Source organism: Phacochoerus africanus, chromosome 1 (genome assembly GCF_016906955.1).
Source record: "Phacochoerus africanus isolate WHEZ1 chromosome 1, ROS_Pafr_v1, whole genome shotgun sequence".
In the NCBI taxonomy this organism is placed as follows: Eukaryota; Metazoa; Chordata; class Mammalia; order Artiodactyla; family Suidae; genus Phacochoerus; species Phacochoerus africanus.
The window spans coordinates 16967187-17255544 of record NC_062544.1 but is presented as its reverse complement, the minus strand read 5'-3'; the positions used below and the strand labels follow the sequence as shown (position 1 = coordinate 17255544).

The window sequence follows — 288358 nt, the reverse complement described above, 5'->3', positions numbered from 1 at the left end:
GTATATTTTACAGATTTTTGCTTTATGGTTACCATAATTATATAGGTATATACATATATGTGTATATGCATATGATTCTTTGAATTTGCCGATCTCTTAATTTCAAATGCGTTTTAACAGTCCTGCATTTGTACTCTCCTCCTTTCCCCCCAAATTACTGTATTGACATCAAATTTAACATTAATTGTTTGGTATATCTCTAAACTGCTTATTGTGAATATAAATGATTTTACTGTTTCTGTCCTTTGACTTTCCTGCTAGCTTTGTGCATGATTTCTTTTTTTTTTAACTGTATGTTTGCCTTCCCTCATGAGCTTTTTCTTTTTGTAATTTTCATTTTTCTAGTCATGGACTTTACTTATTTATAATATATAATAATTAGCCATTATTTATTTTAATAGACTTTCTGTCCCTTTTCCTCTTCTCTTTCTGAGGCTCCTGTAAAATTTATATTGATCTATTTGATGGTGCCCCATAAGCCCCTTAAACTATGATTTCCCTTGTTATGCACAAGCACTTAAATTTAATTAGGTCCCATTTATATATTTATTCTTATTTTCATTACTCTAGGAGATGAATCCAAAAAGATATTGTTGTGATTTATGTCATAGAGTATTTTGCATATGTTTTCCTCTCAGAGTTTTATAGTATTCCCATCTTATGTTTAGATCTTTAACCTATTTTGGGTTTATTTTTTGTGTTGTACTGTAGAGTGTTCTAATTTTATTCTGTTACATGTAACTGTCCAGTTTTGCAAGCACCACTTATTAAGTATTTTTTCTCCATTGTATATTCTTGTCTCTTTTGTCATAGATTAATTGACCGTAGTTGTGTGGGTTTATTTCTGGGCTTTCTTTCCTGATCCATTGATCTATAAATCTGTCTGTATTCCAGTGCCATACTGTTTTGATGACTATAGCTTTGTAGTATAGTCTAAAGTCAGGGAACCTGATCCCTCCAGCTCCATTTTTCTTTCTAAAGATTGCTTTGGCTATTTGGGGTCTTTTATATGCTATACAAATTTTAAACATTTTTGTTCTAGTTCTGTGAAAAATTCCAATGGTAGTTTGATAGGGATTGTACTGAATCTGTAGATTGTCTTGGGTAGTATAGTCCTTTTGAGAATGTTGATTCTTCCAATCCAAGAGCTCGATAGTTCTTTCCATCTGTTCCTCTCCTCTTAAATTTTCTTCATCAGTGTCTTAAATTTTTTCAAGTGTGGTACTTTTGCTTCTATAAGTAGGTTTATTCTTAGGTATTTTATTCTCTCTGATGCAATGGTGAATGGGATTGTTTCCTTAATTTCTCTTTCTGATATTTCATTGTTAGTGTATAGCAATACAAGGCATTTCTCTAATTTTGTTTCCTGGGACTTCACCAAATTCATTGATGAGCTCCAATAGTGTTCTGGTAGTGAATGTAAGATTTTCTCTTATAGTATTATGTCATCAGCAAACACTGACAGTTTAACATCTTTTCCAATTTGGATTGCTCCCTTAAGCTATCTTTATTCTTTCTCATTCTTCTTTCCTTTTGATCCTCTAATTGGGTGAATACCACTGCCCTGTCTTTGAGTTTACTGAGACTTTCTTCCACTTGAAATATTTAGCTATTGAAGCTGTCTATTAAAATTCTTGGTTCAGTTGTTGTATCTTCAGCTCTGTGATTTCTGTTTAGTACTTGCTTATATATTCTAACTCTGCTGATATTCTCATTTTGTTCATGCATTGTTGCTTGATCTCAGTGAGCATCTTTATGACTGTTACCTTGAACTCCTTATCTCTTCATTTCATTGAGGTCTGTTTCTGGAGTTTTACCTTGTTCTTTTATTTGGAGCATATTTATTTCTACATTTTCCTTGACTCTGTGCTGCGTTCTGCACATTAGATAGGCACCTCTTCTAGTCTTGATGGAGTATGTTTGTTTAGGAAATGAAGCTGTCAATCAACTCAGCCCAAGCTTTTGTTTGTTTCTCAAACCTTTGTAAATGTCCAAGCCTCAGTCTTTGTTCTTAGTGTTTCTGAAACTTGGCTTCTGTGCACTGGTGCTGAATCGAAATGCAGAGAGTTTTGGGTAAAGGAGAAAAAAATAGCTTTTATTGCTTTGCCAGGTAAAGGAGGCCACAGCAGGCTAATGCCCTCATGACTGTGCCCTCCTTTGGGGAAGTATTGCAGGGAGTTTTATAGTCTAAAAGGAGAAAAGCAGGGTTTCACATAAGAATCAAGGTTGGGTCAAACACGCTTTCCTCTTTCTTTCAGAGAATCTTAGTCATCATCAAAGCTGGTTTTGGCATGATCCTGATAGTGGTCTTCTGGGTTATGGCATTTTGACTTTCCCTAGAATAACAATCCTTGAGAAAAGGCATAATCAGAGATTAGAACAAACTAGGAATCTTCCTGAAAAACATGGTATGCTTATAATCTTTAATTCATAGGCATATCTCATTCAGGGTTCCTGATCTTTAACTTGTAATGATTGTGTTTAGGGTACAATCAAATGAAGGAGAAACACAGTAAGGACTCCAAGCTATTCAATTTTAAAATCTTCATTTCTAAAATAAGCATAAGGAATATAACTTTTCTCTTAGGTGTGTAAGATGTCTACATCATTATGTGTATCCCTTGAGGGGGAATCAGGATCCTGCCCCAAGACTGTCCTATTGCTGACTGTTCCTCCCTTGTCTCTGCATTCCCTCCCTTCCCTAATCAGCAGGTGTCTGAACCTGCCCTTGGAACTTAGGAAAAACCATGGAGGCTGAATGAGGCCCATTTACTAAAAATAAGAAATGGGGACACAGAAAGGCTTTTGTACCCAGGAACCCCACAGGGCCATGCTCACTTTCATTAATGGCTCCCAGTAGTTGAGGGTTTACCTGGGCCTGTGCATGTCTAAAAGGGGAGGATTACAGTGTTGACTTAAAAAAAAAAAAAAAAAACAACCACAACTTGAAAGTTGAGAGTTAAGTTTTATATGGGCCAAAATTAGGACTTAAGCTCAGGAGATAGCATCCCAGGTAGCCCTGAAAACCTGCTCAGGCAAGGGGGGAACTGGGATATATAGGAGTTTTTGCGACAAAGGACAGGTGGCAGGAACAAAAGAGGTCTGGGCTCACTGAAATCATTTTTCTGATATGCACCTCAGCTATTAGTGCCAGTATCCTGAGTTTTCACAGCCCTCAGGGCTCAATGACTCACCCTTGGAGGTGGCTGCTTTTGCAGATGGTTGTGACACCCTTTTTCTTTTTTTTTTTTTGGTCAACTTAACTGTAGCAGGTATTAGCTCTGAAATACCTCCCCAAATAAAAAAGGGGGAATATCAGGATATATGTGATAAAGGTGAAGGGGGAGGTGCATGCAGCCTCGCACACATTTCACAGAAATTGGATGCTGGTCTCTTGAAAGTTACTGATAGTCACAGACATCAGTCATCATGAAGGATTTTAGTGTTTTTTCTGGGTACAAGGAGATGCAAGAATTGGGCTCATAAAATCTCCTTAAAATATCTAATTATCTGAAGACATGTTGTTCCAGTTTTTTCAGAGCACAGAGTACCTCACTCCTGATCCCCACCCTGAGTTCCACTCGGGGTGTTGCACATCAGCAGCTCCAGTGGCTCACTATTTAATCCATATAGAGGCTGATAGAAAGTGCCAAATTCCAATTCACAACAGTGTTGACTGGGAAAAAAAAAAAAAGCATGATCTAAAATGTGAAAAATATGTCTTATTCCAGGTATTACTGAGGTCTATATCCTGGGAGACAGCCTCTCAGTAGCTCTGAGAAACTGTTTGAAGAGGTAAAGGAGGACCCAGAATGTATGTAAATGTTTTTGCTGGAAAAAAATAGTCAAGCATAGGAAGATTTCTGCTAATCACAAAGAACAGGCATTTCCAGACAATGGTTTTAGTGCTTTTCTATGTATGAAAAGATGTAAGAATCTTGGGTCATTTAAAATTTTTCCTTAGATATACATCTTAACTACTTAGGGCCAGTATCCTGTTTTTCTCTATACAGAATTCCCCTCAGGGCAAGGAATTTAACACCACTGAATAAAATTTAGGATTATCAGCCAATAACAGGAGATGCACAGCCCAGGAGAGACTCGATCCAATTCATCTGGACTCTCTAAGAAGGCTGAAGGGCTCAAAGAGGCCTCTTCTCTTACCAAAGCTCTGATTCCTTGTAAAGTTCTGGAGAAGAAGAGGTCTTCTCTGGGTCCCGTTGTTCATCACCAAAAATGTTAACTGAAAAAAATATACACAACCCCAAATTTGAGAATTATGTTTTATTTGAGATATTGCTGAGGAATAAAGCCCTGGAGACAGCCTGTCAGATAGCTCTGAGGAACTGCTCTGAAGAGATCAAGGAGCATCCAGCATATATAACTCCAGTGTATATAGGAGTTTTTACTAAAAAAAAAAAAATGAAAAACTATGTAGTCAAACATCAAAAGAATACTGTTAATCAGCTGGAAAAAAAAAAAAAAAAGACTTCTGGAGTTCCCACCGTGGTGCAGTGGTTAACGAATCCAACTGGAAACCATGAGGTTGCAGGTTCGATCCCTGGCCTTGCTCAGTGGGTTAAGGATCTGGCGTTGCCATGAGCTGTGGTGTAGGTTGCAGTTATGGCTTGGATCCAGCGTTGCTGTGGCTCTGTTGTAGGCCGTCGGCTACAGCTCCCCTAGCCTGGGAACCTTCGTATGCTGCTAGAGCGGCCCTAGAAAAGGCAAAAAGACATCTCGAGTTAATGATTTTAGTGTTTTGTTTTGTTTTTGGTTTTTTGGTTTTTTTCCTATGTATGGGAAGATGGAAGAGCCTGAGCTCTTAAGTTATTCTTTTGATGTGCATCTTAACTATCTAAGGCCAGTATCCTGTTTTTCTCCCTCCTGAAGTCTCCTCAGGATACACCACTGGGGCAGCTGTAGTAGCTATTGGGAGCAACATGTGTGTTTACTGAAGTGGCAAGTGACATTCTTTGTCCACAATAGGCAACAGCTAGATGCAGGATTTGGAAGTCAGATCCTCAGGCAGCAGCTGAGAGTTTATAGTTAGAGCCCTGTGAGCGAGAAACCAGGAGATGTTTTTTTCTGTCTGCTTTTTTGTTTGTATGTGCCGGATCTAAGTATCTAAGTGCAAAGTTATGCAGGCTGCTCCTGAACCTGTTAATCACTGCTTGTTTGTACAGTCCTGTGGGACTTTTAAGGGCCAGCACCTTTGGCTGTCAGAGCCACATGATCCAGGGCCTTACAACTGGGTAGCACCACAAAAGCTGGGGTGCCCGTACCTCCAGAGAGATATTGCCAACTTGGAACAGGATAAAGAGAGGTCAGCCAAGGTATCCACAGGCTTCCCTGCTGCCCAGCATGGGTCACTGTCAGACCCTAGATTGTGCTGAATTAAAAGTGAGGCCCTCAGGTGCAGCTTTTAAAGTATGCAAATAGGCCTCTTTCAGGGAAAGAAATAAATGTTTCCTTTTGCTCCCTTTATATCGAGCCCTGGAAGGATGGCCAGTTAACTGTTATTTCTTCCTTTACTACAGTCTTATACACATGAATACAAGTGTCTAAGCTTCCAGGGAGATAGGCAGTTTGCAGTAGGCTCAAGTGAGGAGCTAAAGCTGGTGTTGATCTTGGGGAGACAGCAGTGAATGATGGCTTGAAGTAAGATTTTAATTCTCTGCTCAAGAATTGAACCTAGGGACCCTGGATAAAAATCAAAAATCCTAGCCGCTAGACCAGCTAGTGACTAGAAGCAGCCTTGCCCTGATTCTTGCCCCCTCATTGAAAGCAAGGATGTTTCAAGGAGGCAAAGACTGTAAAAACAGGTACAAAGTTTATTGTTAAAAACACAGTACAGCATGTGGGAGAGCACACAGGAATTAGTCTATTTTATGGAAGGCAGAAGCAAAGCAGTAATACACACCCAAAGGAGGAATGCAGGTGCAGGCATCCCCCTCAAAGAGGAATGCACCAGAGAAGTGATTTAAACCACTGATATGGGGCAGTTCTTCCAGGTCTATGTTTTCCTTTGGCCAATTAGCTAGTTATATTTTATACCTGACCAGACCCCAGGGCCCTCCTCGATGTGTATACGCATTTTTTGGCCAAGGTGGGTTCCAAAGCAAGTCATGGCTAGAAGATGATCTAGACCTATCATGGTTTGGCATCCCCTTCCTTTCTGACCCAAAGGGGTCTCTCTGTGTATACATAACTAGGGTCTCCCTGATCCTGAGGATGAGAAGTGACCCCTGGTCTTTTGTCCACGCAGGGCTCAGCCTCTCTTTTGATCCCATCATTACCATCATTTAACATGTCCACAGAAGACAAGTACCAATTATTTGCCTTGTGCCTGTTGTTATTTCTCTCCTGAAGTATATAGATAGGTGGCTGGTAATAAATGTCTATTCCGGAGCCCCAAGAAGTATAAACAAGAGGCTATTTGTAAATGCCTATGCTGGAGCCCATCTATCTCCTTCCTCAGTGTTAGCTGGCTTCCCTGGCCCAAAGAGGAAAGATTGTAGCCAGCCCCTAGATGCATGTTAAATTAAACTAACCCTCAGCAGAGCTTTAAAGTTTGCAAATAGGTCTCTATCAGTGAAAAATGGGAACTGTGAGAGATGGAAACTCTTGCCTGTGCCCTCTGAGTTGAGCCCTCGACTATAGACATCAGCCCCTTAGAAACTCCTTCTCTGCTCTTGTCTCCTGGGTCTTGTGGGAGCTAGGTATTTTGGGGTTCCTCCCTCAGGTAGGAGACTTTAAAGTTGGGGCACTAGATGTGGAGTCCAAACCCTTCACTGCTTGGGGAGAAGCTGAGAGTTGTGAGTTCTCCCCCACTTGTACAGGGCTAAGCCTAGGGTCAAGTTTATGGTAAGAGTGTGTCTCAGCCTTTACTACACATTTTGATGGAGGTCAGTTGAGTATTTCCTCTGTATGGGAGTCACTCAGCTAATTTCTGTCAGGAGGAACTGCTCCATTGTAGAGTTGTAGATTTGGAAGTTCCCACATGGCACAGTGGGTTAAGGATCCTGTGTTGCCATGGCTGTGATGCAGGCCTCAACTGTGGCGTGGTTTCGATCCCTAGCCCAGGAACTTCCTTGTGCCATGAATACAGTCAAGACAAACAAACCACAAATAAATGTGTAGATTTGGTGAGTTCAGGAGGCTTCATCTTGCCATCCTGGACCAGAACTCCAATACTATTTTTCTGTTTGTTTCCCTCATTTTATAAAAGGTGGTCATCTCGTGTTGGTATCAAGACTCTGCCAACCTCATAAAATAAATTGGGGTGTGTTTGCTCTTTTTCTATTTTTTGGAACAGTTTTTATGAAATCAGTGTTATTTCTTAGCTTTTAGAAGAAACCACTCTTTTAGAAGAGCCACGTGTTCCCTGAATTTCCTTGTAGAAATGTCTGAGTGATGGGATGATTGGCTTTAAGAGCCACAGGACTATTCAGATTTCCTTTTTATTCATATGTCCATTGATATGCTTATTTTTCTAGGAATGTGTCCATATCATGTAAATTTTTTATTTTACTGATGTAAAGGTGATCCTAATCTTTTCCTATGATATTTTTGTCAGTTAAAATTTTAATAATATTTCTTTAATTTCCTTTATGTTACTGGGTTTGTGTGTGTGTGTGTGTCTTCTCTTTTTTCTTTCTTGATGAGGCTTTCCAGGGATATACATTAGCTTTGTTAGTTTTTCCTAAATGCCACCTCTTGGATTTTTAAAATTCTAAATATTGTAAACTTTAAAAAAATTATTAATTTTCTTCAGTTTACATTTTTAGGTTTCATTTGATTTTATTTCCTTGAGAAACCTACTTGTATATTCGATTCAGTGTTCTTCTTTTCTAAACTGTGCATTCAAGGTCACAATTTCCATGTAAGCATAGCATTAACTCTATTCTACAATTTTTTTTAATAGCCACACACACAGCCTATGGAAGTTCCTGGGCCAGGAATTGAATCCGACCCACTGCACCAGGCCAGGGATTGAACCTGTGCCTCTGCAGCTACCTGAACTGCTGAAGTCAGATTCTTAACCCACTGTGCCACAGCAGGAACTCCTATGCTACAAATTTTAATATGCTATATTCTTTATTATTCAGTTAAATATTTTAAACTTCCATTATGATTTCTTCCAGGTCTGTGGGTTATTTAAGAGTGTATTTCTTAGTTTTTAAATTTAGAGAAATCTTTTCTAGTTATCTGTCTGTTATTTCTGGTTTATATTCATTGTAGTCTAAGAACATGCTCTGTGTGATTTAAATACTTTGAACCTTCTTGAGACTTCCTTTCTGGCCGGCATAGGGCCTATTTTGGTAAAATGTTCTATATGCACTTGAAATCCTGTGCAAGATTGAGTACATGATCAAAAGCTCATAAATTAATCACATTAGTTCCTTCTCCCCTTCCTGTTTAGCTTGGTAATATTTTTTACTTGAAATACAATTGGATTCATTTGTTTTCAATTTGCTTTCACTTACAAGTTTTCTTCCTTCCCATCCTCATCAATTTAATATATTAATATGTAGAATATTAACATACTTCTAAAAATCAAAGCTATGCAAAAAGGTATACTCAGGAAAGTGTCATGTCCTCTTGCATTCTTTCCATTTATCTCCATCTAGGTAACCAACATTATTGTTTTGTAACTTACTCTTCTTGTGTTTTTCTAGAAGATAAGTAAATGTACACGTGTTATCTCATTTCCTCCTCTTTCTTTCTTTCTTTCTTTTTTTTTTTTGTCTTTTCTAGGGCCACTCCCACGGCATATGAAGTTTCCCAGGCTAGGGGTCGAATTGGAGCAGTCACTGCTGGCCTACGCCAGAGCCACGGCAACACGGGATCCGACCCACATCTGCAACCTACACCACAGCTCACGGCAACGCCGGATCCTTAACCCACTGAGCAAGGTCAGGGATCGAACCTGCAACCTCATGGTTCCTAGTCAGATTCGTTAACCACTGTGCCACCGACGGGAACTCCCCTCCTCTTTCTTTTACCCAAGGTAACACGTAAGCTCTTTTGCAATTTGCCTTTTTCATCTAACAGTATTTCCCAGAGCTCACTCCACATCAGTGTATAGAGATCTTCCTCATTTGTTATTAACAGATGGATAGTACTATACCAAATATATGAGCCATATATTAATCAATTTCCTATACCTAGACATTTAAGTGGTTTCCTAAAAATAGTATTGTAATGCTTAGCTTTGTACATATGTATTTTTGTACTGTTGTGGGGTATATCTTCAGGATAAATTCCTAGAATTGGGATTGCTAGATTGAAGGATAGATGCATATGTAATTTTCTTAGCTTTTGCCAAATTCCCCTCAATCTACATTTTGCATTCCTACCAGCAATATGTGAGTGTCTTTTTCCACAGCCATGAAAACAAAATGTCTTGTTAAGCTTTTGAGCTTTTGCCAATCTGATGAATAACATAGTATTTCAGTGAGTTTTAACCTGCATTTGTCTTAATATGAGTGAAGTTAAATATATTTTCATATGTTCAAGCCTCATATTTTTATCTTCTTGTAAATTGCCTCTTCATGTCTGCTATTCATTTTTCCATAGAATTATTAGTATTTTTTCTTCAAGTATTATAGGTTTTTTTGTGTATTAGAGATACTAGCCCTTTTTCTGTGATTTACACTGCAAACACTTTCTCTTCATCTGTCATTTGTATTTTTACTTTGCTTATGGTGTTTTGTTTTATTGCCATATATGGTAAATTTATCAATCCTTTATCACATCTGGATTTTTTTTGTCGTAGTTTAAAACATTTTTCCTCAGTCCAGTGTTACGGAGGAACTCAGTCATATTTTCCGCACATACTAGTAAAGTTTTACTTCTACATTTATTTTTCTGATCAATTTAGAGTTTCTTCTTGTATATGACATGATGAGATGATTTTTTTTCATCTAAAAAATGTTGTCCCAACATTATTTTTTCAAGATCATCTTTTCCCCAATAAGCCTAGATACCACCTTTGTAAGATAATATACTAGACTTCTATTCCATTGGTCATTCCTATCTCATCATGTGCCAGTACTACACTGTTTTAGAGAGACTTAGTAGTGTTAGCACCCAGAGGACTAGATCCCTGGCTCCTACTCATAGCTGTTCTTATTCACTTTTTTCCCACTTATCCTCATGTATTCATTTTTTTGTTTATAGCTTTATTTGAAGTATGACAGACAAATAAAATTAAAGATGTTGAAAGTATACAGTGTGATGATTTGATAGGCATGTCTGTTTAGTTTACCTGTGAACTTCAGTCTCAATATATCTAGTTTGATAATGTCAATATTTTATTTAATTACTTTAAATTTACAAATTAACATAGTGAAAATGAGATCTTGATTATGCTGAGACATCCTAAACAAGAAAAAGGATTATTTTCCCATTTGTTCAAATCTATTTTTATGTCTTTCGGGAGTATTTATAGTTTTCTACATATAAATTTTTGTCATTTCTTGTTGATTCCAAAATATTTCACCTTTTTTGTTTCTATTATAAATAAGACTTTCTTACTCTTTCTGTCTTCAGTCATTATTTGTGTATATGAATGCTCCTGGGTTTTGTTGTATTTTTCATTGAGAAGTATGGTTTTCAGCATTCTAAAATGCCTTTGGCCTCATTTTGTGCTTTGGGCTTGAATTCCACTTTGTCTAATATGAGGATTTCTATTCCTGCTTTCTTATTGTTTTCATTTGCCTGGGGTAAATCTGTGCATTTCTTTATTTTTAGCCTTGAATGACTGTATTTTAGCTATGTCTCTTGTAACAACATTGAGTGTAGATTTTCATTAATGAATATATTTGAGAATCATTTTATTTTAATAGATGAATTAGATCATTTATGTTCTTCAATAAGACTTATGTATGATGCCAAGTCTGTCATTTTATATAGCAATTTCTGTGAGCATCATATTTATTTTGTTTCTTAATTCAGTGTGCATTCTTTGCTTTTATTTTTTTTTCCCCTTGGCTATTTATGAAGTTCTGTGTTTCTTTTGTAGTGTTTAGGTTGGTATTGATAGTACTCTTGATTCCTTTTTTGTCTTATTTAATTCTTTATTATCTCAAAATTTTCAGTGGGTGCCCCATCTCAGAATAAAATTCAATCTCCTTGCTATGGCTCATAAGGCCTTCTGTAACTCAGTTTTTGACTATTTCCCTGAAATATCTGAAGTTTTTTTCCTGTGACTCTCAATTCACTCATTGAATTCGAGCAACATGGTTTTCTTGGTCTTGTTCAAACACGTTCCCATCTCAAGGCCTTTGCAGTTGTGTTATCTCTATCTGAATGTCCTTCCCCCCTAATTTTATACTATTACCCTCTCACTTTTTTCAATCTAGGATCAAACTTTATCTTATCATCAAAAAAATCTCTGACCCCCATATTTAGAAGATCACTGCAGTATCAATCTCTAGCCCCTTATCCCACACAGGTTTTCTGAAAAGGATGTACCACTACTTGCCATTGTTGATCAAAGTCCCAGATAGATACTGAAGGCCAAAGAAAATATTTGAATGACCCCTTTATCTAAAGTACATTTTTTCCCATGGCATCTTGGCAGTATTAAAATGCTATCCAGCTAAAATTCTAAAACCTGAAAACTTAGATGAAGTATATTGAGGGTCTTACATAGACACCAGTAATGGAAAGGTGTTGGGCATTCAAAACACAAATGGCTTTCTGCCCGACAACTGGCTAACAGCCCTCCTTGTTGATGTTTTTCTTCTAGGCAGTTTCCACATCACAATTTGGAAGTTTCATCCACATCTTGTTTTGATGGCCTCTATGAGCCTGTTTTCTTATATCCCCTGGACCATCCTAACAGGAATCTAGGATAAGGGTTCATTCTGAACCCTAAAACTATACACTGTGAGACCCTCCAGAATGGAAGCCTAGCACCAGCTGCCCCATGCAATTTTCCAACCTCATGCTACATAAAGCAGAGAAGAGAGGCACAGTGAATTGATGAGGCAGAGTATAGTCACCCAGGGCTGCAAAGTGTGTCCAGATGAGAAGGCAATTGCAGTGGGCTTCTTGGTACCAGTATAATCTTGAAATTTGGGCACAAGTCTGTGAGTGAAAGACAGTCCAATCCTAAATGATGTCTGCAGTCTGTGGCTGCATTATAGAATCCTGGTGTGGAAGAATTTGGTTCTGATAACTTTGCTCAAACTTCTGTGAGGTAACAACTATGTTTATAAACAGTAATGGTTATTGTATACTGGTGAGCTAATTGTAAGTACAGGAATAGCTCCAGGGAAAGGATGGAATAGAGAATGGATCATGAGGAAATCATTTTTAAAGGGTTCTACAGGGTGAAGGGATAAACCAGATGGTACTCTATTTGAAAAATAGGGGAGAACAAATGACAGCTATTTACATTTCTGCTCTGAAGGCAAAGCCTGTATTTTCTAGAGGATGGCTTCTTTGCTAAGGACTATTAACTTCAGAGGAGAGAACTACTACCAAATGCTATTTTAATGGCCAACATAAAAAATGTGTTACTTTGCTGTGATTTCGTGGAAAAAAGAAAACATATCTTGGTAAAGAAACTTTGATCATATTTTAGAAGTTTGATTAGATCTTTATCATGAAATAGTAATATTTTAGGAAGAGAAACACTACCATGGATTTCCCTTTTAGAAACTATTAAGTTGAACACAAGTTTCACAAAGTCTTGCTATGTTCAAGACACTGCACTAGGTATCACAGGGATATAAATAGAAAGATATATATATATATTTATATATATATATATATATATATATCTGTTGACTTCAAAACATTTGTAATTTTGCAAAGAATATTCCAACAGCTAAATTTTCTGTATTGTATAAGAGAGAGTAACAGTATATAAGTGACCAACCTCACCCACATTTATAATAGCTGATTTTTTTTTATCCCTGCTTTTTTCTAGTTGAAAAAAGAAAACATTACAAAATGATTTCTTAGAACAGCCAAACAACTTAGCCGTGTTAGACAAATGTAATCAGCAGTGGTGTGAAAACATGATGGGCTGACTGACGAGGTGGAAAGACTTTTGATTGCCTGGGTGTGTGATAAGACAGTGAATCCCTCTGCCTCGAAGCCAAACAGTGATTTTTCTAAAAGGTTGTCATACTTTAAGACTCTTACGGAAAAGAAGATTGAGATATTAAAGAAGACATTTTCAGTTTGAGCAAGAGAATACTTGTAACTCCAGGAGGAGAATCTTTTGACAGATCTTCACAGTTCAAGGGAAAGCAACAAAAAAGAATGATGGGGATGGGGAGATGATGGCCAGAGGCGGAATATAGGAAAGGGTCCTTGGAGGAGGTGGCATTTAATTTCAGCTTGAAGAATATGCATGGGTTAAGTCCCTAGAAAATAGTGGTTGAGTCAGAGGAACCAGAGGGAACAAACACAAGAATCCCTGAATTTGATGGAAATATTAATTATAGTTGATTTACAATGTTGTGTTAGTTTCAGGTGTACAGCAAAATGATTCAGTTACATATTTTCTTTAGATTTTTTTCCCTTATAGGTTATTAAAAACATTGAGTATAATTCCCTGTGCTATACACAGTCCTTGTTGGTTATCTACTTTATGTATAATAGTATGTATGTTAATCCCAAACTCCTAATTTTATCGCTCTCTCCCTTTTCCCCTTTAGTTACCATAAGTGTGTTTTCCATGTCTGTGGGTCTATTTCTGTTTTTAATATAAGTTCATTTGTACTATTTATTTTTTAGATTCCACATGTGATATCATATAATATTTGTCTTTCTCTGTCTGATTTACTACCCTTAGCATGATAATCTCTAGGTCCACACATGTTGCTGCAAATGAATTCCCTAGAAATTTTGTAGAAGGAAATAACTTGTCTGTTGGGTTGGAAAGAGCTAAGGAAGCAAAGAGAGTTTGTACCTAGTTCACAGTGGGTATTCATTTGAATGGTATTTAATATGCAATGAAGAAAATGTAGGATATAAAGAATAATGCAATGAGATTAGGATTTTAGAAAGATAACTCTGATGGAGCAATGTGAAGGACAGGTAGAGCACATATGACAGTCTAGACCAGGAAGGAGGAGCAAAGGGATTCTATCTCAGTGTGTTCTCTGCAAGTAACTAGCATAATTTGGGGCACAGTATAGGATTTCCACAGATATTTCATTCACTCAGCACTTGATTATAGCATGTCGACTACATGTAAGCATCTCTGGAGGCTAGAGAGATAGAGAGCCATTCCACTATTTCCCAGAAACTTAAAATTTTTAGATTAGTCATGAATTTATAAGGTTTTGAGAATTATCCAAGATTCAGTTGCCCAAATGTTTTGAAAAAGTTTGCATTCCATTCTTAAGAATATCAATGTTCAGGACCAAACTTCAAGAATTAGTTATACAAAAGGTTATGAACTGCATAAAACAAAAAACTTGGCTCCCTGTTATATTTCCCTGTTATATTGCTCTTACTGTTATATTTCCATATTGTCATTTTTTTTCCCTCACTAAGATTGAAATAATGTCTCAGAAAGCAGAAATAGAAAATATCAGGTCTGGCTACAGAGGGCAATCTGGGAATCCTATGAAAGACCTGATGTGGGGGGGTGGGGGGTGGTATTAAGGGAGAGGCAGTGTATTTCCAAAGCATGAAGAAAAATCCCTACCTAGAAGCCAAATACTCTAAGCCAATGTCCAACTTGCTTTTTAGACATTCCCCAAACATGTATAGTATAAGGCAGTAGCTGCTCAACAGATAAGACTTTAGCATTAGGAAGAGGAAAAGACTTTTTGAAAAATTCAGTGGTGAGTGTTTATCTTCATAATGCTGAGTATGCACCAAGCTTGCCTTCATCCTAACCCATGAGGAGAGAAATAACTGGCTTCAAGCCTGTGGGTCAAGATCCAAATGTAGCACAGAAGCTTATTCCTGAGGCAGGTAGGACGTCCCCAAGAACAGCATGTCCTACCAAACCATGGGCAGCAGGGAGAGATGACCATATGCTCCTCTTGCCACTTGTACTTGTCATTTTCCACCCCCCTTGCCCCTGGAGATGACTGACAAGCAAAAGTTCAACATTCCTTCCAACCAAAAAACTACCACTAACAGTACATCTCAGCTTGTTTTTCAGCAAGCACAGTCTGTTTCGAAGCCAATGTTTGGAATTTAGAAGTGACAACTCCACCCAATAATTTTACTCCCCCTCTCTCAATCTCAAATAATTTTTTGCTGCATCTTAATCCAGGGTGTAAGAAACAGGACTCTCACAGCATGATGAAAAGAAAGTCTTGCTGAGGAATTTTCTTTCCCTCAGCTCTACCTCTCTTTTGGATATTCTCCCACTGAGCATGTGTTCAGAGGGACTTCTCACCTCATCAAGAATCTGCATCTCAGCTGTCACTTATTTTTTAAGGAAAACCTTGATTTTTTAGTGTCTAGAGAATACACAAAATTTTATAAGGCAGTGATAGTGAGAGGCAGCCTCCAATTCTGGTCAAGGATGTGCTGAGATAGGTACAGACTGAGCTTGTTCTTGCTGATATCTTCACTGAGAAGAACTGAGGATGCTTAGGTCTTACAGATCCTTGGTCCTCAAGGAAAGATTTATTGTAATAATTCATCCATGCTTGGACTATAAAATGTGTATAAAAAATTCTACAATATATACCACAAGGAAAATGACCAAAGAGGAGTGTTTTTGAATTTTTTTTTTGGGGGGGGGGCATACCCATGGCATATAGAAGTTCCCAAGCTAGGGGCAGAATCAGAGCTGCAGCTACACCACAGCCACAGCAACACAGGATCCAAACCACATCTGTGACCTACACCACAGCATGATAACACTGGATCCTTAACACACAGAGCAAGCCCAGGGATTGAACCTGTGTCCTCATGGATATTAGTTTCATTATTGCTGAGCTATTACAGGAACTTTGTTTGATGAGAATCTATGTGTGAGGGTCCAAACATATGTGGTAAACTGAGAAGAAGTCCCATCACTTGAGCTCCCCAATTAAGATTCCACTGCATTGAATTTTAAGCATAGTTTGCCCTATTGTCACATTTCTCTGCTTTTCTCAGTTTCATTCATGTTTATCTCCCCCAATAGTTTCTTAAAAAGAGTGTTGCCTTGAAAAGGCAACATCCTTTTGTACACATTCATCAAATACATCTTTTGGAAGTTAACATATATTGGTTTCTGCCATATCCAGGATGATTTAAATTGTCCATCCTAGACAGCATGCCTTAGGTCTTACTCCGTGACAGCCTTAGGTCCATGACAGCATGAGAATCTGCTCTTGCTCCTTGAAAAGATGAAAGTGAAAATGTCTCTCCCTGGGGAAAAAACAGTGCTTTTCCCTCTCCCCACGGGACAGCTGTTTATCCTAGAATCATACTGCTGGGATTGAAAATTCTACCTCCCACACATAGGCTTTTAGAAACACTGTTGGTGTGGTCACGATTTTCATGTCTAGATGTTCATCTGGAGACCTTGATTATATGACTGCCTCCAAGTATGGTAGAATCATTATTGCCAATAAACTTCGAGCTGTGCAGAGATACACATCAAAATTTTTCCATAGAGCTGAGGTTTTCCTCTAAAAATTTGAGTTATACTTTAGACATTTCCTACGGAAAGATTCATAATTTTGTTTTTAAAGCCACTTTTAAAAATTTTGTTTTTTAAGATTTTTATTTTTTTCCAGTAGAGTTGATTTACAGTGTTGTCATTTTCTACTGTATAGCAAAATGACCCAGTCATACATGTATGTATATTTCCCTTTTCTCACATTATTTTCCATCATGTTCCATCACAAGTAGCATAGTTCCCTGTGCTGTACAGAAGGATCTCATTGTTTATCCATTCTAAATGCAATAGTTTGCATCTGTTAATCCCAAACTCCCAGTCCATCCCACTCCCTCCTCCTCCCCATTGGCAAACACAGGTCCTGTTCTCCAGGTCTGTGAGTTTTATTTATGTGGAAAGATTCATTTGTGCCATACGTTAGATTCTAGATATAAGTGATATCATATGGTATATTTCTTCCTCTTTCTGAGTTACTTCACTTAGTATGAGAGTCTATAGTTCCATCCATGTTGCTGCAAATGGCATTATTTTTGTTCTTTTTATGGCTGAGTAGTATTCCATTGTGTATATATACCACATCTTCTTAACGCATTCATCTGTTGATGGACATTTAGGTTGTTTCCATGTTTTAGCTATTGTGAATAGTGATGCAATGAACATATGGGTGCAAGCATCTTTTTCAAGCAAAGTTTTGTCCAGATATATGCTCAAGAGTGGGTTTGCTTGGTCATATGGTAGTTCTTTATTTAGTTTTCTGAGGAACCTCCATACTGTTTTCCATAGTGGTTGTACCAATTTACATTCCTACCAACAGTGTAAGAGGATTCCCTTTTCTCCCCACCCTCTCCAGCATTTGCTATTTGTTGACTTGTTAAAGATGGCCGTTCTGACTGGTGTGAGGTGGTACCTCATTGAAGTTTTGATTGCATTTCTCTAATAATCAGTGATGTTGAGCGTTTTTTCATGTGCTTGTTGCCCATCTGTATATCTTTGGAGAAATGTCTATTCAGGTCTTCCGTCCATTTTTCAACTGGGTTGTTGGCTTTTTTGCTGCTGAATTGTGTAAGTTGTTTGCATAACTTAGAGATTAAGCCCTTGTCAGTTGCATTGTTTGAAACCACTTTCTCCCATTCCACAGGTTGTGTTTTTGTTTTCTTTTATAAGGTTTCCTTTGCTGTGCAACATTTCTAAAAATTTTAAAACACTTCTTCTCATTGCCAAAATATAAATGACACAAGATCATACAATACAAAAACAGAAATCTTTTTTATGGCTTTCACTTTTTGATTAAAATTCTCTATTTTTTTGTGAATGGTCTACTTCCCTCCACTGGATTCTATAGCATATTATTGCAGTTATTTTAAAGTCCTTGTCTTCTAATTCCAACATCTGAATTGCTTCTGTTGACTACTTTTTTATCTTCATGGTAAATCACCTTTTCCTGCTTCTTTGCCCATTTCACAATTTTTGGTTGTATACCGGACATTGTGTATAAAGAGAAGTGTAGAAAGAAACAAATATTAACTCCTGAAAAGAGCATGATCATTTCTCTTCAGACAGCCAATGTGGAAAGTTTAGTCAATCTGATCACCTAATCTATAAGTAAACTGAATCTGGGATTTGTTGCAGGTTTAGTTAACTTCAATTCACTGCTGACTTCAACAGATTTGAGGGCAGGATCAGAGCTTTGCCTTCATGAGGGCTTTAAGAACTCATTACTACTGAGAATCTTGAGATTTCTCTCTACCATCAAGCTGACAGCTCTTCAAATTGTGGGAGATCTCTTTTTTTAATGACACAGCCATCAGTCCTTTAGGTTTTTATGCCTAGTGAAATCTCCCCACCACATCTCCCTGCCCCTAGGCTGCCACCTGATAGCAGATGCCACATGCCATTTGGAAGACTGATACCTTTAAAATATATATATATACATATGGATGCCTTATACTTAATGAAGGTCCATGCTCCATAAAGAAAAATCTTAGGATCAGATCTCCTGGCTCACCACAGATTTTGGCATCCTAACCCTGTGCACTTGGTAATGGTGCTGTGGAAAAGAGCTGGCAGGTGAGCACATTCTTGCTTTGGTTTGGATTTGTTCAGGATTCCCATTTCTCCTGCCAGTTCATACCTGACCATGAAAAGCTTCTTACATTTGGGGTTTGTTTCTCCTTACCCCCATCCATGGCAGGTTTGCTTATCTTTGTGGCACACCTTCAGGATTGAAAAGGGTTATAGCATTGTTCTCTCTTCAAGGAATTCTCGTCCTTTTCTGTTTATTTCTTTGTATCCTCAGCTCTTCAGTGACATTTTTATAAGTGTGATCTTGTGGCCTGTCTAGTTTTACATTTTTGTTGGGGGGTGGGGTGGGCAGGGAGCAGTAGTCTCTTAAAGCATTCTCTATTCTAAGTAGAAGCAGAAGTCATACATTAAAAATTGAAAGTCATCTCTCTTGTTCTCCAGATACATTCATATGTGTGTGCCTGTGTGTGTGCATACACACATACTTTTATTCATTCATTCATTCATTTCTCCGTGTGCATATATATTTGACTTTTAAAGTAAATATTCAGCTTTAGCTTGTCATGCATTCTCTCTACAGCTTTCTCTTTTTTCCAATAATTTGTTTGGTGTATATTTCCCTGCCAGTACAGGTAGAATTACCAAATTTTTTTGAACACTTATATTTCATATTAGCTGAACCATCATTTATCCAAGCAATTTCTTACTGATGGGCATTTAGTAATTAAGCATTTCAATATTATAAATAATGTATTCATGGACAATCTTTAAAAAGGTATGCAAAGTTTTATGAGTATTTCTATGGTTGATTTTCTAAAACTAAAATAGCTAGTTTTATATATTTACTTCTAAAAGGTTACATTGAATACAATCTGGGTTTTTCAAATGGCTCTGTGACAGCATTAGGACTATATCACTATACTGCTGTTATTCCCTGATCTCTTGTTGACAAGTGTTGGATTACTTAACCATTAGTCCACACTTGCATCAGGCCTGAGATCAGAATAAAATAGTTTCTGTGGAGCACCCATAACATGAATATCCAATAAAGAAGGTTCTTTGGTCAAGTTAGATCAGGGAGCCCGGTGTAGTTTGCCCACACACCCTTCTTACTGATTGAGAATATATTTCAATATACTAAAGACTTTGTGAAGCCATGAACAAGAGTGATGATTTGTTTAACTTTACTTAACCCATTGTTTTCCACATCTATTGATCATATAACGCTCATTGCCTATTATATATGTTGATATCGACATCCTATAGAAAGAACACAAGGTAGGAAATGCAGCTCTAAATAATTTTTTTTTAAAAAATACATTCAAATGTTTCCATTTCTTCTCTCTCCCCTCATGATTAGACTTTCAACACTTTTCACAATGAGTTAGACTTTTCTCATAATTTCTGAAATTCCTACTGCAGAAAGACCATTCCCCCTTAGAGATAAGGAAACTTCATACTTGCTAGAGTTTTTAATAAACTAGAACTAGGCAAACTTTAAAATAAAAGGCTCTGGTGAACTCTCTCTCCTATAAGTCAGTAAGGAGCACTTTAATACTTGAACTGTATTGAATGTATTTGGCCTTCCAATAATTCTTCTTTCCATATATCCATTTATATTTTCCCACAAGTGAAGAATGATGTTCTTGGCTATGCCCTGAAGTCCTGGTTTAGAGAATGCTCTTGCTTACTGAAGGATTAAGCAGGGTGAATGCATCCAACTGAAGTGATAAGTAGGAAAACACAAAGAACGGTATCAGAAGAAAACTGTGCTGTGCAGCAAGAGAAAACATATGCTAGGTAGTCACTGTTAACTGTGAACTTAGTTCCAGCCATGATGCCAGGAAGTTTACCTGAATCACCTTATTTATTTTACGCAACAATGGACTATGAAAATACTGCTGTTATCTTCATTAAACAGATAAAGAACCTTGGACACTGAAACTAAAAATAAACAAACAAACAAAAAAACCCAATTCTCTTAAAGTCACAAAGAAGGAGTTCATGTTGTGGCTTAGTGGGTTGAGAACTCAACTAGTATCCATGAGGATGCAATTTCAAACCCTGGCCTCACTCAGTGGGTTAAAGGATCTGGTCCGCAAGTTGCAGCATAGGTCACGGCTGCAGCTCTGATCTGGTGTTGCTGTGGCTGTGGCGTAGGCCAGCAGCTATGGCTCCTATTTGACCAGTAGCCTGGGAACCTCCGTATGCCATGAGTGTGACCCTAAAAAGACAAAAATAAATAAATAAATAAAGTCCCAAAGAAAAAGAAAGTGGCAAAGCTGATATTTAAACTAAGTTTGCCTAATTTCAAGGTCTGTCTTCAATCACTACACTATTCTGTCTGCTGAGTGCATGTATGTGCATGTGAAACACAGAGAAAAAGGCACAAAGGAACAGAGAGACAGAGATACAGAATGAAACTAGTCAAGTTGCTATTCTGATAGGTCATAATAACTAGAATGAGACTCAGAGACTGAAGCCCAGGAAAATGGGGGTAAAAGTTCCACTTATCAGCCATCCCTCTGGATCCCATTCCATATGCTGTCCTCATTTTTCTTCTGGTATCCACTGACATTATTTGTAGATTATGCGGTAGAAATCTGCATTGCAGATAAAGGCATTACAGAGCATCTATGAGCTAAGGAAAACAAACATGTCAGAGAGCTTCACATATAGAAATCTGGCTCAATTTCTAATGAATTTGGATTACATGAAGTCAACACTGTTTTCTCGGTGGATAACCAATCAATGCAAGTACAAAAGAAGGCTTAGCTTAATCTGTAGTTGGAATCACACTTGAGAAAGCAAAGAACAGGTTTCCAAAGCTCAAAAAAGCTTGGGCCTATTTGATCTAGTGTCATGATTACAGTGTGTCACATACAAAAACGTATTTATTCAGCAAACATGTATCAAATACTTGACGTCCAAGCACCATGTCAGTTGTCACAGTGCCTATGCATACATGGTGAATGGAAAAAATTGAGGAATGAATTGCTGGAGTGCATCTGGAAAGATTATAGAAAATGAAAGATGAAAGGAAATATAAAAATACATGCTGCTAATTTTTGACATACAAATAAACATTAGCAGCAAATATATGGCATTAGTGAAATCAATTTTGTGTTATAAATCTCATTCATTCAACAAATATGTACTAAGCAACACTTACATGCTAGATATGTGCTAGATTTTGATAACAGAGGGGATGGACAAGACAGTTTTTGACCCTAAACATCTTACAGCTTAGTGGGGAAGAGAAACAGACAAAAAATGATAACCACACAATTTATTAAGAGGCATAATAGTGGCATAAACAAAAAAAAGTGAAGAAAACTCCTAAAGAATTAAACTTTATGAAAATGCACAAAGCTAGTTGCCACGTTATATTTAATCTCTTGAAATGTTAGAAAAAATGGGGAGCTCACAGGCAAATGCCCTATCTGACCTACCTTACACCTAATAAACAAGGTGCAGAGGGAGAAGGTGGCTTGCCCAAGGTAGCAGTCCTTGACCTCCAGGCCAGTTCCCTCTCCTGTGCCTTGAGAACACTTTGTTAGAAATATTCAAAGACACGTGGTGACCTTTTCTGGCACACTTCTCACCTGGGAAGCTGCTGTATCTGCTGGTTTTCTTAGTATGCCAAAGCCTCTTTGGAGTAGAACATTGGAGGAGCCTCATGGAGTAGTAGGTTGGAGTGAACATTTGTGAGCCTGCCTAAGTACTTGCCAAAAAGCAAAGGAAAATGCAAACAGTGGGAAATAAACAGTTTTGTTACAAAATGAATCAGGGGGTACTTTCTAGCAAACTATTTTACCTTAGAACCACCTGAAAAGTGGGAACTGCTGGTATTGACTGAAAACCAACTTCTTGACATAACTGGCATGAAAATGAACAACTGCTACATTTCTGCAATGTCACAGCCCAGAGGTGAGTTCAAGTACCTCGTTTGTGTTGGATATATCTCTAGGCCACTAAGAGCTACTATCTTTTCCCGAAATTAGTTTAACCCTCTTTATTATTCGCAAAATAATGAAAACTGGAAAACCAATATCCAGCTGCTATTCAGCCTGAATCCTCTTTCAGTTTTATTCTTTAAACTGCAGGATATAGATGTAAGAAATTTTTATAGATGCTAGATAGGAATCATATTAAACAGGTTCATGGACTTTAACCGCCAAATTCTACTTCTTAGTTAATCTAGAGAAGTTACGCAAAAGAAGAAAACGTTCATTGTATTAAACATTTTTAAGAGAACTAGTTACAATAAAATTATACAAACACCTTAAATATCGATTGGTGGTAAATTACATTAATTTTAAGAACACTTTCAAGCCCTTAAAACACTAATAGCTATAAAGTTTCATGAAAAATTATCTAACATAATGTTTGTTTTCAGATATTACAGCTGATAAGATAGAAATCTTAGGAGGCATTTTAACTATGTACTCTGAAAATCACCTAGAAGTGAAAATACAATGAACACTTCTATACCACAGCCACAGCAATGCAGGATCTGAGATGTGTCTTTGACCTACACCACAGCTCATAGCAACACACCCAGAGCCAGATCCCTAACCTCCTGAGTGAGGCCAGGGATTGAACCTACATCCTCATGGATACTAGTCAAATTCCTTTCCACTGAGCTACAATGGGAACTCCTACAATAAATATTCTTTTAAGAGCTAGGTAGCACTCAAGAAAGTAAAAGAAATCTTAAGGTGTTAAAAACAAAAGAGGAGCAGAAAAGGAGACATCATAGGTATTATTCTGGGTCCTGAAGTGAGTTTAGGAGATGGTAGATAAGAGTGATAGTCTCTATAACATAAGAACTTCATTTCTAGTGTGCAGGAGCCAAAATTTTGGGTCTAAATTGTTTGGAGGAATTTGGAATTAAGTTATATATATATATAAAACCAGAAATTTCAAAGGACTGTAACTCCAGTGAAGGACTAGAATTGAAGAGAAAAACTGTCCATCAACAAAGGGAAACTAGAAGCTTATATACAAAGCTCTGAGCTCAGGAAAAAGGTATAAAGAAACCTCCCCTGAGAATTCATAATGAGTCTGTCTTCATGTTCATTTGGAGTTTGATTTTGATACATTCTGCTTGGTCCAGGGAATGGGAAGCTGTAAAATGCACATACACAAATGGTCTTGGGATTTTCTGCTTCTGATCCTGATGGAATAACTGAAGTAGACTTGCCTTTCCCCATGAATGATTAGCAGACTGGGCAAGATACATGAACCAATTCTTTTCAAACAAAGAATGTAAGGCAGGTAGAAAAGGGAGGAAAGTGAGGTAAGATTCCGATTGCCCTAACCTCTGCTTGTAGGCACTCTGCACCACTGTGCAGGGAAGGAAACCTAAGCAGAGCACAACAGACTCACTGACTGAAGAAGACTGAACTAACAGTGCAGGAAGGGCGAAGATGAAAGAATTTGTGGGGCATTGTACCAGGGAAGAGGAAACTCCACAGAGAAAGAGTACCAGAAAACTGCCTGGGGTCCCTTCGACTCTTTTGCTGAAAATTAAAGTGCTCACAGGCAGGATGAAACTATAGGAAACCAGAGTTCCCGTCGTGGTGCAGTGGTTAACAAATCCGACTAGGAACCATGAGGTTGCGGGTTCCGTCCCTGCCCTTGCTCAGCGGGGTTAATGATCCAGCGTTGCCGTGAGCTGTGGTGTAGGTTGCAGACACTGCTCGGATCCCGCGTTGCTGTGGCTCTGGCATTGGCCAGCGGCTACAGCTCCGATTCGACCCCTGGCCTGGGAACCTCCATATGCCGCGGGAGCGGCCCAAGAAATAGCAAAAAAAAAAAAAATTAAACTCTGGATAAGAACTAGTAACACAGATGGGGTGAAGGCAAGACACAAAGATGAGAGTTAAAGAATTATAAGTTCCACAGGGAAGGCAAAGATATAATTGATTTCCATTTTTTGTGTACATAGTAAATGCTTAAGGATAATCAATAAACAGATAAAAATGCATTGGATTGCATCCAAGCCAGTAGAAGACAGGAAAGAGACATAAAAGGAGAAAATGTTTATAAAATACTGAATAAGATGGCAAAATGAAAGTGTGTCAAATCACAAAAACATAAGAAATTAAACATGCCTATAGAGATTAGCATCTTGGATTAAAATTATGCAAACTAATCCAAAGCTCTTTTAAAAATTAAGGACACAAAAATGGTTGAAAGTGGAAGGATATGAAGAGATTCTAACCAAAAGAAAGTTCGTACAGCAAGATCAGCATTACGTGAAATAGACATTGAAGCAAAATTATCATTAGAAGTAAACTATTGCATTTGGAGTAGATAAGCAATGAGATCCTGCTGTATATCACAGGGAACTATATCTAGTCACCTATGATGGAACATGATGGAGGATAATATGAGAAAAAGAATGTACGTATTTGTGTAACTGGGTCATTTTGCTGTGCAGTAGAAATTGACAAAACACTGTAAATCAACTATAATGGAAAAAATAAAAATCATTAAAATAAAAAAACAGGCTCACAACATTGATAAAGTAACAATTCACCATGAAATCTCACATTTTCCTACACCTAAGGGCATAGCCTCATAATAGGTATAAACAAATTTACAGAATTATAAAACCACTATCTTAATGAGAGATCATTACTTTCTGATTAATTCCTAGCTGAAGCACATGAAAATTTAATAAGAACATATAAAGATTTGAAGAATACATTTAGCAAGCTTGATGAAATGAATGTACAGAGAACCCAGCACCCCACTTAGATAATAGATACTCTCTTTAAGGACACAAAATTATTTAGAAAATTTTCCATGCACTAACATAAAACAGATCTCAATAAATGCTAAAGGATTGGTATCATACTAAACAACTCAATTAGAAAAAGTTACTAAGTAATTACAAAAAGGTAACTTTAAAAATTTTATATTTAAAGCAAACAAATAGGTCAAAGAAAAAAATATATAAAAATTTAAATGTTTAGAACCAAAAAATAATGAAAATGCTACATATTGAATTGCAAACCTTATAAAGAAAAAAATTGAATGCCTTAAATTTTCATATTATGCAAAAGGAGCTATAATTAATAAGCTAACAGAAAAGCTAATACAGTAGGAGGGACATAAGAAAAATTTTAAAACAACTGGCACGCCAGGAAAGAAATGGAACAAGTCAATAGTTGGGTCTCTGAAAAAACTTTGCCATATAAATTCTTTGCAAAATTGATTTAAAAAAAGGAATAGAAGATAGTGTAGAGGTTAAAAAGAGATACAGAATATTATTTACAACTTTAGATCAGTAATTGTGAAGGTTTTAGATTACATGATAAATTTCTTCAAAAATGTAATTTTAGGAAGTTCCCACTGTGGCTCAGTGGGTTAAGGACCCAACGTTGTCTCTGTGAGGATGTAGGTTCTACCCCTGACCTGGTTCAGAGGGTTAAGGATCTGAATTGCCAAAAGCTCCAGCATAGGCTGCAGCTGCAGCTCCGTTTTGACCTCTGGCCTGGAAACTTAAGTATGCTGCAAGTACAGCCATTAAAAAAAAATAAAATACAATACAATAAAATTATATATATATATACTTTTAATTACATTTAACTAAAAAGAAAAATAGAGAAGCTGAATAATCAATAAAACTTAATACATAATAAAAAATCGTAACCACTGGAGAAAATGGAATTAATAGTTTAAAATCTATCTCCCTTTTCCCCATTCCCAACCCTTTCTATACATACCAAGTTTTTCAAGCTGTTCAAGGATCAAATACTATCACTGTTAAACTGTACTAAAACAGGAAAGAACACTTCCAATTCATATTGAAACATAATGTAACCTTAAAGTCAAAGTCAGACAAGCACAGGAGGAAAGAAAAGTTATCAGCCATCTGAACATAGATGGAAAATCTGAAATGAAATAATATATTGAAACTGTCCATGGGTCTCAAAAAGACATTTCAAAGGTAATTTGAAACCTTTGAATTTCGTATAACCAACCAAGCATTATTATCTAGAATCAATTAAGAAAGCGACAGTAAAAGACAAGCTAACAGAAATGGAGGAAAATGTGTGCTATGTGCCAGGCACTGTGGTGAGTACTCAGTTTATGGCCAGGAAGGAAATAGATATAATCTCTCACCCCAGGATGCTCACAGCCCAGAGCATCAATAAATAGGTAAAGAAAGAAACAATAAATAGGTTAAAAAGTAAATCCAGTTGAATACATTTTATTATGGATAGAATTGTATCCCCAAAATTTGTGTGAAGTCTTAACCCCATCAAATGTGATCTTATTTGGAAATAGGGTCATTGCAGATTGAATTAGCAAAGATGAGGTCATTAGGGTAGGCCCTAATCCAGTGTAACTGGTGTCCTAATGAAAAGGGGAAATTTGGATACAAAGACAAGCACACAGGTGTAATGTTATAAAAAGATGAAGTCAGAAATAAGGATGAAGCTTCTGCAAGCCAAAGGACTCCAAATATTGTCAGCAAACCACCAGAAAACCAGGATAGAGAGCTGGAATAGATCTTTACCCCCCAGCCCTCAGAAGGAGCCAACCCTGCCATCACCTTGATCTTGGACTTCCAGCCTCCAGAACTAGGAAACTATGAATTGCTGCTGCTTAAACCACTCAGGTTGTGGTATTTTGTTATAGCAGCTGTGGCAAACTAATGCATATTTCTTTAAGGATAATAAATGCTCTGGAGTTCCCACTGTGGCACAATGGGATTTGTATCTTGGGAGTGCTGGGATGTGAGTTCAATCCCCAGCCAGGCACAATGGGTTAAGGATCTGGTGGTGTTGCAGCTGCAGCTTAGGTCCCAACTGCAGCTCAGATCTAATCCCTGGCCTAGAAACTCCATATGCTGTGGGGTGTCCAAAAATGGGGGGGGGAGATAATAAATGAGTTAATATATTAGAGAACAATTGAGGATCTGCCTAGAGAAATGGTCAAGGAAAATTTTACTGGGGAAAGCCTTAGTTAAGCTGATAGTGGGAAGTTAAGAAGGAAGCAGGCATGCCAAGAGCTTGGGGCAGAACGTCCCAGTGAGAAAGAACAATTTGGCCAACCTAGCTAAGATAGGGAATGTGTATTTACAGCTTATTAAAAGGGAACATTATGGGGAGGGGGTAGTGGAAGGAATGAATGATGGAATATAGGTTCTTGGGTATTCTGAAGGATAAGCAATGCCCCAAACAAAACTCATATTCAAGTTTGCCCTCATCTGTCTGGGGATCTTTTAGGCCATACTCACCTTACAGTATCCCCTGACAACATTCAACCAGAGACAACGTGTCATCCTCAAGGTATTAGCCCCATAGGGGGTATGTGAAGTCACTGTTTCCAGGGACTTGAGTATATTAAGATCACAGATTCATTAGAATGTCTCCAAGCCCTATTCTGCCCTTCAAAGTATCTTTACACCATCTCTGATTCTTCACTGTCTATTTGAGTATTCCCGGCCCACTCAATGCCTCAAAGCACAGCCCAATCTCTTTCTTAGCACTAACTTTAAAGTTTATTTTTGCTTGACAATACAAACACATGGTACAAATGTTAATAAAAATTGGTTTACAAAGAAAATGGTCTCCCTCCTTCCCTGCTCCCTTCCAGACAGTGTCCCTTAGAGAACCAGTCACTATTGCCAGCAGTGCCTATGCCTTTATAAACATACATGAATATTTTATTTCCGCAACTCAATCAGAGCAGTTATACGCACCCTCTTGCCATTGCTTTTTTCTCTTGGAGCTTTCATATCAGTATCTAGAGAACTATTTGCTCTAATAGCTGTTATCTATAGTTTTCTTCTGTGGTTCTACTTTGTTACTAGATTCTCTCTCTGGATTTAATTTGGCATCTCTAACTTTTCCTCATTTGTCTGTTCTCTGGAGCCCTTGAACATGGAGCTAATCCCCCTTGCATTTTCCTAACCTCCTGCCTGAAGGAAGGAAAGTTTCCCTGTACTACCTGGAGGCTAGCAGACTGCTCTGCTGCTCTACACAGCTGCAAAAGTCATGGTGAATTCTGGAAGGCAGTGTACATATTGATTAAGGAGCCAAGCTGTGTTCAAATCTGGACTCTGTCACTTACAGCTAAGTGGCCTTGGACCAGTTATACAAACTCTGTGTCTCCTCAGTTTCTTCAGCTGGAAGATGGGAACAATAAAAGCACCCATTCAAATAGGATTGTTGAATAGTAAATGATGTTTGTCAAAAGTCTAGCACATGGTAAGAATTTGATCTATGCCAATTATTGTTGTCATCTCCCATCTTCCTCACTTCCTCAGAGGATGATCAGCCTCCAAAGACAATGCTCAAAGAGAAAGACAAACACAATGAAGGGATACCTCTGCTCTCACCTTGCATCTCCCTCTCTTGAACTTTCCCTCCTCTGTTCTAAAGGATAGTTGCGTGTGAGTATACACACCCTCTTATGGAGGAAGGATGGTTGCCCTTCAAGATTCTTCCTAGTAGCTTGTTTGCAGACCCTGTCCTTAGTGCCATCAAAGGCAGTTGACCCTGGTCTGTGTCAGGAGCGTGTCATTTGGCTTACAGCTATCTTGCCACAGAATCCCCATCTCAAACCTAGGAGTCTGCTCACAGACACAGCTGCAAACTCCAAGGACCCAGAGAGATCCCCTGGGCACTTAGGCCTCAGCCGGGACTATACAATCACTCTTATGTGCCTTATGCTTCACTATACCAGGGCCTTTGCAGACAGCATGACAAGCTTCTTGCTCTGGAAGATGTGGGTTAGTCCCAGCTGGCCTGTCTAGGTGGGTATGACCCAATTAGTATAGTCACCCAGGAATGCCTCTGTGTGTTTGCCAATCCTCAGATCAGCAACATTGCAGGCAGTTTCGGTTTGACTTTGAAAATGAGCCGACAGGTTAAAACCTCACTGAGGATCTAAATGGTTCCTTCAAGATACACTCAGCAAGACAGTTCAATTTAACAAGATGCTGGTAAATACCAGTGATTATTTAATATGGGTATGTGGATGTACTACCCTGTAGGAGACGCATTTCCTGTTAATTACTGCTAAGTGATTTTAATCAGTAGCATTTAAATTTCCCCATTTCTTATTGAATTGGGATACTTACATGCAGAATCCTAAATATAGTATATAACCAGTGACATATGGTCTTTAAAGCCTTTCTTTCTTCACAAAAGTAGAGTAAGAACTAACACGTAGCCACATGTGACATGCCAAGCTCTATTCTAAGCACTTTACACAATCAAAATTAACCCTCAAAATAACACCATGAGCTTCTCCTGTATTTTTCTCTCTCTGTTTTACGTATAAATAAACTGAGTTACAGAATGGATGCATGACCAAAGATCAAACACCTTTAGGTGGAGGGCAAAGGAGCCAAGATTTGAACCCAAGCAGACAGACTCCAGATCTGATAGCTAACTGCTGATCATACTGTCTTCTCCCACATGACTGCAGACTTGTAAATGCCTTTTTGCTCTAACCTAATACTGAGAGGACATGGGTCTTTGGATCCAGATGAACCTGAGTCAGCATCCTGACTCCACACTTACTAGCTGTGTGAAGGTGGACTTCCAAGCCCCTTTCCTCATCTGGAAAATGTCAGCACCAGTGTATGCTCACATGATAGGATAGCACCTACAGAATACATGGCAAGGTAATGCTGCGGGAGGAGTTCAGTTGTGGCACAATGGGTTACAAACCCATCTAGTATACACAAGGATGCAGGTTTGATCCCTGGCCTCACTCAATGGGTTAAGGATCCAGCGTTGCTGTGAGCAGTGGTATAGGTTGCAGATGGGGCTTGGAGCCTGTGTTGCTGTGGCTGTGGTCTAAGCTGGCAGCTGCAGCTCTGATTCAACCCCTGGTCTGGGAACTTCCCTACAGTGCAGGTGAGTCCCTTAAAAAAAAAAAAGGATAATGCTGTGGGGCCAAGCACAGAGCAGGAATTCAAGTTTGCTCATTAGACTTGTTCTAGAACATTCTCTGTGTACACCCCAGTGGTATAGACACAGGGCCAAGAGGATGAGCAAAGGCTGTTCAATGTAGTTCATGTTCTTATCATGCACATAAATGAGCATGTAATGCAGGCTGGACAGTGCTGAGCAGGGAGGTACATGCTGCTCTGAGACTTTATAAAGGGGACTTTGATCAGAACAAAAAGAAAACGTTTCCCTGAGGAGATGATGAACACCTGTAACTTCATCTTTGTAGAAGTAGCTGTTTGGCCAAACAGATCTAATAGTCTCTATGCATGGGCGCAGGACATCTGATGGGTTGTGTTTGTTCGTGTGTTTGTTTGTTTTTGCTGTGAATCTGAGCATTTAAACTCAGGAGGCCATCAGAGAATGGTAGGCTGGATCAGGGACTGTGTCAGAAATTTGCTGGCTCCCCATGAATCCGGCAGGATCTTCCATGTGACCTTCTCTGGCACAGCCTCTAACACACAAAAGCTGCTCAGTACATATTAGTTAAAAGCATAAAGAACAAATAAACAGCACAGAGAGGAAATTCTAAGATTTATAGAGTACCTCACATTATTCAGAGCCTGTTCTCTATGTCGCTAAAGTGGAGTTCACCGTGAACTCCTAGATTTAAATTATGCCACTGCCTACAGGCCTGATCTGGGGCAAGTAATCTCTTTCTGTGCCCCAGTTTACTGCCCTTAAAAATGAGTTTTGGTGATAATTAAATAGTGTGTAAAACACTAAGTGCCGTTTCTGGCATATGGTAAACTTCACAGCAATGTTAACGGACATGGAGGTCCAGGGCAGGTAATGTATGTTTTTTTAAGTAAATGTAGCACTACTAAAACTGATAGGTCATGGAGTTCCTATGGTGGCTCAGTGGGTTAAGAGCCCAACATAGTGTCATGAGGATATGGATTCAATCCCTGGCCTTAGTCAGTGGGTTAAGGACCTGTCATTGCTCTAAGATGTGGTGTAGGTCGCAGAAGCAGCTCAGATCTGACATTGCTCTGGCTGTGGCATAGGCCAGCAGGTGAAGCTCTGATTCAGCCCCTAGCCAGGGAACTTCATATTCCACAGTTACAGCTATAAAAAGCAAAAAGAAAATTGACTTGTCATGGCATTCTCCCTTTACATAAAAGGGAAAACTGAAGGTCAGAGATCAAAACTGAAGTTCAGAGGTCTAAGATTAACAGCTAGCCAAACCCACCCAGCCAAGTGAACCAACAGAAGCCCTTAGAGCAGGACTGTGCCACTGGGCAAGCATCAAAGAAAAACACTGCATGCACAGGAGTGTAAATCAGCTGGAAATAACTACTTGGCAGAAAGCACACAGTGTTGAGACCCAATTGTTTCTCCTGCTTCTTTTTTCTGGAATGGTTGGAGGATGCAGAAATGTGAACTGGAGCGAGACAGATTCCTCTCCCAGGAGCTCAGCAGGAGAAAGATGAGAAGTCAGAAAAAGTTGACCCCTCTCCACCTGGGACTCTGGATCCTGCCACAGGAGTGGCTACAAGTCTGAACCCATGCGGCCTCCTAGAAAGTGCACGCTGCATTCGGGAGGCTGCAGCTGGGGGAGCAGAGATGCTATGGCTCGCTGTGAGTAGCCAACCCAGTGGGCAGCAGGAAGGAAGGGAAAGGACTCCAGAGCCTGCAGCAGTAGCTCTAGACTTAGTGTGGACACAGTGTGCCATTAGCCCTGTGTTTTGGTCCTTTTTTTTTCCACTGTACAGCATGGGGATCAAGTTACATACATGTATACATACTTTTTCCTCCCATTGATGTATTGTGATGTAAGTATCTAGACATAGTTCTCAATGCTACACAGAAGGATCTCACTGTAAATCCATTCCAAGAGCAATAGTTTGCATCCATTAACCCCAAGCTCCCAATCCCTCCCACTCCCTCCCTTTCCCCCCACCCGGGCAGCCACAAGTCCATCCTCCAAGTTCATGATTTTCTTTTCTGTGGAAACGTTCATTTGTGCTATATATTAGATTCCAGTTATAAGTGATATCATATGGTATTTGTCTTTCTCTTTCTTACTTATTTCACTCAGTATGAGATTCTCTAGCTCCATCCATGTTGCTGCAAATGGCATGATGTCATCCTTTTTATGGTTGAGTAGTATTCCATTGTGTATATATACCACATCTTCCGAATCCAATCATCTGTCGATGGACATTTGGGTTGTTTCCATGTCTTGGCTATTGTGAACAGTGCTGCAATGAACATAGGGGTGCAGGTGTCTTTTTTAAGGAAAGTTTTATCTGGATATATGCCCAAGAGTGGGACTGCTGGGTCATATGGTAGTTCTATGGATAGATTTCTAAGGTATCTCCATACTGTTCCCCATAGTGGCTGTACCAGCTTACATTCCCACCAACAGTGCAGGAGGGTTCCCTTTTCTCCACACCCCCTCTAGCACTTGTTATTTGTGGACTTACTAATGATAGCCATTCTTACTGGTGTGAGGTGGTATCTCGTGGTAGTTTCGATTTTCATTTCTCTAATAATCAGGGATGTAGAGCATTGTTTCATGTGCTTTTTGGCCATCTGTATATATTCCTTGGAGAATTATCTATTCAGTTCTTTTGCCCATTTTTCCATTGGGTGGTTGGCTTTTTTGCTGTTTAGTTGTATGAATTGCTTGTATATTCTAGAGATGAAGCCCTTGTCCATTGCATCATTTGAAACTATTTTCTCCCTTTCTGTAAGTTGTCTTTTTGTCTTCTTTTTGGTTTCCTTTGCTGTGCAAAAGCTTGTCAGTTTGGTTAGGTCCCATTGGTTTATTTGCCTTGGGAGAATGACCTGAGAAAATATTCATGAGGTTGATGTCAGAGAATGTTTTGCCTATGTTCTCTTCCAGGAGTTTGATGGTGTCTTGTCTTATATTTAAATCTTTCAGCCATTTTGAGTTTATTTTTGTCCATGGTATGAGGGTGTGTTCTACTTTCATTGATTTGCATGCAGCTGTCCAGGTTTCCCAGCAATGCTTGCTGAATAGACTTTTTTTTCTCATTTTATGTTCTTGCCTTCTTTGTCAAAGATTAATTGACCATAGGTGTCAGGGTTTATTTGGTCTTACCTGGGCCAGTGTTTCTCAACCTCAGCACCAGTGATTTTGTGAGCTAAATAATTCTTTCTTATGGGTGGTAGTTGGGGAAGGGGGGGTTGTTCAATGTAGTCATTGTAGGTGTTTAGCCTTATCCCTGGCCTCTTTCCATTTAGATATCAGAAAACTCTTCAGCTATGACAAACAAAAATGTCTCTTTACATGGGTACATGTCTTCTAGGACAAAATTGCCCCAGTTGAGAGCTATGACTTTGATATCTGACTTGGAAGCAGGCTATGGCTGTGGGTTAGGCCTGTTTCCAACTTCATTTAAGGGCAGAGCCAAGAAAAAGTCCTGCCTGATTAGGCTAGATATTTTCATTCTGTCTTGTGAAATTGAGGCAAGTCAGGAAGTTTGGGCTCCCCTAAGGCTTGAATAAACTGTTGGCTTTCTAAGGCCCACCTATATCTTTAGGAAATAATTTCTCGCCTAATGTGAGGTGTTGTAGGCCATGTCCAGAGAGGTGAGCTGACAGAAAAAAAAAAGTTAATACAGAATTCCTTTCATGCCTCTGCCTCCACAGCAGGGCTAGAGACAGCAGCATGTCAGTAATAAGCATTCATCTTGACTATCATGCTTAGCCCTATCCGGGGAGTTTTTTTATGGGTATACTGTCTTATTGGTACTTAAATTTCACTAAATGATGCTGGCCGTGCCTTATGTTCAGATACTCGAAATAAAGACATATGGATAGAGGGCTTTAAGGATGCAAAGCCAATTAAACCCAGCATAACATACTAACAGAAATCTAAGAGGGGAGGAAAACTACACATACCTACATATACAAGTATAGGGGCAAGCCCTGCAACTGGAAGAAAATCTCGGGACTGAAGAGAGGTCCTTGGTTGCTGACAGAATCTTCCCTTGACTTCAGACTCCAGACAAACCAAGGCGTCTGTCATGTCAGTTTACGAAAACCACTGACTTCAGGACACATGGTAGCAAGATAGATTGGCAAGATCCAGTTCAGATTGTGAAGGCCAGTCTGAAGCAAGCAAGGTTTGCTGGAGGCTGTGGCAAGTCCGGGATCTGTAGAGTAGAATAAGTCTAGAGACAGAATGGTTAGTGCATTCTTCTGAAATCACTGGTTTCCAAATAAGTTCATAAGATACTTTTCCCAAAAAGGGTCCAGGGAATGTTTTTGAGAAGATCTCCTATGCTACACATTGTGCTGGATGAGGTGGGAGGTGCTGAGATGAAGAAGGCATTGTTGCCAACTCCAAAGCTTCCAGTCTATTTGAAAGGACCACGTGGGCTACATATTTTCTAAATCCATGACCTCAAATTAGAATCCAGATTTAGATTCTGTCTGATTCACTGCTGAATTTGGGGTATATATTCTCAGGGGCCCAGGTGGGTGGTTGGGCTCTTTCTAGACATTGATTTGCATAGAACTTCTTTCCTCCTTGCCTTGATCCCTGGTTTGGAAAAGCATGGATTCAAGAGAACAGAATAGACATTTCTTCTTTGAATACATATTTATCAAACACAGTTGTGTTCAAGACTATGCTACTCTGAGTGCGAAACAGTGAGCAAAACATATTCAGTGCATTTCCCCATAGTTTACCAACTAACAGGGATGACAGACATTAGGCAGAAATGGCACAAAATGATGAGTCATTGCCATTAATAATAAGAGCCACAAAGGACAAGATCAGGCACCCCTGTCTCTCAGCCTGGCTGCCATCTGAGACTGATGGGAAAGGTGCTGCAAGCAGAGGATAAAGGGGCTGTTAACGTGAAGCACTTTATGAGATGTGCATGTGAGCAGAGTGGTTGCAGAACCAAGAGAAGTGAAATGGCTGGTTGCAAAAGGGATAGTATCTGCATTTCTGTAGCAGAAGCAGCACCATCTTAGTTGCTGGTGGGGTTTGTGGCCAGGAAGCTCCCTGGGCAGGAATCTGGTCTCAAAGAGGATCCTGGAGATTGGGGTGCTGGTTAAATACATCCCAGTAGATTTCTAGGCCACAGAAATCAAGGAGGAAGGGCCAGAATTACACAAGTTTCTGTGAAACTCCTCTAACAACTCTTGGAAGTCATTCTAGAACATTCTGAAGGTTGACCAACATTTTACACATGAAAGTGGAACCAAGAGTCTGCAAAGTCTTCCTTACAGATGTATTTAATAAGAAGCTGAAAGAAAGCCCTAGGTGGTGAGGGCCCTCTATGGCTCCAGGTGACAGGGAAGTTTCACGGCTTCCTGGAGGAAGTGGGCCTTTACTTGAACTTTAAAAGATGAATGTTTTATACTTGTCTCCTAAGCTGATGTCATCATTTCCAAATATCATCCAAGAAGTACTTGCTACTCATACTGAGCAAATACTGAGAAGCAAAGGGGAATGACTGGTCTCTGCTGAATCCAATGGTGGAAAAACAGACAACAATGGCATTGGGAGCCAAATCAGGCATAAGTGGAGATGGTGAAGCAAGATCCAAGAGTCTTCTCTGGAGGAATATACTGCCTATAATTCATCAGTCTGCAGATAGTTAACCAGCTAGTGCAAACCACTGTAGTGAGAACTCCAGATCAGCTAACATCACCGGCTCAAATCTCTGTCCTAAATCAGCTATAATGAAAAAATAATAATCAGTATTAAAAATAAGTAAAATTAAAATTTAAAAAACCCAGCTCTATCACATTTTAGCTGGGTGAAAAAGAGCAAGTTCCTTAACCTCTCTACTTTTCAATTTTATCAAATATAAAATAGGGATAGTAATATCTATGTCTAGGAGTTCCTAGTGGCACAGCAAGTTAAGGATCTGGCATTGTCACTGCTGTGGCATGGGTTCAATCACTGGCCCATGCTGCAGGCATGGCCAAATAATATTAATAATAGCTATGTGTAGGAACATGCTTCACATACAGAAAACGCTATACAATTGTTACTATTACCTTTATAATTTTTATCATCATTGTAATAGGTCAGCTATATTACAGGATTTGATTTAGTCCTTATAAAATACATGCTTTTATTATTTCCATTCATTTCCAAGATGAGGAAACTGAGGCCTAGAAAGACTAAGCCACTTAGTCACTCAGCTACTAAGTTTCAGAACCAGGACTTAAAGCCAGGGGGTTAGATCCCAAGTCCATACTCCCAACCACTCCCCTCAAGGCTAGGATTATAAGAAATGTATATGAAGTACCAACCAAGATTTTTGACACTCAGTAAGTGGCAGCTGTTGACATTTTTATCACTGTCAATGGTGCACAATTTCCTTCTTAAATAAGACAATGAATGTATAACATTTTGTTCAATAACTGGCATGAAATTTGTGCTCCAACTCAAAAGGCCTTATTCCAACTGGCAAGGAGTAAGATTCAAATTCCTAATCAGGAAACTTTGCCTCTTGAATAGGGGAGAATTATGGGCAAATCCATCTGTTGTAGAAAAAAATAAAATTATTTTCCCCCAGATGCTAAAAATTTGGGAACTCCAAATCCTATCAGGTTGCATGAAGCTGTGAACTGCGGAACTTTCTGGTTTCTGCCCCAGTTTCCTCAAATGTCAGACAGCTAGCACTCATGAATTGCTTAATTCAAACTGTAATTGGGCCCCTGAATCCAGTCATCCATTGATTTTTAGGCACATACCGAAATTTGTGTTCAGAATTAGAAGAACCCCTCATGCCTTAAATAAGCACTTTTTTTCCAGCAATGTCAGCAAAGCAAACATCAGCTTTAATTTACAGTGACTTTGGAATGTGTGATATTTTCCATTCGAACTGAAGGGGATCTAGAGGAAGGAGGCTAAAGTACAACACTTGTCATCCCCATGTGTCTGGAAGGGGGGAAGGAGCTATACTCAGAGTACAGAGTAGAAGTCTCCTGTTTGTTTAAAGAGAGAAGGGAAATGTTTAGAAACCTCAAGTGGTTAATGGTGGACTCAGTTAAACCAGATGAATAATCTCCGGGAGCGTCATGTTGTGCTCAGCCAGTGTGCAGTTACATCGTTGGTGCCGTGGGTGTCTCAGCCTTAAGGAAAGACATAGGAAAGTGTTCTGAGCATGTGGAGCTTTTTCATTCATTTGATGTACCTTCATACAACACATATCTGGAAAAAAAAATCAGTTCCTTGTTACTGCCTAACATCCTTTGATGAGTTTCCATTTCACCAATAGCAAAACACAGTCTTTCCATTGCCCCCTTGAGTATTTTCCTAGAGCTACCCTAACCCATCACCATATCTGGTGGCCTTAAACTCAGGAGTTTATTCTCTCATAATTCTGGAGGCTACTAGCCCCAGTTCAAGCCATCAGGATCTTGGGAAGGATCTTTCCTTGCTTCTTCTTCCTGGGCTTCCAGGGATGGCCTATGATTTTGGGGCATCCCTTAGCTTGTAGCTGCATGACTCCCCCACCTCTGTCTTCACATAGCCCTCTTCCGTGTGTGTCTCTCCTTTCTCTTCTTCCAGGACAGCAGTCATTGGAATAGGGCTCACCTACTCCAGTGCTACCTCATCTTAACTAATGACATCTGCCAAGATCCTGCTTCCAAATATGGCCATATTCTGAGGTTCTGGACTGACATGAGTTTTACGGAGCCACTTCAACTCCAGTTCACACCCCTTCCCACTCACCAGCTTCATCAACTGAGCTTTAGCCATAATGGCCTCCGTTCAATTCTCTGAATATTTCACATCCTCTCCTACCCTGGTTCCTTTGAACTTTGAGTCCCTTAGCCAAGAATGCTTCCCTGGCTGCCAGCTTTTCACCTGGCTGCCTCCTGCTCACCCTCATGTCTTGGTTTAAATAACACCATCTCAAAGTAACCTACTCCTGTCCACCCTGTCTAAGCTCCTTGATGACATTAGCTCTTCTCAGCTGCCATGCTTGTTTCTTATATTTAGCATCGTGCTAACGCTTTGTGTGTGCATGCATTTTCTTAGCTTTCTCACTAAAAGTAAGCTCATCCACAGCTAGTTTGTCCTCTCCTAGCTTGTTCTCTCAGCACCAATAAAGTCTATGTCACAGATCCTGTACTAAATGGATAGTTTTTGGGGTTTTTTTTAATTGAAGAAACAACTTGTATATCCATTCTATGTAAGGCCAGGTGCTGGGCACTTGGGGTCCATGAAGTATGTGAGATCTGTTTTGTGCCTTCAAAGAACTTAGGCTGAGGGTCAAATCAAAGGTAGATACAAAGAATTATAAGATGGGATGTGTGAAGTTCAAGTACAGAGGGGCTTAAAAAGTGCCCTAGGAACCATTCAGAGCAAACAACTGAGCAGAGCTGGCAGTCTCATGGGAACAGAGGGACACAGGTGAGGAGAGACATAGAAAGTTGCTATCGGAACAGAAGGGAGCTGGTATTGACTCAAAAAGTGAGAGTCATTCAGGATGCACATAAGCAGAGTAACCCCCAGGGCCTTGGGTACATCTGTGGAGCTATGTGGATTAGGTGTCTGAACCCAGCTGCTGTGGCAGGCAAGGCAGTCAAGGGGAAGATGCAGCAGATGAGGCCTTGCCATGGGTACCGGTGTCCTGAAGCCAGATGGGTTTAATGAGTTCTAACACGCATTGGATCCTCAGGGGATCCACCTTTGGTTCCCCTGGCAGCTGGGGCAGGTTCTACATGGCAGTCTTCTTTAGATTCCTGCCTGCCTCTCTCTCTCCTCAAGTTCCCAACCTAAGAAGATTGTTTAAGCTCCAGGTTAAACCAAATCCTGATGCTCCTGGAGTAAATGGCACTCAGCTTTACTACAGGAGACTGCTGGCCTAGAAAGAGCTGCCTCTCCTCTTCTGCCTTTCTCCTACTCCTTCTGGACACCCTTCTGGTCCCCCAGCTGCAGGGGCTGGTGCCTGGGTGAGGAGTTCACTCCCATGAGTCTCACTTCCCATTAGAGTCTACAATAGACAGCATGACAGAGGACAAGGCAATCCCTTACGGTGAAGTAAAGACAACATGTAGGTTCCCCTGTGATCTGCAGGTTAGAATCAAATGTCTTTCTGGATCAGATCAGTCTGAAGGGCACGTGTAAATGTGAAGCCAGACACCACTGTATAGGGACCATATGTTATAGTGGCCTTGAACCAGGACTACATATACTAGGGCATTCACTTAGAAGGTCCTGTTTTGGAGGCTAAAAGATAAAACACATAAAAAGTGCTTAGCACCAGGGTTACACGTGGTAAATGACCAGTTGCTGTTAACTACTATTACCTCTGTTACTGCTGTTACTATTAATATTTTCACATCACCTGCGGCACGTAGGGCAAGCCCAGGCCTCCTTAAACCCTTGTTGAGGTATTGTCTGAGGGGACTAGAAGAGGGAGTGAGGATGAGGAAGAGAGTAGATTCCACGTGACTGAACGTGGCTGGAGGAAAGAGGTCACAGAGAAAAGAGCAAGAGAAAAGAGGGAGAAATAGCAGCCACCGTGGGAAGTGGAATGTGAACATTAAATGTTGGGAAACTATACAGTGTGATGTGGGTGTGATGATTGCCCTTATCTCTTTTTACTGGGCCACCCATTAGTTATTAAGTGTCTAGCATGGGCCTGATGGGGTCACCAGAGGCAGTGAGATTAGACCTGGGGTCTGGGCTGGGGAGGCCCAGTGGCCCACAGCCACACCTGCCCTTCAGATTCACTTTGGCTAAAAGTCCAAAGTCCCATAGGGTTGAAGGTCCCTGGTGGCTCAGTAGGTTAAGGACCTGGCATGGTCACTGCTATAGTTTCAATCATGTGGGGAGAAAAAAAGGGGGGGGGGCACACATCCTATAGATGCTTGAGGGAAAAATCCGTTATTCACCTCTTGCCGCTTCTGGTGGCTCTGGCCTCCCTTGTCTTGTGGCCACATCATGTCATCCTCTGTCACTGTGGTCCCATTGCCTTCTTTGTCTCAAATCTCCCACCGTCTTTCTCTGATCAGGACATTTGTCATTGGATTTAGGGTTTATATTCATAACCCAGAGTGATCTCATCTCAAAATCCTTAAGTTACTCACATCTGCAAAGACTGTTTTCCCAAACAGCCCAGATTCTAGGAACCATGATGTGGACCCAGCTTTGGGGCATCACCCTTCAGCTCCCTACAGGTATCCTGGAGCTGAGAGAGGTTAGGTGATGTGCTGAAGGTCTTGGAACCAGCAAACAAAGGAGCCCAGTGCAGAAATCCCAGGAATAGAGATGGGAAACGACTTACCCAAGGTGCTATGGTAGACACCAGGGTCAAGGCTTCTTTCTACACCCATCTTCAATGGTTTTACCCAAAGACATGAGTAACTGAGTATTTCCTATAACATTTAGAAGTCCTTTTTGTCTGAAAGCTGGGAAACTTGAAAGAAATTTTTTTTGCTATTGAGATATCCAATCTGAGACTCAAGTCAAATCTTTTTTTAAAATGAGAATAGAGAAAAGTGGTTTGTAATAAGATGGAGTGGAATGGCCAGTGCACCAATGTTGAAATGCAAAGGGGGATGATTTCTGTATACCATGGGCCTCTATCACCTCAATCAGTGAGAAACATTCCTCTGTTCATGCATTCGTTTAACACATATTGAGGACCTACCTTGTTGAGGCAGTGAGCTTAGGGCTGGGGAGACAATAATAACAAAATGAATGTGCCCTTTGCATTTATGAAACATAATACAGTAGAGGAGAGACAGACAACAATAACACAAAAGAGTGCTACTTCGAAATTTGTAAATTGCAAGGAATGAAAGGAATCAAGGGCTGTGAGAGAGTATTGCTGATGATGGTACTTCAGGTAGAGGAATTATAGAAGATCTCTGAAATGTGGATGAGATTTGGAGAAGCCCACTATGCAAAGAGGCTAGAGATGGCATTCCTCTGCAAACAGAGTGCCCTTGGGGCCAGCAAGCTTGGCATGTTCTTTGAAAACATTTGTCACCAGAACTTAGAGCTGGATAGGGAAGGTGAGCGGTATGAGACTGCAGAGGTGGGCATGTGCCACTTTTCACTTTGTAATCCAGGGGAAATATGCAAATAAAATCCAGAGTACAGTGAATTCAAATGATTTAAGTTGTGTGTGTGTGTGCGCGTGCGCACGCACATGGAGGAGAGATCTAATTTGCATTTTTCAAGATCTCTCTACGGAGGACAGATTACAGGAAGGCAAGAGTGAAGCAAAACCTTTATGGAGTCTGTAGCACTCTTCTAAGCAAATGGTGAAGATGTGAACTTGAGCAGTGACTGTGCCTAAAGGAGTGAAAGGATGGATCTAAGATATTACTTGGAGGAGAACCCTACAAGACTTGGTTGATGTACCAGATATGGGGCATCAAGGAGAAAAAAATAAATCAGGAGCCAATGGGTGGATCATGGTGACATTTAGAGAGATGATGGAGAATAAATTAAGGAAGAAACAACATGAGGGAGGGCAAGTCGAACCGGATCATGAAGATGTCAAACCAAATATTGACTACATGAATGTAGAGCTCAGGGGCATGGTCTAAGCTGGAAATAGAATTTAAGAATCAACAACTTTAAGGGCGTTCCTGTCATGGCTCAGCAGAAACAAATCTGACTAGTGACCATGAGGATGCCATGGGTGCAGCCCTCAAAAGTCAAAAGAGAAGTTCCCATTGTGGCTCAGTGGTTAATGAATCCGACTAGGAACCTTGAGGTTACAGGTTCGATCTCTGGCCTCGCTCATTGGGTTAAGGATCCAGCATTGCCATGAGCTGTGGTGTAGGTTGCAGACACAGCTCAGATCCTGCATTGCTGTGGCTCTGGTGTAGGCTGGTAGCTACAGCTCCGAATCAACCCCTAGCCTGGGAACCTCCATATGCTGCAAGTGTGGCCCTAGAAAAGACAAAAAAAGAAAAAGAAAAAAGAAAAAAAAGGATTCAACAACTTTAAGATGGTCTTTTAAGTCATGGTAACAGACAAGGTCACCCAGGGAAGGAGGAACCAAGTACTCTTGCAGGAAATGGATTAACATCTCACTTTGCCCTGATTTGAGCCTGAGTTGTGGTCAATTTTGTACTCTCCCTTTTCTAGTTTATAAAGTTCCCTCCACTGCTCTGAGCCCTCTGGATCTTCAAAATGCAAATGAGTAAAACACAGCAATACCTACAAATGACTTTACATAGAGAAATAAGAAAATGTGGACAGTGTGGAAAAGCGCTTGGGCACGACTTGCAGTGCAATCCTGTACAAGAATGGAGTTTAACATGCCACTTGGGGTTCTGATGGCTGTTAGCATCACTTCCTCTCCTCCAGAACATTGCATGGGTCCTCACAGATGGGATTTGTACTTGATGAGGTGTAATTACATGAAAAACACTGATTTCTCTCCTGGGAGCAAGTTCATGTTTACTATTTAACTACCTATTGCTTGCTTCCTAAAGAAAGCCTAACAACAAAACTGTGCCCTACTTCCAACCCAGTTATATTAGTAAAGATACAGATGCCAGAAGGTGTGAGATAGTCAAAATGTGGCTATGCAAAATTCAGCTCACCTGAAATCTCTCTTAACAACATTTGGTGAGATTAGATAGATTGAGAACTCCTTGAGTGAGTTTTTGCCTTTTCATGCTTGTGTTCTGGGTCTTTAACATAATGTCTGCAACATAGCACTAAATGGCTGGGAAATTAGGGGCCTCTCTCTGACCTCTCCTTCTACCATGCTCTCCATCATTCTTTACAGATGCCCCCCAATACACAGCCTTCTTTAAATTTCCTAAACATGCCAAGCTCATTCTGAGCTCAGGTCCTTTGCACTTCTGTTCCCTCTGTCTGGAGCACTCTTTGCCCTGTGTTCATGGGACTGGATCCTTTTAGGATTCATATCTCAGCTCACACATCGTCTTCTTTTAGAGGCCTTCTCTGACCACTCAATCTAGAGGAGGTACTGTTCATTTCTATCCCTACTTTACTATCCATGACCCGTACTGATTCCTTGAATTACTTGTTCATGTATTTATCTTTTACTTTGTTACCACTTCCTCTGCTCAAACAGAATGTCCTTGAGGAGAAGGCCCTTATCGGTCTCATCCCCTGTATCTCCAGGATTAAGACAGTCCTGGCACCTATAAGACCCTCACTCAATAAAAATTGGTTTAATAAATATAAGTAGCAACAGAGCTTTTGACTATATGTCAGCCGCTCTGCTTAAAGCTTTACACTTACCTTATATCCTCCTCAAAAACTACTATGAGGGAATAGTTATTATTTTCTCAACATTACACAAGTGGTTGATGCTTAAGCCAGAAATCAGAGCTAGAGCTACCTGATACTTAAGCCCTTTTTATTTTTTAGCCCTTTGTTTTGTGGTGCTTTTTGAGAAAATGGACGAACACTATGATAAAACAAGATGGAAAGAATTTTTCAATCTTAGACTTCTTTCCATGTAGCCAAAGACATAGTCAATATAGTACCATTCAATTATTCATTCATTCATTTAAGAAATATGTCCTAAGCATGTTTTCCACTTAACACACTGTACTAGATGAACTCCCAGACAAAGGGGCTCACAAGTAACGATTAACACTCTTTTTTCATTTATTAGTTCAACAAATAGCTAATGACTAGCACCTACTAGTCATTGGTTTAATATATGTTCCAATGAGTCTGTCTTCTTCCAAATTGTTGTGATTGCCAGTCCCTCAGTGCCTGCCCCTCCACCTCCCCATTACCTATCTTTCTTGGTTCTTCTCTATTGTAAGAGCTTCCTCTGTATGGCAAAAAATACTGCCATAATTGGCTCCAAGATTGTTTCATCCCAGCCCAGTAATGATAAATCAAAGAAGAGCCTCTATCTCTTTCTGTTTCCAAAATTGTAAACCCCAGAAAAGACTTTGATTGTCTTGGGCTTGGATCATGTTACTTCTCTTGACTGTGGTCAGAGGAGCACTGTATTCAGAAAAGCCAGGTTTGGATCCTCTGCCTCTCTCTGTGGTCAAGAACCCCAGCAGAGGAGCAGCTGTCCAGAGGAAAGAAATGATGCAGCATAGATGAGACAATAGATGTTCACCATCTTGACTCACCCACTGCCCATCAGATCCTTAGGAACAGGAATATTATCTGTTCTATTCACCACCTACTGTATTTATAGGATGACTTAAGAGAATATTTTATCATCTAAAAAAAAAAAATAAAACAACATGATACTGTTGAGGACTGTTGATCTAGGGGGTAGAAACACTAGTATTTAGACCATACCAGGCTTCCCTGATGATTAAATGCTATTACATTGTGAAAGGTATTAAACAACATACAAATACGAGGCATTTAATTGTTAATAGTCAGCCAAGAAATGAATGCTCAGCAGAATTGTCTAAATAGGCTCTTAAAGGGGTATGGCAAAAAGTGGGACTTTGCAAAGAAAGTTTCAAATGGCAAGATATACTTAGGCAGCAAAAGACAATTTTCTAAAATGATGGGTTTGAGGAGAGTGAATCAGCAATGAATGTCAGTGTAAAACATTATTTAGGAAGTCTGGGCATACTTCTGATTAAAGATATTTTCCAGAGTGACTCCAGCAGAATTAATAGATCGCTAGGCTCCAATCTATTCACTTAGCTCTCCTAGCTAACCACAATGGGAGCCAGGCACATGCCTCCCATCAAAGCATGACATATGAATGTTCAGTACTTTAGGTCTCATTATTTTAGGTTAGGTGTCACTGTCCTAGAAAAAGACAAGTGGAAACGAAGCCAGGAGTTCCCATAGTAGCTCATCGGAAACGAATCTGGCTAGCATCCATGAGGACACAGGTTCGATTCCTGGCCTTGCTCAGTGGGTTAAAGGTCCAGCATAGATGTGAGCTGTGGTATAGGTCGCCGACATAGCTTGGATCCTGCATTGATGTGACTGTGGTGTAGGCCGGCAGCTGCAGCTCCAATTCAACCCATAGCCTGGGAACCTCCATGTGCCATGGGTGCAGCCCTAAAAAGAAAAAAAAAGAAAAAAAGAAAGGAAGCCAGACTTCTTTTCATAGGGAGAGAAACTACTCCCATTGATCATGTGAATAAGCTGAGGCACAGATAAACTACTTCTGTGGAGACCAAGTATAGCAGCTTAGAAAATCAAGTTGGTGTACCCCTAACAGTAAGAGAGCAGGAAGTTCCCGCTGTGACACAGTGGGTTTATGATCCAGCTTGTCTCTGTGGAGGCACTGGTTGGATCCCTGGCCCACTGCAGTGGGTTAAGGATCTAGTGTTGCTGCATCTGTGGCATAGGTCAGAGTTCCAGCTCAGATTCGATCCCTGGCCTAGGAACTTCCATATGTCACGGGTGTGGCCAAAAAAAGAGAAAAAGAAAAAAGTGAAAAAGCAGTCTAGGACATGGAGTCTAGGAGTAGGCATCTCCATGAGGTTGTTCTTAGTCCCAGACTGGCCCATTGGCTCTGCCATCCTTGATATTTGGCTTCCATCTCTGGTTCTAAGAAAACGGTTGTCCTGCTTTCCAGTTAGCAAGAAGGAGGATGAGTCCTGGCAAATAAATTTATCTTAATGGAGATGACGCAGAATTTGCAAATACTACTCCCATTCATATTCCATTGGCCCTGACTTAGTCATCCAGTCACACATAACCCTGAGAGAGACTCGCACTGAAGTATCTAGTTGGATGGCACTGTACACAGATAACACTAAGGGCAAGGGAAGGTGGCTATTTCTAATAGGAAAAGCAGACTATGGATCCTGGGGGACAAACTAGGAGTCTCTGCTGTGTCATGCATGTATTGAGTTCATGTCATGTGTGAGACTTTCAGTTGTGACTAAGACAATGACCTGCATCCTGGAAGGCAAGAAATGTTCACATACAGCAGTAACTTTTCCATTACATGGAGTATGACAAAGAGCAAATATAAATCCAATATTAAGTTTAAGGAAGTGGGAGAATTATTTTCCCCTGAGGGGAACTTAAGAAAAATTCTTGGAGGAGGTAAGATTTGAAATGGATAGGACTTAAGATTGGATAGGCAGAGCTCCCACCGTGGAGCAGTAGGTTAGGAATCCCACTGCAGTGGCTCGGATCACTGTGGAGATGGAGATTTGATCCCCAGCCCAGCACAGTGGGTGAAAGGATCTGGCATTGCCACAGCTGTGGCTCAGATTCAATCCCTGGCCCAGAAACTTCCATATGCTGTGGTTGTGGCCATAAAACAAAACAAAACAAACATGCAAAAAGATTGGATAGGACTAGTAAAAATTGGACATTAAAGTTAGGATAAAGAATTGGAAAGAGAGAGAGAGAAGGGTCTTTAGTGTGGAGGCAAGAACTTGCACCCAGCCAAACTCATTTTCGTAGCTGGGCCTTTCAAGAACCATCAAGCAATCACCAAAAATGAAAAACAAAGCAAACAAAAAAACACGAAGGCAGATGTTGTTGGTTTTCTCTCCAAATCCATTCTCTCCTATTTCCTCAGTGATGAGAGTTCTAATTTTTGGTTGAGTGTACTGTCCTCCTTACCCTTGGGTTATGTGATCAACTGACCAAGTTTTGGCCAGTGATATATATATGTGGAAGCATCGCATTCAACTACAGAAAGTGTTCTTAAAGAAACTGCTTTCCTCCACACTTCCTCCCACCCACTGCCTGGAATGTGGATGTGATGGCTAGAGCCTTGGTTGTTTTGTGGGATCAGAAGAATGAGTGCCATCTCTGCAAGTGGCAGAACAGAAAGTTGGGATCAGCCTGCTTTCCTGATGACTCTATAGAAACACCTTAGTGGGAAGTCCTGGATTGCCTACCCCCAGACTTCTTTAGAGCAGAACAAGACTTTATGTGTTTAAATCCTGTGAAATTAGATTGTTATGATCATTATACAACTACAGATGTGATAAATTCATTTGAGTAATAAAAAAAAAATACTTTATGTGTTTAAGCCATTTTTACTTGGGGTTTTATGCCACATTCAGACATACCCACTCCTAACTAGCAGAGGGAGCTTTCAAACCCCACCTGGTGCTATATTAAATTTAGCAGTGTATGATGGTTAAACCAAAAGGTTAGGCCTTTCCTATTACTACCATAATGTAGCACCACAAACTTAGAGGCTTAAAAACAGAACTTTATTCATACTGCAGTTTAATAAGTCAGAGTCCAACATAGGTCTCACTTGGCTAACATTAAAGTTTGACATAACTTTTTCCTTCCTGGAGACTCTCAGGGGAAATCCATCTCCTTTCTCATTCAGCATGTTGGCTGAATTTAGTTCTTGCAGTTGAGGGGTGGGTGTGTTTCCTTGCTAGTATTCAGTTAAGGACTAGTCCCAGCTTTTAGAAGCCACCCACATTCCTTGGCTCATGGCTCTACCATCCATCTTCAAACCAGCAACAGTGGATCAAGTCCCTCTCACACTTCAGATCTCATCCACCTCTTCTTCCATCATCACATAGCTCTGATCCACCCTCTGCCTTCCTGTCCTCAGAAGATTCAGGATAATGTCTCTATCTTAAGACCTGCAACCTTAATTCCATCTGCAAATTCCTTTTGCTGCATAATGCAACATATTCACAGGTTCCAAGGATGAGAGCTGGACATCTTTAAAAGGGTATTATTCTACTTGCGACAGTCAGAGAATACACTGTTCCCTCGGTACCCTCATTCTCCTGTCAGTTCGAGATCTTGTTTCAGCTGCCCTCTTCATTTACAAACATAATGGCCCAACTGGCAATTTGTCCTTGGTGCTTGGGGTCCCTTATATACTTGACACAGTCAGGAATCCTGGCCTCCTCTAATTCTCAGGAATAGCACAGTGTCTTTGCCTGATCTCCAAAGAAATTTGGGGTTATGCCTCAACTTCGTAAAAGCATAAAGTAGGTGTTTGAGGGGCCAGGTTACAGGCCAAAATGGTGAGTTTTCTCAGGTAGGCATGGGATGGGAACAGAGTGAGACTAGTGTTTGTCTCCAAGATTTCTCAAAGCCAGAAACTAAAAGAGCCTGAGAGACTCTGAAAAGGTACTTAAGTCTGTTGAGTGGGTTGCAAAGAACAAGTTTTTTTAAATTCAGGATAGATTTGAGGATATGGTTAGAAAATGGATGTAAGAAACCTAAGGCAGTAATTTCACAGAAAAGAGGGAACAAATGCCCCTCAAAGGAAATGTGGAGATGGGGAAAGATCACCTGATTGGCAACGTTCTCCTTTAAGAGCCATTATGGCTTGATCTTTGTCCTTCTCCCTTGTGCACTTTGGGGAATGGAGACCCTTCAGTGCAAGGTCACTGGAATGCAAGCTCCAAGAGGACAAGGACCTTGTCTCTCTTGCTTCCTTTCATCCTAGCTCTCAGAGTACTCTTATGCACAGAGTACTAACAAAAAGGTATTTCCATGAATCTGTGAATTAATGCATTATTGATAGATTAATTGGTGAGAATCCAAGTCTTCCTTTAGTCCTTTCCCCCACTGAGCAGTTCTGTCTTGTACTTGTAAGCTTATGCTTGGAAGTCATACATGGATCCGCATCTCACATCTGCATACCCCACCAGTGTGTTCCCTGGGAACTTACCTGAGTCTGTTTCCTGTCTTTAGAATGTAACTAGTAATTACTACTTAATTTGTGAGGTTTCATTGAGCTTATAGATAACAAGTGTTTAGCCCAGTTCCCAGTAGTCAATGAATGTTCATGCCCTCTGGTTGTACCAAAGTGGCCTCCCTTTGATTGTCAAACTTAATTCCCAGCCTACATGCCTTCTCTTGTATCAGTTATCTTATCCTTCCAGCATGCTATGCACATTTATGGGTATATGTACACACAGGCACACAAATATAACAGGGTACAAAACTGCTGGAGATGCTGTCTTCTCCAGGAAGCCAACTATCATAGTTCTTTTAGTCAAGAAGTCATCTCTTCACTTTGGAATTCTTGGATGCTGATTAAGTCACTTTTGCATTTATCATATACCATTACTTAGCACAATGATATATAATATAGAAACCTAAAACACTTCAGAAGGATGGATGGATGGATGGATGGATGGATGGATGGATGGATGGATACGGTGGGTGGATGTGGTGGGTGGATGGGTGGATGGTCAAATGGAAAGAAGGAAAATAAGTCGTAGTCTCTGGGAGCTCCACAGAAATTTATGTATCTTCATACCACCCTGATCAGCCCAGTGTCTTACCTACAGTTAGGATTCATTAAATGTTGTTGGAGGGGGGTAAAAGGGAAGAAAAATCGGAGAAAGTGAAAATGAACACCAGTGTCCACCTGGGTTCAGTCTGCTTTCAGGGCCTCCTGTTGAAAGACATTATTGAGAAGAGAAGCAGGGAGTTGACAGCCCCTCTCTGGACTCTCTCCCAGGGCCTTTTTAGAACAGGAAAGTTAATTATGGAACCAGATTAACAGTTTCTTTTTTGATACAGTCAAAGTAAAACCAGCAGGATGCAATTTAGCTCTTCCCCACTTTCCAAATAGCAGCAAATTTTCATACAAAACAAAGAGGCACTTGAATTGCAAATTACTTAGAGAATCTGCTAGCAACCCCAGCGGAAGAATATTTCTGCTGCTTTCAAAACCCGGCTGTTGCCTTTTCAGGATTAACCATGTAGTGGGACCTTCACAAAGACTTGGGCGTCTTGCTGTTTAAACTCTGGGCCAAGTGGGAGGAGGTGATCCACTGAGGTTTGCAGGAATGCTGCAGCATGGTCTTTCTGCTCAGAATGTTTTTCTTTTCTCCAGATCATCTCCAACTCTTAGATCATATCTTCAGTTGTAGAAGTGGGACTGATATGTCCCTAGAGGGCATCCCATTCAAGGGTGGCAAGAGCAAATGCCTGTGAGAGTAGGCAGGGATGGAAATGAATAAATCAGGTGGTGAGGGTGCGTATATGCTCACTAGGAAGTGGGTGAGGACTGGGATGAACTTGTAATCCCCATCTAACCATCCTGGTCACGCAGGAATGTTGGCCCATTGTTGATCATTGCTAGGTAGTTCTAAGAAGTCTGCCATATGGATAATCTGGATTCAAATATCCTTCTTTTTAGCCAGTGGCATACAATTAATAAAAAAGAAAATGCCATCTATTGGCTGTGGGTATGGCTTGTGGGCCACCAGTATAAAACTTTTGATCCAGTTCAACTTCCTTTATTGACAGATGGGGAAACTGAGGTAGAGAGACAGATATGTTTTATAAAAGGTCACAGGGTGACAGAGTCTTCTGACTTCTCATCAAGTCCCTCATGGATTACACTATACAGCCCCTCTTAAGTCCTTGTCTGCTGAAGGACTCATGTAAGAGTATTTATTAAAATTATTTTCTGAATTTAAATAAATTATTCCTGGATTTTTGCAGATTTGTAAGATCCAAATCCAAGGATAAGGAAACAAAATGCAATCACACAGTGGTGCCACTGTGATTTTATTTTTGGAGAGACCAGAGTCTAGAGTGGGAATATGGCTAGAAACCAGCAGCTTCCAGACACAGCCACTGGAGGGCAAGGTGGCTTCTGGGTTGGGTTAGCCCCAGTAGGTGCAGGAAAGTTAAGACAGGGGTTAAATATGCATGTGTGGCCAGGCAGGAGGCAGAAAAGAGTTTACAAAAAAAAAAAAAAAGCCAGATGGGTAATAAGGTGAAGAAAGAAAATTTGTCTAATGGACCCAGACACCATTTGGATTTTGTCCGTGTCACTTAGTGGGAATGCACACAGCATTGATAGTCCTTTTGATTATTTTTTTTTCAAATGGAGCATAAAATCTAAATTTTTATATAAAATTGTTCAATCTTTAAATTAGCTGAATTTTTTTTTGTCTTTTTGTCTTTTTGCCATTTCTTGGGCCGCTCCCGTGGCATGTAGAGGTTCCTAGGCTAGGGGTCTAATTGGAGCTGTAGCTGCCAGCCTACGCCAGAGCCACAGCAATGCCAGATCCGAGCCATGTCTGCGACCTACACCACAGCTCATGGCAATGCCAGATCCTCAACCCACTGAGCAAGGCCAGAGATCGAACCCGCAACCTCATGGTTCCTAGCTGGATTCATTAACCATTGAGTAGCTGAATTTTTTAAAGGAGTTAAAACACACAAAGGAATAGAATTTGGGCTGTGGGCTGCCTTCTGTGGCCTCTGCTTTGTGAGTTACTGTGGACAGGCGGGGCGCTGGGCAGACCAGTTAGCCAAGTAGAGGTTTTGTTTGTGATGAATCCAGTCAGACTAGCAAACATGAAGGCATGGAGATGATAACAAGCTGAGATCATCCTTAGACTTAGGACAGCAGTCCCCTGAGGAGAGAGGGCTTCCACCAGAGCCAGCCTGCAGCCTGGACAGATCCTGAGGGGAGATGCCCTTCTGTGCAAATCTAAGGCACCTGCCGTGGACTTTTGTTTGCATATGCATAGCAATCTTTACTTTGCTAAAGCAATAGAGATAATCTCCCTTGGTAACTCAGTGCAAGACTCATTTGTTGGCTCTAAAATGGAACTCTTTGGAGAGCTGCCATTGCTGCTCAGCAGAAACGAACCAGACTAGTATCCATGAGGATGCAGGTTTGATCCCTGGCCTCGCTTAGTGGTTTAAGGATCTGGTATTGTTGTGACTGTGGTGTAGGCTGGCAGCTATAGCTCTAATCTGACCCCTAGAATGGGAACTTCCATATGCCACAGGTGCGGCCCTAAAAACCAAAAAATAAAATAAAATGGAACAGTTTGAAGTCAGTAAAAGATAGCAGTTGTTGTGTGGATTTCTTCCAGGCTGCTGTGCTGAATCACTGAACAGGCAGCAGACTGGAATGGAAGGAGCCCTTGAATAGAGTTTTTGGACCTCCCACTCTAACCTTTCTCTGAGCCTCCATTCCATACTTTGCAAGGTGAGAATTCTGATACCTGCCCTACCTCTCTGTTTTAGTGAGGATTTTTTATTGTCAGAGACAGAAAACCCAACTGGGTTCATGCAACTGGGAAGTTGAATCATTTTGATCATAGCTAGATGCCAGTGCCCAAGTATCATGGGGGCTTGGTAACTCTTGCTCAAAACCACAGTCATGATTTCCCACATTGGCTGCCAGCAGCTAGAGGTATGCATCCTTACCACCCCAAGTGCAGTAGAAAGAGAACTTCTCTCCCCTTACATTTTCAACGTGAGTTTCAGGGCTGACATGCATTGGCCTGAATGGGGTCCTTTCCCCATCTCTAAACCTGTCCATGCGACAAAGGAGATGAAACGCCCTTAGTGGCTGGGCCAGTTCACATTTCATTAGCAATGAGGCATTTAGTCTATGGGAACATGATGTGCATCTCAGAGGGCAGCAGATAAAGGAGTAGACCTGATTCTCTGCTAGGAACAAACCATTCATATTGAAACAACTTCCTGGGAAAATGTCCAGCATGATCCATGGAGTTTAAAGCTGGAGCCATCCAGATGAAGAGAAAAGGATGAAATATTGATGACTGCCTGATGCCAAAATGAGATTATATACTTTGTATTTATTTTCTCTCCTGCATCTTGTTGGTAGGAGGATCAGGACTGGTGACACTTGTTTCAGTGGAAGCAAGAGTGTGAATATTGAGCCATTGTCCCTATTTATTGGTCATAGGAGAGTATGGACTCCTTTCTTGTAATAAAACTCTTTCATGATGAGGTTTATTTAACTAACCATTCCTTCCTTCAACACGTTTAAACACATATCCACTGGCCTCATTAGTAAATTAGATGGCAGGTATATGGCTTAACTTACATATATATTCCAGAGCAACAAAAGAACTGTCAAGGAATAGATCACTTAAAGATGTATTCTTGGCTACAAGTAACAGAAAATGCAGAAGGAAGATGACTTAAATAGTAAGAAAAAGCTTATTAACTCTCATAACAAGTTGTGGATGTATTTTGGGGGCAAAAGAATGAATTAATTATATAGAAAATATTCATTATGGAAAGGAATTTATTTTGTATTGAAATATATAGTTGATTTAAATATATTAATTTCTATTTTTGCCTTTTTTTTTCTTTTTGGGGCCATACCCATGGCATATGGAGGTTCCCAGGCTAGGGGTCAAATCAAAGCTGCTGTTGCCAGCCTGTGCTACAGCCACAGCAACACTGGATCTGAGCCTCATTGCGACCTACACCACAGCTCACAGCAACACTAAATGGTTAACCCACTAAGCAAGGCGAGAGACCGAACCGACATCCTCATGGATATTATTTGGGTTTGTTATCACTGAGCTACAACAGGAACTCCTACAATGTTGTATTAATTTCTGTTGTATAGCAAAGTAGGACAGTTATACATAAGTATACATTTTTAATATTATTTTCCATTATGGCTTATAATATGATATTGAACATAGTTCCCTGTGCTATACAGCAGGACCTTGTTCTTTATCCATTCTGTAAATAACGGCTTACATCTGCTAACCTCAACCTCCCACTCTGTTCCTCTCCCAACCACCTCTGCCTTGGTAATCATAAGTCTGTTTTCTATATCTGTGAGTCTGTTTCATTTATGTGATATTTTAGATTCCACATGTAAGTGATATCATATAGTGCTTGTCTTTCTCTTTCTGACTGACTTCGGAAGTATGATATCTTACTTCACTTAGTATGATAATCTTTAGTTGCATCCATGTTACTGAAGATGACATTATTTTGTTATTTTTATGGCTGAGTAGCATTCCGTTGTATATGTGGTACCATACCTTCTTCATCCATTCATTTGTTGATGGCATTTAGGATTTTCTGTCTTGCGACTATTGTGAATAGTGCTGTTATGGGATGTAAATATCATATTGAATTATAGTTTTTTTCTGGATATATGCCTGGAGTTGGATTTCTGTACCATACAGTAATTCTATTTTCAACTTTCTGAGGAAGCGCCGTACTGTTTTCCATAGTGGCTGTAACCAACTTACATTCCCACCAGCTGCATAGGAAGGTTCTGGAAATGTATTTAGAAGGAGGTTTCTAAAGAGTGAATTGTTTAGAGAATCTGTTCTCAGTCTTCTCACCCATTCCCCACTATCAGTTATCATTATAATCTCCATCCCACATAATGGAAATAGCCATACAACTCTAGGTGTTACTCCAGTATCTCAGGGCAAAAGACAATTCTGCCTCAAAAATACTGTGTAAGGAGCAAGTTGTAGTAAATAATGTTAGGAGTCAACATATATTTAATAACCAGCATTTGATTTAGTTTTACTTCTCTTTCTAAAAAAAAAAAATGAGGCTCATAGAGATTATGAACATAAAAGAAGGGATGGACTTAGAAATGTGACTTGACACCAAACTCTACCCATTGCAAAATGATGGGTTTTTACCAGTTTGATTTGCTTCAAAAAATACCAGAAAGATGAGATTTTTTTCCTCTTTCCATAAGCAGTATTTATTTGCCTTTTCTCTTTCCAAAAACATTTCCTGTCCTATCATTCAAAGCTTTATCTAAGTTTCTTGAATCTTTGTCATCCTTCCCAGAGCAGTGAGAGTGTTTTTTCTGCCCCCTAAATCGCTTAATGCCTGTCTGAGTTCCCTGCACAGCAAAAGAGCTAGCTGAACAGAAATACCCTACACCCCTCACCAACAGGCAACTCCACTGGCCAAGGGCCTAGGGTATCAGAATTTTATTAACACAAATCTCCAGGAACCTATCAATTGCTCAGATGAAACTTATTGGCCAACTATGATCTGGTCATTATTTCTTAACTCTTGAAGCTGCCTCCTGTACAATATTTCTTTAATGGAAAGCTAAGTCTAGAAATCCTTCAGCTCTCTCCAAGGAGGAAGAGAGGTTCCCATTCGGCTATTCAAAGTGAAATTTGGAGACTGAAAGAATTAGTTTCACCTGATCAGTTCTAAGAAAAGCAGAGTCCCAGGCTCCACCCCGCCTGGTGAGCAATAATATACATCAAGGCCCTCAGATGCTTTGGTAAGCACACAATAGACCAAAAGGATGATTCATTGGGGTTATTCTCCCTGATATCTTCCTGTTTCCAAAATATCACTGTGCTTTAACCCACAAAATGAGACACTTGAAATAGAGAATTACTGAAAGCGCATTATTTCAATAGCTTATATCATTTTGTTAGGCAAAAAAAAAAAAAATGCTTTCATAATAATTTGAAGGACACTTCTCTATTTAAAGAATTTACTGGAGTTCCCACTATGGTGTAAATGGATTGGCAGTGTCTCTGCAGCGCCATGATGCAGGTTGGATCCCCAGCCCATCATGAGTGGGTTAAAGGAGCGAGGTATTGTCTCAGCAGCATGTAGTTGGCAACTGTGGTTTCAGTCTGATCCCTGCCCTGCGAACTGCATATGCTGTTTGGCAAGCAACAATTATTTTCTCTTTAGAGCATTTCATCATTTTTCAAAGCAATTTGCCCTCCATTTTCTCATTTGTTCAAAATCACAGCTGTACAGTAAGGCCAAATCATGCCAAAAATGAGAAATAGGATAAAATGATATTTGGTGCTCCCATGCCCTCCTGAGCTTATCTCCTCTGTTATCTTAAGGTTTCCACTTCTGTCAGGTTCTCTCCAACCCTTCCCTCAAGCAAAACCAATTCTTAGGACAACATATAATGCCGTATATAATGTCACAGATCAATTCTGGTAATTTATACTCATGCTTATCATGATGAAAGAAAGACTTAGTTTTCCATTAAAGGAATATTACACAAGAGGATGAGTGAAGAGGCAAGAAGTATAATTAGAGGAGAGCTGGCAAAAGTTTCATCTGAGCAATTGAGAGCTTCCTGGAGATCTGTGTTAAGAAGGATTCTGAGGCTGTAACTGGGTTCATCAGGAAGAAAATACTTTGTGATCAATCAGTGATGTCTGCTATAGAAGATAAAACCATACATCAGTCACAATATGTTTCACACCAACGTTACTAAATTTTTACATGACATGCATTGACAAGCTACTTGCATGCTGTCTTAGTTATCTATTGCTAAGTAACAAATTACCCCAAAATGTAATGGTGTAAAAGGATATAATACCTCACAGTTTCTGTGCAACAGGAATCTTTGAGCAGCTTTCCTGAGTTCTCTGTCTCAGGGTTTCCCACAAGGACTCAAAAATGTATCAGTCAAGGTTGCAGTCTTATTCAAAGGCTCAAATGGGGAAAGATCCACTGCCAAGCTGGTGTGGTAGCATTGGATTTTTTGAGGGCTGTTGCACTAGGATCTCATTTCCTTACCAGCCATTGTCCAAAGGCTGCCTGCAGTTCCTTGACAGATTGCCCACTCCACAGGGCAAGGCTGCAAAAAAGAGTGAAAGAGGATGTTAACAAGAGGGAAGTCACAGTCTTCCATCGTCTAGTTTTAGAGGTGTTGTCCCATTACTTTGCCTATTCATTAAATTTAAGTCACTATATCTGCTTAAGGGGGGGAGTTACGCAGGGCATGGATACTGGGAGGTGGGAATCATTCAGAACCATCTTACAAGCAGCCTGCCATTCATGCTTTATTCCATTTATTTTCCACCATGACCTCTTAAGATATGTACTTTTATTATCCCATTTTTACGAGTGAAGAAGCAGGCATAGAGAGAGTCATTTATTCAAGATGACATAGATAATAAGGGACAGAGCTGGGATTTTGACTGAGGTCCATCTTGTTTTAAAACTGATGTTATCATCACTATTCCTTTTGCTATCTTTAGAATCACTCTATAGAATGGTCTTCAAAATGTTTTGACCATGAACCCTTGTTAGCTGACACTTTCAGAATGTGAAATACATCTATACTCTATGCATATGTGTTTATAAAGTGCTTCTTAATCTGTAGTTAAATATGAGTTATGGTTCAAAAAGTGATTATAAATAGAAATTTTTTGATGCACAATTCACTAGATTGTCTTGCCTTCCCCTAGGGTCTCTCCCATGTTGGACACTACCTAGTAGACATGAAGTGGGCTGATTAAGGATCCAGTTAAAAAGCTTCTACACCCAACCACCTAAAAACTGGGAGAAATTGGTTGTCAGCCTCATCCTCCCACCATGATGCGTGTTAGAAGGAATATTGAATGAGGAGGAGTTAGGACAACTTTTTCTCACTTGGTGTCATCAAGTCATTTAAGGAAGAATATTGTGGGACTAGAACAGCTTTCTTCCAGCCTCAGCGCTGTGAGGCTTCACTGTCAGAAAAAAAAAGCAATACCTTTAAATCTGCTTCCTAATCAGACTTGAAGGATAAAGTTCAGATGCAGTTTCTAAGTGAGGTTCTATGCCTTATAAAGACTTAATATTGCCTAAGAATTATATATGTATTTATTTTTAAGTACATAATTCATGCACACAGTAAAAATATGTTCAGTGCATTTTGGATCTTTAGTGACAATTAAGCTTTCTGTGGGGTCCTTCTTTTCACCTCTCTGTTTGCCTACCCTTTAATAACCACCTGTGTGTGTGTATCCATCCAGTGAGAGTCCACATCCATTAAGTATACATGTGACTGCCCCTTAGTTTTTTGTAACCCAAATGGTGTACACAATGATCTCCCTATAAGTGTTTTTTTTTCCGCTTATTGTCTCTTGGAGATAGTGTTACATTTGTACCTACAGCTTCTTTCTTATTTTTCTTAATGGGTATGTAACATTCTACAGTATGAATGAATCAAAATTTGTATAACCAGTCTTCTATGAATGGATACTTAGGTTGATTCCAATCTTTTGTTTCTATACACAAAGCTGCAACAGATACATCATTTATAAAATTATTTGGAAAGCATTTGCCTTTAAATGTTGATGTTTAATGGCTTTTTTCTGATCACTTAAGAACCATGTAGTCATTGTTTGAGCCAGGCTGAGGGAACAACACTGAATAACTGGGACAGATAGCCACTTTCTAGGCTCTTCTGTTTAATTCTCTGAATTGCAGTGCTCCCCTTCCTCCAGTATTTGGTACTTTAGCTGAAAAAGCCCACGTTGCAGCTATGAGAAAAGTTTGGTGGCTTTCCTGAAGGCTAGAGAAACTAAGCCTCCACCTTCCATCTCTGGATTTCCCAGTGCAGTCCTGGGAAAGGAGCTTAAGAACTCTGCTCAGGACTAGCTAACAGGATTTACCAGGGCAGTATGAGTGACCTTGACCAGTGGCAAGATGGTGTGGTAGGAGAGCACCAGCTTTTAGGTGAGTGTACTTGGACTGCATGGGTAGTTGTCCAAGTCAAGACACAGCTGGGTCACAACCTCCTTTGGGGAGCTTCCTGGGTGTAATCTGAAATTGCCCCCCTCCCCCTTCTACACAGAGGACCGTGAGCTATCAAAGGAAGAGGCAGACCACTCGAGATTGGTAGGCAGCTGTTGAAATAAGCAAAGGAACTTGCTTATGAGGCTTGTCTTGGGTGGCCTCAGAACAAATTGATTTCCTCCCCCACCTGCCAAATCTTAAAAGTTGATAGAGAGGCATGAACTGAATTCAATCATATACACAGTCCAAATGGTCTCAACACCACGTTATTATCTCAAGGCTGTGTCCTTGGACAGCTTCTATTGGGAGAAAAGGAAAAAGAACACCCATTCCAAGAAAAGGGTGTGGGGTGATGAACCTCCAACTACCCACATTCACCTTACTGGTTAAACTGGTAATTACATCTTTGTGATAAATCCCCTAGTGGATACTGTCACACACACACACACACACACACACACACACACACACACACGCGCGTGTGCTGCTGGTCAAACACAAACCATAGATGCCCAGTCTAGGGGTTGTTCAAGGAGAGCCTTCATCAGCGAGCATTTGTCAACATCCTTGCTTGTATGATCTTCTATGCCTCTCTGGTCTGCTTTTCGCAGCAAGGGTAGATGACCTCTGAGGTCATCCATCTCGGGCTTTCCCCAGCTTTGTGATTTGCCATCACTTACGGAGGGAGGGAGAAGTCAGGCTCAGGCATCTGCCTTTATTTTGTTTGATTCCCATCTTGTCAGATGGCTCAGCACTCACAGCTGTGGCAATCTGCCCCTCCCTCCTGCCTTCCTGGCCAGCTGCGTGCAGGAATTATTCACAGTGGCCCAACTGAAGTGCCTTCTGAAGACACATGTTTGCACTGATTTTCAAATCAGTATTCTGGCCAGGGTGACAGATACACACACTGAAATCTCAGCCTCTGAGTTCTGACTGGGTAAGATTTTTCACATGTGGATGAATTGTTAGAAGCATACAGATGATTAGGTTAAATGTTCTCATTCCCTTCCACCAAGTGTCATGGAGGGAAAATCCTTAATAACAGCAGCAGCAACATTTGGGTTCCTATTTTATCCTGGGGTCTATATGAGACACAGAGTATTGTGATGGACCGTATGGGACCTGAAGTCAGCCTAATTAGTTTGGACCCTATCTCTGTCCCTCAGTAGCTGTGTCACCCCTCTGAACATCAGTTACACCATCTATAATGACAAACAAATAAAAATACCATTAACCACCCTTACATTGTATGGGATGTTATAAAGACCAAACCAGGCAGCCTGGCACATAGTAAGCACGCAGTACTAATTGGCTGTTTTTTTGTAGTTATCCTGGCAAGATTGCTTCTCTCCATTTCATAAATGTACAAACTCAGAAGCATAAATGGTAGATAAAACTTGCCCAAGACCAAAAGTAGCAGAATTTGATTTAAACTTAGGTCCATCTGCCTCCCCAGCTGTTCAAATATTGATGGGGTGCTGTCTGTGTTCCAAGCACTGAGAATAGAGCAACAAGAGAGCAAGGCATGGTTCCGGTCCTCATGGAGCTGATGGTCTAATCGAACGCCATGGAGTCCTTCACCCACCTCCCACTCACTGCCTTTGTGAACCTGCTGGAGGATTGTCTTGATGGTCACCTCAATAGCTAATATTGATTAGGTGCAAACATAATCTCCTCAGTAGCCCGGGGGGGTAGCTATTTTATTAACATCATCTTACAGATTAGCAATATAGGCTTGCAGAAGGCAGAACCACTTGTCAAAGTCATGCGGCTTGAAAATGGTGGAGCTAGGATTTGAACCCAGGTAGCATCCTAGAAAATTCATCATATTATTTCCAAGGAGGCAAGGTGACTGGGATCAAAGCTCTGGGATCAGAGCTAGGACCGAAATCAATGTCACTGAGATTTTTGTGCCCTGAGTTCTTTTATTTACCCTCTGAGGATAAGAACTCTAGAATTTTTTACATTTAGCCATGAGACTCGGGTACAATCTAATTAAAATCAAGCACCAGGACTTAAACTAGCTCTGCTCTCCTAATCTCTATTTAGTTGCATTTTCAAGGGTCCTGCATCAAGAGAAAAGATCCGTTAGTTCAGCCAGTGGCAGAAAACTTCAGCCTGTGGAAATGCAGCTTGACTTGGCAGGATGCAGACAGGTGTGACCTATGGAGATGTGGGCAAGGCATCCCTAATCTGGCTGAGAAGCACCTGCCGGGCCTACTGATTCCCATAGAGGTACTGCAGATCACAAGAGGGCTGAGTTCAAAGGAGTCTAACAAACTTCACTTCTGCCTCTCTGATTTAGAAGATTCATCTGCGTCTCCACAGGCACCTGGTGGGTCTGGGGAGGCAGTGAGACCAGCAATCACCAGCATCATTCCCCCCATCTGCTCGCTTTTTTCATGGCTCACAGGTACCAGCCAGGAAGGGAGGGCCTGCACCACCCTAAGGCACTGTAAGATTGTTGATGAGAAGTACAAACAAGGCAGAGAAGAGAGGCTCCCTGCAAAAAACAAAAAGCCTTGCCCTTCACAAACAGACAAAGCCAAACTCAGCTGGAGCCTGAGTTTAGGGCTGTGTTACTGATAAAACAAACACCCAGCCAAAGCAGATTAGATTTGTATTCTGGTTCCCAGCCTGGAATTAAGAAATCTAAAGCAATAGGTCCTTCGTGGATAAACTTTCTCCCGCCCCCGCATCTCCAAAGGTGGACAGTTACCATAGGGAAACACAAAGCATGGCCCAGGAGTGCCAAGGAGGCTGAGCAGAGTTGATACAGCCAGATACTGGCCAAGGATCCCATCCCTTCCTGAGCCTTGCTGATCAAGAGTCCATTGGAGCTTTGAAGCTCTGAGGAAGGGGACCTAGTATTTTCACTCATGTTTATGCACATACAAATTCTCAATAACCAGACTGGTCTGCCTAAAGTCATGCAGTGATTTGATGGAAGAAACAGAACCAGAGCTCGGGTCTCTCAGCTCCAGGTGCCACTTAGACCTCAGCTGCGCCTCTGGGGGTTATGTGGGGATGTAGGCAGAATGCTTTGCACAGCCAGTGCAACCTGGGAAGCCCTCAGTCCTGGCTTGCTGGCATTAAGTGGCCAAGACTTCTAGTTGCTCTTCCCATGGGGCCAAATTGAAGATGACTGTTGTTTAGTTTGTATGTCCACCTCCTGAGGTTATGCTGGCAAAGCTTCCAATGAACCACAGTGGAAGAGAACATCCTTCTCAATTAAAGCCCTCCAGAAGTTCTGTTGTATCTTCCTACCTGCAGAAGAAAACACTGAATTGAGAATCTATATATGAATAAGTAAGAGAAAAAGTTATATCTGCGATGATCCACAAGGCTGACATGAGACTTCACAATGGCAAATGGTCTAAAGACTTCAGACCCACCATATTGGCTTTTTGTAAGGTAGCTTTTTTTTTCTTTTTCTTTCTTTTTTTTAATATTTTTTTTAATTTTCCCACTGTACAGCGAGGGGGTCAGGTTATCCTTACATGTATACATTACAATTACATTTTTTCCCCCACCCTTTCTTCTGTTGCAACATGACTATCTAGACAAAGTTCTCAATGCTATTCAGCAGGATCTCCTTGTAAATCTATTCTAAGTTGTGTCTGATAAGCCCAAGCTCCCGATCCCTCCCACTCCCTCCCCCTCCCATCAGGCAGCCACAAGTCCTTCTCCAAGTCCATGATTTTCTTTTCTGTGGAGATGTTCATTTGTGCTGGATATTAGATTCCAGTTATAAGTGGTATCATATGGTATTTGTCTTTCTCTTTCTGGCTCATTTCACTCAGTATGAGATTCTCTAGCTCCATCCATGTTGCTGCAAATGGCATGATGTCATTCTTTTTTATGGCTGAGTAGTATTCCATTGTGTATATAGACCACCTCTTCTGAATCCAATCCTCTGTGGATGGACATTTGGGTTGTTTCCATGTCCTGGCTATTGTGACTAGTGCTGCAATGAACATGCGGGTGCACGTGTCTCTTTTAAGTGGAGTTTTGTCCGGATAGATGCCCAAGAGTGGGATTGCGGGGTCATATGGAAGTTCGATGTATAGATTTCTAAGGTATCTCAAAACTGTTCTCCATAGTGGCTGTACCAGTTTACATTCCCACCAACAGTGTAGGAGGGTTCCCTTTTCTCCATAACCCCTCCAGCACTTGTTATTTATGGATTTATTAATGATGGCCATTCTGACGGGTGTGAGGTGATATCTCATGGTAGTTTTGATTTGCATTTCTCTTATAATCAGTGATGTTGAGCATTTTTTCATGTGTTTGCTGGCCATCTGTATATCTTCTTTGGAGAAATGTCTCTTCAGGTCTTTTGCCCATTTTTCCATGGATTGATTGCCTTTTTTGCTGTTGGGTTGTATAAGTTGTTTATATATTCTAGAGATGAAGCCCTTGTCGGTTGCATCATTTGAAACTATTTTCTCCCATTCTGAAAGTTGTCTTTTTGTTTTCTTTTGGGTTTCCTTTGCTGTGCAAAAGCTTTTCAGTTTGATGAGGTCCCATGGGTTTATTTTTGCTCTAATTTCGATTGCTTTGGGAGACTGACCTGAGAAAATATTCCTGATGTTGATGTCAGAGAGTGTTTTGCCTATGTTTTCTTCTAGGAGTTTGATGGTGTCCTGTCGTATATTTAAGTCTTTCAGCCATTTGGAGTTTATTTTTGTGCATGGTGTGAGGGTGTGTTCTAGTTTCATTGCTTTGCATGCAGCTGTCCAGGTTTCCCAGCAATGCTTGCTGAATAGACTTTCTTTTTCCCATTTGATGTTCTTGCCTCCCTTGTCAAAGATTAATTGACCATAGGTGTCAGGGTTTATTTCCGGATTCTCTATTCTGTTCCATTGGTCTGTCTGTCTGTTTTGGTACCAGTACCACACTGTTTTGATGACTGTGGCTTTGTAGTATTTCTTGAAGTCTGGGAGAGTGATGCCTCCTGCTTGGTTTTTGTTTCTCAGGATTGCTTTAGCGATTCTGGGTCTTTTGTTGTTCCATATAAATGTTTGGATTGTTTCTTCTAGTTCTGTGAAAAATGTCATGGGTAATCTGATAGGGATTGCATTGAATCTGTAGATTGCTTTGGGTAGTATGGCCATTTTTACAATATTGATTTTCCAATCCAGGAGCATGGAATATCTTTCCATTTCTTTACATCTTCTTTGATTTCTTTGATGAAAGTTTTATAGTTCTCGGCATATAGGTCCTTTACCTCCTTGGTTAGGTGTATTCCGAGGTATTTGATTTTGTGAGGTGCAATTTTAAAAGGTATCATATTTTTGTATTCCTTTTCTAGTGTTTCATTGCTGGTATACAGAAATGCAACTGACTTCTGAATGTTAATCTTATAGCCTGCTACTTTGCTGAATTTATGAATCAGTTCAAGTAGTTTTGGGGTTGAGTCCTTAGGGTCTTCTATGTATAGTATCATGTCATCTGCATACAGTGACAGTTTGCTCTCTTCTCTTCCTATATGGATGCCTTTTATTTCTTTGGATTGTCTAATTTCTGTGGCTAGGACTTCCCAAACTATGTTGAAGAGCAGTGGTGAGAGTGGGCATCCCTGTCTTGCTCCAGATTTGAGTGAGAAGGCTTTCAGTTTTTCCCCATTGAGTATTATATTTGCTGTGGGTTTCTCATAAATGGCTTTGATTATGTTCAGGAATGTTCCCTCTATACCCACTTTGGCGAGGGTCTTGATCATGAATGGATGTTGGACTTTGTCAAATGCTTTTTCTGCGTCTATTGAGATGATCATATGATTTTTGACTTTTCTTTTGTTAATGTGGTGTATGATGCTGATTGATTTGCATATGTTGAACCATCCTTGTGAACCTGGGATGAACCCTACCTGGTCATGGTGTATAATTTTTTTTGATATGTTGTTGGATTCGGTAGGCTAAGATTTTGCTGAGAATTTTTGCATCTATATTCATCAATGATATTGGGCGATAGTTTTCTTTTTTGGTGGTATCTCTGCCTGGTTTTGGAATGAGGGTAGAATGTCTTTGGGAGTATTCCTTCTTCTTCAACATTGGAAAGAGTTTAAGGAGGATGGGCACCAATTCCTCTTTATATGTTTGATAGAATTCACCTGTGAAGCCATCTGGTCCTGGATTTTTATTTGTAGGGAGTGATTTTATGACCTCTTCAATTTCATTTCTAGTGATCGGTCTGTTCAGTTGGTCTGTTTCTACTTGATTCAGTTTTGGCAGGCTGTAAGATTCTAGAAAATTGTCCATTTCTTCCAGATTGTCAAACTTGTTGCCGTATAGTGGTTCATAGTATTCTCTTATGGTTTTTTGTATTTCTGCTGTATCCGTTGTGATTTCTCCTTTTTCATTTATAATTTTGGTTATTTGGGTTCTTTCTCTCCTCTTTTTAGTGAGTCTGGCCAGGGGTTTGTCAATTTTGTTCACCTTTTCAAAGAACCAGCTCTTGGTTTCATTCATTTTCTCTATTGTTTTTTGAATCTCTATTTTATTGATTTCTCCTTTGATCTTTATAATTTCCTTCCTTCTGCTGACTTTAGGCCTTTTTTGTTCTTCTTTTTCTAGTTCGTTTAGGTGGAGGGTTAAGTTGTCAATTTGGGATCTTTCTTCTTTTTTGAGAAAGGCCTGTATTGCTATAAATTTCCCTCCGAGCACTGCTTTCGCAGCATCCCATAGATTTTGAGCGGTTGTGTCTTCATTATCATTTGTTTCAAGGTAGTTTTTAATTTCCTTCTTGATTTCCTCATTGACCCATTGGTTTTTTAGTAGCATGTTGTTTAGTCTCCATGCAGTAGGTTTTTTCTCTTTCCTTTTCCCATGGTTGGTTTCTAATTTCATGGCATTGTGGTCAGAGAAGATACTTGAGATAATTTCTATGCTCCTAAATTTATTGAGATTAGCTTTGTGTCCCAAGATGTGGTCGATTCTTGAGAATGTTCCATGAGCATTTGAGAAGAATGTGTATTCTGCTTTTTTTGGATGTAGGGTCCTGAAGATATCAATGAAGTCTAACTTTTCTATTGTTTCCTTTAGGATCTCTGTTGCTTTATTGGTTTTCTGTCTAGAGGATCTGTCCATTGATGTGAGGGGGGTATTAAGGTCTCCTACTATGATTGTATTCTCCTCAATATCTCCCTTTATGTCTGTTAATATTTGTGGTATGTATCTGGGTGCTCCTGTATTTGGGGCATATATGTTGACAATGGTAACATCCTCTCCTTGGATGGATCCCTTAATCATTAAGTAGTGTCCTTCTTTGTCTTTCTTTATGTCTTTTGTTTTAAAGTCTATTTTGTCTGATATGAGCGTTGCGACTCCTGCTTTTCTGTCATGTCTATTGGCGTGAAATATTTTTCCCTACCCTTTTCCTTTCAATCTATATGTATCTTTTGTCCTAAGGTGAGTTTCTTGTAGGCAGCATATTGAAGGTTTTTGCCTTTTTATCCACTCAGCCACTCTGTGTCTTTTGATTGGGGCATTCAGTCCATTGACATTTAAGGTGATAATTGATAGATGATTATTTATTGCCATTTGAACCTCGTGTTCCAGTTGATTCTATGGTTCTCCATTCTTCCTTTCTTTTTTTTTTTTTTTGGTTGGATGGTCTCCTGTTATTATCTGCTTGAGTGTATTTTGTTGTTTTTGTTGTTGTTGCAAATGCAATATTTGCTTTTGGCTTGCGGTTGCCCTGTTTTTTAAGTATGCTAACCCCTTCTCATAATTGTGTGTTTTAGCCTGATGGTCCTGTAAGTTCAAACCCTTCATTACTATATTAAAATTAAGAAGAGAAACATACAAACAAAAAGGGTTATTTACTTCCTAACATCCCTTGCCCACATTTTATGGTTTTGATGACTCTTTTTTACTTTTTTCTTTTTAAGTTTATTTTGTTTGAAGCATGTTCATGATTAAATCTGTATGCTGGCTTATTTGAGTGACTGCTCTCTGATTGCGGTTTCCTCAGTCCTAGTTCTTCCTCTTCTTCTTCTTCTTTTTTTTTTCTTTTCTTTTCTTTTTTCTTCCCTTTCCTTCCTTTCTTTTTGGTTTAGAGAAGCCCTTTCAATATTTCCTTTAACCTGGGTTTTGTGTTGCTGTATTCTTTAAGTTTTTGTTTGTTGGAAAAAATTTTTATTTCCCCTTCTATTTTAAATGATGTTCTTGCTGGATAGAGTATTCTAGGTTGCATATTTTTTCCTTTTAGCACTTTAAATATCTCTTGCCATTCCCTCCTGGCCTGTAGTGTTTCTGTAGAGAAATCAGCTGATATTCTTATGGGGGTTCCCTTGTAGGTAACATTCTGTTTTTCTCTTGCTGCCTTTAGGATCCTCTCTTTATCACTCACTTTTGCCATTTTTATTATGATGTGTCTTGGTGTGGGTCTGTTTGGGTTCAGTTTGTTTGGGGACCTCTGTGCTTCTTGTATCTTGAACCCAGTATCCTTTAGATTTGGGAAGTTTCCATCGATAATTTCTTCAAATATATTTTCCATCCCCTTATCTTTCTCTACTCCTTCTGGAATTCCTATTATGTGTAGATTGGCCCGCTTTATATTATCCCATAGGTCTCTTATATTGCTTTCCAGTTTTTTGATTCGGTTTTCTGTCTGTTGACCGGATTGAGTGATTTCCATTATTCTATCTTCCATATCACTGATTCATTCTTCTGCATTATTCATTCTGGTTTTTGCTGCCCCTAGTTCAGTTTGCGTCTCTGCAAATGAATGTTCTAGTTCTTCTTGGCTCCTCCTTATATTTTCTAGTTCCTTTCTGAGGGTATTTGCATTACTGTTCATATCTTCTCTTAATTCCTTCAGTATTTTCACTATTTCTCTTTTGAACTCCAGGTCTGTCTGACTGCAGAGATCTGTTTCATTGATCTGTTTTAGGTGAGTTCTCCTGTTGGTTTGACTGGGGGTGGTTTCTCAGCTTCTTCATCTTGCTTGTTGTTTTCTTTCTCCTGAGGGAGTTGTACTCTCCGTTATCGGGCAGTGTTTGCCTTGTCACTGCCGTGGAATATTTCCTGAGGGCTGGCGTTGTTGGTCAATCTTTTTTGAGGCAGTGTGGCTTTTCTGGAGTGTTGATGGGGCTAACAGTGCTTCTTTGAAGCAAAGGAGGGCTTCCTGAGGGCATACAGGACTGGGAGGTCCACACCACGATGGTAGCAGACTTCACTTGGTCATGCAGAGCTTGCTCTGTTGTTTTTAGGCTGTGGGGTTCTTGCAGGGGGTTGGTGGTGTTGGGCAGCTGTTCCTCAGGAGTGCAGCACCCCCTGGGGGCTGGAGCAGCTATCTGGGTCACTGAGAAGCTAAGAGGCTCTTCCCTAGGGCAGCCCAACTCAGAAGGATGGCCTGAGAATGTAGGCAGATCTTTTCACAGTCTGGCTGAGCTTGTTGCAGCTTTTCTGGGCTGCAGGGGCTCTTCCAGGGGGCTGGTGGTGCTGAGCAGCTATTCTGGGGAGTGGGGCACCCCCTGGGGGCTTGGGCGGGTAGCAGGGCCGTTGGAAACCCAAGAGGCTCCTCCCCAGGGCAGCCCGACTCAGAAAGACCGTCTGAGATCTTTTCCCGACTCAGCCAGGCTTGATGCAGCTTTTCTGGGTTGCAGGGGGTCCTCCCTGGAGCTGGCAGTCCTATGCAGCTGATCCACTAGGGAACCCCCTGGGGGCTTAGGTGGGTAGCAGGGCCATTGGAAACCCAAGAGGCTCCTCTCCAGGGCAGCCTGACTCAGAAAAACCGTCTGAGATCTTTTCCCAACTTGGCCAGGCTTGTTGCAGCTTTTCTGGGCTGCAGGGGGTCCTGCCTGGAGCTGGCAGTCCTATGCAGCTGATCCACTAGGGCACCCCCTGGGGGCTTAGGCGGGTAGCAGGGCCGTTGGAAACCCAAGAGGCTCCTCCCCGGGGCAGCCTGACTTGGAAAAACCGTCTGAGATCTTTTCCCAACTCGGCCAGTCTTGTTGCAGCTTTTCTGGGCTGCAGGGGGTCCTGCCTGGAGCTGGCAGTCCTATGCAGCTGATCCACTAGGGCACCCCCTGGGGGCTTGGGCGGGTAGCAGGGCCTTTGGAGACCCAAGAGGCTCCTCCCCGGGGCAGCCTGACTCAGAAAAACCATCTGAGATCTTTTCCCGACTCGGCCAGTCTTGTTGCAGCTTTTCTGGGCTGCAGGCCTTTTCTCGGGGGCTGGTGGTGTTTGGTGCTGCTCTGTGGAAGTGTAGCCCCTCCAAAGGGCAAGCAGGCCTGTGCAGGGACAGCCCCTGTGGTGGTAGGCTTCAGGCAATTGTTGAGGCCAGCCCTCCTGGATGGCAGGCAGCCCCAGGTTCAGTGAAAGCATAGTGGGTGGCAGGGGTAGGGGGAGGGGATGCACTGGGAAGCACAGCTTTCAGCTAGCTAGAGGGTCTGTAAGCTTGCTGTGGCGTGGGGGGTATTCTATGGGGACCCACCCCTTCTTCTCTCCCCTCCCCAGCGCGGGCACAGACCAGGCTCTTCTCCCAGGTTCCCTCTGATGCGGCTTTCCACTTCCCCGCCCCTAGAGTATTGTTCCCTTCCTCTGTGACAGCTTTGTTTTCTAGTCTCCCAGGCAGTCTCTGCCCCGTCAAATGGTTTCTAGACCTCCCAAGCAGTTTCCGCTCCACCCCGCCCCCCCAGCCCGTTCTCAGGGACTAACCTCTGGAGCCGAGGATTCGGTGCCCAGCCCCCACCCAGGCGTCTCAATTTTTGGTGACTGTGCCCGTAGTTCAGATGGTCCGTTGGGTTCTTGATCGGCTTTTCTATACTCCAACTTACTGCTACACTCTTCTCTGCATCTGGAGATTCCTCCAGTTTGTTTGATCTTTCCCCCGTGTAGGTGACTTTCCAGGGTGCGGGATCCCTTTCTCCTCCGCAGTTCCCTTTCGGGAGCGCCCGTCCCTCTTGGATTCACCTTCTCTCACTCTCCTCTTTTCTCCCGTTCTGCCCAGTAATGTCACGAACTTCTTGCCGTTATTGGAGTTTAGGTTCCTCTGCCAGTGATTGGTTGCTGTTCTGTGCGAGTCATTTATTCTGTAGATGTGCTTTTTTTGTTGTGTTTGTGGGAGAGGGTGAGCGTGTCCCCCTACTCCTCCGCCATCTTGTCCTCTCTGTAAGGTAGCTTTCATCACTGCTAATGGAAACACCATGTTTTGGCCTAGGCAGATTCTGCAATTGCCTATCAAAGGAGCTGGGCGTTCAGGCTGCATGGGAAGGGAATGCCTAACTGCTGATCACATTATTTCTTGCTCAAAAGGAAGTGGATGTTTATGGCACTCTGAAACCCTCTCACCCAGAATTTGCTGCTACACCGATGTGCAGTAAGCTGTAGCAGGTTGGACAAGGGTCGGATAAAATGGAATTGGCAGCCAAGATCTGTCACTTTCTCGCTGTGAGACCCTGGAAAACTATTAACTGGTCCAAGTCTGAAATTCCTCAGCTATAAGATGAAGCTACTAATGTAATCTAACAATGGCACCTAAAGTGTTTAGCTAAATAAATGGGCCATCTCAGAAGAACCATTGAAGTACGATTCTAATGGAGGTGGAAATGACTCCAGAAATTACCTCACCCAGATGTTCTCAGATCTCTCTGAGCATCAGCATCAAGTGAGGTGCTTTCTAAAAGTGTAAATATACATATGGCTGGCCCCAGATGTTTTTATGCCAGGCAGCCTGCTTTTACACTCTTTTGGGCTGCACCCCCTAGGCCTACAAGCTCTGTACTTGCCCAGATTTGAGACCCAGGAAAGAGCCTGGAGTCAGCAACAGAGATGTCAGTGACTCAATGGATGGGGGGATCTTACACATCTGAAGCAAAGTCCTAAAGTGACACCCCACCATGCACAGTGGATGAGGAGGGGAGGTTACCAGTTGTGGGGGAATTGACATTAGGTGGGCTCATCAGTTACCAGGGAAACTAGCAGAGGGTCACACCCCTCACTGCCCCTTGGATAAGCTATCAAGGTGGCTAAAGTTAGATCAGTCATTAGCTGGGGCAGGGGCAAGTACCTAGGAAGTTCAGTCATGCGAATAATAAATAAAGCAGGCACTGTTTGAGCAGGGGGTGTGCAGAGAAAAAGAAATCTTGGGTCGCCTGACCATATGTGCTCTAACATTGCAGACCTCCCTGCTCCTTTGATATGCAATCTGCCTAGGGTGAAAGTACAGTGTTCCCATGAGCAAAGACTATTTCTCAAATGTGTGAATAGGGACCAGGCTTCTGTATTTTTCAAAGCTCCTCAGGTGATTCTTAAGCAATCAGATGAGCCTGAGTCCTTGGCGTGATCTTGGGGAGCCGTTGACCTAAGCTCTAAGAGAGACTAAGAAACCTGAATGTCATAGAACTGTGGAACTAATTAGCTAATGATAATAATAACAATAACAAACATGCTCAGTTTTTCTGATTTCCAGTATACTGAAATTCTTATCAAATCAATGCACAAAATTAAGAACAAGACACATTTTGTGGTTGATGTGTGGTCCATGAGATCCTGGTCTCTGATGTGTTAGCAACTGTTGAGAGCCATCAACTCATTTCTCCCTGAGAACTCACTCTGGATTGCAGTCAGAACCATAAACCCAGGGATGTTAGAGGATCTGAGTGTTAAGCTATCACTGACTTGCCCCAGGGAGCGTCACAGGGCCACAGCCCAGGCATCAGAGCTCCATCCCAAGGACACCATTTCCAGGTGGCTTTCTGGATGATAGGCATTGTGGCAAGTAAGAAACAAGCCAATTGGAATACCAAATCTGGCATACAAACCTATATGGGTTACATGTATTGCCCACAGGGCCTGAGGATAATATTAAGAAGACCTACTTTTCCCTGAGAACTGACCAGGTACCAAGAAATGTGCCGAGTATTGAGATAAATTAGTTGAGCAGTCTTAGGAGGATAATACCCTTGATTGTCCTTTATTATTATTTATTCTTGCTTTTTATTAATCATCATTGAAAAGATGAGGATATGTAAGCCTGGGGGAGGGAGTGAGGCTTATAGGTCTGAGATGAGCATAAAGGCACACAGAAAAGAAAGATGGGCAATTCCTACCTTTACCAATGCAAACAAAATTTTCTTTTGACGTCATAACTGTTAATAACTACTTCTCCTTTAAAGAGTAGCATATGTCTTGCCCTTGATATTTCTCTAAGCCCCAATCTCCTCAATTATAAAATATGGATGCATAATGTACCTACTTTCTGAGATTGTAAAGATTAAGTGATTTAAGGCATAAAAAGCACTTAGCACACTGGACACGTCATAATTGTTCAATGAATATTAGATATTGTAATTTTTATTAGACTGTGGTTTTGGTGTTTATAAGCAGAAACATTTACTTAAATCTAAGGGTGGAAAAATACAGTGGATGATTTAGTTGAGTGCATCTATATATTAATAATAATATGGCTACCATTTAGGGCTTTAGATACAGTACTAGGTTTGTTTTTGTTTTTGTTTTTAATTGATGAGTAACATATTTCCAGAAACATAGCTTAAAGCAACATCCAATTATTAGGTCACAGTTGCTCTAGGTCAAAAGTCCAGGCAAGGCATGGCTGGGTTCTCACCTCAGGGTCCTCCAAGGCTGAAATCAAGGCATCAATTTAACTATGTTCCTTTCTGGAGTCTCTGGGAAAGAATATACTTCCAAGCTTATTCCTACTCTTGGCCAAATTCACTCTCTTGCAGTTGTAGCTCTGTGGTTCCCATCTCCTTGTTAATTGTCAGAACTCCTTCCTAGAGGTCACCTACATGCTTGGCCATGTGCCACCTTCGATCCATCTGTCTTCAGAGCCAGCAATGGAAAATCCCCCTCTCGTCAAATCCCTCTCACATTTTGAATCTCTCTCACCAGGAAAACTCTGTCCCTTTGAGGGGATCCCCTTACTAGCCAGACACCCAACATATGCTCTCTTAAGGTCAGCTGCTTTGAGACCTGAATTATAATTGCCATGCCATTTCCCTCACAGTCCCTAGAATAATATTTGATTGAATGGAAGAAGGCCTGTGTAGACTTGAAGCTAGGAATATTGGGGACCTTCTGATAATTCTTCTTTCCGCAGATAGATTTTCTCATCAACTCTGATATAAATGAAAATAAGATGGGACTATAAAATGAGAATGACTTCCTTTTAACGTGAAGCTTATAAAATAATTCTTTAAAGATTATACTCATTGTTTTATAATCACACCCTTCTGTGGCACCTTCTAAGACCCTTGGCCAGCACTTGGCAGAAATGAAGGTTGAAGATGCCAATGGTAATGTATTATTAGACCCTCTAGGAATAATCCCAGATATTCCTCAATACTGGCTTACATTTAACCTTTTTATGACTATTTGATCACCTGCAAAAGAAAGAGATGAACATTTACCTTGAGGGGCTGATATGAGAGATAAGGATCTGTATTACATAAATGATAATTCTGGTGAACAGCTGTCATTCCTTGCAAGTTTACCAGTTGCTGGCGCTGAGCATGCGTGCTTCCAAGGCATCGTGGTATCATTGAAGGTGCATGGCTCCAGAACAAAGATCAGACTTAGGATTCAATGCCAGCCCTATCTGCTTGAGTGAATTTTTTAATTCAGAGCCTCAGTAACTTTAGAGAGAAGAGACAAAAAGGATAGCTCACAGATAATAACAATAAAAAATAGATAGTAGTCCACAACATAAGTGTGGACCTAGCCTAGGCATCCATCCAATATATGGTGAGTGTGTAAATACGGACCCTACAGTGATAACTCTGCTTCTAAAACTGCATTCATTCAAGTACTGCCTTCATAATTGTTACCCTAAATGCATGCCATCTATTTGTAATACCTGTGTACCATATATTCTTTTAATTCACCTTTTCTTCTTACCCATGAGATCATGGTTCTGAAGTGTTTTTCCCACTTTTTTCCTAAGCTCATGTTAAAATAAATGCATAACTGTTAAAACTGTACTGAGCAAAACTTCCATGTATTATCAGTAGATATAAAAACACTGCATGCTGAGCAGTGCTGCAGTATGGATGTGAGAGGCCCCTTATGTACAAAGGGCAGTGCATGCTTAGGTCCCTGAGGATGGCAGTGGAGAGCTACCCAGATTTTAAATAACTTCATTTCGTTTTTTGAGAGAATGCCTTTAAATTGAATTCCTCTGATGTCTGAAATATGCCTAGGGAATAGAAAAAAAAATGTCTATTTAGCTAAAACAAAATAAAAATATGCCAGGGCCAGAACTCATATTCAGATCTTCCTAATGGTAAAGCCCATATTTTTTCATATCACAAAGAAAAATGAGGGCAGCAGGAAGGAGGGAGGGGAGAAGGGGTGTGGGAGAGAGCAAGAGGAAAGATAAAAATGCAGAGGAAGAGTGATTAGCAAACTGGGAGCCAGGGAAGGAATAGAGAGACAGGGAACTTGAGGAAAGTGGAGAGAAAGCATTTAGAAAATTCTTAAGTGATTTCAAATCTTTATTACAACCCCACATTTGGACTCCTATGGGTTTTAAAATGCAGTTACCTCTTATCACTTCTCTTTGTATGTTGTTTAGGTGGTTGACAGCTCTTCAGCTTTCTTTTCTCCCAGGACTTTAGCACTCCTCTCAGAATCCACACATATGATGCCCACTAGGACAAAATTGTGAACTGTATAATTACGTTCATCATCGGGGCATGATGACTCCAGGATCTGAAAATCAAGCTGAGCTCTCTAATTCTAAGTCTCTTTGGTCTGAAAGGTAGCTGGGCTAATTATATTCTGGTAACCAACTGCAAGCACTGTCAAACAAGAGAATGAGATGGTTTCAGGGCTTCTTTTTGACTTTCCACTCCTTGCTAAGTGACTCTCAGGAGATAAATCTCTCCCAGCCATTTGTGTCAACAACTGAAATTGCATTTTCTGCCTTTGCCATTTCCTGTCCCAAGAAGCACTGGCAGTGCTGACTGCTCAGTACCTGGGAAAGAGCACTTTTGTTCTATACTTTAATTAGGCCCTGACATCTGGTATGGACTGAGTGCTTATTTGCACACCTGTAGGCTGTCGGCTATAAAGGGGCCCAGCCTATCTGGAGATTACTAGTGCAGATGGAGACTGGTGTCATTTAATGTAATAGAGCAACTGTGTGGGCCTTGTAGAATGTGCCACAATCATGAAATGTGGGCCCCAGTCTCAAATCCAGGTATCCTGAGCTGTTCCTTATGTAATTCACACTTCACCTCTTCTGTCAATCTCCACGACAAATACACTCAGTTGGAAGAGGAGTTTGGCAACAGTCTTGGAAACCTTTTGAGAGATAGGAAGGAGAGGTGGGGTTCCACGGAAGAGACTGAATTTATAAAGATGATGAAATTGGCCCTGGATATAAATGATCATTGTGCCTCCTCTGTTAAACCAACATGCTGTGTACTGCTCCAACAATTTCTAATGAGACTCTTTCCATCAAGGGGCTGCAGGAGGCAAATGGGACAGGAGGCAGTCACTTGTGTTTCCATGACTTTGGGAATGATCCCTAACTTTGACACCAGGGAGTGTCAACCCAGGACTGATGCTTCCATTTCATGACACCTCACTTGTAACATCTATTTTATTTTCTACAGTGTCCCCAGTACCTGTCACAATGTCCAACATAGCCTCTGTGTTCAATAATCAGTTGTGGAGAGAAAGAATGAATATTAAGCCAACTGAGCCCATCCTGCCAGACCACTGAGACCCACTAACATACTGAATGCATCTTCTGGATGTTCTCAAAGTTTTGGGCCCACCCTGGGTAACTTGCTGGAAAATTCCACCTGTCAGTATGTTCACTGGCTATAAAAATGGGAATAGTCTTGGTTGGCTTACAAGTTTTCCTAATTATCTCTTAAGTGCCTTTGGAATCCCAGCTAGTTGACATTGTAGCAGAGAAGGCAGGGTACGTATAGTAACAATAATACAAAACAGGTTAATGCCTACTGTAGTGGTACTGATTCAATGTTGGAAGAGTTCAGGGGTGAGAATATTCCTGTGCCCCAGGAAAATGAGAAGGACTTTGCTTTAGGACTTGTGTATGGGTATTCAGAGGAATTGTGGCAAGTCTTCCAGACAAAGGGGCAAGGATGTATCAGTCATGCAGTTAACAACTTGGATTATGGACAAACTAGTCTATGTTCCCAGCTTCACTATTCTCCCGCCAAATGAATAGAGGTAACAGCACAATCTGTCTAAACTTTAGTCTCCTCTTTAAAAAAAAAAAAAAAGGAGTTCCTGTCCTGGCGCAGTGGTTAACGAATCCGACCAGGAACCATGAGGTTGCGGGTTCGGTCCCTGCCCTTGCTCAGTGGGTTAATGATCCGGCGTTGCCATGAGCTGTGGTGTAGGTTGCAGACGCAGCTCGGATCCCGCGTTGCTGTGGCTCTGGCGTAGGCCGGGGGCTATAGCTCCAATTGGACCCCTAGCCTGGGAACCTCCATATGCCACGGGAGCGGCCCAAAGAAATGGCAAAAAGACAAAAAAAAAATAAAAATAAAAATAAATAAATAAAATAAGGTAAAATAAATAGGAATAATTGTGACTATGCCACATGCCTGCCAGAAAAAAAAAAAAATAGGATTAAAGGAGACAGGACTTAGAAAAATTCCACCTGTGTAGCAAATGCTTAATAAATCGAAAGGATGATGGGAGGAAGGGAAAGAAAAAGATGATGTTAATAACAACAACAAACCTGAAGGTTGGCCCAACTAGAACAAAAGAAGGAGACTCAGGTACTTTGGGAGGGTATTTGGGTGATGAACATCAGACAGGATTGGGATCCAGTTCAAGGATACCTGTCAAACTGGGACGGGACAGAGTGCTGAGAAACCAATATTCAGGACAGGAAAGAAAAGTATACCTGCAAGGAAGTCAAACTTCTGAAGGTCAGGTTCACTAAATGCAAAAGCACAAGTGTTTATAGGAAGATATCTCCAAATCACCATGGATACCAAGTTCATGTTTGTTCATAGTGGGAAAACAGTATCTCACTTATGTGATTACCATATTCAAAAAGGTCAGGATATTTCCACAGACATCAGATTAGCAACATCTGGGATTAAATTCCTTTGTTAAGGTTTCAAGGTTTATGTGAATAATCATGATTTGGATGTTTTGGGGACCAGACCAGTTACAGTGACCTGTCATTTTGAAGGTTTTCTGAGCATGAGGTCCCCTCTCTCCCATATTATAAGCAAAGTTTCCACTTTTGTTTCTACTGAAGTAATAGCTCTAATCCCTTTTGTGGCTATAGATACTTAATTCCAAATTAAGAATTTTGGAGCCAGGGAGTCATGGGTTCAAATCTTAGAATTACTATCCACTGGCACTCTGAGCTCAGAGAAGTTGATTAATCTCTCAGAAGCACAATTTCTTTTATAAAATAAAAAAGGAGGGAAGGGAATAAAAATAGAGGTAGGGGGATAAAAATACCTCATTTCTTTTTAGGGATTAAACTATGTCAGCACTCAGCAGTGCCTGACACAGGGGTCTTCAGTCAGAGAAAATTGGTTTTCTCACATCGCTCAAAGCAGTGCTTCCTCTGTTTACCCCTGTGCCTCAGGGGACATTATTCCATGATGAGAATATTGACCCAGATGAACCTGGGGGCCTTGAATTTGTCAGGTTAGGTTGGAACCACCCCGCCCCACCGCGACTGCAGAGGGCAGGTGTCAATTACAGCTGTCTTTTACCTTTTTCTGAGTGGATATGATTGTTGTGTATGAAATAGAATTGTTATCCTTAATGCAGTTTTCAGCAAAATGAGAAAAATTAAGACCATGTAATATTTTTCCATAAATTTAATTTTATTTAACTAAGCAATTATTGTTTATTCTAAGCATGTCTTGTCCCATGCTCTTAACAGAATAAAAGTATGATAAGAGTGAAAGAAGGTTGAGTTGTGGTTTTGGTTCAAGTTTTGACTTGACTGAGAAAGTAAAACTTGGCCATCATAGGTCAGCTCCCCAAATATCTGTAGAAATAATATTGTGTCATATAAGCCAAAAAGGATGGAAACCCTAACATGGGAAATGGAAAATTCTTATTCTTCTGACTGGAATATTAGGAATGGTTATAGTACTGTTTATCCTCCAGGGACAGTACCTCTTTGAGTTTATACAAGCAGCAAGGATTCCTTAGGAAAAAAGGAATCTAGCATCCTCAGTTATTGATTATTTCAAGCTGCAAGAACACAATTTAAAATCCAGTCACACCTCCTTTCCCTGAAATACCAACACTGCTGTTCTAAGTGTTTGCAAAGTGCCTGTTAGCAGTAAGTAAGTGAAGGGGTTGACTCATGTTCTGAGGGTAGCAGGTGCTCAGGCTGTATGACTTCCTTAGAATAAGAATGAAAGTTGATCTCTCTCTTGATGTTTAGAATTTGGGAATCATATCCTAAAGTCTTCTGATATCTAAAGATGCAGTACTGAGAACGTTTGTGAAAGTCTGGCAGACTGGGTCTGAGTCCCTCTGAGCATAACCCGGATGTTGTCTCTGCAGTCGTGGCTGTGGTAGCAATGTCAGTGGATGCCCAGGAACAAGCAAATTCTGGGACAGAGCCAGAGCAAGCGGAGATGTGGCGGGGAGCAGTTACTGTATTCACACAGGAAACAAAGTTAAGGAAATATATATCACATGCAGATTTCTACTCCAGAGCAAGACGCTTCAGAAGGGAAAACAGCCTGCCTTTGGAAATCATGGAAGGTGAAGAAGAAAATGTTTACGATGCATGCAGGAGGTGAATAGGGATGCTAGGAGACTGAGCCAGAAAAGATCCAGCAAATGGATATTTCTTTGGATGCAGACATATTGACTGCTCTTACACAGCCTGTTGCCATAGGTGTCTATAAAACTCTGATGTTTGGAAAATAATTTAGAAAGACCTGAGATGTTCACCCACACCTTACAGAGTTCAGGAAAATCAAGGAGAAGCCACGATCTTAATTTTTAAAAAATTGGCTTGGTTTTGTTTTGTTTTTTGTTTGTTTTTGATACATTCAGTAAAGATAATTACCGACCTACATAGGTGACAAAACCGTTCCCTTATTGTCAGGTTTAGAGTCTTGAGATAAGCTAGCATGTTCACCTTTGTTTCCTTTATCATACATTTTAAAGACTAAAGGGTTATTCAAAATCAAACTGTCGTCCCAGAAGAAACTTTGAAAAAAATTATAATATAGAGTGATCCACCACACAGATACCAGGGTGGGCTTGACTTATCATGAAGGGTGCAAAATTTTTAATGATGTTTGTGCCTAGAATTCTATGCAAAGTCAGATAAGACAAACTCAGACAAAATAATTAGAGCTTACAAGGGCCCTGAAAGGCAAACCCAACATTCTTTTCCAGATTCTTGAATCAAAAATTTTTTTTATTATTAAAAGGACTCTGAAAGATTATAAGTTAAATTATTATGGCTTGGGTTGCTGATTTGATGGTTATTTTGAAGTCTGGGACTCTAAGCAACCGAAATCCAGCTTGATGAATCATCCTAACACTTGCTAGGTCTCTGAAGAACATCACGTACAATGGCTGACAGTAAAAGAGATGCAAAGTACTACATAATTAATAGCGCTGGGAATGTTGCAAAGATCTGATAAAAAGGGTAGGCTGAATCACAGGGCTTACTTAGGATGCAATTATTTTTCTTACCTGTCCTGTCTCTATCTGTCTGTATCTCTCTTTCCTTCCCATCTAAATGTTGACCTAGTATTCCAAAACATGCCAGTAGGAGAAGAGAGGTGATCAGGCTGCAAGTGGGGTCCAGATCCATTCACCCATCTGGGAACATTGACACAGAAAAAGGAAAGAGGCTGGCAGCCTCTCCCCTAGTGGCCAGGCCTGCCTACATTTTCTTACCGCACATAGCCAGGAAAACAGAGGTGCAGGACACAGGCTAAAGCTTGTCAAGTTACAGTGACCTTGATCACTTGTGATCTCCACATCAGTGCTTTGATTCATCAGGTCTGCGACTTCTCTCCCCTTGCACAGGTACTGGGAAGAGAGGGGACAGGGGCCAAAGCTTTCCATTAAAGAGAAGTATTAGTTGGGCACAGGTGTTTCTGCCTCTACAACAATAACAACAACAATATCCTCTGTGTATAAAGTATATACTATGTGCTAGGTGCTGTTCCAAGGACTTTATGGACATCATCTCATTTAATCATTGCACAACTCTGCAGGTGGACATAATTTTACCCATGTTGCAGAGGAGAAGACTGATGTTTAGAAAGATCAGATTTCACCTTCTGTGGCTATCTGCTTATCTAATACCCTTTGTGATATGTAGCCACTTACTGTTGACATATTTTAGAACATGCACTTTCACCACCACCTCCACCACAGGCAGCCTGAATCTACCATTGGGAACTCTGGCCATGACTAAGTTCTCCTGCTGTAGAAAGTATTGTGTCCCTACAGACTACCTTACTGAATTCTGTTCGTTCCTACTGTAGCAGTGGTTTGTCAGCTGTGCTGGTTTTGCCCTCCTAGACATTTAACAATACCTGGAGACATTTTTGGTTGCCACGCATGGAGCAGGCACTCTCTATAAAGTGCCAGGATTGCTGCTAAGCTTCCCGTAGCTTATAGGATAGTCCCTCACAGCAAAGAATTATCCCACATAAAATGTCTGAAGTACTCAGACTGAGAAAGCCTCTTCTATTGCCACACAAAGCAAACCGAACTACTTTCTGCACTGGCCATTAGATGTGTGAAGAGAGCACATATGTTGGGTCTCGCCCCCCATCCTTACATACACCCCCATACTTACCACACTGATTCCCCAGTCTTGTGTTACCTACCTGTTTTTAATATCCCCCTCTTCCAGAAATGATGGTTTAAAAGACTAAATGAACTACCCAGGATCAAATGCTAGTGAGTGACAAGTTACCCAGTTCCTATTTCACCTGTCTTCCAATATCTAATCTTTCAGTTCATCCTTTGGGAATAAGGATGAATAATACAATGTCTCTCTTCCATTAAAATTTATACTCCAGTGAATATCAACCCAATATTTTCCCTACCCATGGATAAATTTTCCCCTCTCTTGTCATCTGATTTGGTCAAGTCTACCATTAAAGCCTGAAACAATCAAGGTCCTCATGAAAGAATAACTACTTTTATGTCAAATATGAATCTGTAAACATAGATCAATAGAGCAGAACAGAGAGTCTAGAAATAGACTTACATAGAGTCAACTGATTTTTGACAAAGGTACCAAGGTGATTCAATGGGAAAAGGGTAATCTTTTCAACAAATAATGCTAGAGAAATTGATTAGTCATAGGTCAAAAAAAAAAATCTTTCAACCTTACTTCACACCCCCAAACAAACACTTATAATTGATTTTAAATGTAAATGTGATATCTAACATGAGAAAACTTCTAGAAAAAAAAATGTAAGAGAAACTCTTGGTGACCTTGGGCTTGGCAAAGTTTTCTTAAATATGACACAAAAATATAAACTGTAAAAGAAGAAAATTGATAAATCAGATTTCATACAATCCAAAACTTTGCACTTCAAAAGGTACTGTTACAAGAATAAAAAAGCAGTCTACAGACTGGGAGAAGATATTTGCATGACATATAGCCCACACAGGGCTTATCTAAAATATGTACAGAACTTCTTAACTTGAGGATGAGACAAACAATCCATTTTCAGAAAGAGAAAAGATTTTAACTGATATATTACCCAAAAGAAGTTTGCAGATGATAAAAAATAACACATGAAAAGATGGACAACATATTTAGTCATGAAAAAATTGCAAGTTAATGGAGTTCCCACTGTGGCACAGCAGAATCGAATCTGACTAGAAACCATGAGGTTGCAGGTTCGATGCCTGGCCTCACTCACTGGGTTAAGGATCCGGCATTGCCATGAACTGTGGTAAAGGACACAGATATGTCTCGCATCTGGCATTGCTGTGACTGTGGTGTAGGCCGGCAGCTGTAGCTCAAATTTGACCCCTCGCCTAGGAACCTCCATGTGCCGTGGATGTGACCCTAAAAAGAAAAAAATTACAAGTTAAAACTGTGATGAGATACCACTATAACCCACTACAATAGATGAATCATACCAAATATTGTCAAGAAGGTAGAGCAATTGGAACTCTCAGACACACCTGGTGGGAATGCAAAATGGAAAAATCCCTTTGTAAAACAGCCTAGCAGTTTCTCAAAAAAAAATTAAACATACATCCACTATGCAACCAAGATCTTCCCCTCCTAAATATTTGCCCAAGAGAAAAGAGAAACATGTATCCACACATATAAACAAATGTTTAGAGCAGGTTTATTTATAATCATCCCAAACTGGAAACAACCCTAACAAATGTCCATCAACAAGTAAAGCAACAAATTGTGGTATATCCCTACCACACACGTTAAAAAAAAAACTCAGATTACTGATACAAGATAGATGATTATAAAAATAATGATGCTGACTAAAAAGAGCCAGACACCCCACCACAACCACCAAAAAAATCAAAAATGAAAAAAGCATATATTCTGTATGATTCCATTTCTATAAAATTCTAGAAAGTGCAAATAATCTATAAGACAGAGAACAAATCAGTAGTTTCCTGGCAGATGGGCATGGTAAGGGACGGGGACTTAGAAAGGGGACAAAATGAAACTTTGGGGATGGTGGATATATTTGTCATCTTGATTGCAGTAATGCTTTCATGAATGTGTACTAATTCAAACTCACTGAATTGTACACTTAAATATACACAGTTTATTGTAGATCACATCCTAATAAAACTGTAGAACAATTAAAATGAGTCTCATTCCTATATCCTTTAACTCTCCCTTTTCCCATTCGAGGGGTTGCCACCCATTGAGCAGCATCTGCTTCTGTCCCTGTGCTGTGGCCACAAGGTTGCCTGCTTCCTCCAGCGACAGCCCTCTGGTCCCCTGGCCTCCATCGTCTAGGAAGGTTCTGCTGGTACAGTCAGCTGGTTAGCCACAAAACACTGAACGTCAGCAATTGCTGAGAAATTGCACATCAGTGACATCAGTGGCCTCATCTTGGGTAATCTTTGTCATTAAGTGTGGATTGAGGTACACCAATCATTGCAGAATCAAGGCATAGCTTGGGGGTCACACAAGACCCAATCTGCTAAAACACAGTGTCTGAGCACATCTTTCACTGTCACAGAAACTTGCGCTTCCTCCTCCTGGAGTTTCATTTCACATCTTTATTTGTACCCCCGATTATATGTCTGTGAAAGCTTATTTGTTTTGACTTTTCTCTTTCCTGACCAGGAAACAATATAATCCCGAGCCACATAAAAACCACAACTTATAAAAACATTTAATTCCCAGACACCTTCTTCTAGGTCTGGGTTAAAAATGCTTTCAGGAGTTAGGAATGTACATGGATGGTGTTTGGGAAGATGATGAGCATGCTTTTTGACAGATTTTGATCATCATACTGTCCATTTTTCTCAATTTCTGTATACATTAAACAGAAAATGGGTGTAATATATATTATACAGGAGAGCCTATAGAAGTTACCACCAACTTTGGATTCAAATCGGAACTCACAGCTCATTTGTATCATTTCCTAGTTGTGTGACTTAGAGCAACACAACTTTTTTGAACTTCAGTTTTCCTTATCTTTTGTGAACCTCAGTTTTCTCTTCCATAAAGTGAGATGATTGCTATAAGGGTTTAATGAGATGTATTCTTTAAAGGACTTTATAAATTAAGCCATACTACAGTTGTTCAGATCACAGTATCTGAAGCCAGGAAATCTGCTTTGCATTCCTGACCTTGCCACTTACTTATATTACCTTGCGCCTCAGTTTTCCCACCTATAAAACTGAGGATCATAAGATTATAAGGCTGGTATGTGAGTTAAATGAGTTATTACCCATACACACATATACACATACACACACATGTATATATTTTACAACAGTACTGGCACAAGATGAGAGCTCAATAAATATAATATAATAATAATAACAACAATAATCAGCATTATTCAGTTATTATGATTTGTGCCACCTAATAGGTGTTGGATAAATGCTAGGCATCATTTATTTAAAACCCTCTGTCTTGTATGGTTTTCAAAATGACGTCTGTCTCCTATAGCCATCCCTGAAGTGTTTCCAAGAAAACCCAAACATTTTTCAGGTCACAGTAAGAATGACACGTTTTCTCTATGTATGTGTGTTTCTCAGCAAAGCAAACAGAATAATAAGTAATGTGAGATTTTAATTATCATGTATGTCAGTGATGCTGCTTTGTAAATCAGAGTTAATTAATTCTGAGTACTTGCTACTTCGTCACTCCTCCTACCAGCTCAGGAGCAAGCGTGCTATTTTCTGGGTAAACAAGGGTGCTTCTAGAAAGGGTTTTCAGAACAAGCAGGGTGCCAGCTACAGGAGTAATTTCAAGACTGGGAATTTATTTTTTGTCTTTTTGTCCCTTTTAGGGCCACACTGGCGGAACATGGAAGTTCCCCGGCCAGGGGTCCAATTGGAGCTGTTGCCACCTGGCCTATGCCAGAGCCACGCCAGATCCAAGCCCTGTCTGTGACCTACACCACAGCTCATGGCAACGCCGGATCCTCAACCTACTGATAGAGGCCAGGGATCGAACCCGCAACCTCATGGTTCCTAGTCAGATTTGTTTCTGCTGAGCCACGATGGGAAATCCCAAGAGTTGGAATTTAGACTTTAGATTTGAGTTCCACCAAATGTATGTTGCCAGGCAAAGGGCGAGATGTTTCTTCACTGTAATGTTAGATGAGGTGCAGCTTCCTCCAGCAGCTCTCTTGGGACTTAGCCTTCAGAAAATGGTCCAAATTTTTTGAATCAATGGTTTTGTCTAAAGCACTCCTTCCTGTAATTAGCTTAATAATTCATTTGGCTGTTATATACAAGTACTGGATTTTTTATGTTTGGATAGTAATTTTTTATTATCCAAATGCATGGTCTTCAAACGTATTTTTTTTTTGAATCTTCTATGGAAACATAATCCATAAAACAGAAAGTGAGAGGAACTGAAAAGTGTAGTTGAGAAATGAAACCAGTGGCCACCCAACCCCCATTCCTGTCCCTTACAGCTGCCCCTTCAGTACTGCCAAGAAATCCCCTGTGTTCTTCAGATCACACTTTGAAAACTTCTGTCCTAAAATACATTTCGTCTCTTAGCTTCCCCCAAAAAAATCTTCTGCATCATTACATTGTATATTTCACGAAAAGCCCACCATTCTTTTGATTTCCTTGGTTGTGCTTCTATATATTTCAATCATGTTGCCTTTAAGCTACCCCCTTTTGAAGTGATAAACCTTATATTTTTCAAGAAATCAAAAAAAAAAAAAAGCCCTTCTTTCTCCTACCATCATTCTTCTCATCATGGTTAATGATCAAGAAAAAGGAGATAGAGTGAAGTGTTCCAATTCTTTCATCTGGAGAGATGCAAGCAAAACTTTGGAATGATTGAAGTCCATGAAATCATCATAGAGCCAGAAAGGAGAAAAATGGATGTGTTCAGCAAATTTCCCATGAATGGATCTTTGGGAGGTGGTGGGGAGAGATATTCCTTATAGCTGGACAATAAAGACCCATGCAGAGTAGGAGAATTTATTGCTGAGGCAACTACAGCTCAAAAATAGAAATCACTTGAAGACACTGAGCAAATAAAGATGATAAAACTATAGATGTTTATTACTTGTCTTGCAATGGCAAATCTATGACGTGTGCCCTTCTTCCAACCTCTCATGCCCAAGGTAGAGATCACTAACAATCATGCCACAGCCACAACCTCAGAATCTTTTACAAACAGCATCCCATTCCATTGGCAGCTACTACCATTGGATTAATTGGCAGTGGCATGTGAGTTGAAGTCTTCCTGCCAATATTGATCCTGGCCCAACCACCAGATTTCATATATTAAAACAGAAGCCCAGAGGGTGGACAATTTCCCCAATATCACACAGCTAATCAATGGTGGCTATCCATGTTTTCACCAACACAACTCCAGGTCGCTTATATCCAATGTATTAGAACAGTTGTTTGAGGATTTCCATGTTCTTACTCCCTATGGCCATGTATAGGGAGCAGAGAGTAATTGTTTCATTCTTAAAGTTGTTTCACAGTGTTTGTCTCCCTGTAGCCTTTCAAAATTGGTGTCACTAATACCAGATACTGGAAATAACATGTTGTGAAACTTAAGAGCACAGGCTTTGCCTAGCGAGCTTGAACCAGGCTGATATTTCTGCTCTGCTGTTCACTTGATGCATGATCTCCAGATGCAGACTAACCTCTGTGCACCTCAATTTCCTCCTGTATGGAATAAATACCCTCCTCACCAGAATGCTCTCAGATTAAATCAAGTTCTGTGTGTGAAAGCACCTAGCACAGGGCCTAGGATTTGGTAGGTAAATATTTACCCTTAAGAGTTTTCTTTTCTTCCCTTTCTCACCTTTTCATAGTTGGTTCTGTACCCTGACCTTGCACAGGGAGTTTAACCTTTCTGAGCTTCTTTCTCCATTTTTAAAGCAAGGATGACATTAGTACTGGCCAAACTAGCTTGTTGTGAGGAATCAATGGAACTGAAGCAACAGTAGCAAATGCAAATCACAATATTAGTATGGACTCTGTACACAGAATCTTGCAGAAGACTCACTGGGTTTCTCACACTTAAATGTCTAGCTCTAGAGACTTCTTCCATGAATAGTCATGTTATGGACAATGGAGGTTGAAAGGAGGTACAAAGAAGGTAGCTACTGTAAGAAGACCCAGCCCTCTCTTGAGAGGGGTTCTTGTAGGTATAATAGTCATGGATTTCAAATATGAGCAAATGAAGTTTCATTGAGCCTTTCATGAGCTTGCTATGTGGCCTTTGTTAGGTCCTTTAGCTTCTGGGGACATCAGGGTAATGCACCACGCCCACCTCATAGCACTGGCAACCCAAATGAGAAACGACCAGGGAAATCCAAAGGCTGTATGGAAGGAATCATATTTTTCCTTTTTCCTGAAACAAAACAAAACAAACAAAAAATGAGTAAGACCTGCCCCCCGAAGTTTGAATTGGCTCTAGTTCATCTTTATTCTCTTGCATGCACAAATAACTTTTTATGAGAAGTTCTTTTTTTTTTTTTTAATTTGAGATTGGAAATGTGGCTGCCCTACTTCCAGGCAGAACTGCCTACAAGCAGCCATCTTTAACTCCTACGCTTGTGGCCAATTAGAGGATGCACACTGATCTTGGGCCTCCAAGAATCTTCTTCAGATCTTTACAGCAAAGACTTCATGTTCAGAGAACCCCTGAGTTATTAGAAGGAATGACCTAGTTCAGCCAGGACAAAAATGTGAAACACATCTTCCCTTGTACCAGTTTCCCCCCAATAGACACACAGGCATGTGTGCACACATACACATACAGGCCTTTCTCTAGACCCCTTGTATCAAACAAGTAGCAATCCTCCTGCCAAGGCTTTGTGAGGCTCCAGAGTGATAACCAAGGGGATGTCACCAGTGACAGTGTCAGTTCTGGTGGACCATTTTGATTAGGAGCAAAAATTTTCGGAATGGAATGAAAGCACCAGATAATGGAGAATGAGTCCTCTAGGCTATTAAGTATCTAGCAGTCAGGAAGATAAATTCCCACCTTTTGCTAGTTTTGAAAAAGAGATATGTTTTTCCCTTACAAAGAAAGCAAGAAGACTAGACCATTATCAGTTACCATGGCAACTCAAATCCACACCGTGCTCATTTCATCCTGTCACTATGGAAGACTTGAGAAAAAAAAATAAAATAAAACAACGCTAAGCTTCTCTCTGTTTTTTGTCAAATATTTTGAGGTGACATTTCATGGCATGAACCTGAAACAACTTTTTCTGAGTAGAAAGGACAGGAGAACGTGAGTGGTAGATAAAGGAGGAGTGAGGAGCTTGGAGGATGCCAGGGATGGGTTTTAGAGGAGCTAGCTATTGACTGATTTGGTCTGCAGCAATGAAATTGAGAAGGAAGGAAAAGAAAGCAATAAATATTTATTAAGTGCCCCCCACATGTCCACTATGGCTTAATAATAAATAGTCTGCAACATCTCAGAGCTCCCTGTCTGGAAGAGATAGAACTAAATAAACACTTAAAATACAAGAGGCAGAGTTCCCATCATGGCTCAATGGAAACGAATCTGACTAGCATCCATGAAGATGCAGGTTCGATCCCTGGCCTTGCTCAGTGGGTTAAGGATCTGGTGTTGCCATCAACTTTGGTATATGTCACAGACTCAGCTCATTCCTGTGGCTGTGGCATAGGCCAGGAGCCACAGCTCTGATTCGACCCCTACCACCCTGGGAATCTCCATATCTTGAGGGTACGGCCCTTAAAAAAAAGAAAAAGACAAAAAAATACAAGGGGCAAATTCTCCCAGGACATAAGTACAGGGGTACTGGTAGTAGGTGGCAGGTGGTGCTGACACAGTGTTTTGGAGCAGGAGGAGGAAAGGAGATGGAATTCTGTGTGTGTAATGGAGCTACCCCTCCCAGGCATTTCATCTCCCACATGGATAAGACAGGGAGTAAATAAACTCTCCTCTGCACTTGGACCATTTGCCAACCTTCTAAGGTAGCCTTGCGTGCAGTCCCCAAATATGGTTACTTACCTTAGACTCATTCTGGTCAGTACCACAAATTACTCCTAGAGTAACAGAAAGATTACGGATTTGAATTCAGACCACCTAGATTCAGCACTGACATTTACTAGGTGTACAGTCTTGGTTCGGTCATTAAACTTCTGAGAGTGTCTATTTCCTCATCTGCATTTATCTGGAAGATGATGAGGAGCCATGAGAGTATTTTAACCAGGCTTGCTGCATTTTCAAAGTCATGCTGGCAATAGAATGAAATATGGTTCTGGAGCCAAACAATAATGGTGGAGGGAATAGGAGACACTCTAAAAACAAGAGTGATGTTTAGACAAGACCAGTGGCAGTAAAGAGGCATGAATGGATTCTAGATATTCTATAAATGAGAACCAACAGAAGTTATTGAGTAAGAATTAAAAAAGTGAAGCACACATTGCTAGGCAACTGAGTGAGAGGCAAAGCCATTCACTAAATGATGGTCAGTGATGGAGGAGTAGGTTTGGTAGAATTTTAGCTGGTTACAAAGAAGCCAAGTTTGTTAAGCCATGTTAAGCTTTCAGAAAAGCACTGTCAAACTTTTGTGGGAGACTAGTGTGTGGTTATGCCCAAAGTTTGAAACAGACCTGGAAAACTATGAGAAGATGGCATGTTTAGTTTAGGACATGACAAGAGGGATGCTAGAATGAGATATTGTGTAGACCCTATCATCAGGTATGTAAGAGCAACCACAGCAGAACGATTGGAGCATCTTCTTACTCTCCAGCTTTAATTACAACCTGCCTTCCTTCTTCAACTTCCATCATTGCTCCCTGCACATGAAAGATTGGAGATAACCATGGGCTCAGAGGAAGGACATTTAATTCCCCTAATTGCTATTTGCACTGATATGCCAGAACTGAGCTTTCTGGAGCTAAACAACCCTAGTCAGATTCAGAGAAATTTATGTTGAGAAGGCCAAAGGTGGGACATGTTGAAGTGTAAATAGAATGTGACTTATTTGAGTTGTCTCTGGTGGCAGTTGGCCAGGCGGCTGGCTAGGGGATTCCATCTGTGACCCTCACATGTGCTCACTTATGCTCTGTTCTCTCTTCTCTCAAACTGAACTCATCCTCATCTTTTTCCAATGTCCCATACACTTGCTGCAAAGGCAAAACTCATCCATCCATACATACAGCCATGCAAGATCTTGGTTTCTGCCATTTTTTTCCTGCAATATCTATGGCATGTGGTGGTTCCCAGGCCAAGGATCAAGACCCAAGCCACTGCAGTGACAATGCGGGGCACTTAACCCTCTGTACCACAAGAGAACTCTTGGCTGAAGCCACTTTAACTGCCAGGAACGCACCTGAAGTCCAAGGGTGTGGATCTGAGACCCAGCACCACAAATAGCCGGTGTTTTCACCTTGAATACGTTTCTTCATTCTCAGTCTCACTCTCTGTGTTGGAGGAATAAGAGTGACAAGAGCGCCCCACCCCACCAGGTGGCAGTGAGGAATAAACAGACAAGGCTTGGGGAAGAGGTGTGGAAACTGAAACAGGAATGGGGCTTTACCATCGTATGTATGGAGAGGGCATTTGGATGTAGACAGTGGAGCACTGAGCCTCCCGATTCCTCCTTCCTGCTGCCATGCATCTCTAGACCTCCCTGGGATGCATTCCCTCAGGGTGACATGAATCTTCTGTAGGAGGGCACCGAGGTCTGAGAAAACAAAAGTCTGTATGCAGTGGGGCTACCACTCCCAGGCATTTCTTCTCCCACTCGGGTAAGACAATGAATAAATTCCCCTCTGAGCTATCGTCATTTGTCAGCCCTCTAAGGTAGCCTTGAACACAGTCCCCTAATATGGTTACTTAATTTCTGCTCCCTCCAGCCAGTAGCAATAAGACACCCATAGAGTAACAGAAAGAACATGGTTCAGAGTCAGACAACCTAGACTCAGTGCAGCCATTTACTAGATGTGCATCTTGGTTCAGTCTGAAAACTTCAGTGAGTGTCTCTTTCCTCTTCTGTAACAGAGATTATCCTTCTTAACTGTTCTTACAGGGATTAGAGATAATTTATGCAAGAGGCCAAGCACAGGGCCCTGCACAGAGCAGGCAATCAATAAGCAGTAGCTACATTCTTTTATTTACCATTATTTATAATAGTGAAAAATATGAAGATATACTTCTGTGGAGCCTCAGCTCATAGTCTCTCAAACTTTCTATCAATTACTATGTTTGTGTCAGGATTTCTCCCTGTCTAGGGGAAGCATCTGAATTCAATGGTTATGAAACCAGTTGACATCTCAGAGGTTTGGGAAAAATCCTGTCTCTGACTCTGCCCCTGCGACTGCTCAGCAAGCTCAACCAGCATAGCTCCCGCTAGCATCTAGATGTCATACCTGCATCTCTGAGCACCTCTGCAGGAGCCAGGTGGGGGTGGGGGGTTAAATCTCTGCAAAGAGAGGGTGGGAGGCAAGAGCCAGAAAGCCATGTCCAGCTGAGCCCCCTTCTCCCCAGCGTTCCTTCCTACCCAATGGCTGTATAAAGGGTAGATGGAGGATATTCAGTTTTAATTGAGAAATGCTATCAATTGTCCTAAGCTCATTTAAAAATCCATTAGTATCAGGAAGTGGACAGACTAAGCAATGAGGTAGAGAAAAGGAAAAAAGCTGTCAGCACCCTGCTTTGCAGGGACCGAACGGCCTGTCTAAGCTTCACCAGCGAGAGCTGTGCTGAATGCTAAGAAGCTATCAGAGTCAATTTTGAGATGCTGTGGAGAGAGGAGGTGTCTGGGCCAATTCACACAAAGTCCTGGGCAAGCTTGTTGTTCTCGCAACTTTCAAAGGTGGTACCGTGGTGATCTGCACCAATAGTTCAGGTCCCTGCAGCTGTTCTGGCAACCTGGCAACTGTGCCGCCTAGCGGTAACCCTATCAACACTTGCACATAGTCGATCCCCTGTGTCACCTCCCTATTTGTCAAACTTGGAACTGGGCCTGGGGACCTTTTCATCCTGGGAGAAATCAATTAGGTTCCAGGTCCACGGTAGACCCAAGGCAGACAGGGAGAAGGAAGATAGAGATGGACGAAGGATGTATGAGAGAAACAAGGACCCAGAAAGGAAGGAAGACAAAGATAAAAGCAGAATTTGAGAACCAGAAATGAAAGGGACCTATGACAGGGCTGCGTATTAATTTCCTTGTGCTGCCGAGCAAAGGACCGCAAGTATTGGGCAGCTTCAAACAACAGGAATTTACTTAGAGTTCTGGAAGGTAGAAGTCTAAAATCAAGGTGTCTGCAGAGCTGTGATCCTTTCAAAGCCCTTAAGGCAGGGAAGTTCCTTGCCTCTTGTAGCTTATGGTAGAGTCCTTGATGTTCCTTGGCTTGTGGTAGCTGCCTCCGACGTCATATGGCCCTGTCCCCTCTGGGTCTGTATCTGTGTCTCTGCTCTTCTTTGTAAAAGGACACATCATACTGGAGTAGAAGCCACCCTAAGTAAGCAAAACCTCATCTTTTCATTTTTAATTATAACTGTAGAAGTATAGTTGATATACAGTGTTGTGTTAACTTCTGTCATACAGCAAAGTAATTCGGTTATACACTTATATACATTCTTTTTAAATATTCTTTTATGGTTTGTCATAGCATATTGAATATAGTTCCTTGTGCTATACAATAGGTCTTTGCTAGGGGACAAATTGGAGCTGTAGCCGCTGGCCATAGCCATGGCCACAACAATGCTGCATCCACACTGTCTCTGAGTTGATGCAAGATCCTTAACCCACTGTGTGAGGCCAGAGATCAAACCTGCATCCTTATGGACACTGTGTCAGGTTCTAAACCCACTGAGCCACAGTGGGAACTCCTATCCATTCTTTTTTTTTCTTTTTTTTTTTTTTTTTTGCTATTTCTTGGGCCGCTCCTGCAGCATGTGGAGGTTCCCAGGCTAGGGGTCGAATCGGAGCTGTAGTCCCCGGCCTACGCCAGAGCCACAGCAACGTGGGATCTGAGCCGCATCTGCAACCTACACCACAGCTCACGGCAACGCCAGATCGTTAACCCACTGAGCAAGGCCAGGGACCAAACCCGAAACCTCATGGTTCCTAGTCGGATTCGTTAACCACTGCACCACGACGGGAACTCCCTATCCATTCTTTATATAACATTTTTCATCTGCTAATCCCAAACTCCCAACCTATCCTTCCTCCACCCACTTGGCAATGACAAGTCTGTTCTCTATGTCTATGAGTCTGTTTCTGTTTTGTAAATAAATTCATTTATTCATATTTTAGATTCCACAACAAGTGATATTATATGGTATTTGTCCTTCTCTTTCTCACTTACTTAGTATGGTCATCTCTAGGTCCATCCATGTTGCTACACATGGCAATATTTCACTCTTTTTATAGCTGAGTAATATTCCATTATGTGCATGTACCTCACAGCTTCTTAATCCATTCATCTGTTGATGGACATTTAGGTGCTTTCCACATCTTGGCTATTGTAAATAGTGCTACTATGAATATAGGGGTGCATGTATCTTTCTGAATTAGAGTTTTCTCCAGGTATATGTTCAGGAGTGGGATTGCTGGATCATATGAAAACTCTATTTTTAATTTTTTAAGGAACCTCCTCCTTAGTTTTTAAGGAAACCACTGTTTTCTTTAATGGTTCTACCAAGTTACATTTCCACCAATATTGGAGGGTTCCCATTTCTCCATACTCTCCAGCATTTGTTGTTTGTAAGCTTTTTAATGCTGGCCATTCTGACAAGTGTGAGCTGGTACCTCATGTAGTTTTGATTTTCATTTCTCTTATTATTAGTGATGGTGAGCATCTTTTCCTGTGTCTTTTGACCATTTGTATGTCTTCATTGGAAAAAAGTCTACTTAGGAACTATGACCTCATTTTAACTTGATGACATACGTGAAGACCCTATTTCCAAATAAGATCACATGCATAGGTCCTGGGAGTTAGGGTTTCAGCAGATCTTTTGAGGAGGGGGACATAGTCAACCCACTAGAAGCTGTTCAGAGGGCTGCTGTCAGATTAATTTAGTCCAGTTCTATAGAAGACACTGGGGAAAGCTGGCAAGGCACTAGTCGGCATTTCAGGGGTACAAATTCCTATGTAATATTATAGTTAAGTAACATAATAAAATTAAGTAAGTAACATAATAGATGGCAGAATATGAAAGCAGTGGTTGTCCCTTAGCCCAGAGCCCTTGGGATGATAATGAACTACAATTCTTGCCCCTGATAAGGGCTAATGCAGCTGATGTTGCCTATAGGACTGAGGCCCAGGGAGGCCAGACATAATGGGAGCCAAGAATGCTGATTCATGTGTGAAATCTCACAATTTTCCAAGCTTTGCTGAATAATTTTTTTAAGTGTCATGCAGGCCAAACCAAGCCCATCTGCAAAGTAGGAATGGTCATAAGCAGCCAATCTTCTACCAGTGGTGAAGAGCCTTAGGGTCAAGTCCCAGGCTTGCCACTTATCTTGTGACCTTGGCCATTTCATCCCGCATCTCTGGACCACATTTCCCTGATGGGGCATGACATGGTCATGGTCATGATCATGGTAGTGAATAATGATGAATATTCCAAGGTATGGGTTGCCAGACGTTCACTGGAGGCTCTTACAGAGTAGTGTGAAAAATAAGACTTAAAAGTTGGGAAACTTGAGTGACCTCATGTAGTTCTTGGGAGGATTATATAAGTGGCTCAATTTAAAGCCTCTAGAAGGTGCCTGCCCCAACCTAATGCAGAGTAATTCTTCTCATCCTAACTCCTTTCAGGGCTCCTCTCTAAGTGAGACTTAGTGGCAATTTTAGTGATTAAATGCATGGATTGCAAATGCAGAGACATGAAGGAGAGACAACTGAGTTGCTAGGAGAGAGAGTCATAGAGTGGAGACGGACAGAAATCTTCCAGTTTCAGCTTTAATCCTACTGATGATAATAGCTCATGGTGCTGATTCTGTGTGCGAGGCGCTGTACTAAGAGCTGCCGTGCATTGTTGACAGTCCTCACGTCAGCCCTAAGAGGTAGATGTTATAATGACTTCTACTTCACTGACAAGGAAACAGAAGCAGGAACTCCAGAGTTTCATGTGAAATCTCCCAGTTCCTTTACATTGTGGTAGCTCAATCAATTATTTTTCAAAACCTTGTGCCGTCTAAACTAAGCCCATCTGCAAACTGAACACAGCCACTTTGTCATCTTTGGATAAAAAAGGCTTGTGTTTCAATCCTAGCTTTGCCATTCTCTGTGTGACCTTGGGTAAGTCACATAGCTGCTTCGAGCTATGGTGAAGATGTTCAATAACTTGCCAAGGTCATAGAGCTTGAAAGTGACAAAGCCCAGGATTTGAACCCAGGCATTCCAGTGTCACTGAAGATAATCGGGGGATTGTAAACAATCTTCTTTATGGGTTTCTGATACTCTTCTAAGACCCTCCACCAACCAAGCTACCAAGCTGGGTGGAATACAGGATGCTGACCTATTTGCACTGGCTGATATCTTTAACAAATTCTCATGATGGGAACTGAATGAGTGGAGAACTGCATAGATTTATTTAAATGTGAAGGGCAACGAAGAGGCAGGAAGGCCCCTCCTCAGCGCTGCATCACTTAGCCTAAGATGGCATCATTGAGCTTTTATTTTCCTCAGTCATATGATAATTTTGATTCATGCTTCCAAAGAAGAGGAATCTGGTGTTAATATTGGGTGTCATTTAGTCTTAAAAGCTCTTGATGTGAAAATGAAGCTGCCCAGTGGTTTTTCAGATTTATTTTTAGCTGAAAACCTTTTTTAAAAAAAAAGAAACCTTCCATAGAATGCCAGTGAATAAAATAGAATCAGCTGGTGTCCATTATGTTGCTGCTATAGCATAATAATGATGATGAAGGTAATAATAGCAGCAGCTAATCCTTGAAGAGAACTTGCTGTGTGCCAGGCACTGTTTGTCCTAAGACCTGACCCGTGATAATGCAGCGAAGCCTCACAGCAACTGGATGAGGAAACCGAGACCCAAAGATATTAAGTAATCTGCTCAAGGTCACAGAGGCCAGCCCAGAAGTCAGGCAGGCTGCCTCCAAGGCCCACAGCCTTTTCCATCCTACTGCTCTGCCCTTCACTCTTGTTCACTCCAGACATGCCCAGGTAAGAAGCAGCTTATTGCAAATGAGAGCTTCAGTAATACAGAGCCAGGCCTTAGCCACTTAGGATTCCGAGTCATGTTGAAGCCAGAGTTTGATCTGGCTATCTGCAGGGACTTCATCTGTGGGAAATGTCTCTCCTAGTTGACAGTTATTAGGCCTGTCTCTGTGCCCCAGGCTTAGCTAATCTGTCTCTGAGGTGCTTCAAAGGGTCTTTCAAAGAGATAGTCATGTCTTCCTCAAAGAGTTAATTAGAAGTCAAAATATCCCAAACATTACTCTCCAAATTTGGTCCAGCGTGATTAGAGACGAGCAGCCCCCAATCCACTGGATTTATGTAAATAAAAGAGGACCTGTGCTGATCCCAGGAAGGTGGGGCTCCAGCAGCACCCTGTGAGGCCCCTGCAGGGAACCTTAGACTCCAGGAACCCAGTCAGAAGCCATGATTCTAGCTGGCAACAAGCTGTCTGCTCTCTGATTTGCCTGGGACCAAACAGAAGGTATTTAATTTGCATGGCCAGGGCCATGGCACCATTAGCGATAGATTAAACCTCTCTGGAGCTTTGTTTTCTTGACCCTTTAATGATAAAGTGTAACTTTTAAGTTAAACATGGATCTTAAACATGAAGCTTCTAGAGGGTTGAACCAGCACAGATATCTCAACCTTGGCATTATTGACACCTGGAGCTGGCTGATCCTTTGCTGTGGGAGCTGTCCTGGGCATTGCAGAATGATCAGAAGTATTTGTGGCCTCTACCCACTCCAGGTCACTAGCATGACCCTCCCCTTCCTCAGTTTGTGGCAATCAAAAATAACTCCACACATTGCCAAATATCCCCTGGAGAGTAAAATAAATCCCAGAGAGAACACTGACCTAAGCGGTTTCAGACATACCATTCAGGTATTGTCCTATCATCCTTGTGATATTTTAGTTTAACCCAATATATTTTCCCTACTGCTAAACTTGTGCATGGTCCACAGGTCCTAGTTCATAGGTTGAGGCCAACATCGCAGCAGTTTTCCATCAATTCCAGTTGTTCCTGGCTACTTGACCTCAAGTCAGTTACCAAAAACATAATCATCCTGCCCAGGCTGCCCTCTCCACCACCTTCTGTCTCCATACCTCCTCTTCCCACAGAAGTGGAACTAAAAGACAAATGAAAATAATGTCAAGTGTCTTAGCTAAAGCAATGTAACTCATTCAGTCAGGCTTTCTCATATCAAGGCACATCTTTCTTTCTTTCTGGCCACACTCGCAGCATGCAGAAGTTCCCAGTCCAGGGATAAAACCCACACCATAGCAGGAGCCCAAGCCACAGCAGTGACAACACCAGATCCTTAATCTGATGAGCCACCAGGAGGCTCCTAATTTATATTTTTTAATTGTCTTTTTCTTATCAATTTCATCCAGTAACTACTACTTAATTATTTCAGGGCTTAAGTCACACCCTGTATGTATGAGTGAATGTTAAAAGCCTTGAACCCCATAATCTGGAAAAAGCCTAGATTTGAACCCCAGCACATCCATCCCTCCTCTGGTTTCAGGACTGTGGGTACATTTCTGAAATTCTTAGCTGCAGTTTTATTATCAACAAAATGGGGAGAGTACCAATGCGAGCCGCACATGGTACTTATGAGAATTTAATAAAATACATATGTGAAGTGTTCAGCAAATTGCTGTGCATATAGCAAGCATTCAGTACATGCTCTTTCCACTCTCATCATCATCATGATAATTATTTTTAATGATCACTTCATTCCCTTTCCTCCTATTTCCACTAGAAGTATCTGGAGGTAATGACTTGGGGCAGCTGGGGATTGCTTCACGACTTTGGGAGAAATAAACATGTTTAAAAAGCAATTAAAACTTATCCCATCATACCTTTCTATCACTCTGAGATCACCAGCCGAGATGGTCATAAGGACATCTACAATGAACTCAGTCCCAAAAGACCCCCTGAAGGCCCCTTCAAATTCTCTTCCTTCTTTGTTTTCCTAGGTATCTACATAGCCCTCCTCCTCCCTCCACCTTTCCTTTTCCAAAAGTAGCTCCTGCCATCATTTGAAGTGGCTACACTTAAGTTCAGAGTGACAGGAAAGAGATCTTGTTTCCTTGGTGATATTTATTTGCTCAGCAGGTGAAAAGCAGAGACTTGCCAAAAAGAGGTGAATCTCTGGTGCAGTCCAAGTAGCTCTTTCCCTTTTCTCATTGCTCAATAAATAGGCCTGAAAATAATGACTATTTAGGTGATGATAAAGGGGTCTCTGCAGAACAGTGTGTGAAAAGAGCCCAGCCTTAGCAATTAGGAGACCAGATCTAAGTTCCCAGATCTGTCCCTAAATGTTAAGCTTCCAGATCTGTCCCTAAATGTTAAGCTGTTTTGAGTGACTGTCTCAACTTATGTAGCCTAGTCTCTTAGGCTAAAATGGAGTTCAATGTTATTTGCTCCTAATTGCTTAGAAGGAAAGTGAAAGGCTCAACTGAGCTTTAGGAAAGAAAGGAAACTTGAAAAATGAAAAGTGCCAAGCAGATTTAACTACTAATAATTGTCCCATTCTTTGCATCCAGCTGCTGTTATGGTTACATTTGACCCTGATGGTCGCACTTGACAAGCTCACTACCCATGGGCTCTTCTAGCACATTCCTAGACAAGGAGGCAAGGCCGTCAATTGTTGCTGAAGGAAACTCAAGGCTGAGTCACGACCCAAGTTTCCGATCTCGGTCTAGTTTCTTGTCAGTCATGGAATAGGAGTGAGACTGCATCTACCCTCCCCATGGACCTTGTGGGGAGGCTGGATATACTGACTAATGGAGTTCACAAAATAGAGGCATTAGATGATTCTGTGTAGCCATTCTGTTGGCTAAATCTATGGAAGCATTCCTTCAGAGCTATTTGTCTTTCCTCTCTTTTCCAGCTCTTCAGGGTAAAAGAGTGTTGAGCTGTTGACAGCTGGTGATGTGCTTACCCTGTGAACAGTTCATAAATCGTGACTGCCTCCAGGAGAGCTGTTTGTACAAGCCAGGGAGAGGGCTTAGTCCACTAATGGAAGCAGCCGAGATTGCCTGCAAAATAAACATGCAGCTTCTTAAAGATCATTACAGTACATCAAATAGCTCCCTGATGAAGGCTGGGGCACAGGAAGTGGGGACTGGGGAGGCCATTTCCACTCCGTGAGTTTATAAAGTCCGTTAGAGAGCCATCAAGGGATGGTGACCTTCCAGAGCAGATCAGTGACACATCAGGGATAGAGGTCAGGTGAAGGTCTAAAGACTTTCACCACTGCTCCTCCTCCCTATCGAACTCATCTGGGAAAATGTGACTAGTGCAGAAACTCTTGATATCCCTGGGCTTCCTGTAGCTAGCAATCACTGATGTTATTAAGTCACGTGAGGACCAGCAGTGCCAAAGTACCATTGCCTAATTCAACATTTGTTTGCATTTGAGCCACAGGCCATTGCTGTACTGATTATAGAAGGGAATAAAAGTCAGTGTACTAGGATTGTTTAGTATTAGGACAAAAAAAAAAAAGAGGAAAACCCACTAGCCCTTCAGATATTTGAAAGAACTCACAAAGAGGAGATGACATTTTTTCTTTTTCTTTTCTATTTTTTTAGAGCTGTACTTGAGGCATATGGAAGTTCCCAGGCTAGGGGTTGAATCAGAGCTGCAGCTGCCGGCCTACACCACAGCCACTGCAACTCAGCCTCCAAGCTGCTTCTGCAAGCTACACCACAGCTCAGAGCAATGCTGTATCCTTAACCCATTGAGCTAAGGCCAGGGATCGAATCTGCCTCCTCATGGATACTAGTTGGGTTTGTTGCTCCTGAGCTACAACAGGAACTCCCGAGATGACAGTTTTTCAATATGGCTCCAGTGAGAGCAGAGCCAAGGCCAATAAGTGGAGGTCATGGCAAAATGGCCCACGTTTGGAAGAGTGACATGCTTTTTGAGGTCACAAGTTACCCCCTTGAGGTGTCCAGGCAAGAGGTGGTTTATGGACTAATCTGTGGAGCCTCAGAGTTCTTTTGAAGTTCAGTAAAGTCACAAAGTCACAGCATATGTAGAAATTAGCTTTCAAGCTGGCCCTGAATAAAAATCACATATGGTCAAAATTACTTTTGAGAATCCTTTAAATTGTGCATAAAAATCTATATGCAGATATGATTTCATTTTTCTCCCCAGACAGTTAAAGCTGGATTTCCTCCAGGGAACATGTTGAAAATGGGGGGGTTTTGCCCTGGAATTACTTTCAGTGGGGTTAGACGCTTGAGGATTGGAGAAATCACAGCCACTCACCTCTCTCATCAGGACATGTGCTCAGGGAATGTGTGACATGGTGGGAAGAACCACCTACATTATTTAAATTAATGTACATCATGTGTACATGACTGTGTAGTGCATATGGTTGAGTGTGCCAATTTAAAAGTAGTTATGCTGGAGTTCCCATTATGGCTCAGCAGTAGTGAACCTGACTAGCATCCATGAGGACAAAGGTTCAATCCCTGGCCTTTTTCAGTGAGTTAAGGATCCAGTGCTGCCATTAGCTGTGTTGTAGGTCACAGATGTGGCTTGGATCTGGCGTTGCTGTGTCTGCGGCATTGGCCAGCAGCTGCAGCTCCAATTTGTCCCCTAACCTGGGAACTTCTATATGCTGTAGGTGCAGCCCCCCCCAAAAAAAAGAAAGAAAGAAAAAAAATAAATATAAAAGTAGCTATGCTACTTGTTTATAAATCTCACAGGATGAGGGCAGGGGTAAAATCGGAACCCTCCCATCTTTGCTGTAGTTTTAAAGGCTTTTCTTATCTCTGTCTTACATATCAGTTTTTTCCCCTTAGCTTTATTGGGGGATAATTTGAATATAAAAAAAATCTATCCACTTTAATTTAATTTCCATCACCACCAAAAGTTCTCTTGTACTCAGGCCTTTTTGCAGTCAATCTCTTCCTCTTAACCTTGGTCATTGGAAACCACTGTTTTAGTTTTTGTTGCTATAATTTTCCCTTTTTTGAAATTGCATTTAAGTGGAATCATATGATATATAACAATCTTTTGTGCTCAACTTCTTTTTTTAGTATCAGTGGGATTTAAATTTTTTTCAAGTTCTGTTAACGTATAGCTGATTTACAATGTTGTGATAATTTCTGCTGAACAGCAAAGTGATTCAGTTATGCATATACACACATCCATTCTTTTTTCAGATTCTTTTCTGATGTAGATTATCACAGAATATTGGGTAGAGTTCCCTGTGCTGTACAGAGTTCCAATCATTCCAAAAACAACTGTGCATATGCCAATCCCAAACCCCCTGTTCACCCCTCCCCCCACCTGTCTCCTTTAATTATAGTTTGTGTTCAACTTCTTTTACTCAGCATGTTTTTGAGATGTTATCACTCATTGTTGAGTTTATTAATAGTTCCTTTTTATGGTTAACAATCCACCATATAAATATGTGCCAATTTTTATCTGTTCATCTGTCAATGGGCATTTCAGTGGTTTCCAGTTTTTGACTACCATGAATAATGTTACTATAAATATATACAATCAAGTCTTTAGATGAACACAAGTTTTCTTTTCTGTCAAATAAATACTAGAAGTAGAATCGTAGGATCTTGTGGTAAATGTCTGTTTAACTTTACAAGAAACTGCCCAACTGTTTTTCAAGCCAAATGTCCTGTTTTGCACTGGTACTGGTACTACATGGAAGTCACAGTTATTCCACATTTTCCCCAACACTTTATATTGTCACTCTTTTTAATTTTAGCCAACTTAATGTGTATGTGTAAGTGGTTTTAATTAGCATTCCTCTGATACATAATGGTGTCAAGCACATTTACAAGTGCTTATTGGCTACTCATTTTATCTTCTTTCATGAAGTGTCTGTTCAAATATTTTGTCCACTTTCTAAATTAGGTTGCCTCTCTTACTGTAATTGAATTTTAAGTGTTCCTTATATATTCTTGAAACACCTCTTTGTCAGATAAATGTTTTGCAAATATTTCCTATGGTAGCATGGCTTGCTTTTTGGTGTTCTCTAACTTTGTCTTTCAAAAAAAAACAAAAGATGTTACTCTTGCTGTCATCTAATTTATGAATTAATATATTTTAGAGTTGGTACTTTTGGAGTCCTAAGAAATTTTTATCTAATCCAAGATCACAAAGATTGTCTCCTACTTTATCTTATGGAATTTTGTTGTTGTTTTTTAAGCTCATACATTTTGGTCTATGAGTCATTTCAAATTAATTTTCATATATAGTATGAAGTAATATTCAGGGTTTACATTTTTTTTGCACACAGATACACAATTATTCCACCACCAGTGGTCAAAGAGACCATCCTTTCCCCCTCTAAATAACTTTGGCAACTTTGTCAAAATCAGTTAACTATATAAGAGTCTATACCTAGGTTGTCCAGTCTATTCTATGTATCTGTCTCTATTGATTCCAATATTACACTGTCTTAATTACTTTATATTTAAGTAAGTCTTGAAATCAGGCAGCATAAGTCCTTCACACTTGATCTTCATTTTCAAGATTGTTTTGGTTATTCTAGGCCTTTTGCACTGCCACATAAAATTTTTTAAAATAAATTTTATTGGAGTATAGTTGCCTTGCAAAATTATGTTAGTTTCAGGTGTACAGCAAAGTAAATCAGTTATACGTACACATATAGCCATTACTTTTCAGATTCTTTTCCCATGTAAGTGATTACACAGTATCAAGTGGATTACGCTGTGCTCTACAGTAGGTCCTTGTTAACTATTGTATATATAGTAATGTGTATATGCCAATCCCAGCCCACTAATTTATCCCTCTCCTCCAGACATGTCCTCTAAATGAAACCATAAATTTTGTTTCAAAATCTTTGAATCTGTTCTTTTTTGTAAGTCCTTTTGAATCGTTTTTACTAGATTCCACATATAAGTGACTTGATATTCGTCTTTCTCTGACTTCACTTAGTATGATTTGTCCATTTTTAGTTGTCAAATTTATCATCATAAAGTTGTTTACTATATTCCCTTACTACCTTTCCAAGTCTGTACGATGTATAGTGCTTAGTGATATTTATTATAAATATGTATTATGTTTTATATCTACCCGAGCATATATCAAATAGCATATATGAATTTTATTGATCTTTTCAAAGATCTTTTGATTTTTTTGGTTTCATTTTTTTCCTGTTTTGTGTCCAATTTTTTGAATTTATTTCTACACTTTACTGTTTTCTTCACTATATTACCTTGCATTTAATTTGGTCTTTTTATAATTTCTTGAGGTAGAAACTTGTATCATTCATTTTTTTTAATTGTTTATCTTTTTTAATATATGCAACTGATTGCTATAAATATCTACTGAATATAAACTGGTACAACCACTATGGAAAATAGTATAGAGGTTCTTCAGGAAACTATACACAGAACTACCATATGACCCAGCAATCCTCTCTTGGGCATACATCCAGACAAAATTTTCCTTCAAAAAGATACATGCACCCATATGTTCATTGCAGCATTATTCACAATAGCCAAGACATGGAAACAACCTAAATGTCCTTTGACAAATGAATGGATTAAGAAGATGTATTTATACACAATGAAGACCACTCAGCCATAAAAAAGAAGAAAATAATGCCATTTGCAGCAACATGGATGGAACTAGAGGTTCTCAAACTGAGTGAAATAAGTCAGAAAGAGAAAGACAAATACCATATGATATCACTCATATCTGCTATCTAATATACAGCACAAATTAACCTTTCCACCGAAAAGAAAATCACGGACTTGGAGAATAGAGTTGTGGTTGCCCAGAGGGAGGAGGAGGGAGTGGGATGTGGGATGGATTGGGAGCTTGGGGTCAACAGATGCAAACTATTGTTCATGGAATGGATTTACAATGAGATTCTGCTGTGTAGCACTGAAAACTAAAACTATGTCTAGATACTTACAACACAGCACGACAATGGGAGAAAAAAAAATATGTATACATGTATGTGTAACTGTGTCCCCATGCTGTACAGTGGGGGGAAAAAGTGTGTTGGGGAAAATAACAATTAAAAAATAAATAAATAAACGTCCATTGACAAATGAATAGATTAAGAAGATGTGGTGTATATACACAATGAAGACTACTCAGCCATAAAAAAGAACAAAATAATGCCATTTGCAGCAACATGGACTCTCATACTAAGTGAAGTAAGTCAGAAAGAGAAAACCACATACCATAAGATATCACTTATATCTGGAATATAATATGCAGCACAAATGAACCTTCCCACAGAAAAGAATTCGAGGACTTGGAGAACAGACTTGTGGTTGCCGAGGGGAAGAGAGAGGCAGTGGGATGGACTGGGAGTCTGGGGTTAATAGATGCAAACTGTTGCATTTGGAGTGGATAAGCAATGAGACGCTGCTGTATAGCACAGAGAACTGTATCCAGTCCCTTCTGATGAAACATGATGAAGGATAATGTGAGAAAAATTATATATATGTGTGTGTGTGTGTGTGTGTGTGTGACTGGGTCACTTTGCTGTACAGTAGAAATTGATAGAACACTGTAAATCAACTATAATGGAAAAAATAAAAATCATATATAAAAAAAAAATCTTCCAAAGCACTCATTGAGCTGTAGCCTACAGATTTTGATTTTGATTTTAATTATCATTTAGGTTAAAATATCTTTGATTTCTTTATTGACTTCTTCTTTAGCCCCAAAATTACTTAGTAGTACAAATACTTGAGACTTTCATGAATACCTAATTTCTATTGATTTTAACCTAATTCCATTGTGGTTAGAGAACATACACTGTATCATTTCAGACTTTTAAGACTTAGTGAGACTTGTTTTATAGCCTAATATATTGTGTTAGGCATATACCCTTGAAAAGAAAGTGTGTGCTAGCAGTTGTTAGGTTTAGTTCTATAAGAATCAATCAGGTAAATGTGATTGATTATTGTGTTAAGACTTTCTATTTCCTTACTTATTCTTTGTATATTTCTTCCAATTGCTGAAAGAAAAGTATTAAATCCAACTGTAATGGTAGAATTTTCTATTTTCCTCTTTAATTATGAAACTTTTTCTTCATGTATTTTGAAGACCTGACTCCCTTCCTAATGCACTGATCTTTTTATTTTTTTAATTGTTTATTAAAGTATACTTTATTTACAATGTTCCTTCCATTTCTGCTATATAGCAAAGTAACCCAGTCATACATACATACATATATACATTTTTTTTCCATACTCTCTTCCACCATATTCTAACCCAAGAGATTGGATATAGTTCCCTGTGCTGTACAGCAGGACCCCATTGCTTATCCATTCCAAATGTAATAGTTTGCATCTACAAACCCCAAACTCCCTATCCATCAACCTCCACTCCCTGGCAACCTTGAGTGTACTCTCCATGTCCATAATCTCTTTCTGTTTTATAGATAGGATTATTTGTGCCATATTTTAGATTCCACATGTAAGTGATGTACATGGTATTTGTCTTTTTCTTTCTGATTTGCTTCACTTAGTATGAGAATCTCTAGTTGCATCCACGTTGCTGTAAATGGCATTATTTCATTCTTTTTTATGGCTGAATAGTAGTAGTCCATTGTATATATGTACCACATCTTCTTAAACCATTAATCTGTCAACGAGCATTTAAGTTGTTTTCATGTCTTGGCTATCGTGAATAGCACTGTGATGAACATAGGGGTGTGATCTTTTAAAAATTATGAAATTTATCTCCTTATTGGTGATTTAAATCTTTTATCTCATTTTTAAATTTATTTTTGTTTATTTTTAATTCACTGATTTTATCCAGTCTGACAAATTCTTCATTTTAATCAGAGTTTTAAGTTTCTTAATATTTAATGTAATTTTTATATAGTTTTGTTTTAGTCTACTCTTTTGTTATTTATTTTCAACTAGCTCCTTCTGGTTTGGTTTTGTTTATGTTTCCCTGGTTTCTGAAAATTTGGGGATTATTTTAATAATATTTAAAATTCCATTTTCTTTTCTCTCTTTTTTTTAAGTTATACTCCATTTTTTTGGTGGTTTTTCTGGTGGCTTTAGTATGTAATTCTATTTATTCTCCTACTTCCATCTTTATGCTATTGTATATTTATGTATTTACTTAAATAAAAGTCCCAGAAGGCAATGCTGTTTTTTTTTTCTTAAACAGACAAATGTATTACAAACAGATTAAGAAGAAAAAGGCAAAAAAAAATAGTGTTTTTTACATTTACATAGATATTCACCACTTCTGATGCTTTTTATTCCTTTCTGGGTATTTGAATTTCCATCTGGTATCATTTTGCTTTAGCCTGAAGAAGTTCCTTTATTATTTCTTGTAGTGCAGATCTGGTAGAAACAAATTCTCATAGTTTTCTTTTATCTGAAAATATTGTTTTGCTTTTGTTCTTGAATTATTTTTGCTGCTTATATAATTCTGTTGGCTTTTTTAAACTGTTTAAAGATATTTTAACCTCTTCTGGCCTTTAGTCAAATAATTATTCCCTTATATGTAATGTCATTTTTCGCTGATTTCTCTCAACGTTTGCTCTCTTCCTTGACTTTCTCCTAGTCATTGACATATGCATGTGCCTATAGACTGTTTCATATTTATTCGCTTGTGATTAATTGAGTATCTTGAATACGTAAATTATGTATCTTTTATCAAATTCAGGAAGTTTTTGGCCTCTATTTACCTACATATTTTTATACCCTATCATCTCATTTCTGTCCTTGGTGTTTCAATAATGTATATGTTAGAGTCTTTTATACTGTCTAGCAGACTCTGAGGGTCTGCTCATCCTCTCTGTATTTTACACTGATAATTTCTGTTGATCTATCTTAAGATTCACTTTTTCCTTTATCATTTCCATTCTTCAGTTAAATCTATCCTGTGACTATTTTATTACAGGTATTTTATTTTTGGTTATAGAATAGTAATTGTGTGCATTTTTACTGTTCCCGTATCTTTGCTAAGATTTTTAATGTTTATATTCATTACAAGCATATTTTCTTTTTATCATTTAAGATATTTATAATGACTGTTAAGTTTCCTGTCTGTTAATTCTAGGATGTGGGTCATCTTGGAATTTGTCTTAGTTGATGATCTCATCCTTTGAGAATTGGTCAATTTTCCTAGGTCATATATGTTCAATATCCTGAACATTGTAAATGGTAAGCATGAAGACTCTGGTTCCTGTTATTTTTGTGCGAAACGTAGGGTTTTTTCCCTTTTAGCTGGCATTTAACTTGATTGAGATTGGACTACAAACGCATCTTCTTGGGAAGCAATTTCCATCTCAATTCAAATCTTTTTGTTTGCTTCTTGGATCTGTTCTATGTATGCCTAGTTCAGGGGTCAGTCAAAGATGTGGGAAGACAGAACTTAAGGATCCCTTCTCTGGCTCTTTCCTTTCTGGAATTACTCCCCCTTCTTGCTGCAGTGGGTATGGTTTCTCCAGACCTAGTCCTCTGGTTACCAACGACACAAAAACAGATTTTTTTTTCCACCAGCACCCCCACCAACTGCTCTTCACCAACTGCACTGGTATCTCCCAACAACACTTCCTCCACTTCTGCACCTTGTCTTTTCAGTGTTAAAATTGTCTCCACTGATAGGGAAACTTGTTAACACATAAAAATGTTTATTTGTCTTGGGTTCTTCTCAGGTCTGGTTTGCCAACACTCCATTCCTTAAATACTCCTTTATCACTTACACCTTTCTCCTCATTTTTGATCTGCTTCTTACTTTGAGAGCCTTCTCTAGTGCATCTTTGTTGTCTGGATCCTACCATCTAAATCCTAATTCATGTCCCATCCATTCTATTATAAGTTAACATTGTCTCCTGCAAGTAAGGTTTTCCTAGAATCTCAGTGGTTATATCACATATAGTGTTTTGGATTATCATTTACCTTTTAAGGTAAAGGTGTTTTTTTTTTCCTCACAACTGACCTAAACTTCATGGCCATAAAAAATCTATCTTATGCAATCATGTTTTATCCTCCAAAGTAATTAAGGGCAGAAAGGTCAGGATTAGATCTCAATTCTGCTAAGTATTTTTTTTTTGTCTTTTGTCTTTTTTGTTGTTGTTGTTGTTGCTATTTTTTGGGCCGCTCCCACGGCATATGGAGGTTCCCAGGCTAGGGGTTGAATCGGAGCTGTAGCCACCGGCCTACGCCAGAGCCACAGCAACGCGGGATCCGAGCCGAGTCTGCAACCTACACCACAGCTCACGGCAACGCCGGATCGTTAACCCACTGAGCAAGGGCAGGGACCGAACCCGCAACCTCATGGTTCCTAGTCGGATTCGTTAACCACTGCGCCACGACGGGAACTCCTCTGCTAAGTATTTACTGTATGTTTCTGACAAGTTACTCACTTCTGTAACTTTGGTATCCTAATCTTTTAATTAGACTTAACAATATCTGACTTCAGGGTTATTTTAGGATAAATAAAATTATTTCCCTAGCACAAATACTCTTCTATCGTTCTTTGTGAGTCTATTGTACCATCTCTTTCCTCAGACTCCCAACTCCTTCTGCCCCTTCTTCACTTTTAGCCAATGAATTTTTGCTTCTTATTTCACTGAGAAAACTGTGAAATCAGAAGGAAACTTCCACACCTTTCCACCAACTAGTCTACCTCCCCACCTACATCTGTTCTCATTTTCTCTATTTTTCTTTTTGTTAAATGTCAATGCTCCTACCTAAGGTGATTGCTTCACTTGTGCACTTATGCCATTCCCTTTTTTTCTACCCAAGGACATTGTTTCTGCACTTGCTCCCTCTCTCCTAGGTCATTAGTTTTCCACCACTGCTCCGTCATCCCCATCAACATGCAAACATGCTACAACAACGCCCCTCTTTGAAACAAAACAGGCTTCTCTTCACCTTACATACTTTCCATTGTCCTACTCCCTATTAACAGTTCTCCAGACTTACCTGGACTCACTCTCTCCCTTCCCTTGCTCCCCATTTTCTATTGGATCAGTATAATCAGGCTCTTAGAGCTATCGTTCAATGAAGACATTTCTTGTAAGAGCTCCATATTGGGAAATCCATGGCCAGTCATCACTCCTTCACTTGCGACACTGGCTTCGATTATTTTATTCTCCCTTGGTCCTCCTATCTCACTGGCCACTCCTTTTCAGTTTCCCAGGATTCATTTCTTAGGACATTTCATTACACCCACTGTCTAGATGACCTCATATTAAGCCATGGCTTTAAACACTCTCTACACATCGATGACTTGAAAAATAGATATATCTCCGACCTACATCTCCCCCCAGATTCCAGATTCAAATACCTAGTTCCCTACTCCATTTGGGTAATTAATCTTAATCTCAAACTTACATATCCAAAGCTGAACTCCTGGCCTCATCCCCCAAACCAGCTCTTTCCATAGTCTTCCATTTCTTTTTTTCTTTTTCTCTTTTTTTTTAAAGTGAGAATTGCAGTGATTTTTAATTTTTGTATTTATTTATATTTTATTTGTTTGTTTATTTATTTATTTTGCTTTTTTGGGCCGCACCCATAGTATATGGAGGTTCCCAGGCTAGGGGTCAAATAGGAGCTACAACTGCCAGCCTACACCACAGCCACAGCAATGCAGGATCCGAGCCTCATCTGTGACCTACACCACAGCTCACAGCAGTGCCAGATCCTTAACCCACTGAGGGAGGCCAGGGATCAAACTCGCAAATTCATTGTTCCTAGTCTGATTGGTTTGTGGTGCACCACGATGGGAATTCCATTCTTCCCATTTTGATATGTGATAACTCCGTTGTTCCAGTTGCTTTTGTCAAACACTGTCCTCTTGTCCTTGACTTCTTTTTCTCTTTTACCCATACAAATGAAGTACATCAGGAAATTGGGGGGCGGGATTTCTAAACACATCCATAATCTGACCATTTATCATTTCTATCACTAACTCAGTGATCTAAACCATGAAAACTGCTAAAGTAGCAATATTATTTCAGTAGCCTCCAAACTACACTTCCTAGTTCTATTCTTTGCCCAGCTATAATGGACTCCTTGTTTTTCTCAAAAATGCAAGCATGCTTCTGCTTCAGGGCCTTATGCTGGCTCTTTTCTCTTCCTAGAACTCTCTTTTCCAGGATAAGTCCCATGGCTTTACTTCCTTATTTCCAGTTTCTGTGCAAATGTTACTTTGTCTTAGAGGCCTTCTTCAACCTTGCTGTATAAAATAGAAACTATGCCCCCATTACTTAGTTCCCTTACCTGCTTTATTTTGTTTCATAGCACTTATCACCATCTGAACTGTTATATCGTTGCCCCTCTCTCTGTCTCTCTGTCTCTCTCTGTCTCTCTCTGTCTCTCTCTCTCTCTCTCTCTCTCTCTCTCTCTCTCTCTCTCTCTCTCACACACACACACACACACACACATACGGACAGGAATTTTGTTTTGCTTTTTGTTTTCACTGCTGTACTCCTAAGCAATACCTGTCAATATAACAAGCATTCCATAATTTTGTCATTGGATAGATGGATGAATAATGAAAACCGATGTCTTATCACAATGCCTGAAGTAGAGTTAGCACTTAATAAATCATACCACTTGATAAACACGGGTTGAATGAATGAAGAAATTTCTTCAAAAGTAGCAAAAAGAACTTTATCTATATTGATCCAAGATTATCATCTACCTCTTAATCTTTGGTCTCACCACCTGACCACTTCACCAGATTCTCCATCCAGATGCTAATTGCCCAGGGTTCACAAAGCCATTGCATCACACTCATAAAAGACTCTTTAAATGTAGCCTTACCTCAAGACAAACCCTTGCAAAGGTGTCAGGAGCAGCTACCAGCTCACTTGCCAGACAGCAACCCCTGTGCAAAGCCGAACTTGCCCACAGAGGATCAGCCCAGATGTGGTCATTAGGACAGAAGGCTAAGTCACAACCACATGGCTGCTCTGAACTAAACATTAGGGGCATTTTTATTCCCATGTTTTCCTGAGACCCACCAACTGCAGACAAAGTTGGATCATCTCAGTAGGTGACCTGTGTTTATGACCTCTAATATTTAAAATGAACTGAAAATAAAAATAAAAGAGGTTCTTCTTGCATTAAAAAGTAGCTTCTAATATATCTTCCCTATGTCTTACAGATTCTGTATTCAAAATTAACTTTTTTCTTGGTTAAATTTCTTTGGTTTGCTTACTTCAAAATGGAGAAGATGTCAAAAAGGCCTTTATGAGAAGGTTAATGAGGTCTCACACAGATTCCAAAGCATGGCTGAACCCAGACCTCAGGGTGGCCAGGGACCAGGGCAGCCCAACAGCCTTAGCAGTGGAGGGCCAGGGCCCTCTCCGCAGGTGTTCTGCCATTCAAGCTACTCCCTGTCAACTCCAAGTATGGGGAGAGTTTGATTTGCCCAGTTGATTTTGAGAATGCACTCAGGTCCAACCAATTGGTCCAACCAATTGACTAGGGGGCAAATCATATAGAGGAAACATGGTGCTAAGGGTTGGAGAGTATAGTTTCCCTAAGAGGAAGAATAATTGGGCAAATATCCTGCTAAGTGTCTAGTAGGACAAATAAGGGATAGTAGAAGGCCCATTCACAAGAGCCACTGTATGGGCTCATATGCTTACAGAAGAAAAATGCCTTGCAGAGTTAATCATACAATTCAATAATGAAAAAATATTGATTTCTCCCAGCAGCTCATTCAAATTTAAGCGTATGCAACCGCTATGTATGCTCTATGTAGCACACATCATTACAATTCCCATTGGGCAAGAAGAAAGTGCATTAGAAAACCAAAGAATTAATTTCCCTTCTTGTTATATGGTCTTGGGCTTATGACTTAATCTTTATTTTTCTCAGGTTCCTCATCTATAAAATGGGAAGAATAGTATTTCCCCACAAAGGGTAAGAATGAAGTGAGCTACTGGGGCAGTGCAGGAGTTAGGAGAACAGACTTGAGTCTGAGAGGCAAGCCAAGGCTACCTGCTCTCTGCCAGCTCTGGGTCCCTGTCCAAGCTTGCCTTCTCGAACTTGCATGCGCTGTATCTCTAAGGCAAGGGCAGGTGTGCCCATCATTGGCTTTGTCAGCATGAAATGATTTATACAAAGCACTGTGCATGGGGCTTAACAGTTTGAGGGATTAAAACCATGCCCAAGAACTCTTTTAAGTGGTGGTACTTTGAAAACTATAAAATATCTACTGGTGCACACTATGATTTTTTTATATTATTACTATCACATTACTATTATCATCAGCATCACCACTGATTCAAGAAAGCCCAGTAGGAGATCCCATTGTAGCTCAGTGGTAATGAACTGGAGTGGTATCCATGGGGAAACAGAATCAATCCCTGGCCTCATTCAGTGGGTTAAGGATCCAACATTGCCATGAGCTGTGATGCAGATCACAGACATGGCTTTGATGCCACATTTCTGTGGCTGTGGTGCTGCAATTCGACCCCTAGCCTGGAAACTTCAATGTGCCACAGGTGTGGCCTTTAAAAGGAAAAAATAAAAAAGAAAGAGAGCCTAGTAGAGGGAGTTCCCTGGTGGCCTAGTGGTTAAGGATCCTGTGTTGTCACTGCTGTGGTGTAGATTTGATCCCTGCCTGGGAACTTCTGCATGCTGCAGGTATGGTAAAAAAAATAAATAAAGAGAGAGAGAGAGAGTGAGAGAGAGAGAGTGAGAAAAGGAAGGAGGAAAGAAGGAAAAAAGAGGAAAGGAAAGGAGAGGAGCAAAGCACAGTAGAAATAAGAATAGTTTCAAGGTATGGTTTTATCCTTCCTTCTGCAGAAGACTCTTCCTTGCTACTTGGAAATACTTGGACTTGACAGGCCATTTGTTCTCTGATCTCTGTCCCTGCAACCTCATCTCTCACACTCTTTCTCCTATTCCTGTTGCATTTCATCACACAGGCTCACAAGCTATGGGCCAGACTCCACACACACTCTATACTTAAAAACTCTGTGCCTTTGTTCTTGCCACTTTCTTCTCTTGGAAAGACTCTGACTCATCTCTCACCGTTGAGACCATTTCAAATTCAATCAAACCTCCTCCTAGGCCCTTATTGGAGACACTACTATTGTTACCTTTTGAGACATTTACTCACACCTTCAAACTTGGCTTGTCTGTCTACTCCAAGTTAGCCCTTATTTTATTCTATGAAATTGTTTATGTGACCCGACATCCTACCTTATTAAAGTTCTCTTTAGGGCAGGCCTGTGTCATGATCATCTTTGTAATCCCTGTCGACCAGCATGGTGGCTAATGCACAGGTAGGCTAGACTGCCCTCTGTGGGCTCAGCAGTGTGTTGTAAGCAACCAAGCTGCCTAGCCCTGCCAGAATATCCAGAAATAGAAAAATAAATGTCTCTTCTAAGCCTGCCAAGAGTTGTTACTGTTTCCATGCTGTCACATCATAGAATCCCAGAAGATATGAAGCCTTAAGGGACCTGGTAATAGTTTTAAGTATCGCTATATTACAGAGGAAAGAAATTGAGGACCAGAGAGATTTAACCTCCAGCCCCCAGATATATTAAACAAACAAGCAGCAATGCTGAGGCTGGATCAGGGTCCCTCTGTGACCACTGAGTCCAGACCAGCCCTTCCTTAGCTCCTATCTGCCATTCCCAGATTTTGCTTGATTTTCATCTTTCTGGATTAGCCCCCGACCCCATGTCCTCAGTCCCACTGTAACAGGGGCTGATTCCCAGATTTATTTTGTTTGTTTGGGTTTTTTTATATATAATGATTTTTATTTTTCTTTCCATTATAGCTGGTTTACAGCGTTCTGTCAATTTTCTACTGTACAGCATGGTTACCCAGTTACACATACATGTACACATTCTTTTTTCCTACATTATCAAGCTCCATCATAAGTGACTAGACATAGTTCCCAGAGCTACACAGCAGGATCTCATTGCTAATCCATTCCAAAGGCAATAGTATGCATCTATTAACCCCAATCTCCCAATCCATCCCACTCCCTCCCCCACCCCCCTGGCAACCATGAGTCTATTCTCCATGTCCATGAGTTTCTTTTCTGTGGAAAGGTTCATTTGTGCCATATATTAGACTCCTGATATAAGTGATATCATATGGTATTTGTCTTTCTCTTTCTGACTTCACTTAGTATGAGAGTCTCTAGTTCCATCCATGTTGCTGCAAATGGCATTATTTTGTTCTTTTTATGGCTGAGTAGTATTCCATTGTGTATATATACTACATCTTCCTAATCCAGTCATCTGTCGATGGACATTTGGGTTGATTCCCTGTCTTGGCCATCGTGAATAGTGCTGCAATGAGCATGCAGGTGCCATGTGTCTTTTTCAAGGAAGGTTTTGTCTGGATATATGCCCAAGAGTGGGATTGCTGGGTCATACAGTATTTCTATGTATAGTTTTCTAAAGTACCTCCATACTGTTCTCCATAGTGGTTGTACCAGCTTACATTCCCACCAACAGTGCTGGAGCATTCCCTTTCTCCACACCCCCTCCAGCATTTGTTGATGGTGGACTTACTAATGATAGCCATCCTGACTGGTGTGAGGTGGTATCTCATGGTAGTTTTGATTTGCATTTCTCTAAAATCAGGGATGTTTAGCATTTTTTCATGTGCTTGATGGCCATCCATATGTCTTCCTTGGAGAAATGTCTGTTCAGGTCTTCTGCCCGTTTTTCCATTGGGTTGTTGGCTTTTTTGCTGTTGACTTGTATAAGTTGCTTATATATTTTAGAGCTTAAGACCTTGTCAGTTGCATCATTTGAAACTATTTTCTCACATTCTGTAAGTTGTCTTTTTGTTTTCCTTTTGGTTTCTTTTGCTGTGCAAAAGCTTGTCAGTTTGATCAGGTTCCATTGGTTTATTTTTGCTCTTATTTCTATTGCTTTGGGAGACTGACCTGAGAAAACATTTGTAAGGTTGATGTCAGAGAATGTTTTGCCTATGTTATCTTCCAGGAGTTTGAAGGTGTCTTGTCTTATATTTAAATCTTTCAGCCATTTTGAGTTTATTTTTGTGCATGGTGTGAGGGTGTGTTCTAGTTTCATTGTTTTGCATGCAACTGTCCAGGTTTCCCAGCAATACCTGCTGAAAAGACTGTCTTTTTCCCATTTTATGTTCTTGCCTTCTTTGTCAAAGATTAATTGACCTTAGGTGTCTGGGTTTATTTTTGGGTTCTCTATTCTGTTCCATTGGTCTGAATATCTGTTTTGGTACACACTGTCTTGTGTGTACAGAGTACCACACTGTCTTTATGACTGTGGCTTTGTAATATTGCCTGAAGTCTGGGACAGTTATACCTCCTGCTTGGTTTTTGTTCCTCAGGATTGCTTTGGCAATTCTGGGTCTTTTGTGGTTCCACATAAATTTTTGTATTGTTTGTTCTAGTTCTGTGAAACATGTCCTTGGTAATTTGATAGGAATTGCATTGAATCTGTAGATTGCTTTAGTTAGTATGGCCATTTTTACAATATTAACTTTTCCAACCCATGAGCATGGACTGTCTTTCCATTTCATTACATCTTCTTTAATTTCCTTGATTAATGTTTTATCATTCCTAGATTCGTTACTCAGACAAGGAAAGAAGAGAGAAACTCAGTCCAAAAGAATAAAGCTCCCAGCACAAGGGCTGAGGGAGCTCACAAAGTTTGAGGGAACACAGTCCATAAACCCACCCTCACCTTTGATACCAAGATCTGGTTTGAGGGTTCCTAAGACCACCGTCATTGTTGATAATTCATAGCAGGACTCAGAACTCACTGAAAGATATTATATTCACAATTATAGTTTACATTAGGGAAGGGATATGGATGAAAATCAGCCAAGGAATCATGGGCAGAGTCCAGGGAAGCTCCAAATGCAGCTTTCCATTGTCTGCTTCCCATGGAGCCATGGACAGTGCTATTTTTCCCAGCAACAATGTGTGACAAACAACACATCAGAATGTTGCCAACCAGAGATGCTCCCCTAATCCTTGGCATCCAGCATTTTTATTCGCACTCCATCCTGTAGGCAGCCATGTAGCTGTCTGCCTACATGGCTGATCTCAGTCTTCAGCCCCTCTGGACACTGAGCTGACACAACATGACCCAAAACATCCACGCTAAATCATGCTGTTAGACTATCTGGCAGGACCCAACATCCCCGGGCAAACAAAACACTCTGACACGTGATGTTCCAAGGCCTTAGAGATTGTTTCCCAGAAGCAGAGGACAAACAGCAGACCTCTTCGGGGCAAGGTTAAATTCTTCACTACACAGACCCCAGCACAGATGCTCTTCCTGACCCTCATCACCCTCACTTCAGCAGAGCATGCTGGGAAATGCGTGAGCTGGGAGCCAGACAGGCCTGTGCAGCCTTGACCGCATATCCCTAAATGACCTCATCAGTCATTCACTTCTCAGAGCCTCCACTTTCTCCTTTGGGAAATGGAGATAGGAATGCCTACCCCCTTGCAGTGTTTGTAAGGATTCAAATTAATGTTTTTAGCGTACTTAATATAATGCAGATGCGTAGTAGGTACCCAGTAAACTAAGGAGCCTTTTCCTATGCAGTCCTTTTTTCATCCTTCTCTCTCTCTCTGTTGTTCTGTGTCCTTTTCCAACCTTCCATCTTCCCTCAGGATAGAAGGATGTCACTTCGGTGTGCTGTGACTAAGGAAATGCTAAACTCAAGGGACCCACATTGTGCAGCAGCCTTGGGATACCCTGCCCCCAGAGATGGCCCCTGCTGGTGTCTGGTATACAAACTGAGCTGTCCCCTGCTGAGTTAAATAGGAGCTAACACTTGTAATGACTTAGCTCCTTTCCAGATCTGGTGTGAATTGCAGATGAAAATGTGTTTTCCAAAAATACTGGGGCTGCTATAGATGTCTGGGCCTGTTTCACCTTTGGTTACACAACTGTCTTGCCTAGGTTGCTCTTCTGGGCTCGCAGCGACGGCTGGGCTCACGTGCCAGAAAACTTTCCTAAGAACAGCCCTGTTTTAGATTCTTCCCACTGCACAGAACCTAAAACATCCAAGAGTGACATTGACCATGTTATAAGGCAAGGTCTTGGTAAGGCTGGAACTTGCATCATCCTGAGTTAGGCTTATGTGGCTGAGTTAGGCTCTCAGCAGCTCTCTGGATGCTGCCTGGAATTGTTCTGTGGTTTGGGAAAAGGCAAACCTTCCCCAGACCCACATTCTGTGACTGAGATCAGCCTTCCATGTACACTTTCCCCCAAAATACCTTCACAGTTCCAATCATGAAGAAGAAAATGTCCTGGCTTAGGGCCTCTGTTTTCAGACTGCTAATATCGAGGCATAGATTTGGCCATTTTCTTCCCTGCATCTCTTGCCCCGAACTTGACTTTTGAAATGGTCAATGATAAGGTGCCTGCATATTCACTGCCTGAAAATTCTTTGATAAGCCTGTGATGTAGCCCCATCAATTAGAGCTGTGTAAGATAAGCTCTGATGCATTTCCTTTATTTTACTTGGTAGATCTAGAAAAAGTCACTTCTCCGAGGTCTCAGACAGTCTCAGTGAGCTAAGAGAGTGATTGACTAATCTAGGGAAATCCGTGGAGACTGAAATGCAGTGAATGAAAGCAAACATTTTGCTTTCTGTAGATTCAAGCTATGATTATGCCTGACTTCTCTTATTTAGCTTCACAGTAAACTTCCCCTGTAAATATTTCTCCTTCCTCATCTTATTTGCAATCATTCCTCCTCTTATTCCTCTTCCATGTCGATCATTACTATATTTTTCAATCTTGATTGTTTTTTCAGGTATCAAGTCAAAGGAATAGGTCCTCTTCCTTAATTCATTAATTCAACAGATTTTTTTTAAGTGCATCCTACACACAAGGAACTATTCTAGGCAACTTAAAGAATGAGATGGACAAAACAGACAAAAATTCCTGCCTTCCTATAGTTTATATTTTGGTTTGCAGGGGGTGGGTGGGCAAGTAAAAAGTGCACAAGGAGTTCCTAGCATGGCTCAATGGAAATGAATCTGACTAATATCCATGAGGACGCAGGTTGGATCCCTGGCCTTACGCAGTGGGTTAAGGGTCTGGCATTGCCATGAGCTGTAGTGCAGGTCGCAGACATGGCTCGGATCTGGCATTGCTGTGCTGTGGTAGAGGTCAGCACCTGTAGCTCCAATTAGATCCCTAGCCTGAGAAGCTCTATATGCCACAGATGCAGCCCTAAAAAGGCCAAAAAAAAAAGTGAACAAAAATAGTGAAAACATATTCTATCAAATGATGACTAATTGTTTGTAGGAAAAAAATGTAAGGAAAAATGACAAAGAGTGTTGGGCATAGAGGACTTGCAGTTTTAAATATTAGGATGGATAGGGAAGACCCAGTGAAAAGATGACTTTTGAACAAGAACCAGAGGAGGTGATCAAGGGAGCCCAGGGATATCAGGACAGATTCCTGGGCTTTGAGGTGTCACATGGCAGGAGTGGCCTAGGAATAACTAGGAAGCCAGCATGGCTGGAGCAGAGGGAACCAGGAGTTGGGGACGGTGCTTAGAATGGTGGTCAGAGGGAAGGCTGGAGAGAGAACACACACATCCCTCCGTAACGAATGCAGAGGAAGGAATACACACACAGAGGAATTTTCTCACTTTGACTTGTACTCTGAGCCTACGAGAGGCCATTGGAGAGTTTTGAGTGGAGCTGTGAAGTCACTTGATGTATATTTTTCAGAATGACTTTGGCTACTCTTTTAAGAACAAACCAAGGAGACAGAGTAGAATTACAACCAGTTAGGAGTTAATTGCTGCAAGCCAGCTGAGGGGTGATGGTGGCTCAGACCGGGGTCTGTCAGAGGAGGTGGAGAACAGTGATCAGACTTTGTAAATACAGTCGAACAACATGGGTTTGAACTGTATGGGCCCACTTATACATGGATTTTTTTTCAGCAGTAAATACTACAGTGCTACACCGTCCACAGTTGGTTGAATCCACCCGCAGATACAGAACCGCAAATACGGAAGAACCAAGTGCTCCAGGGGCTGAATTTTCAACTGGCTAGAAGGACAGTGCCCCAGCCCCCACATTGTTCAAAAGTCAATTGAACAAGGAGGTTGACGTTTTCTGAGACTGTGTATGATTGGATAATAGAGTATAATGTAGTCAGAAAGACCAGGAAGAATAAGAATGACACAAAGTATTTGGCCAACAACTGGAAAGATAGTGTTGCTATTTGGGAAGAAATTATGGCTGGCCTCTCTCTGCTTCAGTTTTGCCATGTGCCAAATGAGTTCATTAATGAAACTGTGAAAGGTAAATGAGTTTGTTACAGGCAAATTGCTTAGAATTATTCCTGGTACATAAAAACCAAGTCTTAGCTACTAATCTCAGGATTCTCCTCCTTTCCCTGCTTACTTCCTTCAGAGAACTAAGTCCAGTCTGATAAGATTTTGTTTATTTTTCTTGGTCATCTACCCCTCCAACAAAATGGAAATGTCATGAGGGCAAAGATCTCATGTGCCAAGTTCATGCCATGTCATCTGCTTCTGCAACAGTGTTTCAACTTTAATATATGCGTGATAAATACTTAGGAGTAGAAGCACGAATGGATCTAACACTCAGACAGCCTGCATTTCCCATGATGTCTCTGCCTGACATCAGTACTATTTCATTCATTCATACTTGTTCATTTGCAGCTTAAAAAATGGCGTTTGGGAAGGCCTTAAAAGGTGGGTCCCCCATAGGTTAAATAGTTCACTCAGGAAAGTCTTTCTGTACTATTCTCTGATGAAAGGAAAAGTTCAAGTGCAGCCATCAACAGGAACCCTGTGGTTCTAGGCCGCACAGTCTATGCCTACTTCTTCTGCAGCTGAAATCAGTGCCTGCAGTTCTTTAATTAGCAGAGCCGCTGCCCTGCCTCCACCCCCGGGTTCCACTGTCAAGATGTCGCACATCTCGGGGCTGGCTGCCTGTCCCAAGACAGTTTAGCTCTCTGTGCATGGCTGGAGGAGGGCAGGAAAAGGGCAAGGAGCCAATTATATTGAAAGGAATCTGGTCTTTGGGGGTGCCTTGTCAGGGTGAAGAGTATTGGATGTCCCCAAAGATGACAGATGTTTCTTTCTTTGAGTTGATCTCAGGGGTTAAAGGTCATTTGTAAGTAAGATTTGCTCCATTTGGTATGGCAAGTCCTTTTTTTTTTTTTTTTTTTTTTAATTCCTAAACATTTTTGTCTGTGCTTTGACATGCTCGCTGCCCGCAGAAAGACCATTTGGTCTGGAATGAATATTTCACATCCTTGGGAGCAGCTAAAGTATCAGTCAGCAGTTAGGTTCAGTGAGGGTGCCAGAGATCAGTTGACACAATACTAAGACATCCCCATGGGAAGGATAAGATAGAACAACTGGGTGATGAATAGATGAATGAGCAAATGAGGGAAGCTTCAAAGTTATCTCCTCTGATTTTAGCTGGGAGAAGAGGAAGTGAGCTAAATTTTATTATTTAGTCTTAATGTCGTTGGTCTAAGAAATTTAGTCTATGTATGGATGATATTCCATGGAATAGAATCTTCAAGTAAATAATAACCTATTCTGAGTATAAATACAAATTTTAATCCAAATCAGGGAATTTTTTAAACTCAGGTCACTGGACTTAGAAGTATCCATGAACTGTCTGAAATATATATGTAAGTATATTTGGTTAACAACAACTTAGAAAGGAAGCAGTTGGTATGGAGCCATTGTTGCTCTAATATTTTAGAAATTGTTTCTCATACAACCCTAGGAGGTAGATATTATTATGACCCCCATTCCAATTAGGTCATTGAGATAGTAAAAGGATAAGTAGGACTTACAGCCAGGGAGCGGCAGAGCTGTGGTTTGAACTCAGGGAATCTGGATCTAGATGTATACACAAAATTATGAGAGGTCAAGGAGAAAGTAACTATGTGGAGAGGTTTGGGGGTTTTGTTTTATAAAGGAGGGTATATTGAAAGAAGTCCGAGTGTCTCACAGACTCCAAGGACAAGAGAGAAGCTAGCCCCACAGGGATTAGAACCAGTCAAGTCATCAGGAAAGATTACAGCCATCTCTCTAGTCTCTCAGATTTTCTGTGTGTTGTCTCTGCAAGGCTGACCTAGGAATCCAACCATCAGCTTGAAAATGGCCCATCATGGCTGACCAACATACAGCTCGAGCTTAGTCTCTCCTGTCTGGCTGTCGTATTTACCTCACATCTTTGACTCTAAAAATAATAACTAGTCTAAATGGGCGGGGTTTAAAAGTTTAATTTTCAGAAGCTCCATTGGAAATCTTGAGTTGCACTTGAGCAGCCTGTTCAGAACTCCTCATTCCACGATCCTTCTTTCATGCCGTAATACTCATGGCCATGGACTTGAGCCAAGAAAAGGCAAAAGCGTGAGCTTTAGCTCAGGGATGACAGAGTTGAAGATCTAGCAGAGTCCATTTTATACCTTGAAACTTCTTACAATATTCAATCAATATTATACAATCAGGTCAATGTCACCATAATTACCTATGAAAGTACATTACTTAGAATGTGTTAACATTTGATGGGGAGCAGAATTCACCACCTTCCCCATGTGACACTTTGGCCTGTGGATTATTTTGAGCTGCAGACAATTGAGACCCAGCAAATTCAGGAAGAACTTTTTACTTCCCCCTCATATTATTCAGATACAGGCCTGTACCAGAAAGAGAGCTTATTACCGGAGATAACTTTCTATATCAGAAAAACTATCTGCATGGCATGGCAAACATTTGTTTGCCAGACATTTGCTCTTCTTATCTTCCTGCAAATCATTCCTCCCCTTAGGCTAGCCAAAGTACCTAAAAGGGGAGTAGGGGAAAGTTGTCCACCCCTACACATTCCATAATGACTGAGCACCTTTGCCCATGAATCTCTAGGTGCACTGTCCCCAACTTATGAAGGCCTGATTGACAACTTTGCACACTTACACCATTCTTATTACAAGTCTCACACACACAAACACACACACACACACTTCTTGTCACCCACAACTTGTGTTAAAACTGGCCTACTTACTACAACAAATACAGTCACTCATGCCAGTTATCAGCTGAGTGAATTGACATCAACAAAGAAGCAGTGGGTTGAGTCATGAGGTAAAGTACTTTTTGATCAAACGGCTTTATGTGCAGACAGGCAAACCACACACTCTCCACCAAAGTTCCGATTGTGACCAAGACAGCATCTCTCTGAAAAGCTAACAGGAGATGTGGTGAGATATCAAAAAAGGAATTTCCAGCATGAGTTTAAGGATAGTTTGAGATGTACAAGCAGGCTGTAAACTCAGAGGGCAAATATAAATGCAGAAAAGAAGCAAGTGAAAAATCTTCAGAGGACTGAGCTGAAACTGTTCAAGAGGCTAGTCTTTGCAGAGTACTTTACATCACAAAACAAGGATCAGGATTCCTGGCCAAAACCTGATTGCAGAGGTTTGCAGGCATATTGACTCATAAGGAAAGTCTAAGGGAGTTGACTTTAATTTGAATTCAGTTCAAAGGACCCTAGATGTAAAAAAAAAAAAAAAAAAAAAAGCTTCAGAAGCTTGTTAGAGATTTGCCAGGAAAGGATGCCAGCATTTCTATTTCAGTCTTCATTGCTCTCAGATTTTTGTAAAGCCTCTTTAAGTACAGAAAGAAAGCAAATACATAGCCTTTACAATCACTATTTGACTTTTGCTTCTTAATAAATATTTGCAAAGAGTTGCTTTTCCTTCATTTATTTTCATGATTAGTGTTAGTATTTCCATGGTACACTGTTTCCATAGGGTAATACCAATTCATAACATCACTCCTGTGGGAAATAAGGGCTTACATTAAGTCAATTCGATTTGCCAGCAGACAACAATTAAGTTAGGAGTTGCAGCTCAAGTATACTCAGAGTAGCCGTAAGATCACCAGTGCCTTGAGAGGAGTTACAGAAACATGCCAGAATCTTTCCTGATTACTGCAGCTCAGTCTGTGAACAGGGAAAAGTCTGGCCATCACAATAGTAGAAGTATAGATTTTGGAACCCAAGAGACCAGCATTTAAACCCTAACTGGGCTCTTTGTGATCTATTTGACCTTCAGGAAGTCACTTAACCCTCTGGGACTGGGTTTCTTCACTGCAAAATGCTAAAATCAATGCCTACTTTGCAATGTGATGGTACATTTAAGAGATAATATACTTAACAGCACCTGGCACATGAGATAGACCAAGTAATCAGTGGCCATAGTTTGTTTTTGATGAGAAGGACAACGATGCTTTTTATTAGAGATTTGGCATCATTTTCAAACATCCTTCTGGCTCTGGTTGATTGAAAACAAAAATGCACAACCTAGAAGTTGAGAATTATGTTTTATTCACATTTTTCATTCACCCTTTTTACCTGTGGATCTCTGGAATGCCCCATACGATTCCAGTCCATTGCTATCAGTCCCTATTTCTACTTGATAATTCATCAGGATTCCACTCAGCAGCTACTCAGCAAACACTGGTATGGGCACTGTGCTGAGGCAAAGTGTGCAACACCGATAATGCCTTGCCTTTGTCCTCAAGGAATTTAAGCTAAGTTAGTATTTATTGTGCTGAGTACTCAGTTCCCATCCGAGGGCGCCACCAAACTGTAGTCCTATTGTGTTTACTTATTTGTTTATTCAACAAACATGTTTATTCCTACTGTGCACCAGCACTGTGGCAGACCTTGAACCAGACACAGTTTCTGTCCTCAAGGAGCTTTCAAAAGGGGAAGCAGAGGAAACAGGCAGTGAGAACACATGTTCTGTGCCCTGATGAAATTTCAGAAAGAAATGACAGTGGGGATGTCAGCTTACATACACTCTTCGTGGCCGAAATTCTACCTTGAGTGCTTTGCTGACTGCTGCCCTTCATGGGCAAGACTGTGATTAAGAAAAGAGCCTTGAAGTTGCAGCTGTGGCACAACGGGATCCACAGTGTCTCTGGAGCACTCAGATGCAGGTTTGATCCCTGGCCTTGCTCAGTGGGGTAAGGATCCAGCATTGCCGGGAGCTGTGGTGTATGTTGCAGACATGGCTCAGATCCCATGTGGCTATGGCTGTGGCGTAGGCCAGCAACTGTAGCTCTGATTCCGCCCTTAGCCTGAAAGCATCCATGTACCACAGGTATAGATGAAAAAGTGGTGCGGAGAGGGGGAGGGGAGGGAAGAAGAAAGAAAAGTCTCCTGTATGAAGACCTGAAATTCGGAGTATATATGGGATAGATCATCATGAACATTGAACGAAAAACATCCACAAGAAAAAAAAAGATAAAGAAAAAAAAAAGTCCTTTAAGAAGGCTGCTTTCTTTCTTAGCTTCTTGACCAAGCTCCTTCTCTGAGCATGTAGCTTTCTCTCTCATCTCAACTGGATCCTCTGTAGCCTTTCTACACTACAGCCCCACCAAGCATAGGATGCCTCAGTCTGCTTCTCCATTCTAGTCCCATCTCATCCCAGGCATCTTGCTTTGGGAACATCCCAGAATGACCTTCCTAGAAGTTCTAGCAGGAGATGAGACCTCGGGAGCAAGTGGAGATCAGAAGAGCTCCTTCATTGTCTCAAGACAGCAAGGCCGTTAGGGGCCCTGGTCCAGAGGTCAGACACATGTAGCTTCCAATTTGGCTTTGGCCTCTTCGGACTGTGGGATCATAAGAAACATAGTCAACCTCTCGGAGCCCTGTTTTCCCTCTTCTGACACATGGAAATAACAACAGTTCTTAGCTCCCAGGGCTCTTGTGGGGATTAAATAAATTAAGGCTTGCAGAGGTCATAGCTTAGAGCTTGACATTTGATAAGCTCTTAACCAATTTACTCCTGTCAAAGCAGGCATGTTTGAAAAATGCTGCACTTGGGAACAAACTGCCCCAAGTTCATGTAGGGCTTGAGCTTTCAGCAGGGGAAGTAGCTATAGGGGTTCTCGACCGTTTTCTACATGAGAGGGGAGTGAGAAAGAGAGCATTGAAAACACACATACACGCCCAAAAACACACCAAGCTTACACTCTACCCAACTTGCCACAATTTAACTTTGTAGTTTTTGCTTGGGATTTTTTTTAAAAACATTCAGAAATAGATGAATTTTACTGCCTATCCCCCTCCTTGCCCAAACATAACTGTTGTCCTAAATTTGGTGTTAATTATCCTCATACATGTTTCTCTATCATCATAAGTATGTATAGTGCAGTGTTGGTGGTGTAGTGGTAAGCACAGCTGCCTTCTGGATAAGTAGGTATAAATCCATAAATACTGTGTCATACTCTTACTTTAATTTTTTATTAAAGTATAGTCGAATTAAAATATTCCTTCAACTTCTGCTGTACAGCAAAGTGACCCAGCCACCCATACACACACAGTCTTTTTTTTTAACATCATGTTCTTACCCAAGAGATAGGACATAGTTTCCTTTGCTGTACAGCAGGAACCCACCATCCATACATTCTAAATGTAACAGTCTACCAACCTCAAATTCCTTGTCCATCCCCCTCTCACTCTCTCAGCAAACACAAATCTGTCCTCCATGTCCATAATCTGTTTCTGTTTTGTTGATAGAATCCTTTGTGCCATATTTTAGACCCCACTTAAAAGTGACATGATGTGGTGTTTGCCTTTCTCTTTCTGACTTACTTCACTTAGTATGAGAATCTCTAGTTCCATCCATGTTGCTGAAAATGGCATTATTTTGTCCTTTTTATGGCTGAATAGTATTCCCGTATATATCACATCTTCTCATTCCATTCATCTGTTGATGGACATTTGGGTTGTTTCCATGCCTTAGCTATTATGAGTAGTACTGCAGTGAACATAGGGGTGCATGTATTTTTTTTTCCAGTGAAAGTTTTGTCCAGATAGATGCCCAGGAAGGGGATTGCTGAATCATATAGTAGTACTGTATTTAGTTTTTTGGGATACCTCCATATTGTTTTCCATAATGATTGTACCAATTTACATTCCCACCAATAGTAAAGAGGGGGAGTTCCCTTTTCTCCACAACCTCTCCAGCATTTGTTGTTTGTTGACTTGTTAATGACGGCCATTCTGACTGGTGGTAAGGTGGTAACTCATTGTAGTTTTGATTTGCATTTCTAATGATTTGTGATGTTGAATATTTTCTTATGTACCTGCTGGCCATCTGTATGTCTTCTTTGGAGAAAAGTCTTTTTAGGTCTTCTGCCCATTTTTTTTTTTTTTGGTCTATTTTGGACCACACCCATGGCATATGGAGGTTCCCAAGCTAGAGATCAAATCAGAATTGTAGCTGCTGGCCTACGCCACAGCAACAGCAATGTGGGATCTGAGCCGCATCTGCAAACTACAGGGCAATAGCGGATCCTTAACCCATTGCGTCCTCACAGATGCTAGTCAGATTCTTTTCCCACTGAGCCACAGTGGAAACTCCATTCTGCCCATTTTTTGATTGGGTTTTTTTTTGTGGCTTTTTGTTGTTTTGTGTTGAGTTTTTTGTGTATTTTAGAGATTAAGCCTTTGTCAGTTGCATGCATCATTTGCAAAAATTTTCTCCCATTCTGTGGGTTATCTTTTCATTTTTTAATGATTTCCTTCACTGTGCAAAAGACTTTGGAGTTCAATTAGGTCCCATGGGTTTATTTTTGTTTTTGTTGTCATTGTTCTAGGATGTGGATCAAACAAGATATTGCTGTGATTTATGTCAAAGAGCCTATGTTTTGCTCTAGGAGTTTTATAGCATCTGGCCTTACATTTAGGTCTTTAATCCATTTTGAGGTTTTTTTTGTGTGTATAGTGTTAGAGAATGTTGTAATTTCATTCTTTTACATGCAGTTGTCCAGTTTTCCTGGCACCACTTGTTCAAGAGACTGCATTTCCTCCAAAACTGTGTCATGCTCTTCTAAACCATCTATAAATGTCATTTAACGATAGAAACTCTTTGTTGCCTACTCAGTACGTATTTAATCATTGGCCTGCTTCAGTATTTACTTTTCTTTGCTGAACATATAGTTTGTTCTGGGCACCAGTACACCCAAATAAAGGCCTACATTTCCCACCTTCTCTTGCAGCTAGAGAGGCAGCCAGTAAGATGAATGTACAGGTCAATTGGCCAAGGCTTCTGGGTTAACCTTTTCCAGCGACTCAGCTGCCAGGTGTACCCTTTGCTCCTCCTCCCCTTCTCCTTCTTCCTACCTGGAATGTGACTGTGATGGATGAAGTTTCAATAGCTCTTTAGCTCATGACAGAGCTGGGGGTTAGAAATCAATACGAGGTGTGAGGGAGCAGAAAAACCTGGTACCTCATGACCTTGGAGCCTCTGTACCTCTCAATTTATGGAATGTCATAACTAAATATCTTGCTTAAGGCATGTTTTGTCATTGTTCTTAAATGTAGTTGAAGCTAGCCCTAAATAATAGAGAATCATACTGTATATATCATCTTCCAAATCGAATTTTTTGTTAGTTTTATTTAGGGCCGCACCCACAGCATATGGAGGTTACAGAGCTAGGGGTCGAATGGAGTAGCAGCTGTCAGCCTATGCCACAGCCACAGCAATGCCAGATCCAAGCCATGTCTGCAAACTACGCTACAGCTCATGGCAACGCCGGATCCTCAACCCACTGAGTGAGGCCAGATAAAAACTGCATCCTTATGGATACTAGTCAGATTCATTTTCTCCTGAGCCATGATGGGAACTCCCCAAATTGAAATTAAATTTTTTATTCAACATTATATTTTCATTGTTCAGCATTCTGTTTATCTTACGAGGTAGGTATAGGGTATAAACCACCAGCTCTAGAATTAGGCTGGCTGGTTCACGGCCCAACTCTGGCACTGACAGCTCTAAGACCTTGGGTAATTACTAAACTTCTTTGTATCTTAGTTTGCATATCTATAAAATGGAGATGATGATAGTACCCCCATCACAGGACTGGCTATAGCTCAGGGTTTGAGAATTAAGTGAATTATTACTCACACGCAAAATGCTTAGAGTAGCAAGTACAGAAACCTGTGGAAACTTATTAACTATTATTTTGCTGCTTATCCATGATGATATAGTTCAATTTTAACTCCCATGTAATATTCCATTTTATAAATATATGCTACTTTTTTTTCTTTCTATGTTTGATGAATGTTTAAGTTGTCTGCAATTTTTAACTTTCACTAAATGATGATGCAGTGAACATTTCTAGTTAGTTTCTCTAGGGTATCTACCTAGAAATGGAAATGCTGAGTCCAGAGTCAGATATACTTTCCAGATGGCTTGATAAAGCTAAATTGCTTTTCAAAGTGGTCAGTCTGAATAAGAAAGTGCCAATTGCTTCTCCTCTTCACTGAATCTCAGTGGGATTCAACTTCTTATTTTTTGCCAACCTGATAAGGTAGTATGCTGTTTTAATTTCCATGATTACTAGTGAAGTTGGAAAAACATCAGATTTGGAGTTGTTTGAGCTCCCTATTCTATGAACAATTTGTTCCAATCATTTTTTTATTGTTCTCTGAGTTAGCTTTCCTTTTTGAAGCTGTATACATAATAATATTAAAAACATGTCTTCCCAATCTGCAACTTGCTTTCCCACATTATTTAGGGCACAAAAATTTTAATGTAATCAAATTTATCAAACTTTAATTATTAATGTCTCTGCCTTAAGCGTTCCCTCCCTACCTCAAGGTTGTAAGGATATTCTCCTATATTTTGTTTTGAATCTGTTTTCCCAGGAGAGAAGTCTTTACTGTATCTGGGATTTATTTTGTGTGTGCAGCAGGAAGTGGAAATTTGTTGTTTTTATGAGTTAACCATGATCTCAACACTACTGATTGAGCTGTCCGTCTGTCCACATTAATTTGTAAGGCTACATCTGTCACATATCAAGTCCCCATATGCACACAAGTCTTTTGCCCAGCTCTCTGCTGTGTATCATTTGTCTACTTGTGATCCTGGTGCCAGGACACACTGTCTGAATCTCATTCTCTCAGGGGTCTTTAGTCCATGAGATCATATGGGAACTTTGGTTTGTTGGCATCGTGCAAATCAATCATGGTTAGGGATGGATTTCCCCTTGTTCAGACATCTCTTCCAGCATTCTGTGGAACAAATCTCCATGCCACAGGGACCCAACAAAAGGGAGAGAGAAAGAGATTTAACTCAAACTTTCCAGTTCCCTCTCTTTGCAATATATACCCTGTGGTGTTTCACACTCCAAAACCCATGCACACATTCTGCAGCCATCAGAGTTTACATGATGCTTTGCTCAACAGCCACCTCCCCATGCTGCTGGACAGCAAAGCCACTTTGTCTTCCTAATGGTCCACAGAAAGAGAAAGGTGTCTGGATGAAATATTTGTAGCCTGGGTAATTATGAAACACTTGCGACAGAGACCACTACATGGGCAGTGTAAACCGTCACCAGATCCCCACATAGCACAACTCCAACAAGACCGAGAAAACAAGAAATAAATTATTCACCTGCCAGATGGGGTGCTATCTCCTTGGCTCTTTCATGAAAGGACAGAATGAAGTGATTAGGGGATGGGAAAGAGAGTGTTAATTTGCTTCTATCTCAATTTTCTCCATCAGAATAATAGGCCAGACAAAGTGCCCCAAAGAGAATGCTGACTTTGTTTTAGAAATTAGATAACAAAACCCCTGAAACACCCTAGAAAAAAGGTTTAAATGTTGGCCAACCCTCCTGGGCACCAGCAAGTATCAGTGGCTCCGCCCCGGCAGCCTCAATCAGGATTCAGTCAGACAAGGATGTAAAAAACAAGGCCCAGTGGTTTTCTTAAACATCTGGGATCTCTGGCAAAGGATTGAAGTTTAATGAAGAGGGGAGAACTGGGCCTTGGGGACCAAGTCTTGAGAAGGGGTAAGTTTCCTGGAGGCAAAATGTGCAGCTCCCAAGCTCCAGCACACAGTCCAGGCAGGGAGCATCACTGGGCCACTCTTCTTCCAGCTGATGGTGGCTGAAGGATTTATCACTGTGCTATTTCTCTGGCTCCCCGGGGGCCTTTGCTCTTTAAGCCAGAGGAGTATTTAAGCGGTGAAACCTGTTTCCTTCCTTTCTTACCATTTCTTTTTTGTCTCTTTTCTCTGTTCTTCTCTCTCTGGGTTTGTGGTCTTGCCATAGGAGACCACAGTCACGTGCTCCTTTATAACCTTACCGACCTCATTTCACTCATCCGATATTAACAAACTTTTCTGGACCGTGGGAAGCAAACAGATGAACCCTTGTGCTCTCCTGTTCTTCAGAAAGCCTTATCTGTATCTGTGTGCCCCATCCTGAAGTTGAATTCCGTGTATTAAAAAAAAAAAAAAGGAACAAGAGGGTGTGATGTTGTCCCATGCCAGTGCAATGTCTCTGTCCAGAAAGGTGCTTGCTTGCAGCTGAATGGGTCCTAGAACAACCGGACGGCCTCTCAAAATCTGACATGAGGCAAGAATTTTGTGATGAGCTATTGTCAAGAGTCTGAGGTTCCTGCCCTGAAAAGCTAGCCCCTGCCCACCCACACCAGTGCAGGGCTCTACCAGGGGAGAGAGCTAGCAAGAGAACAGCTCACATCAGAAAGTCACTTGGCACTATTTCCGATAGGAAGAAAGGGATATTAAAAAATTCACAAACAGATCTTTTTTTTTTCTTTTTAGGGCCACACCTGAGGCATATGGAAGTTCCCAGACTAGGGGTCAAATAGGAGCTGCAGCTGCCAGACTATGTCACAGCCACAGCAATGCCAGATCCAAGCCACATCGGTGACCTGTGCCACAATTTACGGCAATGCCAGATCCTTAGCCCACTTAGCAAGGCCAGAAATTGAACACACATTCCCACAGACACTCCACTGGGTTCTTAACCCACTGAGAAACATCGGGAACTCCACACAAACAAATCTTTGATTAACTGAATCTCTCGACAGCCATGATCAAGTATTATTGTGGCACTGGGGTAAAGCCCTTGACTTTGCTCTAATTTGAAATGATTGGTAACTTGAGAAATTTTAACCCCCAAGGCAAAACCTAAATAAAATTTGTAGTTTAGTTAGCTGCATTGTACCAACACTAATTGCTTATTTTGACAAATGTATCCTTGTTCTGGAAGGTTAGGAGAGTCTCAAGTGAAGGAAATCACTGTACTATCTTGGCACTCTTCCATAGGTCTAAAATTATTCCAAAAGAAAATTTTATTTTTGAGCAAATCAACCAGAGAAATCATGGATGTTTAAAGTTATGGGAATAAACATGACTGGCTCACACCGAGGTAGAAAAACCAAAAGCCGAGCTGTCCAGGCCGTGCTTTAGGAAACAAGATGTCATCTCAGCCATGGAATATCCTTATGACCTTAAGCAAATCACTTAACCTCTCTTCATTTTATTTATTATTCCAGAGAAAAGGGGCAATCAGATCAATCTGAAAAAATATGGAAAAATTCATAATTATCAACTGCCTACCCCTCCAAGCCACAATTTCACCAAATATGAAAATTCGGTAGGAGCGAATTTACTTCTGCAGATCTTCTGGTTCACCCAGGCAATTTCAGTTCCAATACATGCAAATATCACATCATTTCTAAGAGAACAAGGAACCAAACTGTTAGGAATAAAGACATATTGGAAGTAAAGAATGCATGACATAATCCTGAAAGATGAGGAATAATTAAAAGCATGTGAATTGTGACCTTAGAACAGTACCCAAGGTCTGTAGGGAGAGCCTTTGCTGAGAGGTGTGAGAGCAGTTTGTTACAAATACTCTGATCAGAAATCTTCCTGTGCAGAGTTAAGGACACGTAAAACTGTGTCATGGGAAGGAAGTTTCAGAAACACTTCCCTAATCATTTCCCCATCTCATAACTCCATCATTCAGAGTCTCTGAGATCTGTGGAGCCTGAAATCAAAAGCCCTGAGTCATAAATCAGAACAGTTTTGTTATTATGTTTCATAACAGACATTAGGGACAAAATGAATTTCAAGTTTCTTAGGTTAGAAGAAGCAAGCATGCAAAGGTTCTCAGGAGCAGATTCTGAATAAAATTGTGCCATACCTACTGTTGTTTTAAAAGATGTCATTGATATTGACATTATTTAGTATACTACCTTGATTGCTTTGTTCAAAAAAAAAAAAGAAATGGTTTTTTTGGCTTTTTAGGGCCACACCCACGGCATATGGAATTTCTCAGGCTAAGGGTCGAATAGGAGCTGCAGCCGCTGGCGTATGCCACAGCCACAGCAACGCAGGATCCAAGCCATGTCTGTGACATACACCACAGTTTACAGCACTGCTGGATCCTTAACCCACTGAGCAAGGCCAGGGATCAAACCTGCATCCTCATGAATACTAGTCAGATTCATCCACTGAGCCACGATGGGAACTCCCAAACTATTTTTAATTATATTCTCAAAACTTGGTCACAAGGGAACAGGATTTCCACTCTGAGTTCTGAATTTCCTCACTGAGAGATTCTCCTGAATGGGCATATTGAGGAAATTAAAACCTATAGCTGGGGAAAACCACTATCACACAGACTCAACAACCTACCTCAAAGGAGTGTTTGCAGGGTCAAATGGAATATAGTCATACTTCATTTTATTGCACTTCTCAGATGCTACCTTTTTTACAAACCGAAGGTTTGTGACAATCCTACTTTGAGCAAGTCTCTTGGTGCCACTTTTCCAATGACATGTGCCCATTTCATGTTTCTGTCATGTTTTGCTAATTCTCCCACTATTTCAAATTTTTCTTTATTACGGTATTTGTTATGGTGATCTGTGATCTTGGATGTTGCTGTTGCAACTGTCTGGGGACTCCACCAAGCACACCCACATAAGACATTAAACTTAAGGGTTGAAATGACAACAAAGAACTTAGCACATTACAGAAGCTTTGTTGATAAAGCAACTGCAGAGTTTGATAAGATTGACACCAATTTTGAAAGAGGTTCTACTGTGGGTAAAATGTTATCAAGCAGCATTTCATGCTACAGAGAAATCACTTGTGAGAGAAGAGTTAGTCCATATGGAAAACTTTGTTTTTGCTTTTTTTAAGAAATTGCCACAACCACCACCCTGATCAGTCCACAGCCACAGACATGATGCTATTGGAGAATTAATAGATTGCAATATAGTGTAAACATCATTTTACATTCCCTAGTTGGGGGGAACCTCGTGTGACTCACTTTATTGCAATATTCCCTTTGTCGTGGTGGTCTGGAACTGAACCTCATTGTCTCCAAGGTATGCTTGTCATAGGGTTGAAGTTCTTTGAAATTTCTAAAAATAATGTTGAACTATAAATTCTTTACTCATCAAAGAAATCAAGCATTGCTGGGTGCCTATCATTGCTCTGGGAAAGGAGGTGTAAAGTGCTGACTGCTCCCAAGAAGGACTGGGGCAGAGTGGCGACCCCCTCCATGAGGGACTGGGGCAGTGTGCTGACCATCTCCAAGAGACATGGGAGCAGAATTGTGACCACTTCCATGAGACACAGGAGCACAGTGGTGACTACCCTGCAGAAACCCTCAATCCCAACAAGTACATAGGCTCAATTACAGAACTACTGCTAAAATGAGGTAAGGACAGAGCATTGGAGGCACATGAGTAGTGCCTCCCAAACACATTTCAGAACAAAGGATATGGGGAAGGCAACATCTAAGTCCAAAAAAAAAAATTAATGGAAATTAGCTAGGCTTTGGGGGGATAGGAGCCAAGGAGTGATGGTGGTTGTGACAGGGAGAGACAGATACAAAAGGCAATACAATAATTCCCTCTAACTAGAATAGAACATGAATGAGAGATGAACAAAAGATGAGGTCAGAAATAGAGGCCATCTCTAGTTCATGGAGGTATGGAGTTGTAAATTATGTTTAAGTTTTGTTCCTTACTCTGTTTAGAGGGAATTGAAATCCAGAATGGGTTTCAAGTAAGGTTATGACATAGATGGATTGACAATTTGATGACGTCTTTCTGATTTCATTGTGGAAAAATAAATTGGAGGGGAGCAAATTTTGGAAGCAGAAGGACAAACGATGAAACCATTCAAGTACTCAAGGTGAGAGCTGAGAGTGGCCTGCCCTGGTGTGCTGGCAATGGGCCCAGAAAAGAGTCAACAGAACTGACAGTTACATATAGGTTACAATCACCAGGACTTGGTCATTGATTGTATGTGTTGGGTGAGAGAAGAATCTAAAGCTTGGCACCTGAAAGGATAGCATTGCCATTCCATGGAGATAGGAAATAGGGGTCATAGCAGATGTAGGAGTAAAGATAATGAGTTTATTTGGAGGCAGAGATTGATGTTCTTAAGAGATGTCCAGGAGTTCCCATTGTGGCCAGCAGTAACAAACCCGCTGAGTATCTAGAGGCTGCAGGTTCAACCCCTGGGCTCTCTCAGTAGGTTAAGAATCCAGCATTGCCATAAGCTATGGTGTAGGTTGCAGACACAGCTCAGATCTGGTGTTGCTGTGGCATGGGCTGACAGCTGTAGTTCTGATTCAGCCCCTAGCCTGGGAACTTCCACATGCTGTGGGTGTAGCCCTAAAGGGGAAAAAAAAGAGAGAGAGAGAGAGAGATGTCCAGATGGTGATGTCCAATAGACAGTTGGATCTTTCCTGAAATTTCTCCCTACTTTGAGAAGAGAAGTTGGGAATATATAGCGGCCTTTTGAGAACACTGTTGTTAATATATTAATGTAACAACAGAGGAGAAATAATAAAAATGAGAGTAAGTTATTAATTTGGAAGTATGAGAATGTTCAAGCCAACGTATGTAGGAGAGAGTAACCTGACCAAAACAGAGGGATGAACAAGCCCCGTTTCTGAACAGAGAAAGATCAGCTGCTTAGCAGTTAGGGACTGTGAGATCAGGAACCTGTTATGGCGGGCTGGCATCTGGGGAGGGAATCATCTGCCCTCTTCAGGATCACTCAGCCCCTTGACTTCAGAAAATTCAGGCTGAGTTAAAGCTGAAGTGAAAGTATTGGAGACACACATGGGCCTTAGCCATTCCCTGGTCCATTCCATCATTTTTTAGAAGCAGGAACTAAGGTCCAAAGAGAGTAACTGATCTGCCCATGGTCACACAACTGGTTAACAGGATGTGTAAGCCACATGTCAGCTTGAAGTCTTAGTCTGCCCTTTAAAATCCAGGTGAGATCAGCTTGAACCTCCAATCCTATATCCTATGGAAAACCCTCTGCCATGCCTGCTTCTGCCCCCAGCTCTGTGAATTCCTCTGGGCTTTGCGTGTCTCACATTCATCTCTGCTTCTCATTTCCAGCACTTGCAAGTGTCTCAGTCTCTACTCTTTCTTGTGGCTCTTCTTTTATCTTCTCCCCTTGGCACTGAGCCAGGTGTGAGGACAGCTCCTTCTTCACTTCTAGACTTCTACCCTAGTCAAGTGGTACCAGTCAGACAAGGCCATGCTGTGTTGAAATTTTACTAACAATTTTAAAGTAACATGGATGGATATTATAATATCATACATATTTTAAGTAAATAGTTTAAAGTACCATTTATACAATGGAATATTATTTGGTCATAAAAAAAGGAAGGACATCTAAAAAAGAAGGAAATCATCATGTATGAAAACATGGGTAGATCATACGATCTCACATGTGGAATCTAAAACAAAAAATAAGTTCATAGATACAAAGAAGAGATTAGTAGTTGCTAGAGATGGGTGTTGGGGGCTTAAATGTGTAAAGTGTGTCAAAAGGTACAAACTCCCAATTATAAAATTAATTCATGGGGATGTAATACACAGCATGGTGACTATAGTTAATAGTACCATTTGCATATTTGAAAGCTGCTAGGAGAGTAAGTAGATCTTAAAAGTTCTCATCACAAGAAAAAAATTTTTGTTAACTATATATGGTTGTAGATATTAACTATACTTCTTGTGCTGATCATTTTGTAAAGTGTACAAGTATGGAATCATTACGTTATACACTTGAAACTAATATAATGTTATATGTCAATTATACCTCAATTTAAAAAAAGTCCCTCTGCCCTTTTTTGACAACACAAGCCCCAACCTGCTACCATCTTAATCTTGATTTCTCATGGCTCTTGCCACCTGATTATCCCTCCTCTCCTTCTTCTTTTTTTCATCCCCTTAATCCTTATCCCCTTGCTGTTCATCCTAAGTGCTAATCAGAGGGTATTCCCTCCCTAAGCAAAGTCTGGAGGCACCTGCTAAAATATTTGTTTTTCTCACCCCACTTGACAAATCTGGTCCTGCACTCTCTGCCAGGTGACTAGTCCATTTGACCTTGAAGAAAGCTCTGGCTGAATTTCCAGCTCCTGCTCCCTGACTGCCCCCATGTCAGGCTTTCCTGGGCTTATTAATCAGCATGTAACTCACATAAGCATGCATATGTTTTGAGTGAAGTGAATTGAGCCCGTCAGTGTGTACTATTGTCTTTTGATTGCTTTCAGCCCTACAGACTTTGAACAACTTTTTTCACCCTTCAGCTCGGCACTGATTTATTCAGCTTCTGTGAGCAATTTATTCACTTTTAATTAGACCCAACTAAATTATTTTGTCTGTAAAACAAACCAAAAGAATCTATAAAACAACTTTTAAGTGAAATCACATTTCTGCCTGGAGGGATATAAAACATGAAATTATGCATCTCATTTTACCTGCCTCTTCCAAAGCCAGGATTGCCCACATTGTCTTCTAATTTCCCAAGACCTTTTGTCTTTCATTAAGGAAGATACTTGGGAAATCAGGCTTGGAAGAGAGGGGAGGAAATGGGGAAAGGTCATTTTCAGTAGAGAGCAGATATGTGAATGCATAAGTCAGGGCCTTGCCAGGCTTGTTCTCTGGCAACCCCTGCCCTGGAATGGTCTGGAAACTGGTGAGGAGTGCAGATTTCCCACCCAGACCCAGGTCCTGACTCAGTTGGTAAGAGGTGCGGACAGTGATAGAGCTTTTCACTTGCCTATTCTTGCACCTTCCGGACTCATGGCAGCTTCCAGATACCCAAGCCCTCATGTTCACTAATTGGCCATTTCTTCTTCTCCAAGAAGCTTGCCTTGTCCTACCCCGCCATCCAGGTTGTCATCCTTCTCTGACAGCTTCCACTCCTTGCTGTCTACATCTGTTCAGTTCTCCACTACTAGCCTATCCACTTGACTTTCCTGTGTATATATCTCATCTTTCCAATTATTTTGTTACGTCAGGAATTTTGCATTACAGATCCTTCTCTCAACACTGAGCCAGATACCCTGCATATAGTCCTGGGCTTCCTCTACTATATCAAGGTTTCCAAGCTTTCAGAGCCCAAAGATCCAGTCTGTCATCAAAATTTACAATATATCCATCTTAATAGAATCTGCCACACTTTAAAACTGCGGCTTACATGTGTATGCAGCGTATAATTGTGTTCCATCTAAAGATTATGCCAGGAGCATTTATTAATTGTCTGACCTCTTGCAGCAGCCTACCTCAGGGCAATGTTTAAGGGCCAGAGTTTAGGGGCTACTCTCTTGGCCTCAAATGTGAAGTCAAACACCCAAGGAGAAGGTGTCAGAATGTTTGGGAAACATAAAACCCCTTTCTTCAGCTAACAGTAATGATGACAGATCTGCATAGCCCATTGTCATTCTGTCACATGGCTCCACTAGCCCTCACTGAATTAATCTGATACTTAACTCTCTGAAGATGTGGCTTTTTATCTAGGATTTGGCAGAGATGGACAATGCTTGCCCAAGGTTCTGTGTGCTTCCTGAGTGGCCCAGCCTCCCTTGCAGTCAGGATGAGGTCATGTGACTGGTTTGGGCCATTTGACTATGAGTGAATTAATGTTATTCACCTCTGAGTCCTTGTTGTGGCTTTTCTTAAAGCCACATGTTGAGATCATAAGGTGGGTAGAGCTTAGATACCTGAGTCACTGGGTGGAAGTGACTTGGACCTGCAAACTTTTCATAGGTTGTGCTAAACCACTGATTTGGGGCCTTATCTGTTCACATCTAGCCTAGCTTAGCCTGACCAACATTCAAAGAATGAAGAAAGAGCTTTTAGGGAAAGGAACTACTAAATGCCTAGATCCATGTACCAGAGAGAGAGAGAGACTTGGAGTGTCTGAGAATACTGAGCAGTAAAGAAAGAGGTAGGCAAGATCAGCATGATATGAAGAAATATAGGCCACAGTGAGAAGATGGAATTTTATAGAGATCCAATCTTTATAAAGGCAATCATAAGGAATATTAAGAAGAGAATAGACATGATCTAATTTACACTTTAGAAAAATAACTCTGGCTGTTGCATGAAGGCCAGGTTGGAAAGGGAGCAAGCAAGAATGCAGGAACCAGTTAAAACTCTGCTGCAATCATTCAAGACAAGAGATGAAAATGCCTTTTATTAGAGTGGAAGCAGTAGATATGTTGAGAAACAGATGGATTTGAAGAATATTTAGAAGGCAAAGATTGATAGAACATAAAAACATAGATGGGCTAGAGCACATGAAGGAGGAGTCAAAAGTAACGACTAAGTCATTTGGGTAAATGGAGATGGTATTCATAGAAACAAGGACCACTGAAACCAAAGTGAATTTCGGAGAAGATCTAAGTGTTCTAGAAATGTTTGGAGAAGATCTAAGTGTTCTAGAAATGCTCAAGGTACCCAGCAAAGAAGTGGAGATGGCAAGTAGGCAGTGGGGTACCCCTGCCTAATACTCATGAAAGAGACTTGAGCTCCAAATACACCAAATGGGAGATCAGTTTGCTAGATAACTGGTGATGGCCTGAACGCTAATGAACTTGAGGGTAATGGCGTTTAACATGGCAGGCTACAGAAACATCTTCATGTCTGTTTAAAAAGTAGTTGTCCTATCCCACACCCCTTGGATGATAAAACTGTAGCCCACCGGATCCTGGGGGCAGAGCCTCCTTGCCTGCCCACTTCCATCTCTCACAAATGTCCTGTCTTAATAAATCTATTTCTTTCCTATTAAAAAAAAAAGTAGTTGTCCTTGAAAATCTTCTGGAGTAAGGCTTTTATAAATGGAGGAGCTAAGAGAAAACCAATCAGGGATAAAAAGCATTAGCTAAAGGATGCACGATGAACAGATGCTGAGAGTGGCATGCTGATGGTAGTATGTTTTGTAAAGACCAACACTTTGGGAGTTCCCTTGTGGCTCAGTAGGTTAAGAAGCTAACATAGTGTCTGTGAGCATGCAGATTCAAACCCTGACTTTGCTCAGTAGATTAAGGATCTAGCATTGCTGCAAGGTATGGTGTAGGTCACAGATCCAGTGTTGCTATGGCTGTGGTGTAGTCTGGCAGCTCTAGCTCCAATTCAACCACTAGTCTGGGAATTTCCATATGCTAAAGATGTGGCCCTCAAAAGAGAAAGGAAAGGGAAAAAATTAACCCTTTGATGGTTCCTTTCCCACAAAGATCTATTCTATAGGATTTTATTTGTCATGTATTTTCATTATCTTCTACAGAAGTGCATCTTTTGGTTAATTTTATTTGAGGTAATTGCTATTTCTTTCTCATTGTGTCCCCTTTCACACTAGTCCCCACATTGACTAACCTGTAAAGGCAGTCATCCCCACCCCATCCTGTGCAAGGGCCTGCAGACTCCGTTCTTATTCAATATTTCTTCCTCTCTAGAGGAAGTCAGCATCTGGCATCCTAATTATAGGACACATTTTATAGTCTGTGAATGAGGCACAATCACAGCACTTGCTCTTCCCTTTGGGAAGGACAGAGCACTGTCTTGTGCTTACAGGAATTGATGGCAGAGAGCAGCTGTATGTAGACTCCTGTAGCTGAGTTCAAGGCAAATGAAGGCTCTAAAGTGGAGCTGTCCCCAAGGCTTCTGGTCAAGCTGAACTCTACTGCAGGATAAGATCTTCCATTTGGCGGTTCCTTTTGCATAAAGCCTTGCTTAACTTGTCTGGGCAGGTCCCAGAAGTGAAAACCTTAGTAAGCATCTTTCAAATCATGATGTCTGGTTTCCAGCCTGCAGCTAAACATATTTTCTTGGATCTAAAATGCCACCAAATTAATAATGTGAGAATAAAAAGGAAAAAGGAACATCACCTTATCAAAAATGTGGCATATTCTCTGTTCAGAACATGAAAATAGGAGAGGAGAAAAAGGATATCTCAGCCTCTAGTAAATACAGGTTTTCTTGAAAAGGAGTAGGAAGAAATGCTAGGTTCTAGAGAGGAATGATTCTATTTCCCTTACTTTTGTTTATTCATCTGTAAAATGTGTATGGGTGAAAATAGATAGAAGACTGTATAAACGGGATATCCATTTCCTCAAACAAGTCCAATTAAAATAAATGAAAAAGCAAAACGCGTAAGAAATTGATGATTTTTTTTTTTTACAAAATTTTCCTTGGTCTAGTAAAATGCTTAGGGAATGGATAGGAATCTGGTCATTGGACTTTTTATTTAACTCAGGGTTGATGAAAAATATTTTGTTGCTGTTACCTTTGTTGTTTTGAAACTTCTATGAGCAGCAAACAAAAAGCTTGCAAAACATGTTCTGAGTCTTTCCCGCACTAGTTGGTAAGCCTCAAATAATAAAAATGACTGACCCTTTTGAATGACTAGTGATGTTTCTGAGCCAGGTTCCCAGACAACAGAGATACAGATGATCTAGGACAACGTTGTCATAACAAGCCAATAGTTTTTATTTTAATAAAAGTAGTTCCTGGGAGTTCCTGTTGTGGCTCAGTGGTAACAAATCCAACTAGTGTCCATGAGGACACGAGTTCAATCCCTGGCCTCACTCGATGGGTTAAGGATCCGTCATTGCTGTGAGCTGTGGTGTAGGTCATAGACGCACCTCAGATCCTGCTTTGCTGTGGCTGTGGCATAGCCAGGTGGCTGCAACTCTGATTCAACCCCTTGCCTGGGAACTTCCATATGGCACGGATGCAGCCCTAAAAAAAAAAAAAAAGTAGATCCTGTTAGTGCCTATTAAAAAAATTATGTCAAACCCCAAACCTCCTACCTAATTTCAGATATCAATGCTTTAGCACAAAGCCAAAGTTGATTAAGCTTTTGAAAAGGCAGGTGACTTGAAATAAAATATATTGCATTTAATAAAAAAAAATGATATTAGGCAATTGCAAGAACTATAAAGGTGATTCAGGAATAATTGCGATTTGCAGGAAACTAATATGATTGATAGATTTGAGGATGTGCTAACCCCAAGCTATTTCTTCTAAAGTGGCTATTGCTTAACTCAGTGTCTAACAGGAAATTGTTTTTGTGAGATGTATACAATTTGTCCTCAGTGTGAAGTGCCTTAAAAACCTCTGTGGTTCTTGAGATAGATCATGATGGAAGATAATATTAAAAAGGGAATGTATATATGTGTATGACTGGGTCACTCTGGTGTACAACAGAAATTAGCACAATATTGTAAATCCACTATATTTTTCTTGAAAAATAAAAAAACTACCCTACTTTAAAAAAAAATCCTGTGGTTAATTGAAGACCAAACTTTCTTACATTCTAATTAATTTTAATATTAGGATAGGGTACTATTTATGAAGAATGAAAGTGTAGGTTAAACTTAATTTTATAGAGTTTTCCCCCCTGCATAGTTCTGACCATCTGATATACTTTTTAGAGGACTGTACATAAAAGAGAAATAATTCTCTAGTAACTGCTTTTCCTGCTTCCTTACCCCATGTGGGTCTTCTTTCCATTTTGAAACTCAACATATTTGCTTGAGCCACAGGAAGTTTGCAAATGTGGCTTCTTCCTAGGTTGCTCACTTAACACACATGCATACACACATATTCACTATTCCATCAGATTATCTCCCATCCCCTGATCTCAGCTCAATGTGCCCCACCTCAAAATGCTGGATCCTTAACCCTCTGTGCTGGGCCAGGGATCAAACCTGCACCTCAGCAGCTACCTGAGCCTCTGCAGAAACAATGCCAGGTCCTTAACCTGCTGTGCCACAGTGGGAAACACAGAGCCCCACCTCTTCAGGGATAAGGTCACATCCCTCTGTCCTGCCATCACACTGCACCCTCTTCTCCTTTGTGGCACTTATCCTGGTTGGTGAACATATATTTATTTCTCTGAGTGTGTGTTTAAAATCTCCCAGCCTCACTGGAGTGTAAGCTCCAGGAAGAAAGTGATGGATGTCTAGGTTCTACTCACCTGATACAAAACAAGGGTTCAATAAGAATGTTTTTGCTTCAATGAATAGCTGGTTAATCGACCTGTAACAATAAAAATGGAATTTGCTCAAGATGGGGTTTACTTGAGTTCATTAAAATGTGAAAGAGAAGAACTAGGGTTAATTGAAAACGTGAGCCAGGCAAAATGGAGAAAGCTTGGGAATAAGAAGAGAATTTCTCAGTGAACTGTAATTAACTCAGTATTTTAGGCTAATGGTCCACCATATAGGATTGCCACACACACACACACACACACACACACCCATCTAGGGGACAATCTGCCCAGTGGAAAAGTGATAATAAGTGCTGGAGTGGATTACTACTTCAAGCCAGAGGTGATCTGAGTGTTAATCAGCAAAACTCAATATTCCTCAGGTTTATTGCTGGTGGAAGTTGTCATTTCAAGAAATTAGAAGCAAGGAGAGATTTTACAACTGGTAGGGCCTTGGAGAGTTGCTTCAGATGTGCTCCGCCCTTTCTGAAAGCAGTCATAAACCACACTTCAGATAAAAGGATTGCACAATCCACTTTGTTCCCTGCTCTGCTTTTGGAAAGCAGGACTTTATCTGGAGAAGGGAAGCAGTGGGATAAGGAGCTCCCTCCCTGTCCCCAGTCTTGGCCCCTCCAGCCATTCTGTGCTTTGGCCAGAACAGAGCCTGGGACCCACAGCTCCCATCACGGCACCTCCCTGAAGGGAATTCTCCAGAACTTCTTACTCTCAGCATAATTAATAGTCTTCATAGGCCACCTGGCCTGTGTTTGTCTCTCCAGCCTCAACTTCTGCTGCTCTTTCTCCCCACTTCCTGTCCCCTAGGGGACAATGCTATGAACTTCCTATTTTTAGAACCAGATCTTCTGCCTGGAACACCCTTCCACAACCTCCTACCAAGCTATGTCCACATACACATATGGATGTATGTACACACACACACAGACGAACAGATTATTTTGTGAACCATTGAAACATCTTGACACTTTACCCGCAACTACTTTGGATTGGGTTTTCTACAAACACGAACAATTTCCTATATAACTGCCATATAATTATCATAATCAAGAAATTTAACCTTAAATTACTATTTCTAATCAGCATTTCCTACCTAAATTTTCCCCATTGTCCAGTAATGTCCATTATACCTGTTTTATCTCCCCCTAGTCCTGGATCCAATCCAGGGTCACACATTACATTTAATTGTCATATCTTTTTAGTCTTTAATCAGAAACAGTTGCTCTGCCTTCCTTTGACCTGTGATATTTGAAAAATGTAAGCCAGGTATTTTGTAGATCAGCCCCCAGTCTAAGACTTCTCACTGTTTCTTTGTGACTGCCACCGAATGGATGTCCTGCTCAGTATGTCATATCAGGAGGCCCCAGGTAACGAGGTATCCCAATATGAGTGATGTATGCTTTGAATTCGTGGGAAAGGCAGTGTCTGCCCCATTTCTCCATTACAAAGTGATTATTTTTGTGTGTGTGTTTGTTTACTATTGCAGTTAATAACTTGAAGGAAAGATACTTTGACACTATGCAAATGTCCATTCACTCATCAGACTTTCATCCACTAGTTTGGCATCTGTTTTATATCTGCCTTATTTTCAAGGAAGCTTATTTTACATTGTTAATAAAGGAGAAAAAGAACACAATTATGATAAATGGACTTTCTAAGTAACCTCATTTAAGACACCTGCCTCTCCCATGCCAATCCAATCTTCCTTTATGAAGATCTTATCACCTAAAAATGAGAGACGTCTGCTGTGTATGGCATTAGCCAAGGCAGGGTTTCTCGTTTGCATTTTCAACTCTATTCATGAATGATCTCATTTCCATTTCTTTTACTATAATAATATTTTTAAAAGAGAACCCACGAAAGGGGCATTATTTTAATAATGATAAAGAAGATATATATTACTATGTTGGGCTTACCAGCTGTCATAATATTGCCTTGGGTCACATTATGTTGGGCATCAGTAATGGCATCCTTTTTCATGTTTGGTACAAGGGCTCACTTAAGACTCTGAAGAGCTTCTTTTAGCCTTGTGGTCTGTGAATTGGAAATCATTCGGATTGATTAAAGTCATGAGGAGAATGAGGATAAGGGTCAGATCACAGGAGCATCAGAAAGGTAAAATATTACCATTTAAACGAGAAAGGGAACATTTTCTCCTTGAGTGAATCACATTTTCAATGACAGATGAGGTTGCTCACTCTAAGATTAATAATACCTGATGTTGGAGTTCCCCTTGTGGCTTAAAGGTAAAGAACCTGACTAGTATCCATGAGGATGCATGTTTGATCCCTGCCCCAGCTCAGTGGGTTAAGGATCCGGCTTTGCCATGAGCTGTGATATAGGTCGCAGATGTGGCTCAGATCTGGCGTTGCTGTGGCTGTGGTGTAGGGTGGCAGCTACAGCTCCAGCTCAACCCCTAGCCTGGTAACTTCAATATGCCACACCCACAGCCCCCCCCCAAATGAAAATAATAATAATAATACCTGACATTCACTTATCCACTTATTCAAAAGAAAATCATCCTGCAAGCCTACTAAGTGAGAAGCACCACTATCTACAACTTCTAACCTTCTAAAATATGTATTTGAATACATTCTTCTGGGTCTTTAAGCAATATTTGGCCATAACACCCTGGAAGTCTTGCTTATAAGTGCCATTAAAAGAGCCTGGAGATAGAAAGATCCTAGATAAAACAGAATCCTTCTTACATCCAGGAAGATCATCTGCTTGACTAAGTGTCAGTTTCAGAAATTACCAAATGTCCTGGAGAGGAGAAAAAGAGTCTCCAACCTCCACCCCGCTACCCCCTCACCCCCCAAAAACCAGATCAGGAAAAGCCTGCAGAACTCATGGAACCACATTCAGCACAGCCCAGTTACCTCAGCCCCAAATTTCCTAGGAAAGATACTTTCTCCTGTCCTCCACCTGTTACTCTCCTGTGAGGTCCTGACCACACATGAGGTTCTCCAAAATATCATTAGTATCAGATAACTTTAGAACTAGAGAAAACCTAAAGAATAAATATCTTTCCCTTTAAGACATGTCTCCACTTCCTTTATGTACTTTCCAATTTGTTTCTATAAGAAGCATATGAAAAAGAGAGGAGCTTTCCTCATATTCTGATGAGGAAACTGCCCACCAGCAAGGTAGAGGGATAGGAGTTATGAAGGAACCAGAGCTAGAATTCTGACCTCTGGTGTCATAGCCCACCAGGCCACAATTTCACTGGTAGTCTGGATGAAGTCATCAGCACTCTCCCCTAATATAGATGCTTTCATGGCACTTATCCCTGTTTTAGTTGCATTTGCCTAATCTCTCTTACTCTGGGGCATGACACTGTTTTTCTTACATCGTGTTCCACAGTCTGCCTTGGATGGTTGAGGGGACAAGTAGAAGAACCACCATGCCACCTGTTTCTCTTAAGCCTTTCTTGTGCTGACATACCACCTCTTTCTCTTGACTACAGTGACTTTCTGTGTCCCTTTGCAGACTGTAGCTTGCTGCCAGACATGGCCCTCTCGGTGGACTCATCTTGGCACCGGTGGCAGTGGCGGGTCAGGGATGGCCTCGCCCCATCTCCATCGGAAGCTACACCACTGTTGTCCCCAGAGAAGGGGGCACAGAACTACAACCTGGCACAGCAGCGGGTCGTGTTCCCCAACAACAACGTATTCCACCAGGATTGGGCAAAAGTCTCCAGGAGGTACTCCGGCAACAGAATCTGCACCACCAAGTATACCCTCTTCACCTTCCTGCCCCAGAATCTCTGGGAGCAGTTTCACAGGTACCCCAGCACTTGCTGAGCAGTATGAGCTTTAACCATGTATTTGCCTCTCATACGAACTCAGAAACGCTGCCCTTTGGGCCCCCTTTCCTTTAATATCCGAACACACATCCCTCGTAATTATATGGAGCATGTGCCTTTTTATAACATTAAAATCAACTAAACAATGTACTTTTTAAGACATACTCTTTATATTAAGGAATTTTGCCTGAGTGCACACTGACAAGAGAATTATCATTCAGATAACTGCTATCTCAGATTGGAGCAACAGAAATAGAAGACCAGAGAGTTCACTTAAATTGTCATGGAGGGTCTACTTATCATAATAAATGCATGTTTACTATGTTTTAAACATAAACACATGAAAAAAGGTTAAAAAAAGTAAACACATGACAGATAACTGAATAGAAGAGGGAGTTCCCGTTGTGGCACACCGGAAACAAATCCCACTGGTATGCATGAGGACACGTGTTCAATCCTGGGCCTTGCTGCGTGAGTCAGGGATCCAGCGTTGCTGTGAGCTGTGGTGCCAGGTGGCAGCCATAGCTCTGATTTGATCCCTAGCCTGTGAACTTCCATATGCCATGGGTGCAGCCCTAAAAAGCAAAAATAAGTAAGTAAGTAAATAAATAAATAAATAAATAAATGTAACTGGGTCACCATGCTGTACAGTAAAAAATTAGCAGATCACTGTAAACCAGCTACAATGGGGGAAAAAAATGAATAAAAATAATTATATAAATAGCCTGTAAATAAATAAATAAATGATTACAAGAAGACCATTTGCGTCTTGAAGCAAGCCTTGAAATTAATCCAGGTCTTAGGAAAATAAATACTTTTTAAAAGAAAAAAGCAGGAAGCTCCCCTGTAGCACAGAGGGGTAAGGATCCAGCATAGCACGGCTGTGGTGCAGGTTGCAACGGCAGCACAGGTTTGATTCATGACCTTGGAACTTCCACATGGCATAGATGTGGCAAAAAAAAAAAAAACAGAAAAACAAATGAATACATTTTTGAGAAGCTTTGTCATTCAATCATTTATTCAATATCAGATTCTATTCCATGTTAAGTCATGTGTTATATGTTAGAGATACATGAGAAAAAGACAGTGTGTCCTGACTATATTGGCTAGAGAAAGAGACAGATATTAATTATACATTATATATTTAATATTTAATTATACATTAAATTGATGTAAACTATAATTCAGATAGATACTTCCAAGGTAAGTATCAGGGAAATCTGGCCTAGTTAAGAAAGTCAAAGGAGACTTCTAGGAGGAAGAGACAATGGAGTATAACCTGAAAGAAGACAATGTGTTAACTAAGTGGAAGGAGGCAGAGAAAAATCAGAGGGGAACCAGAAGAACGTTCTTTGAGACCTTCATGTGCAAAAGCACTGTGGCAACAGGGAGCTAAATGCCCTTGGAAAATTTAAAGTTCAAGTGACTCTTTTGAGATAATATATGCAAAAATCATCATTTAATTATAAAGCAAATATGGACCAAGAAATTATCTTACATTTTATAATTAATAATACTATTTATCGAGTCACCACTATTCTCTGGAACCCTTTAATGTGTACGTAACAAATATTATCCCACATAATATTCATAAGAGCCCTTTGAAATAGGTAGTACTATCCCCATTTTATACAAGACAAAAAGGCTCAGAAAGGTCACACAACTCTAAACAGTAAGAACCAAGTTTAAATAAATTTGACTTCAAATCTCTTACCATGATGTTTGAGGTGACACTGAAAGAAAATGTTGTTTTAGTTGGCAAGGGCCAACAGTAGGGAGGAAATAGTGTGGCGAGTATTGTTTTCTTTGTGGTTTCCACTCCTGTTTTGCTTGTCCCTTCCAGATGGGCTAACGTCTATTTCCTATTCCTGGTTATTCTGAACTGGATGCCCTCCATGGAAGTCTTCCACAAAGAGATCACCATGTTGCCACTGGCCATTGTCCTGTTTGTCGTCATGGTCAAGGATGGCATGGAGGACTTGAAGAGACATCGCTTTGATAGAGAGATAAACTGCTCTAGCAGCCAGATATATGAAAGGTAAGGGAAAGCATTCTTCTGTTTTCTCTGTGGCAGATGGGTTGTGCAAACTTATCATCATTTTCAAAAAAATTGATCTCTCTTCTCACATTATGTTTTCTTAAAATCATTGAATTCAGTGACTCTCATCCAGGGAAATTTTCCCCTGCAAGGAACTTTTGACAATGTCTGGAGACTTCTTTGGTTGCCACATGCAGAGGAGGGTGTACTGGCATCTCGCGGGTAAAGAAAAGCCAAGGAGGGAGTTCCCATTATGGCTCAGCAGTAACGAGCCCAACTAGTATCCGTAAGGATGTGGATCCAACCCCTGGTCTTGATCAGTAGGTTAAATATCTAGCGTTGCCATGAGCTGTGGTATAGGTCACAGACGTGGCTCAGATCTGGAGTGGCTGTGGTGTATGCTGGCAGCTGCAACTCCATTTGGACCCATAGCCTAGGAATTTCCATATGCAGCAGGTGCGGCCCTAGGGGACAAAAAAAGAAGGAAAGAAAAAGAAAAAAGGCCAAGGTTGGTGTCAAATATACAATATACATGACAACCTCCCACAACAAAGAATTACAATCCAGCCCCAAATGTTAGTAATGCTGAGATTTAGAAACCTTAATTTAACTCATGCAAACACTCATATTATTAAACCTAAGGATGTTAATGATATTAAAAGTAGGGTTGTAAGGTCAATAGTTAAACTCTAAACTTGACTGAATCATCTCAGGAGACCAAGCTCAGGAATAGCTCTTTGAAGAGTGATGTGCAATGCCTCCCAAACAAGAAAATGTCAACTGTTTTTAAAGCATCCGTGGCTCTTGGCTTAAAGTCCTGGCTCTTGGAATTTAACCAGGTAGGTTTTAGGACCCAGAGCTGGCGCACCTGTTCTTGGCTGCCTGGGATAGAAAAGGAAGCTACCTGTGGGTGACGTCTGCATTCCAACAGGTGGAGTCTCAACAAGTAGAAGGAAGTGACCTGGTGGGTACACACCTGTTCTCTGCAAGCTCTTTCCTTGTCATATTTCTCCCCTAGCGTTTGTACACCAGCTTTTTATTTTCAGTTTTCCTTTTGAAAGAAGAAAAAAATTTTTCAGCAGAGAAGACAAGTAAAAGATGTCAGGAACATCGCTTGCTGGCAGCTGAACAATAGAACTGATCAGGGAAGGACCTCATTCCACAGGGAACTCAAGTGCTCTGCTATGAGAATTAAAGAGACAGAACTGAGCAGAGATGAAAAAGGAAGGCAAGAGAAGGAAGAAAAGAAAAGAAGATAAGAAGTGGGTGGTGGTCTCCAACCTGCCCTTTGAAGGATGGGCCCACAAAGAGAACCCCAACAGACATTACCGTGGGAATCAAATTAAGACCAGCAAGTACACAGTCTTGTCCTTTATCCCCAAGAACATCTTTGAGCAGCTACACCGTTTTGCCAATCTCTATTTTGTGGGCATTGCAGTTCTGAATTTTGTCCCTGTGGTCAATGCTTTCCAGCCTGAGGTGAGCATGATACCAATCTGTGTCATCCTGGCGATCACTGCCTTCAAGGATGCTTGGGAAGACCTCCGGAGGCACAAATCTGACAAAGTGATCAATAACCGAGAGTGCCTCGTCTATAGCAGGTAAAGGGAGACCTCTGGGGAAGACACTGCGGCTGCTCTTTGTGGAGGGAGGGGGTAGGGAGACCACATTATTTTATTGCAGTGAAGCTGTTCGATTCTCCGCAGTAGGGAGTAGGGCCTTAAAAAAAAAAAAAAACTGAGGCTTGAGTAAATTTTTATTAGATTAGATCTTTTATTATGTGACATTTTCTTTGCTGTTGCGAGTTGTATTAAACATTGAAGAGTTTTGCATAAATTCATATCCATTTTGGGTCCCGGGTGGCCATGAGCACATGGGAGCATATTTGGAGACCCTCAGAGAGAAGTGGCATTACTGTATTTCAGAAAAATCTGTAAGGCACTGTATTAGGGGAACCAGCCCTGGAGACAAATTGCCTAGGTTGAACACTGTCTCCAGCAGTCACTAACTGTGTGACTTAGGCAAATGACCTAACCTCTCTGAGACTCATTTTGTCATTTGTAAAATTGAAACTTTTCCTGAGGTGGTTCTGAGAATTGAATGTGATAATCCCTGGAAGGTGCCTAGCACTGCTCCTGACGTAGGACAGATTCTCAATACGCAAGCTGTCATTGCTTTATTTTCAGAATGTAAAACTCGACTTAGTTCCGTCATGCCTGTCCTTAAGCCTTCTCTCTGATGTTGTCCCAGTCCAAACCAAAACTGTTCACCACCTGTCTCATCATGTTATTTAACATCATTTTATACAAGTCATTGTTTGAGAAAGACCCCCATTGAGTGAATGACCAACTGGGTTTTTAGGAAAAGGACGTGCTCTCGGTCAGTAAGGGAAGAAAATAGAGTTATCATGTGTCTCAACTTTGTGACGGTTCTTGTAACCCAGAAAGAAGCAAAGGAGTGGTGTCTGGACTTGCAGTGAGAAGGAGATGACACAGGGTTCTTTCTGGGCTGGTAATGAGAAGTCCTATGTGAATCAGTCACTTTGGTGATTGAAGCGGGTAAGGGCTTGACTTTCTGCCACATAAGGAAAGCATTCATCTCTCTCAAGAAACATCGTCCCTCTGATTTTAAGGATGCCAGTTCAGCAGAAGTTCTGCACTTGCTCTGGTCCTTCTTAGAGGCTCTGGTCCTTCTTAAAGAGGCTTGCTTCAAGGTGTACCCTGTAGCTATTGAGAAGCTGCTTCTTTCTAAAGAGAAGTTCTCTTCCCTGGGGGAGAACAGGGAGCTGACCGTCTTAGAGCTGACTGATGAGAGGGTTTCTGAGCCAAACTCCACAGGGAAATTTGTAGCCTGGGGAAGCTTCTAAGGAGATCATGTAACCTGAGGAGTTGTCTCCAGGGCACCCTTAAGAGAACCTCCCTGACCTCCCTCCCCTCGGCAAAAGATGAGCTTCTAGTCTTTGCCTGCAGGGCCACAACTGCATATCTAAAAATATTAATCTGAAGGTTTGGGGTTTTTTTTTCCAGCTGGATCTAATTGTCTTGAATGTTGTTAGCACTCTGAATACCTCCAGCTGAGATTTAGTCGTTCCTCACCTTTGAATAAGGAAGTTATAGAGAGAGAAGACAACTGATAAGGGTGCCACCTAAAGGGACTTTTTTTTTTTAAGAAAGCATTGTTTTTCTCTTTTCACCAATGCATCCCACCAGTTTTTGTTTTCTACGTTCTCTTTTGTTTTTTGTTTTCTCATAGAAGATTCACAGTGAAGCTTGACGAGGAATATATGTGGACCTTGATCAGCCTGGTCCTGTGCTCCATGCTCTGCCAGAAATCCTGGGCCCTGTGTCCAGAAAAATGGGCACATTTAGGGGGATAATATCAGAGTCGACCAGACCACAGACTGACCTGTGCTGGGTGCTGGACTGATACAGGCCAGGCTGCTGTCATTCTGTTCTCAAAATTGCTTCCAGGAAAACAGCAGAAAACTGAGGTAATAACAATCCAGGAAAAAAAAGAGACATTTGTCCCCAGGCTGACTGACAGGGAGGGACATAGAGTTTGTTGTTTGTTTTTTTAAACAAAGAATATTACTTTATTTCCTAATAATATAAGTTCAGAGAAATCCTTCTAAAATTATTATTGATAAATATTTAGTGATAATGATGGGTTTGGAGTTCTCTCGTGACACAGAGTGTTAAGGATCCACCAATGTCGTTGCAGCAGCTTGGGTCACTGCTGTGGCTCAAGTTCAGGCCCTAGCCCAGAAACTTCCACATGCCATGAGCATGGGTAATAATAATAAGGTTGATCATTCTTCAGTATTTTGCTCATAGTTTAACACAGAGACAAAGTATTGAAAACAAGTTTCTGTGTTCACTCTGTTTCAGTATTTGATTATCATAGTTGTCAGGACTGAAAAGTTACCTTGGAAAAGCACACATCATGCAGTGTGTATGTGGGAAGGCTTTATGGTTATTGATAAAGGATAAACAAATTCATATTTTTATTGAAGTAGAGTTAATTTACAATGTGTTTGTCACATCTGTAGAGCAAAGTGATTCAGTTTTATATGTTATATATATTTATTATATATATTATATGTGTGTGTGTGTGTATATATATATATATAGAGAGAGAGAGAGAGAGGGATATATTCTTTTTCAGATTCTCTTCCATTATAGGTTATTACAAGATATTTAGTATACTTCCCTATGTTATACAGTCAGTCCTTCTTGTTTACATGAAGGGGCTTTATGGCCATACTTCCCAAAGTGTATTCAGTGGAATAATAGTGACAAAGAGATAGTCTCTGAAAAAAGACACACACACACAGACAGAAAAATGTATCCTGGCTCTTCTGGACCCATAGTCCAAGAAAGATGAAAAGATCACAGTAAAGAAAATTGCTCATCTCTGATGGACTCTGTGTTGTTCCAAACTTAGACAATCTTGAAAATACTCTTTAAAATCTATTAATATCTCAATTTGGGAAATTTTAATTTTTCCAGTATTGCAAAGTAACGGACTAAGAAGCCAGCTGATTGAATGAAATAGACTGGATATAAAAAGGAAAGCAATACTCTTCGTGTACTGATTAATGACAACTGACATTCAACACCTGTGTTAGGATGAGATAGGGAGGGGTGGGGACTATGGCAACCTGGGGAGCCCATGCATTCCTCTTAGGAGGCAGGGCTGTCCACTGCCCTTCAGCTGGTTTCTGTGTGGGAATATAGGTCTAGTGTTGCCAGACTGTCTGAATTTTATTAGGGGAGCTAGAAAATAATATTTTTATTTGAAATAAGTGCTGGTTTTTAAGTGTTGGTAACTGATAAATTTTTTTCGAACACTTCAGACCTATTTTATTTGACCTAAAATTCATATTTTGCCAGTGAGCTCCATAATTTGCAACTTTTGCTTTATAATACCCTGGAAATCTGGAGTCTCTCCAAAAGAGTAATTAGATTCTTCTTTTGAGATTCATCGTCAGTGAGGGAACATCTTTCAGTAGAGAGGGGGGTATGAGCTTGAAGTAAGAACACAGGCCTGAATGTCAGGAGGCCTATCCTTTAGACTCAGATCTGTGTCTAACTACTAATGAGAGCTTAGAAAAGTCATTTAAATCTCTGGATCTTGGTTTCTACTTTTGTAAAACTTTAGAGTCAGACTAGATCGTCTCTTAGGAGATGAACTATAAAAGCCAAATACATTTGAGAAATAGTATACTTGATGTGCCTCTTCAATTGAACAGTGTGCATTAATAATGAAGGTCCTGGGAGAACCTTCAGTGAGAAACTATCCAACTTTGTTTAATTGCTGTGTCAGTTGAGGTGCTTCTACTGCAAGAAGCAGAAACCTCAACTCAAACAATTTTAAACAATGAAAAGACTTTGTTACTTAGGTCACTACAAATGCTCTGAGGTTGTCGGGTGATCAGACATGGTTCAGTCAGCCAATCAGCATTCTAGATGCTGTACTTAGCTGTCCTTTTAATTCAGTCCCCCTCTGTATCATCTTTACCTGTAGACATATTTCCCTCATGGCAACGAGATAGCTACAGCAGCTCCAGCCCTCACATCTACATATAACAGACCACAAAAGGAGAAAGAAAAGTACTTCTGGAAGCATTCTTAGAAGGTCCAGGAAGCTTACTACCAGATCTTTCTCACTTCTTAGTGACCCCAGTGGGTCACATTCCCACCCTTGTACCAGTCCCTATGAGCAGGAAATGAGATCATCTAATTACCTGAACCACAGAACCTAGCATGAAAGTCACTTCCCTGAAAGCATATGAGCTACGCAGGGAAGATGAAAAACCCCAATGAAAAAATAAGATAGTTCCAAGAGAAGGAGGAACAGTTGTTGGAGAGGCCACCTCCATGTCCTTAATACCGTCACCCTAAAATGTTTTTAAGCCTTGACACTTATGAATTGTTTTCCATATATTAACAGGAACAGACATACTTATCTTAACTGATGGTGTTTAAGAGCATTTCCTTTTGCCAAATATTGATGAGATATGATGGGATGTCAGGCAAAGAATACAAGATCTGAGAGGACAGCTTTTTGCTGAGGCACAGCATGAAAGCTTATATCTCAAGCACTAGCTCAATCCATTTTGTCTCAGATTCACATATTTGAGAAACTGATATCAAATGTCATTTTTGTGCAGTTGAATACTAGGACCCTATGAATTTTGCTCCACCTAATCCCATGCATCTTTCAGCCTGACTTGTTTATACTGTGAGAGAATCTTTTTGCAAACAGCAGAAGCCTTGTTAACAGAATTACAACCCTGTTACAGCATTTTCTTTTAATATAGCAACTGTGCTTGTGGTCTAAAGGTGACCCATTAATCAGATTTATGGAATAACTTCAAGGAGAGATTAGTTTCGGAATTGTATTATCTTAGTTTCTCCCAGGGCTCAATTTAATGAATCTAGAAACCATACCCAGCAAGAGATTTGTATTTTTCCATCCAGCTTCATACATTTTTATTTGTATTCAGAAAACAGGCAATAAGGAAGCAGGAGTGTGAACCAAATGGAATTCACGAAGGTTTTTGTCCCCCTATTGTAATGCAACAAAAGCCGAGGGTTTCAGCACACTCTTAGTCATCTGCTTAGCAGGTCTTAAGTCAGATCCTATTGCACATGCTCCCATGGAAGGCCCCGTGTGCCCTTGAGGGGCTCTCAGTCCAGAGATCATGCAGAACTTGTGAACAGCTACAGTGTCCCCTGCCTGTGGACAAAGGGTCATAGTCATGCATGCGCTGCAGTGGCACATCTGCCTGCAAAAATCATCAAAGCCAGCCAAGGGAAGCCTTCCCTGAAGAGGTGGCATATCAGGAGGGCATTGAAGGATGAGCCGCATTCAAATAGGCAGAGAAAAACACGTCAGCTCACAGCTTGTTCACGTGTCAGATAAAGGTTATTTGTGTAACTTCAGCTGATATCAAAAAGACCAGGCTCAAGAAATGTCAGGAACTTAGGAGAGAAATGACTCAGCTTAGAAATCTTGCAATTCTGACTTTTTACCAAGACTTGGAGATTCTCTTCTGTGTAAGTCAGGTGGCTGCTGGAACATAAAAATAAGTCCAGCTGCTTCAGGATGGGATCAGTCTTCCCACAGCATGGCCCTGAGGACCTGGTTTCCCAGCCGTAGCAGTGTCTGCTGAGGACAGACCCAGCTGCTGCCTGTTTTTATTTGTATGTCAGTTGCCTTCCATGCCGGTGTCCCCATAGGAAAACCTGAGAATGAGGAAACCAGAGGTCCTGATCCTGGGTCTTTCGCTAATTAATTACATGACCTAAATGAATCCACCTCGGCAGTGGTGGCCCCATTTGTCTCACCTTTAAATAGTGATCATAATCTCTCTGTGGTCTATTTTGTGAAGATGTATGCAGATGACATGCAAGAGGCCTTAAAAGTAACAGAGCTATAGAAACGTCTATACAAAGTAGTGCCAAAGGGGAGAGTACATTAAAGCAGCCTCAACAAGGATGTATAAAATGTGATATCTTACTGCATTCTTGGTGTAAAGGACCTTGGCATTGCACCTGGGCTTGTCTCAGATCTGGCACTTACTAAATGTAGTTTACTTATCACTGTGTAGTTACTTAATCGTTTTAGCCTCCATTTCAACTTCTGTAAAATGGGGCCAATATTAGCACCTCTCTCTCAGGGCATGTAAATTAAAATAATCTCTATAAACCATTGACTCAATGTCTCCACCATTATTAGCAAGAAGTAATTTTTTTAAATGTACAGTCACTTAAACTCTAAATTTTTCAATGCCAGGACCAACCCGAGCTTTCATCTTTCTAGCCACATTCCCCACCCATGTAAGGGAGGAATTGCTTATTTTATTGGCAAAAGTCAAGGCCATTCACTGAGCCACATTTGCTGGAGGGTGGAGTAACAGTGTTTTAAAAGCAAAGATTTATGCTCTGCTCTCCCATTTCTCTTCTAAGTGGCAGTATCTAAAATCTGAATAGAGGAAACTCCTCTAGAACCTAGACGTATTTCCCCAGCTCCCTTTCCACAGCACACCTGAGCACACACAGACCAAGATTTAGATTTAGACAAGGGATTTAGGTGGCTTTATCTAGCCCAGAGCCTAAACCACTTCTCCCAACTCAGCTTCTAACACAGAATGTGCATGAGAATATAATACTTGTGGGACTATTAATAAAGCAGCTGTTTGGTCCCATTTCCACTCTTATTTCCTCCATATAACATCTCTCTGTGAAACCCAAAGTAGATGAGATGATTGATAGGGCAGAATTTAGACTTTACCCACACCCTCCTAACATCAAAATATAGTCAGAAATTCTTCACCCTTAAACTACATCCTGGATTTGTTGCAGATATTAAATGCAATAACATGTCAAATGCTTAGTATAGTGTTTGGCAATCAGTAGCCATCAGAAAACATTAGCTCAAATTTTGCTAAGGAGAGTTCTATAGCCTAGAGAGCCAGAATTCACCATGAACTTGACCCAAGGATAGAAAGGAAGACCATTGGCTGGAGTTTGAAACCACAGGAAAGAAGTCAAGCTCTACTATAGAACTTGACTCCAAGATCTAGTAACGTAGCAAAATAGACCTGGGGGAAGAATCTGAAAATTCAGGCAACTGAGAAACATACAGTGTCATTTGAAGCATGACTGTGAAAAGCACCACTGGCTGGTTTACAGACCAACACATCCCTGCTTCCATCCTGCAGATCTTTGCTCTGCATTTGGCACCAGCCATGCAGGCTTCTCTCTAGGTGTCAGTTTTGTAAGTGCCTGCCCCATTCCAGCCACCTCGCCCTGTGCCCACAGAAGGCCATAAACTATTCAGGCCAATTCAGCTTGTCATTTCAGGATAGAATGTATTAGCTTCTCCCCCAAACTCAATGGGTAGAAGAGTCATAAAACAAGAATTCAGGTGTCCCTGAGGCTCTGCACTCATGTCAACAGGTGTGATTTGTATCTGAGCAGATGAGGATTTTTAGCCTTTGTTTCACCATTATGGAGTTCACAATTCTAAAAGGTGAGACTCTTATTCTCCACCTAGCCTCAGTTATGATTATGTCACCATGTTCTGAGGCATCATCGGCCTTGTACTTCACCCTCACACAGAACCGAGAGACCATGCTGAGCCATGGAGCTCCCACAGCTGTCAATCATATGTCCTAGGAGACATAACTCTGTGATCTTACACGAGTTAGAGAACCTTTCTGGGCCCAAGTTTCTTCATCTCTGAAACAGAGAAAACATCAATAATGGAAGCTATATTATTATGAGGGTGCTAAATTGAGACATAGGTTAAGTGCTGGACTCATTATAGGCACTTAATACATGTGTGTTAAGTAAGCTTATTTTATTATGTTATATCATATCACATCATATATCATCATATAATATCATCTTCTATTACTATGATATCATTATTGGAAGTCTCCATTGGTGTACTTATAACAAAAAAGATAGACTAGATGTTGAAATGACTTTAAGATTAGGAAAAACATGTCTTCTACTGCCTCATGTTCAAGACAAATCTACAAGGAATCATTTAGTAAATATTTACTTAATGCGCCCCCTTGTGCTAGACACCATACCAGACCCCATGTAGGTACAGAAATATAAGACCCAGAGTCATCCCATCTCTCAGCAAGCTTATCACACTGTTGACAATAGAAGACACATGAAATGATTAGAGCTCTGGGTAATAATGAAGTCACATGAATTCAAATGTCCCAATGACACAAACACAAACAGCTGATTTGGGTCTTCATTCTTCCCATCCTAATCCTCCAGCCTCCAAAAATATATCTGGGCATCCACAGATACCATTAATATCTTCATGTCCCCCGCATATTTCTATCCAAACCAGGGGTTCAGGTCTCCTACCACTGCTCTGGCCCCAGCTGTTTCTTTCTGGACCTTCCCTGAGTCTAAGCCCCCTTCTCTGTGTTCTGCAGCAAATAAGTGGCATAGGGAGCAAAGAATAGCCAGGTTCACAACACCGTTACACAACCTGCCCTCTGCTCCAAGCCCATGCTGTCTTTAGTGCAACTCTTTTAACTTCTGTTTCCTTTCCATTCAGGTCAGGTCAGGAAAGAAGCCACATGACCTTTCTCCCTTTTCAATGCCTTTTTTCCTCTGCCAGGCTCCTTCTCCAGCCAAAAAGCCCCTCACCTCATTGACAATAGCTCATGAAAATAGACAACCACAGAGTCTCTGTTCTATGGTCTCCACAGCAATGACCATGTTTGCCCTAAGCTAATAATATCTGTAAATAATAACAGCAGCAGCTGGAGTTCTGTGGTGGCTCAGTGGGTTAAGGATCCTGTCACTGCTGTGGCACGGATTCCATCCCTGACCTGGGAATTCCACATGCCGCAAGTGCAGCCAAAAAAATAATAATAGCAGCAGTAAATGAGTAAATGCCATTTGCTGTAAGGTCAGTAGACACATTTTTGTGTATTATTTAACTTTCATTTTAACCTGTAGGGTAGTTTTCATTTGTCCAATCAATAGATGAATAAATTGAGAATCAAACAGTTAAGTAGTGGATCCATTACTAGTACCTGTGCGTAAGAGGTAGTTCCAGGTTTTAGTCAAGCTCATGTGACTCCAAAGCTTTTAACTACCCTGTGATATTACTTCTACCTCATACAAGACTGTCAGGACAAAGACATTTCTGGGCATGACAAGTATTCTTGAACTGGCCACAGGCCCTTAATGCTTCTCCTTGGAGCCATGAGAAGAACAGAGGTTCCAACCTCAGCTTTGTTGCTCTATACTTTGGCCAGATCAGTTTCCTCACCTGAACTGGAAACAATAAATTTCTTCTAGTCTTGATTTTTTAATGAAGATTTTATTTTTTTTAAAGCAGTTTTAGGTTCACAATAAAATTGAGCAAAGGTACCAAGACTTCGAATAAACCTTCTGCCCCCAGACGTGCCCTGTTATCAGCATCCTTCACCAGAGTGGTTTGTTGTAGTTCATGAGGCATTATTAATGACATCGCCATTATTGATGTCATTGGGTGACATCATCGTTGCCCAAAGTCCATAGTTTATAATATGGCTCACTCTAGGTGTTATACATTCTGCGGAACTGAGCAAATGTGTAATGACCTGTGTTCACCATTCTAATAGCCTACAGAGCCTGAAAATCCTCTGTGTTCCACCTTTTCATCCTTACCCACCTTCCAACCCTTGGAGACCATGGATGTTTTTACTGTCTCCATTGTTTTGCCTTTTCCAAAATGTCTTATAGTTGAAATCTTACAATATGTAGCCTTTTCAAATAGATTTCATTCACTTAGTAATATGCATATAAATTTCCTCCATGTCTTTTCATGGCTTGATAGCTCACTTCTTTTTATCCGCGAATAATATTCCATTGTCTATATGTACCGTAGTTTATTCATACACCTCCTGAAGGACATCTGATTGCTTTCGCATTTGGGAAATTATTAATAAAATTTCCATAAGCCTACATATGTGGGGTTTTGCAGAGACATAAATTTTCAACTCACTTTGGGTAAATAGGAATGCAGTTGCTGCATTGTGTGGTAAGAATACATTTGATTTTATAAGAAACCACCAAATTGTCTTTCAATTGTGCATTCCTATCACCAGTGTATGAGAGTTCCTGGTGCTCAACCTCCTCACCAGCAACTGGTATTAGTGTTCAAGATTTGGGAAATTCAAAGAGGTATGTTGTGGTATTGCATTTTAATTTGCATTTCCCTGATGACGTATGACATGGAAGAAGCTTTTTCATGCTTATTTGACATCTTTGTCTCTTTTTGGTGAGTTGTCTGTTTTACGTCTTTCGTCAGTTTTTAATTGGGTTGTTTGTTTTCTTGTTGAACTTTAATAAGAGTTCTTTGTGTATTTGGATAACAATCCTCTGTCAAATGCATCTTTAGAAAAACACGATTTTTTTTTTACGAGATGGTATCTGGTCTTTGCATTCTCTTAACATTGTCTTTGATAGAAGTTTTTAATTTTAACCAAGTCCAGCTTACCAGATACTTCGTTCATGGGTTGTGCCTATAGCGATAGTACCTAAAAACTCATTGCCAGAGGTTATCTCAGTTTTCTGTTGTGTTCTCTTGTAGGAGTTTTATGGTTTTGCATTTTACATTTAGGTCTATGATCGATTCTGAGTTAATTTTTGTGATGAGTATAAGGTCTGTGTCTACAGTCTTTGTGTGTGTGTGTGTATACGGTTGCTCCAGCATCATTTGTTAAAAAGATTATCTTGGAGGAGTTCCCATCGTGGCTCAGCAGTTAACGAACCTGACTGGCATCCATGAGGACGCAGGTTCAATCCCTGGCCTCACTCAGTGGGTTAAGAATCCAGCATTGTCGTGAGCTATGGTGTAGGTCACAGATGCAACTTGGATCCTGCATTGCCATGGCCCTGGCGTAAGCTGGCGGTTGCAGCTCCAATTGGACCCCTAGCCTGGGAACCTCCATATGCTGCAGGTGTGGCCTTAAAAAGACAGAAAGACAAAAAAAATATTATCTTGGAGTTCCCGCTGTGGCCTGGTTGGTTAAGAATCTGACTGCAGTGGCTCAGGTTGCTGCAGAAGCACAGGTTTAATCCCCAGCCCAGCACAGTGGGTTAAGAATACATCATTGCCAAAGCTACAGTATAGGTCACAGCTGTGGCTTGGATTCAACCCCTGGCCCAGGAATTTCCATATGCCACAGGTGCAGCAATAAAATTTTTAAAAAAAAGACAGTCTTTGCTCACTTGTTCTGTTTGTATCGCCTTTGCTCCTTTGTCAAAGATCAGTTGACTACAATTATGTGAATCTATTTCTGGGCACTCTATTCTGTTCCATTGATCTATTTGCCTATTCTTGTGCCAATACTACAGTCTCCGTGACTGTAGGCCTAGAGAAGTCTTAAAGTTGAGTGGAGTCGCTCCTTTAAATTTTTCTTCTTCCATGCTGAGTTGGCTAGTCTGGGCCTTTTGCCTGCTCATATAAACTGTAGAATCAGTTTGTCAGTATCCACAGTAGAACTTGCTGGGCAGCCCTGACTTTAAGGACATATTTTTCTGGGGTTTTTCCCAATAGCCAGAATCCAGCCTATCTTCAGTAGGCTAAATTTGTGTCTGTCTTTTCTGGGCTGGGGAAAGATGTTTGCATTCTTAGTTTCTTGTGTTTGCACCTTATGCGCCTCATGAAATGTAATCCCAGACATGAGATGGGTATCCCAATAGCATGAAGAATAAAATGCTGAGACTGGTGGTGGGAGTAGCCCTCACCATAAATAAACAACCATCGTCATCAATATCATCAAAGAAACTTGCATTTATTGAGTATTCACAAAGTGCACAGCCAAGAGCTCAGCCCCTGGCAAGAGTCATGTCATTAATCTCTTTGATAACCCTCTGAGGCAAATACACATATTACCTTCAACTGAAGAAATAAAGTCTCTGATTGAAAGAAAGAAAGAAAGAAAGAAAGAAAGAAAGAAAGAAAGAAAGAAAGAAAGAAAGAAAGAAAGAAAGAAAGAAAGAAAGAAAGAAAGAAAGAAAGAAAGAAATAGAGTCTCTGAGAGGTTAAGTAATTCACCCAAGGTCACACAGGTAGTAAGAAGTGAAGCTGAGATTCAAGCACACTCTTAATTCCTGCATGGTATTTGTTCTCCCTGGCCTTCCCCTTTCACCCTGGTGTAGCAACACTGACCATTCTAAGCCTGATATTCCCACCTCCTGAAGGACAGCCCAGGTCAATTCATCTCCCACCCTGAAGGGAAGTCCCACAGACAACTAACCTTCCTGGAAAATCCCCTCTACTCATGTTCCATGAAGCCCTTTTTATAAAACCCAGGTAGTAGTTGAGAAATAGAATTTTTAGCACCCTCTCCTCCTCCACCACCCCCACTGCTTTCACCTGCTTCACCCCCACGGGATGCAGTTGGTTACAAACCTCTCTTGCTGTTTATTTACCTCTTAATAAGTCCTCTCTCCTTTTAGAAAGCTGTTTAGCCCTGCACCAATTAATTTCTCCCTGAGGCAGAATCTGCCAGATGGAGTCTTCGTCCCCAGCCACGTGGATTTGTCTTATTTTTAAACAGCAGTAAACATGCCACGAAACTAAAATTGCAGTCAGTTCCCAGGTGTGGGCTCACTGAGCAGGGAAGTGATTGGGAGCGTGTGGACACGTCCACCTGGGGCAGCTGTGCTGAACAGGCTGCATTAAACTAGGGAATGACTCCCTCGGGTGGCTCCTGGCCAACTGCTGGCCACATCTGGACACCCCTCAATGCAGAAGCATGCCACTTTTCCACCTCAGCTGGATTCAGCCACTCAGCACCCCCTCAGGCTGGACCTCTGGGGCTATGTACCCAGCCCTTTCCACAGCTCTGTTCCTGACTGTTGAAGAGACAAAGTGAGCCCCAGAGGATCAAGAAACCAGCACAGAGTAACCCAGTGCCAGAAGGAAATGTGGCTGTTGTCTCTTTTTCTTATCCCAAAATCCCTATAAAATCTGACTTTGATTCTCTAATGTTACTACATTTGGGTCAGTGTAAATATAATTCTTCAAATTTTGTACCAGCTAAATTATTAATTATGCCCCCTCCCCAAAATTTTAAGCATCTCCAAAATTTTAAACATCCCAAAAAATATGTTGTTCTCATATAATTCAGATAGGATGTGCACCTGGAGGTATGCGTGTCTCTGAGAAGCACAACCCAGAGATGGGCAGTCTCTGTTTGGGGGAGGTTAGCCTGCAAGGGGAACTTAGAGGGATCTTCACCACTGCATATCATCCTAAGGAAGAGAAGATTACATCTAAAGATGACATCTAAAGGACAAGTGATTCTTTGTACAACAGTACTGGACCTCCTTGGGATCCAATGAATAATAGAAGACAGAGACAAGTTTGATGTATAGCTTCTTGTGATACCTGTCATCATGGTGGGAATTGACAAGACAACTCTCCCTTGAGTGACTCCAGCCCAGCTCACAGAAGTGTCTGCTCACAAATATACATATACCATAAGCTCATCTGCATAGCCCTCCATCTTCCATCTCCTTAATAACCCACATACCATAATAAGCAGTAGAGTCCTTTATTAGGAGGAAGAATGAGATTCAGTGTTCATGGGTAGTGGTCATCCTTGCCTTTGGTATGTCTATGTATATATTATTCCCAACCACCTTTGCAAACCTTCTGAACCAGTGTGCTCTGGAAGCACTGGCAGACAGAACATTGCAGAGTCAAAGGTCTTCTCACTAAATCCAGTCTCAAATCCAGGCAGAATGCTGAGATGACAGCAATCAACCAGCAGTGGGCCATCCCCCAAGGCATTATCCAACAAGACAGAAGTCAAAGCGGGGAGGTAGGGAAGAATATAGACAAGTTGAATGATAATCCTTTGTTCCTTGGAGTTTTGCTGTAATATTTAAGAATTCTTTTTTTCGGAGTTCCCATCGTGGCTCAGTGGTTAATGAATCCGACTGGAACCATGAGGTTGCAGGTTTGATCCCTGGCCTTCCTCAGTGGGTTAAGGATCTGGTGTTGCCATGAGCTACGGCGTACATTGCAGACACTACTCAGATCCTGTGTTGCTGTGGCTCTGGCATAGGCTGGCAGCTATGGCTCCAATTCGACCCCTAGCCTGGGAACCTCCATATGCCGCAGGAGTGGCCCAAGAAATGGCAAAAAGACAGAAAAAAAAAAAAAAAAGCTTTTTTTCAAAATGCCCTCTCAACAAGGAAAAAATTGCCTGGAAATTCTCTCTTCTTCAGCATACAAGATTCCCTTTCCCTTGGAGAGTATGTGCCGTTCCAGTTCCTTAAAGTAGCCTTCCATTTGGACCTTTAAAAGGTGTTCTCAGGGCTGCTCTGAAGAAGAAAAAATTCTTCCCTGAATCAACAGACAAATGTTTTTCTTTCTTTTTTTTTTCCATCTTTTGTTTTTTTTGTTGTTGTTATTGAGGGCTGCACCCCTGGTACATGGAGGTTCCCAGGCTAGGGGTCTAATTGGAGCTGTAGCCGCCAGCCTACACCACAGCCACAGCAACACCAGATCTGTGACCCACACCATAGCTCATGCCAATTCTGGATCCTTAACCCACTGAGCGAGGCCAGGGATCAAACCTGCAACCTCATGGTTCCTAGTCAGATTCGTTTCTGCTGCACCACGATGGGAACTCCAGATAAATGTTTTTCTGAAATGGCAGTGAGAAACAAATCTGGGTGTACTGCCTTTATTTTTCAAGGAACAAAAGTAACAGCAGAGGAGAAGCATAAAACAAGTTGATGGAATGAAGACATGCTTAGAAACCTGTTACATTCTCCATTAAAAGAATTATCATTATTAAAATGCTGCAGATGCACTGCCCCCAGCAGTCTCAGAAGTGGTCTTTGGGTGATACTGCCCATGGATTGATTGAACAAGTGGCTACTTCCCTGTGGTCCCTAGAAAACTTCCATGGAACTCTGTGGGTCTTTAGACTGCACCCTAATTCTGATGTCCCTGATTATTTAAGAGGTTCTGATCAGATCTCTCCTTGGTTGGCCTTCCAAACGGAAGCACATCTCTTTCAGAACTGGAGACTCCTTTGAAAGAGTCTTTTATGACAAGAAAAATTGGATTTTAGGAAGGCTTGCTCAGGGTTCTCCAGGAGCTCCAGAGAAAGGAGGAAGACATCAGACCCTTATCCTCCTCAAGAACTTTTATAAAAAAAGAGAAAAGTGGAGTTCCCGTCGTGGCGCAATGGTTAACGAATCCGACTAGGAACCATGAGGTTGCGGGTTCGGTCCCTGCCCTTGCTCAGTGGGTTAAGGATCCGGTGTTGCCGTGAGCTGTGGTGTAGGTTGCAGATGCGGCTCGGATCCCGAGTTGCTGTGGCTCTGGCATAGGCCAGTGGCTACAGCTCCGATTGGACCCCTAGCCTGGGAACCTCCATATGCCGCAGGAGCGGCCCAAAGAAATAGCAAAAAGACAAAAAAAAAAAAAGAGAGAGAGAAAAGTGAAATTCCAGGCAACTCTCTTTCTCTGTGGAAGAGTGGTCTTGTCATGCCCAGGGCAGCTCAGATTCCAACAGAAACAGAAGCAAGAGCATGCCCAGTGACGCTCAGCATCAGTGGAGAAAAACAGCAAACATGATCCTGGCTGGGCTCAAAGGCATCCAGCTTCAAGCCAGTTAGGCTTCATTAAAAAGGCATGTGAAATATTGCTTTGGTCCCAAATCCCTCATTTAAAGAGGTACATTTCCAAACACAGCCCTAAACCGAAGAGCCCTCACCTCTAGGAGAGATCTTGAAACTGTGTCACATGGAATAATTGAGGGTACTTGGAAGGTTAAATTTGACTTGGCAAGTCTGGAAAGCTTTGCAGGACACTTGAGGAATACTTACAAATGTTTTTTTAAATGGTAGAAAATTAAATAAACCAGATTTCTCGGGAGAGCTGAATTAGTTCAATATTTGGCTAATTAGAAGGAAGAGTCTGTCAAGGGAGGGTTCTTAGAAATGGATTATGTTTCCCATGGGTGGGAGCAAGTCCTTTTGCTGAAGGTGTAAAAGCTGCTGCCTCCAGACCCCCTGAGAGGATAGAGTGGAATTTTTTTTTTTTTTTTTTGAGAAAGGATTTCCAAGCACTGACAACTGGGATTTGGGGTCAAGTTGGACCCAAACTTAGGGTCCAGCTCTGTTTTTGTTAGAGCTTGGAAAGTTTCTCTTGAACCTTCAACTTCCTCCTTGTGAAATGGGTATAACATCTACTCCAGCGGGTTATTATGCAAGTAAAGAGAGTAGTAATTAACACTAGTGCTTGGCATGGGAGAAATGCTAAATTCATAATTGATGCTGTCCCTGTCATTGCCCGAGCTTGAAAATTTTGGCCTGGGAAGAGAAAATGCATCATTTCCTCAGGTTTCTTTAGCCCTCTGACTTGGTGATCACTGTGGAGTGCATCTTATCAAAGTTCCTGGTGCATCTTCCTAATTTCCTGTTTTCTATTTCAGCGCTATTTCTATTTCTCACAGTAGGAAACGGTTTCTCCTCTACTCAGTCTTTGGTGACCCTGCTTTCTTTGGTGATAGCTGGGTATTCTAGGAAGTGATGGATATTAAAAATACAATAGTAATATGACTCTGTGTTTACTGTCTCCTTTAAATTTTTTCTTCTTCTGGGAAGCAAGGGCTGAGCACAGTACCCATTCTACACCTGGCTGTCAATGAAAACTCTACGTGGTCATAAGAAGAGATCTTTACTATACTAGTATGATTGTATAGATCATACTTAGCTTTTCTAGAGATTATGGTGGTGGTCTTTGGGGGCAAGGTAGAATACAGAGCAGTCTTGTGACAGGCTGACTGGGGAAAATTACATGCAAGGAGCGACCATTTTCTGACTCACTCATTAATTTCCTGGAGAACCTTAGCATTCACTCTGACTCCCGTCTTTCTCCTACCCAAGGAATGAGCAGAGCTTTGTGCAGAAATGCTGGAAGGACGTGCGTGTGGGGGACTTCATCCAAGTGCAGTGCAACGAGATCATCCCAGCTGACATTCTCCTCCTCTTCTCCTCGGACCCCAGTGGGATCTGCCATCTGGAAACAGCCAACCTGGATGGAGAGACAAACCTCAAACAGAGGCGTGTCGTGAAGGGCTTCTCACAGCAGGTAGGGTTGTTTCTAAGACCTTCAACTGGTAGGGCAAAGGGAGGAGGCAAGTCCACTCTACTGGGAAATCAGATTTAATCTGGTAGGTGGATGAGAAGCTCATAGATGCCTCCTTTTCCTGGGCACTTAGGTACACATCATCTTCCCAGCAACTCTCTGAGACAGACAGCATCCCCTTATCACAGATGGGGAAACTGAGGCTTGGGAAAGTAAGCACTGGCCAAATGCCTCAGAGTCCTTAAATGGGGATGTTCTTATTTCAACTGTAAAAGCCATGCTCTCTGCTCTAAACTGAAGAGTCTCCAATCTGCTCACTCTTGAGATCAACCCACATTTCTGTGCTTATCCAGTCCCTACTCATCCAGTCCAGGTCAGCTCCAGCAATATCTCCCCCCATGAATTCTCTCTACTTTAACTCCAGCATAAAAATAGCAAGGTATCAGTCACTGCATTTGCAGTTGGATATGCCTTACCTTCTCAACAGTACCATAACCTCTTTGAGGACAAGGAGCAACCATCAGCATTTTTATTTAGTGCCCACACTTACGTGGATGATACCTTGGACATCATGGAGAAAGCATTATTGTTTCACGGTTAAGAGCCTGGCTCTGGAATCTGACAGAGCTGCACTCAAAGCCCAGCCCCACCATTTATTAGCTGTCTCACCTTAGACATGTTATTACCTTTTCGCACCTTCATTCCCTCACCTGGAAAACAGGGACAAAATAGTGCTCTGTACATAGGGTGTTTCTAAAGACTGAATTGTTACTGAACCAAACTTGGGTCCGCTCACCCTTGGACACGAGAGCCAATCTACCAGGTTGCAGTGAAGGAAAGTGCAGCATTTATTTCAGGGCTCCAAGCAAGGAGCCCAGGGCAACTAGTGCTCACAAAGCAAAGCTTTTTCAAAAGCCAGGTGAGGAAAGGAGGTCACAGGGTGTATTACCAGCTCATGCATAATCCTGATTGCCTGATGGTGAGGTGACAAGGTGGTATCACAGGGGTTAATATTATCAGTCCTTAGGCATCAGAAGCCCTAGGGGTATGGGCTCTTGGTCATTAAGGAGTTAATGTCTTCCATTTTGTGGTAGTTTTCGGGCCTATAAAACAACTCAGGAAATGTGCATCAGATACTCTTATCTAGGTTCTTCAGACAGGATCCAAAGTAGAGGATTTGGGGAAAGGCCCAATAGGGTCCTGCTTGGTTATAAAATGTTATGTGCACAAATGACTTAGCATGAAGTTCAGCACATAGTAAGAGACCAGTCAGTAGTTAGCAGGAAGTATCAATGGTGTTCATAGGCAATATGTGTTGATTGAAACTGGGTACAATAATCTACTTTTCAATGAAAATTCCCCTTGAAACTGTTGATATTCCAACTACTACCTTTCTCTACCCATGGAAAAGCATGAAATTCTATCACTTCTCTCTACCCTGCCAGCCTGTGGCTGGGGAGGAATTGGATGAATCAAGGGATTTAGGAGAAAGAAGGCAAGTGCTTGACCCCTCAGAGGTCCTCCGCAGCCAGCGTTCAGTTATCTAGACTGAAACGTTTCAGGAGACAGTAACTCACTGTGCCTTGCTTTGCCTCTCTCAAAGCGCCAGATGAACAGTTCTCATAGAGTCACTTGTGTGTGATTGATTCAGGCCTTGGAAGTCTGTTCTCTCATCCTTACAATGGGAATGATAAGAACAGCTCCCCCAGAGTTCCTGCTGTGGCGCAGTGGGTTAAAAACCTGACTGCAGTGACTGGTTCAGCCCCATGGTTAAAGAATCCAGCATTGCCACAGATACTACGGCTCTGTTTCTGTCCCTGGGCTGGGAATTTCCGTACGCTGTAGGTGCAGCCATAAAATTAAAAAAAAAAAAAAAAAAAAAAAGAATTATCTCTCCAAAGTTGAGCTGTGAGATTCAAATGAGATGAGGAAAGTAAAGAAGGAAATAAAGGGTTTGCTGCATCACGGACACACAATAAATGGCCTATCACTGCCTTGGCTGCAGATCCTAGACTAGGAATGAAAACCACCATAACTACTTTGCTATCATCGTGTTGATACGGTCCTGACAGTGGCTCAATCCTCCCACTGGGGTCCAGGCTCTGTTGAACCAGTCACTGCCCTGGATCTTAGTGTCTGAGTTCTCTCTCCTTTGCTTGTCCTTGGCACACTCATCCAATCATCCTGGTGTTTACAAAAAGGCAGGGCAGAAGCTGGGTAAGCTCACCAAGCTATCTAGACACGCAATGACAATCTATTTCTTGCCTCAGGGCCCTGTGGCTGGCCCTCTAGAGCAAAGGTTTTCAAAGTCTTTTAACCATAGCTCACACTAGGAAGTATGCATTACACATGTATGTGCAAATATGTGTGTGTGTAAACTGCCACATCACTCATACTACATGCAAAGCACTCTGAGACTTTCTATTCTATTCAACTATGTTTTTTTTGGTGTTTTTGGAAGTTGAGAGCAGTGAAACTTGTGTTTACAGACCTCCCCTTCAGCTTGCCCATCCCAACATCCTCACCACAGTTCAAAGCTTTTTTACTCTCTCCTGGGCACTTATTTCGGTGTTGTTGAGTTTCACCCAGTCGCTTCTCTTTTTGCTGTTTGGCAGCAGCTCCCAAGCTGTTTCTTGTATATTAATTAGTCAAATAATTTGGGAATTGACTAGAATGAAAAGCCAGATGAAAGGGTCATTCACACTTCAGTGCTATAAACCAGCCAATTTAATAATGTCTCTCAAACTCTAACCTTAAATTCTCATAGGATATTAGTATAATGTTTCACAAAACAAAGCAAGAAAGAAAGAAAATTCAAGGCTTATTTGATCTTAAAATTTTCCAAAAGTCTCTATTCTATTTCAATTCTTTATTCTCCCCCGCACTGCCTAAGTATGCTTTTTCATTTCTAGAAAAAAAACAGTGGCAATAGTAATAATAATAATGCACTTTTTTTAAAAGCCCGTATACACGGAAGGTAAATGAGACACAGAAGGTAAACGAGGCACAGAAAAGTTGAAGTAACTTGTCCAAGGTCACTGAGCTAGGAAGTGTTGGAACCAGAATTCAAAGCCATGTTTATTCAACATCTCAATTCTTAATGTTTGCAGTGGTCTTCCTGGTCCTTTGACTCTCACCAGAGTTGCTTTCTTAAAAGCACACACTTACCATTTTCCCTATTTCTTTCCATATATAAGTAGCAAGTGGCAGGAAGAATAAAAGCAGGCTTAGCCAGATCCCCAGGGAGAAGGAATTTTAGCTGCTTTTTGCTACCTTGCTTCTTCCTTGTGTCTACAGTGCAAAAAGATTTCTGAATATGGATAGAATTCTCTTCTGATTATACTATAATATTTCTCAAATGCGTTGATGAGTGTTGCAAGAAAAATGCATGTTACAACATCAAATAAGATCAGAAGGTAATAGGTAACAAGTTTTCAAATAGCTGTACTGCAGCACTTCTCAGATACTTTAATTAGCTCCAAGGAGGAGAGGGGGCAGGTGTGTAACATTTCTAAATATTTAACCACAGAAACATTTTATTCCAAGGAATTTATCCCAGGTCTGCTGCCGGAGAGGTAGGAACACAGTTTAGAAATTTGCCTTAAATACATTGCGGGTGTTTAGAATGTATTGCAACCACTACAAGAAGAAAAATGTTCAAATACACATATATCCTTCCCCATTCTCATCACCAAATTATGATTCGCAGGGACTGAGTAGGGGTCTGGGTATGTATATCTTTTAAATGTTCTCCCAGATGGTCTTCATATGAACCTACCACCACTTCTTGAAAAATCTGCATAATAAAGGGAAGGTGCTTCTTCCAAAAATCACTCATCATAATAATGAGAATAAAGCCACCATCTATGGGCGTGTTCCATTTGCTAGTGCTTTTGTATGCATTGTCTTTCATCCTCGAGACCATTTTCTGAGATTAACATCACTATTCCATGTGATACAGGAAAACCGTGAGGCACAGAAAGGGCAAATTTCACCATTTGTTTCAGAGATTTTGAACACTTGCAAATATGGTTTGTTTGGAAATTTAGTATCTTAAGCAATTGTGGCTTTTACTAGCCTATTGTTGGTTATGAGATTTTCACTTTGCCAAAAGGGGGGTTTTACCGCAAAGATTTCTAGAAACTCTGAACCCCACACCGTACACTCACACCCATTTTGACATGGTGCTCTGTTAATTCAGAGTCGATAAGACAAACTTTGCCCCAGCTCCCGTAGATCAGCATTTTTCAAGGTGGTGTCTGCCAAACCCTTATCTCAAGTGATAGTTCTTGAAAAATGAGGTCCATGGTCAAATCTGATTGGGAGCCCCGTGTCCTGTGGAAACCTCTTGGAAGTTCCAATGTCTATGAAAGACGTCAAGGTCTCAGAGGAGACTTGGAGGGTGGAGGCCAATTAAACTTTAACACTGAACTTTCCAACCTTACTTAACCTTGGATCCTTTTTTAGCATAACAATTTTTAACCTTCCTGTGGAAATTTGAGGAACGTGTTAATCTGTGTTGTGTGGAACACACATGATTGCCATGAGAAGTGACCAAGAGGCTGACCATCCTCATGGCTTATTTGGTCCATTCTTCCCTTTCCTGTCTAGGTTCAGATGAAATTGTAAACATGTACGAGTTTCTCAGAAGGATATCCCTCCCATGACATGGCATGTCATTCTCAAGGTGACCAAAGAGTTAGTTTCAAAATCCTTTTCTCCAAGAAAGCAATTTGGACCATGTCTGGTTTGCGTTGTTTTTTTTGTTTGTTTGGTTTTTTTTTGATTATGAGTTTTGGTTTTTTTATTTCCCACTTGAAATTTTTATTGTTCTGGGCCATCTTTGAAATCGCAAAATTATTGACCTATTTTTGAAATATTTATTCCAATATCCGATTGCTGGAAAAACAGCAGAAAGGGAAGGAATTCAAAATTAGGATTAAACTAAGATCCGCTGGGTATGTGAGAGGATTTCATTAGCTAAATTGTAGTTTTCTCTTTAGGGATATTTTGATACTTGAAATCTCTTCTTTTTTCCTTTTAATGTTTTTATTATTAGTTGCTATGAAGAGTGACAAAAGTAAATTACATTATGAAAGTATAAGAAATCTTACCTACATCTTATAACCACTGTTTCCAGACTGTTGATCCTGATTCCTTTTTTCTTTTTTTTTCCCCACTCCTACATCTTGTGTTTTAATTTCATCAGAGTATAGTTGACTTGCAATGTTGTATTCATTTCAGGTATACAGCAAAGTGAATCAGGTATACATATATCCATTCTTTTTTTGCATATAGGTCATTACAAACTATTGAGTAGATTTTCCTGTACTATACAGTAGGTTCCTAGTAATCATCTATTTTATGCAGTAGTATGTTATGTTATTGACACCCTCCCAATTCCTCTCCCCACCCATGGTTTCTGCTATGATAACCCTAAGATGGGTTTTGAAATCTGTGTTTTGCTCCTGTTTTATAAATAAGTTCTTTTGTATCATTTTTATTAGAGTTTACATATAAGTGATATTTGGTTTTTTTATGTTTTTATTTTTTTTTATTTTCTTTTTTCTTAAGACCATAGGTGCAGCATATGGAAGTTCCCAGGTTTGGGGTTGAATCAGAGCCACAGCTGCTGGCCTACATCACAGCCACAGAAACATGGGATCCAAGCTGCATCTGCAACCTACACCATAGCTCAAGGCAATGCCATATCCTTAACCCACTAAGCAGGACCAGGGATCAAACCCACATCCTCATGGAAACTAGTCAGGTTCATTTCTACTGTGCCACAATGGGAACTGCTGTTCTTTTATTTTTTAATTTTTTAGAATATAGTTGATTTACAATGTTGTGCTAATTTCCATAGCAAAGTGACCCAGTCTTAGGTATATATATATTCCCTCTCTTATATTTTCTGCCATCATAGTCCATCCCAAGAAACTGGATACAGTTTCCTGTGCTGTATAGCAAGACCTCATTGCCTATCCATTCTAAATGTAATAATAATTTGCATCTACTAACCCCAAATACCCCATCTTTCCTACTCCCTCCCCTCTTCCTTTGGCAACCACAAGTCTGTTCTTCATGTCTATGAATCTGTTTCTCTTTTATAGATAGGTTTATTTATGCCATATTTTAGATTCTACATGTAAGTGGTATCACATGGTATTTGTCTTTCTGACTTACTTCACTTAGTATGGGACTCTAGTTCCATCCATGTTGCTGCAAATGGCATTATTTCATTCTTTTATGACCAAGAAGTATTCCATTATATATATGTACCACATGTTCTTAATCCACTCATCTGTCATTGGACATTTAGGTTGCTTCCATGCCTTGGCTATTGTGAATAGTGCTGCAATGAACATAGGAGCACATGCATGTTTTTGAAAATAGATTTGTCTGAATATATGCCCAGGAGTTGGATTGCTGGATCATATGGTACTTCTATATGTTTAGTTTTCTGAGTTTCCTCCATACTTTTTTCCACAGTGGTCGTGCCAGTTTATATCCCCACCAACAGTGCAGGAGGGTTCTTTTTTCTCCACACCCTCCTTAACATTTGTTATTTGTAGACTAACTCATGATAGCCATTCTGACTGGTGTGAGGTGCTACCTCATTGTAGTTTTTGATTTGCATGAAATCTCTTCTTTAAAGGGGTTTCCAGGATAGACCCTAATAATTTAACATCTTTTACTATTTTGGTAAATGGAACAGTTACCAAAGCCAAAGAATCAGAAATGAATTTGTCCAATTAGTATTTCAGAGCAAGTATCCTAGTTATCTTTTATCCAAACCCAAATCCTCCTGAAATGTGTGTCAGATCCTTTCCCAGTGACAAGGAACTTGCTACACCAAGCCAACATGGACTAGCCTCTTCAGCATTACCTGAAAGCTTGTCAGAAATGCAAAAGTTCAGGCCCTGCCCCCAGTGGTACCAGACTCTGAAGTTTAAGAAGAGGTCTGCAGGTGATTCCTGTGCACATTGCCATTTGGAAGCACTGGCATAGGGCATTGTTGATCAATATAATAATTGTGCTTATCTGTTTGATTGGCCACCTTAAAGATTCTTAATTGACTCTCCCTTTTAACTAGTTTGCATTTCACTGATAATTAGTGGTTTTAAGCCGTTTGCTCAATTAGCAAGTGCCATAGAGGCTGGGATCTTCTACCTCCACCAGGAATGTGTATACAGATTTTAACATATTTAGACAAATCACTTCACCAATGGAGCTGAGGTAGGGTAGGGGTTTATCATCATCCCTCTTCAAGGATGACGCATCCTGAATGAAGTAAAATGTTGCTGCCTGTCCTCTCAACTTGCCTACCCTGAGAACCAGAGAAAAATCCTCTTTCCTGGTGGATTTTATAATGGGACCTGTCCATAGGGGCTGTTCCCAATTTTCTTCAAGAATGATCCTTAGTCTTGCTACCTGTGGCCCACTGCTTAAATATTGAACAGAGATCCCATTTTCTAGAATCCTTTCAATATAAGATCTGTATAACTGTATAACAATAATATCATAGATAACTTGGTTGAGAACATACTGTGTGCTGTAAGCAGTTCTTCTAAGTGTCTTTTATCTATTATCTCTTTCTACTTATCATAAAAAAAACCCATGAGATACGAATTTTGATTATTCCCACTTGATAAATGAAGCAATAGTTCAATAACTCTGATACTAAAGGTCTAAGCATAGTTTTAAACTTAGGCAGAGTTTTCTTATTTTAACTTTTCATTGGTATTTTCTAGTCTATATAAAAGTAGGGAGAGTGATGTGATAAAATTTTATGTACCCATCACCTAATTACAACTCTCAACTCATTACCAATCTTGTTTTAGCTAGATCACCCCTCCTCTCTCTGTAAATTATTTTGAAGCATATCTTCAATATCCAACATTCCTTCTATAAATATTCCAATTTCTATTTCTCGAGGAGAGAATTTTTAATATACTGTTTTATTATCATCATGCCTAATATTGGCAATAATTCCTTGATCGCAGCTTTCAAGTCAGTATTCAAAATTTCCAGTTTGTTTGAATCAGGATCAAAATAAGGCCAAATACTGAGGTTACTTTTGTATACCTCTTGTACTCCATAGGTTCCCTACTTAGCTTTTTTGTTTGTTTGTTTCCCTTGCATATTTAGTCTTTGCTGCTGAATAAACCAAATTTTTTGTCCTATAAATTTCCCATAGTCTAGATTTTGCTGATTGTATTGTCTCCTTGTGGCTTCATTTAGTATTTTCTTATTTTCTTTTCTTATTTTTTTTTTTTTTGGTTTTTGTTTGTTTGTTTGTTTTTTTAGGGCCACACCAATGGCATATGGAGGTTCACAGGCTAGGGGTCAAATCAGAGCTATAGTCACCAGCCTACAAAATAGCCACAGCAACGCCAGATCTGAGCCGTACCTATGACCTACACCACAGCTCACAGCTGTGAGCTGGTCTTAGAGTCTTATGGAACCAGAAATTTCAATCCATCAATGCAATCCCCATCTCTTTTATCTATGTTTGGCTTTGCTCTCTCAAACATCTCTTTTATCTATGTTTGGCTTTGCTTCCTTTCACATGGAAGATTAAATGGCACCAATAAACCTATATTTATACTCTACCCCCAAAAAGGAACTGGAAACTTCCTTGTTGTCTGACTTGAAAAACATCCCCAGGAGAGGAGATGACTAGCCTGGCTGGTATCATGTGCCCTCTCCTAGACCAGTTAACCCTGGCCAGAGGGAAAGGATTCTGTCCTTGGTACCCTTTAGTTCAACTGCATAGTTTAAATGGGCCTACAGAACAGGAAAGCCCACAGTCAATATCCATTACACTTGTTCCACATCAGGGTGATAAAAGCCTAACTTAGCCATGACTAAGCAGGGGGTCCTCTCTCCTATAGCCTGTAGTGGCATTCCCTTTTCCCCCAAAGCCCTTTTTTTCTGCCTTTTCTCTACACGGTACCTGGAGCGAATCCCTTCCTTGTGCTCCCATAGACTTCATTCTTGCCATTCTCAGTCATTGCACTCACCCCCTTGTAGTTTATTCGCTAAATTCATTTACTCAGCCAATGCCTGATATGTTCCTTCTATTGCTAAACACTGTGTTAGAATTTGTCATGTTGTTTTTGTCAAAGGAGTGACACATGATCATACCTTCTGTGAATAATTTAATGTAGTTAAATATTCATACCCTCAAACTGGAATTAATACCTTCTCTTTGTAACTCTTTTGCCCAAAACAGGAGGTTAAAAAAAAAAAAAGCCATTTTGCCTCATGGCATTTTCTTGTGTCTCAGATATCCAGAGCAAGAAAAATGAGTGCAGGAAAAATATGTCTGAACAACACTCCCTTAAGGCCCCTTGCCCATCTGGTGACAGCTGCCCGTATTTCCAGGATCCTGCATTCACGCACTCATTCCCCAAATATTGACCCAATGCCTTCCACTTGCCAGGTGTTGTACATGCTTTGGGGGTCCAGGTGTAAACACAAAAGATACAGGCTCTAAGAGGGAATGTAACAGACAATTTTTAACACACAGTTCTACAATTAATTGGTGCCTTTTAGGAGTGACAGAAGAAATCACTTTTTCTAGTATCTGCTTCACATGCCAAACCCGCGGCTTTTTTGTTGGAGGATGTCATGAGAAGAGATCAAGGTGAAATTTAGTTTTAGCCCTGAGTAAGAATCAGAGAACTTGTCCACTTTTTAAAAGGGGGGACATAGAGTGTAAGGAATCCTTAACTAGAGTCTGTCTCCCACAGCCCTGCAGCCCACTCTGTGCACCTTTGTGAGAGGCACCGGGCCGGCAGGGAGACCCGGGGAGACTGCACCTGCACATCGTTTCCTCAGCCAGAGTCAGAGAGGAAAGTGTCTGCCAGTCACTCTGTTCCAGGTGATCTTGAAAAGAACTCTGACCAAGAAGCAGGAAGGTTATCAAGCGCTGGTTACTGTCAATAGTTTCCAGAGAGAGGGTTCTCAGAAATCAGCAGGTTAATTTGCATGTCAGGGAGATAACCTCAATCACCTAGCTCAGCACCTGGGCCGTGAAGAACATTTAATCCTACCATTTACCCAGCCTGGTATGCTAAAAAACTTTTTTTCCTTTTTTTTTTTTTTTTTTTTTTTTTTTTCCTTGTTAGGGCCACACTCGCTGCACAGGGAAGTTCCCAGACTTCGGGTAGAATCCAAGCTGCATCTGTGACCTACACCACAGCTCACAGCAATGCCAGATCCTTAACCCACTGAGTGAGGCCAGGGATCGAACCCACATCCTCATGAGTACTAGTCAGGTTCGTTTCTGCTGAGCCACAATAGGAACTCCCATTAATTTAAATCACTTCAGGTAGTACTTTTCTAAGGTTGCAGTACATCTCTCATGTAGCTGCCCAGATTGGTGTGGCTTGTGCCCATAAGCCCCAGACCTTGCAGGATCCCTGTGGGCCTGTGAATCCTTTCAGGGTTCACAAATGAGGTATTGCTGCGGCTTTTCATCCTCATCCCGGCTTGGCGTGGAGGTGACTCTTCTAGTCACCTAGTTTGAGGGTTGTGTAAAAAACAGACTCTGGGGGCTTCACAGAAGCTTGGCAATCCCTGGTTCAGTTCTTCTTTGTCACATACACCCCAGCTCAGAATAAAAGCTCCATGAATAAGTGCATCCTGTGTTGGAGGAAAGAGTTTAGCTGATTTCCCTTTCTTCAGTTACCAGAATCTTTCTTTTTGTTGTTGAACATATTTAGTTCTTTGGTTTTTCTTCTCTTTTTCTTCCAGTTTTATTGAGCTATAATTGACACATAGCACTGTTTCAGTTGAAGGTGTGGAGTATAATGATCTGACGGACATGCATCCATGAACTGATTACACAGTGAGTTTAGTCAACATCCATCAACTCCTCGAAGTACAAAATAAAAGAAAAAAATATATTTTTTCCTCATGATGAGTACTCTTACAATTTACTCCCTTAACAATTTTCATATACAACATACAGCAGTGTTAATGATATTTGTCATGTACATTCCATCCCTAGTACTTATTTCTCTTATGACTAGCAGTGTCTACTTTTGATCACCTTCATCCAATTCCCCCTCGATCCCACCCCCCTCATCACTACCCCCCCACCTCTGGTGACCACAAATCTCTCTTTTTCTATGAGTTTGTTTGTTTGAGTTGGTTGGTTGGTTTTGAAGTATAATTGACCTACACCACTATGTTAATTCGGGTGCCACATAGTGATTTGACATTTCTTTCTTTCTTTTTTTTTTTTTTTGGTCTTTTTGCCTTTTCTAGGGCCACTCCTGCAGCATATGGAGATTCCCAGGCGAGGGGTCCAATCAGAGCTGTAGCTGCCAGCCTACACCACAGCCACAGCAATGTGGGATCTGAGCCGCGTCTGCAACCTACACCACAGCTCACGGCAACACCGGATCCTTAACCCACTGAGCAAGGCCAGGGATCGAACCTGCAACCTCATGGTTCCTAGTCAGATTCATTAACCACTGAGCCACGACTCCTGATATTTCTATACATTACAAAATAATCACTACAAATCTAGTTGCCATCTCGTCATAGAAAGATACTACATTTTTATTGGCCATATTCCCCATAACGTACATTTCATTCCGTGGCTCATTTATTTTGTAACTGGAAGTTTATACCTCTTCCCCATACCCACCTCCTCTCTGACCACCACCTATTTGTTCTCTGAGTCTATGGCTCTGTGTCTGTTTTGTTAGGTTTGTTCATTTGTTTTATTTTTTTAGATTTCTACATGTAAGTGAAATCATGTGGTATTTGTCTTGCTCTGTCTGACTTTATTTCACTGAGCATAATGCCTTCAGTTTCCTTCCATCCATCCACGTTGTTGTAAATGGCAAGAATTCCTTCTTTTTTATGGCCTGTGTGGTATTCCAGTGTGTGTGTGTGTGTGTGTGTGTGTGTGTGTGTGTACCACATCTTTATCCACTCATCAATCAATGAGCACTTAGGACGCTATTTCCCCAGAGTGAGTCCCAGTAGTCACTTGCCTCTCTGGGATGCCCTCAAGACCAGTAAGTGGGTTCAACTCAGGCTCCTTTCAAATACCTGCTTCTCTTCTGGGTCTCAGAGCATGTGGGATTTTTTTGTGTACCTTTTAAAGATGAAGCTTCTGTTTGCTCCAGCTCTCTCATTACACATGCCCCACTGGCCTTCAAATCCAGACATTGGGAGCTTATCTTCCTGGTACAGGACTCCCAGACTGGGGAGCCTGATGAGAGGATCAGCCTCCTTGCTCTTTGGGGAGAACTTCTACAATTGTGCTTATCTTCGAATTTGTGGGTTGCTTACCTGGGGGTGTAGGTCTTCACGATTATCTCATCTCTGCACTTCTTACCCATCTCACTATGGTCCCTTCATTATAGCTTTAGTTCTGAAAAATCTCTTCTGCTAGTCTTCAGGCCATTCTCAGTGATAGTTGTTCTCTAAGTAGTTGTAATTTTGTTGCCCGTGGTAGGAGGTGGGCTCAGGGTCTTCCTACTCTGCCATCTTGCTAGCAGAATCTTCCTTCAGTAATTCCTAATGACCGTAGAGGGGTTTCAAAGTGCACTAAAACATGCTTCTTATCCTCTGGGGATTTAGGACTATGAGTCCCTGTTTGTCTTTAACATAAAGTCTTTTGGTGACCATCAAAAAATTTTGATAACCCTAATACCCCAATCCCTCCTCCCTGAAATTAATTAGTTAAGAAAATAAAACAAAAACTACTTTGAATTTGACAACCTTTTTAAATGGATTTGTATTTATTGGTCACAGGAATTCCTACAGAAATTTGAAAATTCTGTATGTATGAGAGTTATTTTTAGTCTGTACATAGACAGCACTGTGGTGCACATGGCGATTTACAGACAAGTTGCAGTGTTTCACCTACCAATTGGCTTATAGAAATAGATTGGTATTTGGCAATTAAAAAGTGTAAAACATTTCAGGTTCCAAATGAGTGGTATGGATGTGAAAAATTGTCTAGGTTTAAAGAAAGGAAAAATTGCTATGGTCTGTGGTAGACAGATGGGTTCTTAAGAGGGATAACCCTTGAATTTGTCCATGGAGTTTTAAGAAAATTGTCAACATGGAAAACTTGGAAAAAAGCATTTAAAAGGCTCAGAAGGTTTCTCCATGGGAAGACAGCATCAAATGCTTACATTGAGCATAGAACAGGCTCAAGCTTTAGAATCAGATAACCTGGGTATTCATGAGTTGTGTGGCCTTGCAAGTTACTTAGCATAATGAACACTCAGTTTTCTCTCCTATAAAAGGAGACTAACTTCTTCTGAACACTTTACAGGACAGTTGAGAAGATCCAGTTAAATCAAGTAAGAAAGGGCCACCATTTAGCGAACTGCGATTTTTTACCAAGTAAATAAACATCATTATTTTTTAAAGGCCTGGTATGCTCACTGGACTGAGTAGGCCACTGTGTTGATTGGCATTCTTCTATTTTGCAAGGAACAGAAATGATTCTGGCTCACTTAAGCAAGACAGAATTGTTACAAAAATATGCTGGGAGGTGAGTTAGAAGGGGTGAAATACACAATGAGTCGTAGAATCAAAGAAAATCTGAAGACCCATGCTCCAAAACAAGGAAACATCAGGGCAGCAGGAGAATATCGGTAGAAGCTATTTCCTTCCTTGAGTCATTCTACTCAAGTTCAAGTCCCACAGTAAAAGTGTCTCATGGGAAGAACATCTTGATTGAGAGCCCCACAAAGATTATGAACCAGGATGAAAAGGTAGTTTTTCCAAAAGGAATTTAAAGGATTGTTAAAGAAAGGAGAATAAAATAGACAATGAGTCACTGGAAAAAACTCTCCACTACAAACAATTTCAAAAGATCATTCATACATTCATATAATCATATTCATTGATCAACTTGAAATTCACTTGTGATGAATAGTGAAAAATAAGCCTAGGAAAGTGAAAGTTGAGGCTCATTCAAGGGAAATGGCCCATTCTAGATATGAGAATATATCTCAACCTGTTTGCTTCACCTTGGCCTTCCCGGTGGCCCCAGGAGGATACAGCCTACTGTATCTAGGCCATAGGTCAGTGAGGAATACCTTAACCCTGGAGAGTCATTACACATTAACACTTGGCTCACTTTCCTTCACTTTTGTAGATACTGCCATTGACACACTGGGATAAACTGGGAAATTCAAGTTGTTTTATGGCTGTAATAACTTATTTGTGTCAGTAACCTCTTCCTTCTCTGAGTCTCTCTCACTTCTCCCATGACTTATATATTGTGGGTATTCAATAAATGTGTGGAATGAATGAACAAATGACTCAATGGATGAATGGATGGCCCCAAGTCTGGCCTCAGGTTGGGATCTAGGGCTTTGACTATTTTTTTCTTTTTTTATTAGTTGATCCAAAGAATTTCCTCACAAGAAGCAGTGTTATTTCTATGAATCAAAGTGAAGATTTGTACCTGGGGCTCTGCCGAGTTGCATAGGGCAGTCTTTACAGAGAGATTTTCTTCGTTACTCCTCATCCATCACCTTTCAGTATTTATATTCATAATATTCATCTCTCCAGTACTGAGCTTACCTCTCCAAATATTTATGGTGTGCCTGTTAATATAAGACATCACTGGAGATGCCCTAGAGGAAGCTGACAGTCTACTAGGGGAAGCAGGGATCTTGAAACATCAGTGTGAAATGGAGGCATGAGAGTTGATGTGGAAACATGTGAAAAAGAGCAATTCTTGTTGGCCAGGGTGAAACAAGTCTATGAAGATTTGGGTGGGCTTCACAGAGGAGGTGGCCACAAAAACCTCTGAAGGGCTAAAAATATATAAAATAATAATTCTCAAAAGAATGTTCTCTATCTAGGTAATTTGGTGTCTTAACCTCTACCCTTCAAAGGTATTCTACTCTAAAATGCAAATATACTTGGAAGAGTTAACACATTGTATTGCTTATTAGTCATAGTAATGTTTATATATTTTTACTGTGTATTAAAAATGAATTATTTCTTTCATTATTAATCCCGTTTTATTTTTAACTTTAGGTAGTACATACATTGCAAGGCAACCTCACCATGCTTATGCAGTAGCCTCTATAGCATGGAGTGATATACACAGCTTTCTCTTACTACAAGTCATTAGGAACCCTCAGTCATAAAACCTACATTATTTCCATTTGAAGAGAAAGAAAACAGGAAAAAAATCGAATCAGGTCTTTCCTACTGGACAGATTGGATAGAGGATGTCCTCAGTCTGGGCAACTTTAACTCATGTTAACTTGGAATTCCTTCTCGAGCTGTTCTTGGTTCTTTTCCCAACATGGACATTTGGAAATTTTTGGCTGTCACAACTTGAGGGAGAAGAGGAGGGTACTACTGACATTAAGTTGGTAAAGACCAGGGATGCTGCTAAACATCAAAGAATTATCCAACCCCAAATGTCAGGAGAAGCAAGGTTGAGTTACCCTGATCTAGAAATGCCTTGATCTCCTAATCAACCAGATACTTTAAAAAAAAAAGAAAAGAGAGAGAGTGAGCCAGTGCAAAACTTTTCATGAAACAGAGAAACAAATCTTTTAGAAACAAAGAAACTTAAAATTTAATAGAGCTAAATCACAGTTTAGCATGATGTTATTATGTGATATAGTTTTTGATTCTTCCTTATTTGACCCAAGCTAAGGGTGTAGTGATGGTGATAATGATAATGATTTCTAGGCATTGTGGTCTGCTCATATTTTTATGGCGATGTATTCAACATATAATATTATATTGTTAGAGGTGTACAACATAATGATTTGATATTGGTATATTTTGTGAAATAATCACCACAATAAGTTTAGTTAGTATCAGTTACTATACATATTTACAGTTTTTTTTCTTGTGATGAGAATTTTTAAGATCTACTCTCTTAGCAACTTTTTGAATATGCCATACAGTATTATTGAATATAGTTGTCATGCTGTACATTATATTCCTTGACTTTTATTTTTTAACTGGAAGTTTGTAACTTTTCATCCCCTTCACCCATTTTACCCACCCTCCACTTGCCGCCTCTGGCAGTAAGATTTTTTTTTTTTTTCCATTTAGATTCCACATACAGTTAACCTTGAACAACGCAGGGGTTAGGAATGCCAACCATCCACACAGTGGAAAATTTGCTATAACATAGTCAGCCCTCTATATTTGCAGTTTGGCACCTGCAGATTCAGCCAACCACAGTAGGGTAATACTGTAGTATTTATGTTTGAAAAAAATCCATGTAAGTGGATCCACAGAGTCCAAACCCATGTTGTTCAAGGTTCAACTATATGTGGACTGCACTTATTGTATCAGATACTTCAGTCATAAGAAGTGGAAAAGGAGTATAGAAAAGGAAATAGGGCCAAAAGGATAATTTCAAATGATAATCTTTCCTTTGTGCATCAAAATAGCACTGTGGTTTAAGAAAGTTGACTGTGTGCCACCAGAAGTCCTGAGGTTAAAGCCTCTCTTCTGCTTTGCTCGCTCTGTGTCATTGGGAAAGTTTATTAAGTCTCACTAAGCCTTAGTTTTATCATTTGTAAAATAGGGATAGTAAGAGTATCTATCTGATGGAGATACTGCGTTCATTAAAGGGAATAGCATGTGTAAAATGTTCTTTTTTAGTTGTTCTTGACACTTCATAACCATGCAGTAAATGCTGTGTGATAATGATAATGATGATGAAAGGAGAAAGGAATAAATGTATTGGTGATGATAATGAGGACTGGTTTGGGATTCCAATGGCATGAATTGCAGTGCTGGCTCTGTTATTTACAAACCATAAGACAACTGCTTTACTGAATCTGCGTTTGCACTTCTTCCGCACCTCTTAAGGTTACTGTGAGAACTTAATGATAGGTGCCTGGCAACGTTTGTATTCAAGATAGGGAAGTCTGGCCTGAAGAACTGCAGACACACAAGCTCTCCTCCCTGGAAAGAGTTTCTCTTTTCCAGCACCCTGCTGGCTCCCCAGGGCTTCCTGCCTATTAGTGAGACTTTCCTCAAGGACTATGCCTTAGATAAAAGGCTGGATCCAAAAGAAAAGTCAGTGGGCTTCATCCACAAGCTAAGAAAAGCTCTGGGGTACTGAGTCAGAAGTGAATCAGAAACTCCCGGAGTTCCCGTCGTGGCGCAGTGGTTAACCAATCCGACTAGGAACCATGAGGTTGCGGGTTCGGTCCCTGCCCTTGCTCAATGGGTTAACGATCCGGCGTTGCCGTGAGCTGTGGTGTAGGTTGCAGACGCGGCTCGGATCCCGCGTTGCTGTGGCTCTGGCGTAGGCCAGTGGCTACAGCTCCGATTCAACCCCTAGCCTGGGAACCTCCATATGCCGCGGGAGCGGCCCAAGAAATAGCAACAACAACAATAACAACGACAAAAAAAAAAAAAAAAAGAAACTCCCAAATGAGGTTAAGAAAGAAAAAAATATTAAGCCCACTGGCAAATCTGTGGGGCTTTGGCAATTCCAACCCACCCCCACCCCCTGCCACTTCTGTCCTTGGATTCTCCTAGAGGCTCCTTGAGCCATGAGCCCCTCTCCACAGCCCACCTCAGGGAGGGAAGGCAGGAGTCCAGCAGACGGGAAGCTAGAAAGGGCAAAGTCACCTCTCTGTGAAGAGAGGGAGACAGACAGAGCACCCAAGGCCAGTGCCCGGAAGAATAAAAGAACAAGGGACACTTCAGGATGAAGGTCATTGGGATACCCCACTGAGCGACGAGAGAGAGAAACTTCACCACTTTACCGCTTCAGGGACCCTCAGGATATGTACTGAACAGATGACAGCGACTCACTGCAGCAGGATCATTAGCCCTCAGACCCCACCGCCACTCGTGTCTTCAGTGGGGGTGGATTTAGAAAGCTGGCAGGGAGCCAAGTGAGATGGATCGGAAGGGGAGTGCACAGCTTCATCAGAGCTGTGAAAGCAGCTGACAAATTACCGTGTGATTTGTCATCATCTCAGAACCCGGCAAGTGTTTGTCCCTGAAAGAATCAATACTTGGAGGGGGAAAAGGGGCTGTATTTTTAGAAACTCTTGGATGGGTAATTTATTTCAAGTGAGTAGAAAGTTTATTTATGTTGGCGTCCCCACAGAACCAATGGACAGTATATTTACACGAAGCCAGAAAATGCTATCATTTCTTCTAATCAATTTACCTCTTGGAACAGCTGTACCTTAAAGCTTTTGGTGATAAATTCACTCCTTGCGCTAAAAGCTCTGCCCAGGGAACCATTTCCAATACCACCCTGGGCACTGCTTTCTTCTGTAGGCATAGCACATTATGCCCTTTCACAGCTTTTCCACGTGGATTCTCTCTTCCCTGGCACAAATGAGAGGGAGGGGGAAGATGATGTTAGTCCCATTCTACAGATGAGAAAACTGAGGCTCAGGAGTTGAATGTACTCTTAGCCAATGTGGGGTAGAATTGGGGTGGGGAGGAAGTGGGATAGATGGGGGAATTTGGGGCTGGTAGATGTAAACTATTATATTTAGAATGGATAAGCAATGAGGTCTCACTGTACAGCACAGGGAACTATATCCAGTCTCCTGAGATATAACATGATGGAAGATAATATGAGAAAAAGAATGTATATGTATGTATGACTGGGTTACTATGCTATAGAGCAGAAATTGATACAAAACTATAAATCAATTCTATTCTCATATATTTCTTTTATATATATCGTGTGTGTGTGTGTGTGTGTGTGTATAATGTATAAAAGAAAGCAGGATCTAGTTGTGTTTTCCCCTAGTTGTATCCCCCCACCCCCCAGCACTGGACTCAATGATATGGTACCACTGATATACTTAATGAAAGAGAAACAGTAAAAAACAAGAATGTGTTTAAAATGCTTTGCTACAAGACTTCCCGGGGGCAATGCGCTGTGCAAGTAACAGAGGGTGCGAAGTCAGACTTGGGTTCAAATCCCAGTCCTGGTATGACCACGGCAGCCTCCTTAACCATTCTGAGTCACCATTTTCCCATCCCTAAAGAGGGAAATAATCAAAGTACGTACTTCATAGAACAATTGTAAACTTGAAAATAAATAATATTCATCACAGCATCTGGAAGGAATAAGAATCCAGTAAATGCTACTTATTTTGCTTTATTAGCTACTGTTTTCACAACATTTTTGTAACATTAAAACAACTGAAACAATGTCAATATTCTGTAGTAAAATTATTAAATGAAATATGGTGGCATTCATGCAGTAGGTTTCTTTCTAGCTGTTAAAAAGCGTGTAGACAAATTTAACAACATGTAAAAACATTCAAGATATATGAACACGAAACCTCATTTTTGAAATGCATAAATGTGTATGTGTGTCCATACATAATTGTGGTGTAGGTATATGTATATATATTTTTAAAACCCTGGGAGTACTATGTGCACAAGAATATTAACTGTGGCTAGCTCTCCGTGGTGTGATTTATAATCTCTGCTTTTTGATCACCTGTTTCTGCACTGCCTAACGTGTCAGCTACATGTGACAGGTAGCTATTTAACTTTAATTAAGATTAAATTAAAATTTTTTGTCTTTTTAGCACCACACCTGCGGCATATGGAGGTTCCCAGGCTAGGGGTCAAATCAGAGCTGTTGCCATTGGCCACAACCACAGCCACAGCCATACCAGATCTGAGCCGTGCCTGTGACCTACACTATAGCTCACAGCAACGCTGGATCCTTAACCCACTGAGCAAGGCCACGAACCTGCGTCCTCATGGATGCCAGTTAGATTCGTTTCTGCTGAGCCACAGTAGGAACTCCAAAATTAAATAAAATTTAAATATCAGTTCCTCAGTCATACTACCATATAGCAATGGCCACATGCACTGAGCAGCTTCAATGTTAGACAGTGCCGTTGTCGCACATTCCCATTGTTGCAATAAGTGCTGTGGGCCGCGTGAGTCTGGAAACTGAAACCCAGACCTGCCCAGCACAGTGGACAGGGCAGGGCTCTTCCTTTGCCTCAAATCCAACTTTTCATCTGCATCTACTTTCTCCTCCTTGATGAGGATTTAACTTTTTCTTCTAACGCATTTCAGAACATCACTGTGTGACAAAGCGGGGATTACCTTATTTGAAATGGTTCTAATAGTGATTAGCTCTCCCAATGATCCTATTAGAATGAGATCCCTCTCACTTAATAACCTCACAGCATCCCCTTTCTCACAGGAGTTGCACTTCCAGCCGGAACAATTCCACAACACCATCGTGTGTGAGAAGCCCAACAATCACCTCAACAGATTTAAGGGCTATATGTAAGTATCTTCTGCCTGTAAATACTCCCTCTGTGGCTAGAACACATTTTTTTTTTCTTGAATGAAATGGCCAAATACATCAGCATCTGGGTCCTCTGGAAGTTTCTTTCTTTTTTATCATAAAGAAGGGCTGGAAAGACCTAACTAAACTGGGAAAGCTTTTCTTTTCTTTTTTTTTTGGGGGGGGGGGGCTTTTTTTGCTATTTCTCGGGCCGCTCCCGCGGCATATGGAGGTTCCCAGGCTAGGGGTCTAATCGGAGCCGTAGCCACCAGCCTACGCCAGAGCCACAGCAACGCAGGATCTGAGCCGTGTCTGCAACCTACACCACAGCTCACGGCAACGCCAGATCGTTAACCCATTGAGCAAGGGCAGGGACCGAACCTGCAACCTCATGGTTCCCAGTCAGATTCGTTAACCACTGCGCCACGACGGGCACTCCTTCTTTTTTTTTTTTTTTTTTTTTTGGAAAGCTTTTCTATTCTTTGTTTGCTGAAGTGACTATTCATTACCTCCCAGGGTTAAATTCACTAATAGGTTTTTCAGAACTCTGGTGAAGCAGCATCAAAATCATGACTACACTCTGATTCAAGGGAGGCAAGTATGATTGAATTTCGATCAGTTTCTGAAAGAGCCGGTATTGCATTATAGGTAAGAATGGGGGGTGACAGACCTGGGTTTGAAACCAGGCTCTCTCTTACAAGCTGTATGACCTTAAGTAAATTAATTAACCTCTCTGGGCCTTGTTTTCTACATCTGTAAAATATTGTAATATCTACATCATGGGATTTTTTTTTTCTAAGAATGGGTCATATGCAAAGCCTGAAGCACAGAAACTGGCACAGAGTAAATAGTTAATGGAGGAGTTCCTATTGTGGCTCACCAGAAACAAATCTGACTGGTATCCACGGAGATGTAGGTTCAATCCCTGGCCTCACTCAGTGGGTTGGGGATCCAGCATTGCCATGAGCTGTGGCTTGGGTCACAGACACAGCTTGGATCTGGCATTGCTGCGGCTGTGGTATAGTCCAGAAATACAGCTCAGATTTAATTCCTAGCCTGGGAACTGCCATATGCCACAGGTTCAGCCCTAAAAAAGACCAAAAAAAAAAAATTTTTTAATGGGGCCACTGCTGTTGCAATTATGGTTCTTGTTGTTCCTTTCAGTTCAGCCTGAGCTCTTTACTGTAACTCTGCTCCTACATCTGACTACTGGTCTTACTGCAAAAAAGACCAAAAGAAGAGCAATGGTAACAGCTATGAATGAAGGACTTCATTCAGGGCTTTAACAGTTTTAGAGTACTGTCAAAGAATATCATCTCATTTAATCCGCAAAACAAGCCAGGGAATTGAGAATTATGATTCCCATTGTTCAGATGGGAGATCTGATGATAAGACTTCTCGCAATTTATCCAAAGGCTCACAGTAGCTACACAATAAAACCAGAACTCATATCTGGGTCTTTTCACTCCATCCCCAGGTGTTTTCCATTGTCTGCACACAGAGCTCAGACAAGTTATAGCGACTTCTCTACCAATCAGGCCGTAACGAGGCTTAAGAAGGCTTCTTGGGGGAGTTTTCACTGTGGCTCAGTAGATTAAGGACCTGACATAGTCTCTGTGAGGATGAGTATTCGATCCCTGGCCTCACTCAGTGGATAAAGGATCCAGTGTTGATACACGCTATGGTGTAGGTCACAGATGTGGCTCAGATCCAGCATTGATATAGGCCTGCACCTGCAGCTCTGATCCAACCCCTAGCCTGGGAACTTCCATATGCTGAAGATGAGACCTTAAAAAGAAAAAAAAAAAAGAAAAGAAGAAGGCGGCTTCTTGGGAGGCAGATATCATTGTTTTCTCTCCACCCACATTTTCTTTGGCCGTGTAGGATGTCTTGAGGAACAAGATAAGAGGGGAAAATGTAAGAACAATACAAGAAAAAGAGCCGCTTTTCAATGCAAATTACTTTCAAAAGCCCAGAGAGAGCAGATGGAGACAAGTGGAGAAGGGCACAGCTCCTGGGGGACATGAAGATTCTTTGCAGGCACCTGGCCGGGTAGAGGTTCCACCTGCCCAGGCAGGGAGCCCACCCTTCGTGCCTAGTTGTATGGATAGGGTTCATTCCAAGTCACCCAGGCCTTGAGCCATTCTCCTTCCTCTTACAAGAACAGCCTCATTGCTATTTTTATCTGTGACCCTTTCTCCCCACTAGAGCTCAGGCCAGCAGCTGGCCTTTCTCAACTTCAGCCAGGGCTCTGTTTCCCCCCTCCCCCATCTGACATAGAACTTGCCCAGTTCCATTCAACCCTCAGCACCTCTCTTCCTAGTTGCTGCCCCTAGATACATCTTCCCCACCTGCCCAGCCCTCATAGGTGAGCCCTGAAAGTCTGATTGGTCAGCCCAGGAGCCAACTCATGGGATGATGGCAAACTTTCTTTTTTGGTCCTTCCAAGGACCTATGCTTCTATGCCAAGGCCCAGCATCCACAGATGGTCTGTGCTCTCTTCCTGAGCAAACCAACAGGTCTGATTTCTCTAGGTTCCTGGAAGCTTCTTGAAGTCCCCTTAATTTAGGAGTCCTCCTGGGGCTGCCCAGATGGTTAGAAAATTAGCAGCTTTTAAGGCTCTAAAGATTAAGGATGTCAGACTTGAAAATGCAACCTTTGGAAATTCCTTTGTGGGGCAGCAGGCTAAGGATCCGACGTCACCGCAGCTGTGGTGCAGGTCACAACTGCAGCCTGGGAACTTCCACATGCCATGGGTGCAGCCAAAAAAAAAGTCTCAGTCTCTCTAAGTTCCAGTAATAGTTTTTTTAAAAAAGAAAGAAAATGCACGTTTTAAACATTTCGATTTCTACGGAGCAGTGGTTTTCAAACCCCTCACACCCCTCTCTATCAGAGGACCTTGACAATGTCTGGATACACATTTTGTGGTCGCAGCTGGGGAGGGATGCTGCTGGCATCCTAGTGGGTAGAGACTAGGAATGCTGCTCAACATCCCACAAGGCACAGAATAGTTCCCACACCAAAGGATAATCCCAAATGTTGTTAGAGTCAAGGTGGAGAAATACTGCTCTGAGTCAGTTAAATAAAGTGTCCCTCTAAATGGAGTACTGAATAGGAGAGCTATGAGATAGCCAATCCCTTTCTTCCATCCATTGTGAAAGGAACATTACAACCAGGAGAAAAAGTCTGTCATATGTTGTCATATCAGAGCATCATAAAAAATGCTTTTTAAGCTACTAGCTACTGAGGGTGAATCATTCAAGATTCTATCACAGTATCATATCCATAGTCAGCTCCTTCCTTGATAAGGAGAAGCAGGTCTTCGACTTCAGTCATTTTTGGACCACCTTATGATTTGTATCATATTTATACAACATCTATATTTTCCAAATTTTTTTTTACTTTTTTTTTTCTTTCATTTGGCCACCCCAAGGTACATGGAGATCCCAGGCTGGGCATCAGATTGAAGCCACAATTGCAACCGACACCACAGTTGTGGCAATGCCAGATCCTTAACCTCCTGTGCCAGGCCAGGGATCAAATCCAAGTCCCAGCATTCCAGAGATGCTGCCAATCTCTTTGCACGGTTGTGAGAACGCCCCAGTTTTTTTTCTTTTTAGGGCTGTACCTATGGCATGTGGCAGTTTCCAGGCTAGTGGTGAAATCACAGCTGCAACTGCCAGCCACAGCCACAGCCCATGCCAAATCCAAGCCACATCTGCGACCTACCCCACAGTTCACAGCAACATTGGATCCTTAACCTAATGAGGCAAGGCCGGGAATCGAACCCCACATCCTCATGGATATTAGATTTGTAACCCACTGAGCCACAATGGGAACTCCCCAGAATTTTTAATTTGCTTACTTTTTTTTCTCAGTTTATTTCTAAAGGAAAATTTATGTCACTGACACTATGGGCCACCAGTACAACTGCCATGTATAGATTTCCATAGATTTATAGCTGTTTTACTTTCCATTTATAAATATTATACAAGTACAAGTTTTTTATTTGAAATTTTATAGACACTATCATTAATATAGTATTATTGTAGTCATATTAATTTCAATTTAATTTTTATTTTATATTGAGATATAGTTGATTTACAATGTTGTATTTTTTTCAGATGACATTTTATTTTAACTACAGATTACTACTTGCCAAAGCCCCCTCTGTGTTGAAAAGTTAGATAAATAAGTGCCAGAAAAGGGTTTACAAAATACTAAGACATTTCCTTGTTAGATACAGAAGAATTGCAAATGGAAAGACTGACTGGCTATAGTTAAGGGGGAACTATTTGGAGAAACCATGACGTAGTGAAAACCACAGGAGCAATGGTATCTGGGGTCTGGGCTCCAAGTCCTGGGATGTCCCATGTACCAGGTGTGTGGTCTTGAAAAAATCTCTCACCCTCTCTGTACTTCATTTTTCTCATGAGTAAAGATGATCCCCCTGCAAACTTCCTAGAGCCAAAGGGAGTCAAATAAAATAATGTAAGTAAGTGTAATTTATAAACACCGTAAAAAATTATTATTAAAGAAAAAAATTATCATTAAAGCCCTATTGAGTGACGGTATAGCACTCTGTAGCCAGACGTCCTGGGTTTGAATCCCCTTTCTCCTACTAGCCCTATGAACTTGCCTCAGTTTCCTTATCTATAAAATGGGTTTGAGAAGGTCCTGTTGTGGCTCAGCAGGTTAAGAACACGACATAGTATCTGTGAGGATGCGATTTCAATCCCTGGCCTTGCTCAGTAGGTTCAGGATGTGGTGTTGCCATGAGCTGCGGCATAGATGTGGATGTGGCTCAGATCTGACATTTCTGTGGCTGTGGTACAGGCTGGCAGCTGCAGCTCCAATTCGACCCCTAGCCTGGGAACTTCCATATGCCTCAGGTACGGCCCTAAAAAAAGAACGAAAAAATGGTTTGACACTTGACCTCTCTTATAAGAGCGTCAAGACCATTAACTGAGTTAATACATAGAAAACACTTATAACTAGACCTAGAGAAATGAAATATTGAAGAACTAGAAGGAGAAAAATCCCAAAGCGTTCATATTATTCTTTTTCTGTTCTCCCTGGTGTTGTGGGGAAGTTATATTTAAACTTTCTGAAAACCCCAAAGGGAAGATATCAGGATAGAATTAGGGCTGGGCGCCGAATAATCACTGGTATGGGTTGACTCAGACGTTTTGGTGTGACGTGGAAAGTTGCAAGTCTTCCTGAAACTAGAGAAAAGGAAAAACTCTAGTATCTCCCCTTTAAGAAGCTGCCTGCCAGGATGGTGTAGGAGGGCCACAGACCCATCTGCTATGAGGTCTGTTTATTTCACAAGGGATGGGGCAGGAGGAGAAGGGCACAGGAGAGAAGCTGAGAGAGGGATGTGGTTCAGAACGGGAAGCCCTGGAGCTGCCCTATCTTAACGCCTGGTGAGATGAGAGGCAGAACTGCCCGTGTCTGCTATGGACTCAGATGTTTAGCTGTGGGTTAGACCAAGAAGCTGGGGGGAGTGAGTATGTGAACACACCTAAAGGGAACACAGCATCCATCCTTGGAGGGCCAGAAACCAGTTCCCCCACATTCTACCCCAGAACCATTCTGAGGCTTGTGCAGCAGAGTTCTGCCTTTTCAGTGAGTAAATGATGACATTCTTAGGAATAAGCAATTCCCTTCTAATGGTCCAGCCCCAAAGATGTCCTGGAGCCATGAAGAGTTACACTTGAACATGAGGATTACATTCTGAGGTAATATCACTCTTCTAACTCTCTGACACTAACCAGTGACAATGTGGAGGGGCTGTCAAACTGTTACTCCCTGTCCTTGCTCATCCCCAGGGAACATCCTGATCAGACCAGGACCGGCTTTGGTAACGAGAGTCTTCTGCTTCGAGGCTGCACCATCAGAAACACCGAAGTGGCTATTGGCATCGTCATCTATGCAGGTCTTTATCCCTGGACAGCTTCTTGGATCTCTGTCCTTTATCCTGCCTCTTCCAAATCCATCTTCAGTCAGTGGGAGTTCACATCAGTTCTCAGGGGCAGAGTCATGTGATTTCCCATTGCTCAGCTAAGCAAACTGAGGCTGAGATCATGCAGCTCATTTGGTCCACAGGAGACCTAATTCAGTTCCCAGTTAATTTCACTCATCTGTACAGGACAGGGAAGGGGACTCACACTCATACACCTCTAATGGCTTTATGACACTCACCAGAGGCAGGATAAAGAATATCTTCTTGTACTTGAGGAACAACCTCAACAAATTTAGCAGCTTTGTCTTGTGTGTCCTCACCTGTACAATGGGAAGAATATTTGTATCTTCCCCACTGAGCATTCACAAGGTCCAGTGACCCAACACATGGAAGGTACCCAGCACTACTTGTAGAAAGTGAGGGTGCAATGGGTTTTAGTTGCTGTTTTGTTGTTATGTTGTTATTATCTTTACTCATTTTGTGGCTCCCCATATGGTAGTCTGTTTCTCCTCTGCACTTAGACTTTGCTTTCCAGTGGAGGGAAAAAAAAGGTGACAGCAACATTTCTCACAATGAAAGCTAAACTATTGGAAGTGGGGCTGGGACTGCTGTATCCCCAGCACCTGGCATGCCAGTGTGCTCATTACAAATCTATTGTTGCAGAGTTCCCATCATGGCTCAGTGGAAACAAATCTGACTAGCATCCATGAGGTCACAGGTTCGGTCCCTCGCCTCACTCAGTGGGTTAAGGATCCGTGGTTGCCGTAAGCTCTGGTGCAGGTCGCAGACGAAGCTTGATTCCTACACTGCTGTGGTTGTAGTGCAGGTCGGCAGCTGTAGCTCTGATTAGACCCCCTAGCCTGGGAACCTCCATATGCCACAGATGTGGCCCTAAAAATGTAAAAGACGAAAAAAAAAAATAAAAGAAAAAAAAATCTGTTGTTATATGAATAACTGGAGTTTTGTTGTATAGAGAAAACACAGTCTCCCTGGAGTGTCTGCCTTCCCTGGAAGACTCCAGAACACGTTTCCCTGCATCTTCCATTCACCTTTTAATATTTCGTTTGCTTGTCCTTTTGTTTGATTTGATGTGTTTTAGTCTGAGTAGAAGCCTACTTTTGTTAGACCTAGAAGAGCATTTAAACATTAATCTAGCCCAAGATTCCCTTTTGGGGACTATGAAAGAAAAACAGAGGTTTTAAAAACAACGTCGCAATCCAGCAGACTTTCCCTAGTTTGAGGAAGAGATGTCACATTCGTCGGTGCGGGTCTGTAGTAATGAAGTTCAATGCCGACTGTAGACTTACTAAAGGTGAACCCTTCCACAATCCCTGCCCCACCAAAAACCCACACTGGATCAGAAACAAAGTTCTGAGTGGGTGATGGGAGTGGTCTGTGAGGGGCAGATGGAGAGAGAGTTAATCATGGCTCTGCGGAGCCAGGCTGCCTTAGGCTGAACCACTCTCTGGCTGCAGGTCCCTGAACAAGTCAGTTAAGCTTTCAACACAAGAGGCACCTCATAGGGTTATAAGGTTCAAATGATGTAATGCGTGAGAAGGGTTTAACACAATGTCTGGCACACGTTAGAGTCTTAAAAAAGTGAGCAAAAATGGTACTCATTTTTAATATTATTATCTAGAGCAGGAGTTCTTGACCTTGGCACTACTGACATTTATTCCAGATTGTTCTTTGTGATAGGGGGGCTGTCTTATAGGATGTTTAGCAGCATCCCTTTCATCTGCCCACTAGATGCCATTATCGCCACCTCCTCAAAGGTGATAACACAAAATTTCTCAAGACTTTGCCAAATGTCCCCTGGGGAGTAAAGTCCCCTGGGTGAGAATGAGTGGTTGTGGAGCTATCTTCTCTGCCTTGATAATACAGATGGACAATGAGAATGTAGCGGTATAGGTATATTCTCTACCTTGATAATGCAGATGGACAAAATAGAAGCACCTCACAGTTAAAGACCCAAAAATGCCAAGCTGAATTTTGCAGAAGGAAGTGATTGAGTGCAGAGGTATATGATCCTCACAGCAAACATTTATGGAGCATCTCTGTGTACCAGGAATGAATTTAACTGCTTTGTGTTTATCAGTTCAATCCCCATCCCCAAACCCACAACCATTATTTCTCATTTTGCAGATGAGGAATTGAGGTACAAAAGGATGAATTCCCTCAAGGTCACATGTCTCCCGAGATTAATTCCCTATAATACAAGGTTGTGTATCTGCAGAGTTAAGCTCTGTCTGACACTAGAGCCCACAAGCTCTCCACTGTACCACACTGTCTCCTCCTAGAGCCCAAATTTTGCCAGAAGAACAGAGGGATCTCAGGAGGTGAGGAGCAGATGGATGAAGGGGGTGGTCCCAGGACCCCTTGTATGGGGTGAGCTGGGCAGGCTGGAGGGCCATGGCTGTGAAATTTCCCCCAAAATTGCAAGGAGTTGAGTCTAACTTCAGAAGCCTCGCATGTGTTCACTCCTACAGTCTTGCTGCCGCTTTAAATCTACAAGACAACCAGCAAAACAGCATTAAACCACTCACTGCTAGAGTTGATATATTAGTTTTCTTTAATTTTGCACAGAGAATACTCAACTCGTATCTTTTAATTTGACTGCTGAGGGGTACAGCGTGGTAATTAAAACTTAATAGCCCCAAGGGAGAGGCTTATCTAAATGTACAGGCTCAGTATGACTGTCAGCTCTTAGCTGGTGGCTTGGGTACCAGGTTAGTGGAAGAGAAATAGACTGGGAACCAGAATCCTGGGTTCCCCAGCGGCTCTTATGTTTGTTTTTTCCCTCAGGGGGTAGGTCCCTTCTATGCTTTGGACCTGGGTTTCTTCAACTCACAAAAGGGGTGACAAGATGAGACCCAATAGTTTTCACATTTTATTATCCTTTTCTTGAATAAAATTTAATGCAGAATTCCAAGATAGGATAGGAGCTGCCCAGAGCTCATGCTGGGGTGGAGGTCTTTGGCCCCTACCACTCTTGCACAAGCAATACCAATGCTTTGAGTGACATGAAGATAACTGCCCTCAAGTATAGTCCTGCCACAGGGTCTTAGCACATACTGTTCCCCAGCCTAAAACCCTTTTCCCCCAACTCTTCTCTCTCCCTTCAGCTCTCCCTTAACTGTCACCTCCTCTGAGAAGGCTTCCTGGACCATGCTCTCTATAATCATCTCTCATTTATCAGCCCCTTACTAATTGGCTACTACATGGGACTTATTACTAACTGTATGTTATTTACTTGTTTCCATGTGTATTTTCACCAGCATGTGAGTCATCTGTCTTACCACCGCATCCCACCACTAGCCCACGAGCACCTTTGTTCAAATTAGAAAAAGATGGCCCTTTCTCAAGACAGTTTACTGGCACTTGCCAGGCACATGTCCTACTAGACTTGCCTGTTACAAATCCATGACAACTACAAAACGAGGGCTTCTTCTAGAGTTGTGCAGTCCACAGCCTGTGCACAGTGGCTCTGTCCATGCCCACCACTGTCCAGTAGGTAGGGGATGGGTCCACAAAAACCCACTAACAAAAGGTATGAGGCCTCTAGCTGTCCTCGGGACCTCAGAGTCAGATAGGAGAATGAAGTCTCTCTTTTGCTGAATTTGCCTGTGAGCAGAGCCAGAGGCAAACAAGGGCTGACGATCTTGTTTTCCCTCAAAGGCCACGAGACCAAAGCCATGCTGAACAACAGCGGCCCGCGGTACAAACGCAGCAAGATCGAGCGGCGCATGAACACAGACGTCTTCTTCTGCATCGGGATCCTCTTCCTCATGTGCCTCGTTGGGGCTGTAGGTAAGAAATGTTCTGGAAAGAATGACCCCACAGTACTTTCTGTTTCTGGGGGTGACTTGCTCCAACTCCGAGCCTCAGTTTCCTCATCTACAAAATGGAGTTCTTTTAAATAAAATCTATTCTGTGCTTTAAGAGGTGCCAATGAAGTAAAAATGCAGGTGAAAATCTCCTGAAAGTAGTATGTGCTCCAACTCTTAGGAAGAGCTTCTCTCACGTATCTGCCTGAGACATACGACTTAAACCCAGGCACCCCCTTATCCTGAGAGGGTAACAAGATGAATCCATCACAGGACTGGTCCTCGGAGAGCTTACATTCTGGCAGGAAGAAGCCCAACCCAAGAACAGAATCACTAACACCATCCACTTCACTCAGGGAGGGTTGCACACCAGTCCTGGATCCATTTCCTAGTGCTGCTGTAGAAAGTTAACACAAACCCAGGGGTTTAAAACAATACTAGTCGATTCTGTTACAGCTTTGGCATTCAGAAGTCCAAAATAAATTTCCCTGGGTTAAGACCAAGGTGTCCTCAGGACGTGCTCCTTCTGGAGACTCTGAGGAGAGAGTCGGGTCCTTTGTCTTTTTCACTTTCTCCCTTGAGCTACCTTCCTCCATCTTCAAGGCACTTTATTCCAGTTGCCACTCACATTTCCTTCTCCTTGTCTGTGGGAGAAACTCCCTCTGCCTCCCTTTCATAAAGATGCTCCCTTTTGTAATTCCACCACTGAGGCCAGCTAGAAATCCCAGGCTCCTCTTCCCCATCTCAAGATCCTTCGTCGAATCTGCAAAGTCCCTTTTGCCGTCTAAGGTAGCATAGTCACAGGGTCAGGGATGGAAACCTGAACACCTTGGGGGGAGGGCATTATTCAGCCCATGACAGGCATTAATGGAGCATCAAGGAAGGACGTCTTGCTGGAGCTGATTCCCAGATGCAGGAGGTGTTTACCGAGGGAGGGAGGGGGCAAGGTTAGGGTGCAGCAGGCAGCTGTGAAAGGAAGGAGCTGTCACTCTAGCCCCAGAGACAGCCACGAGAAAAGGACAGCAGCAGAAAGGAGAAGTGTTTGTTTTAAGCAGAGGAGCTTTTGGCTGTTTGTGTGGCGAGAGCAAGGCCAAGAATGGAGACCTGATGAGACCCAGGCTGTGACCGAGTGTGGAGAGCTGCAGGCAGTGTAGACCGGAGTCATCAGAGACATTTAAGTCCACCCCCGAGAGGAAGGCAGAGAGGGACCCTCACTCTTACCCACACTTCCTCTCCATGGCTTAATACCAAGGATGTTCTCAGGACCCTAAAGGAGACCCCAAAGAAACAGGGAGGATCAAGAAGGAGAACTCATATGCTGAGTCCAAAACCCCGGCTGATGCCACACCAGGGAGCAGCCGTGGCCTTTGCTCTTTACCTGCTTTTGTCAGAAATCAGACCCATCACTGTTTTCAAAAGACAGTGTCTGAAACCCCACGATCTTCCTAGGACACCCAGAGATTGCAGTGTCACCACAGTGAGGAAGGTGGGGTTTAGTCTCATACGTGGCCTGGAGTTTTTAATTAATCTCCTTCTCAGGTGTGCCCACTGGCACACAAGTGAGGGGCTCATGTCTGGAAGGGCAGCACCTGCAGGGGAGGGAATCAGGCAAACAAAAGCAACCATTGGTTTTCCGTGCCACCTCTGCCCCCGAGACACTGCAGAACTGTTGGCTCTCCTTCCCGACGGTGTTTTCAGGGAACATCAGACCTGGCAAGAACACTGGAGATCATCTCACTGTGTCTCCAGAGAAAGGCAGTTAATGATTAAAAGATCACACAGTGACAGAAGGTACAGGCAAACCATGATCAGCCCGGTAGATTGCCCAAAATAATGATTAGATTGAGAAAGTAATGGGGAGGGGCAGCAGGCTATTCTGTCTGGAAAGAACAACTCATATAGAATGGCAGGCCTCTGCTCTGCTGGCACCTAATTAAAGCACAGCCCCTGCAGGAGGCAAAAACTCTGGAATGAGCACCATTCCAGGGTTATTTATCAAACATTTACTTTAATTATGTAAGGGTGGTGTTTCTTTTTTATTTGCTCATCATGTCCTTCCCAGACCTTTGTAATCACCCAGTACCTGCCTGGGCTCCAGAACCCCTCCAGGCCTCCTCCTCCAGGCAGCCTTCTCTGGCTTCTCTGGCAGCCAGTGACCCTGGCTCTGTGCCATACATTGGACTCTTTTTTTTTTAAATGATTTTTATTTTTTACATTATGCTTGGTTTACAGTGTTGTGTCAGTTTTCTACCATACAGCAAAGTGACCCAGTCACACATATATACATACATTCTTTTTCTCACATTATCCTCCATAATGTTCCACACAAGTGGCTAGATATAGTTCCCTGTGCTACACAGCAGGATCTCATTGCTTATCCATTCCAAATGCAATAGTTTGCATCTATTAACCCCAGACTCCCAGTCCCTCCCATTCTCTCCTCCTCCCCCTTGGCAACCACAAGTCTGTTCTCCAAGTCCATGCGTTTTTTTCTGTGGAAAGGTTCATTGGTGCCATATTTTAGATTCCAGATATAAGTGATATCATGTGGTATTCATACATCGGGCTCTTAACCTTATGTCTGTAAGTCTTTCTTCTGCCATGTATGGTGGTATTTGGCCCAACTCCTGGGCAATGAAGTATCTTAGAAGCAGAGCATCATCCCCTCTGGCATTTATTCCCTGAAGCTCCTACTCTGGTACCAAGAGCATTTTACATGTTAGGTTATTCTATCTCACAATAACCCCATGGAAAATATGTTACTACTAATTACTAAGAAGGTACAGGCAAATCATAATCAGCTTGATAGACTGCCCAAAATAATCAATAGATTGTGAAAGTAATGGGGAGGGGAAGGATTCTACTCTATCTGAGAAGGAGGTGAGCATGCCAGATCCAGAGACTTTGGTACCAGGTGCCAGGAGCACTTATCAGTCCTCGCGTGGTGGTGGTGTTAGCCCCATAAGGAAACTGAGGGTTCGGTCTGTGTCTGGTGCTGTTGCTGTGGGCTTTTAGAGTGTTCCAGGATTTAACATGGCACCCTTCATGCTATGTGGGACTTGTAGCTTAACATCTGACTCCCTGGCTTAGTAGGGAACTCCTCAAAGACAAGAGCTAGGACCAACTCCTTCTTGAGTTAATAAATTTGGGATAAAAGAGGCAGGGAAGAGTAGGTAAACAGATATATGGATGGATGGATGGATGGATGATCAAATGGATAGTTGACTGGATGTGTGTGTGGGTGTGTACATGGGGGAAAAAGAGGGTCTAGGGTACAGGTTTGTTGAGACTTCCCAGCCATGTACTGTCTACTACACAACCGAAAAAAACAAAACATTTCCTGCCCCTTTGTCTGTTTCCAACCTCTATGTAACAGGACTACCAAAAAATATAAGAAATCCCCATGCTAGTCTCCTCTGGGAGGACGGACTTAATGCCCATCAAGAGATTGAAATGTAGGGACGATGAAGGGCCATTTAATAGCTAAATGAACCCATATACACCACCCTGATGTTATGTAGAAAAAAGGATGGGCTCCTCTAAAACACACTCCCTTCCAGGAACGGGTTAAGGAAGGGCTGATGGAATTGACCAATTTGGGATTAAGTGGAGATTTTGCCTTATGCCTGGCTTTGCCTCCTCTCAGGTCACAGCCTCTGGAATGGGACCTTTGCAGAACACCCTCCCTTCGATGTGCCAGATGCCAATGGCAACTTCCTTCCCCTTGCCCTCGGGGGTTTCTACATGTTCCTCACCATGATCATCCTGCTCCAGGTAGGAGGTCCTCCCTGATTCGGGGACTCAGGCAGACCTGTGGCCAATACCCGTACGACTTTGCAAAAGAAGGAAAAATCAGTGCTGGCCCCAAGAAAGAACTAACTGGACTGAGACAGGGAAATATTTATTGCTTTCTCATGGGTCTTTGAAAATATGCATATCTGAAATAATATCAGGACCAGCCCTGCCTTTTGGAAGGGACTTTGGCCTCAGGTAATAACAGGAAAATATTTATCAGGCTTTTCTATTTAAAAGTAAGATTACAGCAGTGATCTATGTGTGCCTGTCTCTTTGCCAGACATAAAACAGGTAAACCCTAGTGACCTGGGCATAACACAAGATAACAGTGCAGCACAGAGAACTACAGAGAACCTCCAGCCTCAGGCATTAAGTGAAAGAAACAACAGGTTTGAGTTTTTGAACCTGAGAGCTTGAGATGGAAAAAGGCAGAACTAGGCCTATATAGGAGAAAAAAAACAAAAACATAGAGCACCCGTGAGAGGGGTAAGAAAGGCACATACTGTAAGTAAACACCTGCAAAATGCAATAAGGTATAAAGAGACATAAAAAAAATCTTCAGGGTCTACAAAAAAATACAATCTATGAAGCAATAAGGGAAGCTATAGTTTTGTTTTAAAAAAAAAAACCATCTATGTTTAAGTTCTCACAGTATTTGAGGGTGTTTCATTGTCCTCTTACTGCTGAAAACTTTTTAATCACTAGTTCATTGGTTCATTTAGCAGAGTAATCCCTTTTTTGTTTTGTTTTGTTTTTTTTTTTTTTTTTTTAGGACCGCAACTGAGGCATATGGAAGTTCCCAGGCTAGGGGTTGAATCGCAGCCACAGCAACTTGGGACCTGAGCCGCATCTGTGACCTATACCACAGTTCAGGGAAACTTGGGATCCTAAACCCACTGAGCCAGGCCAGGGATCCAACCCACGTCCTCTTGGATGCTAGTCAGATTCATTTCCACTGAGCCACAACTGGAACTCCAACAGTAATAGCAATCCTTTTTAAATGTGAGGCAGGCCATGCCCTCCTCTTCACTGAACCTTCTGATGGTTTCACATCCAAAGTGAAATACAAAGTTCTGACTGAGACCAACAAGGCCTTAGGTCATCTGGACCCTGACTCCCTCCTAAACCACATCCCTGTGTGTTGCCTCCCGCCAACTCTGACCACCCCCTGAACCCCCACCCGCCTCCACCCCCACCCCCCGCCGACCAATACCCAGCCTGCCCTGCCCTGCCTGGATGCTCCTTCTCTACAGATAACCTCCTGCTCACTTCCTTATTTCTCCAGGTCTCTGCACAAAGGTCATAGTTTGCGAGAGTCCTTCCCAGCCTTCACCCTCTCTCCTCTTTTCTTTATTCTTTTTCATGAGACTCACCACCCACTTATATATATTTCTTTGTTTATTGGAATATGAGGTCATCAATCCCAGAGATTTTGTTCTTCTCCTTGCCATGTGCAGGACCTAGAAGAGCAAATAACATTCAGCAAGCACTCAATAGATACAGTGGGCAGTGATCAATAATCCGTCTGAATAGAAAACATACTCATGGTTACCAAAGCAGAAAGGATGGAGGGAGTGTTAAATTAGGAGTTTGGGATTAGCAGAGACAAACTATTATATATAAAGCAGGTAATCTTGGAGTTCCCTGGTAGCCTAGTGGTTTAAGGACTTGGCATTGTCCCTGCTGTGGCTTTGTTTGATTCCTGACCTGGGAACTTCCACATGCCACAGGCCACAGCCAAAAATAAAAATAAAATAGGTAAACAACAAGATTCCATTGTATAGCACAGGGAACTATATTTAATATCTGTAATGGAAAACTAAATCACTTAGCTATTGCACCCAACACAACATTGTAAATTAACTATACTTTTAAAAGAATGGATCTGACTCCCTCCCCCTCCTCCTTGGCAACCACACTGGGTCACCGTGCTGCACAGCAGAAAATGGGCAGAACACTGTAAACCAGCTATAATGGAAAAAAATAAAAATCATAATACAAAAAAATTAAAAATAAAAATAAAAAAATTAAAAGAATGTATCTAAACACCTGTCAAAATGGGCAGCAATCCTCAGTGGCTTAGAGATCTATGGGCAGAAGGAGACTCTGGACAGAAGCAACTAGAGCTCCCTACCGCTTCCCACTCAGTGAGTAAACAACCAGTGGCAAGTGCCTACCCCCACTGGACATCCCTAGTTGAAGCAAGTGTGTCTTTTTTTCAGATTCCCCTAAAAATCTGAAGGGAGGCGTGAAGTCACTGATCTTTAATTTCTCAGAGGAAGTCCATCTCGTGAGCTGACCTGAGCTTTCCATGAGGTGCCTTTGCTACCCCTTACCTCCAGTGAAGGCCCTGAGATGGGGGACCAGCCGGGTCTCTGACCTGGTGGCACTCGATCTCCCCACAGGTGCTGATCCCCATCTCCCTGTATGTGTCCATTGAGCTGGTGAAGCTCGGGCAAGTCTTCTTCCTGCACAACGACCTTGACCTGTATGATGAGGAGACTGATATGTCCATTCAGTGTCGAGCCCTCAACATCACTGAAGACTTGGGCCAGATCCAGCACATCTTCTCCGACAAGACGGGGACGCTGACCGAGAACAAGATGGTGTTCCGGCGTTGTACCATCATGGGCCGCGAGTATTCTCACCAAGAAAATGGTACGGGGGCTTCTACAGCCCCCATCCTTCTTCTAAAGGGGTCACCCCTGCTCTCCTAAGAGAACGGCGATAGAAGCCTTTAGCCCGGCTCCCCGCAGAGCCTGGGGCTCTGTGGAAAATAGCTTCCTGTATCCCTGTGGTTTTCTTGTCACAGTTCAGTGCTCTTCTTGTCACACGTAAACTTTCATTTGCTCACAGAGGCTATCAGCGATCTCCGGTGTGGTTGCCCTCGGATGGGTCGATCTTTGTCTGGTGCCATTTACACAGAGGATTTAAACCTGTCAGGAATGAACTGGGGACAGGTCCAAATTATGTGACAGTCATGCAGCCAAAGTTTAAGAATGTCTTGGGTCAGCATGCCTGACAGGAAAGGCCTAGGTGCAGGCCATGTTCAGATGCCATACACCCAGGACATGCCCTCCTTGCTAGCTGAGCTCTTGGATTTTCACTGGCACAAAGGTTTGACTTAGGAAATGTGACTGTAAAATGCCTGGGCTCTTGTCTTGCATGCACTGCAGGTGGCGTAGAATGCTGACCTGATCCCATCAACTCCCTCTCTGTAACACACAACCCTCTCCCCCTCCCTCCCTGTCTCTCTCCCCTCTCTTCCTACCTAGGAGAAGAAACTCTGAAGAGCAGCATTCACTCTTTTGAATGGGAGGAATGGAGAAAGAAAAGAGGGATATTATAGGCAGTCCAATCGCATTTACATGAGTGCTTCTAATCTCTTTGTACTGATCACAACATCTACCATAACCGGTACTTAGAGTATGTTAATCACTTTAATACAGTATATCTTTAAATCTTCAAAACAACCCTATGACTTGGGTAATTTTTATAACCCTAAATTGAGGAAATAGAGGCATGGGTTGTGCAAAGCTCAAAGTCACATAGGTTGGCAGTCCTAGAACTAGGATTTGAACCTGTGCCCCTGAGTTGCACCCCTCTTCCTCCAGTCAGGGTGGCCAGCTGCCTGTTGTCCAGAGCAGCACAGTGCCTCTACTCCATGTTCTTACCCCATGCTCCACCCCAAAGTCTGGCATCTCCCCAGCTGTGATGTGGCCAAGGTCTATGACTGGTGCAATAACACAGTTCCTTTCTTTCAGCCAAGCGACTAGAGACCCCGAAGGAGCTGGACTCTGATAGTGAAGAGTGGACCCAATATCGGTGCCTGTCCTTCCCAGCCCGATGGGACCAAGGCCCAGGAACAATGAGGGGCCAAGGAGGGGCCCAGCCTCTGAGGAGGAGCCAGAGTGCCCGGGTACCCATCCAGGGCCACTCGCGGCAGAGGTCTGTGGGGCGCTGTGAAAGCTCACAGCCCCCAGTGGCCTTCAGCAGCTCCATAGTAAGTCCCTGCCTTTTCCTCTTTGAATTGCAAATGGGCTCTCCTGGGGAGGAAAAGGGGAAGGGTCTGGGGTGTGAAAGAAATAAGATTCTAAACCCTCAAGAGCACTCTAACGGCAGCCCTTGGTCTTGTAAGTAACCTACATGGGCTTGTTGGGCATATACAATTCATGTGCATTTCAGATGTTCAGTGTTTCAAAATTGGGAGATTTCTAAAAAATTCTCCCCATGAAGCCAGCATTTCCTTGGGGCAGTAGTTGGTTTGAATGAAGAAGGGGTGCTCCTCAGCCTGGGCATGCAGTGCTCAGTCCAACTCAGACCCCACCTCTTCTCTCTTTATTCCCCTCCTGAGCCAAGAGCCAGCAGTATGTTGATTACGCACGTGTTTCCAAAATACATTTAAGGGGAAAGAGAAGTATCTGACATGTCCATGTTTCTAAAAAATGAGGCTGTAAGGCTTATAGGTTTCAAGAAAAAACAGGAGAATATATTTATGGGGATAATCAAAGAGTCTCAAATTGTTATGAAGCAAAGAACATCTCTGTCCAAATGACCCAGGCCCCCTCATTCCCTTAAGATAACTGCCCCTATGACGTTCAACTTTGAAACTTTGGGGTTTTCTGTATGTGGTCCCTTCACATTTGATCCACTGGGATGGTTATCACTAAACCTTCAGGTAGCAGGTGAAGAAATTGAGTTCCTTCCCCAAGATTACAGTGCATTTCCCGGAAGTCAGGACCAAACTAGGGCATTCTGTCTCCTGTCCCATTTCCAGTTCCCTCTGCACCATGCACTTCCTCTAGACAACACATCATCTGGAATCATTTGCACTTACAGAAAAGGCCTCAGGGAGCCCCAGTTATCTTAAACAAGACATAACTAACAGGAAGACCAAATGTGCTATTACCCCATTATGAGAAAATTAGATTTTTCAAAATGATCCTTTCTGTGAATTTCTTTCCAGTCTTTTATTTACCACATTAATACACACACACACATACACACACTCAACATATATGTAACACTTCTGTAGTCATGGCACACATAAATTATAGCTGCTGGGTTTTTTCAGTCATATATCAAAAGCATATTCCACATTGCTACCTGGTATACACTACCCAGGACTGCGTTTTCTGACTGTGATAAGAAATGCTTTGAGGGAGTTCCCACTGTGGCTCAGCAAGTTAAGGATACAACATTGTCTCTGTGAGGATGTGGGTTTGATCCCTGGTCTCCCTCAGTGGGTTAAGGATCCAGCGTTGCCACAAGCTGTGGTGTAGGTCACAGCGGCAGCTCCAGTTTCGCCCCTAGCCTGGGAACTTCCATGTGCCCCAGGTGCAGCCATTAAACAAAAAAGAGGAAGAAGAAGAAGAAGAAATGATGTGAGTCTATATGCTCTGGATTGTTGTTTATTTAACTTTGAGTGAATACAAAGTAACTATTATTATCGTGCATAGAAACGCAACATGAGCAAGGATAAAACCATGACAATATGTTAAGATACACGATGCTCATAAAATTACAAGAAAAATAATCCATAGATACCTTTGGGGAGGTTTTGAGTTTCATTTTTCTTTTCTATTTTCCCAAGTGAAGTTACAATAGGACATGCATATGGTCAAGTCTTTCTCTAATTTAATCCTCTTCCCTCTGAATGGAATGCACTTCCCCCCAGCTCTTTACCTAAATATTTGGACAATGAATGCAGTGCATTCTGTGAATTCTCACTGGGTCTTGCACTACCAGTGTTTTTTGGAGTCTTCCAGTTCAGATACCACATGTATCTTGTGTATCTGAGAATGTCTCCCAGGACATCAGGAGAAAAATGAAGCTTTCCTGTGTAGATCTCAGCCAGAACCCACAGATACATTGCCTCCTGTTCAGCCTGACGTATCTCAGCAGCCCAGAAAAACTGAGTCAGTCAGCATAACTTTTATTCAGGGCCCTTCACTGATCCTCATGGAAGAGGACACATTAGCATGTGAGCTGTCTCACGTCCTGGATGTCACTGTTCTGCCCTGGCTGACACATTCAGTCTAGTTCTAGGGAGTTCCCGTTGTGGTTCAGCAGTTACGAATCCAACTAGGAACCATGAGGCTGTGGGTTTGATCCCTGGCCTCACTCAGTGGGTTAAGGATCTGGCATTGCCGTGAGCTGTGGTGTAGGTCGAAGACACAGGTCAGATCCCGTGTTGCCATGGCTGTGGCGTAGGCCAGCAGCTGTAGCTCCAAATCGACCCCTAGCCTGGGAACGTCCATGTGCTGTGGGCATGGGCCTAAAAAGAAAAGAAAAAAAAAAAAAAGAAGTCTAGTTCTAATTAATTCATTCTGGAACAATAAGGAGATTGACACAGTAAGACCCAATTCTTGTTACCTGGGCAGGTAAGGATGGTGGTGTGTTCTCTTTATGAACTGCCACATATGCCCTTCTGCAGTCTGAGTGACAATCTGGGGTTGAAAGGACAATAGCTTCCCAGCAATCTGTTAGAGAGGGCTGTGGGCCAAGGATCAAGAAGTGTCGGCTCTGGTTTCAGCTCTGTTGCTGGCCTCCGGGGTAGCCTTAAGCAACATGTTAAACCTCTTTCTATCCCTGTTTCATCACCTGACCATACTCTGCTTACAACTCTCACCAGGTGTTCTAAAAGTCAAATACCATATCTGTGAGTCTGTCTCTGTTTTGTAGATAGGTTCTTTTGTGTCATATTTTAGATTCCACATGTAAGTGATACCAGAAGGAATTTGTCTTTCTCTTTTTTATTTTGTCTTTCTCGTTTTGACTCAGTATATATGCATAAGTCTGGTCACTATGCTGTACAGCAGAAATTGGTGCCATACTGTAAAATCAACTATAATTTTAAAATATAAATTAAAAAAACAAAAGGAATAAGCAGTAACAACTAAAAAGTATTTTTTTAAAAAAAAGTCAAATAACAGGATGCTTGTGCTGACATGACAGCTATGAATTAAACGCATTCAGGTTCATGTCCATTCCACCATGTATTAGCTCTGTGATTTTGGTCAGCTCACTGCGCTAGAAGCCTCAATGCTCTCATCTTTAAAAAAGGATTATTATTGGAGTTCCTGTCGTTGCGCAATGGTTAATGAATCCGACTAAGAACCGTGAGGTTGTGGGTTCGATCCCTGGCCTTGCTCAATGGGTTAAGGATCTGGCATTGCCATGAGCTGCGGTGTGGGTCGCAGAGGCGGCTCGGATCCCACATTGCTCTGGCTCTGGTGTAGGCCCATGGCTATAGCTCCAATTAGACCCCTGGCCTGGGAACCTCCGTATGCCACGGTAGCGGCTCAAGAAAAGGCAAAAAGCCAAAAAAAAAAAAAAGAAAAAGGATTATTTTTATGCAAAATGGGTTGATTTCGAGGATTTACTTCTTAAACGCATGTGTTCCAGACAGATGGATGACTCATAGAAGTTTTAACTTTCTAAAGGAAAGTTGTCTTCCTTGGACAAAGGTTCACATAACTGATGATGGCAGGGAAGGTGAGGGGAATGAGAGTTTTTATAAAATATAATGTTAAGCCTTCTCCCCTACGATTCTCGGATATTTGGTCTAGGGTGGGGCCTGGTTATTTATATTTTTATTTCTGATGATTCTAGTGAGCAACCAAGATTGAGAATTCTTTAAGCATACCATTCTCCCACTTGGAAATAATCTTTGTTTGGCTCAAATGGGCACTTTCTACAACTGAGGAGGCATTGGCTGAAGGGGGTGATTTTTGTTGCCTTAAAGGGCTCTAACACTAACCTGTCAAATATCTGTGGCTGGAGTGGCAGATCCTTGAATCAGTCCATCTGCAGCAGCCCCAGTTGGATCCCCTGGCTCCCACCCCCACCCACTCTGGGCAGGCCCTCTGTGTGTCTCCTCTTCCACTCATCCATCTGGCATCCAGTCTGGTCGGATAATCCCACGGCACCACCAGTGCTTCACCTTCCCCACCTAAAACCTGCCTTTGAAAACCCAGGGACTCCAGGCATGGCAGAGCACCCAAGCTGAAGCCAAAGAAGCCTGTGGTTGTCTTCCTTGGCCCTTTGCTCTAAGCCAGAAATAAAATGAGTACCAGCAATAACAACCGCCACCACAAAAGCTGGCTTTTTTTTCCTTTACTACAAAAAACAAGGAAGCATTGGTTATTGTTGCCTAATTGGCTGCTCTAAAATCTGTGGCTTTAGGATGTGGTAATATACTTAGGAAAGTAGTGAGTTCTGAGCCAGCATTTAATAGTCCTAGCAGATGGAAAATGAAATGCCTTTTTTCCCCTGATCTGTAAACAGCCAGGATTGGAGTAGAGCATCTTCGTTTAGAAGTACCATTTGCAAAAGTGTTTTCCAGAATCATCAGACCAAAGACTATCTTTCTAATCATAAAGTTTGCATGAGGGCCTCTTTGGCTCCAAACCACACCTCCTCTCCCCCTATAGGTGCAGGCCCTCCCATCTGTCCTGAAAGAATGTAATAGAGATGTAAAGAGAGTGTCTTTGGCCCCCTACCTTCTTTCCTGAAAGTTGGTTTTCCTTTCTTTCTTAGGAAGATAACTGGCCACACTTTGTAGTCTGCTTAGAGTCGACCAGGACAGCCCACATGCACACAATCCCACGGCAGGGTTAGATAAGAGCCCTGATTTAACTAGTCAATCACACAGAATCTTTTTGGAAGTGATACGACCACAGAGAGCAAGAAAGAGATGAAGCCTGTCTCAGCTTTGCTTCCCTTCGCTCCCAGGGTTTAAAAGAGGGGCACACAGACTGGTGACCATGTTCACAAGAACAAGGTCTTGTAATACCTGGGAAACACCCTTTATTCTTTTTATAATTTTTTTATTGCAGTATAGTTGATTTATAATGTGTTAGTTTCCAGTATACAGCAAAGTGACTCAGTTATGTGTATGTGTGTGTATTCTTTTTCATATTCTTTTCCATTATGGTTTATTACAGGAAATTGAATATAGTTCCCTGTGCTACATATTAGGACCTTGTTGTTTAGCTATTTTATATATAGTAGTTTGCATTTGCTAATCACAAACTCCTAATTTTTCCCCACCCCACCCCCTTTCCCCTTTGGTAAATTTAAATTTGTTTTTGATGTCTGTGAATCTGTTTCTTTTTCATAAATAAGATCATTTTGTATCATATTTTAGATTAAGTGATACCGTATTATATTTGTCTTTCATTTATTTCACTTAGTGTGATAATCTCTAGGTCCATCCATGTTGCTATAAATGGCATTATTTCATTCTTTTTAGGGCTGAGTAATATTCCATTGTATATAAGTACCATATCTTCTTTATCCATTACTGTATTAATGGACATTTAGGTTGTTTCCATATCTTGGCTATTGTAAATAGTGCTGCTAAGAACATTGGAATGTGTGCATCTTTTCAAATTAGAGTTTTCTTTGGATATATGCTTAGGAGTGGAATTTCTGGATGATATGATATGGCAACTCTATTTTTAGTTTTTAGAGGAACTTCCATATTGTTCTCCATAGTGGTTGTACAATCTACACTCCCATAAACAGCATAGAAGTGTTCCCTTTTCTCCACACCCTCTCTAGCATTTGTTATTTATAAAGTTTTTAATGATGTCCATTCTGACCTGTGTGAGGTTGCACTTTATTTTAGTTTTGATTTCCACTTCTCTATTAATTAGTGATGTTGAGCATTTTTCATGTGCTTTTTGGCTAACTGTATGTCTTCTTTGGAGAAATATTTATTTAGGTCTACTGGCCATTTTGGGGGGGGTTACTTGTTTTTTGTTATTGAGTTGGATGAGCTGCTTTTATATTTTGGAAATTAAGCCCATGTTGGTTACATCATTTGCAAATATTTTCTCCCAGTCTTTAGGCTGTCTTTTTGTTGTTTATGGTTTCCTTTGCTGTGCAAAAACTTGTAAGTTTGATTAGGTCCCATTTGTTTATTTTTGCTTTTATTTCTTTTGGGAGAATGATCTAAGAAAACATTGCTACAATTTATGTCAGAGAATGTTTTACTTATATTCTCTCATAGGACTTTTATGGTGTAATGCCTTTTTTATTTGTTTAATATTTATTTTTTTTTATTTTATTTTTTTAGGGCTGCACTCACGGCATGTGGAAGTTCCCAGCTAGGGTCAAATTGGAGCTGTAGCGCCAGCCTACACCCAGCCACAACAATGTGGGATCCAAGCCTCATCTGTGACCTATACCACAGCTCATGGCAATGCCATATCCCCAACCCAGTGAGCGAGGCCAGGGATCAAACCTGCATCCTCATGGATACTAGTCAGATTCATTTCCACTGCACCACAGTGGGAACTTCTGTCATGTCTTTTATTTAAGTCATTTTGCCATTTTGAGTTTATTTTTGTAGATGTTGTGAGGGAGTGTCCCAACTTCATTGATTTACATGCAGCTGTCCAGCTTTCCCAGCACTACTCTCTGAAGAGACTGCCTTTTCTCCATTGTATATTCTTAACTCCTTTGTCAATGATTAATTGACCATTGGTATGTTGGTTTATTTCTAGGCTCTCTTTTCTGTTCCATTTATCTATATATCTGTTTTTGCACCAAAACCATGCTGTTTTGGTTACTGTAGCTTTGTGGTATTGTATGAAGTCTGGGTGGTTGGTGATGCCTCCAGTTTTGTTCTTTTTCCTCATGATTATTTTGGCAATTCTAGGTCTTTTGTGGTTCTACATATATTTTAGGATTCTTTGTTCTAGTTCTGTGAAAAATGTCAAGGGTAATATGATAGGGATCACATTAAATCTGTAAGTTGCTTTGGGTATTGTGGCCATTTTAACAATATTAATTCTTCCAATCTGAGAGCAGGGGATATCATTCCATTTCTTTGTATCATCTTCAATTTCCTTTATCAATGTTTTATCATTCCCAAAATATCATTTTTCCACCACCTTGGTCAGGTGTATTGCTACATATTTTTAAAGCAATTTTAAAAGGGATTTTTTTTTTTACTTTCTCTTCCTGATATTCCATTTAGTGTAAAAAAAAAAAAAGGCAACAAATTTCTATGTGTTAATCTTGTATCATGCTACCTTGCTGAACTTATCAGGTCCAGGAGGTTTTTTTTGGTTTTTTGTTGTTATTGTTATTTTTGTTTGTTTGCTTGCTTTTTTTTAGGGTTGCATCTGTGGCATATGGAGGTTCCCAATCTAGGGATTGAATTGGAGCTGCAGCTGCCAGCCTACACCACAGCCGTAGCAATGCAGCATCTGAGCCACATCTATGACCTACACCACAAGTGAAGGCAATGCCAGATCAGAAACCCACTGAATAGGGCCAGGGATCAAACCTGCAGCTTCATGGATACCAGTTGAATTAATTACCACTGAACCATAATGGGAACTCCTAGTTCCAGTAGTTTTTGTATGAAGTCTTCGGGGTTTTCTATATATAATATTGTATCATCTGCATATAATGACAATTTTACCTCTTCCCTTCCCATTTGGATACTTTCTATTTCTCTTTCTTGTCTGATTGCTGTGTCTAGGACTTCTAATACTATTTTGAATAGAAGTGGTGAAAATGGGCATCCTTGTCTTATTCCAGATTTTATCAGGAAGTCTTTCAGCTTTTTTTCACCAATTTGATAAGAGTTTCTACAATGAATGGATGTTATGGGAAGCTCTCTTCTTGCTAGGCCCCTGAGTTTTTTTCCTTGACGCTTCTGTCCCACTGGCCCATTGAAAAACTTACCTTAACAATTGATGCGCTTCTTCTTAGGCAAATATTTACTAACATTTGCCTCTTCCCACTCTTAAGCAAACTCAATATCATCAAGGCCACAAGTTAAGCAAGTGCAAAAAAAAAAAAAAAAAAGTTTGCTGCCCAAAGTAGCGTCAGCTCCCCAGCAACTGCGAAAGTTTGTTTCCACAATAGTGATACAACTTCATGGCTAAGTATTCAAAAGGAACCACAGGGCAAATGGAAGAGAGTAAGCCTCCTTCCTGCTTCTGTTCCCCCATATCTCAGAGACAACCATTATTCACATTTTCCTAGGTCCTCCCCAGAGGTGCTATATCTATATAGAAGCATGGGCAAGTAAGGTACACACAGAAGCACATCCTTTCCCACAAACAGAAGCATACCATACACACTGTTTTGGACTTTTGATTTTTTAACCTATAAATCTTAGGTAATATTTCATATATGTAGACACACAGACAGAAATTCAGTGGAGAGCTGTCTCATCCTTCATCCCCTTTTTAATAGTTGTTAGAATTTGTTGCATGGTTGAGCCATCATCTATTTATACATGTAAGTTTTTCTGTAGGGAATATGTGCATTTTTAAAATTTTGATTGATGCTTTTGAAGTGGTAGTAACAGTTAAGACACTCAGCAATAGCAAACAGAAGGGACTGCTTCCTTCCACTTCTGCCAGGTCTATGTATTCTCAGTATCTATGTTTCTCTGGAATAGCCTTTCATTTGTTGTCGGTCAGTCAGTCAACAAATACTAAACAAGCATCCACAGTGTGGCAAGTACCGTTCTAGACACTGGGGGATATAAAGTCTAGTGGGGCACTGTTCATGATTTGAGGCACTTTTACGTGCACTGAAGGGGCAAGAAGAACCCCAGTGATTATATAACACTGTTCTTGGTGCTGGGATATATGGGTGCAGAAGTGCCGTAGGAGCCCAGAAGAAATGAGCTATATCAAACTGGGGCATCAAAGTGGCTTCATGGAAGGGTTAGCATGGGGGCTGATTTGAGACAAAATTACAGGTTAACCAGAGCAAAAAGAAGGACCATCTAACAGGGAGAGTAGAGGTTGTTTTAGGGGAGACATTCTGCACAAGTACATGAAGACTTGCGGTTCCAAGGAACAGCTAGAATAAGAGGCACAGCTCAGAGAGAGGTGAAGGAGAAGATGGAGGCATAGGAGGAACAAAGCCACATAGTTTGCTTCTAGGCTCATCACTAGGATTCCTGTTAATTTCCACCACTGGCTCTATGGGTTCCCAGAGGGACAATCTGCTGTTCCCCATCCATGATTGTAACCAGTGTGACTCTGAGAAAGCTTTTACTAAAACTAGAAGAGAAGTATAGATTGGAACTTGGCCTGCTTCTCTCAGCCTTCAATGTGGCCACTCCCTGGCCAGAAAGGAAGTGGGAATGACAGGTCGGGCACATAGCCTAGAGACTTGCTACTCAAACTGTGGTCTTTGCACTTGCAGCAGGAGCACTATTTGGGAGCCATAATAATGCATATGCTCAGGCCCCACTCCAGATCCACTGAATCAGCATCTGCATTTAATCAAGACACCTGGCTGATTTGTGTACATGTTCAAGTTTGGGAAGTGCTGGCATTGTGTTGAAGGGTTTGGATTTTGGTGTCATACAAAACTGGATTCAAGATCCAGCTCTTGTGCTGATTTGGAGACTTAAACAAGTTACTTATCTTCAACAAGCCTCATCTGCCTCATAAATAAAATGGGAGAATGATAGTAGCTACTTCGATGCTGTTATTATGATTACATGATGTGCATGGAAGCACTTAGCAAAGCTCTTGCCTTTGTTCTCAGTTGTCAATAGATATAATCAAATGATAATAAGAGAATCCTTTAGGGTGTGGTGTGAGGTCAGAGATCACCTTCCTCAAAGAGGGTTTTCTGAGCTTTAGGTGTCTTCAATAGAAAGAAATCCAACCTGTTGGGCACCTGGCTGCTACAAAACTCTGCTCTAAACAAATGGTGGCCCCTAAATTTCTAGTTATTTTCCTTTAGAGAAATACACTAGCCAAAGGGCCTGGAGGTGGGTGGGGGTACTGCTTTCTCTCTAAAGTGTCCCACATGCCAAGTTCCTAAATGTTAATGAACCAGACAGGAAACCAATGGACTTGGACGAAGGGAACCAGGAGGAGCTTGCCCTGTAGAAACAAATCTGCGGCCTGGATAAAGCTTCCCTGACATCTGCTGCTGACACCTGCAGGCTGGGCCCACTGCCAATCCCAGAGAGAAGTAGGCCCTTTGCAGAACTGTTGTTTTTTGTTTTGTGGGTTTTTTTTTTCAATGCATTGCTATATGATTGCTTGGAAATATACCAAGGAAGAGTTTGAACAAAGAGAGGCCATGAGTTAATCAGTGGCGAGGTAGCATGTTGTCCTAGTTAGGAGTCAGTCAATGAAGATTCAAGTGCCTGCAGGCTGCCAGGCACCGGGGACACATCGCAGTCTCTACCCTCATGGCACTTAGAGACGAGAGAGTAAATGGACATGCAATAAATAACCATTAAATCATGTTAACTGTGTCACTGTTTGGAAATACATAATGCATAGCTTAGAGCAAAGCAGTGTGCTGTCAGAGGCTGGAGTCAGGTGGTGTGAAAGCTGACCTAGTTCTGACCCGGATTCAGTGTGCACTCTTGAGGAGTTCACCTCCCTCCTCCCTGGCCCTTGGTTTTATTGTCAGGAATGTAGGGGACTTGGCTTTGATGACCTCCAAGCTTGTTCCCAAGTCTGGGTATCCGTGGTAAGGGTTAAAAACATGTCATTCGTGTACCACTGCCCCCACCATCACCACCAAAGAAAAGCGAATCTATTTTTTGAAAAAGATCCACATAATCTCTTTTATAATCTCATGGACTATCTGCTGAGCCCTCAGGATTAGATATACAAGCCTGTCAGTTGTATTTGGGATGCCAGGCACTAAAGATGCCAGCTGTCAGCAAGTATCAAAGGTCACTTTCTTCTCACAGGGATTCTTGCCTGGGATGGGGGTTAAGAGCACAAATTCTAAAGTCAGACTCTCTTGAATCAACTTACTGTGACCTTGGGCAAGACACCTAATCTTCCTGGGCAGCAGTTTCCTCATGTGAAATGCAGAGTTACTGGGAGGATAAGAGTGCTCAACAGATAATGTGGTGAGAGGCATGCACTGAGCTCCATGGATGTACCTAGAACATAAGAAACACTCCATGAATAGGAACTAGCATTAATGTTATGAGAAGTTGCCTCAGAGTTCCTTGAGTGGTGTCAATAAAATGATGACAGGTACTGGAGGGATCCTGGAATCTGGTTAAGGGAGTTGCATGGGAGCATTAATAAAGGAACACAGCTACCTTACCATGGCCACAGAAAGGAAGATCCTAGACTCAGAATCAAATGATCTGATATTCAATTCTGGCTTTCCACCACTCATGGAGTGACATTGGTCAAGTCAGACCATCTCTATATGCTTCAGTTAAGTTGGAATTGGAGTTCCCATCGTGGTGCGGTGGTTAACGAATCTGACTAGGAACCATGAGGTTGCGGGTTCGATCCCTGGCCTTGCTCAGTGTGTTAAGGATCCGGCGTTGCCGTGAGCTTCGGTGTAGGTCAGAGGCGTGGCTCAGATCCCACATTGCTGTGGCTCTGGTGTGGGCCAGTGGCTACAACTCTGATTAGACCCCTAGCCTGGGAACTCCATGTGCTGTGGGAATGGCCCTAGAAAAGGCAATAAGACAAAAACAAAAAAAAAAGTTGGAATTAGTTGCGTGTCAATTTGGGACTGTGAGATGCTGGTGAGGTCACCTAAATGACATTGGAAAGGTAGGACTGGCCTCATCAGTGTGATGAGTTCCTGCTCAGACAACTGTACCCAAAGGCAGAGAGGATGGATGGTGCCTGCTCCTTCCCAAGCTTCATGAAACGAGGGACACTGTGTGGCATGAATGGCTCACCATGCCTTATTAGAAGGCAAGGAAATGAAGGGCAGACATGGTATAGTTTTACTAGTCGCTTCTTTTTAATAAATGGGGTTTTTCCTGGATGCTGTCTCTTATGATAGGATGAAGACTGCACTCTAAGACTTACGTGCTCCATCACAGTCCAATCCACTTCCTTTGATTTCCCTGGGCTGTTGGAAAACCCAGCTCTCAACCCTGCAGCCATCCAGCATCTCCGTACCTGTCTGAGCCTCCTCTCCCATGGCTCTCATCTATGCCAACAGCCCCCAGGGAGGAGAGACTCTGACTTCTGGAGTCACTGCAGTTGGTAGTCAAAGAAAACACGGTCTGCAGGCTCTTTCCTCGCAAAATTTCTTTAAATCCCGACTTAGGTTCTTGATTGTAAAACTTGCTAGGTCATTGGCCCTCAGTCTTTACGTTGCATGAATCAATCAAGCTGCCCCTGGTCCATCTTTTTCAATCACTGACACTCTTTCTTCTAAACCTTAAATAATCTGTGAAGTCTGAACATTGATAAAAAGTTTTATATAGAAACTTCTTTGCAGAATGGTTTTTGTCCTATCTTCAAAGAGCCGGTGTTTATTGAACATCTGCTTCAAACAAAGCGATATTGAGGCTCCAGAAAACACAACTTCATGAAAAGGCAGAGGATCTTAGTTTATCTCTAGAGAGATTAAATATGCACATAGAATTTTTGAATTTAAAATGTAGGTCAATATGTAGTTGAATTCTAGGGGGATGGGAGAATTGGCTACTCCTACAAAGACATGAAAAATCGGAAACCCATGAGTCAGATTCAGCCCACAGATTTTTAAAAAAAGAAACCAAAAAAAAAAAAGTTCTCACATCATCTCTACTTTATCCTGAAAAATCCAGAGTTTGGTCAAAAGGCACTCACCATGGAACATTTCCCTAGCAGGGAAGTTGCCACCTTCTGGATGAGACAGGACTTGCCAGGTCTTACTGCCCTGCCACAGTGTCCCCATCCTTACCTTGGCTGACTTCCTTTATTTACCTCAGCTGCCTGACCCCTGTGGACATCCCGAGTGTAAGAACCTGCTATTGTGGCTCAGAGAACTCACTACGGGCTGGATAAGGTATCATGGATACATGGGAGTTTTCATGGTTATTGAAATCTAAGTTGGATTTTGGTAGACAGGAGAGGAGTTTTCAAACAGGACACAATCACAGGCACAAAAGGGCATTGTACACCAAGTGAGGCAGCAAACAGACCATCTGACAGAGCCAAGGGTCCATGGTGCAGAGTGGTGGGAATAAGGAGTAGAAACTGGGAGAGAATTTAGATGCCAGACTCTATCAACCATGCTAACAACGAACATCCCCTGAAGGTTTTTTAAGCTCAAAAAAAAAAAAAAAAACCTTGAGGAAAATTGCGCTTTAGGAAGATGTGTGGGTGATACATCTGAAGGGTTAGAAAGAAAGGGGGTAAAAGGCAGCAACCCCACTTTAGAGGCTGATGCAGAAATCCAGAATGGAGGGATAGTGGATCTGAGCCTGGAGGGATTAGAATTATTAAGAATGAGGGATAAAGGTTGAGGGGACACTGGGGGAAGAACTACCAGAGCCTATAATTGATGAACCAGGAAACAAATAAGACTCTGCAGTGACCATGTCTGTGGGAGGGAGTGCAGGACCACAGAGAGGGCTAAATCAGCCTTTCCCAGGCATGGAAGAATTTGCTGGAAGAGGCCTTCCTCCTCAGCCCCTTCAGGAAAGACCCTGACCCAGGCCTTTCTCTCCTAGGAAAAAGATGTGACTCCAGATAAGCATCTCCTGACCAAGGTGCAAGATGCAGCTCTTTGGCTGGAGGACTTGTCAGACACCAGACCCTCCAAGCCTTCCCTCTCCACCACCTCCTCCATTGCTGACTTCTTCCTTGCCTTAACCATCTGCAATTCCGTCATGGTCTCCACAACCACCGAGCCCCGGCAGAGGGTAAGGACAGTGATGGTGGGGTGGGATGGATGTGTAGAGGGGTAGAGGCAAGAGGGGAAGACCTGCACAGAGGGGACAAGATACTTTGGTCCTAGCCCCAGTGTCGCCATTTAACCACTGTGAGAACTCAAAGAGACCTCTTATCCTTTCTGGGCCTCAGTGTCCTCATTTTTTAAATAAAATGGAAAAAAAATTACATACAAGCTCCCTGGGTAGCTTTCACATTTTGTGTCTGTCTTCAGGGTAGATGTTAAAAGTTAATATTTACTGAGCACTTGCTATATGCCTCCTCTCCATGCCAAACACGTCACCTGCATTATCATTTAATCCTCACAGCCCAACAACCCTATAAGATATGTCCTTGGATTTAATAAGTGACAAAACAGTGGTTCAAAGAGCTTGAGTAACTTAAGGAATGATATATGGTTAATACATGGCAGAACCATCTCTACAGTTCTCTAATAATATCATGGTATACAGATATCTGCTTTCTAATGGGGGTTTTAAAAAATAATTAACACCAAGTGTGAAGGTCTGCCAGTCTGGACTTAACACAGCTGGATAGCCATTTATAGAAGGTCATACTCTGAATTATTTTTCAGTACTGGAGATAGATTTATCTTCAGTTATTTGCAAACTCTCATCCAAGCTCTGTTATAAGTAATAAAAATAAATGGATGTTAAAACTTGTGGCCACAATATTAAGAAAAAGAGGGTTCAAGACTTGTGGCTGCCAAGAGGGAAGGGACAGGAATGGCATGGACTAGGAATTTGGATGAGTAGATGCAAACTATTACATTTAGAATGGATAAGCAATGGGGTCCTACCATATAGCACAGGGAACTATATTTGTCAACCTCCTGGGATAGACCATGATGAAAAAGAATACTAAAAAAAGAGTGTGTGTGTTTGTGTGTATGACTGAATCACTTCACTGCACAGCAAAAATTGGCACAATATTGTAAATCAACTATACTTTAATAAAATATATAAAAGAAAAAAGACAAGGAGGGTTCACCCAGGTACCAAACCAGAACCTCCCATTATTACACGCCGATTCTAAACTACCCTGAAAATTTGGCAAGTTATCGGAAGTCTTCAGGGAGTTTTTGGAGGCAGGAAGTGTTATCTGAGAAATTCACCCTATTTTCAAGTGAGAAAGAATTACCATTTGGGGAAGAACAGCATCCAGTTCTCAACTTTGAAGTTAATGGAGGGGCTTTAGCTGGCAGGCATTTCGAGATCCCAGTCCGTGGAGTGAGATAGACCCAGATCCGCGTCTCAGCTCTGCTACTTACACACTGGCTGATCACAACCAATTTAAGTTCTTTATGCATCGGTTTCCCCTCATCCAGAAATTAGGAAAATGATAGTATCCCCTAGAGTTGCTGGGAGGATGAAGTGAGATGCTATATGCAAAAACAAAGCAGACAAGGCAATGGCAAGGGTTCAGGTCATGTGTCTCCTACTGAGTCTGGCTTTTGTCTCCTTTACTTTGCTTTTCCAATGATCACAGTAGAATGGTCATAAGAGAGAGGAAAATGAGCACCACCAATCCCTAGAATTCAGGGCTGGGAGGAAACCAGTGGCCTCACTCCCTCATGTTAAGAGGTGGGAGGACTTGCCCACCATCAAGGAAGGACCACCTGAACCATTGATTGGCAGAATGATCTTGTTATTCTGCCATGAGGCAGCTTGATAATTTTCCCAACCTGAAGAGGAGTGTTTTCTTTTCCTCTTTCACCGCCAGGTCACTATGCCACCCTCAACTAAGGCTCTGGGGACATCCCTGGAGAAGATCCAGCAGCTGTTCCACAGGCTGAAGCTTTCAAGTCTCAGCCAGTCATTCTCATCCACTGCACCCTCCGACACAGACCTGGGGGAGAGTTTTGGGGCCAACATCCCCACCATGGACTCAGAAGAGAGAGACGATGAGTCTGAAGGTAGCGGCGGCTATTCCACCGACGGTGGCTACAGGAGCAGCACATGGGAGAAGGGCGACATCCTAGAGGTGGGGCCGGGGGCCTCCCTGGAGGAGGTGCTGCAGGCCCCAGCCCTCGGCCTGGCCAGCCCAGAACTCTGTTATGAGGCCGAGAGCCCGGATGAGGCTGCCCTGGTGCATGCTGCCCATGCTTACAGCTTCACGCTGGTGTCCCGCACGCCTGAGCAGGTGACCGTGCGCTTGCCCCAAGGCACCTGCCTCACCTTTGATGTCCTCTGCACACTGGACTTTGACTCTGTCAGGAAGAGGATGTCCGTGGTGGTGAGGCATCCGCTGACTGGTGAGATCATCGTTTATACCAAGGGCGCTGACTGCGTCATCATGGACCTGCTGGAAGACCCCGCCCATGGTGAGTCCACCTGACCCAGAATCCAGGAGAGGAGGGCTGATGAGGGGCTGGAGTTATATAGTGTCACTCTGTCTGGAGAGTCCCACCTGGAACGCAAAACCCACAACATGCTCTCAAAGCAGCTTCCTTAAAACCTGCTGCTTTCTACATCTTCTCAACCTGGAGAGTTACACAGCTCATTATTAGCTTATTAAAGGCTTTAATAAGTCTTGTCAGAGGGGAACCTCTTTAACTTTATCCCAGTTTCTAGTTTCCCAAACTCATTTAAATATAGACTCTCCATACAATTTTTTTTTCACCAGGACATCCATTAATGAATCCTAGACATACTCTGGTCCTAACTCTTAGTTTTGGAGAGAAGCCAACTGAACCCAAAGAGGGAATTGGCTTAAGAGATGGGTCCAGCTAACTAACAGTAAATGCTACATGGAGGTATCGTGAATCCCAGTTCAGAGCTCTGTCCATGCCACCAAAATTCTGCATCAAGCTCAGTTCACTCTGTGAAGCCTCAGGTGGCCCTCTTTATCATCCCTTTCCTCAGCCTCCCCCAAATGGATTTTCATAAACTTGCTCCAAGCCAGAAAAATGTTCCAAAGTCCCTCTATATCAGTGTCCAATTTTGGAGCAGCATGAATTAGTGTGCAGCCGTTTCCTGACAGCTAACAAGGAGAAGACAGTTATGAGGCTATGATTCTCCCAGGATAGTAGATTCCAGCCAAGCTTTAGAATTGCCTGGGCAGCCATGTGCCTCCTGTATTATCAGCTATGGATCAGAGCCAGGAGGTTCACAAGGATTGATGAGTGTTTAGAAAGGGAAGGGAGCTAATTAGGTCTCTTCATCCCCATACTCTGGCAGACAAGTGAATTCAGTGTTGCTGAGTCAAGGGAGACACAGCATTCTATCCCTGGGCAACAGTAATCCAAGCTGCCTCCAGAGATGTTTCTTTATTTGTTCCTCAGCTGATTCCAAAATGGATTATAGATGTGGCCAATAAAAGATACATATACATTGTTACTGTAAGATTTGAGAAGCAAAGCTGGGAAAAGGTAGGGAACAAAATAAATCAGGCTTAATGTATTTACAGTGTTGCAACATTCACTTTGACCCTGGTATTCCTGGTAGCCTGAGCAAAAAGGTACACTTAAAGGCACACAGGTAGAAGGTAAAATGTGTTTCATCTTAGGAGCTGATGTCTTTGAAAATAACACATTGTAGATGGTACTCAAAAAGACAAAGGTTAAAGGCACCAGGAAAACTGGGAGCACCTGAAAATGAGAAAATAATCTTTGAAGGGAATTTTATACTGCTTAAAAGCAGCCTTAGAATAGTATGCAGAAAAAAAATCAGAGCTTTGTTGAACTCTTATCTTACTGTTAAGAATTGTACTTTTAATTTTGTACTGTATGGAGGGATGGATGAGGTACACAAAATCTGTTTACTGCTCAAGGGCTTCTAAAGCTTTCATTCAAGCCCTGGTAAAGAAGGATTCCAAAGCTTTTTCCAAGCTCATCTTTATGATCAGTTGCCACTAATTGGTGATGTCTGGACATCTTGGGTAAAATAAGTGGTTGGCGATGGCATCAGTCCTGCCCCGTAACTGCTACTCCAGGCTGAAAAAAAATCTTTTTATCTGGTACATAAATAGTACTGGGATTTCAATAGAAAAAGATAAATTTTTTCTAGGAGAAACTTATGTAGGACTTCAAAAGGGGGACTTGGAGTAACACAAAGTATTTTTCACACTAGATTTATAGAAAACCAAAAAATATTGTTTCTAAATCTAACTCAGCAAACTCAGTATGGTGAAGAACTTAGCAATGAGATTCAGGTCTGTAGCTGTCTTGGGAGAAAACTTGCTTTAAGGACTGAAGTAGGTGGCAGAGAAGGTGATGGGTAGTACCTCTAAGATCTGACAGAAAGCTGGTCATCCAGGGCCAAACTAGCCACATGGAAAACTCCTTAGGTAACAACAAAGATTCATATTTCTGGTCCCCTGATACATCAGGCCTTCAACCAGACCTGGAAGTCTCTATTATTTAAGTTTCCAATGATTCTGATCCAAACAGGTAATTGGAACAATACCTAAAACCACCTCCATCTCTTAAATGGTACTTCTTTCAGTCAGACTTTGGATGATCAGATGGAGCAAGCAATATAAGGCCATGGAGATATCACCTTTGGGGAGCACAGGAGAGCTCCTCTGCATTTCTGGGGTAAAGGGATTCCTCCTCTAAAGATTCCAGAGTGTTAGGAACAAGGATCCCTAAGCATTTGTACATGGCCTCACGGGGGACAATGACTATTTGACAGTGACTGACACTGATGTGGAAAAGAAGGTGAGGAAAATCCGAGCCCGGACCCAGAAGCATCTAGACATGTATGCAAGAGATGGCCTTCGAACACTGTGCATTGCCAAGAAGGTAAGAACAAATTCTGCACTTAGTGCCTGAAAGGCCTCAACCCTGCCTCTGTCTTTTTTATTTTTCTTTAGAAGATCTTCAGTGTTGGTGGTTTTAATATTTTTACAATTAGCTCTCCTGACCACAGAGACCCTCATCTGACAATTTTGCTGGGGTAGAAATATGAATGGCAAGTTTTCTTATCAATATGTGTTTATGGTTCCTTGCTTTCCATTGGCTATATAGTTGCTAACCTATAACTCATAAAATCACTTGAATATGAAAGTCCCTTTGTGACACGGTGGGTTAAGGATGCTGCCTGCCACAGCTGTGGTGCAAATTGGAACTGCAGCACAGTCTTGATCCCTGGTCCGGGAACTTCCATATGCTGTAGGTACACCCCCCAAAAAAAATAATAATAATAATTTCAACGTTATAATTTTGCCTTCAAAGGAGCCTCTTAACATTTTAATTATTTACCTAGATTTGTAATTTGAGAGATTTCATGGGATCACGTGCAAATCTAGATTCCTGGTTTCTCTTGAAAATTTAGAGGATCTAGAAAACCGGATCTCCATTCTTGAATAGGCACAAATAGCCAGAGCCATATGGCAGGTGACCCCTTTGCTAAAGGATGTATTCTGCTGTGTTCTGCAGCTGGTCACAGTTCCTACTATCCCCAATTGCATTGCCCTTGGTCCAGTTATTGGCATACCTCATGCCATGTAGGTATTTGACTTTGCAGCCTCTATGGGAAAGGCAGGGAAGGAGCTATGAACCTCAGAGCTGATTTTAAGGTACCTAAAATCAGGTCAGGGAGATATGATTGGCATACATTTCAAGAAGGCTGGAAGTGATTTCTTCTCCATAAATCCCCAGAGTGCTTCATCTCATTTACAGTGCCTAGTGCAACACAGAGTTTAAGAGCATCCAATTTAAAGCCACACCCACCCAGTACAAGTCCCAGTCTCACCACGTATCTGTGGCGTGACCTTGGGCAAATTTCTTCACCTCTCTGAGCTCCAGATGTTCCTCTCTATAAATGGTGCTATTGTCCCCTACTTCGTACAGTTGTCAGGGAGATTAAGATAACACAGGTACAGTGCCTGGGACCATGATCAGCACGTACCACTCTATAAATTGTAATTAGAGCCTTACCACCTTCTATTTTTCATTGAAATTACCTATTCCTATTTTGCCTCCTGTGATAAGACTGTTATTGTTGAAAGCAAAAGGCCTACCTGTGCCCCCTTGGTCTTCTCTGCAGTACCATACACAGAGGAAAAATTTAAGAATATTTCATGCTAGGACAAAAGAATCATTCATTACTCTTATAAGAGACAGTGGGCATGAAGGCCAGCTGGCCATCATTCAGCAAACTGGTGTGTTCAAAGAATAGAAAGAAAGCTAAGTTCATTACTGTCTCAGGGTCTTTGAACTTGCCCTTCCTCATGACTGATCCCATATGATTGAATCTCAGCCTACATGTCACTTGTCTAAGGAACCTGAAGGTCCACATGAAATAGCTCCTCTTCCCACAGCTATCCCCTACTCATGTCGCCCTTTTTACTTTCCACTGAGAACTCCTTAAAATGATCCGTCCTTCTATTTACTTTGATGATATCTTTCACCCTCCATTAACGCATAACCCCAGGCATGCAGGGCTCTTAGCTGCCTTGATCACAGCCATATCTCCAGTGCCCAGAGCATCGCAGGGGCTCCAGAGAAGTTTGGTGATAACAAAACGTGAGGATCAATCCTTCATTGATTGAAGCATTCAAAAAAAATCATTGAGTGGAGAGCCCATGTATTGTGTAGTGGAGCTCACACTGGCCATAGAGACCCAGCACATGGGAAAGTGGAACAGTTTACCCAGAGTTGTGGGTAAACCTATTCTTGTCTCCTAGGTCCTAAGTGAAGAGGACTTTCAGCGATGGGCCAGCTTCCGGCATGAGGCTGAGGCATCCCTCAACAACAGAGATGAGCTTCTCATGCAGACGGCACAGCATCTGGAAAATCAACTCACCTTACTTGGTAGCTAAAAATAAGTTATCTTTGCACTTTTTAAAAGAAATGCTGCAAGCTGGAGAGGGAGTTCTTGGCATTGGTTCTAACATTGCTACTCATGTGTCTCAATTAGGAGCCTCCCTGGGGTGCCCTTCCAGACATTTGACACAAATAGGCTGTGCCAGCACCCAGCCCCAACTCCACACCCAGCTTCCTGCTGGATTAAGGCCTCATTGCTTCTCCTCCAGCTATTTGCATGTTTATTGAGCACCTACTATGTCCAACTAGCATGCTAGGTATTGTGGTTACAAAGGGAACAAGAGCCACAGGCTCTGCCCTCCCAGAGCTCAGAAGCCAGCAAAGAAACATAAATGATCAAACAAGTAATTTCAGCAGAGTGTGATGAGGGCTGGGCTGGCAGATATACCTAGTGGGAAGGAAACACAAAGGAGAAGGTGCTAACCCAGTGTGGTACCAAGAAGGGCACAGGGCATCTGGAACTGAGCAGAACAAAGGAGCTGGTCAAAGGGAGAGGGTGTTCCAGGAGACGGAAAGTCCTGGATGAAGGTGTGGAGGCAAGAAGTCCCAGGCTGACTGGGAACTCAGAGGTCTGCAGTGGCTGCACTGCATGCAGCTTGTGGAGAAAAGTCAGAAGGACCCAGGTTATTATGAAGGGTCATGTGAATTATAAACTAAAAGTTTAGAGACAGGAAGGGAGTCAACGCAGGGACAGATCTGTGTTTTACAAAATTACTCTACTGGCTGCTGTGTAAAAGTTAGATGAATATGCTGGGGAAAGATGGAAAACACCAACTTAAAGACAGCACTGGGATCTCTGTTGAAGGAACAGCATTGCCAAGGGAGAAGGGGGAGGCTTTACCTATCATGGTGAATCTCACAGCTCAGTAGCAAGATCTAAGAAAGGCAGTGCTTGAACAGCATGCGTGCACTGGCTACATGATGAAAGCCTTCTTTCATCTTGGGAGGCCATGGTGACCAGAGGATAAAGCCATCTTTTGTCCCTGTGGAGAGCTTGCCAGGGAAACACCCCCAAATCCCTCTGAGCCATCATTCCTCCACTGGGTAAATCACACTCTGCCAAGCTCTCAGCCAGGCAGGGATGAAGGGGGGGAAACCCAGATCATTGTAAGAAAACAGTAATACTTACTTTTTTTTTACAGTTTTATTTTATTTTATTTTTATTTTTTATTACTCAATGAATTTATTACATTTATAGTTTTACAATGATCATCACAATCCAGTTTTATAGAATTTCAATCCCACAAAGCCAGCATATCCCCCCACCCCCTGAAGTGTCTCCTTTGGAAACCATAAGTTTTTCAAAGTCTGTGAGTCAGTATCTGTTCTGCAAAGTTCATTCTGTCCTTTTTTCAGATTCCACATATCAGTGAAAGCATTTGATATTGGTGCCTCATTGTATGACTGACTTCACTTAGCATGGTAATTTCTAGGTCCATCCAGGTTGCTAAAAATGCCAGTATTTAATTCCTTTTAATGGCTGAGTCATATTCCATTGTGTATATGTACCACTTCTTCCTGAGCCACTCCACTGTCAATGGACATTTAGGTTGTTTCCATGTCTTGGCTATTGAAAATAGTGCTTCAGTGAACATTGGATACGTGCGTCTTTTCGAGTTATGGTTTTCTCTGGGTAGATCCCCAGGAGTGGGATTGCTAGATAAAATGGTAGTTCTATGTTTAGTTTTCTGAGGAATCTCCATACTGTTTTCCACAGTGGTTGCACCACTTTACAATCCCACCAACAGTGTACTAGGGTTCCATTTTCTCCACACCCTCTCCAGCACTTACTGTTTGTAGACTTTGTGATGATGGCCATTCTGACTGGTGTAAGGTGGTACCTCATCGTGGTTTTGATTTGCATGTCTCTAATATTGAGAGATGTTGAACATCTTTTCATGTGTTTTTTGGCCATCTGCATATCTTCTTTGCAGAACTGTCTGTTTAGATCTTCTGCCCATTTTTTGATGGGGTTGTTTTTTTGGTATGGAGCTGTAGGAGGTGTTTATAAATTTTGGAGATTAATCCCTTGTCAGTTGATTCGTTTGCAGATTTTCTCCCATTCTGTGGGTTGTCTTTTTGTGTTGTTTAGGGTTTCCTTTGCTGTGCAGAAACTTCGAAGTTTGATTAGATCCCATTTGTTTATTTTTGTTTTTATTGTCATTACTCTAAGAGGTGGATCTGAGAAGATGTTGCTGTCGTTTATGTCAGAGAATGTTTGGCCTATGTTTTTCTCTAAGAGTTTTATAGTGTCTGATCTTCTATCTAGGTCTTTAATCCATTTGGAGTTTATTTTTGTGTATGGTGCTAGGGAGTGTTCTAATTTCATTCTTTTCCATGTGGCTGTCCAGTTTTCCAGCACCACTTATTGAACAGGCTGTCTTCTCTCCATTGTATATTCTTGCCTCCTTTGTCATAGACTAGTTGGCTGTAGGTGCGTGGGTTTATTTCTGGGCTTTCTATCCTGTTCCACTGATCTATATTTCTGTCTTTGTGCCAGTACCATACAGTTTTGACAACTGTTGCTTTGTAGTATAGTCTGAAGTCAGGGAGCCTGATTCCTCCAGCTCCATTTTTCTTTATCAGGATGTCTTTGGCTATTCTGGGTCTTTTGTGCTTCCAAACAAACTTTAAAATATTTTGTTCAAGTTCTGACAAAAATGTCCTTGGTAATTTGATAGGGATTACATTGAATCTGTACATTGCCTTAGGTAGTATATTCATTTTGATAATATTAACTATTCCAATCCAAGAGCATGGTATGTCTTTCTAACTATTTGTGTCATCTTTGATTTCGTTCATCAGTGTCTTATAGTTTTCATAGTACAGGTCTTCTGTCTCTTTAGGTACCTCTCCCTAGGTATTTTATTCTTTCGGATGGAGTGGTAAATGGGATTGCTTCCCTAATTTCTCTTTCTGATCTTTCATTGTGAGTATATAGAGATGCCGTCTATTTCTGTGTATTAATTTTGTATTCTGTGACTTTGCCAAATTCATAGATGAGCTCTAACAGTTTTCTGATAGAGTATTTAGGATTCTCTAGGTATAGTATCATGTTATCTGCAAATAGTGATAGTTTTACTTCTTCTTTTCCAATTTGGATTCCTTTTATCTCTTTTACTTCTCTGACTGCTGTGGCTAGGACTTCCAAAACTACATTGAATAGTAGTTACAAGAGAGGACGTCCATGTCTTGTTCCTGATCTCAGTGGGAATTCTTTGAGCTTTTCACCATTGAGAATGCTGTTAGCTGTGGGTTTGTCATATATGACCTCTATGATGTTGAGGTGGATTCCCTCTATGCCCACTTTCTGAAGGGTTTTTATCGGAAATGGGTGTGGTATTTTGTCAATGGCTTTTTCTGCATCTATTGAGAGGATCATATGGTTTTTTATTCTTCAGTTTGTTACTGTGGTGTATCACACTGATTGATTTGTGGATATTGAAGAACCCTTGCATTCCTGGGATAAATCCCACTTGATCATGATGTACAATCCTTCTAATGTATTGTTGGATGCAGTTTGCTAGTATTTTGTTGAGGATTTCATCAGTGAAATTGGCCTGTAGTTTTCTATTTTTGTGGAATCTTTGTCTGCTTTTGGTATCAGGGTGATGATGGCCTCATAGAATGAGTTTGGGAGTGTTCCTTCCTCTGCAACTTTTTGGAATAGTTTCAGAAGGGTAAGTGTTAGTTCTTCTCTAAATGTTTGATAGAATTTGCCTGTGAAGCCATCTGGTCCTGGACTTTTGTTTATTGGAAGTTTTTTAATCACAGTTTCAATTTTAGTATTTGTGGTGAGTCTCTTCATCTTTTCTGTTTCATCTTGGTTTAGTCTTGGAAGATTGTACTTTTCTCAGAATATGTCCATTTCTTCTAGGTTTTCCATTTTATTGGCATATAGTTGCATATAGTAGTCTTTTATGATCCTTCGTATTTTTTTTTTTTTGTCTTTTTGCTATTTCTTTGGGCCGCTCCCACGGCATATGGAGGTTCCCAGGCTAGGGGTCTAATCAGAGCTATAGCTGCCAGCCTATGCCAGAGCCACAGCAACGCAGGATCCGAGCCACGTCTGCAACCTACACCACAGCTCACGGCAATGCTGGATCGTTAACCCACTGAGCAAGGGCAGGGACCGAACCCGCAACCTCATGGTTCCTAGTTGGATTCGTTAACCACTGCGCCACGACAGGAACTCCTGATCCTTTGTATTTCTGTGATGTCTGTTGTTACTTCTCCTTTTTCATTTCTAATTTTATTGATTTGAGTCTTCTTTCTTTTTTGTTTGATGAGTCTGGCTAAAGGTTTATCAATTTTGTTGATCTTTTCAAAGAACCAGCTTTTCATTTCATTGATCTTTTCTATGGTTTTCTTCATTTCTATTTCATTGATTTCAGCTCTGATGTTCATGATTTCTTTCCTTCTACTAACTTTAGGTCTTGTCTGTTCTTCTCTGTCTAGCTGCCTTAGGTGTAAAGTTAGCCCGTTTATTCGAGCTTCTTCTTGTTTCCTGAGGTGGGCTTGTATTGCTATAAACTTTCCTCTTAGAACGGCTTTTGCTCCATCCCATAGGTTTTCAAGTGTCATATCTTCATTGTCATTTGCTTCTAGGTATTTTTACATTTCCTCTTTGATTCCTTCAGTGACCCATTGGTTGGTTAGTAGCATGTTGTGTTTTTTTGCAGTTTTTTTTTTCTTGTTAATTTCCAGTCATATAGCATTGTGGTTGGAAAAGATGCTTGATATGATTTCAATTTTCTTAGTTACTGAGGTTGGATTTGTTGCCCAGGATGTGATCAATCTTAGAGAATGTTCCATGTGCAATTGAGAAGAATGTGTATTCTGTTGCTTTTGGATGGAATGTCCTATAAATATTTATTAAGTCCATCTGGTTTAATGTATCATTCAGGGCCTGTGTTTCCTTATTGATTTTCTGTCTGGATGATCTGTCCATTTCTGTAAGTGGGATGTTAATATCCCCCACTATTATTGTCAATTTGTCCTTTTAAGGTTGTTAGCAGTTGCCTTATATGTTGTGGTGAACCTATGTTGGGTGCATAGATATTTAAAATTGTTATATCTTCCTCTTGGATTGATCATTAGGTAGTGACCTTCCTTGTTCCTTAAAATATTCTTCATTTTAAAGTCTATTTTGTCTGATATGAGTATTGCTACTCCAGCTTTCTTTTGATTCCTGTTTGCATGGAATATTTTCCTCCATCCTCTCACTTTCTATTTGTATGTGTCCCTAGAATTGAAGTGGGTCTCTTGAAGGCAGAATATATATGGGTTTTGTTTTTGTATCCATTCAGCCAGTCTATGTCTTTTTGTTGGGGTATTTAGTCCATTAACATTTAAGGTAACTATTGATATGTATGTTCTCATTGCCGTTTTATTAATTGCTTTGGATTTGTTTTTTGGTTTTTTTTTTGCCCTTTTTTCTTCCCTTCTTTTGTTCTCTCCTCTTCTGGATTGATGACTATCTTTAGTGTTGTATTTGCGTTGATTTTTCTTATTTGTTTGTGAATCGATTGTAGATTTTTGGTTTGCAGTTATTCTGAAGTTTTGATATGAGTCTATATATATATATGAGATTGTTATAAGTTTTTGTTCTCTTAATTGCAAGTGCATCTCCAGTGTCTTGCATTTGTACCCACATCTTCTCATGATTTCTGATTTTGGTGGCATAATTGTGCATGGATGATTTTGTATCTTTACTGTATATATACCTTTACTGGTGAGCCTTGTCATTTGTGGTATTTTTGTTTTGTGTTGCTGTCTTTTCTTTTCTGCCTAGAGAAGTTCCTTTAGTATTTGTTGTAAGGCTGGTTTAGTGTTGCTGGATTCTCTCAACTCTTGCTTATCTGTGAAGGTTTTGCTTTCTCCTTCAAATCTGGATGAGAGCCTTGCTGGGTGAAGTAATCTTCGTTGGAGGTTTTTTGTTTTCATCACATTAAGTATATCATGCCACTCCCTTCTAGCCTGCAAGAGTTTCTGCTGAAAAATCTGCTGATAACCTTATTGGGGTTCCCTTGTATGTTATTTGTTTCTTTTCCCTAGCTGCTTTCAAGATTTTCTCTTTGTCTTTAATTTTGGTCAGTTTGGCTAATATGTGTCTTGGGGTGTTCCTCCTTGGGTTTATTTTATATGGTACTCATTGTGCTTCCTGGATTTGAGTGAGTGATTCCTTTCCCATGTTAGGGAAGTTTTCGGCTATTATCTCTTGGCATATTTCTTCTGTCCCCTTCTCTCTCTCTTCTCCTTCTGGCACCCCTATAATACAAATGTTGGTGTGTTTAATGTTGTCCCAGAGTTCTCTGAGACTCTCTTCATTTGTTTTCAATCTTTTTTCTCTTTTCTGTTCTGCATCTGTAATTTCCACTAATCTGTCCTCCACCTTGCTTATTTGTTATTCTGCCTCCTGTATTTTGCTGTTAGCTGCTTCTAGTGAATTTTTTATTTCAGTTATTGTATTTTGCATCTCTTCTTGTTTAAGTTTTATATCTTGTATCTCTTTGCTCAGTGTTTCCTGTAAGTTATCCATCTTTGCCTCCAGTTTATTTCCAATGTCTTGCATCCTCTTCAGCATCTACAGTCTAAAGCCTTTTTCCTGGAGGCTAAGAATCTCCTCCTCGCTTAGCTGATTTTCTGGGGTTTTTCCTTTCTCCCTCCTCTGAGTTATAGTTCTCCATCTTTTCATTTTGATAGGTTTTTGGTGTGGTGACCTTTTTGCAGATAATAGGATTATAGCCTCTCTTACTTCTGGTGTCTGTCCCCCTTGTGGCTGAAGTTGGTACAGGGGCTTGCTGTAGGCTTCCTGCTGGGAGGGGCTGATGCCTGCCCACTGGTAGGTAGAGCTCATTCCTATCCCTCTGGTGGGTGGGGCTTAGTCTCTGGATGGGATTAGAGGTGGCTGTGTGCCTGGGGGATCTTTAGGCAGCCTGTTTACTGAGGGGTGGGGCTGTGAACCCACCTGGATTGTTGTTTGCCCTGGGGCTTCTCAGCTGCTGAATGATGGTGGGGCCAGATTTTCCCAAAATGGCCACCTCCAGAGAAAGGCAGCTGCTGAATATTCCCAAGAGCTTTGCCTTCAATGTCCTTCCCTCACAACAAGCCACATTCACCCCTGTTTTCCCAGAATGCCCTCCAAGAACTGCAGTCAGGTTTGACCCAGATCGCTATGGAGACTTTGCTTTGCCCTGGGACCCAGTGCACGTGAAAGTCTGTGTATGACTTTTAAGAATGGGGTCTCCATTTCTCCCAGTCCTGTGGAGCTCCTGTGCACAAGCCCCACTGACCTTCAAGGCCAGATGCTCCAGGGGCTCTTTCTCCCAGTGCCAGATCCCCACACGTGGGAGTTTGATGTGAGGCTCAGAACTCTCACCCCTGTAGGTGAGTCTCTGTGAACCAGTTACTTTCCAGTCTGTGGGGTTTCCCACCTTGGAGGTATGGGGTTCCTTGTATGACATAATCACCCCTGCTACCTCTTGATGTGGCTTCCTCTTTGTCTTCTGGAGTAGGATATCTTTTTGAAGGCTTCTGTTCCATCTGATTGAAGATTGCTCAGCAGGTAGTTGTAAATTTTGTTTTTTTTAGGAGAGAAGTTGAGCTCCAGTCCTTCTATTCCACCATCTTAATCCTATCTCCCTCAATGGGCTTTGGATGGGGGTCCTTGGACTCAGATTGGTGTCAGCTTCAGGGTCAGAAACTGCTGAGAAATTAAACAAACACAAGAGGCCACTCAGCTAGTGGCCAGAAGTTGTCTGAGCACCTCATCTCATCCCCTCCTTCCCTGGGGTAGTAAAAAGTAATACTTTTTTAAATATAAAAGGTAGTAACAAGATTTGGTCAGATGCATGGCAAGCAAGGGGAGACAGTTTTTTTCCCCACCTCCCTCTTTCTGCCTACTAACTTTGGGTTTCTTTGCTCTTCTTTCTCTAGTTGCTTTAGGTATAAGGTTAGGTTGTTTATTGGGGATTTTTCTTATTTCCTGAGGTAAGATTGTATTGCTAATAAAGTTCCCTCTGAGAACTGCTTTTGCTTCATCCCATAGATTTTGGACCATTGTGTCTTCATTGTCATTTGTCTCTAGGTATTATTTGATTCCTTCCAAAAAATTCCTCTTTGATTTCTTCAGTGATCCATTGTTTGTTCAATATCATATTGTTTAGCCTCCATGGGTTTCTTTTTTTTTTTTTTTTTTGCAGTTGGTTTCTAGTCTTATAGTGTTGTGGTTGGAAAAGATGCTTGATATGATTTCAATTTTCTTAAGTTTACTGAGGCTTGATTTGTGGCCCAAGATGTGACCTATCCTGGAGAATGCTCCATGTGCACTAGAAAAGAAAGTGTATTCTGCTGCTTTCAGATGAAATGTTCCATAATTATCAATTAAGTCTGTCTGGTCTTTTGTGTCATTTAAGGACTGTGTTTATTGATTATCTGTCTGGATGATCTTTCCATTGCTGAAAGTGGGGTGTTAAAAAAAATATGGAAGGCATCACAAATTTGTGTGTCATCCTTGGATAGGCCATGCTAATCATCTCTGTAGCATTCCAACTTTAATATATGTGCTGCTGAAGCAAGCATGCTCCCCACCTCCTTCAGCATTTTGTTTCCATTGTTGGTACAGCAGGGGTCTTTGTCTGCTTCCTCTCAAGGCCCTCTTGGAAACTGGCTCTAAGACCTCATTTTAACAGGAACCATAGGGTAGCAAGTCCAGACAGCTCCACCACCACACCAGGCCACCAGAATGTCATCCCATTAGGGTACCTGACCCTCTTCATGCTCTACTGAGTCTCCTTTGGTTTCATGGGAGCCTTCTGGCCTCACCTGGTGAGAAGTGCCCCTAAGCTCGTTCTGCATGAAAGAGAACACACTTGTCAGGACCCATAGGCTTCCCTGGCTGAAAAAAGCACTTGCCACCTTTCTGTTTCATTTTCCCATTCACACAAATAAATGTTTTTCTTCCTCTCTCCTTCACTCTGCCTCCCTGTAATACCTTCAATCTCACCTTCCAGGCTAGTGCTGGGAAAGAAAGCTGAGGTTCGGACACCACTTTTCATGAGGTTGTTTACTGGCACACTTGGGTCTGAAGGAGAAAAAAAAGCACATTTCAGGATAGAAAGGTTTCTATTTCTTCCTTCAAGGTGGCCTGGGATAGAGAGGACTGTGACTGGGAAGCTTTCATCCTACCACCAAGAAATTGCCATGCTCTTAAAAGCTGCCATGCATTCACATGGGGTCCCACAATATGAAATGATCTCTTCAATATGCATCCAACATAACCACTTTGCCAACCTGTCATCACTCAAGATTATGAAAAGAAATGGCATGCCTGCTCCTGTCCAGAGTGAAATAGGCAGCATTGAGTCTGTGGTCTGAAATGAGTCTCAATGTAAATGCAGATTTATTTTTGCTTAATCACTTAGCAACTGTTTGATATTTGGGTATATATTCATCAAGGTTGGTTCAGAGCTTGAGACCATTAAAAAATGATGGCATCTGCATCTTTAATTCCCTCCAAGAGTATTATCACAAACTCAAGTCTCTATTAATTCTGCAGTGAGCCCTTGGAGAGCAAAGGTTCCAGTCTCTCCACATTGCCTTCACTGCTGTTGCCACCACACCAATCCAGCTCTCCTCTGCCCTCCTGCTCAGACTCAACCATTAGCCCTGAATTCATCCTGCTTCCTCCACCCTCCAGTATATTCTCTAGGATGACCTCCTTAAAATTCAAAACCAACCCCATGACCTTCCCACTTAACTCCCTTTAATAGCTGTCGTTACTACCAAAAAATTGCCAATCCTTTCATGCCCTGGCAGGCTGTGCACGATCCAGCACCTTCCCTCCCTTCCCAGCCTCATCTCTCACCCCACTCTGCCTCCCTTGCTGTGTCATCCTCTACTCCAACCTCTGGGCCTTTGCACTTGCTGATCCCTCTGCCTGGAATTCTCCTCCTTCCTCACCTTTTAGGTTTATCTTCCAGGCTTGAGCTTGAATGGAACTTCCCCAGCAAGGCCTTCCGTGACCTTCCAGATGAAGTTCAGGTCTCCTAGTACATGTTTGCCCAGCACACTGGACTTATCTTCTAATGTAGTTCAGTTATAAATCCTTGTTCAGTGGGCCTTTGAGCCTCAAGAGCAGTGTCTACTTCACTGCTATATCCTGGTGCTTAGCACAGCCTAGAACATGGGAGACAGTTAATCATAATTGCCTGGCTTGATAGAGTTTTGGGGAAATTAAGCAGCTACACTTTCAATATAAATGTGAGCTCAGATGTCTTTAATCACTCTAGGAGCCACTGGGATCGAAGACCGGCTGCAAGAAGGTGTTCCAGACACCATTGCAACTCTGCGGGAGGCTGGCATCCAGCTCTGGGTCTTGACTGGAGATAAACAGGAGACAGCGGTCAATATCGCGTATGCCTGCAAACTGTTAGACCAGACCGACACTGTTTACTCCATTAACACGGAAAGTCAGGTGAGGCCAAAGCAGGGCCAATGTCCAAGTGCAGAATAGCATCTAGGCCAATAGGAGACAGGCTTATGGGTGGGATTTGGTTACTCCAAATCTTGGAGTTCAGAAGGTCCTGGAAGGTATCCAACCCGATATCCTCTACGTTATCCCCCCATGTGGTTGACCAGTCTATTTACATTATGTCTAACGTATTTGAAAGTTGTGCTTCTCTCAACGTATTCCACCCTTGGCCCAACCTCCCCTTTCTACATTTGAGAAACTGAAGACCACTGGGGCTTATCACCTGATCAGGGTCACCCTGGTAGTTTCTGATAAACAGACTAAGTCTAGAATCCTCTTCTCCAGCCAGGCTAATGCTATTTTCACTATCCAGCATATTTTATTTGCTCATAGAGCCTCAATTGTTTCTTATACTTTGGATTAACTCATCCATTGAAAAACCCCAATTAAATGGAAATGATTCTGAGTTTAAATTTTCAGCCCCCATTTCTATGTCAAATCGGTTGCCACAGGATGAAACCTGAAGGGAATAATACACGAGACCAGTCTGTTTTGGTGGGACAGGAGAGTGAAAAAGATAAGCCAAGTTCAAAAACTGCAATTTTCAACTTGAATAGGTTGTGAGTGGCAGGGAGCAAGGTTTGGAAAGAGAGGGCTGTAGAAAAGTCTAAAGCATATTTAAAGTTGTAATACAGTTTTATATTTAGGAGGGAAAAAATCTATTTTCACAATGCAAACTGCAGAAAGTAAAGTTCCACTGTCTCCTTGGCTAATGAATCTGGGAAGTAGGCATTGAGTCGTGTGCTTCTAGGAAAGGGAGCAGGGATTGAAATGGATGTGGGTCAGTAACAAGAAAAGCACTGTACTATGGGAGTGATGGAGTAGGGCACCTGGAGACCTAGAACATACTATTCAGAGAAGGATGGAGAGAGGGAAGAAGATGGGAAAGAAAACAGCAGAGAAAGAGAGGCAGGAAGGATGAGGAAATCTCATTCCTTCACTTTTGCCTGAGGCTGATCTGGACCCAGAATAGACTTCTTCAAGGTTTCCATTTGGTTTTCATTCCATGAAGAATCGACACACACATATTAGGAAAAAAAAAAAAAAAAAAAAAGCAGTGTGTCCTAATAAAAGTGCCGAGGGCCCTTTAGATGAATTGGAAAAATCATTTACTTTCTTGTCAGGTGCACAGATTATGCTATGATTAGATTAAGGCCCAATGTATTTTCAAAATGAAAATAATCTCAGGGAAATCTTGGCATTAATATTGTGCACAGGAAAGAAAGTAATTTGCAGCTTGCTTGAGTGCTTGATCTCTGTAATAGTGTGGATGCCTGCCTGCCCCGCTTGCAATGGAAATTCCATTTGCAGTGATCATTTCGCTCCACCTGATTCCACGAGGACATCTACAAGCCTGAGGGGGATGGAGTGGGCTTGTTCTGTTAAATGCAGTGCATTCCTGTAGGAAGCCTGAAGATGTTTGTTGATTAATTAGCCAAAGTTCCCAAGGAACCGTGGGCCGCACTCCATGTTGAGTTCAGTCACTGTCAACAATTTTAAAGCTCTCTGCCACCCTCCAAGATGGTACCTGAATGCTGAGCCTGCTCACACCCCCAGACCCACTAAACCTGAGAGATTAGTCTTTCTCATCCCTGTGAAAAAGTAGTGGGTGCATAGCTATGGTAAGACAGAAACTGGGAAAATCCATTCTAAATCTCATAAGTTTATTTAAACCTTAGTTTAATGTAATTACATATTCTGTGGATATTTCCTCCAATGGTTTTAATCTGCCTAATGCATTATAAATTGATTTAGGGCTACTGCTTCTTTGTTACATATCTTAAAGCTATTAGCAAGTCATGGGGCCTCTCTAGACCTCAGGGCTCTAACCCACCACTGGAAATGTTGATCTGTCAAGGCATTTTAGAAAGATTGCTTAGTGTTAGATAGGAACTAGTAACAACAACTATTATCATTCTTATTAACAATGAATCTTGAAGGCTTAATATGGTCTGGATGCCATACCTCTTTGAATTTCATTCTTCTCATCTGTAAAAAAGAAGCTAAAAGTTTATTTCAGAGGCTATTAGGTTTAAATAAGTTTGTAGAAGAAAAATAATTATTCACACAGTATTTGTATATGGTAACAAATTATCCCCAAACTTAAGCTGCAGCAAACAATGGACATTTATTATCTCACGCTGTCTGAGGGTTAGGAGGACAAGAGCAACTTAGCTGAGCTCCTCTGGTTCAAGGTCTCTATCGAGGTTGCAGTCAAGCTGTCAGGGGTGTGAGCTCATCTAGAGGCTCAACTGGGTGGGAACTTGAGGATGGAGAGGGTTCATTCCAAGCTCATAGACTTGATTGTTGGTAGACCACTCCACAGAGATGCTGCAAACATAGCAGCTGGCTTTCCCCAGGGTAAGCCATTTAAGAGTGAGAAAGAAAGAATAGCTAATTGGTAGCCACAGTCTTTTTATAATCTAACCCAGGAAGTGATATCCCACCACTTTTGCATTAGAAAGAAGCCATTAATCATAGCCTATACTCAAGGGTTGGAGATGACAGGAAGGACATGAATACCAGGTGGTGGGGATCACTGAACCCCATCTTAGAGGCTGCCTGCCACAGCACCTGACATGCACTAAATGTGAAATGACTGGTACTTAGTGCGATTATCTCATAGAAAATTTGAAATAAGTAAATTCAGAGATTTTGTTTTGAATCTTGTATTTCTGATGATTTGCTGCAGTCATATGTTGGAATTTCGGGTACACCTCATTTTATTGCACTCTATTGCACTTTGCCATATACTGTGTTTTTTTACAAACTGAAGGTTTGTGGCAACCCTGCCTTGAGCAAGTCATTAGGCACCATCTTTCCAACAGCATTTGGTCACTTTGGGTCTCTGTGTCATATTTTGATACCTCTCACAGTTACTTTAAACTTCTTTGTTGTTATTGTATTCATTATGGTGATCTATGATCAAGTGTTCTTTGATATTTTAGGGAACCATGAACTGCACCCATATAAGGCAGCAAATCTAATTGATAAATGTCATGTGCATTCTGACTGTTCCATCAACAGGTCATTCCCTGTCTCCCCCAGCAACTCAGGCCTCCCTATTCCCTGATACCCAAAAGTATTGAAATTAGACCTATCAGGAATCCTACAGTGACCTGTAAGTGTTCAAGTGAAGAGTCACATATCTACAGCTTTAAACCAAAAGCTAGAAATGATTAAGCTTAGTGAGGAAGGCATGTGGAAAGCTGAGACAGACCAAAAGCTAGGCCTCTTGTGCCAGACACTTAGCCAAGTTGTAAATGCAAAGGAAAAGTGCTTGAAGTAGAGTAAAAGTGCTACTGCAGTGAACATACAAATGAGAAGAAAGTGAAATGGCCTTATTGCTGATATGGAGAAAATTTTAGTGATCTGGACAGATCAAGCCAGACACAACATTCCCTTAAACCAAAGCCTAATTCAGAACAAGGCTCTAATGCTCTTCAATTCTATGAAGGGTGAGAGAGGTGAGGAAGCTACAGAAGAAAAGATTGAATCTGCAGAGATTGCTTCACAAGGTTTAGGGAAAGAAAGCCCTCTCCACAACAAAGAAGTAAAAGATGAAGCAGCAAGAGCTGATGTAGAAGCTACAGCAAGTTACCCAAAAGATCTAGCTAAGATCATCCATGAAGGTGGCTATACTAAACAACAGATTTTCATTGTAGACTAAATAGCCATTTAGTAGGAAAAGATTCTGTCTAGGATTTCCAAAGCTTGAGAGAAGTCAATGCCTGGCTCCAAAGCTTCAGAAACAGACTAACTTTCTTGTTAGGGGCTAATGCAGCTGATGACTTTAAGTTGAAGCTAATGCTTTACCCACCATTCCAAAAATTTTAGACCTCCTAAGAATCATGCTGGATCTACTCTGCCTGTGCTCTGTAAATGCAGTAACAAAGCCTAGATGACAGCTCATCTGTTGATAGCATGTTTTACTGAATAGTATAAGCCTACTGTTAGGACCTACTGCTCAGAAAGAAAGATTCCTTTCAAAATATTACTGCTCATGGACAATGAACCTGGTCACTCAAGAGCTCTGATGGAGATGGACAGTGAGATTAATGTTGTTTTCATGTCTGCTAACACAACATCCATTCTGCAGCCCAAGGATCAGGAAGTAATTTCAATTTTCAAATTTTTAAGAAATACATTTCATAAGGCTACAATTGCCATAGGTAGTGATTACTCTGATGGATCTGGACAAAGTCCATTGAAAACCTGTGGAAAGCATTCACCATTCTAGATGTCATTGAGAATATTTGTGATTCATGGGCATAGGTCAAAATGTTAACAGGAATTTGGAAGAAGCTGATTCTAACCTTCATGGATGACTTTGAGGTGTCCAAGTCTTTGGTGAAGGAAGTAACTGCAGATGTGGTAGAGAGTTATCCTGTGGCACAGCAGGTTAAGGATCTGGCACTGTCACTACTGTGGTGCCTGTTCCATCCCTGGCCTGGGAACTTCCACTATGCAAAGCTAAAACAAACAAATAAAAGATGTGGTAGAACTAGCAAGAGAACTGGAATTAGAAATGGAGGCCACAGATATGACTGAATTGCTACAGTCTCATGATCAAACTTAAATAACTGAAGTGTTGTCTCTTATGGATGACCAAAAAGAAAAAAATCCTGAGATGAAATCTGGTGAATATGTTGTGAAGACAGTTGAAATGACAACAAGGGATTTTAGAGTTTTACCAAATTTGGTAGATAAAGCTGTAGAATGTTTAAGAGAATTAACTCCAATTTTGAAAGTTCTTCTGTGGGTAAAATGCTTCCAAACAGCATTGCATGCCACAGAGAAATCATTTGTGAAAGGAAGAGTCAATCCATGTGGCAGACTTCATTATTGTCTTATTTTAGGATATTGCCACAGCCACATCACCCTTCAGCAACCGCCACCCTGATCAGTCAGCAGCCATTGACGTCAAGTCAAGACCCTCTACCAGCAAAAAGTTATAACTTGCTAAAGGCTCAGATAATAGCACTTTTAGCAATAAAGTATTTAATTAATATATGTACACTGGTTTTTTAGACATAATGTTACCATACACTTAATAGACTTCACTGTAAATGTAAGCTTTTACATGCCCTGGGAAACCGAAACAATCGTGACTCACTTTATTGCAATATTCACTTGATTGCGTGATCTGGAACCAAACCCACAATATCTACAAGGTACACCTGTTTATAACATGTGCCAATCCCAACTTCCAACAAGGACTGCCTTGATCTCTCCCAGAGAAATGCTTCCAGTATAACCACCTACTCCTAGAACTACTTCCTGTGACCGCTATAGGTCCTTTGCACACCCTATTGTCTATGGTGCTCTGTTTAGCATCCCCTAGAGGAAGACTCCAGAATAATGACCTGTAGTTCTACTCACTACAGAAGAAATTATTCCAAACATTTTCAGAAGCTTCTAGATCAGTGGTCTTCAAACCTGTCATTTCAGAACAACCATCACAGGTTTTGTCATAAGTCCTGTATTACCTGTACTGTTGTTTATTTAAGGATTTCATTTAAATGGACTCACTTTGAACATTTTGAATTTTATTTTCAGAAGTTTTTAGCACAGCAGTAAAGGGAAATTTTTCATTCCTTGCCACCAATAAAAGAACACTGCTAAATAAAGAGCCTATGAACAAAACAATGCTAGTAAAGTTGATAATGCAGTTGACTGCCACAACTTTTCTCTATCTTTATTTTAAAATGATGTTCTTAGAACTGGGAGAGGCATTAAGGGTATATTTAGATCCAAAAATCTGTCCTTATCTTTGATAGAATCAAAAGAAATGGAAGAGAATTGATAAGAACAATAACTCCTTCACTATGTCTCAAGGTAAACAGAAAAAAATCAATAAGAAGTTTCTTTAAATCAATAAGACTCACACACATGGTCAGTTTTAACCAGCATGATACATTTATATCAGTGGATAAACATGCAGTCAATGTATTTTTTCAATTAAGAAGCCACAGTTCAGGAGTTCCCATTGTGGCTCAGTGAGTTAAGGACCCAGCCTCTCTGCAAGGATGTGGGTTCAATCCCTGGCCTCGCTCAGTTGGTTATCTGGCATCGCTGCAAGCTGCAGCATAGTCCAAGACACAGCTTGAATCCTGCATTGCTGTGGCTGTGGCATAGGCCAGCAGCTGCAGCTCCGATTCAACTCCTAGCCTAGGGAACTTCCACATGCTGCAGGTGCAGTGGTAAAAAGGGGAAAAAAATTAAAGAAGCCACAGTTTAAGTCGTAATGATCTGCCTCCACTACCAAGCTGGATGCCCTTGGCCAAGTTACAAAGGGTTTCCCCATTCCAATTTCCTCATCTCTAAACTAAAGTCAGTATTAGCCACCCCCCCACCACCAACCTACCCCACAGGAATATTCTAAGGAACAAAGGAGAAAGGAAATGAATTGTGGAAAATGGAAAGCATGATACCAGCGTGACATATTGTCATAATTTGCCATCAGATCAGTATCATTTATTATGTTACACCAGCCCTGTATCAGTTCCCATCTTGCTGAGCTTTCTCCGCTCCCATTCCCAAGCTGTCTCTCTCCTATGTTGGCCATTAATTTGGTTTCAAATTAACACTGTTTTGATGTTATTTGAAACATTGCAGAAAAATGTAAAAATCAGAGTATGTATCTTAGGTCATCTCTCTGGTGGTAGAGTTTTATAACTATTTTACTAAAGGACCAAGTGAGATTTTTAACCTCTGTTTCCAATGTTGCTAATACCAAAATCATTATTCTGCTCTTTACAGGAAACCTGTGAATCCATCCTCAACTTTGCATTGGAAGAGGTGAAGCAATTTCATGGACCACAGAAGCCAGCCCGCAAGCTCTTTGGGTTCCGCCTACCTCCTGGGACACCGCCCCCCACCTCAGGAGCTGCAGTTCCAGAGGCCGGATTGGTCATTGATGGGAAGACATTGAATGCCATTTTCCAGGGAAAACTGGAGGAGAAATTTCTGGAGTTGACTCAGTATTGCCGGTCTGTCCTATGCTGCCGCTCCACCCCACTCCAGAAGAGTATGCTCGTCAAGCTGGTGCGAGACAGGCTTGGAGTCATGACCCTTTCCATAGGTACCCGTCCTGCTGAGATGTGGGTGGCAGTTTGGCAAGGCTTTTCTGACAGGATGTCTGGACCACAGGTGGAAGGTCAGGTATCCAGTCAGGATGCTCAGGCCAAGGCTCATCGTCTTAGAGGGAGAGAGTTCAAAGTTACACTCAAAATGTGGCAGCCTGGAATTCTCACTGTGCTTCAGCAGTAACTAACACAACTAGTATCCATGAGGATACAGGTTTATCCCTGACTTCGCTCAGTGGGTTAAGGATCCAGCATTGCCTTAAGCTGTGGTGTAGGTCACAGATGCAGCTCTGATCCCACTTCACTGTGGCAATGGTGTAGGCAGGCAGCTGTGGCTGTAATCAATTTGACCCCTAGCCTGAGAACTTGCATATGCTGCAAGTATGGCATATGGTGCAAAAAAAAAAAAAAAAAGATGCAGGAGCCAGCAAATGAAAACAGAGGCTAGGTAGAGTGGGAGATTAGGATTAGCAGGTCCACTCAGGAAAAATTGGGTCTTGGATGGAGGCCAAAGCCAGGAGGGGCCTCAAATTCAGAACGCTCGGGTAGCTCAATAATACACACTCAGGCCCACTCAGTCCTGGGATGCAGGTCATGTCCCCTCTACTACTTAACATATGGCACAATACTGTGAACCCTGTGTATTTGTGGATTTAACATTCTACTGAGAATTGACCGCTGGTGGGGAGGTTTTAAAAGTGGAGCCTGTACCATATTTAATGTGTGTTCATTTCTAAATACAAGACTCAATGCAGAGTATACCCTCAATAAATGCTGGCTTGTTGGTTGATGAATTCCCCATAGGAGGCTAAATTTTTGTCATGGTTGAGGCAGAGAAATTTGAACCATCCTTACTTTAGACCTTCCAGGAACAACCACATCTGGTTTACAAGAATCATCATGATCTGGTTGACATCAATTCTCAGTCCTTTCTCCCCGCAGCCACCTACCTTCCTCTCCCCAACATTCTGCCCTCCATGTTCCAACTGGACGAGGCTACTTATTCTCCACAAGCTTCATCCTCTTGCACTTCCAGGCCTTTCCTCAAGCTGTTTCCTCTATAAGAGCTCCTTTCCATCCTACCTACTGTTCCTTTTCTCTGGGAGCTCCTGCAGAGCCCCAAAGCCCTGCTGAGCCTTCAATGATGAGCTGCCCAGTAGACCAAGAGTTCCCTGAGCAGTTCCATCTCATGCCCCACACTTAGCAGGCACACGGTCAGTGTTGCTTCTGTTTAGGGACATTCTTACAGATGGTTCCAGTTCTCTTCCTCCTACACAGGCATGGAAAGAGATTTTCTTTCCTGGAATTTCAAATAAAAGTCCTCTTTTATATGTTTTTTTTTATTCTGATCTTCAGGTAAAAGCAGTTCAAAACCAGAAAAGGAAAAAAAAAAAGAATGGGAAGAAAGAATACAGGGAGCAGAGATCTAGCAACTGCATCCTAATTATATTCCCTGAATTGTGCTCTTTAAAACTTCAGAAACACTCAAGGCGATAGCCCAGGATTGATTCCCTGAGGTCAGGAATTGGCATCACTGTGGCAGCAGCAGAAACAAAACCAGCAGGGCGAGAAATAGTATGTTCTACACCTCGACTTCCACTGGCTTGTAGCAGAAGAGGTTAAAAGGTGGATTTGCCCTGCCATGGGGAAGATGAAATTTATGCACTGTTGTGCTATCACGGAAAAAAAAAAAAAAAAAAAGCATTGTTAGAAGAATAGTGGCTACTTACAATGACAACATTTTTAAGATTAATAAATGTTGCTGCTGATAATTAGGTAGAGAAAATTCTCTCCCCCAATTTCATATTCTCTATAATATCACATATAAATTAACTGCAGATTATGATGAAAACCTACTGGAAAAACAGGTGGTACAGGAGGAGGATGAAGGCAGTTGGGTCTACAAACCAAGGCCCTCAGGCTGAGTCCAGCCCACTGGGTTTCTGTAGAGACACCAACAGTGGTTTTTGTTTTTAATGGAAGAATATGTAAAAACTATTTGCCTCTCAGCAATAACAGTTGTTCGCTTTTGCTTCTTGGCTCACAAAGCCTAAAATATCTACTGTCTGGCCCAAAAGTTTGCTAAACTCCAGGGTGAAAGATAAGGCTTTGGGAAAACCTCACTGTAGAGAGGTGTGCTGTCCAGAATGGTTGCCACCTGCTATATGTGGCAATTTTATTTTAAAGAGGAATTCTCCAGGCACCGTTCAAAAGTCATAGGTGGCTAATGGTTTTTGTATTGGACTGTTAAGATATAGGACATTTCCATCACGGGAAAATCGGTTTGATGTTGCTGTTTAGAATGGGGGCGTGTGTGTAGTCCCATGCCCTCCCCTCCAGGTTCCCCAACCCTCTGAGTTCATTGATTGGGAACTTAATGTAACTAGAAGTACTCAACCAGAAAAGTCAATCTCATCTACCTTGAGAAACGTAATACTTCCCCCGTCCTTGGATGCCATTGACAATCTCTGGTGATTTAGCTGTCCAGTATTCCAAAGTTGTCTTGACGTGGTCAGTATTTTAAGTTGTACTGAGTGAGAGGAAGTATATTGGCCTTGGAATCAGTAAAGGACTGCCCAAGTTTCATTTACCGTTGTATTCCCAATATCTAACATTGTATCTTAAAAAGGGACAGAGTAAGGCTTCTTCTCCACAGAAGAAAGATGGTTCTCAGGCTCAATCAATTTCCTATAGGACTATTCAGAGCAACATTAGAAGGATTCAGCTATGGTGAAAATGGGAATAATTTAGAGACACTTATATAAAACTTCTCATTATCATGCAGCCATTGGACCAAGACCTCAGGACCTCTCTCTCCTTTCAGGTGATGGAGCAAATGATGTAAGCATGATTCAAGCAGCTGATATTGGGATTGGAATATCTGGACAGGAAGGCATGCAGGTATTTTTCTCTTCAACTCTTCTAGTTACTTTCCTACTCTCCTTTATCCTTAATAGTGAGTTAAAGAATTCTCCACATTGTTGGAGGAACTTGTGCAGAAGAGCTTTGCACAGTTACCATGTGAAAGGCAGGTTCCTTCCATGCCTATACGTAACCTCCATGGCCACATCCCTACTGCCCAGTCCTTCAGAACAGAGAGGGAGAGCAAAGGATGCTTGGCTTTTTACAGACAGCCAGCAATACCTATATTCTAAAGCCAAATAGTACCCAACTTTTCGGGGAAAATTAAGCCTTCCCCTGATTCCACGCTTCCTCCCTGTAATCTCCACCCACATGTAGGGTTGCAGCACCCCCTGTGAGCAGTGACAGGAATAAGGACATTGGAAAACATTTTCAATTGCCATTTTAGTCATGATGACTAGACGGACCTGTGAAGTGCTCAGTGTACCTTAAAAGTGTACCGAATTTACTCAAAAGTCAGCTTGGAACAAGCATCCTAATTGAGCTGCTAATGTTCTTCTTTAAGACAGACCTCACTTTGTGGTTTTGAACCGTAATGATTGTGTTCCCACCAGTGCAGGCATAGGTGCTATGTAAACTTGATGAGGGGGAACAAACACTGTCCCCTTTTGTGTGTCTACCTTAAGCCAGCACTCTAGTCACACTTCACAATGGTCATTCCCATTAATTTAGAAGTCACTACAGCCCTGGGTGTTAGGGATTGTTATTCCAGTTTTTTCCTTATGAAGAAACTGAAGCCGAGAGAGGTTAAATACACTGACCAAGGATTTAATAACCAGGCATGTCAAGCCTCATCCTCTTAAAAGTGCTACAAGCTGTGCCTTGTTCTGAGTAATCCCTAGGGCAGAAGACACATTTCAGCTCCATGGAGAGAGAGAGCTCTCCAGCTGTCAGCTCCATCTGAGAGTGGAGCCAGTGGCCTGCCTCAGCAGGTGTCCAAGAGGGTTCAGAAGTTGGAGGATTACTTGCACCGAAGGCCCCAGTCTGTAGTCAATCAGCACATCCCTAACGTGGTACCCAACACACACCCATTCACAGTAAATTCTTATTGGATAAATGGAAGGAGGGAAGGGCCAGACCAGACCAGTGGTCCTTTCTGACCTGCCCTCCTTGGATTCTAGTGAGGTTTGAATTTTCCTGAAGAGAGGGTGGGGTGTCAGAGTCCAAAAAGGCCACCCGAGGGTGCCACATGTGAGAAAGGGTCTTTCAGACCCTCCCAGCTGTGGATCTGGAACAGGGCAGGGCCATAGAGGGGGCCTCTGTGGTGCACTGGCAGCTGTGCTTGGAGGCTAACGTCTCTGCTCTACCCTCCTAGGCCGTCATGTCCAGCGACTTTGCTATCTCCCGCTTCAGGCACCTCACAAAGCTGCTGCTGGTGCACGGCCACTGGTGCTACTGGCGCCTGGCCAGGATGGTGGTGTACTACTTCTACAAGAACGTGGTGAGTAACCTGCCACCTGCGCCCTGGGAGTCCTGGCTGGAGGGATCCACTGTCCCCATTCGGGTAGACAAAGCATCTGGGCACAAGGGAATGTATCAGGCTGACTGGACTTTGAATCCAGAACTGTCCCTTACTAGCTCAGTGACCTTGGGCGAGACAATTCACTTCTCTGGGCCTCAATTTCTTCTTTGACGAAGTGGGACTAATCCTGCTCAGTGAGGTTATTATAAAGATTGGCAATCCTGTCTGGCAAGCAGCTGGCTCATAGGAGGCAGCATGAGTGGTTACGAGTGGACTCTGGAGGCAGATCAGATTTGTTTTCATTCCAGGTTTCTGTATTCAATAATCACCCTATGCCTTAGCTTCCCTGTCTATAAAATGGGGATTGTACCTGTCTCTTTCTTATACACTTGTTATGAGAATGAAATGACAGCTTGTGCAGAAGGTCATTGGCAGGGAATGGTCAACCTGTAATCAGCCATTCTTTTTTTATCATTGTTACTGCTGTCATTATTGGGGGGGGGGGAGGGCCTCCATAAATGAGATTTATTCTCTGATTACAAGGAAGAAGGATTTAAAGAACCATTAGCCTGGCTTGTAGCTTAGGTTTCCTCCCCAGATAGAACCACCCCAATACCAGAGGTCCACCCCACCCCCTTGGGAGATTGAAGGGAAAAGTTTAGGACTGGAATCTTTGGCTTCCACCCCACAACCTACATATCACTTGATCATTGCCAGCCTTCCCAACAAGGATCTCTGAATAAAATATCAACTTGAAAAAACGTTTAGAGTGGGATGACCATTTGGGTTTTTAGTCTTGCCTGACTGTAGCTTGCTGTGTGAACTTAAAAGACTTACTTAATGTCTCTGAGCTTTGATTTCCTCACCGGTAACATGGGGAGACCAGGACTCCCTCTGCCCTTAGAAGTATTATTGGGAAGGCTTTAGTACCACAGATCTGCATAGCACATAGCACTACATATATATATATATATATATATATATATATATATATATATTCACTCATGTGAGAATATTATTGTTTCTCTAAAAATATGTTTATGTCTGTCTTGGTGATAAGGGGTCAAAGCAGGCACATACCAACTGAGGTATTAAAACTGTCAGAGGCTCTTGTTTCCAAAGCCCTTGATTAATGGCGGGCATAGGAAGGAGTCAGAACACTGCTGTACTAAGGGAGGGAACGGGGCCTGAGCTTTTCATTGTCTAGTTCAAGAACCTTTGAGGTGATCCCGAAGAGACTCCAAATAGACTCTTATTCCTGTTTGCGTAAGGAAAGGGGGAGGATTAAGACTAAGGTGATGGAAGAGAAACACATCAGCCTAGTAGCAGCTACAAAATAGCGTGCTTTTTTTCTTCCTGCACCATTCTCCCAGGCCTGCTTTCAGGCAGCATCACAGTCACCGTCACTGAGGAATACATATTTTTGTGTAAAGTTCAATGTATATGTAAATAATCAGTATGACAAAAAATAATGGAAATTTGGGAGTGCCCATGGTGGCATAGCAGTAATGAACCCAACTAGTATCCATGAGGATGAGGGTTCGATCCCTCGCCTCGCTCAGTGGGTTAAGGATTCAGCATTGCTGTGAGCTGTTGTGTAGGTCAAAGACGTGGCTCAAATCCTGCGTTGCTGTGGCTGTAGCATACGCTGGCAGCTATAGCTCTGACTTGACCCCTGTAACCTGAGAACTTCCATATGCCCCGGGCATGGTCCTAAAAAGACAGGAAAAAAATAACATAAATTTGATAAACTGGGTGGTACCATTGTTTCTGCAAGTCTCTGGAAACAAGTCTCTATTTGACCTGAAAGACTGTTTTACTCAGAATTCAAAATGCCCCTATTTAATCTTTTTTTCTTGCCTGCAAAAGAATTTCTCTTTTGAATAAGCACAGCCTCTTCTCTGCATTAAATTTGTGAAATAGAAAAGGAAATGTTTCCAGCCAGCCATTCTTTCAAAGCTTAAATGATATTTATTTCCAGCCTGATGCCGTGCTCAAAATTGTGATACTGATGCCGCATTATCTCCCCATTGCAATTAGAGGGTGGAGAACTATGACTTCCACATCCGAAACCAATTTCAGATGGGATTAAAACCTTGCCTGCTCTGAAATATGAACAATGAATTAATTACTGCACTGTAGCTTCTTGGGAGGAAAAACAGGTGCCCAATCTCAGCAATGCCATCACAGGGTTCAGTGTGCTCCCTCCTGGGTACAGAGAACCCAGCCAGGCAGAGAAATGGAAACGAGTGAGGTCCTAACAGGACCTGCAGAAGAAGGAAACACTCTCACGTTAAAAGTCCAGGATGAGTGTCAGGGCAATAGAACCACCAAGCCTTACTTCATTTGTTCAAATAACAGGAATATCCTCACTGCATATAGAGCAGAGATCTAGACAGATGGCATCCCTGCTCTCATGAGGCTTACAGTCTAAAACAGGGATTAGGAGTTCCCTTGTGGTGCAGTGGTTTAAGGATCTGGCATTGTCACTGCAGCAGCTCAGGTCTTTGCTGTGATATAGGTTCCATTCCTTGTCCAGGAACTTCCATATGCCATGGGTGCTGCCAAAAAAAACAAAAACAAAACAAAACTTGGGCTCAGCAAAAGTCTGCAAAGGAGAAAAATCATAAATACTTTCCACTCTGTGGGCTGTTCAGCCTCTGTCACACAAAGTCAGCTCCATTGTGGCAACATGAAAGCAGCTATAGACAATATGTAAATGAACCCAGTAAACCCTTATTTATGACTGGACTTGACATCCAGGATGTCATTTGACATCTCCTGGTTTCAATAAATCTTCTCAAAATGTGGTTTTTGGACCAGCAGCATAAGTTATCATTTCGATGCTCGTAAGAAACAGGGATCTCCAGGCTGCACACCAGGCCCACTACCTTGGAATTTGCATTGTGGTAAGATCCAACACAATCATGGGAACATTAAAGACAGACAAGCACTAACACAGGAGGAACAAAATTAAAATTTAAAAATCATTTTCGTCCATGCATCTCCAGATCAGGGTGTCGGGGACTTATGGGCAGGAGACTCTTAGCCTGATCCATCCAGAAGAAAATAGCGTTTAAGCTATGGCTTGAAAGACAAGGAGATTCAGCTATGAGTTAACCAGTTTCCCAGCCAAGGAAAAGAGGTTTGAAAACCTAAGTCCTTACAGGAAATATTTCAAGTAGTTTATGATTTTATAGCATACCTTGACTGTATCTAAGTCCAAAATGAAGTGTAAATGACTTACAGTAAAAACACAAAGGCAATAGGGAAGCTATAAGTGAAATATAAGAGTAGATCAGGAACCATAGAAAAAGGAGTTTAGTTGCACCAGGAACCTGGGATGAGAGGCTCCCAGGTTAAACGTGTGCTTAGACCCAGCAGAACAGTTCTCCCAGACAAACACTCTATTCTCTAAATTCAGAGATCAATTTGTCAGGCAGACCTTTAGAAAAGAGGTCACAGTAAAACCTTCAGAAACTTGTCTTCACTGGAATTTTTGTAGGAAATGAAAACTAACCTCCATAGGGTCACCCTTTTTTATTATTACTTTTTTAAATTATAGTTGATTTACAATGCTGTAAGATTTCAGCTGTATAACAAAGTGACCCAGTTACACATATGTATACATTCTTTTTCTCACATTATCCTCCATCATGTTCCATCACAAATGACTAGATATAGTTCCCTGTGCTATACAGCAGGATCTCATTGCTTATCCACTCCAAATGCAACAGTTTGCATCTCCTAAATCCATACTCCCAGTCCATCCCACTCCCTCCCCCTTCCCTTTGGCAACCACAAGTCTGTTCTTCAAGTCCATGAGTTTGTTTCTGTTCTGTAGAAAGGTTCATTTGTGCCATATATTAGAGTCCATATATAAGTGATATCATATGGTATTTGTCTTCCTCTTTCTGACTTACTTCACTTAGTATGAGACTCTCTATTTCCATCCATGTGGCTGCAAATGCATTATTTTGTTCTATTTGTGGCTGAGTAGTATTCCATTGTGTATATGTACATATTCTTAATCCATTCATCTCTTGATGGACACTTAGGTTGTTTCCATGTCTGGGCTATTGTGAATAGTGCTGCAGTGAACATAGGGGTTATATATCTTTTTGAATGAAAATTTTGTCTGGATATATGTCCAGAAGTGGGATTGCTGGATCATATGGGTAGTTCTATATTTAGTCTTCTGAGGTACCTCCATACTGTTTTCCAAAGCAGTTGTACCAGTTTACATTCCCACCACCAGTGCAGAAGGGTTCCCTTTTCTCCACCCCCTCTCCATGATTTGTTATTTGCTAGTACTTGACAGCTAGTACTTGACAGAACTGGGAATTCAAAACCGGTCCTCTCTGCCTTCAAAAGTTTATACTTTTAACCACTATAGTTCACTTACTTGAAGAAGCTGGTGGAATTCCCTTCATGTCCTAAAGGTTAATAGTAGCTTTAGTAGTGGTAGCAGCAGCTGCTGCTGCTCTAAAGATAAGCATTATCTCTAGTCCTTACATAACCCTACATGGATGAATGAGGGAGATAAAGCTCCAAGTCCAAGCAGTGACTTGTCAGAGGGACCCAGCAACACCTGGTAGATCCTTATGCATGAGGCTGCCATGGGTTCTTATGCACAAGGCCTGGTCTCTGCCCACAGTGCTATGTCAACCTGCTCTTCTGGTACCAGTTCTTCTGTGGCTTCTCCGGCTCCACCATGATTGACTACTGGCAGATGATCTTCTTCAATCTCTTCTTCACCTCCTTGCCTCCTCTTGTCTTCGGAATCCTCGATAAGGACATCTCAATGGAGACCCTGCTGGCATTGCCTGAGCTGTATAAGAGTGGCCAGAACTCCGAGGTGAGGGGCTTGGGCAAGCAGGGCGAGGTGGCTCACACTCCTCCCTGGAGGTGTCAGAGGAGGAGAACCGGGCAGGAGGTCCTGTGTCCTGATTACCATACTGTCACTACCTCCCACGTGACCCAGGAACACCCTGTTCCTAACTTGTTTCTCACTTGCTATTGATGGTGATGGACCAGACCAGTGGGTATTTTTCTTTTTAGGTATTCCTTAATTATATCACACATTAATATGAGATTGCCCTGGTTGAAGGGGAAGAGGGTGTGCAGAGAGATCCCGTCCCCCTAAGCCACCACCTCTCTCCAGGCCTTCAGCAGAACCCCCGCAGCTTGGTGTGGAAGCACACCCTGCCCCTGGGACTAAAAGTTTGCTCAGCAATGAGTGAGGCTTTATAAATGTGTGTTTCTACTTCATGTTTGGAAAGGCAAAACTTAGAATTCAAGATTGCACATGGTCTAGAATTTGCTGACATCGAGTAGGCTAAAGAAGGCTTGAGAAGCCATCAGGATGGGCTCCCAGAAGACACAGAGGACACAATGGAGCCCTAAATGATTTGGGGAAGACAGAGAGTAGGTACTCCAACTAGCCCAGATACAGACCTGGAGCTTGGATGCAGAAGGCAGAAAAGGAACCTGACTGCCTCTAAGGGGGAGGTCTTTGAAAAGGGATATAAAAATGCATGAGGGTACCTTTGCACCCTGGGGAAAGGAGGGCAAAGCCAGGTGTGGTGTTTGAAAGCCAGGATATTTTGTGGATAGCCAATGAAGAACTAAGCCCCAGTCCTAACCCTAAGATGGTGGAGAGCAACACAGCCTTCCCAGTGCTTCTGGAGAGTAAGACATGGGGATGGCACCTGTACAACCCGGGCCCTTCTAAATGCCCCTTCCCATAGGCAAGGTGGCTACAGAGTGTCTTCCTTGAACAGCTATATTAAAAGGAGTTAATGTAGCAAAATCATTCACTGTTAAATGCTTTAACTTTTCCCCAGGAAGGCAGGAAGAGTGAAGAACAAAGTGAGAAAGCTTGTCTCTGAAGCCATTGAGCTCTCTCTTGGGAACCTGGAATCCCAGGCTGTGATTGAAGAGCTACCTTTTGGGTGCTATTCTCAAACCTCAGAAGCTCTAAACTTACCAAGTTTGTATTAGCACTAGCAATGTGCTAATAAATGATAGCTGAGCCCTTACTAGGTCCTAAAGCACACTTATGTTTAGACCTCTTGAAACCCAAGGTGTTGTTTTTATCTACTTTAATGGAAGAAGAACCAGTTCTCAGAGTTTAGTGACTTTCGCTAAGGTGATACAGAGCTGGAAATTGGCCTCAGGTCTGTCACCCATAGGTCTGTGCTCTTAACTGTGTTATTCTATTGCCTCTAAGATAAGAAGAATTGTAAGTGCTACATTGTCTTTCCCAGCTATGCAAAAAAAAATTGCTAACAAAGAATAGAGTCTTGTTTTGATGGTGGTAACTGTCACTGTGTTCTTTCCTGGCAGTGTTATAACCTGTTGACTTTCTGGATTTCCATGGTGGATGCGTTCTACCAGAGCCTTGTCTGTTTCTTTATCCCCTACCTGGTAAGTTGTATAGTCCCATTGAAACCACGCAAATAGAAGGGTAGAACTTGTCCTATTTATATGAAATCCCAGGTTAATAGTGTCTCTCTGGACACTTCAGAGCAGGGGCTCCAGATAGGTGGCCTCCAGACTCCATCCTATCCAGAGTATTTGGAAAGTAAGAATACATATTACCAAAACATATTAACTTCTGCCAGCTTCTATAAAAATGAAAGCCCTCATTCTACTGGGTCATTTTTTTCCTTCACAGCAAAAATCCAAAGTTGACTCACAACCCTGCTTAGATAGGGTACATGTTTTCCAGTTTGCCATAGTCCCCACCAAGCCCTATTGATCATACCTGGCCTTCTTCACTCACTGACTGCTCCTTACTGGAACAATGAAGGTATATGAATTTACACCCCATGATTTATATTTAGATTTGTGCTTCCAAGGTCAATGTAGCAAGCATTCAGATGGCAAAGAATACCAGCCCCTCTTACTTAAAGAGTGAGAATTTATGTAGCAGAGGATATCTATATTCCTCCTGGACAGGGAACTCAGATGTGGAGTAATTGCTACCAGGTAGACAGTGGTGTCTTTTGTCATTTACAATATAACGGGTGTTGAGGAGGTGGGTGTTTTTGTGCTTTCTCTGAATTTCCAGTTTACAGTATCATCTCCTGGCCAGGTCTCTGCTTGCTTTTCTACCTCATCTTTTGCCCTTACTACGTGCTCAATAGACCTGCCATCTAGGACTATTTAGACTTTTCACCCTCAGTTCTAGCCTTTGCCTGTTCTGCCTTTCCTCTCCTCTCCAGAGAATAACTCCTCTTACTACAGTCTCAGCTGATTTCTCTTCTCTACTATCAGGATGCCTTGTACTTGTCTCCATTGTAGCCTTCACCCCTTAAATTCTACTACATTTGCCCTGCCTAGTAGATTCTAAACTTCTTGAAAGTGGACATAGAAGTGTCTTTAACAACAGGCATTGTGCTTGGCAGGTACTCAATAATACATTCTTTGTTCACTAATTCTATAGTGTTCTTGAAAACTTAGCATGGCTTCCTTTGCAAAGACACTTTAAAGAATTTAGTCCTGTCAACTCACTCATCTTGCCTGTGCTTTGGGTCTGCTCCACGTGGATGGGAGCTGGACAGCTTCTCCCCCATTTCTTCCCCCCACCCGCACCCCTTGACACCTGCCCTCCCTGATGCTTCCTCATCACTTGTCAACACCATGGCCATCTGACAATGCCTGTTTGCTCCCCCTCTGCAGACCTACAAGGACTCTGATATCGATGTCTTCACCTTTGGGACACCCATCAACACCATCTCCCTTGCCACAATCCTCTTGCACCAAGCAATGGAAATGAAGACCTGGGTAAGTGCTGCAGAGCCCTTTTGGCCTAAAAATTGTGTTCCTGTCTATTGGCCACATTCATATTTCTGATTTCCTGGTTGTTTTACCTGTATCGTTGGTCCACCTGTGTTTCACTTGTACAAGGAAAAAGAGGCATAGAAGATAAAATTCCTGGCCTCAACCATCTAGCCAGTATGCTAAAACTAAGACATATAAATACAGTTTGTTGCCCAAATAGATATTTTTGGTTAAAATATTCAGGGATGTTTGAGAGATGAGGAAAACATTAGATGGACCATACTTGAGGCCATGCTAGGGAGGTATGCTCCTCATTTAACCTGGGGGTAAAAGATCAGAAGACTATCTTCATATAAGCATATTTCAAGCACGTCCAAATATCACATTTTAGTATCTGAAAAGGGGATGCCAGCTTCTCATTAAATTCAGCTAGTCAATGATAATTATAAATACAAGGAGCTTAAAATTATATGCTGGAAAGTTCCATTGTTGTGCAAAGGGTTAAAGATCCAGCATTGTGACTGCAGCAGCTTGAGTAGCTGCTATGGCATGGGTTTGATCCCTGGCCTGGGAACGTCTACATGCCATGGGTATGGCAAAAAAAAAAAAAAACTTATATGCCAGGTACTTATCTACATGATTTTAATGTATTATCTCATTTAAACTCCCAGAGCCCTTTGTGTTAGGTGGATTTGGAAGGGGTTTTTTTTTCACTTTTATTAAGATATAACTAATACATAGCATAGTATAAGTTAAGTTGCACAACATAATGACTTAACATGTATAACAGTTGACCTTTGAACAATTCCACGTTTAGGGATGCCAACCCTCCATGCGCTGGGAAATCCACATGTAACATGACAGTTGGCCCTCCGTATCTGTAGATTCAAGCAGCCATGGATCCTGTAAGACTGCAGTATATGAAAAAAAATCTGTGTTTAAGTGGAGCCATACAGTTCACACCTTTGTTGTTCAAGGGTCACCTGTACTACAAAGCGATGGATGTTAACTAAATGTGTAGTGGAAATCTGGAGTTCCCTGGTGGCTTAGCAGTTAAGGATCTGGCATTGTCACTGCTGTGGCTCTGGTTACTTCTGTGGTGCAGGTTTGATCTCTGGCCCAGGAATTTCTGTATGTTAGGGGAGCAGCAAAAAAAAATCATTTTTCAGTATGTGCATGTTAGGTGTGGGGTTTTTTTATTCTTATACTATAGAGAAATAGGAGTAAAGATGCTAAGAAACTTTCCCTAAGTAGTTTAAGATGGAAGCAAGTTTGAACCCTGGCCATCTGACTCTTAACCTTTTAACCTCTATGCTAATAGTGTGAGGAGATAAGATTGACAGGTGCAGGGAGACCACTTTACAGAAAGAGTTGTCCTTAGCCAAGCTGAAATGCCTCTTCCTAAAAGCATTTGTATTAAATATTTAGAAAATTTTCCAAGTAGCCTCAGCGTGTTCCCAACATTCTGCAATGGAACTTCCTCTCCATCCCCTGCTGTGACTGTCACAAGCTGGACCAGACTCTGACACACTGGGCGGTGGCTGATAAGAACTGCTCAAGGGAGCTTCTGAATCATTGAGTTCCCATCTTGAAAAGTCTTCTGCTCCAGTTCATGCCAATGACAGAGAGAACAAAGCGATAAAACAAACAAACAAACAAAAAACAGCCAAGCTTAAGTTCAGGATAAATTTCTTTCAGAACCACCAGCACCAAAAGAGGCTGAAATACCATGGGAATGGAGAGGTATTGGCTCAAACTGAAGGCTTCCTCGAATCTAGGGCAGGAAAGAGACCACAAAAATTGGTGTTGGGCTCTACAGATTAAGAAAGACTGGAGCTTCATGTACTCCTGAGTCCAAGGTTTGAACTGGAGCTCCTCCAATCAAGAAAGAAAGCTGAAGGAAACATGACAAGCTATTGGGAATTATAGCTTTATCAGAAACTGTGAGGAAAGCAGACAAGAGTCATAACTTTACCACTAGGAATTGAGCTGAGCTAAGGAAACACTTAGAACTCATGAAAATGCAAAAATTTTGTCATTGAAACTAAAAATGCAGTATGTGAGATCCACTGTAGACTGGCCACTGGCTAAGAGTAAATAACCAAATACAAAGAGAGCATTGGAAACTCATCCAGAATGCCACACAAACATGAAAATGTAATCCAGAGGAATGGTAGCTAGAACAAATGGCTCCAGCAGCCACATACTAAAAGCCAGAGACGAAAAATGGAAGAATGGTGAAGAAGCAGTATCTGAAGAGTCCACCAGTAAGAAAGACAATCACAATATATGTAGATATACTGCCTGGTATATCACAGTAAAGCTGTACAGTGTGAAAGAGACAATCTTAAAGTATGCCAGAGACTATGGACAAACTACTTGAAAAGGAATAGCAGTTAAACACAGAAAACAAGAAACGGTGGAGTAGGAGTTCCCATCATGGCTCAGCAGAAATGAATCTGACTAGTATCCATGAGGACACAGGTTCGATCCCTGGCCTTGCTCAGTGGGTTAAGGATCCACCATTGCCATGAGCTGCTGTGTAGGTCACAGACACAGCTTGGATCCCACGTTGCTGTGGCATAGGCCTCAGCTCCAGCTCTGATTCAACCCCTAGCCCAGGAATTTCCATATGCTGCTACACATGTGGCCCTAAAAAGGACAAAAAGAAAAGGCAAAAAAGAAAAGAAACAGTGGAGTAATTATCTTCAAAGACCTGAGGTGAAATAAAAATTACATTATCACTTAAAACTAAGTGATAAATGAGATTTTCAGATAAACTCTATATGGTCTACTACACGGAGACATTCACTAAGTGAAGAAACATGAAAAAATGAAAGAACATAAAAGCTACTACAAGAAATAATATAAGGGTAAGGAGGGGACTTATGCTAAAGCCTTCAACACACATTAATGTGTCCTAAAACTTAAGATATCTTATACTTACAAACAATATCTTAAAAACTTAAGCTTAAGCATAATAGAGGAATAAAGAAAACTATCAATTCCTCAGGCTGTAGGAAAGAGGAAAAGATAAGGGCAAAGAAAATGGTGGCAAAAAATACAAAAATGTTCAAAATTAATCTAAATATATCAATACTCACAATAAATATAAATGTATTTAATTCACCTATTAAAAGCAAAAATTATCCGATTGGATTCTTTTCCATCCAGCAAATATAAAGAGAAATTGGAAAATTTACAATTCTACTATAAGGTTTTGTATTTAATTCTATCAGCAACAGACGTAGATCAAGCTTCAAAGAAATTATCACATTTGATCTAATATTGATAGAGCTAAAACACAAAATCCTGTTCTAAACATGCATCTTTTCAAACACATCTGGACCATGTACCAAAAGTTTAAAGAAAAATAAAAGATTTTGAATCACAAAGCAATTTGAAAGAATCAGTATCATAAAGAACATATTTTCTGAGAGTTCCTACTGTGGTGCACTGGGTTAAGAATTCAACTGCAGCAGCCCAGGTTGCTGCAGTGGTGCAGGTTTGAACCCCAGACCAGTGAGTTAAAGTATTCAGCATTGCCACAGTTGCAGCATAGGTCACAGCTGTGGCTTGGATTCAATCCCTGGCCCAGCAATGTCCATATGCCACAGACGTAGACATTTTTAAAAAATATGGAGTTCCCATCGTGGCGCAGTGGTTAACGAATCCAACTAGGAACCATGAGGTTGCGGGTTCGGTCCCTGCCCTTGCTCAGTGGGTTAACGATCCAGCGTTGCCGTGAGCTGTGGTGTAGGTTGCAGACGCGGCTCGGATCCCGCGTTGCTGTGGCTCTGGCTTAGGCCGGTGGCCACAGCTCTGATTAGACCCCTAGCCTGGGAAACTCCATATGCCACAGGAGCGGCCCAAGAAATGGCAAAAAGTCCAAAAAATAAAAAAATAAATTAAAAAAATCTGGCAACAATGCATTTAGATTAAAAACAAGCAATAAAACAAGATACCATCAATTTCCTAGAAGAGAACACAGTCAAAACATTCTCTGACATCAACTGTACAAATGTTCTTAGGTCAATTTCCCAAGACAACAGAAATAAAAGCAAAAATAAACCAATGGGACAAGCTTTTGCACAGCAAAGGAAACCATAAAAAAAAAAAGCCTACAGAATGGAAGAAAATAGTTTCAAATGATGCAACTGACAAGGGCTTAATCTCTAGAATATACAAACAACTCATACAACTCAACAGCAAAAAAAATCAAACTACCCAATGGAAAAATGGGCAAAAGACCTGAATAGACCTTTCTCCAAGGAAGATATACAGATGGCCAACAAGCACATGAAAAAATGCTCAACATGACTGATTATTAAAGAAATGCAAATCAAAAAAACTACTATGAGGTAGCACCTCACACCAGTCAGAATGGCCATCATTAACAAGTCCACGTATAACAAATGCTGGAGAAAAGGGAACCCTCCTTCACTGTTGGTGGGTGTGTAAATTGGTTCAACCACTATGGAAAACAGTATGGAGGTTCCTCTGAAAACTAAATATAGAACTACCATATAACCGAACAATCCCACTCTTGGGCATATATCTGGACAAAACTTTCCAATAAAGTTACATGCACCCCTATGTTCATTGTAGCACTATTCACAATAGCTAAGACATGGAAACAACCTAAATGTCCATCAACAGATGAATGCATTAAGAAGATGTGGTTGGTATATATACGCAATGGAATGCTACTCAGCCATAAAAAGAAGAAAATAATGCCATTTGCAGCAACATGGATGGAACCAGAGACTCTCATACTAAGTGAAGTAAGTCAGAAAGAGAAAGACAAATACCATATGATATTACTTATATATGGAATCTAATATATGGCACAAATTAACCTTTCCACAGAAAAGCAACTCATAGACTTGGAGAACAAACTTGTGGTTGCCAGGGGGGAGGGGGAGGAAGTGGGATGGACTGGGAGTCTGGGATTAATAGATGAAGACTTGCATTTGGAGTGGATAAGCAATGAGATCCTGCTGTATAGCACAGGGAAATACATCTAGTCACTAACGATGGAACACGGTGGAGGATAATGTGAGAAAAAGAATGTATGTGTATATATATGTATGTATGTGTATATATGTATATATATGTATGTATGTGTATGTATGTATGCGTATACATATATATGTGTGTGTGTGTGTGTATGTATATACACATACACACACACATATATAAAACTGGATCACTGCTGTGCAGCAGAAATTGAGAGAACTCTAAACCAATTATAATGGGAAAAATGAAAATCATTTAAGAATGTTTAAAAAATAAAATGTAAAAAAAAAAAAGAAATCAATTCAATGAACTTAAAAATTTACAATGTAAGGGAGTTCCTGTTGTGGTACAGTGGAAACGAATCCAACCAGTATCCATGAGGATGAGGGTTCGATCACTGGCCTCACTCAGTGGGTTAAGGAGCTGTGGTGTACGTCTCAGACATGGCTCAGATCACACATTGCTGTGGCTGTTGTGCAGGCTGGCAGGTATAGCTCCAATTTGACCCCTCACCTGGGAACATCCATATGCCACAGGTATGGCCCTAAAAAGCAAAAAAAAAAAAAAAAAAACAAAAAAAAAATTACCATGTAAACCTAAAAGAAAATAGAACAAAAGAGAAAAAGAGAAAAATCAAGGAAACAATAGGAAAGTTCAATTAAAACGAATATTAAACTCTTAAAACCCTAATGAAAACTAATCTTTTGCAAAACTGATCCAGGCAAAGACATAGAGGAGAAGACCACAAAAATACTAGTAATGAAAAAGATCACAACTGTAGAGATACATTCATCTCTCAGTACCTGTGGAGTGCTTGTCCCAAGACCTCCATGGATACCAAAATCCACAGATGCTCAAATCCTTTATACAAAATAGCACAGACATAGAAAACAGACTTGTGGTTGCCCAGAAGGAGTGGGGTGGGAGGAGGGGCTGGGAGGGACCAGGAGTTTGGGATTAGTAGATGCAAACTATGACATTTAAAATGGATAAGCAGGAGTTCCTGTTGTGCCACAGCAGAAATGAATCCAACAAGAAACCATGAGGTGGTGGGTTTGATCCCTGACCTCACTCAGCGGGTTAAGGATCCAGCGTTGCCGCGAGCAGTGTAGTATAGGTCATCGACGCAGCTCAGATCTTGCATTGCTCTGGCTATGGTATAGGCTGGCAGCTACAGCCCCGATTCAACCCCTAGCCTGGGAACCTCCTAAAAAGCAAAAAATTAAAAAATTAAAAATAATGATAAAAATAATAATAAAATGGATAAGCAATCAAGTCCTATGGTATAGCACACAAAACTATACCCAATCTCCTGGGATAGATCATATTGGAAAATAACATAAAGAAAGATTGTATATATGTATGACTGAGTCACTTTGCTGCACAGGAGGAATTGGAACAACTCTGAAAATCAACTATACTTTTTAAAAAGAAATAAAATGGCATAGGTCAGCTCTCTACATTCGCAGATGTGGAATTCTTGTATACAAAGGTCCATGTCATCAACTTTTAAAAATATTTTTCTGAAAATTTAAACGGAGTCAGTAATTTCTTTAAACACAAAATTTACCATGACATAGTCAACATCATTCTGCTAAACCTCAATAAACCAATCACCATTACAGAAATTGAGTTGGCAAGCCTGTCCCTAATGACACCAAGCCAAAGGACTATGAAGGTGAGTTTTTGGTCCCTTATAACCAAAGCTCTATGGGGCAGATAATTCCTATCTCACAGCAATTTTTTCATGGATTCAGAAAATAGAAAATATACACAATTCAACTTTCATGGATAGAATAATTCTGATACCAAAATGAACATAGACAGTTCATGGAAACAAAATTATAGACCTATCTCCTCAATGAACATAGATGTAGACAGCTCTAAATAAAATATTGGCAAACTTACTTGGTCATTATGTTGAAGATATGAAAGCCTCTTGATAAACTATATCATATCCTCTTGATAAAGAATAAACTGATACCACCACCCTGGAGAGCAACTTGAAAATTGCTAGAGTTTAAGTACTTGTATGCTATGACTCAATTCCTCTTCTAAATATGCACCATGGACAGTCCTCTTACACATGTATATACATAGGCATGTATAAGAATGTTTGTTACATCATTGTTCTTAATAGTAAAAAAAGAAAAGAAAAAAGAAAAAAATTGGAAACAGCTAAATGTTTTTTATCATTAGGAAAATAAATTCTGGCATATTCATATACTAGAACATTTAAAATGGATAAATTAGGTCTGCATTTATCAACGAAAGTGAAGTTACAAGCATACTGTCTAGTAAAAAATAATTGCAGAAAGATACCTATACATAATAAAATTTAAAAGTATCCACTAACATGAATACTATGTATAAAATACAGAGGAGAATGATGAGCAATGAATTTATTTTCAAGATTAAAGAGAAGGCATTTCCAAAGGATACATGTGTGCTTAAATTGTATCTGTAAAGCTTAATCTTTTAATAATAACTGAGGCAAATAAGTGTAGCGGAAGAAAAAAATGACTTTCCCTTTACTCTTCTATGTTCTTGGCTGAGACACTTTTGTAATAAAAGACAGATTAGTAGGATAAAAACAAAAGTTTAATAAATATTGCCTATACACTTGAGATAGACCAGAAAACTGACTCCCTGAAATGAAATGGCTCTAGCCACCACCTTAAATACCATCTCTAGTGAAAGACAACAGAATTACTGGGATCAGGGAGGCCAGATACAGAAGGTAATAAAGATTTTCTAAAAATTTAGAAGAGTCTTTTTCTTCCCGGTAGAGAGAGACATCTTCACAAGTGGAGATATCTCTTATAAATGTACATGTCTCTTACCAAAAAAAGTTGAGTCTACTTAGTTTTCAGAGCTTCTCCTGTGTCTGCCATTCCTTTTAGGACAATCAGCCCAAGATAATCCTTATGCAAGAGATGCATTTGGGGCCGACATATTCTGTTCCCTTTTCTATGGCATAAGGTTCATATTGATAAAGCTGGACGTTAAGTATACAAGGTTGGTTGTCTGAGTGCTTGAAATAGTAAAAATAATTTAATTACATTTTTTTAAACACTAGCTCAAGGTATTTCCCAAGAGGTACTGTGCTTTCTATGACCCTCTTCTCCATTAAGTATTTCGTTAACCTTTCAAAAATGCCCTGTAAAGTGTAACCAGACCTCAATGAATATTAAGTGGGTAATGAAACTGAAGATTCTATGTCCTCTCTGACTGGTTGTTCAGCCCTTTTTCTCAGAACACGTATTCATCAGCTTTAAAAGAGGGAATCTATTCCTTTCACTCACCATTCAGCACTATTAGCCCACCTAATGCATCTCTAGACCAGAATCCCAGTAGTTACTGGTGATTGCTACTGTGCCTGAGAAAGGATTCAGCTACTAGAATCATTATGGAAAAAAATATATATGTATTTATACTATATTTATATTATATAAATTATATATTATATAATTATATATTTACATATCATATAATTATATACATTTTCCTTTTAAAAGTGCTTAAAGCAGAGGGAACGTGTCTTTCTTCCCTGGGAAGAAATCTCACATGAATTCAATAGCTGTGTCAGCTTTCACAGTCCCAACAAAAGTGACTGAAATGTTAGCTAACTGCTTTCTTCTTTAGGAACAGAACTAGGATATTCAAATCATCTCTCCCACTGGAAAAAAAAAGTTAATGGATATATAGAGATAGATATATCTATTTTTAGAGATGGCTCTGTATATAGATAGATACAGAGATAGAGATATCCTCCCTAAATGTATGAAAAAACTGACAGGATAGTAAAGACCAAAGCCTTTAGGAAAGAGGGACTATGGAGAAGCAAGCTGAGCCATAGCCTCTGCTTTCCTGAGGGTGTTTGTAACCCTGCCCAAAATGAACTTTTTGACAGCCTGGATTGAGCATAAGATTCAGATATTAAAACCCAGGCTTCTAAAGTGGGAGTCTAATAAGTCACATTAAATTAGGACATTCAGGGTAAGGGTACACCCAAAGGGGACCTACCTGCACTCCCATCCAGCAGGGACTGTAGGGATTGTTTCCACAGTGCTGAACAGAGCAAAGAGAATCAGGATAAAGGACTTATCCTAGGAAATGGACTATGGACTGACCTCATACAGATTTGCAGCCTATATTCTTTGTATCACCTGGGTGAACCAAATTTTGATCAATGAATTCAGTTTAAAATGACTCTAGACCAGTAGTGCCTAAGGATATTGCAAAGGCATACACACCTTCTCTCCAGGGATAGTTATCTTAAGCCTCAAAGTATCCCTACTAACTTTCCCAGGATAAGAAGCATCACACATTCAAAAACAAGGAAGCTCAAAATGAAACAAGAACTCATAAATTAGGATCACCAGTGCAAATATCAGTAACAAATATTTCAGGTATTGAATTTATTCTATAAATTATAGAAAAGCTGTGTTTGCCTTTAAGATTTCTCCAAGGAATGGTAAACCATACACAAAGAAACTTAGAAGAGTTTAACAGAGACCAAATAAAACATTTAGAAATTTAAAAATACAATAACTCTAAGTTTCAATGGCTGGTTTAACAGCAGATTAGGCACAGCTGAAGGGAGAATTGGTAAACTGAAAAAAAATATCCAAGATATAAAACAAAGGGGAAATAATGAAAATTGTGAAACCAATATTAAGAGATATCTAGAAGATAGAGTGGTATCTTAAAAGTTCTAACATATTTTAATTATAGTCTCAGAAGGAAAAGAGGAGAAAGTGAAACAGAGGCAATGTTCAAAAAGATAGGGACTTGAGAATGCTGCAGAAGTGATGAAAGACATCAATGCACAAATTTGAGAAGGTCAGCAAAATCCAAGCAAGATGAATAAAAAGAAATCCATGCTTATAAGAAAACTGTATAACGGTAAAGACAAAATCTGCCAAGTTTTAAGAGGGAAAGATTTCCTTCTAATGAACAACAATAAAATAGCTGCCAACTTCTTGGTAGCAACAACAGAAGCCAGAAGTTAACATTTCATTATCTGATTATATATTGGAAGAAAATAACTGCCTAGTAAGAATCTATATCCATCAAAAATATCTTAATAATGAGGGTGAAATAAAGCATCAGAGAATATATGATCAGCAGACTTCCACTAAAGGAAATTCTAAAGGATGTAAAGTCATCCCTCAGTATCTGCAGGGGACTGGTTCCAGGACCTACTGAGAATACCAAAATCTGCAGATGCTCAAGTCCATAACTGGTCCTCTGTATCTGTGGATTATGTAATACTGTGGTATTTATTGAGAAAAATCCACTTGTAAGTCTGTGCGGTCCAAACCCATGTGGTTCAAAGGTCAACCATACTTAAAGCCTAAGGAAAGAAAGCTCAGATAGAAAGTTCAAGATGCAAGAGGGAATGAAGGCAGAGAAAGTGTCAAGCATGTAAGTAAATTTTAATGAGCACTGACCACATTAAACTTAATAATGATTTTTGTGATGTAAAAAGTTGAGAGAATTTAAATCTACAGTAGCAGCCAGATATAAATCAGGAGGGAGGTTCCAGAATTGAAATATTCTAAAGCCCTTGCATAATTCAGGAGGAAGGAATCATAGTTGTAGTCTTTATACTGTGGTATATTAAGATTGCTTATTATTTATTAATCATTAAAAGAATAGAAATGGAGTATGCAACTTTCAAACTAGTAAAGGGGGGAATGAAATTATATGAAATCATCACTAAGTTTTAAAGAGGACAAGAATCCGAAGGAAAGAAGCACAAAACAGGCAGGACACAATGAGATCAAACAGCAGAACACTGCACTGCTTCAAACATGAATAAAGGACAGCAACAGGTGGGAAAAGTGGTTCCTCATGGGAGCATAATATTGAGGAAAAAAGACGAAAGTCACAAAATATGATACTATCTACCTAACATTTAAAAACAGGGAAACATAGCTGGTAAAACTAAAGAAGAGTATGAACATTATCACCAAAGCCAAGGGTGAGACCAAAGATTTAGGCATTTTGAGGTATGTGTGTCAAATTCAGGGTGGTAGCAATATGGGTGTCTGCTTTACATTGATCCATTAAGTGGCCCACTGTTTTTTCTTTTTAGGGCCATACCTGAGGCATATGGCAGTTCCCAAGCTAGGGGTTGAATTAGAGCTGCAGCTGTCAGCCCACACCACAACTCACAGCAACGCCGGATCCTTAACCCGGTGAGCGAGTTCAGGGATTGAATCCACATCCTTGTGGATACTAGTTGGGTCCATTGCCACTGAGCCACAACAGGAACTCCTAAGTGTCCCACTTTTAAAAATTGTTCCTATGTGGGTAGCATTTCCAAAAAAAAGAGTTTACAACAAAGTTGGCTGAGTAGCATGATTGTGATCCCCCCCCCATTCAAAGCTATCCTTTCAACAGTGTTTACTTCTTTCCTTCTACAGACCATCATCCATGGCCTTGTTCTCCTAGGCAGCTTCCTGCTCTACTTTGTGGTGTCCCTGGTGTACAATGCCACCTGCGTCACCTGCAACAGCCCCACCAACCCCTACTGGGTGATGGAACGCCAGCTCTCAGACCCCACTTTCTACCTCGTCTGCTTCCTCACACCAGTGGTGGCTCTTCTCCCAAGGTTAGTGTGAGGGGGCTCTGTTTTCTTCCCAGAACTACCACTTTTCACCTCACTTGGCAATTTTCATAGCCCCAGATTCAGGCCTTTGACTCCAGCTGGGATGCTTGAGGCTACTGTTCCAAAGATAGGGAGCAGGGACAGAAAGAACAATGAACTTGGAGGCAGATAGCACATACTCTTGTCCCTGGTCAGCCACAGAGCAGCCAAGTCACCAAATCTGGCATAACCTCAGTTGTGACAGTTATAAAATGAGAGCACTTAGTCCTTCCCTCCCACCTTACACATGCTGCCATGTATAAGGAATCATTTCGGAAAGCTCTGTGGTCCTTTACTCATTAGTCCAGGAATCTTGCTCTCAAATGCCTACACGGACAGGTAGGCAACTGTAAATCAAGTGGTGTACAGACACTGGGAGAAGGAACTTCCAAGTTTCACACTATTGCTGCCACAAGGTAAGGTCATGGCCAGCATTTCAGAACTTTAGATTTTTCCCAGAAATTCAAGTTTTGCCTGAAATAGCCAACTTTTTAATAATACTCAGAGTTGTCAAAACATACACAAACACACACACACACACACACACACACACACACACACACACACTCCCCCTGTATCAGCCAATAAGTCATTCGTGTAGAGAGCTATTTCTAACATACCAGCCTAAACCCTCCACATTTGCCTTTTGTAGAAAAAACGGCAACAACAACAATGCCTGGCATGTCCTTGAAGTTTACTCTTACCACATGCTCATCTATCAAGCTCCTCATTTTGCTTTTGCATATCACCTAGATATGTATGACTGGGTCACTTTGCTGTACAACAGAAATTGACACAACATTGTAAATCAACTATAATAAAAAAATTTAAAAATTTTTTTTAAAATGACCTAGAAATTAGGCAGACCTGTGGTTGCACTCCCATTTGCTCACAGGACAGGTCAAGTCCCAAGAGGGACCAGAATGTCCACCAACCCCTGCAAATCACAGTGGGAGCTGAATTCTCCCAAGCTGGAAGCCAATATTCTGTTCTCCCACCCATAATCTCTAGTCAAAGCATTCAGTGAACTTAACAGTGATGTACCCATAGGCAAGACATAGCCCCTCTCCATCCTCATATCTCATCACTCTGAACATTGAAATTCAGCTACTTTGGTCAACAGGTCATCGCAACATTGTGTAGAATTTTTTTCTAATTCAAAATTAGGCAGAGAGCTGTTATCAGGCTTTGCTTCCTTTAATAAGTTTGGCAGCTGGTTTAACCTAGTTTGGTCTCCGCCTCTTCTTCCTAAGCCACCTCAGTACCACGTCTGATGCAGAGTTGAGAGGCTGAGGATACCAAGATGACAGACACCATTGTGAATTCAGTAAATGTTGGCTGAGTTCTGAACATGGGCTGTGTACATAGCCTCCTCCCTGTTTGGCCCCACCCATTTTCACAGCCTTATCTCCCTACTCCCCGCCTCAAATTTCAGGCTCCATATCACCAAGCTTCTTGTATTTCCCAACAAGCTCCATGGCCTCTCCCCTTCCTGCCTTTGTTCATGCCATCCCTTCTATTCAAAATTCCCTTCCTGTTATCAGACCTCCTTACCCTCTGACTATTTCAGGCAACAGCAATTCCAGAAACCTCATGTGACTTCATGTACCTCCCTCAGGCTGAAGCAGATCCCCCTTGCTCTTGTGTTCGCATTACCTGGGTGTATCTGTCACTACCTTTATCCCCCTTATTATGTGTTTTGTCTGTTTGTCTTGATCTGGCAATTAACTCCTGGAAAGAAGGTATTCTTTTTACCATTATATAACCCAGAGGCTGCCCTCAGAGATAAGGTGCAAATGACACTAAAGAAACAGCAAGATGAAACAAACTATTACATTGAGAATGAATAAGCCTTGAGGTCCTACTGTACAGCACAGGAAACTATACCCAGTCTCTTGGGGTAGAATATGATGGAAGATAGTATGAGAAAAAAAAGAATGAATATTTATGTATGACTGGGTCACTGGGCTAGAAATTGTCACAACACTGTAAATCAACTATCCTCTAATAAAAATAAAATTTAAAAAAGAAATAACATACTCCAAAAAATATGAGGAATTCATTAAAGGGTTTTAAGCAAGGGGAAAAAAACAGCAAGATGAATAAAATAGGACCATCCAATGGAAAATTCAGACATAAGTTTGATCACAATACAGGTGAAAGTGGCTAGTGTTAATAGAAGGCCCTGACACAGAGTGGGAAGCAATGAAGCCCAGCCTCAGAGGACATATTTCCCACGCCATCCCTTCTTCAGCCCAGCCCCTTAGGAGACAGGTCCTGGGAGAGACCACGAAGGTCCTGCCCTCAATGGAAAAGGGCATTAAATACGTAGGTTCAATATTTTTATCCACAGTTTTGGGATTAAACACGGGTGTGATCCTCTCCAACCAAGGACTGATACCCTCTGTTCTGTGTCTTATTTGGGCTATAGAAAGAACAGATCAGGAGTTCCTGTTGTGGCTCAGTGGAAAAGAACCTGACTAGTATCCATGAGGATGCAGGTTCAATCCCTGGCCTTGCTCGGTAGGTTAAAGATCCAGCATTGCCATGAGCTGTGGTGTAGGTCACAGATGCGGCTCGGATCTGGCGTGGCTGTGGCATAGACCAGAGGCTACAGCTGATTCAACCCCCAGCCTGAGAACTTCCATATGGTGTGGGTGTGGCCCTAAAAAGACAAAAAATAAATACAATAGAAAGAGCCGATCATCTGCCCCATATTCTCTTACTCTTGACTAGATGACACACTTGGAACCAAAAGCTATCGGCTTGATGAGGATCATTGTGAAGTATGAATGTTCTTGGAAAAGACAAGCACTCAACATTATAGACTGTTAAGCAGAAAAGTTAGCAAATATTTTCTCACCAGTTACCATAGCATGCAAGTTAAATCTTTGCTTATTCTATAGTATCCTCATAAACTTGAATTTCTGCTGAATGCTGTTCACTAAGAGACAAAGAGATCTCCTCTGACAGAGAAAGGTTTATTTTAATAGCTCCAAGGACTATTGACTTACAACCTTGGAACAATTAATTTTTGCTGCAGAAATCTACATGCCAGAAGGGTTGTTGTAGAAAACTATTTGTTCACTTAAAATTGTAAGCTGTATTTATAATGGGGATTGATTTCTTTCACCAAGCTTGTGATAATTAGCCACTAACCGTGACCTCACTAATCTTGGTCTAATTAATTCAACCAGGATAAAGGAACTGTATGAATTCTCCTCAACTGAGAGCAAGAAAGTTTCTTTTGTTTTATCTGTAAAATAACTAACACACATTTTAAAACATAATGCAGCTTTGTAATTAGCTACAATAGAAGGGAACAGTCCTTAGATGCTCTTCCCTTGGCTTCAGTTACACAATCTTCCTTGGTTTTTCTACTTATTTCTTTCCTTTGCTGGCTTATGTCTCAAGGCTTCCTACTAAGTGCTTGGGTCTCCTAAATTTCATTCTCTCCAGAGACACTGCACCCACCCTTGCAAAGTTAAATATTATTTTTATGAATCCCCAATATAAACTCCCAGCCCAAATCTTTCTCGAGAATCCCAGATACCTCTTTCTAGCTACCTGTGCATCACCAGCAGTGAGCATGTTAAGTCTGAGGCAAGTGGGAAACATCTATAATTTAATTCATGATCTACTTTCCATCACCACCATCCCAGAAACCTGGGTCACTTCCTGAGTTCCTTTCATCTGCCGTTTCCCACCTAGAATCAAGGCAGTCCCATGAGACTGATCCTTGATCCCACCCACCACCACATGCCCCTATCTTGCCCATCACCAAGACGTGTCAGTTTAGCTGCTACCTGTTTCTCAAATCCATCTGTTCTTTCCATTTCTACAACTACCACCATACACAGGTTATAATCTTTTCATCCCAAATTATTTCAGTCACCTCCTACTGGGTTTTACTGGAATCCATTATTGTGTCCAAATGTCATCAGGTCATGTTTATAACTTCCCAGGAGCTTCCCAAGGCTTTTACAGTAATGCACAGGAAAACCCAAAACATTCCCCATGATCCTTGCCTGCTCTGGCCCTGCCAGCCCCTGTGTCCTGTTGCCCACTCTTGCCCTCTGTCTCCACACTTCAGCCACTGTGCCCAAAATTTGGTTCTCATCACCCACCCACCCCTTTGTCTGGCTCCCTCCTCTGCATCCCTCAGTCCTCAGCTTTAGTGTTTCCTCCTCAAGGAAGGTCCCTCACACCAGATCATGTGTGTGACACTCTCATTGCTCCCTCAGCTTTGAACTCTGTTCCTGTGCTACCTGAGAGTCCAGGCTGGTTTACAGCTTAATCCCTTGGGGCCTGGCTCATTGTAGGGACTTGATGAGTAATTTTTGACTAAATGCACAAAGAAGGAAATTGGTAGCCTGGGGGAGTTTTAAACTGAGAAAAGTCCAGTTCCCCGGCAAAGAGTCTTTCCTGAAACACCCATGCATGGCCACCTGTCCTGCCTCACTGAGTGAGGAGCGATAGTGAGGAAAGTTTCTGATTCTGTAGGATCTACTGTAGTCCACAGAAACTCCTGCCCACTGTGGTGTCCTCCTGAAGCTTTTAGACATAGAAAGGATGAAGGATGGGAACCTCTCTGCTTACAAGGTTTTAGAAATTTTAAAAATTACGATTATTTTTGGAAAAGACCTTAGATTCCTCTGGACAACTAGATTACTTTTTAGATAAACTGGTACCCAGAGAGTGGATACGAGTTGCCCACTCTCTGGGTATCAGTGGTTACTTTCTCCAGTGATCACATAGTTTTAGTCATCTTCTTACTCCCTTCCCTACCTAAACCGGAAACTGGGAAAAGATTCTAGGCACAGAGAGAGACTCTCGATTCCAGAGTCCACTACAGGTTACATTTAGCTTGGCAGGGGAAAGGAACCCTGCGTTAACCATCCAGGACATCATTAAATTCTCAGGAGACCTTAGGAGCACCATCTTATCACCTAGGACTTCAGTATCTTCATCTGGCAAATAGTGCTAACACAGTGATGCTGCAATGTCAGCATAGCCCATGGATTCAAGAAAAGAGTATGTATTGGTAAACTACTTAGACATTATTAAGCTCCACAAAGAGTTGACATTACAAAGCAAATAAACTAGCCTAAGTTATAACATCCCAGCCATAGAATGGATGGCCTCACACCTGGAAGATGAGCGAAAAGAATCCAGAGCACTTAGTTGTGACCACAGCTTGACCTCTGTGTGGCTCTGGACAATCACTGAATCTCTCAGTACCTCAGTTTCCATGTCTGTACATGGTGGAGGGGGGAGAAAGTACCCACCGCAAGGCACTGGGGAAGAATAATATGAGTTAATAATATGTAAAACACTTAGATTAATCCTGGTACATAATAAATGTTAGCTCTTGTATATTGTTATTGATCTCCCCAATACCAGAGGTGTCCAGGCATGGATTTCATGCATCCACCAAAAGAGCAGCCAAAGGAATCTTTCCCTGGGTGGGGAGCTGGATTCTAAGGACCTTTTCAATGCTGAAATTTAAGAAGTCAACCTACATCAGAAAATATCTCTTCTGTTATTTCCCACCAGGTACTTTTTCCTGTCCCTACAAGGGACATATGGGAAGTCTCCGATCTTGAAAGCTCAGAAAATTGATATACTCCCCATGGATAAAAGGGACCTGGAAATCCAGAGTTGGAGAAGCAGCCAGAGGCCTGCCGCTGTCCCTGGAGAGGCCCAGCCCACCCACCGTCCAGGGCCGCCTGCCCCAGGACAGGGCTTCAGAGCCAGCACCCCAAAGAGCTCGAACCCTACCAAGCGGAAATACATGGAGGACTGGGTGCTGCCTGAAGAGAGACACAGAGGAGACCATATAAGGGATGACACAGGCTCAGGGGACTCCTGGGCTAAATTCTCATCTGGGGAGCACCTCCTTCTGGAGCCTAGTAGGGTAATGGCATACGGAGCCCACGCAAGTGGTCAGACTAATTTGACCCGGCCCTTCAGCGGAGGCAGCCACCGCCGATCACAGAGTTCACTGACCATATGAGGGGCCTGCCAAGATCTGTACACACTCAAAGGAGGCCACCCGACCACTGGCGTCATTAGCCATAACCCTTCATGGAGCAAAGAATATGCCAGTCTTATTCTCTGCCCCCACCAGTCTTGATGTCCTTGGAGGAAGTGCTGGCCCCAAGGAGTAGGACAAAAAAAGACTGGAAACCAGTTGACCACTAGTTTTCTCTTGCTGCCAGGCAGCACATCTTGCAAAGATAGTTTTTTAATAAGGAGGCTATGTTTCTACTGCATTGATTTTTTTTTAATTTTTTCACTCAGAGAACTTCTTTGGCCTTCTAATTCATTACAGCCTACAACTCAATGCAGTTAGATCATCAGTTTCCAAGATTCTAAGAAGCACATCAACCCAGCCCATATCTCAAGATCTGGAAGGTTCTGGGTTTGTCAAACCATCACTTCACCCTTTGATGCCAAGACTTAAAGTTTCAGAAGAATCCTATATACAACAGTGCTTGATCTTGAGGGTACTGCAGTGATGCTCATGGTGGGGTTCATATCCCTTCCATTCTCAGGGTTGAGTCTTCTCTAAGCCAAAGAAAATCACATCTAAAGATTAAAACTTGATTTGACCTCAGTGCCACAGACACTTCTGAGGGTCATAGGGCCACAGCTAGCATAAGAGGCAGAAAGAACATAGACATGTGAAAGTAAACAGATGTACCTAAAACCCCATGCTCCAGCTAGAAGGACACGTGCCCCCCACAGTCTGGGGAATCTACCAAGAGGACATGGGCAGCACTGTATTTTAAAGATATTTATTTTATTTATTTTTAAATAAAATTAAAATATTCCCCCCATTTTCAAAAGGTTACCCAACACCATTTCACTTTTTTCAAACGCCTATCCTTGGTACCTCTTTTTGCTAACTGAAAGAAATCCAAAGAGAATTTTTGCTTTTACAAAAAAAAAAAGTGAAGAGGGAAGATAGCATTCAGCATTTTTTTTTTGCAGCCATCACAAAGGCAGCCTACACCCCGAGCACTGAGAGATACCACCAAGCTCCTTTCCCAGAACTACACTCATTGTCCCAGAATCAAACTACCATAGGTCTGAACTGTTTCTGATCATCTGTGCTTTATCTCAATTTATCCTATACATCCATCAGCAAGATTTGTCCTGAGGTAATTGCCTCTTTGCTTTATGCTATTTCTGCTCGTGAAAACTATCACAGTAATGCTCTACTTTCACATAGTGGGGGGAAACCTGTACCCATCCTTATTCAGCTCTCATAAAAGGCAAACTCTAAGATCAGATCTTTTCACAGCTGCAACCATAATAGAAGACCCACATTATAGGGCAACTCTGAGCCCAAACAGTGACATCTGAGAGGGTAGAACCCATGTCAAACCCCATTCATTAAGCATATCCCAGAATATTACATGCTTCTGTTGAATTAGGGAGAGTCAGAAGTCTCACTTCACAGGGAAAAGAAGGATTACACAGACTTCTTACCCCTAGAAGTCGTAAATGCCAAAAATGCAGAAGAGCTCAAAACAGTGTTCCAAGAAGCACATCAACCCAGAATTCTATCATCCATCCTTTCATTCCAGTACTTGTCAAGAAAAGTCTTAAAGCCTACCATGGACAAGGATATCCCATCCCTAGTCTTTTAAAATAAGTTAGGGATGACTGCTGAACCCTTGCTCCTTAAGGTGATGCCTATATACCAGGCAAAAGGTACAGGGGTGGGAACAAGTGTGGCACATCACAGCCACCACAAGAATTGATTTATCACTTGAGTAACTTCTCAGCAAAGTTGCCCCAAAAGAGCTCAGCAATCAAGTTGGCACATGTCAGACTAAGCTGCTCCTCTGACCATCTTGCTGGCAAACCTGAACAGAAAGGGTCATTCAGGATATCGTCCTAGAGTCAATATACTGGGTCTCTTTCAGTGACTCTGCCACATTCTGATACCAGCACTGGACACCTGGTGAGTATTCAGAGGAATCCTACATGAAGATTGCAAAAGGAGCAGCAGCTAAACACATGAGGCAAAACAGTAATGATATAAATTGTCTCAAATGAGAGGATTGAGCCAAAGCTAAGATCTCAGGGTCCTTCCTTTCCCCATATGATTCCTGCCCACTCCTGAAAGCCGGATGAGACAGGTAGGATGTTTCAAAAAAAAAGAACAGATTAGGGAGGAGAATACTGGCCTCAGGGGACCGAGCTGTGTTGTTTTTTTTTTCTCTGCCTCCCATTCTCTGGGAGCCAGGAGTGTTGATGCAGGATGCCACACCTGCAAAGTAGGTTAGAACAACCCTACCTCTCAGGCTTTGCATAGAGATCAAGTCAAAACTACATGGGGTTGTTAAAACCCTCTGAAAGCTGTAAAACCCTCAGTCATAACATGGAGATTTTTATTTCAGAGCTAAGAGGAAGCTGAGAAAATATCTGACTCCTGTACCTAAATGCCTAACCACACCCAACATTCTGATGCTGCTCTTTCTTATATGACCAGCCATTCCAGTTTTCCTGGGCTTTTCCCAGTTTCAGCATGGAAAGCCCCACATTCTGGGAAATTCCTGAGCTAATTGGTCATCTATTCTTGCCCTTCTTTGTAAACCAAACCAACTGTGACCGTCCAAGTGCCATCTTAAGGGAAGAGGCTGTAACAACTGTTTCTCTGTAACAATGCTAATAATTATACTTGATGCATTTTTATACCTCCATGGCCTTTTACAGATTGAAAATGTTCTATCCTTTATTAGAAGGAAAAAATAAAAATGGTCTTCAATCATTGCCTGAAGTTCTGAGTACTCTTATCCAGTTATCTTTATATTATTCCTTTATTCATCTAGTCATCCACCCATCCATCCATTTATCTATCCAATAAACTTCTGTTAAGTCCCTACTAGATTCCTAACAATGTGCTTGGAGTTTTGAGGAGCTCAATCCCTCTGTTAAAGAAGTCCATAGTCTTGCTGGACATAAGGTACCAAGAACATAATCGATCCAACCTAAGAATGTGACACAAACCAAAATGGTTGTATGAATTTGAAGTTTCACACACAGTCCCCTCTCTCTGAAACTCCAACCTGGATGCTCCCCTCTTTCTGGAAGCATGATGCCAACCTCAAACACAATTCCATTCTTCTATTCTTTCACTCATTCAACAAATATCAAATGAGTGCCTGAGGGTACACAACGCTGTGGTGAGCAGCAAGGATAAAAGCCCAGTTCCTGCCCTCAAAGGATTTACAATCTAGAAAAGGAGACAGGCAATACTCAAGGTAATCAATAAAATTATAATGAAGGGAAGCAAGAATGGAGAATGGAGAGAATAGTTCTGTGGGTCATCAAAGAAGCCCTCTCCAACGAGGAGATATTTCAGCAGAGACCCTAACCATGAAAATGAGACAGCATGGAAAGGCCATTCTAGACAGATCTAATTGAGTATGAAAGCCATGAAAAAAGGAAGAGAGTTTGGTATATTCAAAAAAGGGGGGGGAGGTCTAAGAGGAGTATCAGGATGTAAGGCTCATCCACTCCCACAGATACATTGAAAATATATAGAACTATTCACACAGAAAATCTGTGAAAAACTGACTTAAAACCTCAAGATTATGATAGAACAAGAAAAACATTATAAAACCACCTAGGACAAAAGAAAGAAGAACCAGAAAAATTAGTGAAAGGAAATGAGACAGGATCTTCTCTTCCAGGAAGGAGCTAGAAAGAGGAAAACTCCTGCACCTCAGGAAGTTCCCCCACCAGCAATGAGATCAACCAAAAACAGGGAGGAACTCTACTATGGTGTGAAGCATTTAAGGAGGAGACAGTCCTCCACAAATGATCAGTGCTATGGGCAACAAGCAACCACACGCAGATTCCAACAAGTGTTGGGAATAAAACTTTGGCCTTAGAAATAAGACCCTAAAAGGGAGCTGGGGCCACCTACATGGGGAATAAACCAGGGTTGGCCATGAAGAAACATCCTGGAAGGACTAGAGTATAGGGCAACCACAATGGAGAGCATCTAAGCAGAGGCAACCCAGTCAGGCTTAGAGAGTAGACACCATTGTTTGGGGGTGCTGGAAGAAAGGAGTGGGATCCACCACTACAGTCTTGTGACTTATGCCTGTTTTCTCAAACTGCAAGACACTGCCTGCCTCAGCTAGGAAACCACTTGGCTATAGTGGCTGCCTAGCAATGGTTGGGAAGCAGCCATGCCCTTAGGGTACAGATTTCCTGGAGCAGGTGCAGTAACTGCCTGAGGGAATAAAACAAGTTCCCAGTTCCTGCCAGAGGGGGCCCCTGCACTAGTGGAGCCCAACCTGCACCAAAAGAGCTGCCAGCTGTGGCAATGCTCTGCTCCCAAGAGATCAGGGAAAACACAGTTGATTTGGCTCCACCCAGAGAATCTGCAAAGGCTGTGGCCAGCAGGGCAGTGCCAAAAAAATCTGCTGGCAGCAGTGCCCACTTCATGCAAAAGCAACGACCTGCTTGAGCAGGGAAAACACAGGTGTCTGAGCTCCAACCAGAGAGGCAGTGCCCATTCCTGTGAGAGAGCCACTGGAGCCTACTCTCTGCTGATCAGATGCCTTGGCTCCACCCTGAGACTTTACAGAGGTTCATGCCAGCAGAGCAGCATCAGAAAAACTGCTAGCAGCAGCGCCCACTTCCTGCAAGGGCAGTGATCTGCTTGAGCAGGGACAACTCAGGAAAACACAGGCATCTCAGCTCCACCCAAAGAATCAGCAGAGGCACATGCCAGTGCAGCAGCACCCATTCCCATGAGAGGGCCGCCAGTGCCTACTCTCTGAAGAAGCTGTGTGCTGCCCAACCAGTGAAAAGCACAAGATACATCTGCCAGTGGCTCTATGAAGGCTCACATCAGTGGCACTCTTTCCACAACAAGGGAGACAAGGGAGGCCCATTAACCCACATTCCCATCCATGGGGCTACAGACAGCACCTCTACCAGCAGCAAGGCAGGGAGGGGACTACCAGAAACACACATTCTGCAGCTTCAGAGAGAGCCTGCAAGCAATAAGTAGGGAGAATATCACCACCCCTGAGGCTTTAGAGAGAGATCTCTAGAGTGGCCAAGCAAGGAGAGCACCAGAGGAACAGTACCACCTGCTCCTATATCTACATAGAGCAATACCTAGAGCTTTCCAATCAAAGAGCTACATGTGAACCAATACCATTCCTGAGAACTCCAGCACCTGCCTCAACATCTACATACCAACTTGGCCCTGTGGAGGTTCACATCAGTGGCACTCTTTCCACACCAAGGGAGCCAGGGGAGACCCAAGGGGATGATAAACAGAAATGTAAACACTATGAGATGACAAAGAAGCAGCTTTCAGACAAAGGAACAAGACAAAAACACACAAAAACCACTAAATGATGAGGAGATAGGCAAGTTACCTGAAAAAGAATTCAGAGTGATGATAGTAAAAATGACCCAAGACCTTGGAAAAAGAATGGAGACACAGATCGAGAACTTAAAAGAAATGTTTAACCGAGAACTAGAGGATTTTAAGAGCAAAATGAAAAGTGCAATAGCTGAAATGAAAAGTAATCTAGAAGGAACCAATAGCACGTTAACAGAGGCAGAGGAACAAATAACTGAGGTGGAAGACAATGGTGGAAATCACTGTGACAGAAAAGAATCAAGAAAAAAGAGTGAAAAAAAATGGGAAAGTCTAAGAGACATCAGGGACAACATTAAATGTACCAACATTCACATCATAGGGGTTCCAGAAGGAAAAGAGAGAGAAAAAGTGCCAGAGAAAATATTTGAAGAAATTATAATAAAAAATGTCCCAAATATAGGAAAGGGAACACTCACCCAAGTGAAAGAAACACAGAGAATTCCATACAAAATAAACTCCAGAAGAAATAAAGACACATACTAATTAAATTGACAAAAATTAAATTCAAAGAAAAAAATATATTAAGAGCCACAGGGAGAAGCAACAAATCACATATAGGGGAATCCCCATAAGGATAACAGTTGATCTCTCAGGAGAAAATTTATAAGCCAGAAGGGAGTGACAAAATATATTTGAGGTTATGAAGAGAAGGAACCTAGAACAAGAATACTCTACCCAGCAAAGCTCTCATTCAGATTTGATGGAGAGAGAGAGCAAAAGCTTCACAGACAAGCAAAGCTAAGAGAATTCAGAACCTCCAAACCAGCTCTACATCAACTACTAAAGGAACTTCTCTAAGTAGAAAAAGAAAAGCCACAATTAGAAACAAGAATATTAAAAATGAAGAAGCTCAGTGGTAAAGGCAAAGATAATTTAAAAGTAGGAAATCACCCATTGACAAATATGATATCTAAACTAGAAAGCATGAGAGGATGAGAGGATAAATGCAGAACATTGAAAATGCATTTGAAATTAAGGAGACCAGCAAATAATTTTACACATGTATATATGGATATATTGAAATAAGGGCGCCATACATATAAAAAAGAAAAAACAAGCCAAACATAACACTAAACATGGTCAGCAAACCACAAGACAACAAACAGAGGAAGGGAAGAAAAAAGCCCCAAAATAGCAACCCCCCTAAAAAAATTTAAGTAAATGAAAATAAATACATACTTATCCATAATTACAATGAATGTAAATGGATTAAATGCTCCAACTAAAAGAAAAAGACAAGATGAATGGGTTCAAAAGCAAGACATATATATATGCTGTCTACAGGAGGCCCACTTCAATCTAAGGACACATACAGACAAAGTGAGGGGATGGAATAAAATATTACATGCAAATGGAAATTATAGAAAAGCAGGAGTAGCAATACTCATGTCAGACAAAATAGATTTTAAAATAAAGGTCACAAAGAGACAAAGAAAGACATTACATAATGATTAGAGAATCAATACAAGAAGAAATAACAATTTTAAATATATATGTACCCAACATAGGAGCAGAATAATACATAAGGCAACTACTAACAGCCATAAAAGGGGAAAGTGACAGTAACACAATAATAGTGGGGGACTTTTAACACCCCACTTACAGAAATGGACAGATCATCCGGACAGAAAATCAGCAAGGAAACACAGACCTTAAATGATACACTAGAACAAACAGACTTAACTGCTATCTTTAGAACTTTTCACCCCAAAACAGCAGAATATACTTTCTTCTCAAGTGCACATGGAACATTCTTTAGGATAGAACACATCTTGGGCCACAGATCAAGCCTTGATAAATTTTTAAAAATTGAAATTATTTCAAGCATTTTCTTCAATCACAATGCTATGAGACTAAAAATAAGCTATAAGGAAAAAAAAAACAGCAAAAAACACAAACTCTTAGAAGCTAAATAACAGGCTTCTAAACAACTAATGGATCATTGAAGAAATCAAAGAGGAAATTAAAAGATACATAGAGACAAATGACAATGAAGATACAACAATCCAAAACCTATGGGGCACAGACAGCAAAAGCAATTCTGAGAGAGAAGTTTACAGCAATACAATCTTATCTCAGGAAAGAAGGAAGATGCAAATAAACAACCTAACCTTACACATTAAACATGTAGATAGGAAGAACAAAGTCCACAATTAGTAGAAGGAAAGAAATCATAAAGATTAGAACAGAAATTAGTAACATAGAGACAAAAAAAAGCAATTGAGAAGATCAATGAAACCAAAACTTGGTTCTTTGAAAAGATCAACCAAACTGATAAACCATCAGCCAGACTCATCAAGAAAAAAAGGGAGGTGGTTCAAATCAATAAAATTAGAAATGAAAAGGGAGAAGTTACAACTGACATGCAGAAATACAAAGGATCATGAGAGACTATGCCAACTGTATGCCAATAAAATGGACAACCTAGAAGAAATGGACAGATTCTTACAAGGGTACAACCTACCAAGACTGAACTGAAAGAAATAGAAAATATGACTAGATCAATCAAAAGTACTGAAATTGAAAATGTTATTTTAAAACTTCCAAAAAACCAAAATTCCAGACCTGATGGCTTCAGAACTGAGTTCTACCAAACATTCAGAGAAGAGTTAATACCTCCTCTTCCGAAACTTTTCCAGAAAATTGCAGAAGAAGGAACACTCCCAAGTTCATTCTATGAAGCCACCATTTCCCCAATACCAAAACCAAAGATACCCCAAAAAAAGAAAATTATGTGCCAAAATCACTGATGAACAAAAATTCTCAACAAAATATTAGCAAACCACATATAAGTATACATTAAAAAGATCATACGCCATGACCAAATAAGATTTATCCCAGGGATGCAGGATTCTTCAATATCTGCAAGTCTATCAATGTGATACACCACATTGACAAACTGAAAAATAAAAAATATACTATCATCTCAATAGAAAAAGCTTTTCACAAAATTCAACACCCATTCCTGAGAAAAACTGTCCAAAGAGTGGGCACAGAGGGGAACTATCTCACTATAATAAAAGTCATATATGACAAACCCACGGCTAACATCATTCTCAATGATGAAAAATTGAAGGCATTTACACTAAGATCAGGAACAAGACAATGATGTCCTCTTTCACTAATGATATTCAATATAGTCTTGGAAGTCCTAGAAATGGCATTTGGAGAAGAAAAGGAAATAAAAGGAATCCAAATTGGAAAGGAAGCAGTAAAACTATCACTGTTTGCAGATGACATTATTCTATACCTAGAAAATCCTAAAGATGCTACCAGAAAACTATTAGAGCTCATCATTGGTAAAGTCGTAGAATACAAAATTAATACACAGAAATCAATGGCATTTCTATATACTAACAATGAAAGATCAGAAAGAGAAATTAGGGAAACAATCCCACTTACCATTGCATCAAAAAGAATAAAATACCTAGGAATGAACCTACCTAAAGAGACAAAAGACCTGTACTTTGAAAACTATAAGACACTGATGAAAGATATCAAATATGACACAAACAGATGAAAAAAATATACCATGCTCTTGGATTGGAACAATCAATATAGTCAAAATGGCAACACTACCTAAGGCCATCTACAGATTCAATGCAATCTCTAACAAATTACCAATGACACTCTTTATAGAACTAGAACACTCTTTTAAAATATGTATGGAAACACAAAAGACTTCAAATAGCCAAAGCAATATTGTAAAGAAAAACAGAACTGGAGGAATCAGGATCCCAGATTTTAGACTCTACCACAAAGCTATAGTCATCAAAACAGTATGGTGCTGGCACAAAAACAGAAATATAGATCAATGGAACAGGATAGAAAGCCCAGGAATAAACCCAAATACTTATGGTCAATTAATCTATGACAAAGGAGGCAAGAACATACAGTGGAGGAAAGATAGTCTCTTCAATAAATGGTGCTGGGAAAAACTGGACAACTGCATGTAAGAGGATGAAATTACAACATTGTCTAACACCATACACAAAAATAAACTCAAAATGGATTAAAGACCTAAATGCAAGGCCATACACTATACCAACTCCTACAGTAAAACATAGGCAGAATGCTCTTCGACATAAATCACAGCAGGATCTTGTTTGATCCACCTCTAATAAAGACAATAAAGACACAAATAAGCCAATGGGACCTAAGAAATCTCAAAAGCTTCTGCATAGCAAAGTAAACCGTTAAAAAAATGAAACAACAACCCATAAAATGGGAGAATATTTTTGCAAATGACTCAACTGACAAAGGTTTAATCTCCAAAATAAACAAAGAACTCATACAATTCCAGAGCCAAAAAACAAACAATCCAATTGAAAAATGGGCAAAATACCTAAATAAACATTTCACCAAAGAAGACATACGAATGTCCAGCAGGCACATGAAAAACTGCTCAACATCACTAATTATTAGAGAAATGCAAATCAAAACTACAATGAGGTACCACCTCACACCATTTAGAGTGGCCATTATTAACACGTCAACAAATGCTGGAGAGGGTGCGTAGAAAAGGGAACCCTCCTATACTGTTGGTGGGAATGTAAATTGGGACAAACACTGTGGAAGACAGTATGGAAGTACCTCAAAAAACTAAATATGACTACCATATGACCCAGCAATCCCACTCCTGGGCATATATTCAGAAAAAAATTTCATTGAAAAAGACACATGCACCCATATGTTCATTGCAGTGCAATTCACAATAGCCAAGGCATGGAAACAACCTAAATGTCCATCAACAGATGAATGGATCAGGAAGATGTGGTCATATATACAATGGAATACTACTCAGCAATAAAAAAGGACAAAATGATGCCATTTTGAGCAGCATGGATGGAACTAGAGACTCTCATACTGAGTGAAGTAAGTCAGAAAGAGAAAGACAGACACCATATGATATCGCTCATATGTGGAGTCTAAAATATGGCACAAATGATCTATCTACAAAACAGAAAACATCATGGACATGTAGGACAGGCTCATGTTTGCCAGAGGGGAGGGGAAGGGAGTGGGATGAATTGGGAGTCTGGGCTTAGTAGATGAAAACCCTTGTATTTGGAGTGGATAAGCAATGAGATCCTTCTGTATAGCACAGGGAACTATATATCAAATCACTTGTGATGGAAAATGATGGAGAATAATATGAGAAAAAGAATGTGTGTATGTATATATATATATATATGACTGTGTCACTTTGCTGTACATCAGAAATTGACAGGAGTTCCCGTCGTGGTGCAGTGGTTAACGAATCCGACTAGGAACCATGAGGTTGCGGGTTCAGTCCCTGCCCTTGCTCAGTGGGTTAACGATCCGGTGTTGCCATGAGCTGTGGTGTAGGTTGCAGACGCGGCTCGGATCCCGCGTTGCTGTGGCTCTGGCGTAGGCCAGTGACTACAGCTCCGATTTGACCCCTAGCCTGGGAACCTCCATATGCCTCGGGAGCGGCCCAAAGAAATAGCAAAAAAAAGACCGAAAAAAAAAATTGACAGAACACTGCAAATCAATCATAATAAAAATTTTTTAAAAGGGGAGGTAGTGTGACTAGAACCCAATAAGCAAGAGGAAGTGCCCAATGATGATATTAGTAATAACAACTCTATTTGCTTATTTTGTGCTAGGCACTGACATAAATTCACATTATCATGTAAACCTCACAGCAACCCTTCAATATCAGTACAGCAACACCCCCTTATTCTAAGAGATAATGTCCCAAGACCCCCAGTGGATGCCTGAAACCACAGATAGTACCAAGCCCTATATACACTGTTTTGTCCTATACATGAATACCTATGATAAAACTGATAAATTGAGCACAGTAAGAGGATATATAAATTGCTAGGATCACTACATTTGGATTTGGGGGCCATTAGTAAGAAAAATAAGGGTGACCTGGATACAGGCACTGTCATACTGGGACAGTTGATCTGATAAACAAGACTAGAGCACTACTAAGTGAAGAATGGGGGCAGAGTATACATCATGGATACACTGGACAAAAGGATGGTTCATGTCCCCAGAGAAGGCACAAGATTTCCTCAAGCTAATCAAAACAGTATGCAATTTTAAACTTATATATCATTGAGGTTGGAGACAAGATAGCATGAAAATACCAAAATCACAGTTAACTTCAGAAAAACCATTGGCAAAAAAGATTGGAACCTACCCAAAAAAAGGATATTCTACATTCAAAGACAAAGAATAAACCACAAGACCATGGGAGGGGCACTTTAGGAATATAGCCAAATCCTATACCTACCAGGTGGGCAACCCCCAAACTTAAAAATAATTTTATCACAGAGGTTCTCCCACAGCAGTGAAAGTTCTGAGCCACATGTCAGGCTCCCCAACCCAGGGTCTGGCATCAGGAAAAGGAGCTCCACAGGACTGGGAGGGTACACACAAGGTCTTGTGCACACTGGGACCCAAGGCAAAAGCAGAAACTTTTGTCTGCACAGTGAGCCACAGCTGCATACTGCCTCCCAAGGAGAACCCCCAAAACCACCAGTTGTGAGAAGAGAAGAATGCAAAGTCAGGATATTGGAAATGCTTTTGAAATTAAGAGCAGCCACTTAAAACTATCTTGTATATGTATAGAAAACTCAGGATGACTACAAACCAAAAATCTACGAATAGATACACACATGCACACAAGAAAAAGAAACCCAAACACAACACTAAAGATAGTCATCAAATGAAAAGAGAAGAGAACCAAAGAAGGGAAGAAAAGCAGGAATCAAGATAGAGGGAGATGGAGTTCCCACTGTGGTGCAAGAGCATCTGTGGCATCTCTGGAACACCAGGACTGCTGAGGGTCCTGCAACCAGGTACTTCCCTTCACCCCTACCTTACTAGGAATGTACACACCCAATTATTGCCACTACTGAAGGCCCCATGACTAGGCACACTCTCTAGCTCCCTGGGGGTCATTGCCACTGACAAGGGCCCTGCAACCAGGAGCAGCCCACTACCCCCACTTCCATATGCGCCATCACCAGTGCCAAAAGGGCCCAGTGACCAGATGATACATACATGCACGGTCCATTGCCCCCATCTTCCTGGAGCATGCACAAGCCATACAACTCCAAGCCCTCTATAAAGGGGATAATGGCCTACACAGATGAAAAAAAGAGACAGCAAGCATCCAAACAAAAAGTAGCCCTCACATTAAAAAAACAGTAAACCCAGGGACACTCCCACATATAAATAGCCCTCCATGACTACAGTAGTTAATTGTTTCCCCTAAACTCACAGAGTGAGAAAAATAAAGCAAAATAAAGAGTGACAGGAACAATTCCCAGTCAAAAGAACAAGAGAATGCCCCTGTAGGATCAGAAAATGAAACAGACCTCTTCAGTCTGAAAGACACCAAGGTCAAAAAGGAGGTAATGAAAATATTGAAGGAGTTAACAGCTATCAACACTAATGCAGATTACTGTAAAAAGAAACTAGAAACTATAAAGAGAAGATGGAAAAAAAAACAGAAAATTAACTTCCTGAGACAAAAGCTGAGCTAAAGCCAATGAACAGCAGACATGAATAATGCAGAGGAACGAATAAGTGACTTGGAAGATAGAATAATGGAAATCACCCAATCAGGACAGCAGACAAAAAGCCAAATGAAAAAATAAAATGAAAGCAGTATGAGAGATCTATGCGATAATATAAAGCATACCAGTCTATGTATAATAGGGATCCCAGAAGGAGAAGAAAGAGAAAAGGGGATTAAAAGTGTATTTGAAGAAATTATGACTGAAAATTTCCCACATCTTAAGAAGGAAACAGATATTCATATATAGGAAGCACAGAGGGTCCCAAAAAAAGATGAACCCAAAGAGACCTATACAAAGATATATTATAATAAAAATGGCAAAATTTAAAGAAAAGGAGAGGATTCTGAAGGCAGCAAGAGAAAAAGAGTTAATTACAAGGGAACCCCCTTAAGGCTATCGGCTGATTTTTCTACTGCCAAGCTGCAGGCCAGAAAGGAATGGCAAGATATATTCAAAGTTCTAAAATGAAAAACTTGCACCCTAGAATACTCTACCCAGAAAAATTATTATTTAAGGAGAATCCACCACCAGAGCTGAACCCATTAGTGTCCCTGCTGAGACAGTATCTGTGCCCCCCTCCAACATGTCTCCGTTCTTAACAAACATGACCAACAATACCACGTCTGAAGATTTGTGACATGAATTTGGTCATCATGGTCCTATAGTTGATGTGTATGTTCCACTTGATTTCTATACTCGTTGTCCAAGAGGATTTGCACATGTTCAATTTGAGGATGTTCATGATGCTGAAGATGCTTTACATAATTTGGGCATAAAATGGATTTGTGGACACAAATTGAAATACAGTTTGCACAGGGGGATCAGAACACTCCAAATCAGATGAAAGCAAAGGAAGGGAGAAAGGTGTAATCATGCTATGATGATTATGACAGATAAAGGCATTCTAGAAGCCACAGTTACAAAAGAAGGAGATCAAGAAGTTGGTCCTTTGATTACAGCTATAAAAGATCTTATAGTCCTAGAAACAGTAGACCAACTGTAAGACCAGGCATAGCAGAAGCCATACTGACAATGATAGACCATACTACAGCTGGAATACCCAGTATAGTTCTGCTTACTACACGCCAACAAAGATCTGAGAAAGTGGAAAAAGAACAAAATAAGGGCAGTTCAAGTGACCAGAGTGTGGGTGGAAGGTGCTGCATTATGAATACTGTATGAATATTTTGACTCTGGTCTGAAAAGATAAAAGAATGTTATTGAAACCACATGGAATAACTGAAGACCCTTCAAGTTTGAAAGTGAGCATTTTAGGACAAATGAAAGGAAATTCAACTTTGTACCTGTGGAAGTTAATCCCTAAATCTGAATAGTTTATATCGGTTCATGGGAAACAGGTCCATGTTAAATTATTGGAAACTAGGATGTCTGAATGTCAAGGAAGACAGCCACAGTCTCTTACCGTGCCTCATTGGTCTGTCTCAAACTGAATTGGGTGAGAAAAGGTATGGTCCAATATAAACTGTCTTGGTTATCTTTTAAGTCAGTTGTATTTTTGCTGTTGGCAAATCTTGCCTTTGTTTATTCCAGTGCCGTGTTTTCCACTTAATGGTTTGCTTTGTTGGCATCTGAGTTTACTTACCTGTATGCCACATGCGGTTTAAATCTTCCTTAAACACTCTCCCAAGTAAATTCCAGTTATAATACTTGACATCCAGCTAAAAGGGTACATCTCCTCTCACCTCTTTCCTAGTCAAGTATATTGAGCAAACATTTACTGAGCCCTTGCTGTAGGCAAAAACTGTGCTGGGTAATTGGGGAGAAAAATAGATGAAATTCGCTTATTCAATAAATGTCTACTGAGCACAATATAGTGAATCATTACAGTATGGCCTCATTGTTTTGTTTAAGGTGTATTATTCATAACAATATTTTACACCATTTATATCCTGTGTAATTATAAAACCCAATATACTATCAAAGATAAGTAATTTTGTGGTTATTTTCCATTAAAAAAGTATATAGTATTTGCATCCCATTAGTACAAATAATGAAAAAATAATTTTTTCATCTGTAATAAACTGATTTATTGTGCAGTGACTGTAATATACTAGAGTTATATTAAGTTGTTAACTCTGCCTCCTCAAACACATATTAGGAAATAATCCTCCAAATAAGTATTTAACTTTGCATCAGATATAAAGGAAACTCTGGGTGCTATAATTAAACCATGTTGAGGCAAACAGAGAGCTGTTATCCCACTTAATTAGTATATTCTGTAATTGAGAAAATGTTCTCCAAATTATACTTTAGTGATTTATGTGTACATTTTATAGGGGACATGTCTGTGTATAGTGAATAAATACATTTTATAGTATCACAAAATGTTTTGGATTCCTTAGTTCCTTATTAGGATATGAAGTTTACCTATACATCAACTTCATCACTTGCATATTTGATTTTTGTCTTATTTCTGCCACTTTTAAATTTTTCCATGTAAAGTTATTCATCTAAAAATATGGAAGTGTTTAAGCTTGTAATTTATAAAGATTTTGAAAATATACCAGAATACACCTAAAGGAGATATGAAATGGAGGTCTTTTTAATTTCTGTTTAATTTTTTAGTTTTGTGAACTTGCCCAAGATCACACAGCAAATAAGATGGAGGTACTAGATTAATGTTTATGGTTTTCCACTTGTTTCCTATTTGTTTCTGTTCTTCTTTAAAACAAATTTTTAATAACAATGTGATTAATATAATGAAAGCTAGAGTTCAATTAGAGGGAAGATTTAATAATTTATAAAAATAATTTAATTACAAAAGGCATTTTGTTTGTAGCTTTCCTGAATGAAAGAGAGACTAAATGTAATCCAAGATCTCATAGCTGTAGTGACTCACTCTCCAGCCTGGCTTTTCAAATTTTAGTCTCACTATACTGCATTTTGACCTTATTCCTGTTTGTAACATTCTGAGATATTTTGAAGTGGGGAGGCTATGACTCAAACAGCACAGTGGTAGCTCAGGAGTTAATCTTAACAGTGTTCAATTAGAAGGCCTTTCCAGCTTTTAGGAGTTCCATGCATAAACTGTCTTAATTGATAAATGAAATAAGCAACCTGTTTGTCTTCAACTACTGACATCTATGCATAGCTAAGCTGTTATAGAAAATGTTCCTTCTCTTGGGTTTTTTTTTTCATTTGCCCCCTCCAACAGTGTTGGTTATGTTCATTGTATTGTTTCTATGTATTCCTAACAGTTGTTTCACCCCTATGTTCAAGGGATGGGATTCTTTTCTATTTGGAATAATAAGCGAGGCATGCAAATTCATTTCATTGATAATTGACAGAGTAGTTTGTAAATAAGTAAAAAAAGGCCTTTGTGTCAATTTTTTTGTAGATCACATCTCTTTGAATGCTAGATAATGAAATAAAATGGTCTAGAATCCAAAAAATCTTGGATTTTTTTTTAGGTTTAGCTCTGCCTTACAGATTTGTGACTGGGTAGGCTTTCGTCATTTGTATAAGAGGTTTGAGATGTACTCTGTCCCGC

At 41.2% G+C, this 288358-nt stretch overlaps 1 protein-coding gene and 2 pseudogenes across 1 annotated transcript; 2 read left to right on the top strand and 1 right to left on the bottom strand.

The window, feature by feature from the left end:
* Positions 1-145101: 145101 nt before the first annotated feature.
* Positions 145102-274638, top strand: ATP10B (ATPase phospholipid transporting 10B (putative)). The gene is made up of 22 exons (XM_047782200.1): positions 145102-145382; positions 147247-147441; positions 165894-166098; positions 186284-186369; positions 192202-192308; positions 196014-196145; positions 199809-199936; positions 202363-202615; positions 203722-203960; positions 217398-217589; positions 219340-219940; positions 222252-222361; positions 224248-224374; positions 234679-234863; positions 241683-242004; positions 244833-244909; positions 246246-246371; positions 251050-251250; positions 252741-252821; positions 254079-254183; positions 265634-265821; positions 271414-274638. Exons 1-22 carry the CDS (start codon positions 145108-145110, stop codon positions 271871-271873), a joined length of 4395 nt encoding a protein of 1464 aa, XP_047638156.1. The 5' UTR covers positions 145102-145107; the 3' UTR covers positions 271874-274638.
* On the bottom strand, positions 232865-232965 carry LOC125114072 (uncharacterized; annotated as a pseudogene).
* A 10792-nt stretch (positions 274639-285430) lies between the features above and the next one.
* Positions 285431-285947, top strand: LOC125137976 (serine/arginine-rich splicing factor 10-like; annotated as a pseudogene).
* Positions 285948-288358: the final 2411 nt, after the last annotated feature.

Excerpts from the sequence above, each read along its gene's own strand:
- ATP10B (XM_047782200.1), top strand. The coding sequence starts at position 145,108 with ATGGCCCTCTCGGTGGACTCATCTTGGCACCGGTGGCAGTGGCGGGTC. Across the intron at positions 217,590-219,339 it reads CCACCGAGCCCCGGCAGAGG|GTCACTATGCCACCCTCAAC; the intron begins GTAAGGACAGTG and ends TTTCACCGCCAG. Across the intron at positions 224,375-234,678 it reads AAATCAACTCACCTTACTTG|GAGCCACTGGGATCGAAGAC; the intron begins GTAGCTAAAAAT and ends TAATCACTCTAG.